Source organism: Polistes dominula, unplaced genomic scaffold (genome assembly GCF_049000335.1).
Source record: "Polistes dominula isolate Pdom_NZ unplaced genomic scaffold, Pdom_raw_medaka contig_79, whole genome shotgun sequence".
Taxonomy (NCBI): Eukaryota; Metazoa; Arthropoda; class Insecta; order Hymenoptera; family Vespidae; genus Polistes; species Polistes dominula.
In genome coordinates, this window is record NW_028300916.1 from 5007173 (window position 1) to 5293082 (window position 285910).

The 285910-nt window shown below is 30.5% G+C and overlaps 31 protein-coding genes, 1 long non-coding RNA gene and 1 pseudogene across 61 annotated transcripts in view; 20 read left to right on the forward strand and 13 right to left on the reverse strand.

The window, feature by feature from the left end:
- Positions 1-1277, forward strand: part of Nfs1 (Nfs1 cysteine desulfurase) — a 19972-nt gene extending 18695 nt beyond the window's left edge. For 2 of the 3 annotated variants that reach the window (XM_015322322.2, XM_015322321.2), the window contains exons 8-10: positions 1-48; positions 121-210; positions 452-879. The exon at positions 1-48 is cut by the window's left edge and continues 224 nt beyond it. In XM_015322322.2, the coding sequence (XP_015177808.1) occupies positions 1-48; positions 121-210; positions 452-515 (202 nt within the window). In that variant the 3' untranslated portion in view covers positions 516-879. Of the gene's footprint in view, positions 49-120; positions 211-451; positions 880-1100 lie in introns of those variants that run through there. The other variant, XR_016176072.1, reaches the window with a different exon arrangement.
- On the reverse strand, positions 846-2017 carry RabX6 (RAS oncogene family member RabX6). The gene is made up of 3 exons (XM_015322323.2): positions 1838-2017; positions 1143-1387; positions 846-1074 (listed from the first exon to the last, which is right to left on the reverse strand). Exons 1-3 carry the CDS (start codon positions 2015-2017, stop codon positions 876-878), a joined length of 624 nt encoding a protein of 207 aa, XP_015177809.1. The 3' UTR covers positions 846-875.
- Positions 1983-6898, forward strand: CSN8 (COP9 signalosome subunit 8). Of its 2 annotated transcripts, none has more exons than XM_089170869.1 (4): positions 1983-2098; positions 3518-3588; positions 4856-5034; positions 6175-6898. In XM_089170869.1, the coding sequence occupies exons 2-4, from the start codon at positions 3566-3568 to the stop codon at positions 6429-6431; spliced, it is 459 nt and encodes a 152-aa protein (XP_089026995.1). In that variant the 5' UTR covers positions 1983-2098; positions 3518-3565; the 3' UTR covers positions 6432-6898. The 2 variants fall into 2 exon arrangements, with proteins under 2 accessions (XP_089026995.1, XP_015177810.1); XM_015322324.2 differs by lacking the exon at positions 1983-2098 and adding an exon at positions 2912-3126.
- A 14006-nt stretch (positions 6899-20904) lies between these two features.
- On the reverse strand, positions 20905-30849 carry LOC149033112 (uncharacterized). Its single transcript, XR_016176071.1, has 2 exons — positions 29072-30849; positions 20905-26728 (listed from the first exon to the last, which is right to left on the reverse strand). It is a non-coding gene; the product is annotated as an uncharacterized LOC149033112 (long non-coding RNA).
- A 6414-nt stretch (positions 30850-37263) lies between these two features.
- Hr38 (Hormone receptor-like in 38) lies at positions 37264-91072 on the forward strand. Of its 2 annotated transcripts, none has more exons than XM_015322390.2 (8): positions 37264-38027; positions 78668-78906; positions 80438-80661; positions 81255-81818; positions 81937-82312; positions 82406-82714; positions 82993-83227; positions 83496-91072. In XM_015322390.2, exons 1-8 carry the CDS (start codon positions 37925-37927, stop codon positions 83747-83749), a joined length of 2304 nt encoding a protein of 767 aa, XP_015177876.2. In that variant the 5' UTR covers positions 37264-37924; the 3' UTR covers positions 83750-91072. The 2 variants fall into 2 exon arrangements, with proteins under 2 accessions (XP_015177876.2, XP_089026974.1); XM_089170848.1 differs by lacking the exon at positions 37264-38027 and adding an exon at positions 38710-39469.
- Positions 91073-92205: 1133 nt separating this feature from the next.
- On the forward strand, positions 92206-110821 carry Fs(2)Ket (Importin subunit beta Fs(2)Ket). 3 transcript variants are annotated; one of them, XM_015322315.2, is made up of 7 exons: positions 92206-92768; positions 93543-93601; positions 93676-93858; positions 93980-94333; positions 94458-94607; positions 94680-96544; positions 110681-110821. In XM_015322315.2, coding segments are annotated over exons 1-7 (2673 nt in total). In that variant the 5' UTR covers positions 92206-92707; the 3' UTR covers positions 110682-110821. The 3 variants fall into 3 exon arrangements, with proteins under 3 accessions (XP_015177801.1, XP_015177799.1, XP_015177800.1); XM_015322314.2 differs by lacking the exon at positions 110681-110821 and adding an exon at positions 97093-107785 and having other exon boundaries at positions 92207-92768; XM_015322313.2 differs by lacking the exon at positions 110681-110821 and having other exon boundaries at positions 94680-96548.
- CarT (Carcinine transporter) lies at positions 110818-115470 on the forward strand. Its single transcript, XM_015322316.2, has 11 exons — positions 110818-110952; positions 111486-111707; positions 112295-112453; positions 112540-112643; positions 112851-113005; positions 113082-113250; positions 113425-113673; positions 114029-114243; positions 114348-114529; positions 114663-114841; positions 114920-115470. The coding sequence occupies exons 1-11, from the start codon at positions 110866-110868 to the stop codon at positions 115158-115160; spliced, it is 1962 nt and encodes a 653-aa protein (XP_015177802.1). The 5' UTR covers positions 110818-110865; the 3' UTR covers positions 115161-115470.
- Positions 115471-115472: 2 nt separating this feature from the next.
- Positions 115473-124345, reverse strand: LOC107067107 (uncharacterized). Its single transcript, XM_015322317.2, has 9 exons — positions 123482-124345; positions 122576-122683; positions 121717-121926; positions 121278-121406; positions 118548-119039; positions 117685-117754; positions 117408-117570; positions 115801-116025; positions 115473-115674 (listed from the first exon to the last, which is right to left on the reverse strand). The coding sequence occupies exons 1-9, from the start codon at positions 123506-123508 to the stop codon at positions 115647-115649; spliced, it is 1452 nt and encodes a 483-aa protein (XP_015177803.2). The 5' UTR covers positions 123509-124345; the 3' UTR covers positions 115473-115646.
- A 1468-nt stretch (positions 124346-125813) lies between these two features.
- LOC107067155 (putative 4-coumarate--CoA ligase 1) lies at positions 125814-131498 on the forward strand. Its single transcript, XM_015322401.2, is given in 11 exon segments — positions 125814-126037; positions 127458-127737; positions 127858-128065; positions 128798-128964; positions 129207-129405; positions 129537-129691; positions 129794-129977; positions 130138-130466; positions 130819-131014; positions 131108-131134; positions 131137-131498. Coding segments are annotated over 10 exon segments (1773 nt in total). The 5' UTR covers positions 125814-126037; positions 127458-127494; the 3' UTR covers positions 131202-131498.
- Positions 131499-132131: 633 nt separating this feature from the next.
- On the reverse strand, positions 132132-137853 carry mtRNApol (mitochondrial RNA polymerase). Its single transcript, XM_015322387.2, is given in 21 exon segments — positions 132132-132341; positions 132418-132506; positions 132575-132746; positions 132839-133085; positions 133202-133361; positions 133442-133687; positions 133799-134074; positions 134169-134369; positions 134439-134567; positions 134666-134836; positions 134926-135273; positions 135349-135560; positions 135563-135617; positions 135767-135871; positions 135873-136120; positions 136187-136614; positions 136738-136955; positions 137043-137242; positions 137339-137374; positions 137377-137451; positions 137624-137853. Coding segments are annotated over 21 exon segments (3873 nt in total). The 5' UTR covers positions 137754-137853; the 3' UTR covers positions 132132-132214.
- Positions 137854-138383: 530 nt separating this feature from the next.
- Positions 138384-145046, forward strand: LOC107067125 (Dihydrouridine synthase 1). The gene is made up of 9 exons (XM_089170845.1): positions 138384-140930; positions 142691-142942; positions 143064-143223; positions 143394-143589; positions 143666-143914; positions 144066-144211; positions 144455-144552; positions 144654-144782; positions 144896-145046. Exons 1-9 carry the CDS (start codon positions 138957-138959, stop codon positions 145025-145027), a joined length of 3336 nt encoding a protein of 1111 aa, XP_089026971.1. The 5' UTR covers positions 138384-138956; the 3' UTR covers positions 145028-145046.
- A 281-nt stretch (positions 145047-145327) lies between these two features.
- LOC107067126 (actin nucleation-promoting factor WAS) lies at positions 145328-148199 on the forward strand. Of its 2 annotated transcripts, XM_015322350.2 has the most exons (6): positions 145329-145848; positions 146300-146580; positions 146690-146983; positions 147111-147396; positions 147470-147832; positions 147946-148199. In XM_015322350.2, exons 1-6 carry the CDS (start codon positions 145753-145755, stop codon positions 148192-148194), a joined length of 1569 nt encoding a protein of 522 aa, XP_015177836.1. In that variant the 5' UTR covers positions 145329-145752; the 3' UTR covers positions 148195-148199. The 2 variants fall into 2 exon arrangements, with proteins under 2 accessions (XP_015177837.1, XP_015177836.1); XM_015322351.2 differs by lacking the exon at positions 146690-146983 and having other exon boundaries at positions 145328-145848.
- A 654-nt stretch (positions 148200-148853) lies between these two features.
- Positions 148854-153836, reverse strand: LOC107067140 (ninjurin-A). 2 transcript variants are annotated; one of them, XM_015322376.2, is made up of 3 exons: positions 153488-153836; positions 152490-152839; positions 148854-152334 (listed from the first exon to the last, which is right to left on the reverse strand). In XM_015322376.2, the coding sequence occupies exons 2-3, from the start codon at positions 152811-152813 to the stop codon at positions 152143-152145; spliced, it is 516 nt and encodes a 171-aa protein (XP_015177862.1). In that variant the 5' UTR covers positions 152814-152839; positions 153488-153836; the 3' UTR covers positions 148854-152142. The 2 variants fall into 2 exon arrangements, with proteins under 2 accessions (XP_015177862.1, XP_015177861.1); XM_015322375.2 differs by having other exon boundaries at positions 152490-153836.
- Positions 153837-154178: 342 nt separating this feature from the next.
- Argl (Argininosuccinate lyase) lies at positions 154179-156993 on the forward strand. Its single transcript, XM_015322377.2, has 11 exons — positions 154179-154304; positions 154450-154560; positions 154762-154848; positions 154931-155017; positions 155109-155240; positions 155494-155594; positions 155688-155881; positions 155953-156152; positions 156270-156494; positions 156575-156681; positions 156783-156993. The coding sequence occupies exons 1-11, from the start codon at positions 154293-154295 to the stop codon at positions 156955-156957; spliced, it is 1431 nt and encodes a 476-aa protein (XP_015177863.2). The 5' UTR covers positions 154179-154292; the 3' UTR covers positions 156958-156993.
- Positions 156994-157137: 144 nt separating this feature from the next.
- On the forward strand, positions 157138-158585 carry LOC107067144 (very-long-chain 3-oxoacyl-CoA reductase pseudogene; annotated as a pseudogene).
- LOC107067142 (lanC-like protein 2) lies at positions 158391-161006 on the forward strand. Its single transcript, XM_015322378.2, has 10 exons — positions 158391-158588; positions 158684-158841; positions 158947-159126; positions 159225-159376; positions 159453-159600; positions 159695-159835; positions 159932-160114; positions 160192-160338; positions 160646-160748; positions 160830-161006. Exons 2-10 carry the CDS (start codon positions 158755-158757, stop codon positions 160904-160906), a joined length of 1218 nt encoding a protein of 405 aa, XP_015177864.1. The 5' UTR covers positions 158391-158588; positions 158684-158754; the 3' UTR covers positions 160907-161006.
- On the forward strand, positions 160916-163324 carry LOC107067145 (uncharacterized). Its single transcript, XM_015322379.2, has 3 exons — positions 160916-161056; positions 162011-162282; positions 162802-163324. The coding sequence occupies exon 3, from the start codon at positions 162802-162804 to the stop codon at positions 163093-163095; it is 294 nt and encodes a 97-aa protein (XP_015177865.1). The 5' UTR covers positions 160916-161056; positions 162011-162282; the 3' UTR covers positions 163096-163324.
- A 1110-nt stretch (positions 163325-164434) lies between these two features.
- On the reverse strand, positions 164435-173546 carry dre4 (SPT16 homolog, facilitates chromatin remodeling subunit dre4). 5 transcript variants are annotated; one of them, XM_015322365.2, is made up of 21 exons: positions 173355-173546; positions 173148-173249; positions 172952-173056; positions 172549-172713; positions 172309-172461; positions 172071-172217; positions 171715-171981; positions 171305-171640; positions 170856-171225; positions 168508-168706; positions 167993-168374; positions 167736-167918; positions 167527-167658; positions 167281-167450; positions 167012-167195; positions 166807-166885; positions 166550-166721; positions 166341-166427; positions 165327-165392; positions 165102-165158; positions 164435-164800 (listed from the first exon to the last, which is right to left on the reverse strand). In XM_015322365.2, the coding sequence occupies exons 2-21, from the start codon at positions 173214-173216 to the stop codon at positions 164794-164796; spliced, it is 3330 nt and encodes a 1109-aa protein (XP_015177851.1). In that variant the 5' UTR covers positions 173217-173249; positions 173355-173546; the 3' UTR covers positions 164435-164793. The 5 variants fall into 5 exon arrangements, with proteins under 5 accessions (XP_015177851.1, XP_015177850.1, XP_015177849.1 ...); XM_015322364.2 differs by having other exon boundaries at positions 165102-165188; XM_015322363.2 differs by having other exon boundaries at positions 165102-165251.
- A 514-nt stretch (positions 173547-174060) lies between these two features.
- Ptpmeg (protein tyrosine phosphatase Meg) lies at positions 174061-180670 on the forward strand. Of its 5 annotated transcripts, none has more exons than XM_089170757.1 (18): positions 174061-174327; positions 174470-174697; positions 175148-175359; positions 175441-175611; positions 175689-175737; positions 175919-176086; positions 176193-176313; positions 176404-176491; positions 176592-176774; positions 176857-177089; positions 177167-177337; positions 177409-177586; positions 177671-177838; positions 177918-178093; positions 178283-178482; positions 178625-178965; positions 179045-179329; positions 179499-180670. In XM_089170757.1, exons 3-18 carry the CDS (start codon positions 175210-175212, stop codon positions 179580-179582), a joined length of 2766 nt encoding a protein of 921 aa, XP_089026883.1. In that variant the 5' UTR covers positions 174061-174327; positions 174470-174697; positions 175148-175209; the 3' UTR covers positions 179583-180670. The 5 variants fall into 5 exon arrangements, with proteins under 5 accessions (XP_089026883.1, XP_089026882.1, XP_089026884.1 ...); XM_089170756.1 differs by having other exon boundaries at positions 174061-174281; XM_089170758.1 differs by having other exon boundaries at positions 174063-174281; positions 175689-175731.
- On the reverse strand, positions 180660-186520 carry LOC107067074 (calpain-7). Its single transcript, XM_015322249.2, is given in 14 exon segments — positions 180660-181995; positions 182132-182361; positions 182468-182676; positions 182798-183006; positions 183095-183339; positions 183465-183692; positions 183832-184022; positions 184108-184240; positions 184346-184578; positions 184581-184679; positions 184756-184978; positions 185066-185226; positions 185326-185768; positions 186380-186520. Coding segments are annotated over 13 exon segments (2499 nt in total). The 5' UTR covers positions 185519-185768; positions 186380-186520; the 3' UTR covers positions 180660-181850.
- On the forward strand, positions 186394-189153 carry Pdp (pyruvate dehydrogenase [acetyl-transferring]-phosphatase 1-like protein, mitochondrial). The gene is given in 6 exon segments (XM_015322254.2): positions 186394-186534; positions 186628-187104; positions 187169-187310; positions 187583-188059; positions 188344-188828; positions 188830-189153. Coding segments are annotated over 5 exon segments (1434 nt in total). The 5' UTR covers positions 186394-186534; positions 186628-186972; the 3' UTR covers positions 189028-189153.
- A 754-nt stretch (positions 189154-189907) lies between these two features.
- On the reverse strand, positions 189908-192494 carry Vps4 (vacuolar protein sorting 4). Of its 7 annotated transcripts, none has more exons than XM_015322261.2 (7): positions 192376-192494; positions 191745-192206; positions 191572-191683; positions 191111-191487; positions 190747-191014; positions 190224-190666; positions 189908-190139 (listed from the first exon to the last, which is right to left on the reverse strand). In XM_015322261.2, exons 2-7 carry the CDS (start codon positions 191766-191768, stop codon positions 190038-190040), a joined length of 1326 nt encoding a protein of 441 aa, XP_015177747.1. In that variant the 5' UTR covers positions 191769-192206; positions 192376-192494; the 3' UTR covers positions 189908-190037. The 7 variants fall into 7 exon arrangements, with proteins under 7 accessions (XP_015177747.1, XP_015177748.1, XP_015177751.1 ...); XM_015322262.2 differs by having other exon boundaries at positions 192357-192470; XM_015322265.2 differs by having other exon boundaries at positions 191745-191806; positions 192376-192466.
- Positions 192495-192606: 112 nt separating this feature from the next.
- LOC107067044 (uncharacterized) lies at positions 192607-194389 on the reverse strand. The gene is made up of 6 exons (XM_089170764.1): positions 194103-194389; positions 193682-193853; positions 193419-193592; positions 193210-193344; positions 192969-193103; positions 192607-192885 (listed from the first exon to the last, which is right to left on the reverse strand). The coding sequence occupies exons 1-6, from the start codon at positions 194387-194389 to the stop codon at positions 192802-192804; spliced, it is 987 nt and encodes a 328-aa protein (XP_089026890.1). The 3' UTR covers positions 192607-192801.
- A 260-nt stretch (positions 194390-194649) lies between these two features.
- On the forward strand, positions 194650-203406 carry LOC107067079 (sperm-associated antigen 6). 3 transcript variants are annotated; one of them, XM_015322272.2, is made up of 10 exons: positions 194650-194790; positions 194896-195158; positions 195352-195562; positions 195628-195806; positions 195871-196044; positions 196122-196274; positions 196361-196510; positions 196608-196766; positions 201471-201616; positions 203126-203406. In XM_015322272.2, exons 1-10 carry the CDS (start codon positions 194766-194768, stop codon positions 203262-203264), a joined length of 1599 nt encoding a protein of 532 aa, XP_015177758.2. In that variant the 5' UTR covers positions 194650-194765; the 3' UTR covers positions 203265-203406. The 3 variants fall into 3 exon arrangements, with proteins under 3 accessions (XP_015177758.2, XP_089026889.1, XP_089026888.1); XM_089170763.1 differs by lacking the exon at positions 194896-195158 and having other exon boundaries at positions 194654-194790; XM_089170762.1 differs by lacking the exon at positions 194650-194790 and having other exon boundaries at positions 195037-195175.
- Positions 196900-202692, reverse strand: LOC107067078 (uncharacterized). 6 transcript variants are annotated; one of them, XR_016176045.1, is made up of 6 exons: positions 202468-202692; positions 199921-200673; positions 199389-199640; positions 198608-198693; positions 198277-198348; positions 196900-197737 (listed from the first exon to the last, which is right to left on the reverse strand). XR_016176045.1 is itself a non-coding variant. In XM_089170765.1 (5 exons), coding segments are annotated over exons 3-5 (270 nt in total). In that variant the 5' UTR covers positions 199572-199640; positions 199921-200673; positions 202468-202692; the 3' UTR covers positions 196900-198347. The 6 variants fall into 6 exon arrangements, 4 of the variants coding, with proteins under 4 accessions (XP_089026891.1, XP_089026892.1, XP_089026893.1 ...); XM_089170765.1 differs by having other exon boundaries at positions 196900-198348; XM_089170766.1 differs by lacking the exon at positions 198277-198348 and having other exon boundaries at positions 202468-202691.
- Positions 203407-203578: 172 nt separating the features above from the next.
- wcd (U3 small nucleolar RNA-associated protein 18 homolog wicked) lies at positions 203579-206330 on the forward strand. Its single transcript, XM_015322267.2, has 8 exons — positions 203579-203796; positions 203922-204087; positions 204295-204537; positions 204630-204801; positions 204888-205073; positions 205144-205335; positions 205449-205614; positions 205692-206330. Exons 2-8 carry the CDS (start codon positions 204035-204037, stop codon positions 206153-206155), a joined length of 1476 nt encoding a protein of 491 aa, XP_015177753.2. The 5' UTR covers positions 203579-203796; positions 203922-204034; the 3' UTR covers positions 206156-206330.
- Positions 206159-210423, reverse strand: Deaf1 (deformed epidermal autoregulatory factor 1). Its single transcript, XM_015322273.2, has 4 exons — positions 210123-210423; positions 209352-209843; positions 208809-209270; positions 206159-208699 (listed from the first exon to the last, which is right to left on the reverse strand). Exons 1-4 carry the CDS (start codon positions 210387-210389, stop codon positions 208499-208501), a joined length of 1422 nt encoding a protein of 473 aa, XP_015177759.2. The 5' UTR covers positions 210390-210423; the 3' UTR covers positions 206159-208498.
- Positions 210424-210450: 27 nt separating this feature from the next.
- Positions 210451-212728, forward strand: LOC107067081 (uncharacterized). The gene is made up of 7 exons (XM_089170768.1): positions 210451-210710; positions 210920-211061; positions 211128-211601; positions 211720-211877; positions 211960-212203; positions 212321-212453; positions 212623-212728. The coding sequence occupies exons 2-7, from the start codon at positions 211034-211036 to the stop codon at positions 212726-212728; spliced, it is 1143 nt and encodes a 380-aa protein (XP_089026894.1). The 5' UTR covers positions 210451-210710; positions 210920-211033.
- Positions 212729-213164: 436 nt separating this feature from the next.
- On the forward strand, positions 213165-221560 carry hob (bridge-like lipid transfer protein family member hobbit). The gene is given in 15 exon segments (XM_015322352.2): positions 213165-213698; positions 213806-213932; positions 214022-214213; positions 214316-214567; positions 214653-214814; positions 214910-215122; positions 215241-215508; positions 215589-215811; positions 215891-216761; positions 216882-218973; positions 219055-219299; positions 219375-220431; positions 220494-220711; positions 220838-221090; positions 221093-221560. Coding segments are annotated over 15 exon segments (6261 nt in total). The 5' UTR covers positions 213165-213639; the 3' UTR covers positions 221122-221560.
- A 276-nt stretch (positions 221561-221836) lies between these two features.
- On the reverse strand, positions 221837-223021 carry LOC107067128 (sesquipedalian-1). Its single transcript, XM_015322353.2, has 2 exons — positions 222383-223021; positions 221837-222281 (listed from the first exon to the last, which is right to left on the reverse strand). Exons 1-2 carry the CDS (start codon positions 222674-222676, stop codon positions 221925-221927), a joined length of 651 nt encoding a protein of 216 aa, XP_015177839.1. The 5' UTR covers positions 222677-223021; the 3' UTR covers positions 221837-221924.
- A 210-nt stretch (positions 223022-223231) lies between these two features.
- LOC107067050 (corepressor of RBPJ and splicing regulator) lies at positions 223232-227160 on the forward strand. The gene is made up of 6 exons (XM_015322211.2): positions 223232-223445; positions 223540-223634; positions 223782-224032; positions 224119-224245; positions 224328-224459; positions 224634-227160. Exons 1-6 carry the CDS (start codon positions 223374-223376, stop codon positions 225175-225177), a joined length of 1221 nt encoding a protein of 406 aa, XP_015177697.2. The 5' UTR covers positions 223232-223373; the 3' UTR covers positions 225178-227160.
- On the reverse strand, positions 225637-230540 carry LOC107067146 (ribosomal protein S6 kinase beta-1). Its single transcript, XM_089170719.1, is given in 14 exon segments — positions 225637-226942; positions 227307-227485; positions 227576-227683; positions 227777-227908; positions 227998-228075; positions 228077-228115; positions 228231-228321; positions 228397-228525; positions 228628-228690; positions 228797-228930; positions 228998-229081; positions 229244-229418; positions 229615-229655; positions 229763-230540. Coding segments are annotated over 14 exon segments (1416 nt in total). The 5' UTR covers positions 229850-230540; the 3' UTR covers positions 225637-226866.
- A 932-nt stretch (positions 230541-231472) lies between these two features.
- Positions 231473-235272, forward strand: LOC107067147 (ribokinase). The gene is given in 9 exon segments (XM_015322384.2): positions 231473-231749; positions 232033-232092; positions 232389-232521; positions 232826-232837; positions 232839-232953; positions 233473-233634; positions 233744-233835; positions 234016-234204; positions 235001-235272. Coding segments are annotated over 8 exon segments (930 nt in total). The 5' UTR covers positions 231473-231749; positions 232033-232042; the 3' UTR covers positions 235178-235272.
- Positions 235273-285910: the final 50638 nt, after the last annotated feature.

A 285910-nucleotide genomic window follows, 5' to 3' on the forward strand; every position in this document is an offset into this window, starting at 1 on the left:
ATTAAGAGCAATTGGAGCATCAGAAGATCTGGCACATTCCAGCATTAGGCAAGTATATGTTATGTTTTACATAATATACGAACATATTATTATTTACTTTTTATATTTAAATTTGTACAGATTTGGTATTGGGCGGTTTACTACGCTTGAGGAAATCGAATATACTGCGGAACATACGATTAAAGAAGTTAAAAAACTTCGCGATATGAGGTACAACTTTGTTGATTATAGTATAAATCTTTATTTATAATTGTAAAAGCATGATTATATTATTAATTTACATCATCTTTTATAAGCAAATCATTCGCAATGATAATACATGAGTATAAATAATATCATTATTTAGCTGGATGAAGTAGATTCATTGTTGGACGTATTTTTAACAATAGAATTATGTTGAATCCAAGTCAAAAATTGAGATTACTTCAAGTGTAAAATTTGTTCTTTACAGTCCCCTGTGGGAGATGGTTGAAGATGGAATCGATTTAAATACTATCAAATGGACTCAGCATTAGATGTTTTGTCAATGTGTGAGTTAGATGGCTCGTATATCGATAAGCAACATAAAATGTACAAAAATGCACAGTTAGTAAGTTGTAAAGTTTAAAGCTTGGTTATTTAAAATTGTCCTCGCCGTATAATAAAATTTAAATGTAAAAATTGTTACTATCAAGGACCTTAAATTTATTTCTAATTTTTACGTATATAAAATTTCTACTTTAATGTTTCTAAATACCTGTTCTGCCCTATTCGTTTCTTGTCATATAAACCCGATGTTAAAATGTAATTCAATTCCTTCGTTTTTAAAAACAAAAAAACTTTAAAAGTTCGTTCGTTGTCATTCATTCTTTTTTTTTTTTTTTTTTTTTTTTTTTTTAACATAAACATGATGGATCAGCAGTTTCATCGATATAAGAAATTTTGAAACGATCCTTATCCATTTCATGAAGTTCCATTCGAGATCGATTAGCTTCAACTAAATGTTGAGCTATGTCTTCAAACATTTCATTTATTCCTTCTCCAGTTTTACAAGATGTTTTATAAGTCCCAGAGATTAAGTTATGACATTGTTCACTAAAGCAATCATTTATGTGTTACAGATATTATAGAAATGAAGAAAAATATATGTTTATCAAACATACCAAAATTGTTCCATTTCTGCATCGGTAACTTGTGGAGTAACTCCTTCTAAGTCACTTTTGTTACCGCATAAAAAGATCTTAGCATTTTCTGCATACGTAACTATATCTAATAAATGTTGAGATAAAAGATGAAAGGATGTTGAGTTATCTAGAGCAAATACCAGAATAGCTGCTTCTGCAAATTTGTAGTAACTCGATGTTACAGATGCTACTCTTTCCATACCTCCAGTATCCCATAATTGTAACTGTGAAAGCCAAAAAATGAATAAACTTAGCATAGATTGTAATTTGTTTTTAGATAGTTTTATATACAAAGAAGCTTAAAAAAGTGAACTTATTTGGAAAATGTATGATCTATATTTAAGAAAGTGCAAACTATAACAGTATAAAAAATGTAATGGAAACATTCAAACAATTAATCTCCACCTACAAGCTACCTACACATCAGGTGCTTGAATATGCAAACTCAATCATCTATTCCATTAGATTAAAGACTGAGGATGGTGAAATATACATTGAGCTTTAATACGATGATAATGTCATTTTAAAATTGAAGTACTTGAATAACCTTGTTGAATTATACATTACAAATTCGATTGGAAAATATTCAAATATTGTGTCAGAATTGTCATATTAATTAATTAATGTATTACAGTAATGTCATACAAAAGTGACCATTTGGATTATGTACTTACACATATTCGTCTATCTTCAACTATATATTCTTTGTCGATATTATCGAGACCAAGTGTCGATTTTCGATCATTACTTGTTACAAAAGTATTGTTCGCGAATCGCCTGAATATAGACGTTTTACCGACACCATATTCACCGCAAAGAATAACTTTTTGTTCCGTTACTTTGACAGTAGCCATGTCCCATGTAAATCGCCTTAACAGTCACCGTAAACATCAGCAACAAGGAATCATATTATACGCAAAAATAAACTGATTCAGGTAACGATGTTATGTGCAACTTCTATATTATTTAAAAACGTATTTTTCACAATACGCGATTAGAATTTAGCTCAACAACTGGCATCGATAGTGTGACAGTAAAAATAGTTAGATGAGGGATGAACCATGAACTATCGCTAACGGAGATAAACTATTCAAACGTGATTTTAATTATTTACAATGAAATTGACATTTTTATAATTTATGGAAATCATATTCAATTATAATTGATCATACATAATCCTTATATAAGTAGATAAATATTATCAATGCAATGTTTTTCTTTTTGAAAATGGTAGATCGTTGTTGAAATTAATTAATTTGAATTTTTAGCGGCAGCTCAACAGCAATTATTGTAAAATTATATTGTACATCGTTGAGTAGATTTCAATCATTTATTTATTTCAAATAAATAATATTACATCATACTTTTGTTAAAAATAATAATTTAAAAAGTGCTTATATATATCGTATATATGTATGCACATAGATTATTTTAGACAGTAGCATGATTTATTGTAAAATCTTAAAATAGAAAACAACGTAGTTATTTAGCAAATCAAATATAACCTGTTTTAAATGATTTTTACTGATTTCAGTATGATACAATCTTTCATAAAATAAATTTAAATTATTTTACAGAATTCGTATTTTGATTGTATAAATATGTAATCAATTGTAATCGCGTCATATATATTTACATATTATAAAACGATAATTCGATTTTTATGCTGGATATTAGCTATCGATAAGATTCGATAAGTCAGATCGAATTCGTGAATTGAAATATTGGAAGGTGTCGCCCTCTACAACGGTTATGTATTCTTAGTGAGTGTGTCAATTTCGTCGACAGTTCAGCTGTTATAAAGATTTTTCTTTGACTTTAGTATTTGATTTCGATGTTTATTCGATCACTTTATATTTTATTCGATGAATCGTTTTTTTCATTGAGAAAATAACGAAGTTTCATCATGGTGCTTAACGAAGTTGGCAAATTCCTTCTTGAATTGGAGAAAGCCGAATTAGAGGTTAGAATTATTCTTTGTTTCTAATTTTATTTTTAGATACATATATCGTTTTTAATTAATTAAAAGCTAGTTATTTGTTGTTATTGTCTACGTAAAAAAGTTATAATTAATAATATATTTAAATGTGAAATGTTCTATATACGAATATTAATAATCCACTTTCACTGTGAGTATATTTTGTGCCTATAGACACAGTTAATACCAGACATTTTTAGGTTAATAAAAATATCACTTGACAATTACATTCAATGAAGAAAAATGACTTCAAACTAAAACCAAATAATACAATTCTTTCATGCTGCTTATATTTTTCTTATCGTTAATTCTAATCTAATATTTAACAAACTATTCGTTTAATTCAAATGTTTTAATCATACTATTTTGTTTTCAGGCACCTGCTGGAGTTGCTACGGCTCAAACTTATGCTCAACTATTGGCTATGTATCTTTATCAAAATGATTTGTAAGTAAATTTACATTTTATTTCTTATCAAACTTTACACATGCTAATAAAATATGAACCATTCACAGACCAAAATGATTCCACTTTTAGAATTAAACAAAATACATTATTATTATTATTATTATTGAAATATTTGATTAATAATTAAATGTTTATATTTAAAGCAAATTTACTTGATAATAAAGCTTAAAATCATTGAATAATCAAATTTTGTATGGTTGTAGAACAATGTATATTATTTTAATTACTTTTCTTTATTTTTCATTCTATGAAATGAATCAATTTGATAAATGAATGGTTCACGTAAAGAATAAATGATTCACATGATTTATATTTATTATTTTATTTAAACTTGGTTATATTTCAAACTTTCTTAAACAATTATACGACATAAAAAATGTAATTACATTTTTGTTTCATCATGGAATAACGTCATAGTATTCTTTTTATTATTGCACATCTGTCGATGATTGTACATATTTTGTAAATATTATTATTTATTAGTTGAGATAATGTCAAGATAACAAAATACCAACGTGGAATGTTAAGATATTAATCTAAGAACTTGACCAATTAAACTTTGTTTCTTTATAATAGTATCGTGATTTAGAATACGATTCCGGATTAATTTAGTATTTATAAAGATATATACTTGAATAAAATATATATATATATATATATATATATATATATATATATATATATATATATGAAAAATGTATAAAACGCCTTTGATCGGCATATGTTTAACTAAGAGAGAACGGTATTCTCTCTCTCTCTCTCTCTCTCTCTCTCTCTTATTTTCACTTTAATTGCGTTCTCCGTGCTTATATCGGCAATTATCGCATTCACGTAGTCGCTCTCGGTAGCTGGAGAATGCTATTAGCCGTGGCTAATTTGATCGGACGATTTAATAGTCAAAGCAGTGTTCTCCCCGATTCTATGATTTTATCTAACATTAACTTTCAATTCAATTTGGCATGATCGTTAAGAAAACCGGAGCACATTCTAGTTCTCTTAACGTAATAAGATAAATGCATGTGCCTATCGTGATTTGTTTAGTGCTATCGATACCATTTATGTATTGCACGTTGAAAACATTAGTAAATCGATATTGTTTGCAAGTTTTTAACAAATATATCATTATGTAAGGATAATAATAATAATAATAATAATAATATAATTCATGTGTTCTAAGCATTAGAAAATTATGTAAAAAATTAATTGGAGATTATAAAGCAAAACAAAACAAATTGACTCATCATAGATGCAACGCTAAGTGTTTGTGGAAACGAATACCGTTTAATCTGAAGGAAGCTAATTCAGAATTGGGCCGAATATGGGCGGTAGGGAAACACATGTGGCAACGGGACTGGCCCGCGGTGCACGTTGCTCTCAACGCGGATTGGAGCGAGGACGTTTCCGGGATCATGACTGTTCTGAAAGGTATCGTTAACTATCGTTAGCTATCGGAGCTATCGACGCGCACCTACCTTCTACGATCTCGATAACTTTCATTATTGTCTTGGAAACCTTTTAGCGAGAATCGCGCTCGTTACGAAAGCAAATATTCACACAACGAGTATTGTAACTGTAGCTATAGAATATATATATATATATATATATATATATATATATATATATATATATATATATAATATATCTACATAGTACATATATATATATCTATTACATCTAAATTATTTTATTTCAATTTGAGAACAAAACGTATAAAGAATGAGTCCAAAATTCGTCCGTTTGACTATCCTCGTCATCAATTGGATCAAATTGTTATTTAAATATTAATTTATGATAATATAATTATGTGGATTAAATTTCAAATTTAGTATTGGAATAGTTTTGGAAATATTCAAAATCAAAATGGTTAAAATCAGCGAGCGAATTTCACGATACATGATGATGGATAGAAAGACACATAAATTCTAAACTCATTAACCCTGAACTCAATAACATTTAACATTAAACTTCAAGCTATATAAAACGTTGATAGATGGTTATATGTGTGGAAAAAGGATTAGATTTGATTGTATTACCGTTAATGCATTGTTATACCGCAATGTTATTTTTAATCGTTTGTCAATAAGTTTCTTTTGTATTTACAAAACTTTGTATCCGTTACATATCGTAAAATTTGTAATTATTTTTTTATTATCAGGTTTACCAGAAAGTTCTGTCCATTCTGACAAACACCGGTTTAATTTTTTGTCTCTGGGGATAAAATATTTTGTAAAAATGCAATATATAAGTTGTCATCACACTATTATAAGAAATTATAAATAATGATAATTGATGAATATTAGTCAATTAAAGAAATATGAAAATTTAATACTTTTGTTTTATTCTAAAAAAAAAAAATGGACATAACTTTTCGGTAGTCCTCTAATATTATCTAGATTATAATACTTTTATGAGTTATATACTAAATTCTATCTGTGCGAATATGACCAAACGGACGAAAAAAACCGCGAATTTTATTGCGTCAATTTTTGATCGATTAATTTGTTTCGATGATAAAGAAAAAGATTTGAATGACATCGTAGGACTTATGTTGAACAATCATTTCAGATAGCGTTCGCGAGCAAGCGATGACGCTGATTTCCAAGGCATACTCGTCGTTAGGTTTAACGGTGCTAGCATCGATGACGGGTCTTGCATTGGAAGATGCCCAAAAGGCAGCTATAGAAAGGGGTTGGAGCATAGATGGAACGATGGTGCAGCCGGTTAAAGTCGACAAGGATCAAAGCATCTTCAACAACGAGACCTGCTTAACTGAGGATCAATTGAAAAAGCTCACGCAATTTGTCTCCTTCTTGGAAAATTAACCAAGTGCTGCTGAACTTAATGTGGAATAAAAGGGATCGATACTTTCGGTACTCTAAGCGCCTTTAGCTTTTGCAGCGTAATCGTATTACATAAATGAGGAAGTGCGCGTCAAAGGAGAACACCACACAACGCGTCTGAATATCTCCGTACTACATCCTTTAGAAATATTATGTCACCATCGTATCTACCCACGTTGTCGATGTTCGTTCGATCGGAAAGATGTGCCCCATGGTTGTGGTGGTGTGATGTCGGACGTGCAAGAAAGCTATTTGAGTTTGATCTTATTCGATCGATCATCGTTCACGATAAAGTGTGACACTTATTTCATATACAAAAATTGACTCTCGAGTGGTACTTTTGTTTTTTTTTTCTTTAGTTAATACGCATCTTATTCGTTGAAAAAAAAAAAAAAAAATACACACACACAAAAAAAAGAAAGAAAGAAAAATATAATAAAAAAAACTAATATTCGTGCTAAGCGTAAATAATAATTCCCGACTACTTCTGTTTTTTTCTGTTTTTTTTTCTTTTCTTGTTTTTTATAGTTTAATCAAACGTAAAGTAGACCTTTTACATTTTGAAAGAGAAACCATTGTGCAAGAAAACGTTTCCAAATTTCTCGCTTCCTAGATCCGACACGGGTTAACTTGCGTAACGAATATATCTACCGAGTTCCAAAGTAATGGGTGGTGAGCGCAGCTGAGATAGGCGATTTCTTCGATCTCGCACGTGAAAGCAACGATCGAGAGTGATCGCGGGTGCAGCAAATTTCGCACTTATAAGAGATTCAGTTGGAAGGAATTACGTCACTTTAAATCGAATCTTCGATTGGTTTGTAAAAATTGTGGACGGTCAGGTATGTTATCTTTCTCTCTTTCAGTTAGTATAACCACCGACGCCAAGTAATTCTCTATGAAATCAATTTTGGACCGCTCTATATATTGTAATCGACGATGGATTGAGTATTGTGGTGTGCGCCTCAAGCCGAGATTTATCTATCGTTGCACGGTAGACTTTTCTCAGACGAATCTCTCCTTTTACCAATAACCCTAGGTAGTAGATATAGATATAGTTATACAGAACATTCATCATAATACACCAATACCAAAAATTAACATAAAAAAGATTAACTTATTGAAATATTTTGATTTAACGTCGTTATTGAAAGATAATAAGATCGTAGGAAGATAATTATTTATTTTGTTCTTTTGTGATCTATAAAATGTGTCCATCCACTATCGTCCATGGTCCACGATACGTGGGAATAGAACGAAGAAAAGCTTTGAGCAGTATCTGTAAGGCGTTCCCACGCGCCCGCTCCGTAGGACGTGTTCTATAGAGGAAAGAGAACCTATCCTAGTTGCCCCCTTGTATATTGCGAGAATATCGAGAACGTGCGATCGTAAGCAATAATTGGTATCGAAAAAGACGTTAGATCACAACGGGGGGTTGCAAAGTGTATTGCTAGAGTAGAGAAACGATGACGTACGAAAAGACGCGAAGTTTCCTTAACGTTTATTTCTTTGTATTGGCGGCCCTATACCTAACTCTATATATATATACATATATATGTACATATATATGTAGTGGTATCTATCATACCACGTGCCGTTCTTTGAATAATGCAGATTCATCGTCGTTTCAACGAGCGAGATGATTGCATCGAGATATCGCGCAGCTGTTTCTTTCTTTTTCTATTTCTTTTTTCTTATCTTTTCTTTTCTTTTCTTTTCTTTTTTTTCGAGGAGTTATCGCGCCTCGGCAGGCAGACGGTGCGATCAAGACCCGTGGAGAGGGTTAACAACGCGCTACATGAGAGAGAGAGAGAGAGAAAGAAAAAAATAGGAATCACGAATCGTTCAGGATGTTGCGAATGGTCGAGTCGATTGTTACCTCTATTTTATTTTATCCAAGTACTTAGATCGTTGCACCGTGGTGGTGGTGGTGGTGGTGGTGGTGGTGGTGGTGATGGTGGTGGATGTACAGGTGTAATCTGATCTTCTCTTTTCGAGAATCTCGTCTCTGATACTCGGATGATCTAAACTCAAGGAGTCGTTGGGATTATTTCCACATTTATCACTAACTTAGAAAAAAAAAAAAAGAAAAAAAATTCTAAAAAGTCAGAGATTAACTCGTTGAAGTCACGAGAATATTATACGAAGGAACGGGTTAAATTCTTCGTTATTATTAAGGAAAAACCGGTTTCTTCCTTGAGTGAAGTGAAGTGAAAGCGATGAAGAGAGTGTCATTTTCCTCTTTGCTTTTCGCACGCTTAGCCATCATCATCATCATCATCATCATCTTCCTCTTTGCGTAGGTAAACGTTCGAAGAGAGAGAGATTTTTTTTTTTTAAATTTGTTTAAAAATTACCAATCATTTTTTAAAATCTCTAAAGATAGAACGAGAGGTTTAGTTTTATAGAAGTTTTGACACACCAAGATAATAGTTAAGAATGTAATAATAAACTCTAGTTACGAGAAGAAGATACACCAAAGATATTAGCGAAATAGTGAAATAGAGAAAGATTAATCGAAGCGTAAAGAGGGGTACAACAAGAAGAAGGAGGAGGAGGAGGAGGAGGAGGTGGTGCATATCTCGGAGAACGGGGCTCGGCGGTCGTTGCCGGTTACCTCTCGGTTGACCTCCCCCTATAGTTGAGGAGCGTGCACGAGCGTGCGCGAATACACGTCCTATCTTAGGCTTCTTTCTCGTATAGAGTAAGTTCTCTCTTCTTTTCCCGACTTTTAGCAGAGAGAACGAACGAACGAATGAACTAACGTATATACATAAGAAGTACTTACTTTACTCGCGCATCTTTCTCTTTCTCTCTCTTTTCTCAACGGTGTACATGTGACGCGCGGCCCGTTCCTTGTATGACCTTTGCACGCTGCCGCGGAAAACGCCGCCGATGCTCCGAGCAAGCGAACGGCACGAATCGAACGAACGAACGAACGAACGAGTGAGAGACCGCTTGATTTCGAAAGTCCACCTTCTTCGCGAGCTGCGGAAGACCTGGGACGTTAGACCAAGAGAGAGAGAGAGAAAAGAATAAGAAGAAGAGGAGGAGAAGGAGGATGATGATAATGACGACGAGGACGACGGCTCGGGGTGAATGCGTTTTTCTCCCATAAATGGTACCGCCATTGCTAGATCGGTAGTACCAACACCGATACTACCACTTCTTCTTCTTCTTCTTCTTCTTTTTCTTCTTCTTTTTCTTTTTCTGTTCTTTTTTTTTTTCATCTGCTTCTTCTTCATCTATATAATCGTCAGCTAATGAGCTCTAAACAGCTCACATATACGAAGTCAATATTTTTTCTTTCTTTCTTTCGTTTGCTCGTCGTCATCGTCGTAGTTGCGGTCGAACGACTTGCGAAAGATCTCATAGTCTCTCTCAAACTATCCGTACGATGTTAAAGGATATTTTCTGCAGCGTCAACTTATTTCGTCGATGACTATGATAATTCGTTCTCTACATTGGTTTATGCATGGTGTAATAATGAAATCAGAATCTTTCCTAGGGTACCACTCCCCTTTTATTATTACATTTCATTGTAAAGCAAGGTGGAACGGTACTTGCGGTATGACAACAATGTCTCCTCCTCTACCGATATTCAATTACTCCACGCTTGCGTAATCCCGGCCGATTCACCTCTCTTTTGAGAGAGCAAGAGAGAGTTCGAAGGATGATCCGGGTGATTGTCCTTTCTCGTCCGAATCCTTTTCCTTTTCGACGAAGTCACGTTGTAATCTTTCTCTTTTTTTTTCTTTTTCTTTTTCTTTTTTTCTTCCAATTGCTTGACCTTGAAACACGAATTGTCGATCTCACTCCCTCGTTGTTTTTTTTTCTTTTTCTTCTTTTTTTAAAGCTAGAATATATATTTGATTCAATTCCGCAAGGGTTATATATATATATATATGTATATAATACCGTTAAGCGTCTTATCCGACGAGACGCAACTTCGAAGCACCGAACGCGAGAGAAAAGAACGAATTAAAATGGATAGGAGGGGGGAGGATAGAGATGAATAAAGAGTTGAAAAGAGAAAGAGGAGGAAAAAAGAGAAAAAAAAAATGATAATAGGAAAGAGAAGGAGGAGGAGAGAAGACACAATTGAATGTTGGCGGTCTCGTGGGCGGGACCGAGTTCGATTGTTTCTTTATCGCGATCACGCTCGTTCCTTCTTCTGCGAGCGCAATGGCAATCTCACCACCAGGGCGACTATGCTTCTTCGTCTCTATAGATATCTATATCTATATATCTATATATATATTAACGTTTATTCCTTCTAGTTCGTATGGAGATTTCTTTCTTTCTTTTCTTTCTTTTCTTTCTTTTCTTTCTTTCTTTCTTTCTTTCTTTCTCTTTCTCGTAGACTCACTCTCAGTTTAAAGGCGGTGGGTGCGCTTAGAATGCACCTTCTCTCCTTAACATTCCACACGGAAAGAAAACTAATCGTTACCTTTTAACACAATTGGAGTTCGCGGCGTTAATGGAACGTATCCGCGATCGGATCATCGATCCGGTGGTTGGTGGTGATGGTGGTGGTGTCGTCTCACCCTCGACTTTTCCAACTTTCTTCAGATTTAAAATGAGAGGATTACGCGTAGATTGTCTTGAAAGTTTGTCAGTTAGGTTTTTTTTCCAATTGGAAAGGTTGATAGGTAAAATTAGAGGGATAGATATTAATAAGGAAAATGGATCATTGAAACGGAATCGATGTGGCCGTCTTTGTGTGTAAGTTTGGATTTAGAATAAGGCGTTGTCACGGACTTTCCTTGGGTGGCACGGCTTTCCTGAGAACGGCACGAAGAAGGATTCTCAAACGGAGTCGTAGGTATCTATCTTTCCCGCTCTCTCCTCATTCGTCGTCGGTCGGCAAGCAGCCAGGTAAGCAGGTAAGCAGGCAGGCAAGCAGCCAGGTAAGCAGGCAGTAGGCGGATAAGCTTTTCCGAGGGCCAGGTGATCGGTGGCCCCGATACGACGGGGCCCTCTCGACGGAGCCACTCGACTCGGAGGCACTTTGAGTTCTCGCCGGCCGCAGAACTTGTGGGATTTCGCAACACCGAACGTTTGCTTCTCGGCACAAGCGGTACTACTACTACTACTACTACTACTACTACTACTATTACTAGGAGAGTAGCTAAGATAAAGAAGAGAAAAGAAATAGCTGAGAAGAGGTGCAGGTGAAGCGAATGCGAGAGGCTTCGACCTGACACGCGAGAAGAGAGTCGCTGAGAGAAGCGAATAGTGCACCAGAGGGGCTGGGAGGGAGGCAGGGAGGCAGGCAAGAGGATGGAATAGAACGTTCTACGGGAGAACGGAATATGGGATCACCTAAGGTTAGGGTTCGCGATGCTGCGCCCACGTACCTATTGTCTCTTTACTTTCGTGCGCTTTGCAGGGAAAAAGAACGCGAGTTTGCCTTCAGTGCGGCGCACCGCGCGCGTGCACACGCTCGACCTCGTCTCTTTCTCTCTCTCTCTCTCTCTCTCTCTCTCTCTTTCTCTTTTTCTTTCCGTATGTTTCGCTCCACGGGATGCTCCGATACTCTATTTCCTTGAGCGAGAGAGAAAGGTGTGCGTTCCTAGCTTAGTTAGAGTGTCGGCGTTACGTTGCGTCTATCTTTAGAGAGAAAGAGAGAGAGAGAGAGAGAGAGAGAAGTACCTGGCGAATAATCCTTGGTTCTTCGTTCGTTATACGGTGCGAAGAAGAAACGCGGCAGAATTGCGCGGGGTCCCGATGCCGCTTTTAAATGCCACAGCTTGCAGGCATTTTTCGCGACACGCCGGGATAAATAATGGTGTCTTGCGCCAAACGATCGAGAAATTACGCGAACGACGTAATTTTAACGTTGTGTAAGATGTCCGATGAACAACAACATGCTCACGCCATCATCTTGTCAAGTTCTCTTTTACTAGTTTTTATTTTTTTTATTTTTTTTTAATTTTATTTTATTCGTATTTTTTTTAAATATACAACGATAAAGATAGATGCAACTTTATTATCATATATGCCGAAATGTTAATTATAATTACTTAGGATCTTGTATAAAAAGAAATTGAGATTGGTCACTGTTATCATTGGCCACACGTCATTTGTTATCGCGTAACCACGCGTATATTGAATTAAAACATTTTTTTTTGTTACGTACGAAAATCTTGAAAGCGTCATCGATAGGGGGACTTTTATTCGATCCTACGCCACCAGCCGACGCTATCGGACGAGTTCTAATCTGGTTACCTTGAATGACGTCACCCGACCAATACCCTCTCTCGTTCGTTCATTCTCTCTTTCTTTCTTGTTCACAACGTATTTCCAATTTACGGGTAGCGCAGATGTTCGCAGAAGCGGTTCGATAAAGCTTCGTGTCTGTCACATAGGTATAAGAGGAAAGGAGATAAAAACAAAGAGACAGAGAGAGAGAGAGAAAGAGAGGGAGTGAGAAAACACACGTTCTCTTTTATTCAAAGCCATGTTACCACTTCTTTATTTATTTCTCTTTCCGTTTGTTTCACGCGTGTATATTACATATTGAAAGTTAATTGCCACTGTAATGTTTTAAAACACGATAAAATTAGCACGAATGTCACATTGTGTAATAGTTTTCAAATGGTTATTTGAAAATAACTTAAAAATTGCTCGTAAATCCATCCATTCATTCATCCGGTGTGTCTGTTCGTTGAAACGACAAGTAGTATAAGTCAATCATATACTCCTAATGTGTTGACTTATGGTTTTGCTTATAAATGCGCTTGCGTTACATGCAAACAAATCTTTGTGTTACAACACAACATTGTTATAGATAAATTAGGAATCTTGATTGATAACACTTTAATGATAGCTAACCTATAAATAGGCTTTTTGTCACAGACACTTACAGACCGCTAGCCTATTAATAGGCTTCTTTTATTACCGATGCGTACTTAACAAAAATGTATTAATCAGTTTTTTGTTGTCTATCAAAAATTTAATAATTGGTTAACATTGCACAATCATTAGATGAAGAGTAATTTGTTATTAGAATCTTATTGAAATTTGTTATTAAAATATGTTAGTAAAATCTCTGCGGTTGTACCGTCGGTCAGATGTTCCATATGCTGTTAGAACCTTAGCGATCGGTAAAGTGTTAAGATAAAAATTAATTTGAATTATCTAATGTGTATTTTTAGATGATTAGAAAGGAGTTTGAATTTTTGTTTAAAGAAGAAGAAGAAGAAGAAGAAGAAGTCGCGAAATCTCGATAATACGTTGGCAGAGGAGTAAAACCGAATGATCGATTTTACCATTGATCGTCAAACAAGTTCGATCATTTATCTCGACTAAAACGAATCCTAGCTAGCAAGGAAATATTCCAACTGTCTCTGTGCACAGTCCTTTATTCCGGGTGGCGGCCACCAACGTCGTGCACGAAGCATGCTCCTCCAATGCTTCCCACCTGGGGGATTCCAAACGTATCACTGTTCTTTAACAATCCCACCGAACTGCTTGCTGCCGTTCTTGTAATTAGGCACGATGTTCGTGTCAAAGCGAAAACGGTTTGGCTAAGGCTTCTTCTTCGTTCTTCGTTCTTCGTTCTTCGTTCTTCGTTATTCGAAAGGCGATCGTGTTTCTAACGCTATTTTCTACCCTATTCGCGTAATCAACAGTTTAAAAATTAAATCTATTTCGTAAGTACTTCTCTTAGGCTACGTAATAAACGAGATAATTTGCATCGATTTAAGTACACACGATAGACAGATAGATAGATAGATAGATAGATTCTTTAGAAAAGTACGGAAGTCGAGATCTCGATCGAAATAATATTTTCAATTTATTTGTTTTCTTTTTGTTTTTTTTACAGGTACAAGAAAAAACATAATCGATGATTATAAATGGTACGATTTAACCCTTTCAGTGGTGAATACCATTTGTTATATCATTATTCTCTTTACATATTTCTTTTGTTTTATATGAAATTAAGGTTAGAATTCGTTAGAAATTATTGTTAGAACAAATAGAAAAAAAAGGTAGTATACCTAACGTGTTGTCCAATCGATATAGATAATCAATGAGAACAGTATTAGATGTTTTCAACGAGTACGTTAGTATAAAGCCTAGTCAAATAATAATAATAATAATAATAATGATAATAATAAAAGAAGGATCAGGTAAACGAAATACAGTGTGTTACTTGCGATCGAACCTCTCGTCAATAGATAGGTTCAAAGGTAAGTCATGAAAGCAGAAACTGTAGAAACGAATCGGAGCTTTTGCCTGTTCAGACAGGAATCGTTTAATCATTCAAGACACTCGATTGGTCGTTGGGATTCATTGAAAGACGCTTGCTGACAGAGAGAGAGAGAGAGAGAAGAAACAAAAAACTACCCTTATTGGTAGATTGATTTCACATTAAGATCTCAATTATGTACAATTGATTTTAAATAATCGATTTTCTTCACAAATACACATGTTCGACAAAATTCGTCCTATTCTTTTTATATTGGTGTTGTGTGCGAAAAGATTCGTGACAATTTTCGGGATAGGTGAGACATAAAGTTTCATCATTTGCTACAAAAAAAAAAAAAAAAGACAAGAAAAACCTGAGAAGTTCTGCAAGGAGAAAAATTGTAGAAATTATTCTTAAAAAAAACAACAAAAAAATGCTCTCTAATACTTTTATTTATTACTCTAATATAAAATAATATAAATTGAAAGATGATAATCCTACTTGTCATTAATTACTTAGATACAATTAACCTTCTGTCGATCTTGCTTCTATCTACCCTCGTCCTCACGCGGCAACGGACAGTTGCAAACGATATATTACCAATCACAAAGTAGCAATAGTATCTATCTAATATCGCGCGATGTCGAACGCCTCTGTCGAGTAGTGCTAAGATCTAAACGCAAACGAAGAAGAAGGAGAGTAAGAAAGAACAAAAATTGAGAGAAAGAAAGAAAGAAAGACAGAGAGAGAGAGAGAGAGAGAGATAGGAATAGATAGGAGAGAAAGGGAGAAGACGGCGGCGAATCTAACCGGTGAGAGTGCACGGCCGGTAACGTACGGTACGGTACGGTACGGTACGTTACGGTCGTGCCGGCATGCCCGTAGGTCGACCCGTAACGCGACGTGTAATTATCATCTCCCAAGGGCCTATCCCACGCTATCCGAGTTAAGTGGGACACCACCGGATTGCTGCGTGAACGATCAGAGAGATGAAGGGAAAAGGGGTGCTCTGCCGATCGGGGTGATATCTTCAAGAAAAAGAAAAAGAAACAAAAAAATAAAATCAAAGAAATAGAAAACAGAAATAAGAAGTACGGAGGATAATGTTGAGCTTTTACATTTTTCAATAAATTTCTATAACAATTGTTTCTATAAAATACAAGGAAGATTAAGACAATGCTAAAAAAAATAAAAATAAAAATAAGTAAAAGGGCTAATTAATCAATTAGATTTATTAAATATTAAAAATTACATTAAATTTTCAATTGAAATAAATTGTATATATAAAAGGTTACATACACAACCCTCTATTGGGTTGTTCGGAATGTTCGTGCTGATTTTGACGGAAGATTGAAATGCTATCGCATTTAAGTGTTTTTGTTTTTTTTTTGGTATATATTTATTTATTTGATATTATTTATTTAATTAAATATTTATTAATTTGGTATATATTTATTTGGTACCTAATAGTAATAATCTACTATTAATTAGGTTATATTCCGAAACCTTTTTCCATCTTAAAAATTAATATTTTTTTTTCACACTCTAGCTCTATTACTACTATAACGTAATTTTATTGATATAAAATATATAATTGCACTATTTGAAACAATATAATAATAATAGCATGAAATTTTCATTCAATTTAATGTAATAATAATATATATATATATATCATTTATACTTTCATTTTTTTGTTTATAGAAATTCAATTTTAACACGTTGCCGTAAATGACGTCTATAGCCGTCCGATCTTAGTGTTTTCTGAACACGATCGTCAAATTAAAAGTATGCTGCAACATGTTCAAATGTATTATAGAAATGTTGTTTGACATATATATTAACCCACCATATCATAATTACCAATACAAATTAAGCTTCACATTGATGATACTAATAGAATTTCTCGAAACAATAGTTGATTCAAATTCAAGTAACTAAAAAATCTTTAACACGACATTTGAAAAAAAAAAAACCATAAATAAATAAATCTAAAAAAAAAAAAGAAATAAAAATTCGCAAAATTTGTTTAGAAATTGTTCTTTTTTTTTTTTTTTTCGTATGTATCACCTTTTTTGTTTTTTTTTTTTTTTTTTGTGGGTTTTGGTTAAAAGATCGGTTCGAGGACGAAGACGACGACGAAGACGACGACGACGACGACGAATCGCTTATAATATGATAATAACGCGAGAGGCACTCCCCACGGCTAGAGTGCCGTCGTCTATGCGCGTTCGCCTTCGTCTTCTTTCTTTCTTTTTCTCTCTCTTTCTCTTTCTCTCTTTCTCTTTCTCTCTCTCTTAAAGTGAAAGGCGGGCGAGTCTTGGTTGGCTTTGCTCGCAGCACGCTAGTTTATGCCGGCGGTCCTCGCGCGAGCTGTGTCGGCACGGCACGGTTGCCGCGAGGTCAGAGGTCGGCTCACCCACTCCCTCCTGGCCCTTCACCTCCTATCCTCGAAACTCTCGCGAGTTGTATCTTGCTAGAGAGAAAGATAGAGAAAGATAGAAAAAGTGAGAGAGAGACAGAGAGAGAGAGAAAAGGACTCTCTTTCTATCCGTTCTTCGTTCGCTTGATCGCTTCTCCTCTTATTCTCTTTCTCTTTTTCTTTCTCTTTTTCTCTTTCTCTTTTTCTCTTTCTCTGTCGCCATTCTCTCTTTCTCGTTTAACTGGGAGACAGACCGAGAAGCTGCTGCTTAGGCTTATATTATAAAGACGAGCAAACAGGATCTAAAAGTTTCGACGCACAGTAACAAAAATCATAACCTTTTTTTCTTTCTCTTTTTCTTTGCAAAATATTTCTTCACTTTCTAAATATATATATATATTTATTTATTTATTTATTCATATTATATTATATATAATATTAATATAATTTATAATCTATTAAATTAGTATATTAGTAAATTATATAATAATATATAATATTATTATTAATAAATTATTTATTTTTATATTTTATATATAATTTATTTATATTTATTTATTATTTGTGGTATATATATATATATATATATATATATATATATATATATTATATTATATTATTATTAATAAATTATATATTATATTATATTATATTTTATATTATATTTATCATCTTATTATTTATATATTAACCTTTTTTTTCATAAAATTAAAATACAAATTTGTTTATTTGCATTCTCTTTTATATTTCCATCATTATCAACCTTACATACATACATACATACATACATATACATATATATATATTGACATTGAATTTATTCGACCATCTTTGACATACGTTGACAACTTTTTGAAAAATATTAGGGGGAGAATAGAAGAGGAGCCTCGATATTAATCTTAATACATTTTAGTGAACCCGAAACAAAATTATGTTACACACGCGAGTGTGTATTAGAAACGAAACGAAACGAAACGAAACAAAACGAAAAAAAAAAAAAAAAGATAAAGAAAATAAAAAAGTAGGAGAAGTACGAAGAATAACCCCCATAGTGGTGGAATATAAGAAGCGCGTGAAACGCAACGGAGAAGATGGATGGTGTCGGATGGAGTAAAAGCGCGTTATAACGACGGGGAATAAATATTGGAGTAGGTACACGAACGATATTACCATACAATACGCATACCGCGTAGATTCAAGCCACGCGAGGGGTGCGACGACGACTCTCCCGGAGAAGGTTCCTTTCTTTTGTACTTATGCTCAGGCTCGTGCCGCCTTGTGTTCTCTTTTTCTATCTCTCTCTCTCTCTCTCTCTCATTCTTTCTTTCTCTTTTCTTTTCTCTTTCTCTTTCTTTTTCTCTTACTTATTCTTTCTTCTTCTAAGCGCCATTAATCAGCCCCGCGATCTTCCACCCAGGTCCCACGCAAGCCAAGTTGCGTACACGCTACCTCGAAATACCGTAGGTATAAGCCTTGTGTTCTTGTATTATCGAATAACTGTAAATCGTCCTTTTGTATGAGAAAGTAAGTGAATGATATAGGGAAGAGAGAGAGAGAGAAAAAAGGGAAAGTTACGCAGGATTATACACGCAAACTTCCTAAATGACGATGATAATGACGATAATATGATGATAATGTTTTTAATCAATTTTATGTTAATTTGCATTCTTCTTGTGTATGTTTATTTTTTTCATCGCCACCGTGATTATTTCCTCGTAAGAATGAAAATCTTATCTTAATTTAATTATTGTTAATAATCATTTGGCGTTAGAAATGCTGATGACGATGATATCATCAACTTTGTGATATCGATGAATTTGTTTAGTTGAATACTTGCATTATTTATTTATCTTTTCATCGGCATCGAATTTATTTTCTTTGAAAAGTAACAAATCATTTTTCTTAATTGAATCATTTAACGAAATGATGACGACAACGATGATGATGATGATGATGATGATGATGATGATGATGATGATGATGATGATGATGATGATGATTTTAATCAATTTGTTCATTTGAATTATTGTATTTTTATCTTTTCATCGGCATCGATGAATAAACCACTTTCATAATTATGAGCACATACATGTATCGATCAAATTTGGTACCATTACCATGATACACATGCAAATTTTGATAATCAGAAGAAGGAGAAGGATGAAAAAGGGATTCGATCACTACTACATCAAAACACGTTCATAACCAAGAACGATTCCGGTTGCATGTTTGTGTTGAAGAAGAGGTGTCCGTCGTAGGCTCGTCGTCCTTTCCTTTTTCTTCGCCTGGAGCAATTTCTTCCTCTCTCTTTCATTTCTGCTGCGCTTGTTGTTGGGTGACAGGTGAAACGACCTATACGCGATGCTCATCGAGTAACGCGAGGTCGGCAAATGTACACACATACACACACACACACATACACATACATACACATTCATACTCGCAGAACAGAATAGATGATACTTAATTCCGGATAAAAGTTAAAAGACATCGATATATGTTTGGATACATTTTTTATTTTTAATAACTTCAACTTCAGAATGAAAATGTATTCGTTATTAAATTCATGAAATTGTATCTGTCGTGTTTCATGAAAATATTAATAATTTTCTATTTTTTTTATTTTCAATCAATGGGGTATAAAATAATTTTGTATATTTTAATATTACAAAAAGAAACAATTGTTGCAAAATTAGTTTTCCATTTGGTTAGTATGAATTATTATATTAGTATTATTATTTATATAGTTTTATATTATGTTATTTTATATTATATTAATATATATAATTTATTATTATATATACTAAGAAAATATCATGTAATTTTCACTTTTGTTGCATTTTCGTATTGTGGCAGTTAATAGGTAAAGATAATCGCCGTATATAAGAATCTTTATTTAAATTTAATCGTAATGTTAGTTAGAAAACAGAAAGAGAAAAGATCGAGTATCACGAAAGATTCTCGAAAACTAGTTAGCACTGTTGTTGTTGTTGTTGTTGTTATTGTTATTGTTGTTGCTGTTGTAGCTCCGATAGAGAAAATGAAATTACTGTGTATGTATGTATGTATTCAATGCATTCAACTTGTACGATTGTGAATGGTAACATTAATTAGAGTATTTTTGTAAGTTTCTAACGGAATAGAAACGGGTGAATAACAACGTTAACGATCGATGAGAATCGAACGTCTATGAATTTCCTGTTTGTCCTGTTAAATTCAAATCTAACGACCGAAGATTATCCTTCGTCGTAATTAGAGAGGCGAAAGTAGTAGATAGGTAGGTACACATATATATATACATATATATATATGTATATATTTATATATATACCTCGTGCGTCCTCGTAAAACGCGTAATTACCGCTTGTCTCCGCGGCGGCACGATCAGAAGTCGGAACGTAAGAATCCTTTACGATTACTTCATGTAAGGTAATGGGGATGAACGCTAAGTAATATTACTTAATGTACCTAACTATTTATACATGTATATACAACAACATACATATGTAAAACATGAACTACTTAAGAGAAGAAGAAACATTTGAAACTTCGTTAAACGCGCCTCTGACAAACTTGGTCTTTAAGATTGTGATGGAACGTAAGAATCCTTTACGATTACTTCATGTAACGTAATGGAGATGAACACTAAGTAATATTACTTAATGTACTTAACTGTTTATACATGGTACTATGTACTTGTGCCCTACCACTCGTTACTGTAGCTAATGTGAGCTAAAATATGACGTTTTCGTAGATAGATAAAGGTTAGGTTATGTTTAAATGTTTCGTGCATTCACCAAAATCTATGGCCAACAGATGGCGCTGGACTTACATGTATCTTTCTCTCTTTTTAATTAATTAATTATTTTATAATTAAATTAATGTAATACAAATCTAGCTGTATGCGAATGCAACGTTGTGTTAAAATTTCAAGACAATTGGTGAAGTACTTTTGAAGATTGGCAGTTAGACACAAACGAAATCCACATTTTTATATATTGGGTTGACAAGAAAGTAATTATCGGCTTGCACCAATAGATCATAACGTTATGTTTGTTTCGTTATTTTATTGTTAATGTGTGTTAGTATTTTTTCATTATTTAATTTAAAGTTCATTTTTTTTTTGTATAGAAACAATAGAGTTTTATTTCACACTAGAAAACCAAAATTACTTTCTTGTTAATCCAATATATAGATATTACAGCATACTTATGTAAAACATGAACTATTTAAAAGAAGAAATATGTATTTGAAACTTCGTTAAATTCGTGTCTGAGACAAATTTAGTTTTTAGGATTGCAATATAAATATATATATTTTTTTTTACTCAAAAATCGATTAAAAGTAAAATTTTTAAATATCAATGCATAATATTGCAATAACGTTACGAAATTCATTCGAGTATATTCGTTTTGGGGGAGGAAGGGAGGTGGTGAGGTGGAGGGGAGATTATACTCATCAATACACGTGATTCGATGACAAAACTCACCAACCAACAATGTCATTCGTGGCAATGGTAGACAAAGTCGATTGTGAAAAAAACGTGTTTACCACCACAACCATCAGCATCATCATTAGCATCATTATCAGCATGACCAATCCCATGATAAACGAAACTTCTTTGATGCGTGATGATTTATCGAGAATTAACTAAGACAAAAAATAACAAGAACTACTTTATTCCACACTCTTTCTCTTGAACTAATTTATTTGTCCTTTCGTACATTTGTATTAAAAAATAAAATGTAAAAAAAAAAAAAAAAAAAAAAAAATACGTAAAAGTACACAAGTTTCACAAGTAGGAAAGTAAGAGTAATTATGTAAATGAACACGAAGTACGTGTGTTCGACTAGTTTTCACAAGTTGACATTGAAATGTTATTTGTATGCGAGCGAGAAAAGATAACGAGACGAATTTATAATAAACGTTTTGCCTTGAAATCTCTGTTACTTCCGGTCATCGTCGTCGTAGTCGTCGTCATAGTATTCGTCGTAGTTATCATAGTTGTTCTCTTCACGAGGAACTAGTCATGAAAAATACCTTAACCAAAGATAAATTTATAATCATGGAGAATCATCTATTTGAGAAAGTTATGCAGAAACGGAAAGCGAAATGAGAGAAAGAGAGAGAGAGGAGTATGGTACAGGTAGATAGGTAAGGTAGATAGATAGATAGATAAATAGATAGATAGATAGATAGATAGATAGATAGTTAGTTAAGTATATACACGTGGATGAGGAAATTCAAAGAGACAAACGTATATACATAGAAAAGAAGAGAGACGTGTACAGATCGGTAAGGCAAATCGATGCGAGTAGTCAGTCGTTTACATCGATCACGAATCTCGTTGAGTTGAATTTCACGATCCGTTAATAGGAAAATCTAGCGATGAACGCGAGAAAGAGAAAGAACAATTTCACCATTTTCGATCTATCGATCTATCCTATTCGAAATGAAAGAAAACGACATCTAAAAGAGAGTACATTGAACGAAAGTAAATAGGATTAATGTTAAACGCGTTTAGGATTAGAGACACAAAGTCCAACAGGTAGTCAATGAAATGTTCCATACATCAAGCGTGTGTGATGCTGCTAGCTAGCTAGGTGAGCATACTACTAAGAAAGAAAAAGAGAGAAAGAGAGAGAGAGAGAGAGAGAGAGAGAGAGAGAGAGATAGATAAATAGATAGGGGGATCTAGAAAAGTTTTCAACCCGTTAACCATTCCCGTGACCAAGGCCAAGCACGGGTTGTTAACTACCTTCGCTGATGTGAGTCTTTCTTTCTACCTGACTGAGTTAGGTTTACTTACTCTGCTGTCGTCGATGATCGTCGTCCCCGTTACTCTATGTTGCTGCCACCGTGCAACAACATTCAGCATTAGTCATCCGTCAAATAGACGATGAAATTCACCGGTATTTATTTGCCTTTTTCTCACGGACATCTTTCGCGATCTTACCACGTTGATTTTTCTTCATCATTTTTTTGTTCTTTACTATTTTTCTTCTCCCCCTTCCCCACCTCCCAACCCCTATTTCTTTCTATCTCTTTATAGTTGACAAACACAGTAGGACAAAGTTAGCAAAACTATTTCTATCTCTCTTTTATTGTGCACTCATCTTCGTGTTTTTTTGTTTGTTTGTTCCTTTTCTTTTCTTTTCTTTTCTTTTCTTTTTTCTATTGGTAATGGCCGCGTCTACTACGAATCCTTTTGTTCCATGGACGGATGATAGAATGCACGAGAGGATAGTCGGTAATTTCAAAGGAACGATAAATCAACAAAAGTACACACAATGGCGTAACGCGGTTTCGAGATGAGAAGATGAGAGAGAGAGAGAGAGAGAGACAGGACGTTGTTCTTCCAAAATAACCTATAGCTTTTTGCGATGCACCTTGTGCAATATAAAAATGCGCAACGTGTATCGTAGTTTTATTCTGTGCGTTTGTTGCTCCTGTATATAGGGTGTTTCATAAATAAATGCGATCACAATATTTGTCACATGAAGATCTATGTCTAATTTGTATGTTTATTTTCAAATGTTGTAAATGTTTGTATTTTATTCTAAACATTTCGTATATGTGTGAATGAAAATATTTGATGATTTTGAACGTCGACGTTTTGTGAAAGAATTTGTTTTTTATGATAATATAATCAACGTGATTATACAATTGATCTTATTTTAAAACAATAAAGATTATCGTTAATATTATTTACAAAAAAAAAAAAATAATACATTGATAGGACAACATTTGATGTACACTTTCGGGTATTCTTCCATTTATTGAACATTTAATTTCATTAAAAAACATTGAACAAAATCTTCACAATTCTAAAACCAATACAATGATCCAGTGGACATTTATTTTTCATTTTATCTTATATATTTTAAGTAAATTGTGTAAATAAATTCCCCTAAAAAGAATCGTTGACATGTATTTATGTAACATCCCGTATACGTTCATCCTCCACTCGATTTGCCAACTTCTGCGATGGTAGATAAGAAGGTAGCCGATACCTATTATACATATAGGAAGGATCAAAAGAGAGAAAATCGAATGGACATTTAGCAGTTAGGGTACATCTCGACGATCCGAAAATACGTAAGATTCAAAGAAGATCCTTGCTAACCGATAAACATCGTTGACTACTACTAGGTAGTGAGGATCCTTATGCAAAGACGCGCGAGAACGGAAAAGCAAACCGCACCGAAAAACTACGAGAGAGAAAGTTCCGAGTGTGTATTCTTGTTGGACGAGTCAAAGTAGAGAAAAGAGATTCTCCACTTCTTCTTCTTCTTCTTATTCTTATTCTTATTCTTCTTCCTTCTTGGAATACCTATCCTTTCGTAGTTGTCTACTTGCCGGCTTTATAACCGCGCTGGTTATCTTTATCTAGGTAACATACACACATACATACATACATACATACATACATATACATATATGTATACCTGTGCTAAAGATAACGAGTCGTCTCGTTAACGACTTTGTGTAGATCGAAAGGACTATGTTGGCCCATTGCAACTCGTATATCGACTCTCTCGTCAGAGTGGGAGGTTACTCCCACCTCCTCAAGAGAAATAAGAGTTGATTCGAATGGGGAAGAACCTAATACTACAGAGAGGGGAGGTTCAACCGAGATAGAACGACCCCGCGTGTGACCCCACGACTCGAACGTCGATTCTCTCCTACTCTTCTCTGTGTTCACCATCGCGGAATAATCGTGACCATGTTGTTGTCGGCTAAAAACTTCAAATGTACTTTTCGCGGACAGACAATCTTTCCTGAATCTTATGGTGTGTTTTTTTTTTTTTCCTTTACTTTTTTGAATGGCAGACGACAGATTAGAAAATTCTACGACACGTGAAATTTTATATAAACGATTATATTCGATTTATCATATATAGGTTGTTCTCCTATAACACGGTTTCGCTATGATTTGGTATAAGCACGGTTTCCTTTCCAAAAACCTTTATACAACAATGTACTTTTACAGTCGCGGCGAGGTTTGCTGTTTTAAAGATACAGTGTATTTTCTAGGAACATATCTACCGTGTTATAGGAGGGTTACATGTACATTTTACTTTTTTGTCAAAGGGTTAAAGTTCAAAAGAAAATCTGTTAAAGATTTTTTATTGAAAATATTATATATATATATAATTGTAATTAATAATGTATAATATAATAAGTGGCACTTAAAATCTAGCGACTATCGATTGACCTAATCTTAAAAATAATATTTATGAGATTTATTCATAAGAACATGAATGAAATCTGTGATTTACAGTGATGAAGTTAATATTTAAACTAAAATGCTATTATAGAAGTGACATTATTTTGGAAACCACTTATCATTGTAAAAACATCATAACTATTGTATATAACAATGAAGGTTTGAATATTTATTGAAAGGATAAAAGGAATAGGAAATAGATTTGAACATCGTAGTGTAGAGTGGTGGTTACCAAACTTTTGTGTCCTATGGTCCTCTTTCCAAAAATTATTTAATTAAAAAATATTACTTGTAGCCTCCTTGAAAATTAATTTTTTATTTGATTTTTAGTAACTGAGAAAGACTATTTATTTTGCCATTCCTCCACCCCCGAAGTTCACCTGTGGCCGTCATCGTCCCCCTGGACCGCTTCATCGCCAACTTTGGGAACCACTGGTGTAAATGGTAAAAAGTATCTTTTTTTTTTTTATTTTATTCTACATATTCGTGTACAGAATAGTTGACATATCGACACTAGTACGTATCGAACTTAGTTATTTCGTTTTTTTGGGTTTTTTTTTTGTATTGAATATTTATTTCAACCTTTGATAATATTTTTGTTGAAAAGGGAGAGAAAGGTACAGGGACTGATGTCGCTGCCATAGACAGACACTTTAATACTAAAACAATTTTCATTGTAGAAACAACATGTGTTTCCTCGATATTTCACCATATAGAAAGAAGGGTCGTTATTTCTAGGGATAATTGGCGTATAACTAGAAATCACTAATCATACGTCTTGCCTATCTTAAACATTTTAAACTAATAATTTCTATTTAAAAAAAAAAACTTAGTATCGTGGCTATTTAGTCTTTGCGCTTCATCGCCACGCTACATTTTTTCTGTCTCATACTTTCGCAGACTCAATCCTATATGTTTGTCTCTTTTTCTATTCTTACTTAGTATTAAGACTGTTTAGTCGTCGCATTTTATCGCCACGCTACATTTTGTCGCAAACTCAATCCTATATGTTTGTCTCTTTTTCTATTCTTACTTAGTATTAAGACTGTTTAGTCGTCGCGTTTCATCGCCACGCTACATTTTTTTCTGTCTCATTTTTTTGCAAACTCAATCCTATATGTTTGTCTCTTTTTCTATTCTTACTTAGTATCGTGGACGTTTCATTGTCGCGTTATGCCACCGCGTTATGCTGCGCCGTGTTTCATTTTTTCAAATCACCCCCATTCTAAAAAAGTTTTCACTTAAAAAAGAATAAAAAAAAAAAAATATAGAAACGAAAGATGGTCCAAGGATAAACAGAACAAATCTTTTAAACCTATTCACGACGGACGCTCTCTCATTAGCATAGCAACGCGGAAACACACGGTATGATGTGCATGTACGCGCGAAACTCTTTTGCTATTTCATCCTTGCGCGATTTGTCTTGACTGTTTCTAGAAAAGAAAGAGAAAGAGATAGAATAAGAAAAAGACAAAGAGAAAGAGAAAGAAATATGTTAGCTTTGTACTCTGTACGAGATAGTGTGTGTGTGTGTATGTGTCTCTTTCTTCGTTCGTCGTTCTTATAAATAAACGCAATCATGCGTCTACGTTTTTCTAAAACAAAATTTTCTCTCGTCTAACTAATAATCCCGATCTATGTTTGATTATATCCGAGGTAAGAAAAAAAAAAATAAAAAATATTTTACACGATCTTGTAATCTAACTCTCGTGTGTATTTCTCTTAATTAAAACAATCTTGTATCTCTTGTAAGATTTCGATCAACGTTGATTACGAGATTAGTATTTTTTTTTCTTTTAAGGAAACACACATTAGTAGGATCGATCGATATATCGTATTATTCAAATTCACCTAACCTATAAAACTTTTTGGGGGATACACGATGGGAGATACTATTTTTAGTCCCACCTCGTCGAAATATTGGCAATAACTTTTTAAGCGCATGCTCGTATAAGTTTAGATTATTTCATTTTATTTTCGTAAACAAAAAATAAACAACAACAATATTTTTTTATTTGACAATTAAAAAGAATACGACAACAAATTATGACGTTGTCGTATAGATTAAAGGTTAAGTTATGTTCAAATGATATTTATTTGTAATATTATCAATAACAAAATTGATTAACAAATTGAATTAAAAATTATTACTCGTATTTTTTTTTGTTCTTTTTTTTTATTGTTTTATTGTTTTTACATTACACAATATCTCTATTAAATAAACAAAAAATATACCTACCTACCTACCTACTATATTTTGTTTGATAAATTTGAAAAAGCAATGAAATTTCTATGCAACAAAAGGGCCTGATGCTAACTAAGGTCATTTTAATTTATCTGGAAATTCATTTGTGTGCTGCAATAAGCTTTAAATTAAAAATAAATAAATAAATAAATAAATAAAACGCGTCAAAATAAATGGAAGATACAAAAGATAGAAAAAAAAGAAAAAACAAAAATACAAAAGGAAGGAAGAGTGAAGATATCGTAAAGTAAAAAGTAAAAAATAAAAAGAAAAGGAAGAAGAGGATGGTAGATTGGATGGTGGAGGAAGAGAAGGAGATTGAGGAGGATGAGGATGAGGATGAGGATGAAGAGGAGGAGGAGGAGGAATAGGAGTTACGTGTACGAAGGAGAGAGTCGTTTCGAGCGCCGGGGTCGATCATCCTCCTCCTCCTCCTCCTCCTCGTCCTTCTCCTCATCCTCCTCCTCCTTCGTAAAGCCGACCGCTCGCTTTCCCTTTCACACGCGGCGCTAATCGCCTATCGTTCTCCGATCTACGTTTGTAAGAGAAGGACGAAGATATATAGCATAAATGGGAGAAGATGCGAGTCGACTATGAACCCTCCCCCCCCCCCTATCCAACCCCCCAACCTTACTTCACCCCCTCCACCAAAGCCCACCTTCTATCCGTGCAACTCCGGATGCTGTTTGTGCTTGGACCAGAGACCATCATCCACGAGGACGCGACGAAAGAATCGAATCATTTTGACAAAAAAATATTACTAAACTCGATATGTGGTGGTGGTGGTAATGGTGGTGGTGGTGGTGGTGTTGTTGAACATATGTTTTTTTTTTTTTTTTTAATTCATCTTTTTTTTTCCTTTTTTTCTTTCTTTTTGATTTGTCGCCACGCCTATTGTGTTCAACGATGCTTCTTTATGTTTATTATAATATATATTTTTTTTATTTTAATATATGTATATATAATTTGTTGTTTATTTTAATATATGTATATATTATTTGTTTTTTTATTTTAATATATAATATTATTAATATTATTGTATATATATATATATATTATTTAATTTTTTAAAATAATTTAATTAATTTTATTATTATTTAATATATATTATTAATTATTAATAGTATTCTATTATAATAATATTATTATAATTATTATTTATAAATTATTAATTTATGTAATCAAACTTACAATTTATTATATTATAATAATATTATTAATATATATATATTGTTAGTAGGTATACAATAATTTCTGTGTTGTCGATGTTGTTAGATCTTTTTTCGTGATATTCCAAATTATCAAGGTAGATAGATATATTCCATAGAATATTTTTAAAGGAACCGTTTGAAGAAAACGAACTGACAAACTAATGCAACGAACTAATGCAATGAACGAACTAACAAAGTAACGAACTGAGCTAAAGAAGAAGATGATCATCATCATCTTTCCGTAATAACGGCAAGGAAGTTTCCCACAGAACGAAACTAATCTTTGGAATCGAAACCTCACGAAGTCGGCAGTTACTTACCTGGTTTCCATTTCGCGAAATTCTACTCTCCGTTAGCCAGCTAGTCTCAGTCGTTTACATTTCCTTCAATGCAACCAACTCCCGCGCATGCACTGTATAAACTCATGCGTGTCTGCATACGTCTCTCTATCTCTCTCTCTCTCTCTCTCTCTCTTTTTAACATGTATTCGTTATACAGACACCTCCCACGCATTGACGCGTTTTAATCGATATCACCGCGCTATTACGAATTCTCCACTATTTATCTTTCTCTCTCTCTCTCTCTCTCTCTTTCTCTCTTATAGTTACTATTTATTTCCCCTATAATATTTTGTCTTTTTTTTTATTTTTTTTATTTAAACCATTAAAAAGAAAAGAGATATAGAAAATTACTTAACCACTTGAACTTCTTATATCGTTGAAAATTACTCGTATGTAAAAAAAAAAAAAAAAAATAGCTAAATGGAATAAATGATTTTTCTCTCGTTGTCACGCGACTTGTATATTTTTTGTGTTTTTTTTTTTTTTCAATTTAAGAACGTACGAACAGAAATTATGGTTTAGTAACCATTCGATAATCTCGAATACGAGAGTCCGATCGTACTAGTACCAACCGATCGTACTAGTACCAACCGATCGTAGTACCGCTTGCTATAACTTTTCTCATTTTTATCTTTGCATTGGAAACACTCGTGCACTGTTTTATCTGTCAGTAAACCGTTATTCGTTTCTCTCTCTCTCTCTCTCTCTCTCTCTCTCTCCTCTCGCTTTTTATTTCAACTTTTCTTACAAATAGTTGTACATACACGCAGGAGTCATTACTTGTGTAACTACGATTTACATCGTATAAGCATGTAATAATACATCCTTATCTTCTCTTTCGAATTGTTTTTTTTTTTTTTTTTTTAATTCACATCGATAAATTAATTAACCTACCAACCTACCAACCTACCAACCCCTTGTTTCATGTTTTCCGTGAAAAAAGAAAAAAAAAAAACTATTTCCTAGGTTGAATGTTTACGCGTTGTTCAAACACAGAATTATTTGAAACATTTCAAAGATTTTTTTATAGTAGATTTGGATAGTAGTTTGACTCGATATTTTATAACACGAAAGGTGGTACCACATGCAAGATGGTAACAATTTCAATTACATATGTTAACTATTCGTTTCTTATAAATTCATATATTATCTACCCTCCTCTTATACAAAAAACACAGCGCAATTGAAAAGAACGTATTATAAATTGACCGAAATACTATTGGACATTTTACAGAATAACTGGACAATCTGTTAAATCTATGCTCATCTTCTAGATCTAAACATCTTCTCAAATATATATGTATATATATATATTTATTATTTATTATATAATATAAAAATATATAAACAAAAATATATAATATTTATTATATTATGAATATAATAATAAATAAATTAATAAAATAAATTATATACTTGTTATAATATAACATATATATATATATATATATACAACATATCCCACTTACCCCATCACAGTTGTGTTGTTTTATTCTATTAAAAATCTCGTCGTCGAACTTGTAAACACATTGACCTTGGTATACATCGGTGTTTCTTATAGAATTTAGAATTTAGTATTTAGAATTTAGTATTTAGTCTTATTCGAACAACGAAGGATGTAAGAACAATATTAGATAAGTTGAAATGTATTTTTCTTATATACAATATACATGTACGTTTTTTTGTGTTGTTCTTGTTCTTGTTTTAGATTAATGGGGATAAATGCAGATATACGCTTGAGTGTATGTGTACTCTTAGTGAATATATATATATATATATATATATATATATATATATATATATATATATATGTGTGTGTGTGTGTGTGTGTGTTCATATGTGTATGTTAAATTGTATATATTGAGTTAAATCATAGATAGGACACAGTGAGAACTAAGACGCGTGTTACACACCGAGAAAGACAAGTCGCCTTTCGTCTTATAACTCAACGTACTTGCGCTGTGCATGATTGCGTAATAACAGCTGCGCAGCCTCTCACCCTAACCGATTCTTCCTGGCTATGATAGAACTTATGCCAATAACCGGTTCCTCCTCCTCCTCCTCCTCTATCTCCACCTCCATCACCACCTCCTCCTTTTTCTTCCATTTAGACGCTTTCCTTTCGTACTTCTTTTTATTCTTCCACGTTTATTCGCATCTTCATTTTGTTTGTTTGTTTGTTTGTTTGTTTGTTTGTTTTTTTTTATAATGATTAAATATTCCAAATGGGGTGTATCTGTTGGTATAAATGGATGGATGTAAATTTTTCCCTGTTATATTATTTTTTTTAATTTATGTATTTTTGTCATTAACAATAAGTTGGATATTTTTTTTTGTTAGATTATTAAGATTATTTTATTATGTTAGGAATATGTACTAATGTAAAATTGTTAAATATTGTTAAATGATGATATCATAGTGATAAAATTTAATTATTTTAATGCACTTCCTTTGGAGGGAGATAGTTGCGTCATACTTCGAGTAATTCAAAGAGGTGCTACGTACACGTTTATGATATTTAATCGAAATCGATGATGAACCCCATCCGTGATTGAAATTGCAATGATCTTTAAAACCATTTTATTTACTAAGATACGTATATATATATATATATATATATTACACAGATATATAATTTATTTATATATAATATTTATATTATAATTAATTTTAATATATTTATTAAATTATAATAATTAAAATTATAATTTTAATAATATTTTATAATTAATTATATATATATATATAATAAAATAATAAAATATATTTTTAATATATAATATATAATATTATTTATTTTATATATATATTATAAATATATTATTTATTATATATTACATTTTATTTATAATATAATATATAATAAATAATAATAAAATAATATATAATAAAAATAAAAAAATATATATATATATATAATTTTCTGTACGAATTTTCACACAACACGTATAATATATATATACGTACATATATTAGGTTGCCCAAAAGTTTCTTTTTATTTTTAGTAATTCTACGGACACAATATTTTATGTTGAATAATTGAAAGTAATAGAAAAAGGTAAAATAGAGTAGAATCAAGATTATTATTATTTATTAAAATAAGGAAAAATACAAATATATTACGCATACAAATATTGTTCAACTTGTCATAAAAAAAAAAAAAAAAAGGAAGAAAAATGTCGGGACTCTCTAATATATATATATATATATATATTTATATACGTATTTAGTATCCCATTTCTTATCGGTGATAATATCTTAGCGTCGTGGTTCGATATCTCGATATTACACACGCGTTACGAATAGCTTGAATTTCATTTACATTAGTATATCACGCTACCTTGCGGAAACCGTGTTACACGTCACTATTTGATATACATTATATCACGGAAATAAATTCTATTTGGTACATCAGCATCTGGCAAATATAAGTTACATCGATTTCTAATCTCTCTGTGATTTTTTTCATAGTTTCACACACACACACTTAGGTACTAAGTTATCATCGTGTAATATAGTACCAAAGCGATATTGATATATTATTTAACATTTGCATATACAACGGGGAGGAAGGGTAGTAGGGTAGTACCAATTTTATATACCTTACTATAATATTCGTAATATTATTTGAAATTATTTACTTTTGAAATTTATTATAGTACATTTTATAATAATAATATTTTATTTTTTATATAATTAATAATAATAATAATAATAATATACAATATAATAATAATTTATTTTATTATTATATATAATTTATAATATAATTTATAATAATAATAATAATAATAATAATATTTTCAATCTAGTATAGTACATTTTATTGTACTATTCCTTTAATATTTTTCATTGATATTTTTCCTTTATTCTGGATTTTTATTTCGCGTTGTATTTTTCTTTTTTCGCGATATCATTATCTCATTCTCGAAGATATTATTATTATTATTATTATTATTATTTTTTTTTTTACAAAGAAAGATATTGGCTGGAGTTTGGGTGGCGAGGAGAGTAGAAGTGTGACGAGAGATTGAAATTTATGATCACAGGCGCGTGTGTTCACCTTCCAAAAAAAAAAAAAAAAAACTCGTCGCGAGATAATCGTCAAAGGCGTCCTCCAACCAATCGATTGGGGTGAGGTGTGGAGGTAGTATCTTCTTAAAACGAACAAACAACAAAAATCTGTTTGGATTCATCAATATTGGTTTCCTTTTTCTCTTGCTAAGCCCCTACCCCTGCCGCCGCCTACTCCACTCCCATCCTCAAAACCATCACTCGTTTCGATGAATTTTTTCGATGTTTTCTAAAAAAAAGAATAAACTACTTTCGAATCGCGGTCTATAAATGACCTTGAAATCTCGATCGATTGCATTAAATCTATTAGGCTGTATAACCTCTCATCTGTTGACCATGAGAAGTAACGGTGAATTAACCTGTCGTTTAAGTTGTTGCCACGTGCCACTTACAACTTCCAGAGCAATATTTTTGTTATCAAAACAATTAACCATTATACATATATATATATATATATTAATAATATTAAATAAATTAATAAAAATTAATAATATTATATTATTTATATAATAATATTATAATATAATAATATTATATAATATATATAATTATAATATTATATATTATAGATATAAAATTATATATATAATAATATATATTATATATATAATATTATAATATAATATATTATAATAATAATTTTATATATTATATAATTATATATTATATATATATATATAGATATACAACATACGTAAGTAAAACATAAACTATTTAAGAGAAGAAATATTTGAAACTTTGTTTAACAAGCAACTGAAAAATTGGATCTTTAGGATTACGATCTCAAACGAAATCTACATTATATATATATATATATATATATATATATATATATATATATATATTAAGAATAAATATTGAAATAGTATTGGAATATGCATATCTCTTTAAAAAATCGTTCATATAGTTTTACGTCGTGTACAATTCGATCATGCTCCCATGATTTCATGGCCGGCGTATCAACGAAAGGCCAATGATTGATCATTCCAGATTTACGGTAGTTAACTACGCTCATCTTTAAAAGATACACATTTTTCCTTCTATCGATTACTTAATTCACCGTGATGGTATTTAACCCGACAGTAATAAGTATGTTCACGTCCTTTCGTCGTTATAAGTTCATCCTATCACTATATTCATAACGGTATCACCTATCGATTAGCAAGCGTATTATAAAACTCATCTTGTATGTATATAGTCAAGTTTTCCCGTTGACCCTTGAGAATTATTTTCTACATCTAATCGTGATTGAACGTGAATGAGAATAATGAGCGTCAAATGGAAATGAAAATCTAAAGGAAAAAAAAATACAAAAGAAAAAGAAAATTAATTTATTTCATATAATAATATAACAAAAATATATATTTATAACATATATATATATATATATATATTTAATTAAATAATGCATATCTTAGTAATACATAGAAGAATCGTAACATTGATGATCGAGTTGTTGAAAAAGTCCTAATAAAAAGAACGAAACGTTTAACAGGATCAAAACAATATATTCTGATTTTTCTTCTACCTGTTCAACTTCCCTGTCATACAAACTTTTGTTACATATTTTATTTATTATGAAAATAATTATAGTATTTTAACCCGACATATATATTTGAAGTATATTTTTGTCTTCTAACGCACGACCTTGTGTCTTTCATAAAACACGAATTCTCTTTTTATAGGTTAGGGTATCTCATCGGTTCTTTAGTTTGGTTTCCCCTACTCTTTCTCGTTTTCACTACTGTGTCAGTGGAACGACCCGAGGCAAACCACTTTTTAAATCGGCTCGAACTCTTCTGCCTCGGCAACCGGATCGCATTTGCACAACGTCTGGCTGTGCGGACCTGTTCGAGGTAATAGTAGTAGTAGTAATAGTAGTAGTAGTAGTAGTAGTAGTAGGGGAAACAACCCAATGGCTAACTCCGACCTCCCGTTCTTTCTCTTATTACGATCTTCGTCGATTTTATACCGGAAGAATGGAAATCATGGGAGAGAAAGAAAGATCGAGAGAGAAAAAAGAAAAATAAAAAAGATTTATTTTGACCTTCTATCTCTGTCACTCTAACACGCAGTCTCAAAATCTGCAGATTTCTAATCGTCTGTTGTGTGTGTGTGTGTGTGTTTTTTTAATTGTCTTTTATTATTCCATGTGTTATTATATTATTTATTATATTATCTATTACATTATGATCATTTTAATTTTTTATTTTATTTTATTATAATTATATTTTATTTATTATATTATTACAATTTTAATTTTACTTGTATTATATTATATTATTTATTACATTATTATATTATATTTATATACCTTCATTATTATATTATTAATTTTAATTAGATATATTTACATAGGTAGAGAGAATGTTATCAAGTAACGTTGTAGACATAATAAAATTTCTCTTTTTCTCTTTCTCTCTCTCTCTCTCTCTCTCTCTCTCTCTCTGCATCTTCCTGAAGATCTGAAAACTAGGGCAACGTGTCGAGCGAGCGGTCGTATACGCCCCCGTACTTTGGTACGCATAGATCGTGTTTACGAAGAGAAGGGTAGTGGGGGTGGCCCGCGGCATTGCCTTTAACTCGGCCGATGCATGAATGAAGAAGGTTTTGCACCGGTGGTAATGGTGGTGGTTGTGGTGGTGGTGGTGGTAAGAAACACAACACCCCCGCAATTTTGCTCAGAAGAGTCCTTTTTTTTTTTATTTTGTTCTCTTTGTTTCCATCCCTTTCTTCGTGTATTTTTCTCCTTGGATTTTATCAGAATGTTACTCTATACTGGTTACTTCCCACGTACAAACGACAGTTTCCGGTTTTTCGAACGCCATCGTTGTTAGCGTAGACGATTATGCGGCTTTTGCATAAATCCACTAGAAACTCGCAAACAGGGAAGAAGGAAGATCGATCGATCGACGCAATGTTACACGTTGGACTCGAGGAAACGTTATAGTAAACTCTCGTAATTGCTTCAAATAAATTCTCTTTGATAAAAAGGAGTGGAAGTTTATTTAAAAAAAAAAAAAAGAACATTTATTTTTCCGAATTATTGTTTTCTTTTTATTTCCTCCTTTTTTCTCTTTTTTTTTTTTTATTTTTATTTTCATTCATTTATAAATAAACACCTTTTTTGTTTCATTTATTTCACGTATGAAGAAATGATCATATATAATAAAATTTGGATATTTCTAAACGATAGAACGAGAGAGAGAGAGAGAGAGAGAGGGGAAGAAAAGGTTTACGCAGTTATTATGAATCGTCGTTAAGGGTCGATAGTCGTGTGGGTATCACGTGCGAGAGTAAGTTGGACGACAAAAAAAAAACAAAATGAAAAAAATGACAAGAGGAAACGCGCGCGGTTTTCGATAGTCGTCGTCGTCGTCGTCTCTCTTTATAATCGCTTCATCGATAATTCAAAAGCCGTGGTCGGTAAGAAAATGCCCGCGCCAGTGGACGTCGAAGAGGACCAGAATATTCTCAAAGCGAGCGGAGGAGTAGGAGAGAGAGTGAGAGAGAGAGAGAGAGTGAGTGAGTGAGTGAGTGAGAGGAAGAAGGAATCGTCTTTCTCTCTCTCTCTCTCTCTCTCTCTTTGTGTGACTCGGTCGGTCGGTCGGTCGGTGGGCCGCGTGCCGGTACTAGGTCGCAAACTAGGGGCGAGAAGGGGTTGGTGGCGGGCGGTGGGTGGCGTGCTGACGTCACCGTAACGGCATCATCGTTCGCGTGGGCCAATGAGGAATCTTGGCTTTGCCAGGCCAGGCCAGGTCCATCGATCCGTTGGCGGCCGCGTGTGCCCCGGGTTATGACGTCCGCGATAGAATAATGACGTCACCGTTAGCGCCGTTCTCCAAGAAACCCCACCACCTCCACCCTCGTCGTGTAGTTGCGTTCTTGTCTCTACCACCACCACCACCACCACCATCACCACCACCGTCAGCATCATAGCAATAACGGTAGAAGTGCATACCACGCTAGAAGTAGCAGCACCAGCACCACCACCACCCAACCAACCAACCAACCACCACCACCACCACCACCACCACCACCACCACCACCACCACCTTCGCTACCGTCACCGCCATCGTTCTACACGCGGCTACGCTTTTAATATAGCGGCGGAACGCGCGCGATCCGGACTCAGTTACGCGCCTGCCGGCCAGCCGTGCGAGTGTACTTTTAATACTACAACACAACTACTTTACTCATTTACTTTCTTCTTTCTTATTCGAAAAAAAAACGCGCACCGGTGTCAAGCATTTATTGCCGTGTTTTACTACCTTTCTTTTCAATACGACATAACGATACACATATTCGCTCGCGTTATCTACATTTCTTTTAACTTTTTTCAAATAAGTATAATCATCAATTAGAAATAATAATAATAATTAACGTGAGAGCTTTCGTCGATTTAAAATAACACTTATTTTTGTCGAGAATAGAGAACACCACCGTGATTTTATTTTACTTCTTCCTATGGTGATATCGATCGTGTATCTCGAGATCGCGGGAAACGTTAACTCTTGTTCTCGTCAAGGCAATTGATAGAGACAACAAAAATACAGAAGAAGAAAAAGAAGAAGATAGAAAATAGACAAAATTAAAGAGACAAAGAAGAGGAAGTAGGAAAAAAAGAAGGAATCTTATCCAATAATAATAATAATAATAATAAGGATATAAAGAATAGTATATTAAACGAGCGTGACAATGTCGTCAATTGTGAGAGAGGAACGATAAAACGGAGACGACAATTTGAAGGGTGGCTGCATGCGAGTGCCCAGGTCCGAGATCTTCGGGTTCCTCGGTGGAACGCTGACCTCCAACGACATCGTCTGGAAAGATTCATCTTGCGCTACGACGACGCACGCAGGTCGGTGATAGTTAACAGAACAAAGTATCATCATCATCATCATCATCATCATCATCATCATCATCATACTCTTACCCCTGCCCCCATTGACACACCCCTTGGTTCCAAAAGAAAAATCTCTAAATGAAACAAACAGACAGGATTTGATCATTTTGTTGTGTTTTTATGTTAGAAACGTTTGAATGGCTTTATCGTGTGCGTGCGTGCGTGCGTGCGTGCGCGTTGTCGTCCGTGTGTTTCCACCTTCCGCCACCCTCTCTGTCGAGTGTTACCTTTGGCACGCGTCGTTTTCATCGTACGATGTTTAAACTATCTCTAAAATCAAAATAAGAGAGAGAGAGAAAGAGAGAGAGAGAGAGAGAGATAGAGTGGAAGACAAATCGTTAGTTAAAATAGATTTGTCTACGCGTATATACGACGACACTTTTTAACTGTTCACATCATCCATTTACGACTACGCGCGATTTTGATAACGAGGGATAAAAAGAAGAAGTTAATATAGCGCACCGTGCGTACCCTAAACAACATTAGACACTTTCGTTTTACATATGTATATATATATATATATATATATATATATATATATATATATATATATACATATTTTTTTTTTTTTCCAATTAACTTTCTCGCGTTTAGTCGAGTTTTTTTTTTAAGAAAGGGGAGAGGACGGGAAGAAGTATAAGTACGTGAAAACTTTCTCCTCCTTCAGCTAACAAGTACATTTTCTCGTTCGTTGTGTTCCTTCTCGGTCAGATTCGTTCGTTCGTTCGTTCGTTCGTGCGTTCGTGCGTGCGTCGGGTGTGTTTCGTAATAATTTTGAACAGGATTTATTCCTCGTGGTAGCACGTGTTTCCTACTCGGCACGCGCGCATCTAAACTATACGCGCGTGTGTGTGTGTTAGAGCACGTGCTCGAGTTTGATGAGATGAGACTCGTGTCTGTTGTTACTGCTGTCATAGTAAACTGTCATAAGATATCGATGTATCGTCAGCCGGTTTGTGAAACCGGTGAATTCGATCGGTGAATGAAAGATCGTGAAAATATCGTAGTACGGGGGGCGATGCGTACCGTAACTGAGGATACAACAGGGACCGAAGGAACGGCACCAGGTGGTGGTGGTGGGGGATCGGCAGCTACGATTCATCAACGTCTCGTCGTTCCACCTATTATTGGCCGGCAACACCACGTCGTCGTCGTCGATCACGATCACGATCACGATCACATTGATAACGAACAACGTGAAAGATCAACGACGACGACGACGACGACGACGACGGCCATCATCACTGCTACCACGACGACGACTACTACGACGACGATCCATTTGCCTACGAGCGTACCTTACCATCAACAGGTCACCATCGTTGCGGACACCAACAACAATCACGACCATCATCGCAACCTCGAGCAACATCATCGTCATGATCATTGGAACAAGTGTAAGTTCTTCAGCAACCCAGCGCATATATAAACAAAAAATGTGTGAGACCAAACCATTTTGCTGGCCGAGCTTCTCGATTAAAACCAAAAAATATACAAAATCAAAATAGAAAAATATCTATTTTGTATTATGGTCGCTGATGGTGGTTGGGTCCCAGGTGATGATTACGCTTATGGTGATGGTGATGGCTGGTGATGGTGATGGTAATCGCTATTTTAACTCTTGTCGATCGTCCTCCAACGAAGAAACACGAAGGATCGGACGATCGAATTCAACGAACCAAAAAGAAATAATTTTGACGAAATCTTTGATCTCTTTTTCAGCTTTCCTTGTATTTTTGTATTCCTTTTTTTTTTTTTTTTTATTTACGACACCTTTTTTTCTCTCATACTTTTTCTAGTTATTACCAAAACGTACCTTCCTTTAGAAAGGATAACGCGACCACGAGCGTGTCCTTGTCGTACGATTAAGTTTGTGGTTTCAAAAAAAAAAAAAAAGAACACCGTTACAAAATTTGGATAACTTTTTTTTTCTTTTACTAAAAAGTATGAAAGTAATTTAAGTACGATAATAATTTAATCGATTATTACAAAATAATACTATCTTTTGATAAACAGTTAAAGTTTCGTGAAACTTTAGATACATATAGCTATGTTTTCCCGTGTAATTCATTGAAAAATTTACAACCATGACATATTCGATAGTTTCGATTTATCGTAAGAGTACATTACATATATATATATATTATAGCTCAATAACGTTCGTTTATTATATTCTCAAACGATAATAAACTCGATTTATACAGTTGGTCGCGTGCCGTGTTAAATCAACGGAATCTCGTTTACGTATCATCCATCCAATCGTATAAAGAAAACGAGATCTGATTTATAGGTTAGGAACAAATTGTATTGAATTGTTCGGATAGTTCGTACCGATTTTCGATAGGTAGCATAAAGTTCTTTGGTTTAAAAAAATCTGAGAAGTTTTGGAAGAACGAAATTTTGAAGTTACCCTTAAAGATGATAAAAGGTTGTAAAACGGAATGGCACTTATATATAATTTAATAAATGTACCTGTTCACCCAAAAAAAAAAACTGAAATGCGTTGCATTTCAATCTTCTGTCAAAATCGGCACGAACTTTCCGGACAACCCAACATAGAAAAAATCGATCGATCTCTTAGAGTATCATTATCCGTGTTTCGTGAATAATAATTTGAATCTTTTCAAGATGATTATTATTCTTTTGTATCATTTATCTATCATTTCAAATGAAAGACAACGACGATCGAAAGTGTTAAGTCTTTACAGGTGTAAACCGGCACGTTAAGGTAAATATAGTCTGGCAGTGGGCCGAGCTTGCGGACGTTTCTTTTCCGCGTACATACTTGGCCTGCACGAGACCCGTGTAGAGAGAAAGAGAAAGAGAGAAAGAAAGAGAAAGAGAGAGAAAGAAAGAAGAGAATACAAACTACAAATATAAAACTAATTTAAAACGAGTGCAGGTGCGGTCACCGGTTCTGCCGCATTATTGTCGCACAAAGTTGTATCAACCACCGATTAAGAACCCGATTAAGAATCAAGAACTAAACGGATTATCCTTTTACTTGACAAGAGATAAAGAGAGAGAGAGAGAGAGAGAGAGAGTAACGACCATGACAATGGTAAATCAACGGTTATTACTTCCGTGGATTATTAAATGCAGTCGTGCATTTACAGTAATACCGTTAAGTAGGCGCTGCCATAACATATCGATACTCGATACTACCTAACCTAAGTTTCTTTTTCTTTTCTCTTCTCATTTCTCATTTTGTCTTTCAATCGCGTGGGTTGGACGGATTGTTCAGATATTACGATATATCTTGATCTAAGACAGAAAGAAAGAAAGAAAGAAAGAAAGAGAGAAAGAGAGAGAGAAAGGCTTACTTACGGTGATCATTTTGACCTCGTATACGTGCGGATTAATTACTTCAACATGCTTTCAAAAAGAGAGAGAGAGAGATCATTGTTTCTACCATTGTCCATGTCTAATGTAAAAAATCATGGTTCATGTTTTATTCGTCGAATAAATACAAATCTCGCATATCGATTAATTTATAAATATACTTACATACATTTAGTATGACAATGAGGGGAGGGGGGTAGGTAAAACGAATCGTTGAATAAAGTAGTTCAACTCGATCAGATCTCAGACCTCGGACATTGAGAATTAAGAGAGAGAGAGAGAGAGAAAAAAAGTAAGATTCATCTTGCGTCTGATTTTATATTGCACTCGACTACTTTTCTTAGATTATTCGTAATTTGAAACTTTCGATTTAAATATTATGTTGTTTTATTTTTTTTTGGTTTTATTTATTATTGTTTTAAAAAAAGATCATTGAGATTAGATTTTTCGACAATGGTATTTATATCCATTTGTCATATCGAAGGTTAACAACAAGAACAACAACAATAATAAGAACCGTAAAGATTTACCGTACGTAAATGTTCTTGATCAGAAGAGAACATTCTGCATCCGGGAGTGAGTAGTGTGAGTCGGTATCTAAACGATGCAGTTACTCGACGAATCCTTCGTCCCTTGACTTGTCAAGGCTAACTCCATAAGCGTACACGGTGTGTATGTTCATAAATTAAATATCTTTATTAGATGTCTATACTTGTGTGTGTATGCCACAAGGAAGAGAGTGTTACTAATACAATGACAACAACAACTGGTGGCTGCTGTATCTTGTCTCTCCTTTCTCTTAGATGCCAATGAACAGATCGTTAAATAATTATATATCTCATCTATTTCTCAATCTGTCAATTCTAATTATTATTGCTAAGAAATATATATATATATATATATATATATATATATATATATATATATATATATATACAGCTTGCAAGCTTTTTTTTTTCTTAATAAATAATAATTCTTACAAAAAATAATTATATATATATATAATTATATTATAATATATATAATATTGTATATAATTTATATATTTATATAATAAATTAAATATATAATATGTATATAAAATAATATATATATAAATTTATATTATATATATATATATATATATATATTATATAATTTTGTAATTTATTTTATTATTTTTTTATTTAACATTTTTGTTATTTAAAATTTAAAATTTTTGAAAATAACTTATTGATCAATTTTATTTAATTTATTAAATAAATATATATAAAAAATATATATATAATATAATATATTAAATTTCGTTATATAATTTGTAATTTATTTTATAAAAATTTCTTATTTAAAATTTAATATTATAAAAATAATTTATTTTTAATATATGTAATTAATTAATTTATAATATAATATATATATATATATATATATGTATACATATTTTTTTTTTATATTATATACCTATATATCTATCTTTCAAATTGATCTTCAAATTCTTCTATTACCAATTTATGACTACCCTTACAAACTTGCATTAAGACAATTCCTAAACGCGTATCCTTTCTTGAATCTAATAAAATTCAATCTGTTCACATTTGTGTGAACAGATTAGAAAACCTAATTGTGTCGTGTGTACGTACGATCGTGATACTTTCTATGAAAAGGGTGAAGAGGAGAGAAGCTAGAAACTTAATATATTGATTGGTGGTGTGTGTGTGTGTATAATAATGATCATATATATATATAGTGATACACGTTAAACGTGGCACCGAAAAGAGTAACAGAAAAAACGAACGAATCCACTGCTTGCTTCCTACTAGAGGCCAATTGCATTGTTTTGCTGGGCAAACTAAATATACGTGCGAGGCAGGCGATCCGTGGCTGCTTGGCTAGGTCACAAAAGAGAATAGGAGAAAGTTTTTCGTGCTAGGAAGAAGAAGAAGAAGAAGAAGAAGAAGAAGAAGAACTGAGAGATCGATCAAGATGAAAGCAAGAGAGAAAGAAAGAGAAACTGATAGAAAAAGAGAGAGAAAGAGAAGAGAGAGAGAGAGAGAGAGATCGCGTGCACTCACTTCTTACACTTTTCATGTATTCTTCCTTTTATTTTTTTTTTTTTTTTTTTTTTTTTTTTTTGTTATAATATCTGAGGTAAGAGTACAGGCCTTTCTATATGCTGTAGAGAATACTGCATGTGAAACTTGTTCAAATTTAACATCGATGAAACACCACATATCATGGTGTCCGTTTGTTCGTAGAGATTCATGTGCTATTTCGAACGGGATTCAAAAAAGAAAAAAAAAAAAATTAAACAGAACATATCGGTCAAAAACGTCAGAATGTCAATCGGAAGCATGAATCATCATCCTTTTCGATACTTTCGACGTACCTCGATTACGACGTCCGATAAGCTATTTCGTCATTCCGATAATAGCTACCCGGGTTATCCGTTTCTATATTGATTTTATCACGAAAGAGATCGTCTTCTCATATACATATATACATATACATATATATATATTATATATATTAAATTTATTTTTTTTATATATATTTTATTTTTATATATTATAATGTGATATATATTATTATTATTATATTAATAATATTATATTTAATATTTATTAAATTGATATATCAAAATTATTGTACATAAAAAATATTTTATATATTTAATAGTATTTTATATAATTTATATATAAAATATAAAATATCATATTATAATATTAAATTATACAAAATACTAAAATATTATTATAAAAATTATAATATAAAATATAAAATATTATATTATATTATTAAATTATACAAAATACTAAAATATTATATTATAATATTAAATTATAAAAAATACTAAAATATCATATTATAATATTAAATTATAATAAACTAAAATAATATTATAAAAATTATAATATAAAAAATATATATATATATATAATATAATTAGTTTCATTTCAATTAAATATATAATATATATAATTATAATATAAAAATATAAATAAATAAAAGAAAAAACTATTTCAATATTATTAATTATTAATATTATAAATAATATTATATTACAATTACAAATTAAATTAATATTATAAGTATAAAATTGATAAAGAGAGTTAATTCAGCAAAGTTTATTAGTTGTTTCATCGTACGAATTAATCGATAAAATTGATCGACAAAACAAAGAAAAAAAAAACAAAAAATCTCGTAAATCGTTCCGAAAAGAAAAGACCATGTCCCATCCATGTCAGGTGAGGAAAGAACCCTCCTCTACTCCTACGTTTCATATTTTATGAACGATTCCTTTCGATGAAATGTTATTAGAATGTAATATCAGTTCCTTTTTCGTTTTCCTCATTCTCTCTCTTTTCATTTTTTTGTTTTTTCACTTAAGGTTACATCACTTTAACTCCCCCCTCTCCACCTTCCCTCCCCTCTCCCCCTCGTATGTATTTCGTTCAATGTTTTCTCTCATTTATCAAACGTAAGGATCGCGTGTTAATCCAAAAAGAGGGATTCCGGTATTTGTAACCGCAAAAACCACAAGTTCATCGAGAAGTCGTCTGTGCTATCGGCGCATTTCATGAACAAACCACCAACAGACTTTTGCGGTTGGAAGAATTTCATTGATGGTAACGAATGAATGATGATGATGATGTTTGTCTCGTCGTCTTACCAACAATATTTCCGTTTTATGCTAGCGATTATATTATTGCAGAAGTCATAATAATATTGTATTATATCTTAGCAGAAATTGATCGTACAAAAAAACAATAATAAAAAAATAAGTAGACATATTAAATATAAATAAATATATATAAGCATAAGTTTGCATGGCTCAGTGAGGCAAATCACCATCCAGTAGTAATGTTCAACCAGTAATCGTATGTTCCCGAGTTCAAATCCCAGGGGGGAAAAAAAAATTATACGTCATATACTTATAAGAAATTCGGCAGCAACTAGACATATATGTATGACAATCGTTGCTTTTGGGGTAAACACCCTAAAAGGGTATACCTGAAATAAACTTCTTATCTATATAAATATATCAAATAAATATATGGGTAAATATATATATATGTAATAATATATATTAATATATATATTAATATTATAATAATTATATTATTTTATATAATAATTATATTATATTATATATTATAATAATATATATTATATTATTTATTATAATATAATTAATATTATTATAATATATAATATAATATAATTAATATTATTATAATATTATAATAATAATATATTAATTATTATATATATATATTATTATTATATATTATTAATTATAATATATAATATAATAATATAATTAATATTATAATAATATAATTATTATATAAAATAATATAATACTTTATAATATTTTATATTAAAACAAAAACAAAACAAAAAATATAAAATTTATATAAATTCGTATAAAATAAAAATTTTTTTAATATGAACATAAAAATAATATTTAATAAATAAATAAATAAATAAATAAACGACTTTAGTAGCATTCCGCGCAAGATGTGTTTAAACTAGCAAATAATCATCGGTACTTTTTACGCATGACGAGTATATTCGTAAAACTCAATTAACTGTTTAAAAATTGATAGATAAATCGGAAAGAATATCGATGATAAAAATCCAAAATGATGTCTTTTTTTTTTTTTACAAAAATGAAAAAATAGTGACACGTGCCGTTAATATGATAATTACTTAATTAAAAAGGTCACACCTTCTTGTACTGCTTAAAAATGATAAATTTATAATATACGTGTGTACCGGTATTCATCAGCTGCGCAACACACATGTTACGCGCGTGTTATTGAAGTGAAAGGGTCGGTAGACGAACGAGAAGGTGTCACGAGCACAATGCCATTAGAAAAAAAGAAGAAAAAAAGAAAAAAAAAGAAAAAAGCTCTTGTTTCCATCATCGTTTTGTTACGCTTAACCCTCGCATTCATTATTCCCTCAGATGCGATCAATAGCCAACGTCCGATTATTATTTTTAACCTTCGCATATTAAACTCGCGATTTCAAACAAATATCATACATGATTTTATCGGTCGGTCATTTTAATGTAAAAAAGGGAGAACAATGTTAAAGAGAAAGAGAGAGAGAGAGAGAGAGATTTAAGGGTAGATTTCAATGACATAACACTACTTGTTTTTCTTCTTTTCTTTTTTTTTTTTCAGTAACACACGAAGGTTAACGAACGATACAACTAACACCCTTACTTTCCGTAAGAAAGAAAGAAAGAAATAAAAAAAAATAAAAATAAAAAACAATGTTTGTATAGTAGAAAAATACAAACGCAAGTAACGTAACGAGAGACTGCTAGGTACTACGTTTTCCCACTAAACTTACGGATTTATTCGTTCGAAGTAGATAAAAATGTGTAACGCGAGAGAGTCGCGAATGACGCACGGCCTTGTTTTACCTGAAATAGATTTCACCGGCTAAAACGTATATATTCCACTGAGAGATAGAGAAGAGAGAGAGAGAGAGAGAGAGAGAGAGTAAGAGAGTTTTGACGAAAATGTCGATTCCAAGAGGACGTAAGTTAATTTCGTTACATTACTTCTCCGTTATCTATATACTAAATTCATCTCATCAACGAGATGCGAATTTGATCATTGAAAAATTAGGTATATTTATTAAATTGCAAAAAAAAAAATAAACGGTGTATGAGGAGGATATTGTAGAAAATATTAACATGGAATTAGTAGAAGTTATATTATTATTTTATATATTATATAAATGTATTATTATATTTTATTATTTTATTATATATTATTTTTTAAATTCCAATATATATATATATATTATATATTTTTATATTTCTATATTATTATATATTTATATATTTTTAATTTATTAATTTTAATTAATATTATTTTTTTAATTCCAAAAGTTATCATCGTACATTCTGTTAGTCCCTAATTCAACAAAAACGAAATGTTCTTCATTAAGGAACATAAAAAAGAACAAACAAACAAAAAATAAGAAAAAACAAATATAATGGCGTCAATAGAAGTAAAATATAAAAAAAGGGATAGTATCATCGGGAGTTTCGTTCCGTTGTTTCATTCAAAGTCAAAGTTTAGAAGAAGAAGAGAGAAAGAGAAAGAGAGAGAGATAACGTTGGATCGAGCGCAAGCTCGTGAGAAAACAGAGCGCAAACTCGGTTTACTTGGTGGTGGAAGAAGTGGCGTCGGTACGCCGCTACACAACCACCACCACCACCATCATCATCGACGCCACACTTCTTCTTCCACCACCGAGGAAAGTATTAACGTTGACGTCACTATTCCGCCCCCGTCCGTCATCGACCGACCGACGGCATTACGACGTCACAAGTGCCGCCAAGGACGACGCTATTTTCGGCGTCATGCACTGTCGTCGTCGTCGTCGTCGTCGGAGTCGTCGTTGTTGTAGTTGTAGTTGTAGTCGTCGTCGGGGTGGTGATGGCGTTCGCGTTTCCCGATTCTCTTCTCCTTTCTCACTCTCTCTCTCTCTCTCTCTCTCTTTCTCTTTCTCTCTCACTTTGTTTTAACGTAAGATACTATGCTATAGTCACGCGTAATATTTCCTTCTCTCTATCCTAGTTTTAATTCCACGCAATTTTCTCACCTGACGTGGATTTTTTTTTCTTTCTTTCTTCTTTTTTCTTTTTTTTTTCTTTGCTTTTTATCGACATAACAGAATTCATAGATCATTCATAGATCACTTATATTTTTTTTTTATCACAACGAATAATCTTTCAATAATAAAATAGATTTTTTTTCTTATCTTTTCTAAAAATCATCTTACAAACTGACAAATGCCATTATTTCAATGAAATATTTTGTGTTTTTTTTTAACACTAGATATACCACCATTTTCAGTATATACCTATTTCTACCACACTAGTCAAAATGATTACTGGTGTATACAAAAAAATACTTTTTCAGGCTTCCACTCTTTATTTACTCTTACAAAATAAAACCAAAAATGTTTAATAATAATAATTTTAATAGATAAATGATATTAGATTTATAAATATTTTTAAATAACAAAATGCTTAATTATTTACAGAAATTAAAAAGTTACATGAAGTACAATAAAAATTTTGAATATTAAAATGGCCGGACACCAGTCAAAATGACTAGTGTTAATGAACAAATTGTATACTCTTTTTTTTATGACGGAATTACACTTGTAAGTAAAAATAAAATATGTATATTACTTTCTGTTTTTATTTTGACACAAAGTTGATAAAAAATTCTCGCAAGTTTATTTTTTTCTCGACGAGCACCTAAAAGTACTCACACTCTAAGAGAAAGAAAGAAAGAAAGAAAGAATGTTAAAACGTTTTCACCGTTTCGCAGCTTCCGCGAATGTGGTAATGCAACTTGCGAAACCTTTTTGTTTTTTTTTTCCTCTTATATGTCTACAATGTTTATTCGTGAGATTCTTTCTCTCTCTCTTGTCTGTTGCTGCTACCGGGGGTCTACCGTTCGGATGTTTAAAAAGTCGAGGACAACAAAAATTTCATGCCTTTCAACATTTTCATATATATATTGGTTGTTCGGAAAGTAATATCGTATTTTTCTGACACAATAATGGCATTAGTTAATGCAAATTGGCAAATAACAACACGTGAGATTGGTCAGAGGTTAAATTGATCAAATTCAATTGTTCATTTCCACTTGAAAGTCTTAGGTTTTAGGTTAGGTAGTGAAAATGTCTTCATTTTCACAAAAGAAAAAATGAAACTACTATTCGAACAACCCGAATAGTATAATATTGGGTTGGTAATTAAATCATTGCTGATTTTATTGGATTGTTCAGAAAGTTCGGAAGATTGAAACGCAACGCATTTCAATTTTTTAATATTAATTATAACAAGTGTCATTTTGTTCTATATCCTTTCTCCATTTTTATGAGTAACTTCAAAATTTCGTCCTTTCAGAACTCTTCTCAGGATTTTTGGAAAAACAACTTTATACCATTTACCGAAAATCGGCACAAACTTTTCGAACAACCCAATAAAAAGCCACCTATCGATAAAATCCGCAATCATTTACTAGCAAACCCAATAATATATAGGTAATGTACTTGTAATTGGGCTGACAAGAAAAGTTCATTGCAGTTTTCTAGTGTGCAAAAAGAAAAAACCTCAAAAATTTACACGAAATTTGTTTCTGTAGCAATTTACAAGTGTCAAACTACCAAACCTGAAAAGAAAAACCCCAAAATTCGAACACATTAACAAAAGAATAACGAACGAAACAAACATAACTTTATTTATTGGTGCAAGCCGATAATTACTATCTTGCCAATCCAATAATTTTATAGAACAAATGTGTAAAGAGATAAATGAATGTTAACATTCGTTTAAAAGGAATTTTCTAGTGTCCGACCTTGAACGAAACTATCCGGCGCTTGCAATTTCAGTTTCGACATTGCCATTCCTCCTCCTCCTTCTCCTCCTCGTTCACATTTTCGTTTCGACTCTATTTTGCGGAAGTTGCCCGTGTTACGTCTTTGACTTTCGTAAGTCGAGAATAGGAACGAGCCATAAAACGGAAGAGAGAAAGAGAGAGAGAGAGAGAGAGAAGACGATAAAGTTACGTTGCTGCTTTTGCTAACACAACTCTCGCGCTCGCGTAATAGTCGGCGTGGCAGTGTGGGCTAAATTTAACGGGCACGTCAGGAAGACTGTTGTAAAAAGCAAATAGACAGACAGACAGATAGACAGACAGAGAGACAGAGAGACAGATAAAGAAAAGAAAGAGAACAGAAAACAAAAAAAAAAAAAAAGAAAAAGACAAATTTTCGTAACTCGTGCCAAAGTAAAAAAGCTATGACGATGCATCATCATCATGATTGTTCGTGTAGTTGTTCTTTCCTTTACACAAACATAAATACTCAACTAATTTGCATCGTGGTATTATTTGGTGAATGACCCCTCCCTCGTCCAACTATGACATTATTGTTTTTTTGTTCTTCTTAATCCCTTGAGTTACTGAATTTCTTTGAAGATTTTTATACATATATTTATTGTATGCATAAAATATTGTATAATGCATGTATAGATATATAAAACGACGAGTCAGACTCGTTCACCGTAATTTCGCTCAAATAAACAGATATAGCGTTTCACTCGTCAAATGTGTATCGAGAAAAGGGGTTAAGATTTTACGATTAACACAATTTTTGCAAGATTTAGTAATATTTTTCTACTCGTGATGAATTACATCACGAGTTCTCTTCTTATATTGAATTAATTTATCCATTTATACATTAAATTTGATCTCTTCATTTATTTCTTCATTAAATGTAGCAATCGTTAATTAACATCTTTGTTTAGAAATCACAAATTATACATAAGTTAGTTCGAGCGATATCATTGGTACATAAACGTAATCGACTGACGATGAGCTAAAAGTGATGAGAAAGAAAGAGAAAAATAGATAGAGAGACAGACAGACAGACAGACAGACAGAGAGAGAGAGAGAGAGAGAGATTCGCGTGGCTCGCAGGATGCATTGTGCGCGTGCCTTGTGTTCCCTCAAGTTTTTTGCACCGACTCGTAACACAAAGTGACGAAACAGAAGCAACAAAACGTTATTGGTGAATGACCGGCACGGAAATGATCGTTATGCAACACGAGCTATAGAATGACGAAAGAAGCAACAAAATGAAGAAGAACGTTTGCTTCAGGCAAAAGAGAGAGAGAGAGAGAGAGAGGGAGAGAAAATGATTTAAAAATCCTTTTGGCTAAGGTCTAAACGGAAATTAATTTTATACCGGCATTGACGAGAAAGGGTGGGTTTTATTGTAGTAACTATACGTACTTACGTAGTATTGATTCAACACGGTAATTCTGCTCGACTTAAACTAACTCGTAAAAAAAAACAAGGGTTGAGCATATCAAAAAATTTCGAACGAAATTAGTGTAATTATTGGATCGTCTGTGTGTGTGTGTGTGTGTTATTTATTGGCAATTTTTGTAATCCTTTGGATACATTTGACGAGTGAGACTCGTCATCTGTTTTACTTGGGTGAAGTTACGGTGGACGAGTCTGACTCGTCATCTGAATTTCAGAAGCTTATATAAATATATTAAATATATAAATATAATATAATCGTATAAATAATATCGTAAATATATCGTCGTGTCGTGGCTCTTTGGGCTCACGGGCGTCAGAAATGGGATGCCATTGGGACCACCGCCCAACATTCGATGTTGATGAGCTTTGGGGGGACCCCGGACTGTGCTGCACTTCGCACGGAGGACGTGGCTGCCCACGGGACCAACCACAATGATAGGTGCTCCCCGCAAGGGGCCCCGGGCACAATGGTTCAAGGACTGAGCACCCGGGATAAACTAACTAACAAACCACACGAAAAAAAAATACATTATATTTATTCCAAATAAAATGTATTACTTTTACATATTAATCCGTTATATTATATGCATGAAAATGTTCAAATAATTCAACACTCAGTAGGGTTTTAATCTCGTCGTGTCGTACAAACACACAACAAATTCTTCTTCATACAAGAGATTATTACAGAAAAAAGATTCTGTTTTTACAAATTAGGATAAATTATCGAACGATTTTCTCTCTCTCTCTCTCTGTTGTAATTCCATCTTTATCAAAGTTTCAACACCTAATCCGTAAGAACTTATCTCCATTTCTAAAATGGAAAGTATCTATCTAGTTAATGTGCCATGTGAGTCCCGTATATTGCATATTACGTAAATAGTTGGTGTGGGAAGGGGTGGGGGGTGATGGGGTAGTAGGGAAAAACTATAAGTGAATTTTAGTCTGACGCAATTCTCTGTAAATTGTAGAATATTATTAACTCGCTCGATCGGGTAGAGTAACATCTCCTTTATTAGTACGTGTTAAATTAAGCTTTTGTAAAGATTTAAAAAAGTATCGAAAAAAAAAAAACGATAATGACGTCTCTAATTTTCATTAACATCGCACGTTTTAACTCGCTTGAACGAACAAAATTGTCAAGCGAGTAAAATGTCCGGCACGTTGTTGTGTCGACGCAATGACACGACATGTAACAAAACGACACGACACAACACGACACGATACGATACGATACGAGACGATACGATGCAACCAAGCAACGTTTGCTTGATAGTCGCACGCTCGAAGGATTAAAGAACGTATAGAGGAAGAGCGTTCTTCTTTCGTTCGTTCTTTCCTAGTCCCACGCATAATAAACCAAAGGCATCATCATCGCTTTAAAACGATTCTTCCGCTTGGTATGCGACCCTTGCTAGATGATACGTAGGCGTCTTCTCTTTCTATCTTACCGCACGTTTCATTGAAAAAACTCTCAGAGAGTAGGGGTAAACAGGAGAGGGGAGGGAGGGAGGGGGGGAGAGACATTAAAGAAAAAAGCTAAAAAAAAAAAAACAACAACAACGTTCACAAATGCGCGCGTGGGCAGCAGGTGTGTTGTGTTTTATGCACGTGCGGATAGGATGAAATTGAAGCGTGCAAAAAGATCGACAAGAAGAAGAAGAAGAGGGTGCCCATTTAGTATCCGGCCCTGAAGTTTCCGAACGCGAGGGTGAGGATGGCAGGGAGAGAGGGAGAGGATGAGCGCGCGTGATCGATGAACGGAACTGCGGCACAACGGTGACGTCATCTACGACGTCGCAGTATGACGTCATTGTTGGGAAGCCAGCGGTAAGGGGAAAGGAAGGGATGAATCTACGCGCGCGTAGGCACCCAGGTAGATATCGGTGGTTTGGGGAGAGTGGGTGTGGGGGCGAAGGGGGTGAACTCGACCGACTGGAGGATGTATGTTGACGACCGAGAGTAGCGCGCGGTAAAGGGAGGGGAAGGGTGTTCACAAAGCGTCGAGAGTAGTTGTTGGTGTGGGATCGACGTGTGTGCGTGACGACGGGGGCGGACAAGGCCGCCGTTTAAAGGGGATAACTCCTACGGATATCGAACGTTCCTTTTAACAGGTGGAATCTGAAACCACCGACTATCTACTACCAACCAACCACCACACGTCTTTTCTTATACTTATACGTTATTAACTTTTGCAAGCTATTCAAGAAGCTTTTTTTATTTTTGTCTATCTTTACCTATATATATATATTACTATACTATATTATATATATTTAATATAGGTATAGTAATATAGTAATATAGGTATATATCTAGTTATTCGTCTAGTTATTATTACGTTTCATGAATTTTGTTCTTGATATTTTCGTCTCGACGTGTTTAAATACAATTCCTAAACAAATTTCACAACAGTCGAGTAGTCCTTGAATGGTTTTTTATTTTATTTTATTTTCTTCGTGTGTGTGTGTGTGTGTGTGTATTCATTGGATCATAGCAAATACGTCGAGAAAGAGAAAGATAGAATAGAAATGTTGGAATGCTTTTGATATTTCGTAGGATGATAGGAGAATACGATCGATCGAAGCCCGTTTCTCGAAGGCCGAAGCCCGTTGGACCTTCGAAGAAGACACGAAATTGAAGTCTCAAATAATCCGTAAAAAACACGAATCCTTACGCGATAAGAATGAATGAACGTGATTTTGAACACTACCAGTAACATGGTATGATTCTTTTTTTTTAAGAAAGAAAAAAATGGCTATCGAGATTTATCATCTTGGTCGAGTGAGTTGTGTGGCCACACACAGACGACGACGACGACGACGACGACGACGACGACGACTTTAAAACAACGATTAGCCCCGAACCCTATATCGGGTTAATTACTTTCGCACGATTCTCTCGGCAACTTAACAACACACTTTATCAGATTTTCTGTCATCTCGTTTGTTCGTTCGTTCGTTCGTTCTTTTCCCTTTTTTTCTGTATTTTTTTTTTCCTTTTCGTTTTCATTTCTCGCACACACCCACGCGATTTTATGTCTACTCGTTATAATGCTTGATTATGTTAGTCGTTGTTGTTGTTGTTGTTGTTGCTACTAGTCGACTACTTATCGGCCTAACGCTTACGATCAGATAACTTTCGTAGAATCGTATAAAATACTTTTGGTTTTTATACACGAACAACACCGGATTTATCTAACACACGCACGCGTGTGATTTTTCTATTCATATCTATCTCTTTTGAATAATTAATTTTTTACTATTTACAAATTAAATTTTAATTATAATTTTAATTTATTTTCAATTAAATAAAATTCAATGTTAATATTTTCATACGATATTATGAAAAATGAATCGTTAAATAATGTTTATTATTTTAATATCATATATATATATATATATATAGAAATCATTTAACGTTCAAATGTAATCCTTTAAATATCTCGAAACAAAAAGATATAGATATGACTTAGATCACTTTCATAATTATAGGGACTTATATCTTATTCGATATAATAGCCGAAAACGAGGACATATATATATATTTTTTTGTATATTTTTCTTTTCTTCTTGAAACGCTTTGCGGTGTGCCACTTGAATAAAAAAAAAAAATAAAAAAAAAACAGAAATTACCGTGAAAGTTTCCGTTGCGGTATATCAATTAAAACTTAAAGGATTTTCTTCTATAGCATTCATTTTATACCTTTGATCTTTGCCATCTTTCTGTAAAAAAAAAAAAAAAAAAAAAAAAAAAAAAACAAGAAAAAAGAAAAAAGGGGAAAATCATCGACGAATAACATAACGTTTACGTCTAATACGTTAATATTATACGTTACACATGTTGTTAAGGTAAAAGTTTAGAGGAAGTAAAGTTAAGGATAGAAAGATCTCGGTTTAGTATCTGATCGAGAGGTAAACACACGAAGAAGATCCAAAGAATTCGGCGCGTCTAATCGTCTCCTGGATTCTAGCCAGGATTCAAACTCTCCTACTTATTTAGCTATTCCACAAACCCGATTTCTAGTAATATATACTAAAACATTATTTCTTCGAACTAAATAGAATTAGTACAGTAATGTTTTATTATTAAAGGGAGGACACGATCATCATCACCACTATCACCATCACACCATCATCGTTTCTTATCCGAATGTTTCATCTTACTATCTATGAAAATAAGACGTCAATATATCTAAAGATGTTTTGTTAACGTTCTTAAATTTACGCGTAGTTAAACTCAAGTTAAATCAGCAGCGTGTTAGTAGAATCATGTAGACGTCTCATCGATCATTCATTCACGAGTAATGAATTTTTAGCGTGACACTTGGGCATAGCCACTATGTAACATCTTGGCGTAATTGCAATGGTACTGAGGACACACATAGACATACACACACACACACACACAGAGATACAGTTTCTTTCTCTTTCATTCTGTCTTTGTAGATTCTCTGCAAAATAAAGAAGGCTTGTTTGGTTGGTCAAGCACGAGGGAGAGGCACGAATTGGCTTTACGAGCCCGACGGCCTTGAGGCCCAACGGTGTCTCGATCCACTCGTAGTCGGTCACACAGTTGTTTGGTATGCGGAGCTCGATCTATGCGACTAAATCAGCAGCCGGTTGTTCTTTCGTTCGTTCGTTCGTTGCACGTTACGTTCTGCGTGTACGAACGAGTCCTCTCTCTCTCTCTCTCTTTCTCTTTCTTTCTAATAACACATACAACACATATTATTCTTCTGAATAAGATGCACATCGTGAAATTCTCCCTTTTTTTTTCTTCTTAACACTTGGCACGCGGTTATACTTCGCCAGCGTATATACGCGTGCAGCGGGAGTTTATTTCGTGAATCGCGCGGTAGTTTGATTGAAACATTTTTTATCTTATTTTTTTAGATCTTTGTCGAATTATATAATACATATGCATTGAAAAATGTACAATTCATCATATACATAGCCTAAGTACTTTGTCTACTTCACTGTATTATAATTATACGTTATCAGCCACATCCATATCACAAATATACTAAATACGTATTTTTACGTAATCCGCGCTCCAGTGACAGACTGCAATAAACGTAAAAATACGTTTCCCGCATTCAAGTTTCTACAATCGATAAGCAAAGATTTGTTAAAGAATATTAACATTTTGAATGCCATGCCAATTTTACAGGGATTGTCCGTGGCGCCGGTCACCGATGGCACCCATGGCGTTACTGCTAAGTTGAGTGCCGGTCACCGGCGACTCCTGTCTCATTTAACGTATTAAAAAACGATATATGAAATTTTTTCGAATGATTATATACTTCGCGAAATTCCAGTAGCAATTGAGGAATATCATAAACACACACACACACACACACACACACACACATAACTTCCATCAAACACGTATTACTCGGCTACCGTGTTTTAATACGTACCATTTGCATTCGGTAATGTCGGAAATATAATTTTATGTTTTTATTTTTCTTCACTCTCTCTCTCTCTCTCTCTCTTTCTCTTTCTCTCTCTCTCTTTTTATCTTCCCGTTGCACGGGAACTTGCAAAGGAAAAACTACTTGGCGGGCGGGCGGGCGGGCGCGCGCGAGCGTTCCACCGTGTTAATAGACACGACGAGAAAGTTAGTCTAATCTAACGTTACTTCAACTCGATATTAACATTGAAAACCTGTCTACTCGAAGAATATTTTTATTTTTTTGTCTTCCCTTCGGTACCCTACTATACCTAACGGGCTGTACATAAGTCACGCATCGACGAGTTTAAAGCCAATGTGTTTGTTCTACTAGCCGATACAAACCCCACATGCTAAAAATATTTGTCAAATTTCATTTGTTCCTTTTTTTTCTGGGGGTGGTTGTAATCGTGTTGTTGTCTTTTTTTTATTTTATTCCTGGATGTATTTCAAATGTCTCTTCTCTTTTTTGTAATTTTTTTTTTTTTTGCTTTATTTTTACTATTAATTAACAAAAAAAAAAAAAATAAAAGAAGAAAAATAAGACGGTGAGCTCGTTTGCGAGATAAAAAGTCATTCGAAGAAGATAATGTTTAAAGGTGTATTGCGAAATATATCGAAGATACTCACTGAAACTCTCGACACCCACTTTCGTTAACGTGTACACACTTTCGATCATAAACTTTATGTCTTTCTATATATAAAGTATAGATCGAAGTAAGTGATAAAACGAAAATGTACGAAGGAACGAGCATAAAATGACATGCCTACCTCCTAACCACTGTAAAGTAAGATTATGCGAATGAAAACGTTACGCGTCTGTTAAAGTGCACTTGCTTTTTTTCTTTTTTTTTTCTTTTCTTTTTTTTTTCTTTTTTATTCTTTTTATTTTCTTTTTATTTTTTTTATTATATTACTTTTGGTCTGATAGGCAGTTAGGAGGTAGTCACACGACACACGCGGTAGTATATACCCATAACATCGTTGGAAGATTGTCAAAATGAGTAACGAATGATGGCGTTTAACGAGCCTTTCGAACCACCACTGTGTTTTCGATCTCGAGATCAAACGATAAGAATGGTAGAAGTATATGGGACCAGTTAACAAACGGAAAAGATAAGCTGTAGATAGTACCCAGCATTCGTCGCTTCCGAACGTGAGATTCGAGATATTGTCCATGTTACCGGCAAAGTTTCAAACAAATCCGTTATTCTATAGAATGCCTGAAAGAAACTAACAGGCAATGTATGAAATGCACTCATATTTCGCACATTTTCTAGGATTGATAAATCGGTAAAAATATGAAATACATTTTCGATTCATTTTGAATATCCTCCATTATTTTTTGTCAGGATAATAATATTTGCAATTTTTATTTTTTATATATTATTTATATATTTATATTATATTAATATTTATTCGTGTGTGTTTTGAATAACATTTGTATATTTAATGAATGCACGTCATTTATGTAATAGTTTTACCTTTGCTCAAATAGTACCTTTATTATTCCATAAAATATCTAGGGAAAATATATAAAAACTTTTATATTTCATACATTGTCTAAAAAAAAAAAACACCAGACGACATTCTATAGAATGCCACGTAACATCGAGACGATACTATTCGTCGTACCACCTTTTCTTTTTGAAATGAACAAAAGAATGACTATAATATCCATAGAGATTTAGTTGCAACTCTTAAAGAGAGCTTTTCCTCATGGCATATCTCAAGAACGTATTCATCATGGTTGTTTCGGGGTCACGGAACCTGCAGATCGTTTGCTCGCGCGGTATGGGTGTCGCGTATCGGTTGCTCTGGCGCATACCAACCAGAGAGATCCTATCTGTTGTGTCGCGTTGAAACACGCTCACGCACCAACTCTGTGCACAACTATACCCCGAACATATTCTCCTCTCTTTTTTTTTCATTCTTTTTTATTCTCTTCTTTTCTCTTGCGTCGTTCTAAGAAGGCAAACGCAGCAGTAGCAACAACACAACAACAGCACGCTCGTAGAGAAATTTCAAGGAGAAATCGAAATCGATATGAGATCGTTCCCGAAAGCGGTTCTCCGACTTTCCTTTAACCGTCCTGCCACACACACACACACACATACAGGTTATCGTGTTAAAACGTTTTCGATAACGGCACATCTCTAACAACACAGCTAAATATCTACACCAACGTCTAGGTATTGTACGTTACCAACTACTACTACCTGTGGCCTTCCTGATCAGAAAAGTCGATTAATGGAAGATACAAAGTTTGTCCTCTTTCTTGGACACGCACGTCCTCGTGTTCGAGGACAATAAGAAACTTTCGAAGGTCTCGTGTAACTTGTTTACTCGAACGAGTTATTAACAAGATCATCGAACTTGTATAGTAATACTTTGTATGTGTGATGATCAATGTTACGAATTATCGATATATACAAAAATTGTTGCAAATTTTGTTCAATACCTGTAACGATATATCTCGTTGTCTTCCTTTTTTTTCACGAGAGAAACTCGCATATCGATTTTTCCTTGACAACGATGACAACGACGACGTTCAAGGACGATCCGCGTAGCCGATTACCAAACATTTGTATCACTCCCTAGCACCTTCGCCCTTCACCTTCACCCGCTTTACCATCCTCTTCTCTCTCTCTCTCTCTCTTTCTCGTTGCTCGACATAGTACGGCCTACTAACTTCTCAACATTGATTTTCGTAGCGTAGCGAGAGTTTCACGCGCACAACCTCGTTCAAGGACGAGACCAGGAGCTACGATCCTGTAACCTCTCGCGCACGAGAGCTATGAGCTTCGAGAGACATGATCATTTGTGCTCCGATTACGATCAGATTCAACATCCTCCAGCGTAAAAACTTGGACGATGATTAACGAGCCTATCGATCCGTGCTTCGTTACTAAGTCGTTGGTTAAATCAATCTTAAATTTATCACGGGTATAATAGAGTAGTACGTGTGGTTAACCCGTAATACAAACCGTACGGGGTCACGCAGGGTTTCCACTTTCAAAAGAGGTCATTTGACTTTGTATGCAGGTACTTAAACAGCCTCCTCCTATCCTTCCGAAAAAGATAGATATCTATATTTGCACAGATCGCAGATAGAATTTATTTTAAGCGCGGCTAATGGAACTTAGACAAATTGGTTAAAAGTGGAAAGAAGGTAACGTTCTCGTTATAAATTTTACAACAGTTTCAACACAGATCGAACTTTGTAAAAGGCTAAAACGTTACGTACGTCATTTGTCCTAAGGAATAAAAAAAGACTTATTCCTGATTATTTCTGTAATTCGATTCGATTATCGGCTAATACAACGGATTGCTAGTTGTACTTACCATAGATGAAAATCGTTTACATAGTTCCTCGTTTCCGTACCCTCACCCAACCCATTCTTTCATTTTTATTCGTTTTTTTTCCGTTCAACAACCCAATATGAATAACTACCTAACCTATTACTATGATGTATTTACGAACCATCACCTTTGGCACTTGTCTGTTACGTCGTCGTTGTCTGGCAAGGGTTTGCGCAGGAACACGCGCAGGATCGCGATCAGGCTGTGTTGCGGTGCTCTTTTTAAAAGTAGCCAGCCGCCAACCAGCGAGGCCTATCGGACTTGAACGAACGAAACGAAACGAAACGAAACGAACGAAACGAAACGAACGACGACGGTTTCTGCCTCTCGTACTTGTGCTTCGGTTTTTCTCGCCTCGTCTAAATTTACACGCGAGCAATTATGTGGATCGTAACCGGTTTCGACTTACCTACCGCGCTCCATTGACTTCTCTCGTTGCGACTTTTGCGACACGGTCGACGTTCGATTAGAGGATTTTACCGAACGCGTTTTCAATTCCATGACCGAGGAGGAGGACGAGGACTCTTCCTTACTTATTTTCAAGACAGTTTTGTTTAAAAAAAGGATTCTCAATGTTATGTTCAATAATGTTTATCTTCCGTATCATCGTACTCGGTTAAATTATAAAATAAATCGTTGTCCTTGTAATGTAATTTATATATTCGCATAACACATCAACTTATTCAACAATATTCGTTTTAACGCATCAAGATGTTTATTCTAATAGATTTGAGATGTTGATTATAATAAATGTGTGTGTGTGTGTGTAATAAAATATTTTTATCTATCAAAGGGTATCGCACAAGAGTGAGAGTCAATCGTGATAAGGAAAAGACAATCAACAAAGTCTTAAAAGTTCACGTCACGGTTCGTTCTTGTACAAGACTCGATACTACTACTGTTAGGTAGAGTACACGTGCGTCGCTCGTCTCTTTGCGTAATAATTACAGTCGTTGGTTGGTTGCTATTTGCGCGCCAACGCGAGATATTTTATCTCGGTACACTTATTAGACTTGGTTATAGAATAGTGCAAAGAAATTCTTCGACCGATTGTCTCGGTTAGAGACTTATGCTAATTATTATTACCATAGGAGTCACATATATACATATATCGTTGCTTTATATCAACTATGTTTCATTGTATTAAACATAAGAAAAAAGTCATGAAAGATCCATACGATGATGAACATTGTTGTCGAAAAATCTTGTCTCTATCTTTAATATATGACAGCCTTCGTCGTTTTCTCAAGTACGTTCGAACCTTCGGGCTTTGTTGCTCGCCTCGAACACACAAGGAAGAAAGTATTTTAGCATGCATTCGATATGTCTCTGTGTGTGTTTGTACATATGTATTTACAAACTCGCACAAACAACCTACGAATACGCCATTTACCTCGTGCATGCTATCGGCGCCCTCTGTAATTACTCCCTCGTGGCGATTTAACGTATCATTAATACGAGTTACGTGAGCAAACACGTTCGAGAGGTTGCAGAAACGTTTAATATCTCGTTACCTTGTTTTCGCTCTCGTTTTTGCTCTCTCTCTCTTTCTCTCTTTCTCTTAAATACAGAGAAGAAGGTTCTCCTCCCGTTTCGTTAAATGATTTTTGATGTTATATTTCTTTTGACAGGTTAAGGAAAATATGATTAGAGTGAATTTTGTACGATGCGCGCGCACAGCGACACAAAATAACATTTTAACAGGATGAAGTTAGCTGATATATTCGATATATTCGATATATCTCCTTGTATTTCGTTTCACCTCTTGCATTATACTTCCTTTCTTTTTAATTTTCTTTTTTTTTCTTGTATTCACTTTCGAGATGAAATTCGTGGAAGAGTCACTTACACTCGCATATTTTTGCAATCAACTAAAACGCCTCAAGAGTAGTCTTTAGGAGTTAGAAAGTTGTTTAAACGGCGAAAGTGTAGGTTTGGTAGGATTTAGGAGCCTCGACAAAACATCGATCCTTCAGTTAACAAAAAATAATATTTTTCGGTTAGTATTGACAAACCTATTATAAAGATTTGTTTATCAAGCCATCTATTGATCTACACCATATCGAAAGAGGGCAGGAGGAAAGATTAGAAAGATTTCGTGATTTAATATTCCGAGATCGTTTAATACGTTATCTTAGCTTAGATCTATTGAAAAGTATATATCGATGCGAGGAGAAAGATCGATGATGATTATTCCATGCCGAATCATCATCATCGTCACGGATTATATGAAAGAAAGTGCGCGCCGGATGATACTACTCTCCTGGAGTACGGGGTAGGAGGGGATAGTGGGGTATCAGGAGGACATCAGCTTCGGAGGAGTGCAACACAACACAACACAACACAACACAACACAACACAAGACAGGAAAAAGGAGACAGCATGCGTGTACGCGTGTGTGTAAAAGGAGGCTAAGAGAGAAAGAGAAAGGTGAAAAGAGAAAGAGTCTCAGAAGGGGAGGGCTGGCGGGGGGGGGGGTCCATGCCGGGGAAGGAATGACAAAGTGAACGCGATGAAGATAAATCGGGATTGGGAGTGGGATTCGGATTCTTGGTGGGGGTTGTGGTAGTGAGGTGAAGAGGAAGGGGATAAACCATGGGAAATGTTCGGCCCTTCGCTTAACGCGTCTTTTGGTTAGCTGCGCGCGTTCACGGCGATTCGCTCGCCATACGGCAGGCGAAGTTTGTATGCGAGTTAAACTCGCCGCAGGCGGTATAGTAGAAAGCTAGATGGGATTAAGGTACCTATTACGATATTCCTACGATTACATCCTCCTCCTCCTCCTCCTCCTCCCGCCTACTCAAAGATTTCCATTGCGAACGAAGATCGTAGCACACACGACCGGAATCTCCCAAGCATTTCTACGAATATTCTTATTGAACTTTTTCCTTTTGTCCCTCCCCCAATCTAAATTTGAGATGAAACCTTGTAATTAGTAGATCATAGAAATAATAATAATGATAATGATAGATAACACAAATTGTGTGTGAAATATATGCGTAGGTTTATATATTATATGTTAAAGTAACATTAGTATTAACTAACGAGAAGATTACCTATCTAAAAGATACCTTCATTGGTATCTTGTTAAGAATACAAAACATGTTTTAAAGTCGTTTTTAACGAATCATCCTTAGATGCAATCAAGACTATTAGACTCTAGTTTTCATTCCACGCAGAATATATATATATACAAAGTGTGTTTTTTCTAGGATACATCAACCGATATATGGCATGGTGTCGATAGGGGTTTTTATAATGAAATTACAAGGGAATAAATCTTTAGACAGGTCGTTTAATCAACAACGATAGTAAAGGTTTTACTGAAAGTAATAGGCCAAAGTCGGAATCTAACTCGATAAAAAAAAAAAAAAAAAAAAAAGAATCAAATAAAAAAGCGAAACGTTTAATCAAACGGTGATCGCTTAATCGAGCGTGATCAACTTAGGTTAGACGAGTCTGCTACTCGTCTTACGAAATATTTTCAAAGAAAGATTACACGTAAACATAATAATAATAATAATATCTTCCACGTAGTAGTAGTAGTAGTAGTAGTAGAATAAGAGAGTATTATAACACGATGTATTTTCGATGCGTTTCGGTTGCATCTGTGAAAGTTGTGCATCGGATACAAACGATAATTCCACCTCCGCGTCAACTTATTTCTTCTTTGGATGATCATACTTCAACGTATATGTGTATGTATGTGTGTGTTATCGCTTACGACCTTATTTGACGAAGATCCTCGTCCACTTGCGGTTTCGTGAAAGTCTATTTCCCCTCCTTGTCTTTCCTCCCCCTTGGTGTTGGCGTTCAGTGTCAGGATTAGTTTCGCAATGCGCTCACTACTAGCGATTTCCAGAAACATTTTGAATCCTCTAATCCTTCGACGATACTTGCTATTTCGAGATTTGATTGATCGATATGTTCCTTTCACCGAAAGATTAGATTTGTTGCTGCTTTTTTTTTTTTTGTGTGTGTCTTTTTGTCACTTTTCTTTTTTATATAAAAATCTTTTAAAGAGGAGTCAATGATAACGGAGTTAACCTTAATGAATATTTCATTAATGAAATCTCGACAGGTGACAATGTTTCTTATCGTTTTCTTACAGTCATCTTTTTAAACACGATTATATCACATTTTTCTTATTTCTAATCATATCTTAGTTGTATAATACATTTAAATAGACATAAATACAAATTAAATGAAAGATATGTCAGATAATTCGATACACTAATATTATCGTGAAATTTTGAATGACGATGAAAACGTCAATCCTGGGTACAACGGAGGGGGGGAGGGTTTAACAAGTAAATTGTTAAAATAGATGGTGCATGAGATGATGCAAGATTGATGAAACGAGAGTGCTTTTCAAGTCAAAATTTAACTTGCAACTTGAAATTAATACGAATCTATTTTAACGGACATCGTGTTAAAACACATACACATACGTACACAGTTTCTTCGTATTTCTGATCTTATTATTTTTATTTCTCAAATATAATTAGCTTAATTTTTGTCTTTTTTCTTTCTTCGAGAGAAAAAAAAATCATAACCTAAAATAAAATTTGATATTTTCAGAAAGACCATTATTTAAAGTATCATTATGATTGCTACTTTATGAAATGTATTTTTACGATTTTTCGAAAACCGTCACAAACTATTATTACACAACGAACTGAAGATTAATCTACAAGCCATTTATTTGATGACACAAACTTTACCATTCGTATTATGCTAAATTAACATTTATTCTTTATTTATTAACCTCGTTTCTTCATCATTGTGCACTATTATCAATAATATTAATAAATAATGTATTTAGCATTCAAAGGGTTTTTAAAAAAAAGGAAGAAGATACAGGTGTTAAGTCTAGTGCCATCTATTGGCCATAGATTTTGATGAGTGGGGAAACAAATTTAAACATAACCTAAACATTTATCTTTAAACATCATATTTTGTTTCACATGAGCCACAATAATGCGTGGAGGGGTACAACTAATATCTCACATAAAATTATCTTTACAGATACAAATTGCACAATTTACAGACAAATCAATTTCATTCGTATAATAATTTAATAAGATTTATCGATTAGTCTAGAAAAAATTATTTCTAGATTCTAATGGTAAGAAGGCAAGAAGAAAAAAACCGTCAGAAAAATGAGATTACTCGTAATACTAAGTTCTTTTCTAAAGAAAGTTCCTAATCGATTTGAGGATATCGATTTTAGTCTCAACCGACCTTATTAATCGATAATTATCTATTCGCACGGCCTCGCATAAGCGCGATAACCTCTGCAGATCCTTTCTCCTTAAACGTACACGTTGAAAAGTTAGCCAGTGCAACAGTTGCAGTTGCAAACTCCAATGAAGCAGCAGCAGCAGCAGCAGCAGCAGCAGCAGCAGCTGATTGCAAGGTGCTAAACACACACATACACACACACACGTGTAAGATTCGTCTTTCATTTTCTCATTCAACGGCAATTCATTTATGTTTTTCCTACCAATTACGAAAATAAAAAGAGATAATAATCGCATACAATTTTTATCGACGCAATCCGATTTGAACATACGGTGACGCACCGTTCACCGTTGATGTCAGATGTATCGTTGTGTACATAGTACAGGTAAAAAAAAAAAAAAAAAAAAGGAAAAGGTAGAAGTACAACTAGAGATATCAGATCGCATTTTCTTCTTCTTCTTCTTCTTGTTCTTCTTCAAAGAAAATGATTATCCCGTTAGTAGGATGACTGTACCTTTTGTCCTTAAGACCCAACGACCTTCTCGACTTGTTACCACTTAAGTTGAAAAGAACGAGAAAGGTATAGAGGATGATGATTCCTGCTGTCGTCAGCGTTCCATATCTTCGGTTTCGATCAAAGAGAAATCTTATAAACTCTTACAATTAGAAAGAAAAATCTTTCGCTATTGTGGCGCGTTAAGATCGTTGTTAAGAATTGTTCTTTTTTTTTTTTTTTTTTTTTTAATAGTTAACACGTTAAATATTTACCTTGAAACTATAATACGCGTTGTTACCTTCGAATAAATGTAGGATAAACCGTGGGATAACACATAAATTAATATATAATATATATATTATAATTATCTAAATTATTAATAAATATTCTATATAATATATTATTATATATTATTATATTAATATATTACAATATATTATATATATTATATTAATTATATTAATTATATATATATATATATATATATAATATCAATATAATTAATATAATAATATTTAAAAAAAATAATAATATTATTATATTATATATTATATTAAATTATAATAAAATTAAATTAATATATAATTATTATAATAATAATATATATATACGAAGTAAATTTGATAAAAGCTAAGCTGTTGGTTCTTCATAGAAAAATTGCACTTTCCTTTCTTATTTTTTTTTCTGTTTTTTTTTTTTTTTCATAAGATTTATTAATCTATTGAATAAAAAGATAAAAACATCAGGAGATTAACCATAAATCGAAGCAAATTTAAAAGACAATATGGGTAAAGATTACCATGGAATTCTCATCGATAAAATGACGCGTCCGTAGCATTGAGCCGAGATACGACACGGTACAGCACAACACATAAGATTGGCGGCATGCATGATCCTCGTCGTCGGGTCGGGTACGAGAACCTATTCAACGGCGTGTAATCGATGGTGTGCAATTTACGGTCCGGAACTTTCGCGGGAGAGGTACACGATCGACGTCGAGATAAACGCCTGCACGTGCCATGAGTAATTGCCGAGACATTCCAAAGCGTAGCCGGACATTGTTTATGCTCTTGTCTTAATATCGTGTTACCGTACAGGTAAAGTTCGGTTTAAACGTTAAAATCCAACTTTTGTGTATGTGTATGTATGTATGTGCGTGTATGTGTTTTTATGTATAGATATAATACGATTGCCATATCTAGGTATTATAATATCGTGACACACGATCTTCTAATTTCTTTACGTTTAACACCTGTCATCGTTTATTACTTTTTTGTTATATTATTTTTTATTTTTGCTAAGTTAATTTCAACTGGTCTTGCGAGAAAATAGAAAAGAATAATCCTTATGGTGGGGAATCATCATTCGTCATCATCATTCCTCTCTCCTTCGAATCATCTCCGATGCGGCGTCATCGCTCGATTAGAGATCCGCCATGGTTTTACGCATATGATTTCGATGAAAGTAGTCACCGATCATCGTCCTTTCTATCACACACTATACCTATTATATTATATTATACAATATAATATATTATATAATTACAGTTATTATTGTAGACTAGATGACGATATATATCTATATACAGTACCTAAACATGTTATATATCAATACAAATAAAAATTATTTTTATATATTTTGTTTCTACTTTTTTTCTTTTTTTTATCTACATAAAAGTAATAACCAAAAAATGTATTTTAGGAATTTAATTGAATATTTGTGAAAAAAAAAACAAAAAAACAAATTGTAAGAATATTATAAGAAATAATTTTAAAAATATTCACCTACAGCGATTGGTTAGTTTAAAATACTTGTCGTTTCTAGGCCCAAACCAACTAGTTTTCGTAGCTTAAGTTGTCTTGGTAGCTCGATTGCAATTAAGACCGGTCGAACCTGCCCATGTTGCGGACGAACCAAACGTGGTGGCCTCTTGCATAACTATCCAACGCGTTTTGCAGGATGCGTCGTCGTTTTTCGTTACTTATTATTTCTTATTATTCACTACTACCTATCTTCTTCTTTCCTACCTGTTTTCTTATATTTCTTACCTTTTCTCTCTCACATGGCAAAAGTTATCACGGATACGTTCTCTTTAGCAACTCTCCTCTCATCGTTCCTGCTTCCTTCTTCTTGCTCTTTTTGCTAGATTCAAGTACGAATAATTGCCGGGGGATCTTACGTGTTCATCTTGTAAAAGTTGACCGGCGATCTCTCAGATTTATGTGCGTGGACTTTCTACGCTCACCCATCGTACGAAAGAGCATTAGAGTATGTATGTGTGTGAGAGAGGGAGAGAGAGAAAGAGAGAGAGACTCGTAAAACACGAATTAAGGAGGAACGTTGAGTAAACGTGTAAATAAACGTTCTATAGGAGGACATAAACGACATGGGAATCGGGTTTTGCACCAAGCTTCTTCTTCGTCGTCGTCTTCTTCTTCTTCTTCTTCTTCTTCCTTCCTACGATCTAATCCTTTTTCGCTTTGAAACGAAAAAAAAATCTATTTAATTTCAATTATATAAACTTCATAAACTTGATGCTGTTAGAAATTAGAATAAAATGAAAAATACAAATGTAAAGATTAATTATGTAATATAGTTTCACAAATAATAACATTCAAATCTGTTCGACGTAATGAAGATAAAAGTATTAGTGGTTTTAAACTAAAATTATATTTCATTTAATCAATAATTATATTAACTGTAAGAAATAATGAAAATTTAATTAGAACAAGTGGAGCTTGAATAATATTAGCACAACTTTATATTTAAAGTATATTGACAATTGAAAATATATTAATCGATAAATATAAAAAAAATATATATTTATATATATATTATAATGTATATATTATTATATACATTATAATATATAATACATTAAAAAAAATTATATTATATAATTAATGTAATTATAATAATTAATTATATATAATATAATATATATTATATAATATATTAAAAAATTGAAAATATATTAATGATACTTTTAATCAAATTTAATGAAATATATAAATAACTCAATATACAATTTTATATACAAAAACAACTTAGAGATTTATCTAAACTTACATTTTTACACTTTATTCATGTAAAATCGATTTTATGCATACCTTGTTATTTTCAATTATAATTCAAATGCAAACCTTGAAATATCTGAAAATAAAAATAAATGAATTTACCCTACTTAATAAAACAAAAATAATAACTCACAATAATATATATATATATATATATATATATATAAATATAAATTGTATCCGTTATTTCAGTTACAAAAGTAGATCGAAATAAATAAAAAAAAAAAAAACAATCTTTCTAACGAGAGGTTGAAAGTTGCGAGAAGGAAGAAGGGCAAATTGATGTCGGAGAGTTCGACGCCCGAGGAAGCGGGAACCCCTTTCAATCTCATTTCTCTCCTTCCTTTCGGTCCTTCTCTCCCGACCTTCTTAAAAAAGGGAACCCGAGTGAGCAATCGATATACTCGTCTCTGTAAAACACGCATGCGAAGATCGGAGTGTGGGTGGAGCCCGACCTCGACACAGCCATCTTGCTTCTTCTCTCGTATCATTTCTTCAAACTTTATTATATTTTGTACAATTTCTAAAAATAATCGATAAATTAACATTTCTCTTCCCTTCTATATCTATATATATCTATATATATCTGTCTCTTTCTATCTGTCGCGTTTTATTATCTTATTTTTTTCTATTCCATTAACTTTCTTCTTCTTCTTCTTTTCTGACCAACTCGTCCTCTGATTCGCCTCTACTACTCAATGACGAAATTGCAAATTTCGCAAGACAATGTTACCAGGAATATAATTGCACTTGGGTAGTACCTTGTCTCTACGATGGGAGATTTCTATTTGCCTAGTCTTTCAACTTAGGAATTCAAACGTTCAAAACGTTTATGTGTTAGTAGTTGGTAGTAAGTAAAAGATGAAACACAAGTATCGTTCTTACGGAGAGAGACAGATAAAAAAAAAGAGATAGAAAGAGACAAGAACACACACACACACAAAATATGAATGAAAGAAAGAAAGAAAGAAAGAGAGACAATAAAGGATCTTCCATTACGTGTCTGTGTCTGTCTGTCTGTCTGTGTGTTTTTTTTTATTCTAACTTACGGAAACTTTTCATATGATTTATTACCGACATGTTCGGTCCTAACACGCTTATTTTCCTCTTTTATGGTTGATCGATAATTTATCGTCGTTCGAGAACGTCCAAATCTCTCGGTAACACAACACAACGATCGGTTGTGTGTTTCTTCGTTCATCTTCTTCTTCTTCTTCTTCTTCTTTTTCTTCTTCAAATAGTAAAAATCTCTCTCTTTCGAAGAAGAAGAAGAAGAAGAAGAAGAGTCGTCTCATCTACTCGAGTAGTATACTTGCCTAGTATACAGATACAACTCGTGAGCTAGAGAGGATTTCCTACGGAAGATTTACGGCTAGACTTTCGCCTTGATGCACGCCCCCTCCCCCTTCCCTCCCTCCCTCCCTCCCTCCCAATCTTCTTTTTCTTCTTCTTCTTCTTCATCTTCTTCTTACACGATGGTTATCATCGCCTTTTTTACGTCGTTTTCGATACCCCCGGACAAAAGTTTCTCTTCTTCTTTGACTTTTTGTTCTTCCTCTTTAATCTTGAAGATCATCAACCAAATGAATTAACCAATTAAACTACTGTGGCGCTTCATTTTGAAAGTGTGCACCGCTGTGTGTCGTTAAAATCGACGGACGATGAATTTTGTTGAGGTTAACATTGCCCATTTTTCGGTTAAAATGAAATTTAAAAATAAAAAAACAAAATAGTAGTTTACAAATGTTGAAATTATCTCGATTATGACTATATAGATATAGATATAGATATAAATATAGATATACCACACTTTCTCTTATTACAGGATCGGTAATCGGGATATCGGGAAGCCATTAGATCCATAAAAAATATACGCGTATACAACCACACACACACACACATAAATACGTACATATAATTCTCTTTTCTAACATCGCTAACTGTCGACGATTGTGTTGTATAATTGTAATTTAAATTTGTTTTTCAATTTGTTCTTTTCTTTTTATTCAAACGACTTATCGATTAACACGTATACAAAATTGTTCATGTCAAAAAAAAAAAAAAAAAAACATTATTCTTATTTCTAAGATAACTTAATTATAAATTTATAAACTTGTTTATTAAAAATAAACGTGTCCTAAAGGAACCTTTGAAAAGACGATAAGAAGAAAAATTAAATGAAAAAAAAAAAAAAAAGAAGCCAAGAATTATTTATTACTTGTGTCCATTAGTGTTAAATTAATCGTCTTGAAAAGTGAAGATAAGTTTAAAGGATACCTAAATAAAAAAAGAGAAAAGAGACAAAAAAAAAACGAAATGGAATTGGGATAGCTCGCTGCACCCATCTCGTGAGGAGATTTTCCGTTCTCTCGGCGGATCCCGTGTCACAAACCCTTTCCACTTGTTCATTCGCGAAGGTTGTGACGGAGAGTGCAAAGGAGAGTGCAAAGGAGAGTGCACCAAGCTATCGGAGCTAAGTCGGTCTCACGGTAGTTGTTTGGGGTCAGGGGGCGATATAGGAACGAATCTACCTACCTACCTATCTACCTACCTACCTACCCATCAGGTCTGCCTGTTTACCTGCGTGTCGCAAGCACCTCTTCGTATTCTCCTCCACCTCCACCTCCACCTCCTTCACTACCTTCCTTTTTTTCTTATTCTTATTTTTTATTATATTAATATATATATCTCTATATATATATATATATATATATAAATTAAAAATTATAATAATATATAATAATATATTATTATTAAAATATATAATAATATATATAACTGTAAAATAAAGACTTTAATTATTATTTCTTGTTTTTTGTTAAATAGATGAGTTAATCTTTTGTAATATCATTAATTATTTTAAATATTATAAATACGAAACTTGTTTTATTATAAAGAAACGTAGCTTTGTCTTTAATTCTAAAGCCAACATCATATCAAAGATCCAAAAACTAATTTTAAATACCCATTACATATATATATTATTTTGTTTATATGTATTTTATTATATATCTTATTCTTTCACCTTCTTCAAGGTGCAATATGCATCGCAGTTTCAATACGTCCCCTACCAATCTGGTTGGTTGCATTCACCCACAACGATTTGCCTCTTTTGCCTTCTCTAGCAAGCAGCTGGAAAGGCCTATATACACTTTTACATACATTGTGTAGATGTATAATGCGTATATACACACAGAGACACACACAAACACTGAGTTACACGTAAAAGCTTTGAAAACGTGCGCGAACATTATCGGGCGCCACGACTCGTGCTTCTCGTTTCTCTTTTTCTTTTTCTTTTACTTTATTTCTCTCTCTCTCTTTTTCTCTCTCTCTCTCTTTCTCTCACTTTCTATCTTTAAGTTCTCGTTCACTCTTGAAACAGTAATACCCCAGGATTGCTTTCTTAGATCGTCCTTTTTCCCCGTGGGAACAATCGTTTTAACGGAACTTTGTCCGTTCGCGCCTTCCTTAATTCTACTTTAGATACACACACGTGTATATATTGTTCTCACCGATATCTGTTTAAACGTACAAGAAAGGTAAAAGAGAAAAAGAGAAAGAGAGAGAGAGAGAGAGAGAGAAATCGACGATTATCGGGATTACTAACCGTCACGATTCATTTCCAACGCGTTATGCGATAAGCGCAAAACAACGTGTGCTAAGAAACTCATTTTCTATCTATTTTTATTTATCTATCATAATATATACAATGATAATAGGATTCGTGAAATATTTGCAAGAAAAAAAAAGACAAAAAAGTGATTTATCGATGAAGTTGTTATGGATAAAGTGAAAAAAAATTCAAAATATATAATATATATATATATATATTTTTTGTTTTTTATTTGTAAATTATATTTAAAAATTTTTTAATATTAATATTATATATATTAAATATAATAATATATATAAATATTATATATACTAAATATAATAAAATATATAAATATTTTATATAATAATAAATTATATTTAATATTATTTAATTTATTTAAATAATTTAAAGAATTTTATTATTATTTAATATATATTATTAATAGTATTATTATATTAACATAATATTATTTATAAATTTATTATTTATATAATAATAATATTAATATCATTAATATTATAATATATATATATATATTTTTGTAGGATGATGTTCATTTTAGGCGCCTTAGAAATTTCGCCTCGAGCATAATACATTTTATTCAAAGAAAGTATTTCGTATATGAGAGAAAGAGAGAGAGAGAGAGAGAGAAAGAGATGATGATGGATCGTCAATATTTAAAAACAGTTCTGAATATGTTTTGGAAGATTTTTTGTTTTCTCTTAACGAGAACAAATTTGATTTCTTTTTTTTTTTTTTTCGAAAGGTACCTCGACGCAATATGAGAATCTTACAACGAAAAAAAAAAAAAAAAAAAAAAAAGAAGAAAAGAAAAGAAAAGAAAAGCAACATGTCCACCGGGCATTGGACGTAAAACTACTCTACGATAACATTAATCTCCGACAAAATTTAATTAAAGTGAAAGCAGAGCCCGTTGCGTCGCGCACGCCACTCGTATATCAATACCAACCAACCTTTTTAAATATCCCATAGTATGGGACACGAAATCGGCGACTTTCAAAATAATATCCTTTTCATTGGGATAACGAACGACCAATATCGTATCTACTTACTCTTCTTCTTATTCTTCTTCTTTTTCTTCTTCTTCTACACCACCATCTTGTTTATTTGAGAGTATTTTTTAATCGAACCCTCACGACGCTATCTATTTCAGTTCGCTAATGTCTCGAAAGAAAGTTTACGAATGGCAGAGACAGAAGAGACTCTGAAAACAGGTACGATATACATGGACTGTATAAATAAGAACAAAAAAAAAACCCCCGTGAACTTATTATCACCGAAAGGTGTTACTCTTCGTATCAGGAGTACACGTAAGATAATTCACTTAAGAAAATAATTCAACGTCAATAGAAGGGATAATTGGAATGAAGAGAAATATGCCCAAGTGTTTTTTCTGTCTTTTTTTTTTTTTTTTTTTTTTTTTTCAAAGAGAGTGAGAACTCGTTAGCGTTTTACGTATTGAAATATAAAATAAAAGGATAGATAGTGAGAAGATTTCAGGAATATCTCTTACTTAGCAGTGAAAGGGTTAATTATGATCGTTCGTTCATTCGTTCGTTCACTTGCTTGGTTACTTGTTCGTTCATTTGGAGTCTCTCGAGCGTACGAAGCCCGTTCCGGAAACCGTTTCTTACGTGTGGGCGAGAAGCCGAGGCCGAGTTGAGACCACCAACTCCCCCAGACTCCCCAAGTACCCAGACCAAGTAACACTCACAGACATCATATCCTCGGATTGAGAGAGTTTCGATCGAAGACAACACACATCCTCGACAAACATCTTCTTAGTCGTTGTACTTGTATATTTACACGCGATTACGCGTCGTCGTCATCGTCGTCGTCGTCGTCGTCGTCTTGTGCAGGTACGACGCACTGAGAGATCAGGTCCCACTTTCTCCTCACGCAGATATAATATAATAACCCGTGTGCGCGCGCGCGCGCACGAGCCTCGTTTAGGTGTGCCAGGTATACAAGATGAACCATCACTGATCAAATTCGTTTAATCTTCTTTCAGCGTTTTGTTTTTTTGGTTTTTAAAGTTATACATTTCTTTTTGACACGTGTTAAAGAACACCAAATGACGAGTATGAATCTTTACGATGTGAGTGCGCATAATGCGACACAAATTTCTACATTCTGAAGTTAGTCGATGTTTACAAGTAGTAGTAGTAGTAATTACGTTGGTTAAATAAATATATATATATATATATACAATTAGATGCAATTTATTCTGCATACGAGGAATAAACCAATCGACATTGCATTTTATTTCTAAGAAAGCTCAAACATTTGTACCCATAATTATGAAAGTGATCATATGATCAAAGTCAAAATTTAAGAAATAAAAAATGAATTTATCAATTATTTCACCCTACATTATTTTAAATTGAATTAATGCAGTGTAATTGTCAAAAAAAAAAAAAATTGTATTTGTTATTTAAAATATTCTACAGAATTCACATTTAGTGTTCAAAAATATATGAGGGGTATACCGAAAAGTAATTCAAAAATTTTGTTTTCGCTGACGAAAAACATTGATTTATTAAAGAAATTTTAAAATGCTAATCAACAACAAATTTGCTTTTTGAAACAACAAGAGACCATAATTTATATTCGAAACATGAAACCATAATTATGAATACATTTGATAAAATATATTATCGTATTGGTTTGATGAAAAATGAAAAATTCTTTGAGAAAGAAATAATAAAGAAAGAGATAAAGAGAAAGAGAAAGAGAGAGAGAGAGAGAGAGTGAAACAAGTGAACTTACATTAGATATAACTCATTGGAATTTATCTTTCGCCTCTTCGATGTTTATATACCGCCTCCTGGGTAAGAAGAAAAGGAGTGTATCGGCCGGGGACCGAAGAATCGCTCGTTTAAAAGACATTTTACGTCCTACGCCACGAAATCAAAGGCCACACGTTCTATACCGATCTCTGTGTATCGTTAGACAGAGGAAAATATTTTTAGAATAAAACATATCTTCAACGTTTGCCAACGTTCAATTTTACGAGCTATATCAAACGAAATGTTACAGGCTATTATAGTAGGTTTAACTTTCGGTCGTTAGTTTCTCTTCATCGCTGGTGACAATGTGCAACACGATGTATTTTCCACACCGTATGTGTGGATATATATATATATATATACATAACAATAAGAAAGTACAGGTAACCTTCCTATAACACAGTGGATTTTTCTAGGTTCCTAGAAAATACCGTTTTGTATGATACCCAAAGTTCATTCATTATTTTTAAGATAACTTACAATTACTTTTTAAATATGTTTAGTTAGTTAATAATATTTAATATATTAGTTTTTAAATATATTGTGTTATCCAGTGCTGTACCAATATTTTTGCAAATTTTTCTATCGCGGTTAATTTAAACAGTATTATATAGGAGTTAGGTTATTAACCTGTTAACCGGGGAATTCCCTTTTTAATTATGCAGCTATTTTTTATTATTTAATTATTATTTTTTATATATTACTTTATATATTTATATATAAAGTACAAAAGTTGGTATCTTTAGCTTCAAAACAATACGTTTATACGTCCCTCTCGGTTAACAGTTTAATACCTGTATAATAATTTTACAAAGATACATTAGTAATTGACTTCGAACGTTGATAAACTTCAAATGTTTTGGGTCTAGAGGGAAGAAAGGGTCGAAGAGTGGGAGAAAAGTTGGGTGCACAAGTGGTGGAAGAGGACGGTGGCAATCGTGCCGAGTGGCACGTGGAGAGGCGTGGTTCGTGGGAGGGACGCGTGGACCGCAGTAATCCACTTGGCACACGCTGTTCGGCAAACCCTACTCTTTCTCTTGCCACTCGACACCCTACCCTGTCCTCTCCTCTACCTTTACCCTGCCTACGTCGGCCGAGAAAGACCCGAGCCGTCCCGAGCTGTACCGAACCACCGTGCTGCTGTCTCGGAGGATAGACACGTTCTTTCCTTTTACACGTGCAACCTGTTCAGGTGCACCCTATTATACTATTCGCGTTCTATTACGTAGGTGGGGACAACACATTTACTTATTATACGTTTTACTTATTTATGTATTACTTATTCTTTTATTACGTATCATTCTTTACCTTTCTTAACAACCCCCAACCATCATCACCACCCTTTTCAATTTATTTCAAATCTGCGAGAATCACAAAATTTTTATTATGGAATTGAAGGGGGGGGAATTGGTAGGGAATTTCTTTTTTCGATCAATTTGGAATTTGCAAAATTTGAGCAACTGTATTAATAACCTTCTATTAATATTTTTAGTTTCACCTCGCGAAATATTGCAATAACTGCATTTAACAAACGTATCAATCAATGTTTTAATTAAATGAAATATTTTTTTCCAAATGTTTTCCAAAATCTTTGACAATTTATAACAATTTGTTTTTCTTTTTATTTTTTTTTTTTTTTTTTTTAAATAGAAATTATCATAAAAATATGCGTTTAATCTATGGATATTCTTAACGAGACATAAAATAATGAAATCTTATGAGTTTAGGGGACAAGATAAATATGCTCGAGTCCCAACCTCCCTCATCAAAGTTCTTTTCATTTGCAATAACCGTGACACACTATTTGAGAATCCATTTTACTAACGGAAAAAGTCACGGTTTGTGAGTATCTAATCCTTATCGTTAATCTCGATAGACTCAACTGATTTAGGGAAGGGTAGATTTCGTCCGGCTGTCATCATATCCGATTACAGAGTTATATACTAATGCTTTATAGATATTATTGTTACATTAATATCATCATTTAACATATTTTTTTTTTCATATACATATACTATGTATGTGATTTAATAAAAACATATTATGAGAAAAATGAAAAGAGACAAAGAAAAGAAAAAAAAAAGGAAAAGGTAGAACCGTGACGACACCCATCCCTCGAGATAATATCGTGCAATAATAATAATAATCACGGTGGGGTATTAACAGGGTTGCACGTCTATAGAACGGGGTGGTAGTATTTTAAATGCCAACGATTTCATGTCTCCCTGGGGGTGCTGATACGACCCTATATAGGAAGAGGCATCAGCTTCGAAGGCTTCAGTCGACAAAGAGTAGAAGACTGTCCCTTCTGATATCAAACAAAACTGTGTCTTTTGGATAAACAACCGGACGATCATTTTCAAATTAATAATTTGACAAAATATTCGTAGAAATACGAGGAACCAGTGAACAATAAAAATTACTTGTCCAAATTCCGATTTAACGATTTTGAAACTGTGTAAACCAGAAGTGTCTGACCAAATCTGCAAATCTTGACTGATTAGAAGAGAATTCGTTCTTCTATTCGAAATATTTGTGATTTGTTTTCTTTTTCTTTTTGTTCCAATTCCATAAGCTGATCACCTGATCGTATTTTTTCTTATTTTTCTTATGCAAATGTTGAAACGTTTTTTCGACTCATTTTTGATTTCTCGTGTGATGCAGCAGAAATGATCGTCATGGATGATGACAATGGTCAGTCCCCGTATCAAAGATATTGTACGTACTATGAAAATATTGAATATAATTATTATTAGGTTGTTCTTCTGAACAGTTCGTGCTAATTTTGACAGAAGATTAAAATGCGTTAACCTTTCTACATATTTAAAGTATAAATAAAACTACTTTACGTCCCCAGCTACATTAAAAATCGGTATACCGAACTTTCCGAATAACCAAATTCAATTTTTCTAGGGATTTTTACAACATTGATACATACAACTATTTATTTTCAAGTAAAAAAACATATTTTTTTGTTATCTATCTAATCTTGAATATATATTTATTGTATTATATTTATATTTATTATAATATTATAATAATAATTATAAGGTATTATTTATACTATATATATATATATATATATATATATATATATATATATATTTTTATTATTATTTATATATATTTTATATTTTAATATTAATTATATATTATTAATAATATAAATTATTACTTTATTATTGAAAAATAATAATTTAATTATACACACACGCATAATAGATTTAATATATTTACTATAAATCTCCAAGGGGGAGTGGGTGGGTGGGTGTTTCTTAATGGATTCTTTTAAGTAATATTTTTCAAAATTAAATTTATAAAAAGATTAAATAAAATAATATTCTTTATATATTTATATTACAGGGCAGTTGCATTCGCCGAACGGCGATAGCGACAACAGTAACGGTAGTCAACGTGTGGTAGCCATTACCAGAAACGAGATAGATCAACAGCAACAGCAGCAGCCTCATCGGCAGCGACAACAGCAAAGACAGTCAACAGCTACCGTTCCGGTTCTCGGTTGTACAAATCATTCCTCGATTACTACTACAACCACGACGGCCTTTACAGTCGCCTCAAGTATGCTTCTACTACAGACACAAGTGAGTAGTAGTGGTACAAATTTTCAAAATGGAACTAATTGAAATTGTTAATTGGTTAACAACGATTACCTATATTTTTAAATGATATATAATGAACTTTGTGATATCATATATATATACATTGGTACATAACGGTTCAAGAACCGGGATCAGGATCATCCACCTCGTGTTTTCAACATCTCTCGATCCCCAACTGGTTAGCATCGCGTTCCGTCTGCATTCCAACCCACTATCGTAATCTGCATTCGAACTCACCTACGTTATCCTACTCGTTTACTTGTTTTTTTTTTTTTTCATTTTTTTTTTCTTTTCTTCTTATATATAATAGAAAGAAAAGAGAATTGCATTTAATTCGAGCAATTAATTCAATCAATCAAAATCAAGATTCCAAAATTAATACTCGTTTTTACACATCTAAGAGTTTTAGAGCCCTTTAAAAAGCTCTGACGCGAATAACGCAAATATTTGCGGTGCCATTCTCTCTGTCTCTCGAGGGAGCGATGAACAAAATGTCAACCATAAGCGGAACAACCGTTTACACCCTCCCCCCTTCTCTCTTCAAATTGAATATTCTCAATCTTTATATCTTACCACAATTTCTAATCTACGCCCCTAAACATTTCGTCTTTCTTTTCTTTTCTATTTGTGTGTGTGTGTGTGTGTTAACAAAATTTCTTCTTAAACCCTTAAGTACTAAATTATTTGAAAATTTTTAATGCATCTAATATAACGGATTTAATTTGTTGCTTATATGGATTAATATGTAAAAGTAATAGATTTTATTTGAAATAAATATTTTCTTCGAGATGATCATCTAATTCGAGTAAATCTCACAATTGTTTATAAAAGAAAAGATTTTCTTAATACGTGGATAATAATGATTAAACTCTTTTTGTTTTATTTACTTGACTACTACGATAGAATAAAAATGGTTGATCAAGAGAGAGAGAGAGAGAGAGAGAGAGAAAGAGAGAAAGAGAGAAAGAGATTCTATCGAACGCCAGATTGTAGGCAACACGCAATACTTTCCGGTCTTTCCGTGCATTCTAGTCGCGCACCTCGATCGCGTACATATCGGATGTCTCGACTAATAAGTGTAACAAAGTTTCACAAGAACAAAACGAAACTTGCACTTTACAATTAATAACTAGGATTTTGTTTGTAATCACTCTTAAACAATTCCTTTTAAATAATTACAATATATAATAATAATTACATTAATTATATTTGATTTGTAAATTAAATTATTTATATATATATATTATTATGTATAATAATTTGTTTATCAAATTATTAAATAAAATTTTATATATTATTTAATAATATATATTTATATCTTGTAATTATAATATTAAATTATATAATATATTTATAATTATAATTTGCAACAAAAAGATTAGCGAAACCCTATAGGATTCTATTTGGATTGATCTTAAAAAAAAAGTCTTTTGAATATAATTAAAAAAAATATATATATATATATATACAAATATGAACATATTATAGCACGTAAGATTTATTTCAATTTCAGAGTCCATTTGGATGCAGCAGTTTTACGGATTTGTTGAGCGTGCCCTACACGGATTCTGCAGATGCTGGAAGTTTGCCGGAAGAACTAGATCCATTTCCAGAATTGCAGCTGGGTAATCCGCAAGATGAACCTCCACAATCCCAACAAAGCGTTCATCATCAAACAGCCCAACCTCCTCCACCGCCACCACCCCTTCCCGAAGAAATTCAACCTGATTCGCTGAGGTATTTATTTTTCAATTTACAACTTATCTCTCTATTGTATATTTCATAAATATGTTTATATTTTTAATATAAATTATATTTCGAATTATCAAAGTGTTCATTTGTTGCTTCGACACAAACTACTGCACGATTTAAATAATAATCTAATTAAATTTGCAAATAATGTCAATCGATATGAAAATACGAAGAATTTTGTTTCAATTTTAAATAAAAAAAAAAATTGTTTTTTATATTTATATTTAAATTATCGATATGCATTTTACGTCATAAATTGGTAACGAAAATAAACTGAAAGTTCGTTCGATTATACCAAAAATAGTTTACAGAATGTAGAATTTTCAGATAGTCAAATATTTGCATTTGCTGTCGTAGGAAATGATCGGGGCAAGAGACGAACACTTCGAACATTTTCTTTAATCATGTATAACTTGAAAATTAAGATACATTTGATGTATGTTCAATTAGTGTGAATTGACTCAAAAGTATTGACATACATCTACGAATATACATCTATTTGAATATCGAATCTACTTGAAAACTCGAAAAACAATGCTCCAAACCATTCCCAAAGATAGAATGATATTCTATTATAGTCCTACACCATTGCCGAGCTTCCAAGAGACCTACACAGTGCCACGATATAGCAGACAAGAACTTCAGAGTCTCGGCATCAAGATGGATGACGATTGTTACGAAAATTCGGTATATTCCTGCGGTACTCCTCATTATGCCACCGAATTCACATCGGGTGTTTCCTATCACGAGCACCACAGCCAACAACAACCTCACCAGCCACAGCAACACCATCATCATCATCCCCAAGTTCATCAACAACAACAACAACAACAGCAGCAGCAACAACAACAACAGACTCAGGCACAAGCACATCATCATCACCATCATCAAGCTTATTTTCCAACGGAATCGGCACCAACGCCAACCGCGGCGCTACCGTCGCCGTCAAATCATCGGCAAGATTCACCTTACGGAGTAGCAGTGACTGTACCAATGGTATATGGTCAAGCACCAACCATCACGGGTGGTTCGACCGTACCAGTAGCACCAACGGATATTTGTCCGAACCTCGAGAACGTCGTCGTTGGTCCTCCTCGTTCACGAAGGGCATCCTTACCCACCCAAAGGTCGGAATCGGCAAGGTAATTATTTGCATGAACAAAGAAAAAAAACGATCCTTACGTCTCCTTGTTATATTCCGTATATCCTTTTAGTAAGAAGTAAGAAAGATTATCGAACCGTTTTGATTGACATCGACAGTAGTGGCAGCAACGAGTCCCCTAAGGCACGCGGAGGAGGTGGTAACGCTAACATCACGAGCATCACTGGCAACACAGCAAACACGGCGAGTTCCGCGAGTTCCGTCAGCCCTCCGTCGTCCGGAAGCGGCAGTACCAGTGAACGTGCACCACCAAGTCCGAGCCAATTGTGCGCCGTTTGCGGTGATACAGCCGCGTGTCAGCATTATGGCGTGCGTACGTGCGAGGGTTGCAAAGGTTTCTTCAAGAGGACGGTACAAAAGGGTTCCAAATACGTTTGCCTCGCTGAAAAAGCTTGCCCGGTCGACAAGCGTCGTCGAAATCGTTGCCAATTCTGTCGCTTCCAAAAGTGTCTCATGGTCGGCATGGTCAAAGAAGTAAGTTCTGATCTTTTCTATTTTTTCTATTGTCATTATAATTTAACCTTAAAGAAAAGATGATAGATATATGAAGGATTCGTTCGATAATAGGTCGTTAGAACAGACTCGTTGAAAGGTCGTCGCGGAAGGTTGCCTTCTAAACCAAAATCACCGCAAGAATCCCCGCCAAGTCCACCAGTATCCTTAATTACGGCTTTGGTTCGAGCTCATTTAGATACTACCCCGGATCGAATGAATCTCGACTACTCGCAGTACAGACTATCGAGACCAGGAGATTTGTCCGTAACTGAGGCAGAAAAAATTCAACAATTCTACAGTCTATTAACTACCTCGATCGATGTAATTAGAAATTTTGCCGACAAAATACCTGGCTTCACGGATCTGGCACGAGAGGATCAGGTGAGCGATCGCTTCTTCGACTATGTGCATTGTATATATATATATATATACTGAAAGACGACAAAGATCGATAGCTCGTACATTTTCTAAAAGGTCATTCTCGACAAGACGAGCTTTCGAAGCGTCTGCCTGTTCGACGATAAGTCGTCGTCGTCGTCGTCGTACGCTATGGGTGGTGGATAGGGAGTCTATGATTTTCCTATCACACGCATCCTACACAAAAGTCATAGTCATAATCCTTATAAAAACGTTTCCCGTTTTGGGTTTTTCTTTCTCAGGAATTGTTGTTCCAATCTGCCAGCCTGGAACTATTCGTCCTAAGGTTGGCTTACCGCACGAAACCGGAAGACACCAAGTTAACATTTTGCAATGGTATCGTTCTCGCATTGGAACAATGTCAACGTAGCTTCGGCGATTGGTTGCACAGCATTCTCGAATTTTGCAAATCACTTCATAGCTTGGACGTGGATATCAGCGCGTTCGCCTGTCTTTGCGCTCTTACCCTGATTACCGGTGAGTAGTCCGTTCAACTTGTACTCTATCATTGTTTATTCTCGATTGAAGCTAGTGTAGTAACCGCGATCAATTATTTATCGATTCGGTAGATCGGTTATCGTCTGACTTTGCGCTTTGCACGCGATGTGTCCGACATACGTAACACGTAACGACCCATACGTAAACCCGCTTGCACGAAATCACCACCATCCTAAAAGCTATATAATTCTTGAATCATATAACCAACGACGACATGCCCAACGATATGTCCAATTTTCATTTTCAGAGAGGTACGGTTTGAAGGAACCACATCGCATGGAACAACTGCAAATGAAAATAATCTCGTCGTTGCGCGATCACGTAACTTATGACGCCGAGGCCCAAAGGAAAACGCATTATTTGTCGCGTCTTCTCGGTAAGCTGCCGGAATTAAGGAGTCTTTCGGTTCAAGGTCTTCAAAGGATTTTTTACTTGAAACTCGAGGATCTCGTACCGGCGCCACCCCTAATTGAAACGATGTTTGGTAGTATACCCTTTTAATCGTTTCCTCCTTCGTTATACTATCACTGTACCACTACCACCACCACACTACCACTACTAACACAATCATCACTACCAACCAACGCCACAATCACACCCTAAACGAAGCCTAAGGCTACAACAATTTCTAATCTCGTAAGACGTACTTAAACGCGCGCGTCTTCGATGATTATTATCCTACGTATGGTTGACTCTTATCAAAATTCCACTTTTACTAAATACTTTCTTTTCAATTTATTATTATGCCTAGCCTGGCTTTCGTTATATCTTCATTATGCGTGTTGTTTACACAAGTGCGCGCGGCTGTTGTTTGTAAGTGTATTTTATTGTCCTTTCGAATGAGCTTATTGAGGAGCAGCTGAACAGATTATAATTGTCCTTTATTTTATCCTTATCTACAAATGTAAGTCCCCGAGAATGAATTTAATATATTATTATTATTATTATTATTATTATTATTATTATTATTATTATTATTATTATTATATATAGTAGAATGTAGGCACATATTTTTACGCGTACGCAATTGTACGTGTATATTATGTACAATCTTTGCGTTTGCGTAATTATGCGCAAAATTATTGAACGAATGAGAGAGTGGATGAAAGAAAGAAAACAAGAGAGAAAGAGAGAGAGAGAGAGAGAGAAAGAGAGACTGGAGAGAAAGAATAAGCGCGAATCTACGCGATCGGAGTTATCTTTTAAGGAAAAGTACCCCAATGTGCGTGCCTGAAGCTCCGTATGCGTTACTACTACTATTATTATTATTATTATTATTATTATTGCTAGTACTATTGCTATTACTATAATTATTATTATTGTTACTATAATTACCATTATTTACTATAATTATTAATATCATAACGTTACCTGCCCGTGCTGTCCGATTGGTAGGAAACGGAAAGGAAATGATCGAACTATCGAAGAATCGATGAACAATTCGAAAAGCTTCTTATGCGAGCGGACCACACGATATCGGCGAAATTTCTTTCGTATAACTTTTTGCTATCGTTCTTATCTTATTAGATTTTTAGATCGAGCTTTGAAGAAAAGAGAGAGAGAGAGAGAGAGAGAGAGAGAGAGAAAGAAAAGAAAGTTGAAAGTGCGTTCGTTTTTGCGTGTGAGAAGAGAAAAGGGGATGATGATGTATTTAGGGGGAAAAAAAAAAAAAAGAAAAAAAAACCAAAAAACATAACAAAAAAGAAATATGTACATGTATAGAATTTTTTATCACTTTTCTACCTACTTTATATACGAATTTACGTCGCCGATAGGTAAACACAAAACACACACACCGATTTTAATCGTTTAATAATCTTTCGTCAATTATTCGTCGATTCTTCGTCGCGATCTGTGTTGTGTGGGTGGTGTCTGATGTGGCGTTAGATGAAATTATATATAGAAAAAAAAAAAAAACATACACATACGCCAAAAGAAAAAAAAAAAAAAAAGAAGAGAAGAGAAGAGAAGAAACATTATTTTACATAATTTTTTTTGGCCAAAGCTCACACATAGCATATTATTGTTCATTGAATGGAAGAAGAAATTTTGGTATTGGCGTCTTTGCAACATATCAGAATATTGTTGACGAAGGAGCGAACAAAGTGAGCGAGTTAAATACAAATTTTAGAAAAAAAAAAATAATAATTAAAGATAACTAGAAAGAAGTACCTAAACATGTACCTAAAGAGACACGCACACAATGGCGGGTTCTCTCCTTCGTCCTTTAACGATAAGCGTTTAGAACGCGGCTCCTATGGCTGCTGCACACTCGCATGATGAAACAGCGATGCCTCGTTGCTAAACTTCATTTTTTTGATCTCGAAATATATATTTGTTTATTATTTTTCTTTTTTTCTCTTTTTCCTATACGAAAAAATGAAAGCACATATTATAAAACACCGTGGTATTTGTTCGAATGAATGAATCAAGTCGTTGTCACGTGCGTAAAATAAGCGTGCAAATTCTCAATGGGGGGAGGGTGGCAAAGTGGAGGAGGAGGAGAGGGAATCATCTCACCTTAAATGAAATTGTTTCATTTCTTTTTTGTTTTATTTTGTTTTAATTGATCGGGATTTACGTATATATTTTATCCTCGTACCACCTATTACGATTAGAAAAGAAAAAAGAAAAGGGGAAGAGAGAACGTAAGAAAAAATAAAATAAAATAAAATAAAGAGAGAGAGAGAGAGAGAGAAATAGACAAAGCAAGTTGGAAATATTCGATGTTGCACACAATACAAACATCGAATATTCGGCACAATAATTTAATCGAGCATCGTTAATTTGCATGCGAGTGCCAAAAAAAAAAAATGTGCGGTCAATTATCGTCGACCAAAACCACTACCACCACCACCACCACCACCTCCCATTCTTTACCATTACTCTTTGCGTTTATGTGATTTTAGAGAGTTAAGGCGAAACCGCGAATCCGTCTTCTTGGTAAACCGCGATGATAAATTAGAAAGAAGTATGAAACTTGAGAGAAATGCGGCTTACGAAGCGGATTCGGCATAAAGTTACCTATTACGTTATGACGTTTAATTTTAATCAAACTAACGTAAAAAGTCCTATTTACATATATATATATATACATATACTATATATATATATATATATATGTACGTATACCGCGCTACAGCTGCTGCTATTACTACTACTATTACTATTAGAATTTATTACTTACTATTACTACTACTACTACTATTATTACTACTGCTACTACTACTATTACTACTTACTACTTACTATGACTACTACTACTACTACTACCACCACCTGCACCACCATTACCACTACCCCTACCATCATCACCACAATTTACTACTAATTACTACTACTATTACTACTACTACTACCACCAGATCTATTACTATTATTACTACCCATTACTACTTATTACTAGTGCTACTAGTTTATGGCGTTATTATTACTACACCACCACCATTGTTACCATCGATAACTTTGTCGTGAATTTGTGTTATTGTTACCACTATTCCTTAAAACCGTTAGTTCATCGCTAGATATTACGCTCTTCGGATGGCTCTTCAATAATAATGACTACACGACACGACGATGACAACTAAAAACAACGATGAAGATGACAATGGCGCTAGCTAACTTTAGAAGAAATATTGTAGCCGCCTCTCACATGAAACGACAACAAATTCGTAAAGACGAGAGGGAGAATGAACAACAACAGCAGCAACAGCAACATCAACAGCAGAAGCAACAAAAGCAGCAGAAAGTTTTCATGGATACAAATATGGACAAGATTTTCCCATCCATTTTATTTAAGGATCTCTCTGTCTCATTTGTTTTCTTTGTTTGTTTGTTATCATCTATTTTCAAACACAAACCTTTAAAACGTCGTCGTATTTTCTTCTATCTTCAATGTTGTACATCACGAAGAAAACAAATTCCATATACATTCGTAAAACCATAATAAATAATAAAAGTGAAGGCACAAAATATGAAAGGAAAAAGGGTGAAGAAGAAAAAGAAGAAAAAGAAGAAAGAAGAAGAAGAAGAAAATGAAGAAGAGCCACCCCCACATCTGAGAGCGGAATAAACAAAACAAAACAAAAGAAGAAAAAAAAAATAAAGCGAACTTAATAAATACGTGTACTAATTGCACAATAGTAGATAATATTATACTACGTGTGTATACGTCGTTAACAAATTTCCGTGTGTACCAACCCGGTTAAATATTTGTAGCTTTTTTTTTTCTTTCTCTGTTCTAACGAACGTTCAAACCGAGAATTCGAAATCGAGGATTCGAAATCGAGGATTCGAAATGAACACAATATATCGTTTTCGTATCCTTGACGTATATCCTCGGACGAATATTTTTCCTTATTTTTTTTTTTCTTCCAAACTTTTTCTTCTATTTTTTTCCCCTTTTTTTTTGGAATCATCATCCACAACCTTTTTTCTCTCTCTGTCTATCTGTCTGTCTGTTTGTCTGTCTGTCTCTCTCTCTCTCTCTCTCTTTTTCTCTTCATTCCTTCTCCTTTCTTTCTATACGATCGTTCCTTGAAAACAAAGTATATACATATATACATATATATATATATATATATGTATATAAAATATATATATATATATATATCTTTTTTACGTTTCGTTTATAATTAGTAAATATCTTTGATCGATAAAATATATGAAGAAAGAATAATAATAATAATTAAAAAAAAAAAGAAAATAAGATTAATTAATAATTATTATTAAATAATATCGTCCGCGCAAAACTCTCAATGTGTAAAATACGACAGTCGTATGAAAGAATAATCGATTATACTATATCGATATTTGCAATATATAATAAATAAATAAAAATATATATATATATATATATATATATATATATATATATATATATATGCAATATACGCGAGCGGATATACGCGTGCGTGAGAGTTCTTGGAGAATGATTGCGATTAGTAAACAAAATGTTCGAAATATTATAATTAATAAAAATAAAAATAAAAGGCCCGGTAAGAATGCAAGGTAAAAGATAAAGAAGAAAAAATGAAAAAAAAAACAAAAACAAAAAAAAAAGCAGAAAAAATAAATATAAAGAGAAAATATAAAAATAAGAATTTAATGGAGGACATCGAGAATAATTATTATATTTCGACGAAATATTTTCTAATCATTGCGATCATTGATAAATAATTACTATCGATAAAAAAAAACAAATAGAATCTTTCGATCGAAACTATTTTTGATGAGGAAGAATCTTATTGTTCACATTCGTAAAAAGCCAAGTTCGAGTTCACAGAGTAATTTCCAAAAATGGAATTCAAATTGTTCCTTTATTTTATCTTCTAAAAAAGAGAACAAATATATATATATATATATTTGGTGTTTCCACTGAAATTAATAATATAGTGAACGTGTTAAATAATTATTTATATTAATACAAAATACAATTCTCTATGAGCTTAGACGTTCAAATGATCGCGTGATGTAAAATTATTTTTTACAAAGTGCCGTGGATATGTAATTCGGTCGTCGATGATGGATATTCGTGGATAATAGAATGAAAAATTCCTATCAAAGATTATGCGAATGTATCGCGTATATATATACATATATATATATATATATATATATATATGTATGTATGTATGTATGTATGTATGTATGTATGTATGGGGTGGAAAAAAGATAAAACGTGGTAGATAAGAAAAGGCAAAGTCGGATCGTTCGAATGTCGAAAATTATTTTCATTAATTAATAATAACGAGAGACAGGTCTTTTCTTCTTTTATTTTTAGAAAAACACAAAAAAATCATGGCTGTTAAACATACAATATTTACTATGCGTCGTTCTATTGGTGTATAAAATAATACAACGTAACACATAACGAAAGAAAAAAAAAAAAGAAAAAAAGAAAAAAATAACAAAACATAAAAAAAAAAAATGACAAAAAAAAAAAGAAGAAGAAAAATTTAACTTAAACGATCAGATCCGTTTTCGTGTACAATCCCTCCCCCCCCCCCTCCCCTTTCCCCCTGCCCCAGCCCCGTTTTATCAGTGTATAAAATAAATGTTCGATCAACAAAATAATTTTATTCCTCTACTATCTCTTTGAGGTTTATTTTTTCTTTTCTTCATTTGTTTCAATAAAATTATTATTTTCCTCGATCGACGATAACGCGATGACTGTCATTTGATTATTTTTGGTTTTTTTTTTTTTTCTTAGATACTTATCGGTTCTTCGTGCAATCTATTATTAAATTTCGAAAAATTCATCATCCATACGTCACACGCATCCATTCCTTTTCATAGAATGGAAATCCTGAAATAAAACAATTTCTCATTTTATCATCCGTATCCGTCCTTATATTTTATACTTCGAAGAAATCATTGAAAAATCTAATTAACATAAGTCCACGTTCGTTTTCGCGTCGATCGATCCACTCTGCCGTAAGAGCCGCCATCTTATCTCCTTTTCACGTGCAAAAAGAAAAGGCAACATACTTAAAAGAAAATAATAAAAAAAAAGTAAATAAATAAATAAATAAATAAAAAATAAAAAAAATACAGAAATAAGAAAAAATAATAACGCAACTATATATATAGTATAATTGCGTTAAATCGTGAATTTTTCCTAATTGCACAATAATAATAAAGCAAAGAGTGCACCACCTCCACCACCACAACTACCACCACCACCACCACCACCGCATCGCAATTTCTAGACGTTGTACCGAAAATATCAATTTATATATTGTAACACGCGCCCACGTAATCTTTTGGCAAAGCCATCGATCACGAGGATCTCACACGACTTTATAAACGTAAGTGATACGAGACGGGGGCGTTCGATGAAGCCGAGTTTGCGAGATCGAGCGATTCGTCTTTTGCCAACGAACGGACGAATTTAAGCCTGAACTAGTAATACTACTAGTGCAAATGAAATAAAGTCAAATACATAAAAAAAAAAAAAAAAAAAAAAAATACTACTACGGACAATCTTACGTAGGACGAAAAAATAAAAAGTGAGAATTGGCATTTGTTCGTCCTTTCGTTCGAAAACGAAAGTATTATAGTTTTTCGGCTTTATATACAAGAAAAAATAATATATAATAAATTAATAAAATAAAGAAAACAAAAACTATTATACTAAAACACATTGTTATAATATATATATATATATATATGTATGTATGTATATATATTATATGAAAGATTAATCACGCGTGTGCACATTTCACGAAGACGTTTCGCGGCCTGATTCGTTGTTAATTCAGTACCAAGCCACACGATGATACTTCTCGCTTAAGCGGTGCGTACGTGTGCATATATATTCACGATATATGCGTAGTATGTATATCATATATAAATACGTGTCCACGGATGCGTATTATATACGTATTATATACGTATAAGGAAATATATATGTATATACCTACATATGTATATAAATTATATATACATACGTGTACGCAAAGAAGAGATGCGTGCCACGTGCGCTCGAACGCATACGCCATCATCAACATATACGGACATAACAGAAAGAAAGAGACGTGTTGTAACAGTTAGGCGCGCGTGCACGCACGACACGCACGTTTAGAGATACATATATATGTATATATCTATATACGCTTTCGACATGACGGAAGAAACAGTTCAAAGGCACGACGTGAGAATAAAAAAAAAAAAATGATATAACGATTATATTTTATAAATAAAACAAAATAAAAAAATTGACATGTGATATAGATGGTAAGGCACGCGCAATGCACGCGCTGCGATGCATTATGAAAGCGAATGTATTCTGTATATCGTTTCATTAAATCTACTAAAATGAAAGATACACTTTTTCTTTATCTCCTTCGTAGTCCAGAAATTTCTGTTTTCTTTTTTTGTGTCGTCAAGGAATACCAAAGAGAAGTATTTTTTTTTTTCTTTTTTTTTGATACGTGTATGTGTATTTTTCTTCTGTTGCTTTTTCATCTCCCTAGAACGTAACTATTTGTAGAGGGTTCTTTTCTTGGAAGGGTCAATCTTTTATTCACTAAAAAAATCTTTTATTATATGTCGCTGTTGTTGTGTAGAAACTACGAACGACGCATCTGTCGTATTCGTTTCTCTCGAATTTTCATAAAAATCCGGTTTTCTTTTTTTTTTCTTTCTTTTCTTTTCTTTCGAAATTCAATCGTAATTTATTCCTATTAAATTTACATAACTCCGTTTGTATATAAGGGAAAAAAAAACATTCAAATTTATTGTTAGTTCGTTGATTGCATAAGAATATCGTTAAAATTTACCTCTCGTGGTTGGGATGTTCTTTCTTAATCGATCGGTGTGTGTCGTCTGTAGACTTCTGTAATACCGACCGAGAAATTCTTAGTGAATAGCACTGCCCTCTAGTCGAGTATTATCTAATACCTTCTCTGTCTCTTTCATTTTACGCTGTGCAATCGGTCGAATGCGCCCGTCCCTCTATATATTTTTATTATAGTTTGCACAAGAAACAGGATGTTCGTGGTTTAACAAAATAAAATTTGTATTTGTCGAAGATTATGTAATACTTCGTAAAAATTCTTGAAAATCTTTAAAAAAAAACCATCTTTTTTTCTCTATAAAATTAATAAAAGTCTTTTCACGTAAATATATATATATATATATATATATATATATATATATAAGTATACATATTTCATTCGAATTCTATTAACGTAGTCAAATTACTCAATAGCTGTCCTTTTCGTGTATCATTCCAAAAGCATCGATAGATGTTAGTAGTTTTTGAGGCCATATTGTTCTGATAACTGAAAAGCCAATGGCGTTTGTAGGAAAAACGGTTCAAAAATTCAAACGTAATTGAAAATCAGCCGGTGGAAGAAACGGTCATTCTTTCCTAGTGCAAGTGGTGGCGCTAAGATCGTATAGAGGGGGCGCTATTTCGTGCAACGCGCATGCGTTTTCGGTAGGGACGGGTCGAGACGCGTAGAAAATAGTCCTGATTCGGTTGACCAGTGGAAACCGACGATCACGAGAAGAACAAGGAAGAAGAGAAGGGCAAGAGGGAAGGATTAGCTTCGTCACGTTTTTTTACGTCCTTCGTGCCAAATAAATAATACGGTTTTTAACGTTAATCGAGCTCGGTGATTGATAAATAGCTAAACGTTTATTATTATCGTTTATTCTGAACTCCCGTCTATTTACGAGGAAGAATAAGAGCGATATCGAGGAGGCTTGTGGGATATCACTACGCCGCACGTTGAAGAGAAAAGCAAGAGCGTCCTAGAGAGTAAGAGAAAGATAAGGGGAAAGAGAAGAGGGGAGACCTTGTCGGGGTAGTTGATTCGGTAGTGACTACATGTGGGTATCCGCCGGTTACGATCAGAAAACGTCTCGCGTTAGGACGATATCGTAAAAAGTCTCGTGTCGCTATTGCATTTTATATCTTACAAGATTATCCTGTAGAAGTTACTAGAAATCATGCAGATGGATCCAACGACTGTTCAATTGATCCAGGTCCTCGAGAGGACGGTCTCCTCAGGTGAGTCGATTTTACCTAAAAGAGGTAAATTCATTTTTAATCGTCTAATTTGTTCATAATGCTATCCCAGATCCATTTAAATAGAAGATTTTTTTGTATCCATTTTTAATTCTGATCATTATTATTATCATCATCATCATCATCATCGTCGTCGTCGTCATTATCATCATCGTCATCATCCATCATTAATCATCATCGTAATCTTAACCTTTATGCCATTGACTTTTTTTTTTTTAAATTTAATATCTTTCAAAAGACTTTATTTTTCCTTCTTTAATCGTTACGATTTTATCGCAACATAGATCGGATGCGACCGCGTGCGCGTCCCTTCGTTCGAAACGTTCGGTGAATAAGCAACGGAACTCAACGTAACGCAACGCGTGATTCTAATCAATCGAATCTATGAATCATTTCAATATAAGATCCAATTTCATGTTCTAATCAACGATAATTTCCATTACGATTTTTCTTCCTATCCCTATTATATCGGCGCCGATTATGCTCGCCTTGGCTGTTGCTATGGGCTTTGTTCGACAACCGGAAAACTATTGTCTCGTCCGGCGGGTTCTCGTTACCTCGTAGTTCCTTCTTGTTGACCACGGCCCTACTTTAGTCATCTATTGCTTCTGCCGCGAGTATCGCCCTTAAACCCCTAATCTCTTTGGACTAACCTAAAATATTTCTTCAATATCCATGCATAGCTTTGACCTTGTCATGATAACGTCTTAAATATTTCATACTGATATTAACTGTTTGTTCAATATTTATTTTCAGACAAAAATGAATTGGAAGCAGCAGAAAGTTTTTTGGAACAAGCGGCGCAATCCAATTTCGTTAGTATTTTTTATAATTTTAATTATTTATAATATTATAGATTAGTTAATTAAATTATCTTCAAATTTTGTAGCATGAGTTTGTACAACGGCTCAGTGGTGTACTGGTTACTGGAACAGCCAGTCCGGTTGCTCGTATGGCAGCTGGTTTACAATTGAAAAATCAACTTACCTCTAAGGATCAAGCATTAAAGTATCAATATCAACAACGTTGGCTGGCTATCCCTGCAGAGACAAGAGAATATATAAAGAAAAATGTACGATAAGATATTCCTTTTCTGTTTTCTTTTTTTTATTTATTTTTATTATTACGTATTCTTGGCAGCACATTCGTTTAATATTAATGCAATTCATAGTAAAGACTTATTCTTGTTATAGATCTTGGGAGCATTAGGAACTGAAAATAATAGGCCCAGCTCTGCGGCTCAATGTGTAGCTTATGTCGCTGTTGCTGAATTACCAGTCAATCAATGGAGCAATCTAATTCCTTTATTAGTTAACAATGTTGTTAATCCAAATAGTACTGAAATGATGAGAGAAGCTACTTTAGAAACTATCGGTTATATTTGTCAAGAAATAGAAAGTGAAGTTTTAGTATCGCAATCTAATCAAATTCTCACTGCAATTATTCATGGCATGAAAGGTTCCAGTACATCCAATCATGTACGACTTGCAGCTACAAGTGCGCTCTATAATTCCTTAGAATTTACCAAAGGAAACTTTGAAATAGAGGTCTGTATTTATTTATTAATAATTCTAATTTTGAAATTTTTTCATTATTTATTTACATTTTGTAACTGTTATTTAATTTTATATATTATATATATGTATATTAATTCTACTGTTGTATTTACAGTCTGAGAGGAACTTTATTATGGAAGTAGTGTGCGAAGCAACACAATCTATGAATACACAAGTAAAAGTAGCAGCTTTACAATGTCTCGTCAAAATTATGTCATTGTATTATCAATATATGGAACTTTACATGGCACCAGCATTGTTTCCTGTAAGCAATGTTTTCATAATTTACATATGGCATTGATAACAATTAACTAAATTTTTCATAACTCGCATACAGATTACTCTGGAAGCTATGAAGTCAGATATAGACGAGGTTGCACTGCAGGGAATTGAATTTTGGTCCAATGTGTCGGACGAAGAAGTTGATTTAGCTTTGGAAGAAGGAGATGCTACTGAAGTTGGTCGACCACCATTAAAAGTTTCAAGGCACTACGCGAAAGGTGCTTTACAATTTTTAGTACCGGTACTCGTGAAAAAGTTAACGAAACAAGAAGAATTCGATGATGAGGATGATTGGAATCCTTCGAAAGCTGCCGGTGTTTGCTTAATGTTACTTTCCACTTGTTGCGAAGAAGCTATAGTTCCATTTGTTCTTCCCTTCGTCAAAGATAATATCAAGAATCCTGATTGGAGATATAGAGACGCAGCGGTAATGGCATTTGGTTCCATTCTTGGTGGAGTAGAGCCTGTTACTTTGAAACCATTAGTGGAACAAGCAATGCCTACACTAATCGAATTAATGTACGACAGTAGCGTCGTCGTAAGGGACACCACAGCGTGGACGTTCGGGCGTATTTGCGAAATCATTCCAGAAGCCGCTATTAACGAAACATATTTGAAACCTTTATTGGAATCTTTAGTAAACGGACTTAAGACAGAACCTCGTGTAGCTGCGAACGTATGTTGGGCTTTTACTGGTCTTGCACAAGCTAGTTATGAATCTGCCTGCGAGGATGATCATCAGCCAGAAACTTACTGTATGTCTCAATACTTTGATTTCATCATTCAAAGATTATTAGAAACTACAGATCGACCAGATGGAGCTCAAGCAAACTTGAGATCCGCAGCTTATGAGGCTCTGATGGAAATGGTTAAAAATTCTCCTAGGGATTGTTACGTTACTGTGCAAAAAACGACAATGGTAATTTTGGATAGGTTGCAACAAGTATTACAAATGGAAAATCATATACAAAGTCATACAGATCGAGCACAATACAACGATCTTCAATCATTACTCTGTGCTACTTTACAATCTGTATTACGTAAAGTAACTCCAGAGGATGCGCCACAAATATCTGATGTAATAATGACGGCTCTTTTATCGATGTTTAATTCTAATTCTTGCAAAGCTGGAGGCGTACAAGAGGATGCTCTTATGGCTGTTTCTACATTGGTTGAAGTATTGGGAGAACGCTTCTTAAAATACATGGATGTATTTAAACCATACCTATGTCTTGGCCTGAAAAATCATGCAGAGTATCAAGTTTGTTGCGTTGCCGTAGGCCTTACTGGAGATATTTGTCGTGCACTTAGGAGCAAAATAATTCCATATTGCGATGAGATAATGACCCTTCTATTGGAGAATCTAGGAAATAATACGGTTCATCGTTCTGTCAAGCCTCAAATATTTTCGGTCTTTGGTGACATTGCTCTTAGCATTGGTGCAGAATTCAAGAAGTATCTGGATGTTGTTTTGCAAACATTGGTACAGGCTTCCCAGGCGAACGTCGACAGATCCGATTACGACATGGTCGATTATCTTAATGAATTACGCGAAGGCGTATTGGAAGCATATACAGGAATAGTGCAAGGCTTCCGTGGAGATTATACAAATCCATGTCCTGAACCTGAAACTGCATTGGTCGAACCACATGTGCCGTACATCATTCAATTTATCACCTTGATAGCTCAAGATGGCGAGCATTCCGAAGGCAACATATCGGCTGCGCTTGGTCTTATCGGTGACCTAGTCTCCGTTTTTGGAGCAAAATTATTGCCGATGGTGGAAACCGAGCCTCTTACCGAGTTATTAACGAAGGGCAGAAAATCGCGTAACACCAAAACGAAGACATTGGCCAATTGGGCCCTTAAGGAGATTCGAAAGGCTAAGCATCTTGCTGCTAACAATACTACGTCCAGTTGGTGAGTATTCATTTATTATACCTATAAGCATGATAGCTTAACAAACGCAATGTCCTCTAGCTTGTTTGTCCTGCTGTTCGCGTGTATGTGAAGTGTGTGCGTTTGAATCGCCATTTGTTTCTTTTTGTTCTTTTTTTTTTTTTTTTTCTTAAAAAATTTTTTTTTTATTTTTTCTTTGCCCTTTTAGCAATGTTAAGACTGTGATAATAACTACTCCTCCTGCAACTGCTGCGAAAGTAGAAGAGAAAGCGTGAGAAAAGAGAAAATATGTTCAAGGCTGTGTGTGTGTGTGAAAGGGTTGATGGGTGGGTGGGAGTGGGGAAGATACAAAGGGTCATTCAATGCAAGATTAGAACATCCACGTATGTCCAACTTTTTTTTTATACTACTCGCACGATCGCGCCTAGGTACGTGCTCGCGTTAAATGAATAAATAAAATGACATAGCTATATATATATACATATATTCGATATATTAAATAAAAAAATGTAGGAATATTCTTTGCGGGCAACGGTCACTGATATTTGGCTCGCTTTTGTTGTTTACAGATCAGCCCACGGTTGTACTGTTGTGCAATTTGATTTGACTAGAAAGCTATCAAACAATACAAAGACAACAAGATTGGATGTTGCGGATGCGAGTTGATGGATGTGCGTGAGTTCCGAAGCGATGAGGATGGGGTGATGAGTCTGCACGTGTCCCTGTCTGGCAACGGTATGCAAGGGTACCGGCAAAAGGTACAGGGTGTCAAACGCAGCCCATGTATGCTCGACATAGACAAATACCTATCTGCCGGATGCCGACAATAGATGATTAAATAATACGAGTGCAAGTGGATGATGCCAAAATGAGTGAGCCAGGGCCGAGGCCTGCTGAGATGTTCCCGTGATGCAAGTATGCCTGAAAATCGTGTATGCGGCTTCTATCCGCGTGATTGAGAAAACTCCTCGTGAAGTTGAATCCGAGAGAAAGAAACAAAGGGCGACTTCGATGGACGTATTAGTGGGCATTGAAAGGAAGAGAGTGCGAGAGATGATGATGTATTTGAGAATATATGGAAACCACGAAAGAACTGAGAATGTACGCGAGAATGAACGAAAGGAAAAAGGATGACGTTTTCAATTTTGCGTATGAGAGTTATATGAGAGAGAAAGAAAAACAAAGAGAAACAGAGAGAGAGAGAGAGAAAATGAGTATATGTATGTATGGATGGATGGATGTATGAATGGATGTATGTATGTATGTGTGCAAAAGATAAAGAAAAAAAGCGAGTGAGAAAGAGAAAGAAAGAGATATGAAATGCCGTAAGCATGAGAGAGAGAGAGAGAGAGAGAGAGAGAGGCTGTGAGAATTTTAGTCGAATTATATGTACCCTTGTTTATGCACGTCGCACGACGTTATACACATTACTATATACTACTACTACTACTACTACTACTACTACAACTACTACTACTATACCCTTTTACTTATGTGGATTTCTGATTACAAGTCCCACGGTAAGAAAATCGTATCGTGACTCACGTGTAAGAAAGAGTTAATGCTCAGGATGTATGACATGTAATTGTGATTTTTGTATGACTGATAATTTTCCTTGAGATCATGTGATAATGAATATAGTATGAATTTAAATAAGTAAGTCTGAACGAATTTGTGAGAGTGTGAAGAAGAGAGAACGAGAGACTGAGTTCAAAACAAAGAAACAAATATACAAGAAGATTCGTCAAGAGATGGTCTGTGGGTAACCAACCCCTGATCCGATCGTTTTGCGCGCGAATCCAATGATCCGTTGTACGACGATGTGTATGTTCATTTCCCTTCCTCCCTCCCTCCCTCCCTCCCACCCTCTCGCCCTTGTCTCACCCACCCCCACCCTACCCTGTATACGAATGTCTGTTGCTATATTGATTCATTAAAATTAATATTTTACTGGCAACAAGTGATTTAGTTGTATCGAAAACCTCTTCGTCTAACTAAGCCTGAACCGAGAGAGAAAAACAAAAAAAAACAAAAAAAAAAAAGACGACGACTGCACTCCATCTTCGCTTCTGGCATAAACGTAGTAAATTAAAAAGGAAAAAGTAAAAAAAGAAAAAAAAAATAAATAAAAGACATTATTAGTGCTAAATTTTATGCGATCATAGTACCCCATCATTTCATCATTAATCATCATTCATTCGTTCATTGATTCATTCATTCATTGATTATCATTTTTACGTATTAAACATGTGAAACGATGATTGAAAAAAAAAAGAAAAACTAAAAAAAGAAAAAAAAACTATAGGGAGGGTATATTTTATTCCACTGCCATCGAATCTAATTCTATTTTAACTATTTTTACTATTAATCGTTATTTATATTCTTAAACGAGACTTTTTCGACTCTTCCTTTTGATCTCAAATGCGAGAGAGAGAGAGAGAGAGACATCATCTTTTTAACGTGTTTTCCTTTATCGTTTATGATGTAATATTTCGCGAAGAATAAGATGAAAAAAGAAAAGAAGAAAAATAACAACAACAATAATAATAATAATAAATAATATTGTCTTCCTGGATTCGTGGCTTGAAAAGAAAGTGGATATATATATATATATATATATATATATATATATATATATATATATATATATACATATACATAATAGTACTCTGTTCGATGTAGTATTATGATCGCGTAAAAATACGTAGAGGATTAATATTGACGATATTAGCCTCAAATATATTTTACCTCAAAACAAAAAAAAAAACAAAAAATGTAATATTAATAATAATAATAATAATAATTCTACCGAGATGAAATAAAATCGAGTCTATGTTGAAAATAATAATTCGATTATATGCATCGAAAATCACAATTGAACGATTTTTTCAACGAAATTGGAATTTTTCATTCTAGATGTGGTGGTGTGCCTTTATTATTAACATCTTTTTTTCCCTAATTACTGAGATATTTCAAAATAATCAATTGAGTTTTGCGAAATTGATTTGAACTCTCCCCCTAACCTATATATATATATATTAAATTATAATACTATATATTATTTTAATGTATTAAATATTATATAATGTTATAATATATATATAATATTATATATTATAATATTATAAATTATATTATTATAGTGTTATATAATATATATTATTATTATATATATATATATATAATTTAATATATATAATTTTCCTTTTATCTTTTTATTTTCTATTTGTTATATTTAAAAAAATAACCCTTATTTTTATTTCTTTATTTTTTTATTTTTATTTTTGTTATATAGAAAAACCTTACTTTTAAAATTTTTGTTTTCTTTCCTACTTTTGGCACACGTATTTTTCACGTGAATTGAAAGATTCGAGCGGAGGGGTAGGTCCGCTCAGAAGAAGAGGAGGAACAATGAATTCAATTTAAAAAACAAAACAAAAAAAGAAAACAATAATAATAATAATACTACAAGAAAAAAAAAAAGAGAAACAAAAGCGAAGGGCCAAATTTAAAACCGCGATAAAGTCTTAAAATTAAAAGTTTAATTAACACGGTTGTGGGTGGTGGTTAGTGCATTAGTAACTGCATTCCAAATAAATACTATTGCCAGTAAAAGAAAATCCTTTCCAATTTTTTTAATTTTATTTTTTTTTTCCTTTCTTTCGTATACATATTTCTAATAGTTTCAAATCCTGTGATGATTTTGTTCTTTTTTCTTTTTTTTTTTCCCCTTAAAAAAAAAAAACAGTTTCTGCTTCGTACGTCTACGTTAGTAAAAGAAGAAAAAGAAAAAAACGTTTAGAGACATATCACGCTTTAATATTTTTTTTTCTTTTTTTCTTTTTTTCTTTTTGTCAAGAAAAATAAAAATATAATTTAAAAAACAAAGAAAAATAAATAATAATAATAATAATAAAGAAAAGAACAAATATTCTTAGATTCTTCGGTGACGATCGGATAATCCAAAAAGAAATTAAAAAAAAGAAATAAAATTAAAAATCAAACCTATAATCTTTCGTCATCGTACGTAAGAGAACAATTTTTCTTATTAATTGGAATTCCCCCCTACTTCCTCCCCCCCCAAAAAAAACAAATTGCATTAAAAAAAATTTCTATATATATATACACGTCTCATTTTTTTTTTTTAATTGGAATTTTCACCCCCAAAAATAAAATTGCGTTAATAACAAAATGTCTTACAATTTTTTTTTCTTTTATTTTATATTTTCTAATCAAATCGATTTCTTCGAATATCGAACTCCTCGATCGTAACCGAAGTACCAATGAAGTGTATATTGTTTTTTCTTGAAACATTCCATCAAGCAAGTGAGAGAGCGAAAAAGAGAGAGAGAGAGAGAAAGAAAGTAAGAGTAGTATGTTGTCTATGGTGTCTATGGTGTCTATGAGAGAAAAAAAACTTGATGACAACGTGAGAAATTTGAATGGAAGAGAGAGACTTTGAAAGGAGGGTAAGAATAGTATGAAAGATAAAAGGGGGAGAGAGAGAGAGAGAGAGAAAGAAAGTAAGAAAGAAAGAAAGAAAGAAAGTTTTACGATGGTGGTGTGAACACACAGATAAAAATGTCGTGGGGATTTTTTCGCGTTTTTATTTTTTATTTTTTTTTTTTAAACAAAGAACTCGATCAATCGCTTGCCCGTTCGTCCGATTCGTAATGAAAATTTATCTTTTCGTATTAAATAAGATAAAAATAAGATGATGATGTGGATGATTTATTTGAATCATTTGAGTACCTCTCAAGGGTTTTTTTTTTTTTTGGTCAACACAAAAAAATATATCAAACAGTGAAAACAAATATCATTTTCTTACTGTATAACAAACAAACAAAAAAAAAAGAAAAATTATTATCAAAATTCAGTTCAGTTCTATCGACTGATAATAAAACCCTTATTTTTGGGTACCTTAATGAGGATTAACAATCAACACGCACGTTTCTTGTCGCATAAATTGTGTAAGATAATTTTTCAATTTTTTCAATTAAATCAATTGAAATTTGTGACCGTATACTACGACCACCTATGGGGATTTAAACAAAAATTCATTGGAAATTAATCCGATACTACAAAACGTATATTAACACTTTAATGGCCGCACTGCATTGTATTATGCAGTCAAACATCACCAGATGCCAGTATAATATTTGTGGAAAAATTAATTTAAGAAAAAAAAAACTCGAATTAAATTCACGAAAAAACAAAACCTAACGTAAAAATAAGAACAATTTAACAACAAATTTAATCCCTTAAACAAACAATTTTGGCTCAATGTAATACAACGCTGCTCGAGTTAACTCGAACGTGCAATTTAACGGCTTAATTTTAGATAATTTTAAATATATATATATAAAGTTATAAAAATAAATAAAGGGCCATTAAAGTGTTAAACAAAATAAAATAAAATAAATTAAATAGAAGTAAAAAATCGTCAGAGGATTTACAATTGAAACATGGATTTTTTGTTTCATTTTATATCTTACTCGTTATCAAATACAAACCGCACACCATAATAAGTGTACACTTACCTTAGTCGTTCCATTTATGACATTTATCACTGATTATCGTGTTAGTTTATGTATTGGTGATAGTTACGCGTTCTTTTCTTCAAATACATACATACACACACACAACACGCACGCACGCACGCACGCACGTACGCACGCACTCTTCGAAAATAGTTCTGCTAATCTCAAACCCGAAAGAAAGAAAGAAAGAAAGAATTCATATACACTATATTTTTTATATATCTAAAAGTTAAATATTTTTTTCATATATCATAGAAGATATAAAATAATAATAATAATATTAATAATAATAATAATAATAATATAATAATAATAATAAAAATAATAATAATAATAATATATTTTTTATAATTAGTAACATTTCCGTAATTAAAAGTACGCGTGTTATACCTTTCGATATTTGTTGCGATTGCAGATAATCTCAAATTTGGAAAAAACTAACGTTACATGCCCCCCTCCCCTCCCTATCCCTATCCCCTCTTCCCATCACCCCGAATAAATTTCCTATTGTTTAAAAAAAAGAAAAAAAGAAAAAGAAAAAAACCTATGCGAAACGTTGCATAGAAAAAGAAAGAAAGTAGAAGAATTTGATTACATAAAAACAACGGTGTGTTATTTGTCTGTGTGTGTGTGCGTTTGCAAAATTAAAGAAACGCGTCTACCACCAACCATTGGTTACACGATGGTATACAATCCAATGTAGTTATGTTGTTGTTGTTGTTGTTATTGTTTTTGTTGTTATTGTTATTTCTAAATCCTCGGGACGATTTTTTTGCTTCGTCGATAAAAAGCCAAGAAATAAAAATTTAAAATTAACAGAGAAAAAAATAACATGGGACAAAGCAAACCAAAAAAAAAAAAAAAAAGAAACAAATACAAAATTAATAATATCAAAAATTAACCCTTTCAGTGGTGAATTACTTTTTAACTAAAAAAAATGTTTTGGTAGAAATGGAATAATTTATTATTAATCAAATTTTAATATAATAAATTATATTTATTGTACAAAGTAAAAAACAAAAAAAAATTAATAATATCCAAAATTACTCCTTTGAGTGGTGAATTACTTTTTAATTAAAATGTTTTTTTATAGGAACGGAATAATTTATTATTAACTAAATTCTAATAATAAATTATTATGTAATCATTATAAAGTTTTTGTTTTCTGAATGTTATTTAATTTATTAATTAATATTAAACATTACATTATTTTTTTACAATAATATTAACAAACACGTGTATATGTATATATCGATAAAACACTCTGTTAATTTTTACCAAACGCATATACGCGTCCATTAGCATTCTAAAGGGTTAATATTATATAATCATACATATTTTTCATACATTTTTTATTTATCATCATCGTCGTCGTCGTCGTCGTCGTTGTAAACGGTCCAATGGCTGGAAAGAAGAACAATTGAAAATTGTTTAAATTTTTAGAATCACGTTGAAAAATCGGGGGGTTGGTCGGTCGGTTGTTGTAAGTCATAAGATGATCGAGTTGTAACAAAAAAATTAACCAAAAACTAATAATAATAATAATAAAAAAAAAGAGAGAGTCAGAAAGATATAGTAGGATGAAAATGGGGGAACGTAAAAGAAGAAAAGAAAAGATAGAAAAAAAAAAGAGTAAAAATTACAAATCTAAAAACCGCGACTGTGATTCTTTTCGGAGATTAAAACTCCTCCATTATTATGCGAGAGAGAGAGAGAGAAAAAGAGAAAGAGAGAGAGAGAGAGAGTTCGATATTTTAATTTTTGATGATAAAAAAAGAAAAATGATAAAAGAAATAAAAAAAAGGAGAGCACGGTTCCCTAAATGTGAGATTTTGTCAATGTTCTTCTCCATTTTTGTTATTTTGGCTCAACGAGATACAATGTCGCTCGAGTTAACTCGAACGTTTAACTTAAGGGCTTAATTATTTACCTTTTATTTATTTTTTTTTTTTTAACGAACGTTATTTTAATTATTGAAAGAAAACAAGAATTAATATTGTATTATTATTTTTTTGTTATCTTAATCCCTTTAAGAAACAATTTTGGCTCAACGAGATACAATGTCGCTCGAGTTAACTCGAACGTTTAACTTTAGGGCTTAATTATTTATCTTTTATTTATTTTTTTTTAACGAACGTTATTTTAATTATTGAAAGAAAACAAGAATTAATATTGTATTATTATTATTATTATTGATATTATTATTTTTTTGTTATTTTAATTCCCTTAAGAAACAATTTTGGCTCAACGAGATACAATGTCGCTCGAGTTAACTCGAACGTTTAACTTAAGGGCTTAATTATTTACCTTTTATTTATTTTTTTTTTTTTAACGAACGTTATTTTAATTATTGAAAGAAAACAATAATTAATATTGTATTATTATTATTATTATCGATATTATTATATAAATAAAAATACTCTTTTTACCTTTTCTGTAATAAATATAAAAAAAGAAAACTAAAAAGATGAAAAAAAGTTGATGATAAAGATGAAGATTAAAATGAAGATGAAAATGATGATTAGGAGGAGGAGGAAGAGGAGGAGGAGTTCAAAAAAAAAAAGAAAATGGAACTGTACTCTCTCTCTCTCTCTCTCTCTCTCTCTCTCTCTCTCTCTCTCGCGTTAAATTGTACGTTAAAAAGAAAAGAAGGAAAAAGAAAAAAAATGTCATGTCGACTAAATTAATGAATTAATTAATTAATTGTTAGCCTTTCATCGTCGAGACTCTTAGAGTGGGTGCGATGCTTTTCATAGGGGGTTTGTAAGTTGAGAGAGCATGTAAATAAAAAAAATTTAAAAAAAAAAAAACAAACAAACAAACAAAATTGTTGTGTGCATTACGCTGTATCAGTGATGATGTGCGCTAAATGAAGTAAACGATTGACGAAGAGGAGGGTGTGTTACACTGAGAGAAAGAGAGAGAGAGAGAGAGAGAGAGAGAGAACAAGATAGAAAGAAAGAATAATAGAATAAGCGTGTGAGAGAGAAAGAGAGTAAGAACGAGAGAGTAAGAACGAGAGAGAGAGAAAGTAAGTAAGTAAGTAAGTAAGTAAGTAAGTAAGTGAGTACACGTTTTATGTGTAGTATTGTGTTGTTGCGTATCGTAAAATATGATGAGAACGAGAAAGAGAAAACGAGTGAGAGGGGGAAACAATTATGAACAATAAAAAAAGAAATTAAAAAAAAAAATAATAATAAAAACAACAACAAAAATTAATAGGAGATAGTTGACTCGTGATTCGTCTTTTGTTTAAACCTACAGCAACGACGTGTCGTCTTTTTAGTAAAAAAAAGAACCGGCCAAAAAGAAACCATTTTTCTTTTCTCTTTTTTAATGTAAAAAAAACACAATTTAGAATATTGTCCTAACAAAAATAAAAAAGAATAGAGAATTAATCAAAATGTTTATAAAACAGTATAAAAATACAACGACGTTCGAGAGTTAATTTTGAGTGTGCTGCAAAATTTTGGCCATTTTTTACTCGAATTAATTCGTGTGTGCAATTAAAATGGGATTAAACGAGTATTATAAAAATAAAAATTTTTTTTTATCTAAACGCGAAACACGAGTCTCCAAATATATCCAGAAAAATAAACGAACAAATCAAATCAATAACCAAAAAAAAAAAAAACAACAACAAAAGTTGAAAAATATCCGACATCGTAAGAAAAATTATTCGTTCTGTTTATATTCCTTCATCGTTTGTTCCTTAAACGTGTTTTTAATTAACAACGATCGTTGGAAATTGTGAATTCGAAATAGATTCAAAAATATTAAAAAAAAAACAAAATTGAAACAAACAAAAAAAATAAGATACGGAACAGAAAAGATATTACGCATAAGAGTAGATTTGTTTTTTGCGAACTTATTGAGAATGGGGAGTGATGTTGTTGATGTTGATGATGATGATGATGATTATGATGCCGATCACAATGATCGGACTAAAATTATAATTGCGAATGTGAATAAATTCATGAACGGTGATGGTAAACATGGACTGAAGTATAAAATAAATGAAATCGATGATGAATGGGAAGTTCGTCTGGCCTGCCTGCCACCAGTTTTGCTCACCCTCTCCAAACATGTTTTTTTTTTATTTTTAATTAAATAATATAATTACTACCCTCGTTATCAACAACCTTTTTTTTCTTTTTTTTTTCATCTAGTATGCAAATTTGTAACCTTTGCTTATCACACTTGGTCCAAAGGACTCAGACCCTTTTTTTTTTTTTGTTTGCAACTTGAATCATTTTTCACAATTGTTCAATATTTGATAAATTTTGTAAATTAATTTAAATTTTAATTTAAACCTATAAAATCTATATAGTCTTTTTAAGTGAGTATTAAAGAAATTTTCAAAAAAATGTTCAAGTAATTCTATGCAATGGTTTTTTTTTTAATAACGATTTTTCTCGTCCGGGTCCAAAGGGCCCGGGTGTGGTAAGCGTGTTCCCCCCACTCCAGGAAGGGTGGTAAGCAAAGGTTAATATTGGACAGATAAAAATATGAAAAGGTTTTTGATTAAAATATAAACATTGATATACGTAGAAATGACATTACTTTCTGGTCCCCATAACATATATAGATGATTATTAAAAAATTGGCATTAATTAAAAAGTAATGTGACACAAAAGAATACACGATAATGGTGATGGTTTGTTTATGGCCTACTTTTCTATTTTTTATTTAATCCTATGTTGTCTAACAATCCTATTGGAGAGAGACAATTTGATTCTTTCAAAAATAAGGAGGAATAGATATTACTACAATTTTTTTTTTTTAGCTTGTGTAGGATCGATCAATTTTTATTTAAAACAAAAAACCAAAAAAAAGAAATGTGAAGATTATTTATAAAAAAAGAAAACCCCAATACGTGTGTTAAATTGTCGAATTTTCTTTCTTTCTTTTTTTTTATTATTTATATTTTATTATTAATTAAGATTAAAATATTGAAATGTGTACGTTTCAAAAGAAAAAAAGGAAGAAAAAAAAGGGGGATATAAAATGCGATTATTTAAGATAGAAAAACGTGTGTGTGTGTGTGTGTTCGTTCATGCGTTTACGTGAAACTACTTATGACAGAAATAAAAAAAAAAGAAAAAAAAAGAAAAAAAGAATTAATAATTTATTCTATTAATAAAATAAATATATTATTTATTAGGGGGTGGAGAGGGTGTGGCAATGTCCGTATGATGCGAGTTAGATTTGTATTTGATTTTATGAATTTGTTGTGACAGTCGTGTGATTCGTGAAGTCTGTGCTTGTGAAGAAGGGTTTACACTTGAAAATGATGATTATGCGACTTCGGCCACATAGCTTATGTGTGTGAGATCGATGATGATGATGCTAATGATGCTAATGATGCTAATGATGATGATGATGACTGTGAACAATTGTTGAAGAAAGTGTGCCTAACGTGTATAATCGGTCATATTAATGATACACCTATGTGCGTGTATATGTGTTTTGTTTTTTTGTGAAAAATAAAACAGAGAAAACGTTTTGGATGTTTTTAACATCGATTGGGAAAATAAAAAAGAAAAAAGAAAAGGGATTATTGGAAAATGATTTTGGTTTTCCTTAATAAAATGGAACAACGAAACAAATTGGGCATATCATTTGACAATGAATGTTAGAAAAATAAAGAAAATAAATCATCCGGATTTTAAAGTAATTTTCATTTAACAAAAAATAAAAAATTGATAAAAAAAAAAAAAAACATTAATGTGACTGATTATACCATCGAGTGTAAGAAGAACGGATTATACGAATCGCCAAGCGACAGTGCCATATATAATTCCAAATCATAACACACACACACAACAGAGCTAATTCACCACCACATCGATTTATTATCCTTACGACACTTACTACACACACGAACAGAACAGAACGAAGAATAAAGGAAAAAAGAAAAAAGAAGAAAAAAGAAAAATAAAAAAACAAAGAATGAAAAATAGAAAGCAAAAAAAATTAAAAAAAAAAAAAAAAAAAGTGTTTACGTAAATCTATTGTGTTACTCTTTAAATTGAAACAAGAAGAAAGAAAGAAAAAACCGAAGAGAAAGAGAAAGAGAGAGAGAGAGAGAGAGAGAGAGAGAGAGAGAGATTTCAAAATTAATTATTTTCAACAAATTTCCAATTTACAATGGAAAGCAAGTAAAATTGCTTCTTCTACCCCACTACCACCACCACCACCACCATCACGTCTTTGCATGGGATATTTATTTCCCTTCGACATACTTAAAGATACATTTGTTCGGAAATAAAATTTCATTCGAAATTATTTTCCTATATACGCGCGAGAACACACACAATCAATCAACAACGGTTGGTACTTCGTCTTCAGCCTCCCTGCCCACCCACCTCCCCCCATCATTTTTACCAAAATGATTCGTTCATTTTTTTGCTTGGCAGGGGGGTGTGTTTTTTCCTCCCTCATTGTAGTATTTATTTCTATGTTCAATTTATTAATTAACCCTTTGCACTCGAAGCTTTTTTCGCTTGCATTAACCAACAACTTGAGAAACGATTTCAATCAAATGAAGGGAAACACACTTTACACGTATTTTGAAAATTATTTATAAACAAACAGATCTGTAGATATATACATAATACAATTTCATCAATTTATTTATTTTTATTTTTAAAAACAACCAAATATTTGTATGATATTTCGTGAAACAATATCCCAAGATCAGGTTTATCATGACACGTATCACAATAATCTGTTACTTTTAGCCTAAATTCAGGTGTATTACGATCAGAACAAACCTTACAGTCCCTTTTCAACCCTTCAAGTATTATCTTTAAGTATATCTTTAAAAAAATCTCTTATCACAGATCGTAAATAAATAAATCGAGTAACAAAAGACTCTGAAATTAGCTGGGCGCCGTATCAGCGCCGCTCGAGTTGCCATTGAAATTTGCTCAGGTGCGTTTAACATTCAAAGTTAATTTTTCTCAAAAACAAAGCATCAAATGAACTATTTTTATTCTATATTTTCGATTTATTTGTTCATATAGAATCATCCCCCTTTTTCGCTTGTATCAACAATTTATCGATCACCCTGTATATTATTGTACAAATCTTTGACGGTGGTAAAGAAAGAGAAATTAGTTGCATCAAAATGGTCGAAAGGTGAATATAGGGGGGCTGTTATATAGCGTAATGTCAGCAGTGTTCTTAATCTCCTTTAAGTACCCTTAACCCAATTGAATTAGAAGGAGGGGTGGGGTGAGGGTGCAGGGGAGGGTGCAGGGGAGGGTGCATACTACTGACTTTTCTTCTCCACGTATCGTATAGTTTTCTATCGTTTCGTATATGCACTTGCTTGGTTTTATTTCTATCCTATCGTGCGTATGCGCTGTGCACACCAAAAAAGAACAAAAAAATAGAACGATATTTTTTCCTTTCACTCTTGTACTATAGTTCGATTAGTAGAACCCATTTAAGAAAGAAAGAAAGAAAGAAAGAAAGAAAGAATAAAAGTCAAACCCTGATTCATCAAAGTCCGATAATCGTTTTGTTTGTTTTTTTTTCTTTTGCCTAATATTTGTCATAGAAGTTGTGTGTGTAGGAAGCTTTTGAAAAAAAAAAAAAAAGAAAATAACAAAGTTGTCGTAACATTTTTTTTTTTTTATTTAAATTTCAAATCATTTTTATCGTACAAACATTTTTTTTTTTTTATCGATATATATATATATATATATTTATATTTGAGAATAAAAATCTAGTGGAATAATATATAATACTACGACGTGTTGTACACCATATTTAGGATTAACGATATCTTTTGGTAAGTCATTTTACTTTACAAGTCACTTAACAATTTTATCGAAATATTTCGAATATATCCAAGGATCGAAAAAAAAAATTTGAAAATATATAATAATATAAAATAATATATAAAATTAATTTTAATTTAATATTAGATATGAAATTTAATATTTCTATATTTAAATATAAAATATAAAATTATATTATTTTATTTTATTATTAATTTATCGAATAATATAAAATAATATAAAATTAATTTCTATATTTGTTTTTTATTTATATTATTAATAATATTATTATTTTAATTTAATATTTTTATATTAAAATATAAAAGATATATAAATGTAAATTGTAAAATTATATTATTTTATATTATTCTACAAATGGACAGAACTTCCTGTATATATACATATATATATATATACTTCTGATAATAATTTGGGCAAAATTAAAAAGAAAAAATATCAATCACCCCTTGCATTATTAGTAGTAAATTACCTATAAACCTTTATTCACCATTTTTGCACGATTAAAAACTGATTCATGAGAAAACGAAAAACAAACAAAGAAGAAAAAAAAAAAAAAAAAAAAGAATCGCAGAATAAAAGGGATTGAGAAAGAGTGTTGTGGGGCTTGTTTGTGTGAAAGAATCAAAAAAAAAAAAACAAAAAAATAAGAAGTAAGAAAGTGTGACATGATAAAATAGAAATAGAGAAGTAAGTATGTTAAATAGAGAGAAAGAGAGAAAGTAAGAAAGAAAGTAAAAAAGAAAAAGTAAAAAGGAAGGATAAAAATTGGTTGATTGATTGACGTTTTGGTTCCCATGTCCAAGCAGAAAACGGTGTAGACGAAGCCAAGTGCTGATGCTGCAAGGGTGGAAAGGAAAACGAGCAAGATGCAACAACACCTGTCATCTCATTTGAATCTTCCTCGGGATGGGGATAATGCATCACACCTGACTACGTTCTAATTTATCGTCGAGAGCTTTTGGTGGTAACAAGTACGAGTCCAAAGTTCCTCATGAAAATGCAGGAACAAACTGATGATTATCAACGACAGGATGATGCCAACAACGTCGATGAAAAAACTAAAAAAAGCAACGATGAAGTAAGTATAATAAATTATTCAAGGTTTGTTTGTTTTCTTTTTTGGGGAGCGGCGGTGGGGAGGGGAGGGGGATGAACCTGTATATTTATTTTCTCCTTTTTTTTTCGTATACTTTAATTATATATATATATATTATTCGAACAAGTTAGGAAAAATATCAACGTAGTATTTGATCAAATTGAAAGATGTTAGAAAAGACAGGATACAAATGGTGGACAAGGATCCACCTTGGATGGGATTAATTATCAGTAATTATACGTAATTACGTACGACCTATGTAAAAATGCTATTAAATTATTAATTATTATTATTAATCCTTAATAATAAGGATTATAATCCAATAAATTTGAAATGATTGAACATGTGAGTGTTCAAACATGATTTTCAAACTGAATAGGAGAGATTCGATAATTTACAGCGAATTAGTTTTATACTTTTATATATATCATGATGAGTATATACTCGTTGAACTCAGTTTCTATACTAAACGATTGAAAACAAAAAAAGTAGAGTGTCCATGTGTGGTGTCATAGGAAGGATTCGATCTTGACGATCTTTTGCCGATCGTTGGTGAATTTGGCCGTTATCAGAAACAACTGTTATGGCTCGTATGCCTACCGGCATGCTTGCCTTGTGGTTTTTGTGCTTTCAATCAGCTATTCATGGCGGATACACCAGCCCATTGGTGCAAAGTACCTGGACTGGAAAATATGGATATTTCTCGAAGAAGGAGACTCGCCATTCCTACCAGTCAGGTGCCTTATAGTTGTGAACAGATATTTTATTTATTTTTTTGTTTGTATTCACTTTAAATCAACTCTCGTCAGCTTGAAGAAAGTCTCCCAATGTAGGCTTAATTGTATATATATATATAGTAGGTTGATCCAATAATTGAAAATGAAATTTATTTCATAGCGCTTTATCCTAGCAAAATTATAATATTACATTGTTTGTCTAAAATTTGTATAAACAATTTATACATTAAATTTAACAACTAATTTAGGAAAGATATTAATATAATATTAATATTGTTATATATATTAATTATATATGATATATATATATATATATATATATATATAATAATATATATTATATAATATATTAATAATTACTATATATTTATTAAATTATATATTTTAATAATTATTATTATATATTATATATATTATATATTGTATATAATAATAATTAATAATATTATAATATAATGCAAAAGAATACAATTGATGGCAAAGATCGCACCTCGTAGAAAGCTCGTTCGTATGTGCCTGAACCATGAAAAACTACGTTAATACCCATTTAAGTTTGTAATAGTATTGAAAGGACATTTTTACGGCAGGATGACAACGAAACGTACAGTCAATGCACACGATATGACGTCGATTGGACGACAGAAAATGCATCCAATACGAGAACAAACTCTTCGTGGTCCATAGTACCCTGTGATCATGGTTGGGAATACGATACTTCTGACATCACGTCATCGATAGTTATTGACGTACGTAAAAACCTTTGGTTTTTTTTAGTATCGTTCAATTATCGACGTTCGGATTAAAAAAGGATTTTTTTTTAAATGCCTTACAGTTTGATCTCGTTTGTGAACGTGCTATTTATCCAACGATCGGTTTGGTTGCATTAAATACAGGTGGACCTATTGGAGTTTATCTTTTTGGTAGTTTAAACGACAGGTAATTATAATTTTATAAAATTAAAATAAAAAAAATAAACTAAAACTAAAAAATTAAACTAGTAAAAATTAATCAATTTCTTAACGAAGGATACATCTCGAATGTTTTAGCAATGTAATTTGTTCTCCTTGAAAAAATCAAACTTCTGATCGTTTTAAAGTACAACCTTAATTATTTTTATACTATAACGATATTATGTTTTTACAGAATCGGTCGTAGACTATCTTTCTTTACGTGTTTAGCAACATTGATTACCGGTGGTTTTCTCACGTCCATATCTAACAGTTTTTGGACATGGGCAGCTACCCGAATGGTAGTTGGTTTAACCATACCCGCTATTTATCAAATACCCTTCATCATATGTAAGTAATTTATTTTACTTTATGATTGTATGGTATCGTTAAATAAATATATGACGATTATTTATTTTTTTTTTAGCGTTAGAATTGGTTGGACCTAATTATCGATCATTCGTGACAGTAATGACGTGTAGCTTCTATACAATGGGTTTATGTATGCTAGCAGGTGTTACCTATTTAATAAGAGATTGGAGGATGCTAGCAATTACAACGAGTGCTCCTTTTCTATTATATTTCTTTTATTGGTGGTAGGTGTGCATTAAATACCTGCTATTATCAATAAACCAAATAAATAAACCAATTAAAAATCAATAATAAGAAACATCCGTAAACATCCGTAAATCAATCCGTAAATCTAGTGTTAAATATTCGAGCTAAAACACTATTATAAAAATATAAAAAAATTATGAACAAAATTATAGGTTCCTTCCTGAATCTCCACGATGGTTATTGGCTAAAGGTCGATTGGTAGAAGCGAACGATATTCTTGAAACTTTAGCACGCGTCAATGGCAAAGAACTTCCAGCATCGTTCACGCAAAAGCTTCGTCAACGAATGACAATGTCCAGAACGAAAAGCGAAGAAGAAAGGCTACGCAATGGACCTGGTGTCTTGTCTCTTTTTAAAACACCAAATATGCGTTTAAAGACCTGCCTTATTACATTAAATTGGTAAATCATAATTTATATCTTTTAAATCACAGTATTATTATATTTTGATAAATCAATATCTTAACATTTTCGCGATTGTCAACATAATGCCACGTTATTTTAACATTTTTAACTGATCAGAATTTTGAACAACAAATGATTAGAATAATTATGCAATGTCAAGTGATATTTTTTATATTTATACATATTTAAAAACAAAAAAAGACCTGTAGTACTCATTTGTCAATTATAGACTTGCAAAAAACGTATGCATTACTTGCTTAAGAATTTTGATTCACAATTAGAACCGTCGATCGCGAAATGGTTAATACTTTTTATTTATTTGTTCATTTAATTGTATTCAATTGATCGTCAGGTTTGCCAATAATATGGTATACGTTGGATTGTCTTATTATGGACCTGCACTTGGAAACGAAGAACATCTTAGTTTTCTTTTTTCATCGTTAGCCGAAATTCCCAGTTATATGGCTTGTTGGATAGTCATGGATAGGTGGGGTCGCAGATGGCCGTTGTGTCTTTGCATGGTTGTAGCCGGTGTCTCTTGTATAGCAACAGTTCTACTTTCTGCTGGTATAATTCTATTGATTGATGAATTTACAAATATATCATTGCTAAAAATAATTTGTATTCGTTACTCGAATTTAAATACAAATTGAATTATTTTGCTTTTATAGATGCTGTTGTAGCCACATTAGTATTGTTTCTTTTATCAAAGTCTGCAATATCAGCCTCGTTTTTGATCATATATCCGTTCGCTGGTGAACTGTATCCAACACAATTACGCGGTGTTGCAATTGGTTTCTCCGCTTATATCAGCGGACTTGGTCTTATCATCATTCCATTCGTTACATACTTGGTGAATATATTAATTGTATTGTTAATACAATCAAAGAAGATACAAAAATGGAGAAAAGAATAACAAGTCGAATGAGTGTTCTTTATTACAGAATATGATATTGTTTTTTTTGTTTTTTTTTTTTTATTTACAGGGTAAGGAAAATTTAGTTTTGCCTTTGGTAATTTTCGGCTGTGTCGCGGTGATCGGTGGTCTTTCGGGTTTACGATTACCAGAAACTTTACACCATCGACTTCCGCAAACAGTTGAGGAAGGTGAACTCTTTGGAAAGGATTGGACTTGTGCAGATTGTATTAGGTGCATACCGACTAAGTAAGTTTAAATTATATGTTCGTTTGAACATATAATTGTTCTTTGTGAGTTTAAATGAATTTTTTCTGTTTATTGTAGACCTTCATCTGTAGCGGCTTCCTATGAGGACCTGTCGGCAAGAGAAACTGTTGAAATGCACGAGGTACCTGAACTTCCAATGACTCAAACAACTACACCGACACAAGCGATATCTCAAAGAATTTTAGAGGAACAACAAAGACCGAGCAGTGCGAGCGTTCGCCGTCTTGTTCGACAATCTAGCGTGATGGAGACTCAACGAGACTCGGATGGTTCTATAAAGATGACATATTGGTTTTAGAACTCGAACAAATTCGAACAGAATCGTCTATTATTTATACGTTAGTCCTTTAGTTTTTACGTAATCCTATATTCATAATTTATAGAAAATTATCATTTTTCTAAAAGTATTACTATTTACCATCGTGCTTTGTCATTATCATTTTTCTTCCCCATTAACTTTATTTTTCTTTCTTTCGTTTCTTCTTTCTTTCTTTTTAACAAATAGAAGATATAGATTGTAAAATTAAACGAAAGCCCATTTTTTGTTTCTTAAAATTCTTTTTTCTTCTTATGGTCGCTTTTTTTTTTTTTTTATTTCTACGATAAAAGATTCCTGTCTTACGTTGCAATTTATTCGAATAGATTTGGTATACAAAACACGAAGACAAAGAGAAATAGAGAGAAAGATTAAGAGAGAGAGAGAGAAAGAGAAAAGAGTGCCTTCATTTGTAGTGCAGTCGTGTTCAAGATGGATACGAAACAATCGTCCTCTTTCGTTTCGGTCTCATAGTCTGGTAGTCCTGTTGTAGCAGCTACGAAAAATAAGTATTCGCTAGCATCTTATCAATTGATTTCATTATATGTAATCAAAGAGAGAACAATCTTACAGAAAAATGTCCTCCCCTTTCAAAAAAAAAAAAAAAAAAAAAAAAAAATACCTTTCCAAGAGACGACGTTTCAATTCTGGGGGATATGCGACGTATATGTAATGATCTGGCATTTCTTCGTTCGTAGATGTTAGATTATCGTCATCACCATCCATTTTTCTTCTATCTATCAATCTACCCTCGCCATGACCACTCTGATCGTGTAACGATGACGTACCCGTAAGACTTCCATCGTTGTAACTTCCCGAATTGTCGAGCCTCTCTTCGTCTCCGGTACTACAAAGGTATAATGAGAAAATAAACAATCTATTTGAAATAAGTTTATCTTGAATTACTAATTTAACATTGGGTAAGCTGGATAAAATTATTACAGTAAACTCCCGTATAACTTTTAGTTAATATTTAACACGTTCGTATGAAATTAATAAGTTATATGACAATTTTTATTAATCATCAATTTTTAATTTACAATTTTATTATTCGTAAGAATATATGTATTGGATATGTATGTATATATATATATATATATATATGTTGAGAAAAAAATGGTTTCTTTTTACCGCAAATTATTCTTAACGCATTTGCATCCAAGCGCGGAATAATCCGCGAGCTGCGATTGTCTGCTATCACCGAATACGAGATAATTCGCATAAGAAACATTTGTTTTTCTATCTGTGAGTACTTGTTGAACGGTGATACATGCTGGTTAGTCGTAAGTCTTATGTCTCTCGGATATTTCAACAAGAAAGACTAATTATAATAATGATGCAAATAGGTTAATAACACAATAATCAACAATTTAAAACAAATAGCAATTATAAATGAGAAATAATTTGTAACGTATATAAGATAACAATGTAATGCTCAATTAATCTTGTAATAGCATATAACAATTAGCAGATAAGAATTAATACGTTACGATACTTTAAATACAACGTAAGTAAATTTCAACTTAATATATTATTATTATTATTATTATTTGGTTTCTTTTTATTGGATAATATTATAGAGAGAGAGAAAGAAATCTCCCATTTGTTATTAATTAATCACATAAAACGTAAATTATTATTACATAAAACAATCACGCTCTTTTGGTCAATTAGTTTCACCCTTTAAAAGGTTCAATTTTTAAATAAAAAATGAATTTCCGAATTTAATATACGAAAAGTTCATAGGTCAAAACGTTTAATTACACTTAAAAAAAAAAAAAATGTTGAAAAATATTATCAAATTATTTGATAAGTATTATAAACCTCTCATATCTAAACATAATATCTTTAATAAATATAACAACAATCAATGATTTACAATTCGTATGATCATTCCATGATAAATGATACGATTATTTTCATATTTTTTTATTTTTTATTTTTTTTTATTTGTCTTCTATACTTTTTTGTTTAGTAAAATTCCTTAATTCGGCAAATATGGAGTGACTCATACATATCGCATGTTGTATGACGCGCGAATCGTTTTATATATATATATAAAAAAAAAACAATAAGTTTTTTGTTATACGGGTGTTTACTGTATTTATATCATCGACTTTAATATCATCGAGAAACTGAATTTTTTTGGGGGTTTTTTGTTTGTTTGTTTGTTTGTTTGTTTGTTTGTTTGTTTGTTACCCCCAGTTGCACGGTTAACGTATTACATACTTGAAGAGAACCCAGATGACGTAATAGCAGGCATAAATCGAAGTGCAGAAAAGAGCCATAAACGTAGCGAGCAGATACCAAGGTGTCTGACGTTGTTGTCGTTTAGTATCCTCCCAATATCTATCACAACTAAGGTACCAACAGATAGCCCGGTTAAGTTCACCTAATACAACAAAGAATTAATTTATAATACATTATGAAAACATTTGTTATTTTGATAAATAAATTAAGTTCCCAATTAAATGATTAAATAGATCGTTTATTTAATTTAACGTACCTTCGATTTCTTGAAAGTCTCGAACCGAAAGATTTGCGAGAAGTCCCGCGATACAATCGCGGACGAGTATCTGTCGACAAAAAGCTTGTAAATAATAGCATTTTCTTTTCCGATGTAAAAATGTTATATTATCTTGGATTATTTATCGAAAGTATTGTTGTACAGATTTGTACATAATTATGTATGTTGCGATATTTAATAAGAAGACATATATATGTATTATATTAATTAATGAATTTGTCATTTTTTCTGAACTACGTATACTACGTGCGTCAAGAAGTGATGTAATTTCATGAAAAAAGAAAAAAGTATTATTTGATAAAATAATAAAACTTCAAAAAAAGTCAAATAAATTCATGTCTTATCAAAAATATGACGTTGCAGTTCAATGTTCACTTGCAATTCCAAATAAAATGCGATGTGAATAAGATTTTAACATTAAACGATAACAAATTTCAAAAGTTTTTTTTTTTTATATGTAATGTTCCCTCTGTGGTCACTGTCATATTTGCAAATAACATTGGTAAAGGAGTAAACCTTGACACACAGTTGTTTTTTTTTTTTTTGAAAAAAACCGGCCACAAAAAATCAACTTTTTTTTTAATGTAAAAAAGAAACACTATTTATAGAAGTCATTGTCCTTTGTTATTGTCAATTTTCGATTATATTTGAGTGTGAAAAATGATACTAGCATAAAATACAACATCGCTCGAATAATCTCGAGTGTGCAAAATTTGGCCGGTTTGGCACGCTCGAATTAATTCAATCGTGCCAAATCGGCATTGATTTTAATGCGAGAGGTTTAAATATTCGATTAGAGGTAAAAAGAAAGAAAAAAATGAACGTAGAGAAAAAAAGCTAACTTCACATTGTAACTTGAGCTTCTGAAGTTCCTCGGGCTTGCAATTCGATTTGAGTTTCCTAAGATGTATCCCTCTGCGTCTTTGTTTTTTATCAACGGCAGGTAGGGCAGATTCTACCAGGTTTTCCTCGTCATCGTCTTCTTCATCATCGTCATCCTCGTTATTTTCGTCATCCCGTTCGTCATTGTCGTCGTCTTCATCGTCATCGTCTTCGTCGTCTTCATCGTCATTGTCACACGCGTCACTGTTATTTTCAGGACCAGCTATCTCGTTGCGACGATAAGAAGATGAGGAATCGGCTAGTCGATGATTTTTCAGGACGTCAGCGTCGGCACGTCGACAATACGAACGTTGCAGGTCGTTTTTCGTAGCTGCAAGTGCGCAGGATTTGTCCGTGGAAGATGAAGATGAAGGACGATAATTGCTCCTTCCTACATCTCGCGAACACGGAACTACCGAAGTACTACGTTGTTCCGTATTCTCCTTCCACACCTTTATATTCAAACACAAATCCTATTAATTATCTCATAATTTAATACTACAATTACAAACTCATTTGATTCATTCAAAATTTGATTATTATATACAGGGTGAGTTACTGTATTCAAAAAATGTTGCCTGCGTGGTTAAGGGGACCTTCTACTCTGCAATTAAAAAAAAATTTTTTTTTTTTTTTTTACATTTTTCGAATGTATATATATGTAGAAATATTGTGTTAAAATTTCAAAAAGATCCGATGTCTCTAACTACATTTTTGGTGCCTGAACGTAACTACCTCGGACCGCTTTCCTGAGCGTTCGGCGCGCACGGACGACTCTTATCTTGTTCAATCCCTTTCTCTTTCATTGTTTATTCAAGCAGTTTTTTTTATTGTAATCTGTATAATCCTTCGTATTGTCAGGTATATTTTTCGGGGGATCAGACATAGAGAAATATATAACTGTCTGAAGATGATGATATATAGATTATTAAATTATGATGATGTTAATGGGCTAATAATTTGAATAAAACGTGGCCCATTGCTGGGCCCATTAATCGGCCAATGATCAACTACCATTAATGGGCCGATAATAACTGCCGGTAATGGGCCGATAATAACTGCCGGTAATGGGCCGATAATAAATGCCGGTAATGGGCCGATAATAAATGCCGGTAATGGGCCGATAATAAATGCCGGTAATGGGCCGATAATAAATGCCGGTAATGGGCCGATAATAAATGCCGGTAATGGGCCAGTAATAAATGCCGGTAATGGGCCAGTAATAAATGCCGGTAATGGGCCAGTAATAAATGCCGGTAATGGGCCAGTAATAAATGCCGGTAATGGGCCAGTAATAAATGCCGGTAATGGGCCAGTAATAAATGCCGGTAATGGGCCAGTAATAAATGCCGGTAATGGGCCAGTAATAAATGCCGGTAATGGGCCAGTAATAAATGCCGGTAATGGGCCGATAATAAATGCCGGTAATGGGCCAGTAATAAATGCCGGTAATGGGCCAGTAATAAATGCCGGTAATGGGCCAGTAATAAATGCCGGTAATGGGCCAGTAATAAATGCCGGTAATGGGCCAGTAATAAATGCCGGTAATGGGCCAGTAATAAATGCCGGTAATGGGCCAGTAATAAATGCCGGTAATGGGCCAGTAATAAATGCCGGTAATGGGCCGATAATAAATGCCGGTAATGGGCCAGTAATAAATGCCGGTAATGGGCCGATAATAAATGCCGGTAATGGGCCAGTAATAAATGCCGGTAATGGGCCGATAATAAATGCCGGTAATGGGCCAGTAATAAATGCCGGTAATGGGCCGATAATAAATGCCGGTAATGGGCCAGTAATAAATGCCGGTAATGGGCCGATAATAAATGCCGGTAATGGGCCGATAATAAATGCCGGTAATGGGCCAGTAATAAATGCCGGTAATGGGCCAGTAATAAATGCCGGTAATGGGCCGATAATAAATGCCGGTAATGGGCCAGTAATAAATGCCGGTAATGGGCCGATAATAAATGCCGGTAATGGGCCAGTAATAAATGCCGGTAATGGGCCAGTAATAAATGCCGGTAATGGGCCAGTAATAAATGCCGGTAATGGGCCGATAATAAATGCCGGTAATGGGCCGATAATAAATGCCGGTAATGGGCCAGTAATAAATGCCGGTAATAAACCGATTCTTATAAAATTTAATCCACATATTCTACACATGAGCTGTAACAAAGTGACGGAGAGTTTTTTCTTATATTTTAATTTTTACTATTTATTTTTAGTCAAAAACAATAAAAAAAGGTCAAATTTACGTTTTTTTTTGTAATTTGTCCACCATTTTTTTATTTATTAATAAAATTTTTATATAAAACTGTCACTTTGTAGCTGAAGTCATACAGAATATAAAACCATTTTACTTTTATGTTTCAGGTAAGCCATTCTCAAGTTCTGATGGAGCTACCAAAGCACTAAAGTTTTAAGGTGTTTTTTTATACTACTGTTTTTGCAATAAAAAATTAATTAAAATGAAAAAATAAAAATTCATTTATATAGTTTAAGACTCAATTTAACAAACCCAACAACTTTTAGATCGATATCTTTTATAGTTTTCTTGGAAAAAATTCGCGAAAATAGCCTTTTTTTTAGGTGCTCAGAGTAGAAGGTCCCCTTAAACTAAATTAGAAAGCAAGTGTAATAGTAAATATAATCCAATCACATTTGAATATACTTTTTATTTAACGTACTTGTATATCGGTATTGAGATGACCCCCATCATCGTCCTCGTCGTCCATCGAACTTTCAAAATCACGATTTCCCAATACTTCGCATCTCATAATGTCGCAGTAGTCGGCAAGGCACACGGCGTCTTCCGCCTTTAGTTTTCAATTCAAAACAAGTTGAATATATTGATCTTTTTACACTATTTTTGTTTGTTCCTCTTTTAAACCGATTTTATCAGGTTTATTTATTCTACCAATATCGATTTTCTCATTAATTCAACCCTATTTTCGATACAAGTCTGACGTAAAATTGCGGTCATTGATGACGTTAGTATCTATTACCGTTAACTACTTTCTTTTACAATATTGATTTTCTATTTGATTAAAGTTAATAAACCGATAAAATAAATAAATAAATATTTGGAATAAATCATTGTGATAAATGACAGGTATTTAAACTTACCGTATTAACGTTACTTTTGTGTCTGTTATCGAAATGCGCGTCGAGATGTTTCTCCGCGTAAAAGGATTTGCCGCAGAGGCCGCAGGTCCATTGCGACGGTCTGTGCTGATGTTTTGCTCGTTGCTGAGGTCGAAATATATCTCGACTTTCGTGAAAGGGACATTCTAAGGGTAGCTCCACCTGATATTTTTTCAGGATAGGTATCCATCTCTGAAATCTCGACAAAGTTTAAAACTTTGCTTTGTCGTCTTAACAAAATGAAGAAGAACAAAGAAAAACCAACAAATCAACAATAACAAGTAGACTCCATTATAACGCGTGATTTTTATTCATTCAATTGCATTACAATTAATTTTTCTGATCACTTTTCGAAAAACAAATTCTCTGTTCTTTTTTTCTTCTAATAATTTATTATTATTATTGAGATAATAATGATAAATAATGTAACATTCAATTCATAATGCAACTTTCATTTTTAAAATATTAAGCATTGTATTAAATATCGGATTATGTAAACATATTAATCAATAATATGTTTGTTGTTGTTGTTGTTGATGATGATGCCCTTAGTAGCACAAAATATTGAAAAATATTGAATACATGTATATTTAATATTAATATTAATATAATAATTAAATATTCATTATATTTAATTACATATTATAATATATATATAATAATATAATATTATATATATATTAATAATAATACTAAAAAAACATTGAATCTCCTTTTAATATTAAATAAACATGTATTCAATATTTTTCAATATTTTGTGTTACTTAGGGGTGTTTGATAAATTCCAATTATAAAAACTGATGTTATACAAGAGTCTACTATATTAATTAAAGTATTTTACCTTGTGAACTATCCTCCTCACTACCGAAGCACGATCGCGGGGGCATGATATTTTAAAAACACTTGGACCTGGCCAGGGTATCACTGACAATAGCAAAACTGCCAAAACCTAAAATATTACGAGTGTACTCACTTTGATTTCTAATTTTTGGATAATTACACAATATATATTTCAAATATTCTCTCTCATCTATTTATCTCAACAAACGTTCTAACTTTATCTTTGATAAGTAATTAAATAGTCATCAAAGTTTTTACAAGAAACATAACTATAAACTTAAATGTGTGTATAGAAGTGGAAGAAGAATCAATGAAACACGTACTAAGTATATGTATACATATATATATATATATATGTATGTATATATTATATTTGATTATTCGTTCATGCAATCCGACACAATTTGGATGTTTTAACTTCTTGGGAAAATGAGAAAATCAATTGTTCGTAGCATTGATTTTTTTACACAACGATAAAAATATAATAATATTATATATTTATTATTTCACGTAATTGGTATTTCATAAAATGATAAAAAAAAAGACAAATAATTGACGATAATTTAGAGTAATTTTTTATTCTTATATATATTATTATATTATAATAACATAATAATATAATAATAAATAAAATTATAATAAAAATTAATAAATATATATATAATATAATATAATATAATAAAAATTAATTTAAAATAATTATAATAAATATAAATAATTATAATAATTTATAAATTATCAATGTTCTAATTGATCAAAAAAACATCAAATAAAAAAAAAAAGCAAAATAAAAGAAATAGAATCACAGGGGTGTATTAGGATCGATCGATTAGGTCAAGTTAAAGCGACTTATGTTAGTCGGATTATCGACAAGCACAATTTGAAGGAAAAACGAGACTTAATTTACCTCGAGATGAAAAGGTTGGGTCTTCATTCATAGCCCAATGCTTCGTGCAAGAGTAATTTCGCCAGTTATTTCGTTAATTTTATTCTCAAGATTATTCCTACGAGCTTTCCTTTTGTTTTTTTTTTTGTATGTGCACTAAAATCTTTCGATTATTATTACTCTCTTTTCCTATTTCACAACGTTCTTTTTTTGTTGTTGTCTTTCCCCAACTAAGATAACTTAGACTTTTAGACAAGAACTGTGTAACGAGAACGAACTAGAGGGTTGAACATCGACATGGCGTTCGTGCACGGCTGCCTCTGCCCCTTTTCTCACCTCAATTTCCCTCAGGGACGTCACTCTTCAACGATGGACCACGTGTTTTTCCTTCTTCTTCTTCTTTTTCTTCTTCTTCTTCTTCTATTACTACTACTAGTACCAAATACACTTGTATTTTCTTTCACGTTATTTTTCTTTTTTTTCTTTTTCTTTTCTTTCTTTCTATTCCCCACGTGAATCTTATCGTTGACCTCTTTTTATTATTATTCTTCAACTTTGTTTCTTCGATAATCAACGAAATTTCTCATTATGAAGAAATGTAAAGTTGAAAAATAATGTAATATAAATATATATGTATATATTTTTATTTTTGTTTTTTTGTTAATAATTAACAATAAAGATCATTGTTTTCATTAATCAAACATTTAATAATAATCATCGTTAAACGTCTTCTTCTTCTTCTTCTTCTTCTTCTGCGTCTCTTGGTATTTCTCAAACAAGATTAATTTATGTTTTCACAATGTAAAATAACATTTATAACACAAATAAATGACCTTATCTTGAACTTATAATATACTACGGTGATGCCAAGTTTCATAGAATTTTAATAACGATTGGAATTTTCATGTTTCCTCGAAAAACGAACGATACGGCTCTGATTAGGGCGTATTGCGTCGGCGTCAATAATTTTTAACATCAAACTTTGTCGACAATTTGCGTCGGCGCATAGTGAAAATTTTTCTTTTTCTTTTCCCTTTTTTTTTTTCTTTTTTTTTTTTAATCGACGCGGGAGTAGTATAATACGCAAACCATGTACATAATATAACATCGTTTAAATTACATATCAATAATTGAAGAATTTGTAATCTTTACGTTAATTATACTTAACGATTATGTAATGCAATGTGCAAGATGACGCACACATTCAATTTTTCCTTCGTACAAATTTTATGATACAATAAATGATACATACAAATGATTCAAAATCAATTTTATTATATATTGATGTCCGATTAAAGTTCGTGCTATATAATTTTGGAATAGTCTCAATTCATATATATATACTTAAACTGAATATAAAATAATTAAGTATGTTAAATATTCTTATCGTAAACAAATATGCGAATCATTCAAATAAATGTATTACATAAAGATTTTTATCCAATGTGCATTTTATTTATATAAGAAACTACGCTTAACATACATATTATGCATTATGCATTAACAAGAAATGTAAGAATTATATGCTATTAGAATAAATTGTTTAAGTCTTATATATTTAATTTATAATATTATTATATATATTATTATATAATAAATAATAATATATTATATTATATATATAAATAATAATACATATTTAATATTATATTATAATAATTATTATATATATATATATATATATATATATATATTAATATTATAATATTATTATATTATATAATATAATAATATATATAATATAATATAATATAATATAATATAATAGTTATATATTAGATAATATATTATAGTACATATTATAGTTATTAATTATTATTACATATTATATAATATATAATAATAAGTAGATATCATTTATTAATATATTATCGACTAATTATTATAAATAAAAATTAGTATTACTTTTTATTATGATTTATATTCGTAATGAGATTAAATATGAAAAATCGTTATTACAAATATGAACAATTATTAAATTTCATCAAAATTGTATAATACATTAAAATGAATGATACAGTATCGAATGAAATACCTTATCAAATGTAAACTCGTAAACAAATGATACCTGATTTCAGTCAAATATGTACCCTAGTATCAATTGAAATAAAAAAATAACCAATGAGAAAGAAAATAATGACTGACAACAACCAATAAATTACAAATTTACGCTTATCGATAAACCGAGTTCAAAGAATAATAAAATTGACGAGTCTGTGATCAGAAATAAAAATGTTCATAGTCATTCTTTATGATAACGTTGTCGACGACAACAGGTCGTTCTTCAGAAATTTAATGGTAGGGGTAAAACGACTATATGTAGTGGTACATATGCGTATCTATTCACATAACGTTGTAGTAGTGGTTTGCTATAAGTAATTATGTCTGACGGAGATTCTCAGTTTAACAGTAGAAAACGAGTACGTTTGTACGGTATTTAATTAGAAGATTAGGTGAAAAAAACACTGACTTTTTTCTCAGCAACCAAAATTCAAATCAAAAATTTCATATTTCTCCTTATAGAAAAAAAAAGAATAACAGAGTGTGAAAAGTTTTACAGTTGTCATCAAACGTAAGGTAAATAATTTCTATTGTTTCATATAGTCAATATTTATTAAGAATGACAGTCTTATTATATTGTAATTACTTTTTTGAAATATATTCATTGCAAACTAAAGGATAAGTAGAACAAGGAATATATATATATATAAATAATATAAATAAAATATATAATATAATATAAATAAAATAATATATATATATATATTTTAATATAATATAAATTATAATATAATATAAAATATAATATAATATAAAATATAATATATAGTATAATATAATATAATATAAAATATAATATATAGTATAATATAATATAATATATAATATAATTAATATATATATTATTATATAATAATTATATAATATATAAATAATTAATTATTAAATAATAATAATATATATACATATATATAAATATAATATAATATATAATATAATATATATGTAAAGTAAAAATTATTAAACATATAATATCACATAATCATCACATAATTCATCAAACGATTTATGAATGAAAATATCTTGCGTTTGGTCAGTTATTCTCACTTTTTATTATCTTCTTGACAAAAAAAAAAAAAAAAAAAGTAAAAATAAAACAAAAACACACACACAATTTTAACACATCCACGTTAAAATTACAAATTTATTTGACACATATTAATTTTTTATTATACATATGTAAATTGTTTCTGAGATAATTTTCAAAACATAGTAAATAATGATAACAATAAAAGGTGCTATATAACGAATATGAGATAAGAAAAGGCTTTTGCACTTTGCTCTTATTTACTTCAACACTTGTTACCACACACAGATACACAGACAGACAGACAGACAGACACAAACACATACACATACAGTTAAAAATTGTCTCTTTTTAGAAGACAGAGGATGAAAGTGACTTGTGTGTAGTCACATAATTACAAGATAGATGATATATTAGAAGATAATTTCAAGATAGATACATCTATTTTTTTTTTTGTCAATTTTGTGTGTTCTTTTCTCTCTCTCTCTGTTTTTTATATCTTATTATAGTATGCTTGATATTAAAGTTATCTTGTAAATTAGCTCAATTTATTATTTAAGATAGTTCTATAATTTTTATGATATGCCACTAACATTCATATCATTTTCTTTTATCTATCTATCTATCCATCTATCTATCTATCTATCTATCTATCTATATATATATATATATATATATATATAGATAAACTATGTTTTTATGTAAAAAAAAAAAAAAAACAAAATGATTTTCTTTGGCCGTTTTTTTTTTTTTTTTTGGTTTCAAAATCATTGCTACTTTAAGGGGTTGATTTTCTTGAAACAAGAGAAGAAAATGAACTTAAAACACTTTCCAAATATACGATTCAAATAATACATATATATTCTCACAATAATTCAATTAGTTATCGTTTATTTTCTTTTTAATTAGATAATATTTCTCAACGATCCAGAATTCTTATGAAAATATGAAATCGTTGAGGAATCTGTCACATTTTATCAAAAGACTCGAATCGACATTTAAGGATGACGTTAAAATACAATTTTATAATTGTAAGCGTGGTTACATGCAATCGAAAGAAAAAATTATTCGAGATAATAATGGTGAATTAATCATTCCATCACCCTACGGTGCTATTACTTATCCCAACATGTATATACCGGAATATGTTTGGCGTAACGTTAATACATTTCCAAAATTAACTGCATTGGTAAGTTTGTTTTGACTTATTCCTTTGAAATGTTGAATGAATTCGAATGATAAACAACAACAACAACAACAAAAAAGAGAAATAAATCAAGGATAGTTTTGATGGAATAATTATTTTCAGGAATGTGGTATTACTGGTAGGAAATATACGTACAGTCAAGCAAGGGATGCTACCAATTACATTGCAAGGAGTTTGAGAAACTTGAATTTTAAAGAAGGTGATGTTATTGCTTTGATTGCACCGAATTTGCCAGAATGGAGTTTAGCATTCCTTGGTATTTTGGAGGCAGGTCTCATCGTCACAACGATCAATCCACAATACACAATTGGTATATATTCATTAAATTATATTCAACACTAATTATACTGATAAATATTATATTAGTTGATTAAATTAAATGAACACATTGATAATCGTTGACTTGAATTCACGTCTTTTCAAGTTCTATTTCTAATTGCCGTTGACGTGATTCACAATGTCATTTGAAATTTTCAAAGTTTTCTAAAAATAAATTTTTATATACATATATATATATATATTTAATTTTTCATACATTTTAATATTAATTTAAATACATAAATATTAATTTTACCTATTAAATTTATATTTAATTATTTCAATATAATATTTAAATAATTCTATTTTATTATATTATTATTATATATTTTATCATTTAAATATATAATAAAAAAATTTAATAAATATAAATATAATAATTAAATAATTCATTATGTTTGCCGATACTCAGTATTAAAAAAGAGGAAAAAAAAGAAAATATGTCGGCCACGAATGTGTTAATTAACCTCTTCTTCCCGTGGCATTTAGCTCGATGAAAATCAACGTATGCTAAACAAACTAGAATAATGTTTGTTTATAAATTGTTTATTAATAATCACAATACGAATTAAAATGTAGATGTTGAGTTTGACTCGCGATATTCGTGTTTGAGCATGAAAAATCTTCATCGTCAGTTAGACTCGCTAAAGTACCGGAAGGGAGGGGTTAAACTAATATTGTTTTTATTATTATTAATGAAACTTTTAATAAATATTATCATTAGAGGAAATAAAAAGACAATTGGAGTCATCTAATGCGAAAGGTATCATCACGGTAAGAGAAATTTGTCCAATTGTACAAAAAGCGACAACAAAAATACAATTGGGATCATCCATCATCGTTATCGATGATCAAACTGGTCCCATGATGGAAGGAGTGATACCTTTTCAGGTATTAATTATTTCATGTTTACAATTAATATCATTCTTCTTAATTCTTTCGCTTCGACAATCCAATATGCCGCAGATGTCGGATATATCCGACGCCCAAAGCGAACGGGTTAAATTTGAACGCCTTTTGAAATACTTTGAAAAATCAAAACTTACTTCAATTCTAAAGAACAATAACGTTATGCAATTACTATAATGAAAAGTAACGAATTAATAATCAATGGATTTAAACATTTGTTGTAGGATTTGATTAATCGTGGTAAAAATTTGCCCCCATTGAAACCCCTTAGTCGTTCTATAAATGATCTCGCAGTTTTACCTTTTTCGAGTGGGACAACAGGATTACCAAAAGGTGTGATGTTAACTCATACTAATTTAATCGCAAATATGGAAATGGTGAATGCATCAGTTGATCCACAAATATGGGTTCAAACGTCGGATGGTAAAGCAACAAAATTTCACATGTGTTTTAATTGATATGCCTAAAAAAAAATTAATAGACTTCTGTAACTTCGTCAATTATTTATTCAAAAATGATAATTATAATAATTATTATTATTATTATTTTAACAGGTGTTAATCAAGAAGTTATACCAGCATTCTTACCATTCTTTCACATTTTTGGCATGAACGGTATTTTGTTACCTTGTCTGATGGCTGGAGTAAAACTCGTTACACTACCAAAATTCCAACCGCATACATTTATCGACGTTCTCGTCAAACACAAGGTACCAACATTTGAAATCAATAATAAATGAACGAAAAGAAAAGAAAAAAAAGACAGAGATATTTTAAAATGTTTTTACTCTTTATGGTTATAATCTTTTTAGCCAACAATTTTGATATGCGTACCACCAGTAATAATGTATCTATCACAATCACCACTTATCAAAAAAGAATATATTTCGAATGTACGAAGTGTTTTCAGCGGTGCAGCACCAATTACGAAAAGGGACGTTGATATGTTTTATGAAAAGTATCAATTGAATAACAGTAATTTCAAATTTGCTCAAGGTAAGTAAATTCTACGAATTTGTCATTAATTCATATTTTTTCTATTTTATATAATATTAGTCACGTCAAAATCTATATATATATATATTATATACCGTGATTTATACTTTGGAAACACTATATTAATCATCCTACATATTTAAAAGATTGATTTTTCTAGGCTATGGATTAACGGAATGTTCACCAGTGTCATTTATCGAAAAAACTGGTTTAAAGTATTCTAGTATTGGAAAGAACGTTTGTGGTTGCGATGCAAGATTAATTGATCCCATAACAAACGTAGATATATCTGAACCCGGTAAAAATGGGGAATTGTGGATTAGGGGTCCTCACGTTATGAAAGGTTACTATAATAATCCGGCAGCAACTAAGGATATATTAGTGGACAATGGTTGGATGAAAACCGGCGATATTGCATACTTCGACGAGGATTATGATTTTTTCATAACCGATAGATTGAAAGAGTTGATCAAAGTCAAAGGTTTTCAGGTAAGTCGAGACCCCAACAAGGCTACAAAAAAATAACAACAAATGTTTAACAATAATAATTTTAATATAGATCAATGATAGATTATTTATAGACATTTTTAAGTAACAAAATGCTTAATTTACTTTACAGAAATCAAATGTTTACATGTAGTAGAAATTTTCAATTCAAATGGCCGACCAGTCTAAATGACTGGTCTGGTATACCTATATCTAATGTTGATAAGATTTATTGTAAATTTTAAAGATAGAAATAATCAATCATCTATCAATATCATATAAATGATAATACGTTCCATGTCCATGATCCACTAGGAAAAAGGGTTAAAAAGCAACGTTTTGTTTTTCCTCTTAGGTTGCACCGGCAGAATTAGAAGCAATTTTAAGAACACATCCTGACATACAAGAAGCCGCAGTAATCGGTATTAGTGATGCTAGATGCGGAGAAGTACCAAGAGCTTTTGTTGTATTAAAAAATGGCAAAAAAGTTAGTGAAAAGGAAATCAAAAATTTCATTAAGGATAAAGTTTCCGAATACAAACAACTCAATGGTAAATTTTCTTTCATTTTTCTCCCTTTCTCTTTCTCTCTTTCTCTTTCTCTCTTTTTCACTTCTTTTCTTTATACGAATGGATACATTTTAGGTGGTGTTTCATTTATCCAAGAGATTCCAAAAATCCAACTGGCAAAATTCTACGAATGCAAATCAAGAAAGCATATCTTAATGGAGATCTATAGAATTCTTAGAATCAATGATATTTTAAATTACCTGACAATAATTACTTGACAATATCTAGGTGCCATTTGTTTTAAAATAAGTTTATACTTATAAGCATTCTATTGATTATATGCAAAACAAGAATGATTCCATAGTAAAATAATTTAACTTGAAATTATTTAATTTTTAGAAATATTATGGATTGTAATATTATTTTTTATACTAGTATTTAAAATTAATTAATACGAATTTGTAGATCATTGTGTGGAAAATATTTTTATAATAAAACATCAATATATTTTATACGTTAAAAATAATACCGATAGAAATTAAAATTTCTTATCTATTAACGTTACGTCATTTGGGTTTAATTAATTATTATTGTTTTTCTTAAATTTAAGTATTAAAAAATGCATTGAGATTACTGTGAGAAAAAATAAAACATGTGTGCATATCGCACAAGTTAGAAGTGAAACCATCAAATAAACAAGTTTCGAGGATATAATTTATTATATAATATTATTATCTGTACTTTTAATTTGTAATTATTTATTTAATTATAAAAATATGCGCGCCTGTATGAATGCAACCCTCCAGACACATTTTGAAAATGTTGCTTGCGAGCGCCATCTACTGGGACGGAATTTTTTTGCAGTCAAAACTGTTTATACACGTATGTATGACGGGTTGCCTATCCTTCGGGCAGAAAAAAAAATTCCGTCCCAACAGATGGCGCTTGCAAGCAACATTTTCAAAGTGTGTCTGGGGGGTTGCATTCATACAGGCGCGCATATTTTTATAATTAAATAAATAATTACTTTTAATAATTTTTATATCTTTACAAGAATTATATAGAACAATCAAAAATTGTTGAAATTTAATTTTCATTTTACTTTGTTTCAAGAATAAGATTACTTTCAATAATTATATGAATATTATACAAGTATAAATGTATTATAAATTATTTACATTTTGTATTTATACTTATAGCCATCAGTAATACATACATATATGCATCTGTTTATTTAAGAACTTAACTAAAAAAATATACAGATTTTAAGACATTTTTAAGATTGAATGAACCTTTCTCTGGTACAGAATTAAAAGTTTCAATTAAATGTCCCATCTCTTTCTTAGTAAACATTTCCAATAATACATCGCTAATAAATAATGAAATTATTAATTGATTGCTGAATGTATTCATAAAAGTAATATAACAGGAAAAATATTAATTACCTGTTTTGTAAATATCTTTCATGAAGATATTTTGAGAGATCGTCTAAAATCGGCTCTGAATGGAGAGCAACAAATTGTTCTCTACAAATCTATAAGAAACAAAATTTACGTTATAAAATGAATATTTTTTGTTTACATGTTTATTACAATTAATTACCTTATTCATTATATCTATAGTACAAGGATGCGTCCAAAAACAATCATGCACTGACATAAACGTTATGCCAGCTCTTTCACAAAACAAACTGGTAAGCATCATATGACTAGAATCCAAAGAGTGTATAAAATTTGGAGGAAATGAATTTTTTTGTTTGAGAGAATCTATTTTTCTATAAATAAAAGAAAATATATTAGAATACAAAGCTTTGAAAAATAATAATTTTGTAATCAAAATCACAATGCAATATTATGTACTACTAACTCTTCGACATTTCGCACTTGTGCAGTGGATTTGTTGAATTTAAAATATGGCTGCAGAACTTGAAATCCTAAAGGTGTTTTCCATTCAATGGGTTTACCAAATATTGTTGAAATAATATATGCACAATTTGTGAACCAATCTTGAATTGTTCTTGCACTTTCGAACATTGTTCGTAAACTATCAAATGTTTTGTATGTTAGATATGTACTTGCTTCCCAACAATGTTCCAATGGAAAATTCTCTAAGTCTTATAAAATATATATATGTATATATAGTAAGATAAGTATTTTAATTAAACTTTTTTTAAATATTATCACCAACACAAAAAGAGAAAATAATGTTAACATATAATATTATATTTACCTTTCATTTGTTTCATAATTTGTAATCTAGCACCATACTTAGTTACACCATAAACAGTAGTCATTACTGTTTGTTTAATAATTTTTCTAGTTAGATGTCCTTCTAACAATTGTGCAATTTTTACACCATTTTCTGCATCTTTCAATCGTAATTTCTCAACCTAAATCACATATGTAATATCAAAAATTTGTTTCTCCTTTACATTATGTTTTTATTTATTTTCATATGTATACTATTTACCATATTAACAACAACACTGTAAACATCTTGCGGTGTATCAGAAGGATGTAAATTTACACTTGCTGCTCCAATTTGATCTCGTCCGAGTGCAGCATAATGTTGTAGACCATTGCAACTTCCATCTTGATGTACTGGAAAACAACATATGTATTTTTCTGGATTTGGAGATTTTAAAGCTTTAACTATTTCCATACACGATGCCAAGGTTTGCCAAGGCTCATCTGATTCTGCCCACCACATATCACCCTGTTAAATAAATATTCATTTGTTTGATTAATAATTATAAATTTAGAAAGACAAAAGAAACAAAATAATATTCTAATATTATAATTGTTAAGAGTATAAAACCATATATACCGTCAAGGGATTTTCTGCACTATCAACAATTTTATCTATATTTTCATTTGCAAATTTAAGTCGTTCCTTAAGATTTTCACGTTTCTTTAAACCAGTTAAATTTATAGTATGAATTTTTAACCAATCTAAACCATGAGAACCTAAGGGTTTCCCTTGAGCAAATACAAGGATTGAACGTGCTAAATCTGATCCTAAATGAGTCAGATGTGGAGGTATAGGATATACTCTTCCTCTGAAATCCAGATTGTGTGGCAACCAAAATATATGATTTCGAAACTGTTAAAAGGAAACCATTTTTATATTTATATTTCAATGAAGATATTCTCCTTTTTTTTTTGTTTTGTTATAAAAATATATAGAAATGACTTACGTGATTTGCAAGAGATAATTTATAAAGGCAATCACACCACAACGAATACATTTCTTCTTTCTTCTTTTTTAGCTCCAACTTTGTTCTGGAAATACAGGAGTTGTCTTTTACATTTTCATTTCCCATCGAATCATCTGTAGATAATAAAATGGAAGGTGGTCGTGGTACATCCAATTTAACTGAACCTCCTTCTTGAAATACCTAATCAATTGCAATTTTATATAAGATGTATTGTTTCACATTAATTATATTTTCAATTCTATTATATACCTTTATTAAAATATCAAGCACCGGAGTATTAACTTTCCATGGTATAGAACCTAATTGATTCAGACTATCGAGTGCTGGATAAAGTTGATTTGCAGGTAAACTCTCGAAAAATTGAATTTGCCTAGCTTTCTAAATAAATGTTACATCAAATTTATTACATTCACATGTGTGCATTGTGTTATTTATATAAATATATTTATATTTATATTTTCCAATTGAATACATACCGCATAATATGGAGTTCTCACAAAATTTGTTTTTAATAATGCATATCCTCCAGAATTTATAGATATCCAAGGACGTGGTGGACATAAGGATGGTATTAATGTTGCTTCAAATGTTAATATATTTGACTGTGCATCTTTATACAGTTTACATATAATAGGATGAGGTTTAACCTTGAATAAATGTAATAATATTATTTAAGACCTTAATAAGAGTCAAATAATAATTAAATCTAAGATGTGTATTTATTTCTAAAACAAACCTGTTCTATCAAAAACTTTCCTTTATTTCTATATAATTTATAAAAAGCTGGTTTCTGACGTAATTCTGAATTTGTTGATTGATTATCTCCGTTAATTTTGATATCATTAATGATAATCTTATATAAAAATTTGCCTAAATTATAAAACACATGGTAGGGCCACTCTACACATTCTTTATCTAAAGAAGGACCATAGTACTGATTTTCACGTAGAAGTTTATTCCATACAATACGACCATTTACTGCTTTTTCAGTATCAGAAAAATCAGTTTGCGAATACCACTTCAAATACTTATTATAAATATCAATTGTCTTATCCAAAATACCATTTCTTTCTTTCATAAGTACCTGTAATTATTCAAAAATATATAAGAAATGTATTTATTTATGTTTATATAATACAAAAATAAAGCACACACATACCTCGTATTCCCTAAAAATTAAAAATCCTAATCTTATAGATAACAATGACATTGATAGCGAATAAGACTGTGAATTTTGTGCTAGATTTCTTATTTCTTGTAGAATAAGATTTATATAATTTTCTTTTGGAAGTATTTTTAAAAATGGATAAAGAGCTAGTTTTGGAGGTCTGACTTCTGATTCCTTTTGCTTTAAATAGTTGAGATTTTTTTAAAAGCTTTCGTAGCAATCTCTTTCCACGAAGATTCCAAATCAGTTAATTTCTTGTTCTAGTAAAATAATAAATAAGAAGTAAATTAATGTATAATACATTTAGCTATTACTGTATTAAATAACAAAATATATGTTATATAATTTATAACATTATAAATTTAACAATTTGATATCAATCAACTTATACATTTTTATAATTACTTACATACTGTAAAAATTTATCGTTATTTACTGAATGAAAGTTTTCAACACTTTTTATAGGTAAATTATATGTGTTTTCTTGCTCTAATTGCATCTTCAAACAATTTTTTTAATTGTTCAAGCGTTAAAACACCTTCTGCTGGATATTTACGTAAATTAATTTTATCAATATTCTTTAAAAGGTTACAGTCGTACGACATTTGAGGCTCAACATATTTTGGTTGATAATCTGGTTGAAATAATTGTATCGTTTTCATAATATTTTCCGATTGATTTAATTTAAATTTTGATTTATTAAAAATATCATCAAACGATATTCCATTATTAATCATATTAGATTGCATTTTTCGAAATAAATCTGAAAATATAGAAAGATGTAATTATCAACTGTTCTCTTATATTATGTACAAATTTCTATAATTACCTTCTTTATTGTTTTTATTTGGGATCTTTCCAATTAGTTCAAAAATAGCTGCATAAGTTTGTGGATCAGGAGTTATAGAATTATTCACCATAAGATTATAAACATTTAAAGTTTTCATTACGTTTCCGTCTAAAGAATAATAGTCAAGAAGAAGATTACAAGCATTTCTAATCGTTGCAGGTGGTACATTATTATCTTTTTTTATTAAATATTTTAATAATCTTGGAACTTTGTCCAACATTTTACAAGATAAATAAACATCTATTTGTGCTAATACTATTAGTGAATGCATATTCGTTGAATTATTTTTTGTCTGATCTTTTGAACATGACTTTTTAACGTTCTTTCGAATATTTTTAGATTTTTTATTTTTTATCAATTTTTTTATGTTGCATTTATCCTCCAACGATTGATCTTTAATTTTAGTTCTACATGACAAAAAAAGAATATTATTATTATTATTATTATTATTTATAAATATATTTATTGAAAATATTATTTACAATTATTTATTCCTAATGTTTTATTATTCATTTAATAAAACAACTTACTCTCGTATATTAAAGGCAGATTCATTATCATTGTCAAGTTTTTCTATAAATTCTTCGGTAATAAACGTGTTTGAAATATGTGAACTATTAATTAATGACTCATGATCATATATATCAGATTCTTTGAAATTTTCATGAATAGTACTACTCTTTTGACTTAAATTTTCATCCAAATTATAATACATATCAATATCACTAGCACAATTTACTTGATCTCCCTAAAATATTATTATTTCATAATTTACAAATAAATTAAATGACAAAATTATTTACAACTAATATGAAAAAAAAAACTTTACACTTACGATAATAGCTGTATCATTTTTTATATCTGAAGTACTAATCGTGTTTATATTTCTTTTACTATATTTCTCATGAGAATGATTGTTTTTTATTTTATGCAACTTATCTAATGTTACATCTGGTTGATTGACCAAAAAAGACAAATGACCAGCATTTAATTTTTTCACTGCAGCTTTCTTATTACTTGTAATTCGGTCCGTTACTAAAATCAATAATATATTAATAAAATAAAATAAAATAAAATAAAAAGTGCACATATAAAAAAGAAGAAGATTATTCATAATAAAAACAATGATACCCTCAAGCAATTCTGCATATTTTTTTCTTATTCTAGGCTTTTTTTAACATTAATACGTATTTCAGCATCATTTGTTGTTGTTCGAAAATAACATTTACTTATAAACCACATTGCTGAAATAATATAAAATATATGAATGAATAATTTGAATACTTTTATATTGATTAATAATTAATATAGAAAGAACAATGTGACATTAATATAATATATATATTTATATTTATATTTATATATAAAAATAAATGTGTTATATAGAATATCTTAATTTGTAGATATTATACAAACTTGAGGTTGGATTCCGATGTTGAACCTTGCAAAAAGAACATAATGGCAGTCGATTTACAGATGATTGTGTTGGTAAAAGATAAATATTTTGGTAGGATATACACTGAGTTGTTTTTAAAAATCTATACATATTAATATAACAATTAACACATTAGACTACTCAACCAAAAAGAATAGTTAAACGAATTCCACCAGCATGTTTTCGCGGGGTAACCATCTTGTCTGATTCAATGTTCGTTTACATTAACGAGTGTTCTAAAGAGACGTACGTACGTGATTGGTTGATTTCTGAAAGACAATTTTAAATGATTATTTGTAATAAAAATAAATTTTAATATATATTAGTTTTTCTATCATTTTTATAGAATATTATTAAAATTATAATTATCTATTATTAATTTAGCAGAATATTGAATATTTACAATCTACAAAAAAGATAACCTATCAAATTAAAGACCTATACTCATGAAAGTGTATAAGGATGTAACATTTACTAACAAAATTTTGATTGGTTTTGAAATGCATGTGAACCTCTCGGTGCCTAATTATAAAACGATATGTATCGACAGTCTGCTTTATATCTTTACGCGACAACGATAAATTTATGGGTGTATTGTAATAATTAACGTGCCGGAGAAGTTTAATAAATTCAAAAGAATTGTGAACAATCTTTCTTATACAAGAAGTAACATTAAATGTGTGAAAGGAAACACTGTCATTGGAAATAACGATCGAAGAAGAACATTGAGGTTAGTTCATAATATTCATAGATATGTTTCTTTTAATCGAAAATGGCATTCGTAATTTTAAGAAAGTACATTACCATGCTAGCAAAATTTTCATGAAAATATTTTCATAGGATTATTTCATAATATTGATTTTATTTTCAATTCTAACCATAAGTATGAAATTGTACAACCATATGGTTTTCATTGAAGGGAGTAAGGTTAAAGCTTTATTTTTGTTGAGCATTCAGTGATTGTTTTTTTGATTATGATATTTGTTAAAAAAAAAAATAGGAAATAAACGAGATAAAAGATAGATTATTTATTTCCACGGGTAGAAAATATAGAAATGTAATAACATAAATCTTTGAAAAGAAAGAAAATGAAAGAAAAGGGTTGGAAGGGGAAGGGAAAGAAAAGAAAGGTAGGAAAGAAACGTTTAGGGGCGTTTGGGAAAGATAGAGACGCATTTGGACGCAACCCAGACGCATTCGAAATGGCTGAAAGAGCGCTTGCGCCTTCGGAGATATTGGGGTGGCGTAGTTGACTACCTCGGGAGTTCTCGGTAGACGGTACGAGGATGGCTGTCGCCTTCGGCGACAAACGCGATGAGAAACTGGCCAAACACGGCGAGCGGTATAATATCGCGTTGGTGCTGGGTAGAGGAGATCCCCATAGCGCCAGAACGTCGAAGGTTTCGACGTATACACGGTCTCCAATTACCTTTGCACCCACAACAAGTAGCTGGGTGGGTGATATCACTGTTCATCGGTAGCGGCACCTTCGCTGTGTCAACGCCTTTGCTCGAACCATTCGGGCTGCGTTCTCTTCTTTCGATTTCCCTGGCCACCATCTTCCTCGTTCACTTGCTCTTCCATCTAGCCGTGCTTCTTCTTGATCCGGCTGATCCTAGAGTAAGAGCAAGACCGACGAATCTAGTAGTGCCTGAATTCGATCGTAAAAAACATCCTCACGTTATCGAGAACGGCCGGTGTCATCTTTGCAACATAACGACAAACGGTGACAGAACGAAACATTGTTCGATCTGCAACAAGTGCGTCGTACGATTTGATCATCACTGCAAGTGGTTGAACAATTGTATAGGGGCTAGAAACTATCCTTTATTTTTGGCTTGCCTGATATCGGCTATATTGGCTTCTCTCTCTGTAGTAGCCTTGTCCATCGCCGAGTTATTTCTCTTCAACGTCCATCGAGACGTTCGCCGCTCGAATGCGACGATGGAGAACGCTACTAATTTACCTTCGACCATTTTTCCGATACAACAACCACCCGGTACCGGCACGCTTCTCGTCATCCTGACGATAGGCATACTATCGGCAATAGCAGCCATTCTATTGATACATTTATGTTTCTTCCATGGTTACATAGCCTGCCTCGGCTTGACTACCTACGAGTACGTCAAAAATAAAAGGGAAAGAAAATTGGAGGCAGGTAAAACGAACTTAACAACGAACGTTACAACCTGTCCCTCTTTTTGCGCCAGAGTCAATGTACCCGCAAGATATCGTTTCTGTGATTCACGCGTAGACGCCTCGATGGAGGTTGTCTCACGCGAAAGAAATGGTACGAAGGAATACTCGGAATATGGTATCGATCGACCGGAAGACGTGCCTTCGGGCCGAGATCGAAAGAATAACTTTCGTCTCTGCTTCACTTACGAGACCAATTCTAATGGTGCTTCGATCGAACTATCCTCTCGATCGACTATTGACGAGAATAACGATGACAAGCATTGCAATAATTCTTCTTCTTGGACCGGGAATGTTGCAGTTGCCGTTGCTGAGTCACCAGATTTCAAATCGTCTACTCCTTCACCTGTCTCTTGCTGTTTCTCCATTGTAAATCCGATCTCTTCGGCGAGACTCGAACGTAATAAGCAGCCTCGATCAAGAAAATGTCGCAAGGATAGTACAGATAGTATTGCTGGTACTAGTGCCCCTAAAGAAAGGCGAACTTGTGGTACGATCGGAAGAATAAGAACCTTTCTTCGTACGCGTTTCAGAAAAAATGCTCGTCAACGATCCATTAATGCGGAAAGTGCGGATAGAACGAAAAGAAGAAACAGAGTAGCACCTTCTGTCGATCGAGAAGAAGGAAATGTGACTGAAACGAGCGTGTCAACTTTCGAAAATCAACTAGAAAATAGAAACGAGACGAGAGAGGAACCATCTTCAGTATCCTTATCACGTCCTTCTAATAAATTACCCCCTTTGGATTTAAGAACAGCCAGAATTTCGTCGATCGACGACATTGTTCCTGATGAAATCGGTCCAGATTTAATTCCTGTGCCTCCTCCTTCTACAGTAACGGCAATTGTGGCATCACCAACGGTAATACCACCCCCGATTAGAACTATTCCATCTCTCTCTAAAAGAAATAATCATCAATCTCATCTTCGAGCTCGAAGATCATCTCTTCGAAAAAGGCCGAGATTCAAGATGGGTCCTCGGCTTGCTCAATCTGCTCAATTATCGCCCATTCCGGAATCGGAATTCTCGAAACCAGCTTCTCCACGTTCTCCACCTCAACCAAACCATTTTGCCTTTCCACCGTTACAAAATTAATCGATGTATACACATGAATAGGAATAACAAGAAGAAATGGAAGAACATTTGTAGACATTTCAATTGAAATATCATCAAAGACAGAGTGTAATCTGATGATTCGTTTTCACGTTTGTTAGCAGAAAGAAATGTTGTTTGTTATTTCAGAAATTTGATAATGGATAATAGTATTGTACTCGATAAAAAAAAACACTCGATTTTCTTTCGACAATTTCTTTAGGGAAACTAATAGTACAGAGAAATAGAAATGGAGATAGAGAAAGAGAGAAATTTGTTCGTCCTCACAAATCGATCTGCGATATCACACGCTTACAATTAGAATTTTTCGATAATATGCGCTCACACATCGTGTCTAACATACAATTAAAATAATACCGAGCCTTTTGTAACACGGCGAACATTCGTTTTTCGCATAAAATCGAATAAAATCGCGTGATGTTTTTCTTTTTTTAAACTTTATTATTCAATTTGAAGAGTAAGATCACCGATCATTATTGATTGTTAGAAGGGTTGCTAGATATGACATTTTTTCTTATCGTAATCGTACGAATAAAAATTAGATTTTAGAAGACAAAAAAAAAAGGTATAAATTAGATATATTACAAATAATTAATACGAATATAATATACTAGATCACTTATATTACAATAAATACGTAGATATCGTATTTTCTTAGGGAAGATAAATTTGTCTTAATAAAATTAAGATAGAATAAAATAATGGAGAGTTTTTAGAATATACAATTTTAATATCTTTGCATTTAAATAAAAACTTAGAAAATGATTGAAGATTATGATACGACTGTGATCTTACTCAAATCAAAAGTTTCGAATATATATATAAATGTGGCTTTTTGTATTTCTATTTGCGTAATTATGATATACAACATAAATACATATATACATATACATATATATATATATTTTCCAATCGAATAAAATTTGATATAAAAATTATAAAAAAATATCGTAAAATTAACACGAGAATCTCGCTCGTAAGAATTATTAAGAAAGTTTTTCCGTCGTTAAAATCTTTCATCCAGGCTACTTCAATTTTATATTGCAATTTTTTACGAATTTCTAAAAAATAACGTTAAAATAATGATACTTTGCGTAAAATTCAAATATAGAACAACGCGCCTTTCATAATACATTTTCACCGCCGTAAAAGTTCAATATTTTTCGACACATTTTTTCGATCTCTAAGAGGAGAGATCAAGGATCAACATTTTGCAACGAACTCGCGACGATGATCGATCAATTGATTGATCAATTTATCGATCTAAAAGAATGTCCGACGTTTAGATAATAATATTTTGATACTAAAGATGACACAGGCTGGTACGTGTTAGCGAATAAAAAGAAAAAAAAAAGAGATAGATAAAGTAGGAAAGACATAAACTTGTCCGATTAAAATCAACGATTGTATTATATCTTGCTAAGGTTCTTTCCAAAGTATGTATAAAAATGAATAGTCAAGCGTTGTTTGACACGCGAACTTAGGACAGTGTTCCCGTTTATTGCCCTTCTTACCGAGGCTTTATGGAATAAGCAGCACGCATGATCTAGATTTCGGTAAGCTTTAAATATTTCAATGAAATCAACAAAGATAATGAAATACAATTAACAATTAATTTAAAATAAATAATGCAAATCTTTGTTTTATCTATTGAACTTCTTTTGATATATATATATATATATATATATAATTTTGTTTACTTTCATTTGATTTTTACTTATTTATTTTCATTTTTACAGATGAATATGAATGAGGAAAATGTAACAAAATCTGAGAAGACAAACGTTTGGAAGGATGTTCTTGGCTCTCCAAGATACGTCGTTGCACCGATGGTCGATGCCAGCGAGTTGGCATGGAGACTACTTTCTCGACGTCATGGGGCACAACTCTGTTACACACCTATGCTACATTCATCGGTTTTTTTAAGGGACTCAAAGTATAGGAAAGAAGCGCTTGTTAGCACGCCAGAGGATCGGCCCTTGATTGTACAAGTTAGCTAGACTTTAAGGGTTTTTTTTTTTTTTTATTGGCTAATCATTCAAGCGTTAATATGTCCCTCATCTTCTCCTCTCATCTTGTTTATATATATATCCTCTTTCTATTTCCCATCAGTTCTGTGGCAACGATCCAAACATTTTACTTGAAGCAGCGCTTTTGGCAGAACCCTACTGTGATGCCATAGACATTAATATTGGTTGTCCTCAAGCAATCGCAAAACGTGGACGCTACGGTGCTTTTTTACAAGACGATTGGGATCTTCTTCGAGCGATCGGTGTGTGTGTATATATGTATGTGCGAGTGTATATGTATTTATATGCATGTAAAATACATAATAGATGATAGTATGATATATCAATAGATGTATATTGTTTATATTCTACACGTTTCACTTTATAAAATCAAATGTGAATTGTGTGTTATAACATTATTAATAATTTACAGTTAGTACAGTTAGTACGGGACTTCGCATTCCTCTTACTTGCAAATTACGAGTATTTCCGGATATAGATAAGACGATTGAATATGCTCGCATGCTCGAAAATGCTGGTGCAAGTTTACTCACTATACACGGTCGTACAAGAGATCAGAAAGGTCCTTTAACAGGATTGGCATCTTGGAGTCATATTAAAGCTGTTAGGTATTAAGAGTATTTTATAATAAAGCTTATAAAACAAAAGAATCACACTTATAATACTTTCCTTTTATTTTCATAGGGAAGCTGTTAAAATCCCAGTATTGGCAAACGGCAATATACAGTGCTTGCAAGACATTGAGAGGTGTATTTCAGAGACCGGTGTTGAAGGAGTTATGACAGCGATAGGCAATCTTTATAATCCATGTATATTCGAGTCTTGTTATCCACCTTGTTGGGAACCGGCCTTGGAATATTTAAATCTTGTCAAAATCCATCCAGCACCTGCTTCTTACATACGAGGCCATTTATTCAAATTATTTCAACGCATGTACGTATTGGCTTTTCTATTCTTATCTTTATCTCATTTTTTTTATATTATATTTGATCATTTTTAACTTTGTCATACATAATGATACATGACATTAAAAAGAACATGAATTTACAAATGCACGTACAGCATGCACTTAACTAGAGAGTAGATTTTGTTTAGCAGAAAACAAAGAAGATAGAGATAACCTGGCTACGAATTCGACCATGGAATCGTTCAGACAAGTTGTTGAAAATGTGAGGGATCGGTATCAGCCGTATCATGAGGGCAAGCGGTTGTGGTACGAAGAAAAAAGCGGTAAATTTATTAGATCTTTTATAATCGTTTTAAACTTGCTCGCTAACCGCGCCGCAGAGAATAAATTCTGACCACAGACTAAAACTTATTTTTTAACGTTAATTACTGTAATTAAAAATGTGTGACACTCTCTGGGCTCTTAATGGGAATTGATGTATTGTAAATATATAAAATTGGTAATGAACGTATTAATCTATTAATAGTTTCAACATAATTTTCATTTTGTCCTGTCATTTGCTTTAGATTACAACTTAAATTTACCCCCGTGGTTATGCCAATCCTATATACGTGATTCACCACAGGAACATACAGATAAAGTACAGGCAAAGAGAATTGAAATGGTCAGTTTTGTGTCGTTCATTAAAATTTGTTTTATTGTTAGGTTTTGTATTTTTTTTTTTTTTAATGAAAATTAAATATTATTTGCATAAATACATTACAGACAAGTGAATCTGCAAAAAGAAGATATGAAGATGAGGAAGGAAACCAAATATCTCATAAACATTTCAAAAAATTACGACGAATAGGGCGTACGTATAGGCCTCTTTGTCAAGGTTGTCCAAATCCTGTGGTTAGTATATAGATCATGAAATATTCTCTTTTTTTTAATAATATTATCTATGTCATCATAATTATTCATATAAATTATTTGTATATTAATTATGATTATTTTTCTTTATCAAGGGTCTTAAATGTGATCACAAGTTATGTCGCCAATGTTGTAGGAAAAAGTGCATTACAGAAAAATTGATCTGTGTCGGACATAGAAATTTGTTAAAACAAACACAACGACAAAACGTTCAGAATATGAAATGACAGTGTATATAAAACAAAAAGATGTTAAATAAATAATGTAAATAAATTACAATAAACATTTTCAATTTTTCTTTCAATGTTATCTTCCTTTATTATAATTATATTGATTATAAATATTGTAATTTTTCGTAATATATTTTTGTATTATCTTGAATTCTACATTCGAGATAAAATAACGTAATATTTTATAATTCTTATTTACATTTAAATACTCTTTCGATACGATCTATTTCGTATATATGTTCCGTTGTATAAATGATGAACTTTTAATATTTATTACTAGATGGCGTTTGTTTGCTATGGATTCGGCTCGAACTCCTGTTTTCCCTTATTATATACAGAATAAAGAAACGCGGAACGTTGAACCGGATAAGTGAAAATGTCATCATCCAATATTTGAGTTTCCTGTGAGTTAAGAATATGAGAAAATGTCACAGATAAAGCTTTTTGTAGGTAATATTTCATCGTTTCTTTTAACGTTCTAAATAGTGGTTACGTTATCAATTCTGTGTCGTGAAAGATGAAATTCAAGAATATATATATTGATTGATCTATTGATGATTGTATAATTTCAACAACAAAATATATGGCATGTGAAAAATTATCGATATATATATATAAAAATATATAAAATTGTAATCTTAATTTTCCTTGCAACAAATTTGTTCATGTGAAATAAAAGTGTAAAAACATATTTTATTGTAATATACCTAACCTATTTAACAATGAAATCGGGTACGACGGTTAAGCATACGGGATCTATACTCTTGAAAACAGAAGAAAATGAGAATGTCTTTCAATTAATAGGAAATCGATGTCAGGTAAGCAAATTTCATTAATTATTCATTATTTTTACTATAATTTTCTCAAATATGTTTTTCTTTGGCCATATGATTTCATTATTGGTAAAGTCACGTCAACCAATATTTTATATTTTCGATTTGCTACTGTTTTGGCAAGTAATTGTATACTTATGATCAAATAATGTTAATATAAAATAAAATCTAGGATTGTTATTGCATATATTATGTGTTTTAATGTTATTAAATATGTCAACTTGTTTAATTACATTGAAAAAAGACACTTCATTCGCCCCTCCCTTATTATGTGTGTGTCTTTTAACTCATGTCAGTTAACAAATGAAAAAAGTACAAACAATCTATAAAGATTCATTTTCTTAAATATTTTATTATTTATTATTATACTTGTATCATTTTTTTATTTTATAAAAAGTTGTTAATATGTGAACACATATTACTTTTAATATTTTAGTGTTTAGCAGCAGGAGTTATACAGTTATACTTAACTGAGCCACCTTTTCATAAAGAATGGGTAAAAAAGAATACTGGAATAATAACTTTAATAAGAGATAATCCAAGGCGTAGTTTTTTCTTGCGATTATATTGTTTACAAAGAAGAGCCATGTTGTGGGAACACGAAGTTTATAATTCTATGGATTATAAAACCCCTTTAGTTTATTTTCATACATTTGAAGCTGAAGAATGCATGGCAGCATTCAATTTTGCAAATGAAGTTGAAGCTATCACGTTAAGGTAGATATATATATCTATATATATATATTAATATAATTTTATTTGACAATTATTGCAAAATTGTTAATTCATTTATCTAATGATAAAAAAACTATGGTATAATTTGAAGAGATATTCTTCTTGACAAATTGAATGCCAAACGACAAAGACGACAAGAAAAAAGAAACAAAATGGAAATGGAAGCACAACATGTGGTAACATTACCACGAAAAAGTAGAAGCAGCACATCATCATTTGCATTTACAACTGGTGCAACATCAAATACATTAAATGGACAGACTACAGTTGGTGTTAATAGAAGTGCTTCTAGTAGTTCTATGTATAAAAGTAAAAAGAAAAAAAGCGACAAAGATTTAAGAAGAAAATTGACTAAAGACGATATAGGCTTACCATCTAATTTTAGGTTGAATTTTGAATATATTGTTATTTATTTTATTGTTGATAATGCATCAAATATATACATTTAATTAGATACTTTATAGAAAAAGTTCTTGAGATTTAATCTATTATAATCAATATTTATTTTACAGGCACCTAGTGCATATGGGATGGAATGCTGAAAATAAAGGTCTAGAATTTGATACGGTTGACCCAGAGTTAAAAAAATTTTTTGATAAGGTAGGTATTTCAGAACACCACTTAAGAGATCAAGGAACGCGTGAGTTTATTTATGACTTCATTGAGTCACATGGTGGTATGAATGCTGTTAAAGAAGAAGTTATTTTACCATCAAATAAATCAAGAAATGCCAACCAACCACCTGTGTTACCACAACGTCAAGAATATCCACCACCGGTACCAGCTAGAACAATAACGGTTAGTAATAATTTAATAATTTTTGGCATACTTTCATTTTAATATATCTAATGTAAAAATTCGTATTTTTTAGCATCAGACAAGGAATGCTCCACCGTTACCTCCAACTCGACTCAATACCCCAACCGCATCACCAAATACATTATCTACTGTCCCACCAGTACATAGATCAGCACCGTCACGTCCACCACCACCCTCTGTAACTCCAGCACCCTCTCTACCACCACCACCGCCACCACCTCCTCCTTCATCCGCTCCAACACCTCCCTCAAGAAATATCTCCAGTGGTCCAGTTCCACCTCCTCCACCACTACCTAATAATTTTGATATGGATACTGCAAAAGTTAATACAAATGCAACAAATAACAATAACGAGGAAGTCACTGATCTTAGGCCAATGCTAATGGAATCTATCAGAAGTGGTGCTACATTGAGAGTAAATATATGTTTTTGAATTCATCAAATCAAGAACATTGAAAACTACAAAATTAATGATGTATTTTGTTTGATATGTTCTTAAGTAAAAACGAATTGATCTTTTTTTTGTAGAAAGTTAGTAAAACAGAAACAAAACCAGCTCCAGTTAGTGATTCTCGAAATAATTTATTAGAACAAATTCGTCAAGGAATAGAATTAAGGCCAGTTCCTAACGAAGTTAAGGCTACTCCACCACCAGTGTATCAAGATGGTTTGGCTAGTGCACTCTCTAGAGCTCTCGCTGAGCGATCTCGTGCAATCCATAGTGAAAGTGATGAGTCAACTAGCGATACGAGTGAGGAGGACGAATGGGATGATTAAGTCAAGTAAGTTATAGAATATAAAAAATCAAATATACTTGTTTATATAATGCAAATATTTTTAATTGTTATATATAATTTGATTATATATTTAATATGATCTTTTAATAAAGATACAATATATTTCAGACAAAAAATGTTTTACTGAGAAGATACAATAATATACTACTGTGATAAACATACTATGATTAACCTTTAGGAAATTAGGAATTATGTAAATGTGTATCATAAATGACTTTTACTTTGAACATCCAAAGAAGAAAAATCAGAGGTTTGAAAATGAAAACTTTTCAAATATATATATATATATACTAGAATATATAAAGGCACAATAAAATCTGATTTGCACAGATGGGGCAGGTAAGGGCAGGCTGTTTTATAAATGTTATCTTTAAAATAATCAGTTTATTCAGTTCTGAAAAAAAATAAAAATGAAATGCTATCAAAATAAAGAGATAGTGACCACATGTGATAAATATACACAGGAAATGATATTCTTTATAAGGATGCCATTATACTTATTTTGACATAGTGTTGTGGCTAAACAGATATTCTCTTGTTTATATCTCTTGTTGAAAGTTAGTACAATGTTTATATATGACTGCGTACACGTAGACTCTTTTTTTTTTTTTTTTGATGTTACCATGTATTCTTATATATTTCTTTTCTATCCTTTTTATACATATATCGCGTAGAAGTTTATATTCATTATTATTTATAAAATATTTCATATCTTCTGTAGCTTTACGAGAAATTAAATATTAAAGATAATCATTTTATTGCAACATTATTATTCAATTTAAGTAGAAACATTTTGTACGCTTATTTCTTTCTAATTTTTTTTTTCTATATTTAACATTTGTCTAAATTAATTGTGAAAAGCCTAAAAAAAAGCCTTAATTTGCCCTTTCTTATGGCATTAATTCCATGTCAATGGAATTTACATAGTTAACATTTTTTTTTATTTTTTTTTTTTATATATATATATATTTGTACATTAATAAAGAAATAAAATTACGAATATAATACATGCGTGCTATAACTATATGTAAAGATATTAAATATATTAAAAATTTGAAATTAACGCGGTATAAAAAAAGGCTTTATTGCTTCAGTATATGATTTTCATATAATTACAAAGATAATATCAAGCTTGTGAAAGAATCTTAGGATATATATATCTGCTTTTTTTTTTTAACGATACAATAATTCACAATATTTTGCATACATGACTTAATTTTAAAAACTATGAAAATATGGTTATTAATAGGATGATGATACGTAAGTAAAAGAATACGTTTTACCCGCTATGGAGAAATCCTAGTCAGAAATAAAAAAAAAATAAAATAAAATAAAAAAATACTTGTTACTAATTATTATTTAGTTTGTTTTACATTATGCTGCAATATGAGATATATATATATATATATATTGTATTGTATTTTATTTTTCTTCTTTTATTCACATTTTGTTTGTTTTTTTTCTCGCTATAATTCCAGAACTATTTAAAAATATTGTCATATGCATGAATAGATGATTATACTACTTGGTAGTACAACATATGTATATGTATTATAAAAATAATGTTTTAGTAAAAGTTTTTTTTTTTTTAAACAAATAAAATATATAAGAGGTAATCTGTGTTTCAGGACAGATTTCACTTGCGCACATAAAAGTCAAATATATAGATACCGATTATAATTAATACAAAGATGATGTAAATATGCTGTTTTTCTTATATCTATATATATATATATATAAAATTATTAATAATATTATTATTTTCTTTTAAATATCAAAGAAAGAAAAAAACAAGAAAATTCTTCGTCGAGTTAGTTAAAAAAAAAAACAAAAAAAAATTATCTAAAACGTCAAGTATAATAAAATCAAATTCTATTACAAATGTTTGTTAACACGATATTGTACAAATTAATATTATTGTAAATTCGTGTTAATTAGAAACTTTTTTTTGTTTTTTAATCATTTATTTTGTAATAACATTAGTGCTATAAATTAAGAGATACTTTATTAATACTAAGTACATAATTTTTATTTCTAATAATATTTATGACTTAACATATCAATGGTTAATATGCAATTAAACTGTTATTATTACATGCCTTAAATCAAAAACATTAAATCGAATATTATATTGTTATCACAAAGGTATGCAACACATAAATAAATCAGTGTAGCGATTATTACAAAGATCGTATCATTCTGAGAAAAATAAACAAAAAAAAAAATAAAAAAACTAAGGAGAATAAGACAGACAATGATATGATAAAAAAAAAAAATGATATATACAAAAAGATATAATATTAAATAATAACGTATAATGTATTTAAATAATTCCTTACTATGAATAAAATATTAGGCGGTACAAATAATTTAATGATATATCTTCTATACAAGATAAATTATAATTACTTCATACTTCATGTTTGCATTTTTTGTTTTCTTTTTTTTAAGTATTAAAAATAAAGTATATTTAATATTACTCAATATTATATATTAAAATGTATAGTTTAATCTATAAGTGCAGGGTGTAATATCAACGATAATTTAATGTTTGTACTCGACAAAGTTTTTAAAATACATTAATGAGTTTTTGTTGTTTTTTTTTAATTTTTCATTTAAACTAATTTTTTCATGGCTTATTTTTTTTTTTTTTGAGACGAAATACATTTTAACAAAAAGAACCTTCTCATTGAAAATTTATTACGATCATATAATATGAATATAAAATGATACTTATGAAGTATTCTTCAACGATAAAATATATATATATATATATATTTATTTTCAGTATTTCATATTTAAAGCTTAACACTTAGCTGACCGCACGTGCTACAGAGACCTGTACAATTTCCACCACGTTCGGGAAAGTCAAACTAAGCTGTCCACCGATCGATCGGTTAAATGTTCAAGAAAATAATTTGATGGCTGGCAGAGGGACCTTCGGAAATTCCTAACATAAAGAGCCGTAATAATGAGCAATAAAAAACTTCAAAAATTTGGGGCATTTTATTATATGTTGAACTGTATAGAGATAAGAAGGTCTATAGAGAAAGAAGCGTTCCTCAGATCAAAATGGTAGATCTACCCGATCGGTCGGCCACAGACTAGCTTGGAAATGGGCAGATTTACCCGATCGGTCGGCTAACTGTTAATATAACATAATAAACACATTAGACAAGTTTGTTGTTTCATGTTTATCAAAAAAAAAATTGTCTACTTTTTTTTATTTTTATAGTAGACATTACTTTAAACAATGATTCTTTTAACTTTCTGTTATTAATAGGATAATACGTGCGCCTAAAAGAAAATATATATATATATATATATATATTTAAACTACTTAAGCGATATTGTTATTTATCTGAGTAGTTAGTTTCAATGAAATTGTACGTGCGTTCAAATCGTCGTCGTCGTCGTCGTCGTCGTCGTACACAATGGAAATAAAACAAAACAAAAATAACAACATTAGAGTATGACATGTAAATGAAAATAAATTATTCGTTTTATTGTTATGTCTTCTTGAATGAATGAATAAATGTAATGTTAAATATTAATTAATGTATTTTACAATCGCTAATAATTTTTCTATACAATCCAATTATAATATAATTATTAATAATATAATTGAAACAAAATGTCGAAATATGCAAATTATTTGTTACATTAACAATTCGTAATTCGTAAAATAATTTCAAACATGATATATTAATTATTAATTCATTATAAATATATACGAGACTCATCAAAAATATTATATAAATACTATTTATAATTTAAATTTCATATATATATATATATATTACCTTTGAAAAGTATTGTATTACAAACAGGGTATTAATTATGAATTAATAATAAAATGATTACTAGGAAAATCTTGTTCCGTGTAATATTGAAAATAAACATGATATATTTTCTATGAATAATATCTCTACGTAGGCATAGATACAGGTCCTGTACCATTAGGTGTAGTTATACTAAACGAAGCAATAAAAACGTTAATAATAGTTATAAGAAAAACCCCAACGACAACATAATTATTTATTTTTCGTGCATTAATAGATTTTGATTGTCCTTTGATATCGAATCTGCCTTTAAATATTAAACTTACACCAACGGCGATCTAAGGAGAATAATGAGAGAAAAAAATAGAAACTTATTTAATCACTTTATTAAGATTGCATACGAACATTATTTCATAATAAAAGCACACCGCGTGCTTATATATTATATATAATATGAAAAAAAAAAATACACTGTAGATGAAAAAAAGAATACCTGTAACAAAAGACTGATGACAATGAGAATCAAAATGACGTAGAAAGTAGGACTGTTTCGTTGATATTCAATAAGGTACCTCAACTGATTAGCATTAGCAGTAATCAACGCAACATCCATCATTCCTTGGGCTACAGTTTTCTTCGCTGCAAAAGAATTGGCAGCTCGTGCGGAATAAGCTTGCGATTTTTTGTCCGTCGTATCAACCGAGACAACAATCTCCTTAACTCCATCAATTTTTTCAACGTCATTGGCTTTATCGAATATTTCTTTATTATCTAAAGATATCTCCACTTTTTCATTATCCAATCGAGCTTTCTCCATGTTTTGTACTTCGTATGATCGATCTCCTTTGACCAATTTGTTTAATTATCAAAAAAAGGAAAAACTTTTCTTCTTATTATTGTTAGAAAAGAATGCACGAACAAGTGTGACAGGTAAGAAAAGAAAACGTTCGCGAACGGATCGATCGAGATTACTACTGAGCTTTGTTGATCAGCATTTAGATAAGCGCACGAATATATAATAACGATCTATATTCGTTCCTTTATTAAAGTGCGTAATTTAATTAACCCTTTGACTGCTAAAGACGTATATTTATGTTCTCTTTTATTTATCAATATAATATTCATAATCAATATAATAATGTATCTAGTTAATTTTCATGAATTTTACATTGTATAAAATTTTCAGGACTCCTCCTTAAGACCTCAAATTATAAGAATATACACACATACAAAAAATCAATTTTTTGGATTAGGTGTCCTGTACATTGATGGATCCGAGTTTGAATGTGTTGCAGTCAAAGAATTAAACAATGTCCTTTCTCAATTTTCTGTCAAAAGTTTTAATGAATTGACCTGTTTTTGTTTTTGTTTTGTTTTTAAACATTACGTAAAGAATATCCGAAAAAGTCGTTTTATCAAGTAAATAAAAAGAAAAAAAAACTTGTAAAATACCCTGTATATATTCTATCGATAATAATGAAAGACTCATACTCTATCCGTATCGAAAGATCCCGTTTATCTTCCTTCTATAGACTATCTTATTATGAAAAAGTAATGTTTATAAAATAAACTTCCACTTATTATTTGCACTGAGAGAATAATAATGCACGCAACACGTTCGATGTTTAACTGTTAAGCTGTATAAATGAATCAGGTAGGGTGTAATAGGAAACAAATAGTCAGACGTTCTATCAGTTATGATATTATCATTTAAAACGGAAACATAAAGCTGTAAATACCTTATAACTAGTGTTAGAGAAAGGAAATATTATGTTATAAAGACACACTGATATACATATACATGAAAAAGTAATTCCTGTTAAAGTTCTGCTTCTACTTCCTTCAGAGATTATAAATATATATAATATTAATATATTAATTTATTATTATAATATATATAATATTAATATATTTATATATTATTAATAGTATTAATATTATAAGTAATAATATAACTATAACTAATAATTAACATTAATATAATATATGTATATTATATATAATATTATAATAATTAATATATTATTAAATATATTATTAATATTATAATTATAATTAATAATATACATTATAATATAGTAATATAAATTATAATTATATATTATATTATTTATATTTTTTGAATATTCACGCATAGAGTTCACTAGCATTAATTATTTATCTCTTTGTGATAATGTTATATTTTTATGAAATGTTCTGTGAAAATTGCGTAATAAATGATATTAACTGAGATTTGTGATAGAAAACATCGACCCATATCATATTTACGTATTCAGTTATAATTCATAATTTCACCATGTCGACACGGGTAAGAATTATTTAAGATTGTTTCAATTGAAATAGATTTGTTTTAAAGTTTTCTGGCAAGTAATAACTATTGACATAATCTGATTTTCTTGATGTTAATAATAATAATATATGTAATTTTTTTCATTTGTATACACTTGAAATAGAAATGCCAAAAATTATGGGGTGGTCGTTTTAAACAAAAAATCGATCCTGATTTTCATGACCTAAATGCATCCATTGAATTCGATAAACGTTTATATGCGGAAGATATTGAGGTAAGGAAAATGATAAGAAAATAAAAATTTGATTTCAAATGAATGATAATTTAAAAAATTAATTCACATAATGTGCTATGTTAATTTTTAAAATTTATCTTTATTATATTTAATTATCTTTATTTATTTATTATATAATTAATTTATATTATTAATATTTATATATATATATATTTAATATTATTTTAATTATATCTTTAGGGAAGTATCGCTTATGCAAATGTACTATGCAAATCTGGATTGTTAACAGAAGAAGAAGTACAACTTATCGAGAATGGTTTTGAAAAGGTCTAACAAATAACAAATATAAACGAACGTATTTTAAATTCATTTAAAAAAAAAGTTAAAAAACAAAACTCAATGTTAATAGATCTTGAACGAATGGAGGACCAATCAATTCGTTATCATTCACCAAGAAGACGAAGATATTCACAGTGCAAATGAACGCAGATTAACGGTAAACTTAGAACGAATAATTATAATAAAGTAATCATCAAAGAATCATTTTGAAAACAATCGATAAATTAATCAATATTTATCATGATTAGGAATTAATCGGTGACGTAGCCAAAAAATTGCACACTGGCAGAAGTCGAAATGATCAAGCAATAACAGATACTCGATTGTATCTTCGAAAATCGATAGATAAACTTTATTTAAGAATTATTAACTTTATTGAGGTATATACGCTTGTTTATATTATATTTTTGAAAATTAAACTTATTAATGATAATCATTAATACTGTGCATATTAGTTTTATAATATTATTATAATATGAATGGCGGGATTTGGTATTTGTGGCAATGAACTTTCAAGTTCCTCTAACGCCAATTAATAATAATAATAATATTATTATATATTTATAATATTATAATATACACACAGTATTAAATGAAATAATGTGATTTGTATTAAAAATCAATTATTTGTAGACAATGATTAATCGTGCTGAAAAAGATAACGATATAATTATGCCTGGTTATACACATATGCAACGTGCACAACCAATTAAATGGTCACACTGGCTTCTTAGGTTTGAATATTAAAATTACTTACTTACAATAAATAAAATAACTAAAAAAAATCATAATACAATGTATGATAATAATTTATTATGATAATCCAGTTACGCTTGGTACGCAAAAGCTGATCTAGAAAGATTACAAGAAATTCGTAAACGTGTAAATATATTACCGTTAGGAAGCGGAGCCATTGCTGGAAATCCATTTAAAATAGATCGACAATTATTAGCAACTAATCTTGGTTTTGATGACGTTACTTTTAATAGCATGTATGCAGTTTCCGATAGAGATTTCGTTGGTAAGATATTTTTATTTATCATCTATATATTATAATGATAATATTATTAAAAATAATTTATCGATATACAGCTGAATTTCTTTTCTGGTCATCTTTAACGATGATACATTTAAGTCGGTTAGCTGAAGATTTAATCATTTATAATACCAACGAATTTGGTTTTGTACAATTTTCCGACGAATTTTCAACTGGTAGTAGTTTAATGCCGCAAAAACGTAATCCTGATTTAATGGAACTAATACGTGGAAAAAGTGGCACTTTACTTGGAAAGGTTCTCTTACACATTTTCAATCTGTTAATTATTCATATATATATATATCTTACTAATTGAAAAGATTATATACACGATTAAAAAGAAAAAAGATAACTAATGATGTATGGTTTGCAGTGCACAGGTTTTATGACGACTCTCAAAGGTATTCCATCTACATATAACAAAGATCTTCAAGAAGACAAAGAGGCATTATTTTCTACGATCGATACGTTAAATAATATATTTCTTATCGTTGAAAAAGCATTAAGTTCTTTAACGATAAATAAAAAAAGGTGTAACGATGCTTTAACGACCGATATGTTGGCTACCGATTTGGCATATTATCTTGTGCGGAAAGGGGTAAGTATCATACATTTGAATATAAAAAAAAATGGAGAACAATAATCTATCGAATGATTTTGAAAATTCCAATATTTTAGTTACCATTCAGAGAAGCACATCATTTGGCTGGCAAAGTTGTAAATTTTGCTGAATCCGAAGGAATACCATTATGCGATGTGCCATTAGAAAAATTACAGAAAATAAGGTAATTCATTTGATGTATTTAACATCAAACAAAAAACTACAGTATTTTTATGTGTTTAACGTATTAACATTTTTTGTAAACATAATTTTCCAAATTTCTAGTCACATTTTTGAGAAAGACGTTCAATGTATATGGGATTTCAAAAGAAGCGTTGAACAATACGACGTTATTGGTGGTACAAGTTCATTAGCTTTACGTCAACAAATTGATTCTATTCGACTTTGGTTAAAAAAATCATTTGTACAGTCGGTTGAGTTACATGAAGATGTAGATTAATTGTTTTTTGAAACGAATTATATGATATTAACAATTCGTTTATTTTGTTTCATTTCATATAATAAAAAAATAACCAATAAGTGCGTTATACTATATAGACTTAATTTGCAAACTCGCAATTCTATGAAATGACTATCTCTTAAAATGATATAATTAATACGATAAAATTGCAACTTTATTGGACACGATTTCACATTTTATAAAACTTATTATTAAAAAAATCTATTTGAACATTTGTCATTTTCGATCAGTGACATGTTTGATGTAACCGAAATTAAAAATCATTGGAAAATGAATGAACAAATGCGTTTTTGTGCTCTATAATTAACAAACTCATACGCAATGGGTGTCATAGAAAAAATCGGTTATTTAACGATATTTTATTGGAGTTACAGAATTTATCACGGCATAATAAGTAAAATAATCAATAACTTTTCTAATGACAAGAAAATCGATTTATTATCGATGGGTAAATGGGGAATGGTAACTGGTTGTTCACATGGCATTGGAAAAGCGTATGCCGAAGCACTTGCAAAAGCAGGATTAAATGTTGTCTTAATAAGTCCCGATACTGAAAGTTTGAAAATATTTGCCAACGAAATAGAAACTCTGTGCAATGTTAGAACGAAAATAATAAGATTAGACTTCTCTGAAGGAATGGAAACTTATCGTACAATAGAAAAAGAGATATTAAATTTGGAAGTGGGCGTATTGGTGAATAATCTCGGTATTTCCTATCCCCATCCAGAGTATTTCCTGGATCTACCGCATAAAGATAAAATTTATATGAATATTATACATTGCAATATCGTTGTTGTGACGAACATGTGCCGAATAGTATTACCACAGATGGTTTTACGTGGTAAAGGTGTTGTAGTCAATGTCTCTTCTAGTGTGGCTCTGATGCCATGTCCATTGTTGACTGTTTTTGCAGCAACGAAAGCATACGTTTTAAAATTCAGCAGAGATTTACAAATTGAATATGGCAAACGTGGTATAATAATACAATGTCTTTTACCTGGAACCATTACCAATCACATGATGGATTCTCCAAAAGCTGGCTGGATGATACCAACTCCAGATGAATATGTTCAAAGTGCTATTAAAACGATCGGAAAGGAAATTGTTACAACAGGCTTCATTCCTCATTCTTTATTAATCGGCATGGTTAAACTGATTTATCAATTTTCTCCAAAGTTAATTCTTATATGGATGATAAGCGTTATGGAGAATAATCGTAACAATATGTTACAACGATATCTTGCTTAAATCTTCAAATCTAAATTTATTTCGCCGGGCTTTCGAATTTTGTATTTCGCGCGTATTTACAATTCAAACTCCATCGATAAATTAGTTGTTATTCATTACCGACCGAGTTTAGATATATTTTTCTTTAAACAATTATTTTTAGTAATAAATTTCTACATCGTATATTTGATCATGATTAAATATCTAATTAACAATACATATATAATAAGTTTGTTATATTACGATTTTCATTTTTATTGAATAAATTATGTATCGTAAGCTAAACTAACAAAATCTATGCGAATGCGTACCAAAGTATCGATTAATAAAAAAGCAAGAAGAAAATGTGATTGTGTGTAAACTATATATATATATATATAAATGTATGAAAATATTAATATAATTAATAAATAAATGTGTCATAGTTTATAATTTATTCTTATAAATAATAACAATTTATTAAATATAATATTTCCAGAGGTAGTAAAAATTCAACAAATAATAAGAAATTTGGTGTTTTATACCCAAGCTATAACCGGTAGATACATAATGGAGACCTCACGAAATTATAAAAATCCTTTTCTGGATTATACAAATTCATCTTCTACTACCGTATTGAATCTCGAAGAAAATACTGTAATAAACAAATTTTATAATTATATTTTATTATTGAATAACAATTATGATGATAAAAATATAATATATATATATATATATATTCATTGTGTTATTGTTTTACAGATAGCAGACAATTTTAAAGTTTTGTTGACAAAAAAAACGAAAAAATTGTTACAAAAATTAGAAGAAAATAAAAAAACTTGGACTTACAATGACGATCATTCTATTTATACAGGAATAGCTGGTATTGCAAATATGTTTAAAATCTATGCTGATACTTTCAACGAACCTTCATATTATTCTGTATGTTGTATACTTAATAATTATCCTAAAATTATACACTTATTCATTCGATGTGTTTCCATTTTAATAATAAAATAACGAATTTATTTATTTCTTAGAAAGCAATAGAATTGTTGCAAATCAGTATCGACAAATTCAAATGGGGAAAAGAAATGACTTTTTTAACTGGTTTATCTGGACCATTAGCACTTGGTGCAGTTCTATTTCATAAACATGGATGTAAGGATGATTATCAAAATGCTATATCCGAGTACGTATAATATTAAAAATCAGAAACGTATATACGAATACATGCTAATAAAATGATTTTCTTTTTTTTTGTATAGATTAATATCATTATCATCTCAAGTTGTAAAAGAACACGACAAAGTATATAATGAATTACTTTATGGAAGAGCAGGTTATCTTTACTCTCTACTTTATGTAAATTCAAATATATCCCCAGCTCCTATAGAAAGTAATATTATCAAACAGGTATTGTGTTTCATAGTAATAATCAATAGATTAATTATTTACATACAATGTTTCTATAAAAATGTACTTTAATATTATGAAATGTTTTTATTAGGTCATTTCTTGTATAATAAAATCTGGAAATATATATTCCAAATCAAGACGTTACAAGACTCCATTAATGTATTCGTGGCATAATTCTGAATATCTTGGTGGAGCTCATGGACTGGCTGGTATTCTCTACATGCTGTTACAAGTATATTACAATAATTAAAATATAATATTAATTATAATATTATATTTGATTTATAGTTTTGTTATATATTGTTGTATTTTATTTCTTTGTTGGCAGGCTCGAGATTATTTGACTGAAGAACAACTAAATAATGAAATATTACCAGCTTTATATTATCTTCAAGATTTACAGTATCCATCAGGAAATTTTCCTTCTTCGGTAGGAAGTGACACAGATAAATTAATACACTGGTGTCATGGAGCTCCAGGAATGACCATGTTATTTTGCCTTGCCTATGAGGTCATGTATCTCATTGTCAGATAATGTTAATAGATAAGAAATCATTTCTGAAATTTTAATTGTATTTCTAATTACAGATATATTCGGATGAGAAATTTTTACAAACTGCTTTACAATGTGGAGAAGTTATTTGGGCAAGGGGTTTGTTAAAAAAAGGATATGGAATATGTCATGGGGTTTCTGGAAATGCATATACCTTTCTACATCTATTTCAACAAACGAAGGTTTTTACATTAATTATTAATTTTTAGTTTCTTTCATGAACTCTTTTGCCAAATTGTTTAATTTCATAAAATTACATTGTCATAAGATTTATATTGTTCAATAGCTGTATAAAATTGTGTTCTTTAATGAAATTAATTTTAATGATTAAATTAATACGTAAAAGATTTTTAATATTAATATAAGATAGAGTTAATTTTTTTCTGTGAACAGTTTATATAAAGAATATCTAAAGTATCTTTATTATATTTTATGTTGATTATAATTATGTTTAATAACAAATAAAAACCTTCTGTTTTTTTTTTTCAGGATCTAAAACATCTGTATAGAGCTTGTAAATTTGCAGAATGGTGTTTTGATTACGGACATAATCAAAATCGAATTCCAGACAGACCATTTTCTTTGTTTGAAGGTATATGATAAATTTTTAATTGTTAAATAACTAATATATATATATATAAATTAACAGTCTTCTTTATATGTACTATTTCAGGTCTTGCTGGTGTTATTTATTTCCTTATAGATATGCAAAAACCAAATATGGCCAAATTTCCAGCATATACTTTATAAAATGAATATTTATGTATTATCATATTGAATACATCAAAATTCTTCTATAAGACTATTTCTTGAAAGAAAACATCCTAGAATAAATAATTTCTATTTAAAATTGAATGAGATCTTTTTCTAGAGAAAACGATACTGATATTTCTTCTTAAGGTATATTCTATTTGTGAATAATTAATCATTCATTAACATAAATGATCCATACATATATGTATACAAAAATACTTTAAACAGCTATTTGATATATAAATTTCTCTAAAAGATCTAATCAAACTATCGAAATTATTTATATTCATAAAATACACATATAATAAATATGTTGCAATGTGTATTCACTATTGAAATTATTTACATCTTATACTTGTTATATTATAAAACCGTTATGAGAGGGGGGGGGAATCTATAAAAGTATTAAAAAATTCAATGATCTATTATGAATATAAATGATCTCTCATTTATATAAAATAAATATTATGAAAATTATTTATGAATACAAATTAAACATATATATATTTAAATATATATATATATATATATATTTAAATCAAATAATTTTGATTTGAAAACGATATTACAACGATTTACAAACATCATAGGAAAAATTTCTTAAAATTCTTTTAATAAAAACTGTGTTACGATTCAAGAATGATCAAATGAAAGTCTAAAATGTGACTTGTCCCCGGATTCTTTCATTGCATCACTTTCTACTCGTCCAAATAATACACTCATCCGATGTATATGTCGAACGTAATACATGCAAACGTACACACATATACGTCAAAATACAGTAAATTTATCAAATAGCAATGCACAGACGAATTCTAACTGTTAATAGATTATTTAAAAGAAATTTAACACTTAAAATTATACATTTAATAACGAAATACATTCAATCATTTATTTAAAAAATAAATATATAAAAAAAAAAACCCCAAAATTTTGTTGCAATTTCATACACAAATTATAATTGTGTATAATTAATTAATTAAATAATTTGTTGTATCATATATGTTATTATCAAAACATTTATATAATATGTGTATGTTACATCACAATGGAAATGTAATTTTTTTTTTTAATATTTTTTTTTATTGTTAAACAATTAAGGAGATGAATATCGAGATTAGTACAAGTTTGTACAATTTTTACTATAAAAGCAATCTTATTGAGATTCAAATGAATTAGAAGTGATTGATCCGGTTTTAAATTAAAATTTAAAACGTTGATTTCTCATTAACCATTAATGGGAGTGGCGTTCACCTGCTTTACCTGAGGCTTCAAGTATATAAGGAACATTCTACCATCGCTCCGCTTAGTTCCTTTCTTCTGGAATCATTCTGTAAAACAGTACTTTGCTCTCTGCCGTGAAAATATCAACCGTGAGTGTGCATTATATGCTGTGATAAAAATATCATTTGTTTTATGTTTTTTTTTTCTTTTCTTTCTTTCTTTTTATAATATATTTCTAAATTTTATTTCAAACATAAAAATAAGATTTTGTTTGTATATAATATACGCTCTCATTTAAATACCAGACAATTTATTATTCTTATAAATTGATGTTTGGTGAAGAATTTTATTATAAATCAACAAATTTAATTTTCTTTTTAAATCGCATATTTAACTTTTAATAAATGTTCCATTAAAAAATGTGCGTTTATATTTTTTTAATTGATTCTAATATAGAGTATATATTTTTTTAAATATAGATAAATATATATATATCGAGTGTGATATAATTAAAAACAAAAACTTATGATTTATTTTCGAAAGAATGAAAAGTTATCAAAATGTAAAATTAAAATTAGTATTTATTTATTCTTACATTGAATATTATTATTAAACATGAATATTTTTAGAATATATATATATATTTATATTTTGTTGTTTATTCTCAGATGAAATTTCACACGATTGTCTCGATCGTTCTCGTCGTAATAACGATCGCATCGGCATACCCACAAAAGGATGGTCAAGTCTTCAGTAATGAAGCAATTAGACAAGCTCAAAATACCTATCTCATTCCTAAAGATGCGACGATACAAAAAGTTCAAGAAGGAATAGAATTAGCTGCATATGAATCAATTCCTGGAGATCAAAGGATAAATCTTTTTGAAATACTTGGAGAACACGTACCACCAGAAGTTGTTAACAATCTGCAAACTCAAATTGATCAAATAGGACGAAATTAGAATATTTATTGGTACAACATATTAAATGTGTTGTTGTGTCGATTTTTCCTTATCTGACTGTACAAAATTACTTCTAATAAGTATTTTAATATGTACTTATATAAAAGTATTTATAAATAAGCTGATAAATTACTCTCTCTCTCTCTCTCTCTCTCTCTTTCTCGTGAATTATAATATATAATATATTCAACTTTTACATTTTTATAAATAAACGCATTAAAATAATCAATGACTGATCTTTTTTTTCATTCATGTTTGTTTGTCTTTATAGATAATATATAATTATTTATATATATAATATATGCTTACTTTTGAAGAACTTTGGGTCATTGTAATTAATATAACCACCGTAGAAATGACTTCCCCGTGGTTTCTTCAGTTATGTATACGATGGTGAAATATCGCGCGGTGAAAGCAGCAATACCACTTGCCAGAGAGTACTTTCACTTATATCCTACATTTACCTTATTAATAGACGGATCTTCTTCAATGGATTTTTTTTTCGCCTGCCATATTTGGAACTCTTGAATGTTTTTTTGTTATGTAAAATATATCGACAATACACGCGCGCTCTTGTACATTTATACAAAACACGCGCATAAATATACTTCAAGTGTATATCAACATTATATCTAAAGTATAACTAAAGTATATTAACGATAAATATTTTAACAATTTATCGATGTAAAAAAATCATTTGTTGTTAGACATATGTATATATATATCGATATATATATATACATATATATCATAGATTTTAAATATTTTATGTTTGTATGGAACGTTTATCTTAAGAGTGACATTACTTTTATATTAATGATAAATATCTTATTATTTATTTCTATCGCAAAGGTACAAATTTCATAATTAAGCAAAGAAAACTTGAAACTTTCTTTTACTTATCTTGTATTTTTTTGTTTTTTTGTTTTTTGAATTATGTGGATGCTTGCATTCCTGCATATCATATAGATAGATAGTTCATTTTCTTGCATGAAAACACTTGTTGTATTCAACTATGTTAAATGTCACATATAATGAATATATAATCTTCCTTATAAAATATAGAACATTATATTTGTCTTACTATGTTAAAAAATATAAATAATATAATACTTGAGTGTTAGCGAAAGAAGGAAAAAAATATATAAAACATGATAAAGAAAATTTGAATGAACTGTAAAAATACTATTTACACAAAATAATCTCCAAATACTTTTACAGTATTACTGTACAGTGGTAACATTAAAAAGGAGATATAATTATAAATCAAGAATACAAAATAGTACCGTTATTATTATTATTTATAGGTTTGACAATGACAATACCAATATAGTTGAGGTACGATGTATAACATATCTGATTGTATATGTTTATTAGAGGTAAAAACTATACTTTTATATACATTTGTGACCAATAACAAAAAATTTGTTGCATACCAACTTTACATTAATTGCCTTTCTCATTACGGTGTTGTTCTGTTGTATTGTGTTGTTGTACATTTTGAATTCAATATATTCGGTACGTAAATACGTATTTTAACACCTTAAATAAGTATTTTCAATGCAAGAAAATGTACTATCCTTATAGGCATACTGTCTACTTTCCAAACCAGAGATGACAAAGCTTCAGTTAAAATCAGCACATATGTGAGTTCATATAAGTATCAAATTTTCAATCCACAATTTCCCCGTTGTACATTCACTTCCTATAATAAATTCATATAATTAGTATAATTGTACTTAATCGTTTGAAATATTATTTTTTCAATTATTAAAAGAGCAATTAATTAAGCCGCTCATATAGGCCAAAGCAAATAACTTCACTTTTAGAATTTGTTTAAATTTCAGTATCATAATATTTCATCAATATTTAATACTATTAAATAATATCAATTTTTGTCTCTATATATATTATTTTATAGAATTAATCAATTTGATAAATAAATGGCTTGCTTAAATGTTTCACACATATATGTATAAGAAGTTTTTATTTGTACAAATACTTACTTTGATTTTTTGGAGCTCCTACTTCTGTCCGTACTGTCTTCACGTGACCGCTTCTTACTGTTAGAAGAAGAGTGCGATGACTTGTGCCTATCATGTTTATCATGTCTATCATGTCTATCATGTCTATCATGTTTATCACTTTTTCTGGGACTATGCGAAAAAAATGAAAAAATAAAGCATTATTAGTATGATATTTATGAAATAGTTAATATTGGTGGTAATCACCTGTGTTTAGATGATTTGGAAGGAGACACTTTCTTGTGTGATCCCCCACTCCGCGATCGATCCGTTCTTTAATTATTGAATTATCAACTCAATACAATATCTACTGCTTTAAATATATATATATATATAAAGGGTGTCCTGGTGTTTATTGACCAAAAATATTTGCTTATTATTATTTCATTATTCAACAATTACTTCCAACAGATTACAAATATATAAATTCAATTTGTTAAGTTGGTATGTGTAAATGCAATTAGTATGAGTCAATTTTTTCTCATTAAAAATTTTATAGATTAACACAAAGCGACTTTTTTTTTTACAAAACAGAAAATATTTCATTCTAATAATAATCATAATATATGAGTTCCAATCACGTTCATATGATAAAGAAACTTTCAACATAAATTTCAGTGTAATATTTGGATGAGAAAGCCTAATAACCAATTCATCAGTCTGTTATATCTACTGTTACCTATTTTAATTTCATTTGTTCATTTCTAATTGGATTTCAAATAATATTTTGTTCTTATTTTTTTACTTATAGAATATACTCATGTAGTTTAGCCAGTAAACCCTAGGACACCCTATGTATATGTCAGTAGAAAATAATGTAGAACATATTTTCAATATTTATTTCTTATAATATAAAATGCTACTTTATATATATATATATTTTTTTTTATATGTATGTCGGCGTTAAATTGTATAATTCAGTAAAATCATGAAAATGAATGGAGGGATTGTGCTCAGGGACGAGAATACTGGCAAGATTTGGTATTTGCGGCAATGAACTTTCGAATTTCTTAATGCCAATTAATAATAATAATACTTGGAATCAAATTTCAATCTCATATACCTTAACTATACCCTTCTTGTAAATTTATATATTATTTACATGATATTATCTCAAAGTTTGGCTAGTCATTTCATGAATTAATGAATTTCACAAAGTAACGCTACATATATGATAAATATATATTAAATTATTAAGTGTATATGTGTGCATACACGTACCTGTGTTTATCTGATGATCTTCTATCTTTACTGCTAGATGAACTTTTACTTTTGGAATTACTGGAACTTTTGTGTTTCGAATTGTGCCTTAAAATAATAATAATAAATAATATATTTTATAATAATAATAATAATAATAATAATAATAATAATAATAATAATATGTTTTGTAACAATATATTTTGTAATAATTTTGTAATAATTCATACTTGTCTTTTACAGGTGAAGGTGATTGTCTACGACTCGATTTTTTCTTTTTATTAGAAGAATTGTAATCATCACGATAACGACCTTCTCCTCTTTCTTTATCTTCTTCAGCTGCTTCTCTTTCTAAATCTGACCAATCTTTACCAGATTCTTCTGAACTACCCAATTCTTCTTCTATAAATAAAATATAAATCTATTATTGAAATAATTGAAAATAAATTTGATTTTAAAAGAATATATATTTCATTTATCAAATTACCTTCACTATCGGAATGTTCAGATGCTTCTGAATATTCTGAATCATCGTCAGATTCTTCTTCGCTATCAAAATCAGATGGCTGTAATAAAATTTAAATATTACTATACTTTATCAAACAAAACAAAAAATAAATTAAATGTTTATTTATTTGTTTGTTAATTATTAATAAATAAATAAATAAATAAATAAATAGAATATATCAAACCTCATAGGCATCATCTTCTTCTTCTTCTTCATCTTCAACTTCTTCATTTTCAGCATCACTTTCTGGATCTAAAAATGTCCAACCACCACTATCGAAAAATCCCTCTGGATCATCCGTTATAGTTTTCATAATCTTCGTCCAATTCAAAGATTGAACTCCTTCTGTATATCTAATATCGCAAGAACTGAAAGAAGATGTAAGGCAATATTAACAACATATATATATATGCATATACATAAATACATATGAAATAAATAAATAAAACTAACTTTAACCATTCTTTAACATGATCTAGCATGTTCATTGGAATTGCATTAACCATAGCAACTTTTCTATGGTAGTCTTTAAAAACAAAAATCATATCAAAATTTTTTAAATGGAATTGTACTCTTTCAAAATGTACAAGTTCGACATCTTCCAATGTAATGACGAATGGAGGCTGCAATTCAAAATAAGTTTAAATTTCATGTGATATAAGATTATGTGATAAACGAAAATGAAATTTAAAAGCATACCCATTCTGTGAGATTTACTAAACATCCACTAGTAGGTTGTAAAAGTACAGTGCTTCGATATGGGGCACCAGGAAATCCTAATTCTCTGAATGGTGTATCAAATTCAATTTCTTGTTTGGTCATACCTTCAACCTATTAAAAATATAGATAAATGATAATTAATACACATATAATACAAAAATTGAATTAATTATTTTCTGAAATATTACCTTTTCACAAAAACTTTTAAATGCTGTTTTCAGTTTGTGCCTGAGCTCTCGTTCTGATTGTTCTGCAGCAAGATCATCACGATCATGCATATGTTGATGTTTTCCTAAATCTGTAGTGATTTCACCAACTTCTGTATAAAATTGTACGTCTACGTGTTTCTTTTTACCAAACATAATGGCATGCTAAAAATATAAAATATGTATTATAGAATAAGTATTTGCAATTAGAGTTATTAGCGCAATTAATTAGTGCTTACTTTCAAATGAAAATGAAGAAGAATTATCATCTCCCCATCGCACGGTTGAAAGAAGGCATTTTTAATATTATTGTACAAAATATCAACTTTATCGCCTCTAACAGAAGTATATCGAAAACCATTGGTATGAGCTTCTAAACCTCCTGTCATTCTTTTAGTAACAATATTTGGTCGGATGTATAAGTCTTTTAGTTTTGGATTACCCTTATTTTGTGAAAGTATTAATGTATCTTGTTTTACTAAATCTTCCTTTTCTCTTTCTTCTGCCTCTCTATTCTTGAATTTTTTTTGAACTTCTTTAATCAATCTAAATGCTGTATTTAAATTAGATGAGGGAGCAGAAATTTCACCAGGTTCTTTGGTATTTGTACTGCGATATGTTCTAAAAATATTCCAAAATAATTTATGATTAAATATAGTTATGATGATTTAACTTAAACTTTCTTATATATATATGTGATATTTTATGATATTTTATGATGATTATTAACAACATTAAAATATATAATACTAACACTTCCTTTACAAAAGTGGCGTCAGGTTGTGGATACGAGCCTCCTTCGTTACGACCCATTGTTGCACCAGGATGAAAGAAATTTATTCTAAGATACGTATAGTCACCCTCAACAGATTGAGAAATGTTCTTGATTGTTGATATATGGAATGGTACGGGAATTCCAAAAATTGGTAAAATTACTGTTTCGTACTTCTTATCTATAAAAAATAAAAAATAAAACAAATATTATTAACCCTTTATATATATGTAATATTATTTATAATATTGTTAACCCATTGGCTACGAGCCATCTGTTCGCCGTAACATTCCCATTATAAAAGGCACCATATGTCAAAAGTGTATACATTATATTGTAACTAAAAATGTTTTTTATTTTTTTTTTTATTAATTCCAATTTTACCTTACAATTTGTTAAATTGTTTTACATTTAGCAAATTATTATATAAATGAAAAAAAAATATATATATATATATACTGTTTCTGCAGTGAACTGTTTTTATTTATTTCGCTTAGATTTAATTTTTTACTGGGTCTCTTGGGTGGATTCTTTTGAGCCTTCTAGGGGATGTGTTGGTTGGATTGGTTATTTCTTCTTCTATCGTAGAAATATTTAAGTCTTTTCTTATTTTCTTATTGTTGAGCCTCGAGCTTGGTAATGTGACTTTTTGTTGTTATATCCCATAGTGGTATTCCATATATCAAGATTGGTTTTATTATTGTTTTGTAGATTGTTAGTTTGTTCTCTATACTAAGCTTAGATTTTTTGCTGGTTAGTCAGGTCATTTGTCTTCCTTTTAGACGAATTTGTTCAATTTTGGCAGTTTTATATTTTTTTGTGCTTATATATGAATGCTTTGATTTCTTGAATTCCATGTTGTAATCCGTTACTGTTCCAGATAGCTATTTTTAATTATATATCCATTATTTTTTTTCAAGTATCGTATTTGTTAGTAGTTGTAGGATTATGGTATTTTGTTGAGTTTGTTGTTTTACAAAAGAATTTTGTTCCATTATCATTTTATTCATGTTTTCAGTGTTTTTAATGGATTGTTTCAATAATTCTTTAATGTCTGATGTCTCTTCTGTATTTGAACCTTCTGAGTTTGTATGTGTTTGTTTAATCACTTCGGCACAGCTGCTTTCTGATGCAGTGTGTTCGATTTCGTGTGGTATTTTATCTTCGTTGGCATTTAAGTTTAGTTTGTCGCAAAAACTTTCCTCACTTGCATCGATAGGTTGCACCGTGGCTTTTTTCAGTACTTTTTTCGTTGAAAATAATTTTTGTTGTAATAATTTCCATGTACGACATCCTTTGTAATTTGCTGAGTGCTTACCGTTGCAATTCACGCACCTGACGTTTTCTATTTTGCCCAGTTGGGGACAGATTAATGTTATATGTTTTTTTGCACATTTGACACAGGCAGGATCTCGGTTGCAATAATATTGTGTGTGTCCATAGGCTTGGCATCGTTTGCACTGTGGTATTTCTCTTTTCTTTTTCGGTGGTTCGATTTTGATCTTAGTGTTCATCAGGGTGTTAATATCATATATGCTTTTGTTATTTTTCTGTGGAGCTAGTTCAATGAAAAATAATGGTAGCGGCTCTTTAGTTTTGTACTTTGTTATATTGTTTATGGATCTTACTTCATGACCAAGTTTCTTTAATTCGTTTATTATTTTGTCTTTGTTCGATTTTGGATGAAGTCCTCTAATAACAATTTTGTAACTCTTCTCGCTTTTCTGTTGATACGTATGGTATCTCACGAATTCGTATTTTAATGCATTTATTACCCAGCTGAATGCTTCTGGCATTCTAGTGGTAATTTGAACTTTAATTTGATTATCCTTGAGTTGTTTAATTATGTAGTTATCCTGTCCAGCAAATTTATCTAACAATTCGAGCAGAGGGTCGATGTTTTTCGCTTCTATGAATATAGGTGGTGGTTTTACTCCTTTTTCTTTTTCTATTTTGTCTGCAATGTTTTGTGGTTTAGGTGAATCGTCAAGTAAATTATAAGAGTTGCTAATAGGTGTGTTTTGTAACCATTTTGTTGGAGTTGGGACGGAAGGGTTGTTGTATTGTTTTGTGTGATTTATAATATAAAATATATAAATTATACAGATATATAAATAATATAAAATTGATTAACACAGAGATTAGTGATTTCATAACAAAGTCATTTTAAATTGAAATTTGAAAATTAAATATAAAACACCCGTAGTATATAAAAAGCATCGTATGGAAATAAACTATAGTCGCCCATTATAGTGAAAATGCTAATATTATACTATGTTACATTAAGTTTAATAGATTCCTATAAATATGAAACAATTAATAGATCTTACCAACATATAACTTTAGTTCTTTCACTTCTGGTTCACGTGGCATATGGTTTAAACTCTTATATGAGACAGTTGATTTACGTATTTTTTCTTGTTCTTTTCCTCCAGATTGTTGAGCCAATCGAGCTTTAGCAATTTCATTCAACTGTTGAGCTAACTCTTTTTGATGTTGTTTTCTCTTTTCCTCTGAACTATGTTCCGTTCTTAACTTGGATTCTATGACAGCTGTTCTTTTACCTCTACCCAATATCTCAGGTTTAGGCTCGTTCTCTTTGCCACTGCCTTCTTCCTCTTCTTCTTCATCGTCTTTAACATATATACCTACATTTTTGACTTTCTTCTTTGAAGGTGTTAAATTTGTAGCAGGTTGACCCTAAAATATCAAAACATCAAATAATTTATTAACATTTATCTCTTGTTGTCTCTTTACAATTTGAAACATTTAATATTACCTCATTGACCATAACAGTATCGCCAATAAAAAGAGCATATACTTTTCCTTCTTTCTCAGTAGCATCTGGATTTGAAAGATTGCTTAAACCTACGTTGATGTTAAACACCATACCCTTCTTTGCCAATGCATGTGTTTTTGGACCTATCAATAATGAACTTTCTCTGAATTCAATACCCATTGCAAATCCGAAGTTTTTAGTCAAGTGATCCAACATATCAGGTTTCTCATCTTTAACAAATTTTACACCTGTCTCATATACATCGCTTAACTTTATACCAGCAACGAGCTTTTTCAATATTTCTTCTTCTAATTGTAAAAGAAAATTGTAATTATCCTGAAATGATTTATATATCACATTTATGTTATACCTATATATATATAATCGCATTTTTAAATGTTAGCTCATACCTCTATTGTCTTTGTGGGGTTAACTAATAACGTCCTAACTATATTCGAACAATAAGATTTGTAACGTGCTCCTAAAGAACAAACGATCACACCAAAGTGTAGAATATTTTTATCACTAACTACACTAAACTTTAAGGAATAGTTTCCACCACTTTGTATAATAGCTGGATAACACATATCAACATGATTTATGTCAACTCCAGTAACATATTTTTTATTCGTTATAGCAGTATCCACACCTTCCGCTAGTTTTGAATGTTTGACTTTCTAAAAAACATTGAAATTTATTAATATTTACACATAGGACAAATATACTTTATAAAATATATAATAAATATATAATGTGTGTGACATACTTTATCGGAATCAATAATTTCCATAATTTGATCTTTAAGGTACTTAGTAAATACGTCAACAGACACTAAACAAGCTTTCTTTACGGTTAAAATTTCAATGTCTTCTTTTGGACACATTAAGTATGCTGCGGCAGCACTTACATCAACCTAATTTAATTAAAAATTACAGATTAAAATTACAGATCTGTTATCTATATATATATAACGCATTATAAAGAAATAAAATAATAAATTATACCGTTTCAAACGATTCAGATCTCAAAGATGCTCTCCATGCATCCATGAAGGCACCTGGGTAGTTTTCTTTTGAAAATACACCCAATGTTTTACCTTTCTTACTTTGTTTTATTACATCAATAAGTTTGGTAAAATTAGCTTTGTCTTCGTCACTCTGGAATATGTTCACAAATACATACATATTTCATTCAAATTTAATCTAGATAAGAGTAAAATTATAAGATATATAAAATTTGCATACCCTATCTCTAACAAGCAACATAACCGGAGGCACACCTGTGTCTTCTACTTTTTGATTCTCCACTTTCCGCAAAAATTCAATTTTGTTTTTGCTTGCTAAAAAGTAAATAAACTCATCGGCCAAAACCATTATTGTATCTGTAAGCTCGTAACTGAGTAACCATGTCTACAATCAAACAAACACAATGTAATAATTATGGTATAAAGATCTATGCATAAAAGATAAATGATATATAAATGATTATATAAATTTAATAGATATATGCATAAAAAATATTTAATATCTAGTATTTATGTATTGTTCAAATTATTAGCTTCTAAACGTACAACTTATAAAATAATTTCTCCTATTAGAATTGTGAATTCTATGATAATAAGAATGAATCATAAAATAATAAACTTACTTGCAATGCTGCAGATTTACTATAAACGATATTATCATCTTTACCTACAGCAGAAACTAGACAATCCATTTTACTGAAACTGTCATCAGTACCAGTTTCCCCATCCTAAGAAAAAAACAAATTTTGTTATTAAAACATTTTCATTGTTTGGAATTTGTTTTTACTACATAATAGATATAATAATTATCGGCCTTACTTTCCATGAAGTGTAAAGACGCTTCATGCGTCGAAAAAACGTTTCTTTGTCAAGTGATACGTTTGCCATATCTTGTTTTCAACTTGCTAAATGTTGCGCACGCTGTAACGAAATCAATTCGACATTAAATTACGATGAAAATTTGTTACGATAATAACGTACAACAAAATATTATTAATACACTATTAAGTATATAAATTCTATTACATTTTCTTTCTCATCTCTTGCGAACCCGAAATGCTATTAAATTTCGTCTTTCAACGAGGATATGGCGGGATTTATAACCAAACCGCAAAATTACAATCCACGAACTACAAGCCACGCGGCGGGAATAATTTTGTGCGTAGTGTCTGTTTTATGGTTTAGAAACGGTCAAGCAAGCCATCCCCCATTTTCATATCGTCAACGGTAAGAAACAACGAATAATACCGGTTATTGGTCAAACCTTATTGGTTAATTGAAAAAAGATCTATGACAAAGAACCAATCAGATTCAAACAAATATTGACAAAATATTCAAATGTTCATTTGAATTTTGTATATTATATTAACATTATTAAAAATATTTATATTTTAATTTTTGAATATTTAATAAAAATACATATAGAACAAATATCTAAATAAAAAGTCCTATGCATTTATATATCGTATTAAATAAATCAGCTGGATGAACGATATTGAAAATGATTGGAGAATTTTATCTTACTTCCGGTAAAATTAACCAATGAATGTAGAGTATCATAGGAATCAATCAAGTCAACTGTGCGTCTATTATTGGAAATAAGGAAAAAATTGACCCATATTACCTAGCTTTGGTAAAATGTTACAAGAATTGCTTAATTCTTGTTTGTATTCTTAATCTTTCTAAATGAATGACAGTCTATGGTTGATTGTCTGCCTAATATATATGTGTGTATATATATATGTTACAAATGACTTATAAACTTCTATCTCTTGATAGTTTTCTATCGAAGGTTGAAACGTCTCTTTTTACAAAAATAATGTTATAACCTGTTAAGTACAAAATTCTTGAAATAGGTTATTTTATGTAAACTGTTGTATGCCAATAATGCGTCCATTACTTTAACAATGGTGAAATTTATCAAACGTTCATGACAATAATAACTTAATAAATGTAATTATTTATTTTGATTGTACATTAATATTATACAAATGAAATAGTGAGTAAAGTGGTGAAACAAATATTATGTAGTCGTATTTGATTTTTAAATTATTTTCCCAGTGATCGAAATTCATCGTATCAAATATATACATTGTGGTATAATAATGTTCTTTTTGTTTTTGTTTTGCTTATTGTTATAGATGATAAGTGATTGACCATAAGAAAAAAAGTAGCCTTAAATGCAGAAATATAAGAAAAAATTTAAAAAAAAAAAAACTTTAGTAAAAACTTCAATGATTATTAAAAATAATATTTATACGGCACTGTGGTTCATTCTAGCCCTTTAAAATCTAAGACAGTTGTTTTATATTGTGTCAACTAATTATATCTGATAAACTCATTAGAGTGTACCACAGCGTATGATGAATGTAAGTATAAATTATTATTATTATTATTATTATTATAATAAATTATTAATAACAAAAATTATATGTTGATTGTGTTGTTTGTAATCATTGTACATTTAAATTTGTTTAACTTCAATTGAAATATTTCTATTTTTTCTTTTTCTTTTTGTTTGAACTAATTTATTAAATTTTTTTTATACAAATATTATATTTTTTGCTGTAAATCTATTTTCGTATTACTATATTCTACATTGTTCTGGCACATGGTTGGCATCAATTTGCTTATGTAATCTTGTTGAAATATAGACGTAAAATTTTTATAAATATTCCTCTTTTATTATGTTTAGTGAATGTAATGTATATATTCATATATTTGCATGTTATATCTATATATTACAAAAAAAATTAAATGTATAGATAATTCATAAAAATATTATTAAATGTTATTGACTAAAATACTTTGTAATATAGGTAGGTGGTATAGCACAAAAGTGGTGTCAAGAAGGTGGCTGACACGTATTCAAATTATTGAAATGATTGAAAGTGTATCTCGTAGAGCATTGAGTGGCTCCAGTGGGAGCTACCACGTTCGTGGTGCTGAATTAGCACGAAACCGTAGGTTAAAATCTTTATCTGCAACAGTTATTTTTCTTGATGATTCTCAACATACATTTCAACTGGATGTAAGTTCATTAGTTTTATTTGTTATTTTTCTCATCCAAAAATGTACAAAATATTATAATATTCAAATTAATGATTTACAGAAAAGAGCAAAAGGACAAACCTTATTAGATTTGGTGTTTCATCACTTAGAACTTGTGGAGAAAGATTATTTTGGCCTACAATATTCAGAAAATGGTACTACAGCAACAACCACAGCAACAACAACAACAACTACAACAACAACAACAGCTACAACTACACCAGATACGATGGTAAATCTTTTATTAACTTTGTTGACAAATATGCATCATAAATATTTTACTTCAGGTATCATTCTTTATCATTTTAGAGATGGTTAGACCCTACAAAACCAATGAAGAAGCAGATAAGAAGTAAGGGTAAAGATCATAATTCCATACTTAATATTTGATTATTGTAATATATCTTTCATTTGATAATAATTTACATCACACACATTAATAAAAATACTTACATAAAATAATGAATATTAATATATATTATATGTAAACTTAAAGATGTATAAATTATAGAGAAATTTATAATAATTATCTATTTCAGGTGGACAATTTTTTTTCAGAGTAAAATTTTATGTATCAGACCCTAGTAAGCTACAAGAAGAATATACCAGATATCAGTTTTATTTACAAATACGAAAGGATATTCTTCTAGGAAAACTACAAGTACCACCAAGTACTGCTTGTCTTATAGCAAGTTATACTGTTCAGTGTAAGTACATTTGGTTTTCTTTTTATATTAATTTACTTTAATTTACATTTAAATAAACAGGATAACAAAATCAACATTTAAATATTATTTTGAATGCAATTTGCAGCAGAATTAGGCGATTATCATCCAGATGAACATGGGCCAGGATATCTTTCACATTTACAATTAATACCAGGACAAACAGAAGAGATGGAGAAAAAAATCGCGGAGTTACATAAACTTCATAAGTATATAGATGATCAGTTATTTTGATTAATACATTTTTAAAATTATCTACACTGTTATTCTTGTTTTTTATATGTATATTTTATTTCTAGAGGGCAATTACCAGCTGATGCAGAATTTAATTTTTTGGATCATGCAAAACGGCTTGATATGTATGGAGTAGAATTACATAAAGCAAGGGTAAGTAACTCGGTATATTTTATATGCTATATCTAAATATTTTCTTAAGATTAATCTAATGATATCTAATGATAATAATATAATAATTATATTTTTTTAGGATTCAACAAATAAAGAAATACAATTAGGTGTTACGTCAATAGGTTTAGTAGTATTTCAAAATGGTATAAAAATTAATGTATTTTCATGGTCTAAAATTGTAAAAATTTCATTCAAACGTAAACAATTTTTTATACAACTTAGAAGAGAACAGGTATACCTAAGAAAATTCTATACGCGACTTGTATGTGTACAGCAGTAAAATGAAATACTATTATTACTACTTGACATTAAGTGTTTAATGAAATATATTATTTTATTTACAGTCAGAAAACTATGATACTTTATTAGGATTCAATATGCAAACTTATCGTAGTTCTAAAAATTTATGGAAAGCTTGTGTCGAACATCATACATTCTTTAGACTTCACAGTCCAAAATTACGACCAAGGCGATTTCCACTTACATTAAGTAGTAGATTTACTTATTCAGGGCGTACAGAATTTCAAACTGTTGAAGATGGAAAACACAGGGCACGAGTTGAAAGAACATTCATCAGGTAATGGCGAAACAATCACAAAATCATATGATAATTATCTTCAGTATTAAGAAATACTTCTTTTGATCATTCCACAGATCTCCAAGTAAACGTTTGGTACATGGTGTTGCAACTGCTCCTATTATCGAAGATAAAGGAAAAATTATAATTCCACCTGGTAGACCGCCTCGACCTTATGATAATAAGGTGCAATCTTTAGGTGCTCGTGAACCTCGACAAGCGTGGGGCGAAGGGAACCAAAGTGATGAGTTAGAAATGTTTCCATTTCTTTTTCTTTCTTTCCTTATTTTCTTGTATTACAATTTATTTGTATTTACAGCGAAGGTGGTTTTTTGTCTCTTAGAGAAGATTTAACAGGAACTCATACACAAAACAATGCATTTTCTCCAATGTTAGGGTCTCGAGTACTTAGTTATGCAGATGATGATACAATTATTGAAAAGAATATTTATGATCTTCCTGACTACAGTGAACCAACAAGTTCGCCACCTCCGCAGGTGTGTGAATTAATTAGATAAATAATTATATTAAATATATATTCAAATAAATGTAATGGTAAACAAAAAAATTAAACATTTTAGATATTGGAAGAAGGATTAGTTACAATAACATTGACACCTGACGAACAAGGCCGTTTTGGTTTTAATGTAAAGGGTGGATTAGATCTTGATATGCCTATTTTAGTATCTCGGGTTGCACCAAACACGCCTGCTGATCGTTATTATCCAAAATTGAATGAAGGAGATCAAGTTAAAATTTATAATATTATTTTTTTAATCAAATAATATTTTATTGATAAATAATTTATTTAATGTATGTTGTATTTAGGTTGTTTTTATTAATGGGATTGATGTAAATGGTTTACTGCACGAACATGTTGTGAATTTGATTCGCCAGTCACGTGATTCTGGTACAGGAGAACTTACATTAACAGTTAGACCTAACGCATTGTATAACGCATTAGCTGGAACTGATGAAACATCTGAAGAAGAACCTCCTTACAGGTATATGCAAGGGATTAATTAAAAAAAAAAATCAATATCCTATTTCTAATAATTTATAAGATTGATCACAGTTCATAATACACTTAATAATTAATTATCAAGTCTTGCATATATATAGCTTATACACTAATAAATTGAGATCTCTTTTGTAGTTAAGATTTATAGGTTTTTTTCATGATATGTTACAAGGTATGTACCTGATGCACCACATGCAGCCGTTGGTTCTGATGCATTAGCGCAATCAATGTTGCTTCTTGCCGATGGTCTTGCTAGTGGAGCCTTAATTGCACAATACGAACAATTATATAGAAAAAATCCTGAATTGACGTCTCTCGAATCTAAGAAACCAGAGAATCAGAACAAAAATCGTTATCGTGACATTTCACCATGTATGTATAATTGATGTCAGATATATTAATTAATATTCAAATATTTCTTTCTATTTATATATTACTTTATATAAAACATTATCATTATTATACCTAATAAGCTATGACAAATAATTAACATTCTGTTAATTATGTCATCTAGATGATGTTACGAGAGTTATTTTGAGATCCGGAAATGGTAATTACATCAACGCCAATTATGTAAATATGGAAATACCAGGATCAGGAATTATTAACAGATATATCGCTACACAAGGGCCTTTGTCAACCACCGTTGCAGATTTCTGGCAAATGGTTTTAGAAGCTGATAGTACTCTCGTTGTAATGTTAACAACTTTAGTTGAACGAGGTCGAGCAAAATGTCATCAATATTGGCCTGCTGTAAATGAAACTCTTAGTTTTAGAAATCTTACACTTAAATGTACGGTAGAAAATGTAGAAGATACGTTCATTTTTCGTGAGTTTATACTTAGGGACATTAATGTAAGTAGATTTTGTATTATTTATAATTCTCACAAGAAGAAGGAATTCCGTAATGATTATATTGTTGTGTCATTTATAGAATGGGGAAGAAAGGGATATAACACATATGCAATATTGCAGTTGGCCAGATCATGGTGTACCCAGTGATTGGAAACAATTTACTACGTTTACAGAAAAAGTTAGAGCAGCACGTACAGGCATGGTAGAGCCAGCTGTTGTTCATTGTTCTGCTGGAATAGGCAGAACAGGAGTTTTGGTATTAATGGAAACTGCATTATGCCTTATCGAAGCCAACCAACCAGTTTATCCATTGGATATCGTACGTTCTATGCGCGATCAAAGAGCAATGATGATCCAGAATGCTGTAAGTTATATATATATATATATATATATATATTTTTTTTTTAAATCTATCATTCAAACATATAATTAAAACTTTGTATTTGTTAGTATTATTGTAGGAATACGCTTATTATCATTTGTACCTATTGGGGTGCAATGATATTTCATAGTATTTCTATTATTCATTACAGAGTCAATATAGATTTGTATGTGAAGCGGTTCACAAAGCTTACAACGAGGGTATAGCTAAACCACTACCAGAATTCAGTAGATGAAGATAAATATAAAACACATTTTAATTGTTTACTCTTTAATATCTCTTAGTAAAGTTACAATTTCTAATCTTGATATAACATAAATTTGTTCTTTTTTTTTATAGAAAAATTAACTAATACAAAAATCATTAAGGTTTTTAAGTTTTCGGTGCATTATATATACATATATACGCAATCATGCGTAAATATATACATCACTATTGAAAATTTGAACAAATTCATAATATAAAAAGTGGTTTATATCAAATTTTATAATTGTTCGAGTGTTGTATTTAAATGGAAAAAATTATTATATAAGTATAGAAACAAATCTTTCGGAACTAATTACCATTCTATGCCTCATATATAAAACAAAACAAAAAAGGGATATTTAAAAGGTATTATTACAGTATAAAAAAGAGAAATGAAACATTAGAAAATTTATAACTGCTTTCTAACAAAAAAAAAAAGATACTCAAAAATATAATTTGTAGGTTGCATACATTGAGTATGCATATATTTTCTGCGATAATATTACAATTGTATAATGTAATCTCATTAATATACAGTGAAACAAACATATATTTTAGATAAATTAAGCCAAAATATTTTCAAAACATTACTATAAGCCATTCTAATCTTAATCTGAATATAAAATTTGTCATATTATTATACACAATAATAATTAAAGTATTATATAAGCGTAATAGAATATAAGAATTGAAAATTGTAGTAATTGTACATCAGAGTACTGAAGAGATTTTGAAAAACGTCCAAATGTTTAAAATTTCATTATTTTCATCTAACGTAATAATACAATATTTATAAAAATAATTCAAACATGTCCAAAAATTGTAGTTTATATATTTCAATAATACACTCTACGAAGTATTAGAAATTTTACAAAAAAAAAAAAAAAAAGCTAATGTATTATTACTTCATTATAATAGTTTTGAAAGTAAACTTATCATCACGTATATAATAACTATTTATCTTCAGTATATGAGAAACTTTTACATACAGCAAAACCGTAACTGAATCAAAAATTTAAAACATACTGCATATCATATTTACAACAGCAAAAGGAACAAAAAAAAAAACAAACAAAAGTCACACGAAATTAATAAGGTAACATCATTTTTTAATCCACACAATAGTGCCTTCTATGTATGCACTGAAAACTTATGAAAGAACAACATATATATATATATATATCCATCCAATTTAATATATAGTAAAATTTCCATTGATTATACCTTTTTTTTTTCTTTTTTTTAACAATCATAACATTTTGATTACTACAATCATGTTATAATCATTCAATGTATATTTTTGTATAATTATTTATATTCTTTTGTAACTTATCTTTCAATAATCATGTAAATGTACATATATATTGCATCTTACCATATTATTTAAATAGTAATGATATATCCAAACTATGTTATTAAAATAACAAAAACATTGCAATAAAATTATATAAGAATATTAACACACTGAGTTTTATAAACATGTGATATATAAAAATATACTTACAAATTAATTCAATAACACACAGTATCACATATAAAATACTTATTAATTTTACATATTAAACAAAATAAAAGCAATTTACCAAGCAAAAAAAAATTAAATAAATTTTACTGCGCATTAATATTGATACAGCTAAAATATACGAACTTATAATAAATTGTAGTATTTTATATTGTATTACAGAGTGATAGAGTTGATTTTACTACATTAATAAAATGTCTTACAATTTTTAACTCAAGTTTTCATTGAAGATTACCGTTGCTTAATATTACCTTTATGCACACATAATATAATTATAATTAATTAGAGTTAGGAGACTACAAAGCTTAGATATCATATTTTTCATGGTAATATGTAAGATATTTTAGTAAACATAAATATATTAAATAATTTCTTTTTTTATATATACACAATTCCAGTATATATATATCATGATTTTTAAATATCAAAATATAGATATTGATAATTTATTCTTGTTATTTTTATTTGTACTTTGAATTGTAAAACTAAGGTATTTTACTATACACTGTTCTTATACTATTTCTTTCTTATTTTATTTCTTTTTTTTTTTTATAACATTAGACATGCCATTAATTTAATGCAAGCAAATAAACTAAATAGAGTTGTGCAGTGAAATTATTGCTTATTTTTTAAGCATTAGTACGATTGTAACATCATTATCAGTATCTATCAATGAACAAGTTTAAATAAACAGAATAAGATCTATTTTTCAAAGAAGATATTTTCATCATGACATCACTGAATTCGTCGAAGAAGTAAATTACAAGATGATTTACATATCAAAAAGAATGGGCCTTCTTGTCCTGGCAAGTATGTCGATGGAATAATATGATACATTCCAGCTGGTACTTTTTCTAATTCTAGATAAGCAAATCCTGGCCTAAAATATTAGATATTTTAATACTTCTCGAAAATAAAATAAAAAAAGTAAAACTTAAGATTCTATATGTAGTATTGATTTTCTTTTCACGACGATCTTCATTAAATATAATTAATTATTTGTTAATTATACTAACCGAAATGAACCAGAATTTTTGGATTTAAACACCTCTGCATTTGAATTATTAACAGTAACTGTAACAATGTCAAAACCTATTTGATATTCCTTAGGTCCTTTTAAAATAATCAATACATAATTATTATCCTTAGAACTTTCTAGATCAAGTTGATAATGCGGATTATTGGGATAAGTTGCGTGATTGGAACATCCCCCTGCTGAAATCCCTTTCCATTGACCATCTGTAATCTGAAATATTTATTTTTTTTATGACATTACATATATATATATTATATACAAGTAAAATTATAATTGTTGTATGAAAATAATTCTAATAAAATAACTTATAATTTACCTCTTTTTCACATTTGTATAACTGAGGTATTTGCCATAATTTAAAAGGACATGTTGCATATGCACGTAAAGTGTAATATATCGTTTGCGTTTTTTCATATTGTGATATAACTAAAGTATAACGCGTATCACTGTCATTTTCTAATTTTATTTTACAAAGATAATGTGGACTATTTATCCTTATTCCTTGAATATATGGCGGAGGATCATCTAACAAAATTTATAATATGTTAATATATAATATATATATATATAGTATGTTATAATAGTTATATTTTTTATATCATAACATGTATATATTTTTTATATTTATTAATTATCTCTTATTTACCTGGATAATACACTCTTTTGCCATTATTCCGGTATACTAATACTGTGATGTATTCTTTATTTTCTCGAAAATCAGCTATATCAGTAATATGTCTTGTCAAGAGAATCCATACTGCTCCTGTAGTATTACTTTGTACTTCAAGTAAAAATTGTGGGTTATCGCCTATATTATATACGTCTTTTACTGGGCCTATTCCGGCATTCCACATCCTATAGAAAAAATAATTATTATAAACAGTGTTTTTTCTATAAAAAAAAAAAAAAAAAAAAGAAAGGTGCCGTTTAACGTTAAACTTACTGATGAATACAGTAAGTATAATTGAATAAACCAGGATTCCAATTAATAAGAAAGACAACAAAAAATTGACATATGCTGTCATAGTCAATCCAAAATACTCCGTTATCCAATTGTGATGCAGAATCTGGATCATAATTCAATAATTCTTTTAACTCACGAGTCCAATGATTTGTATCTAATTCAGAGTAATTTCCTTTCCATCTCAAATAAGACCATGGATTTTTCAATTGAAAAAGTCTAACTCCCTAAACAAGATGATTATTAATATAATAATGTGATACTCATTTTAAAATATAAAATATATCTTTATATATTTATCTAATAAGTTACATATTAATATCCATATAAATGATAATAAAGAAAGACTTACATTTATTTCTCTAACATCTAATACTGCATAAGCATGAGTAGGCACAAGACCTGCTCTCTCCGCTTCAACATCTGACAGTTGTCCAGTACCAACTGTGACAAGCATGTCACCCTTATGTAATCTCAATCTTAGAGTTTCAAAGAAACCATCTTTATTAAAATCTGGATCATCTGGTTTGATAGCATACCTTTCAGGTATCCAACCAGTCAAGGCATGCAAATCAATATTCTATAATATTATATTTTGTATATTTTATAAACGAATTTTATCTATGCATTTAATAGTATTTATCTTAAATTAATAAATATATTGTAATTATTAAAAAAAAAAATTCATTCGTTTTAAGTAAAAAGATAAAAACACTTACACTACCAGATCCAGGAAAATCATAACCACCCATTACTTTCATATATGCTTTCTCTAATAAAGAAACCCACAGTTCACCACGATTGTTAGAGTATGAGCAAAGTAATTGATTGTGTCGATTTACAGGTAACAAATCATCTATTATTACTTTACGAGGAATACCATTAATGTGTAATTTCACCATATACTTCCCTAATGTAAAATTAGAGAAAGATTTTTTTTCATTTCTTTTGATATCAAAATAACAAATGTATATACATTATTGTAAATATTTTACCAAATGGATTGTAAACTGGTTCGTTATTCCTATTTTTTGGATAAATAATAGATGTGATAAGTCTGCGACCAAATCTCTTTTCGTATTGAGCACTGACAGCAAGAGAAGCCACAAATGAACAATCAGATATGACCTAAAATATAATAAAATAAATAACATAATTATTATATTTTCATATAATACAAATTATAGTTGTGTGTGTAGAATTGTATTTATTAATATTATTAATATAACTGACAGTTTGTTGAATGCTGTAATAGCTAACATAACGTCCCATCAACATCTTAGGTTCAGAATATAATTCTTCTGGTCGACACCATCTTGCAAAAGATGCTTTTTGTTTAGGAGCTAATGCCAATAATCCATCTTTATCAGTAAATGGTATAGCATATTGAAATCTCTCTAATAAATCAACATCCATAAAAGGTACAAATTCTTTATCATTTATATGAGAACTATGAAGTAAAACTTTTTTTCCTCATCTGTATAAGTAGTACTACCACCTGCTATTTTAAGATGTGCACTATTACCACGGTGCAATGAGGGTCTTGTTTGATGTCCTAAAAATGTATCTTGTAAATAATGTATATTAAAATGTTCAATAGTTATGTTTTATATAAACAATATTATATATTATGATATAATTACTTGCATTTGTAGTAGAAGATTGTAACGATGGAAGTGTATCTGAAGGATCATCATTAGGAACAGGTTGTAAATTTTGAAGAGATTTAATGATATCATCTTGATCATCATCATCATCATCATTATTATCATTTTGTTGTTTAATACCTTTTAAAGATTCAGCTCTTTCAAGAGCAAGTCGGATTAAATTATTTAACTTTATTTTTATTTCCGAAGTAGTTACTTTCTATATATGAAACAGATATAAATATATTTTGGTATATTTATATTTTGTTAAAAAAAATGAAAAAAAACATAATTAATTTAAACGTACTATACTAAGACCTAATTCAGCAGCGTCCGTGTATAATTTCATAGCAACATCTTTGACACCTGCTTCATCAGCATCAAGTGCTTGACTCATCAAAAATTCACATCTATGAAGATCAGACTTTTGTTGACTAATAGTATCATGTGTTTCATCTTTCACATTAACTATAAGTTTTGCAGTTTAAAATTAACTATTACTTAATGTTTCTATTATTTAATAATTATAATATAAATTATTATCTTTATTTGTAAGAATATATTTACTTAATTGTTGAATTGCAGATATTCTTTCTCGATAATCTGCAATCTTCTGTTCATATGCAACATTTAATGATAATCCATCAAGAGATTTTACTGCTATATCATAATAATATAGAGCTTGTTTATATTGTCCATTTCTATCAAATTGTACAGCTCTTTGAGCAGCAACTAATGCACTTTCTGGTATGTTAGCCATTTTATTATTTATTATCGCAATATTGAATTTCACTAAAATTATTTCACATAACACCAACAAAGAAGAGAATGACAATTCTTCCCAGTCTCATTTAATGATTAAAATAATTAATGCTCTTTATAGGTTATGTATGTATATATATATATATATTTTGTTTTGATAGAATTTATAAACACAAACACTTTTACCTAATGATATCAAATACAATAGATAATTGGACCACCAAATACCATTATTATTGCTGTTTTATCTAAAACAAATATAAATATATATTTAATGATCATTAATGTTATTATATAAATAGTATTGTTGTCTCTGTCATATAGGTTATCTTTTCATATCCACTTCAAATTTTTAAAAATATTTTCATTTACATTGAATATAATAATAATTATATATATATATTTATTTATTTAGATAATTATTTAATAAAATATATTTATAAGAAACATATTATTAAAATAAATTCGATTTTATTTATTTTTTTTATATAATATATAAATAGATAAACAAAATAACATTTTTCTCTTATTTCGCTTTTAATGTTACTATTAACTATTTGGACTGTAAAAAGTAAAATGTATATATATATGTATATATATGTATATATATAGTATATATATTATTGTTATTATTTATATAAATTTATCATTATTGGAAAAAGATTTTCTTTTAAAATAATTGATCATTTCTAATTACTTAAATATCAAAATGAAAATCGAAACAATCTAATTTCCCACAAAAAATGTTTACGCAAACGCAACAACCACAACAAAATAAATTACGCCATCACTGCTCCGTACTTAACTACATGTTGGCTTGTGTTTACTACTTAATCGACGAAGATATAATATATATTACCACAAATATTTAAGAATGATTTGAATTCTTTTCAAACGTTTGGCACTCTGGTAGTTGTGCATGGCGTAACTTAAACTTAATCTGCTCGTAATAATCTCCTGACTGTTTTTAATTGTACGTGTAAACACATATTACTACATTTGGAATTTGAACATGTAACTGCTTGTTATAACTTATTATAAAAATAACAATATATTTTATCATTTTTCTCATCTATATAGTTTTTAACCTTTTTTTTTTTTTGACAGATACTATGCCACCAAATAGTTAGAAAATTCAAACGATATATTATAAATTTCGAATAAACATAAAATATATTATACTATTAAATGGTTATTCAGAAAAGATGAATGAAAATTTATTTTATTAATACTATCTTTCAAGGAAATATTTCTATTTTAGTTTAATCTGGTATAACAAATAATGTGTTTTGGATAATAATACGGATATTTTAATTCTTTTCATAATTTCAAATAACAAGTTTTAATAATATTCATAAAATTCAATAAAATTACAAAATGTTGTGGAAAAGTAGAGGTCAAACAGAAGCAACGGATTGAGATACAGTCGTTGTACCAATATTTGAAGATAGGATGGTTTTGCAGAAAGTTACTGGACGTTTTTTGAAAGGTTTCAGTAATGTGGCAGTTAGACAATGTAATTGTAATAACAACAAGATTCAAAATCGACTGTATGCTACAGTATCAAGACTTACACCTCAAGAGGTAATGAATGATTTGTTTTCATATTTCCTATATCAACAAAATATAAAAATATTTATTGTTATAGGTTACTACTATTTTACAAGCCAATGAATTTACCAAAGAATTTACTGGTTCATCTTCTGTGAAGTATTACGATTCTAATCAGTTGGCATCTAATAATCCTATAGAGGATACACGATCTGAAGCACAATGTTTATTGACTAAAGGTGACATAATTATAACAAATTTTTAAGTTGTAAAATTAAGTCATATTATAATCAAGTTTTCTTTTAACTATAAGTTACATTAGACTGCATGTAGAATATATTTATAACATACGTACTAAAATTATGTAGAAACAGAAAAAATATATATTTATTTTGGATATAATATTCTTATTTAGTTTCTTTTTTTATTCTTTACATTTATAACCTAACATTACAGTAAATGTATTAATAGGCATTAAAGTATTATTTTATATTCATTTATCTTTTCATAGGTTTATTATTGGGTGTATTCGATGGTCATGGTGGTGGTGCCTGTGCACAAGTAATATCAAAACGATTGTTCCATTATATATCTGCATGTTTACTTCCTCCTAAGCTATTGAGGCAATATTTGGATTCTATTAATTCCAATAAGGAATTAGAACTATTAAAAACTTTCAATGATAAAGTAGATTTAGTTTCTGAAATAAAAGATCTTTATCGAGATAGCTTTTTAACATTTTTAAAGGATCTAATTCAAACTGGATCTACAAAAGAGTTTCAAATGGAAGCAGCGCTGGAAAATGCATTTGTCAGACTAGATAATGATTTATCCAATGAAGCTTTATTAAATTTACATAATAAAGATTCAGTAAGAACACTCGCAGTTGCTATGTCAGGAGCTGTAGCAGCTGTAGCACATATAGATGGTCCACATTTGCACGTTGCTGGTGTTGGAGATTGTCAAGCAGTGCTTGGTGTACTCTCAGGTACGACATTTACTTTCTTGTTCTTTACTCTATTATTAAATGATAAAAGTAGTACAAATAAAAAATTAGATAATATTATATATTTATGTACAGTCTTTACATATATATTTGTATAAATGTTTTAATGAAAGTAATAATATAAAAATTAAATTCTATTAAAGATAATGTTTAAACCATCAGAGTACTTGTTCATCTTTATCTTTATACACGATAACTCATATTCAACTGTGACAAATTTAAATTATTACAAAGTGTTTATGAAACTTTCGTGATTATTTTTACAGAAAATGATGTGTGGTCAGCAAAAGTGTTGACTACAGAACATAATAGTGATAATCGAGCAGAAGTTGAAAGAATTTTGTCAGAGCATCCGTTGCAAGAGAAATCTACTGTGATAAAAATGGAACGACTACTTGGGCAATTAGCACCTCTTCGTTCTCTTGGAGATTTTCAATATAAGTGGAATAAAATGATCATGAAGCAAGTAGTAGTGCCAATGTTTGGTGAAAATGCAATACCACCAAATTATCATACACCACCGTACTTAACAGCAAAACCTGAAGTAAAGTATCATAGGTTGACACCTAGAGATAAGTTTCTTATAATAGCGAGCGATGGATTGTGGGATTTAATATCACCTTTACAAGCTGTACGATTGGTAGGAGAACATATTAGTGGGAAAGTTACATTAAATCCATTAAGATTACCTCGAAAAAACATGAAGTTATCTGATATTAATGAAATGTTACTTCAGCGTAAAGAAGGCTTAAAAAAAGAAACCTCTCGATAGTAATGCAGCAACACACTTATTGAGAAATGCTCTTGGTGGTACAGAATTTGGTATTGATCATGGAAAATTATCACAATTATTAACTTTACCAAGTAAAGTTGTACGAATATTTCGTGATGATATAACAGTAACTGTCGTTTATATGGACTCTGAATTTTTAAGGCACTGCCCACCATGACTCTACGTATCTTGTTATTTTTCTACAAGTTACAGAAAAAAATTTAATCCGTTGTAAATTCTCTCTTTATTACAATGTATAGATTGTTATTTATGCCAATAACAATAAACATGATTTACACGGGAATAGTGTTCTTATTTTATCAGTTGTTTATATTTTTATTTGTTTACATATGTATGCATTTGTGTTTTTTTTTTTTTAACTTGTGACATTTCTGTATTGAAATGCACATTGATTATATTTCAAATAATTAATAATTAAATCTATCTGCACGCATTATAATATATATTATTAAGTAAACATTGAATTTTAATGGATAGTTTTACAGAACAAAATTAATTAAAAAATAAGACAAGTACATTACAGATATTTTAAATTGTTCGTAGTTTACGTTGTTGCATTTACTGTAAAAATATATCCATCATTAAATGTTTATTCTTTATTAAAACATCAAAAAGAATAAACATTTAACCAACAAATAATTCATGATTTTGACTTATGTATCTATGATCATCTTTTTTTTTTCCTTTATGTAAGTATATAAACGAAATAAGAAAAATAAAATTAATTTAGTATTTTATACTTAATTTGTTAGATTTAATTATAACTTTTACAAGGAGTAAAACATTATACATTTCCATTATACTGAAAATTTACTTCTCTGCTTTGTATATTAGAATGAACAGTAATCTAAATCTCTTATAGATAAAATTTCATAAATGTTTATGTCAAAATATAATTCATTCTGCATTTTATGTACTAGTGCATAATAATAAAAAATTGTAGTAAATATTATAGATTAATAGCCTATGGTGAATTCATCATTTTTCTATAATGAAATAGAGAGAGAGAGAGAGACGTAAGATAAAGGAGTATGCACTTCTTTTTAGATATCTTTATACAAACACTGTTAAGTATAATTGTTTCTCAAAGATTAACAAGGCAAGCACGTATAACTGAAAATATGCTCTTATAAAGAATTAATTTACATCATAAAAAGTATCCAAGGATCAACCTTCTTGTCCAAAATCTTCTTTAAACTTTTCCAGTTTTGCCATATCATCTTCATTTACTGTTGGACGTGTCGTTGCTAAGGACTTTTGCATATCTCTCTGGAAATATCAAATAAGTAATATTAAGTAAATCACATAGATACTGTTTAAATAAATTTTGCACAAGAGCTATTATATACGTACCATGGTTACAGGAGGAATAAATAATTTATCGCCATCTACTTCCATCCAGCTCATTTCAATAGCATCCGGATCTCCAGGAGAACATGGTGTGAGTAAATCAGTTACAATGACAGATGGATCCTTTGGAGATGGCCCTCTTACTTTTTTAAAGTGAGTGGCTGTTTGAACTTGTCTAACAGGTTGCATGAGAGAATCCCTTACAATGATACTTATATCTGCTCCTGAATAACCCTCTGTGGCAGCTGCTAATTTTTTGAAATCATCATCTGATAAACAATGCGCTGTACTTCCTAGGTGAAGTTTAAACATAACAGCACGTGCTTGTTCTTCAGGTAGTGGAATGTATATTCTCTTTTCAAATCTCCTTCTAATAGCAGAATCTAATACCCAAGGTATATTAGTTGCACCCAGAACTAATATGCCATCATTATCTGAACCCACTCCTACAATGAATATATAAATTTACAAATGTAAATCAAATCTTAAAATTGTATTACATTATTCCAAAGAAATTCCTTTATACCTTGCATTTGAACTAAAAACTCAGTCTTAATTCTTCGTGCTGATTCAGATTCATTATCAGAGCGAGATGAACAAAGTGAATCTATTTCATCAATGAATATAATACTTGGCTTATGTTGACGTGCTAAATCAAACAAATTCTTCACAAGTTTTTCAGATTCACCTAACCACTTGCTTACCAAATCCGAAGATGAAACAGAGAAAAATGTAGAATTGTTAGCCTCTGTTGCCACTGCCTTTGCTAAGTATGATTTACCTGTACCTGGAGGCTGCATTAAATAATATATAATATTAACCTCTAATTATTTATAAATATATATTATAGACTTCGTGGTTTTAATTACGTATACGTTGAATAAACTTACCCCAAAAAGTAAAATACCTTTCCAAGGTATACGTTTTCCTGTAAACAAATGTGGAAATCGTATTGGCAAGATAACAGCTTCTTTCAAGGCTTCTTTTGCCCCATCAAGACCAGCAACATCGTTCCATTTGATATCTGGCTTTTCTATAATAATTGCTCCTTCTAATTTAGTTTGAAGTTTTTTCTTCTCGGGGTCACTATCAGTATCACTGTCCCCACTATCACTTTTTTTATCTTCTGTCTTTGCATTATCTTCGCCTGCTTTTACTGGTTTCTTCTTACTTTTTTTCAAATATGCCTTCAATGTTTCCGCTCTTTCAAGATACTGCAAGCATCTTGATCTTATACTTTCTTTAGCTCTATCACCTTGTGCTTCGTCTAATTTCAATAATTTTATTATTGTAATATTAATAGGTGAGTTATTTTAATAACAGAGAATATATTGTTAGAAAATAAACATACATTTGATAGAATGAAGAAAATACTCCACAGCATGTTCATATAATCTAAGTGCTTCTTCGTAATTTTTCTTGCGATCTTCCTCTGTAGCTTTTGTCACCAGCTCAATAGCTTTCTGCAAATATTACAATAATATTAATATTTCAGCATTGTTTAATTTAATATTATAACCTTACCGCCAATATAGTTCCTGCAGCCATAATGGTAAAGGATGAATTGATTTCTAACCTTTACTTAGCTGTATAGTAAAAGAAATATTAATCTTACTTCTTGATTACGAAATATTACTAATGTCGTTTCCAACCAAATAAAGAAAAGAATTAGAATATATAGACAAAATATATGATACACACTTTTCTACATGTGCACAATAATATCATTTACAAAATATTATAGATCGTTCTAAGATCCTATGTCAATTCTCAACCTTCAAAATTCAGTTGTCAACGTCATAATCGAATGTCATACTTCATGTATATACCAATGTATATACAGCCGTACAAATCTGAGATCTGAGATCGTGATTAATTATCAAGAAGTGTTACGATTTTAAAGTTTCCTTAAACTTCATATATTTCGACGTATTATCTCAACACCGATGCTCACACTAACAGAATAAACACAAATACAGCTCGAATCTGGAATAAGAATTGAGTTCATATATGTATATGTAAAAAAAAATGAATATACATACACATATCACTCAATTATAAATAAATATATATATATAGATAGACAGATAGATAAATAAATTGAACTGTTAATGGGGTGATAAAACAATAAATTACATAGAACAATAATAAGTACTTTTGGTAATTTCAAATATATCAACTTCTACAAATATGACAGTTAAATTTGCTCATCGATGAGAAAACGAGGATATTCTTAGACATCGCGATTAGTAACATTTTGGGGATATTTCTTTTGTAGTGGTACTGATTTTACCAGATTTTTGCAATATCAATAGAGCTTTGTTATATGGTAATATCATTATTATTACTAAAACTTATTACTATAATATATAACTAAAATATGATGTAAGAATTAAAATTTCCTTTTATTTTGTCTTCTAATTATAAAAACTATAAATTGTTTACAACATCAAAATATTTTACTGTATAAATAGTATTAAAAATATAAAATGAATGTTACAAGAGTTTTAAGTATTTTATACAAATCTTCAAAAAAGTATCACATATATAAATTGAATAATATCATTTTATATTTTACCATTTATAAATTATTTTGTTTCCATAATAGAAGTTTAGAAAAATCTTCTTCCAATAAATGCATATGCTCTACTGCTACTATAAATTCCTGTTAAAAATTAAAGAGTATAAAACAAATGATATATTATTTTTAACTATTATTTAGAACAATCTTAAATTATTACTACATACATTTTGTTTCTTCAAATTATCTATAAGTAATAATTGTTTTTTAAACGCTTGAAGTAATTCTAAACGTTGTTTTTCTAAATGTTTTATTCCTTGCCTTTTATCCTCTTGAATTTGTCTAATTTGATCTCGTAATTCCTGTATATACGTAAATAGAAAACATAAGAAAGTGACTTCATTTTATAATAAAAAAAGTATGAATTTACATGTTTAATATTTGTAACAAAAAAACATATATACATACTTTTTCTTCAAGATGAATAAATTTAATAGTATTTTTTAATTTTTCGTTTTCTTCTAAAGATCTATTTAATCGTAAGTCATAGTTATTTAATTGATGATTTAAAGTTTTCATTTCTTTTCTTAGTTCTTCTACATCCTTAAATATTATATTAAAATTAATATTTTACAAGATAATTGCACGCAGACAATTCAAGAAGTCATAATTTATACCTTTTTTAAATTTGAATTTTCATTATTCAAAGCTAAATTCTGATTATGTAAATTAGAATTGTTATTTTCAAGTTTTGTAATTGTTTCTTTCAATAATGTTATTTGTTTATTTAATTTTGACTTGTTACAATCAAGCTTTTTATTTTCATTTTCCAATTTTTCGCAATCATTTACCTGCAATATTTGAAAGAATGTAAATGTAATTATATTTACAAATAAAACAATACTTTTTCTATAAAATTATTTTTTATAATTAAAATTACCTTATTTTTATATTCAAGTTGAATCACTTTAAATTCATTATGTAACATATTTAGCTTTGTTTTAAGAAAATTAATAAGAGCTTTGTTCTCTGTACCATTTTCTTCATGCAAAACATTCTTCTCATTAACTTGATTGCCTTGATTTTGATTTTGAAGATTTGTAATAACGTTTCTAATTTTAAAATTAATATAAAATAAAAAAGCAAATTTTTAAAAATTGAATTTATCCTATTTACAAATAACAAAATAAAAGAAATAAACAATTTATTGTGATGCATTAAAATATTTGCAATTTTATTCACATAAACAAAATATTACAATAATTGATTAATATATTTTTGGATTAATTCATTAATATGATAAATTTATTTATATATTTACCTCTATGTGAATTGTCTTACAATATTTATTATATACTTACTGTTTTAATAAATTTGGCGTTTCTTCTGTTAAAGTATGTAATGAACTAGCATTTAGTTCACTTGTAATATTTGGAAGTAATTTGTTATTTATAATCATTGAATATTGTACATTTTTTATATCCATACCCTTAGTATTAGGTGTAACATCATTCTGTCTAGACGAGTTATTATGAATGTGTTGATCTGCAATAGATCTAATTTCTTCCAAAACATGACGCGTTTTTATTTCTAATTCTTTATTTAATCGATGCAATTCTTTTTCCTTATTTAATAGCTCATCAGACATTTGTATTGTTATAACAGACGCTACTTAATATTCTATTGATCAGAAATACTACACAATTATTATTATATCCATAGCTAATACTATACAATGTATATTGATACATATACTATACTCAAAACATTGTAATTTAAATGACAGGTGTGGACAAAATATGAACTATAAAGAAACATTGTTTTTATAGTGTTTAAAATTTAGTACTTTTTTAGTTTCAAAAGGTGTCTACCTTGCTTACATTTAATTTTATATTGAAGGCGGTAGTTTTTCGTTTTCAAACAATTGACAGTGTCAGTGAATCTATCTTGTATATCGTAACTAAGTAAAATAAAAAGAATTAAAAATATATCATCAAATCAATTATTTATTTGAAAATATTAATATGACAGCACGTATTATTTTTCAAGGTATATTCAATTGTATTTATCTGTATTTTGTATAAACACAAAATTATGTATATGTATTTATTGTATTGCATTGCATATTAAAATTAACAAATTTGTATTTTATAGTATTTGATCAATATCAAAAAGCACGATTACTTTTTGTACAATCCATTGCTGATCTTGCATCAAAGCCTAACAATATTGAATGTTTGAAAGCTGCGGGTGTTATAAATTTGCTTAAACCTTTGTTATCAGATGTAGTCCCTTCTATTCAGCATATGGCTGCAATTGCATTGGGTAAATTAGCAAATCATGATATTAACTTGGCACAGAATATTATTCAAGAAGATATTTTACCACGTTTGTTGCACAATATTGAAAAACAAAATGTACGAGCTTGGTGAATGTAAGCACTTAATACTTAGATAGTTTCACAAGTTAAATTATTAAAATTAATTATTAAAAATTATTGACATTTTTTCAAATAGTAATAAAATTATTTTCTGCAGTATAGTTATTATACATGCATTTTCATAATTATTATATCTTTTTATTAGATTTTTTTAAAATAAATTATTACAGAAATTTTATAAAAAGGCAGCATTATTTATATTACGTGCTATTGCAAAACATTCACCAGACACAGCATCAATTATAGTACAAATGAATGGACTAGATGCAATGATTATATGTTTAGAAGATTTTGATCCTGGTGTTAAAGAAGCAGCTGCTTGGGGATTTGGATATATAGCTAGACATAATAAAAATTTAGCACAAGCTACTGTAGATGCAGGTAAGTATAAAACATATTTAAAAAATTGTAATTTCTAATACTTGTTATTGCCATATATTGTTTAGGTGCAGTACCTCTCCTTGTTTTTTGTTTGCAAGAGCCAGAGTTATGTCTTAAACAAATTAGTATATCAGCTCTTTGTGATATAAGTAAACACAGCAAGGACTTAGCTCATACTATTGTGGATGCTGGTGCTATTCCGTATTTATCAAAAGCATTATCTAATCCTGATGTCAAACTGAAGGTTGATTAATATAATTTATTAGAAAATTTCTTAAGATTATGTTCATAAACAACTTTTTATCCAGCGACAAGTTCTATCAACATTAGGGAGCATAGCAAAACACAGTGCAAATTTAGCAGAAACTGTTGTAGAGGCAGAAGTATTTCCCAATGTTTTATTACACATGGGTCATCCTGATGAAAATGTAGCTAGAGTTGCAGCAATTCTTACCAAAGAAGTTTGCAAACATACTTCAGAAGTAATTCTTAAACTTCATTAAAGTTACTATTATAGTTAAAGATATTTAATTTTTCGTATTTGAATCTTATCCTTTAGCTGGCACAATTGGTTGTCAATGTTGGAGGTATAGGTGCCTTAAATGAATTAATAAATACATCAAAGTTAACAAATAAACTACCAGCAATAATGGCACTTGGTTATATTGCTGGACATTCTGATCAGTTCGCTACAGCTATTATTGGATCGATGGTATAAGAAACAATATAAATATAAAATATATATAGTCATTATATATAGTCATATGTGTAAATACATTATGTATGCGATTATTACAGAGTGTTATTCAATTGGCTACAATCTTAGAAAATGAAACTGATGATCATATACTTGCTGTGACTGCTTGGACATTAGGTCAAATAGGAAAACATACACCAGAACATGCAAAATCAGTAGCTGATGCAAATGTTCTTCCAAAATTATTAGAAGTATATAAATTATTTAAAAAATTATATTTATAATTAATCTAATACATCTATTCAATTTTTTCTCTTTTTTTTATTTTTTTTTTTATTTTATTAACAGTTTTATATCAATTCAAAGAGTTCAGATGATCTAAAAATGAAAAGTTATATGTCATTAAAGCAGATACTTCAAAAATGTTTGCATATTGAAGCATTAGAAACACTCCTCTATGATGCTCCTCCAAATGTCTTGAAATATATACTTGGACAATTTAGCAAGGTAATTTCTAAAAATGTTATATATATATTTTTTTCATATGTTGATTATGTTTATAAATTGATGTTTCATATTGGAATCGTATAATCAATTGATTTGAAGGTGTAGGTATCAAACCATATTACCGGTTATTAAATATAGTGTTAATGATTTATTATATATTCTATACATATCAGTGAAATGTGTACAAATGATGTGTTATACAAAGTGATGATATATTATTTTACAATTAACATATAGACATTAGAAAGGTGTTATTGCCTTTTTTGTCTATCTTTACATTGTGTGTTGACAATCAACATAAATGCTTTTATTTATTTGTATATAATGGCTTATGGTAAAATCTGTATAAGACGACTTGCTTTTATATACGTAAGGTAAAATATAATATAGAAGTGAATTGATAGATATTCATGAAACTATTCATATATAAATCTTTCGCCCTACGTAAAAATTGGTCAAGCAGCTGTATAAGTGTGCTTTTATTGTAAATATTTATGCAAAAAGATATTGTTTCTTTTTTCATTTATAACACAATCCTTTTCTTAATCGATAAATACAATTTAACTTCACGTTAGATGATGATAATAATAACTGAAAAATATTCGAAATTTGAGAAATTATATTTCATTTTTCATATTATTAATATTTCTTCTATATTTTTTTTGCTTTTAACTTTCATACATAACTTGGACTAATATGCTGACATTCAATTATCTTAATAGAGGATGTACTTTCAAGCTATTAATAATAATAATAATAATAATAATTAACAGGATTTACAGATATGCTATATAGTTTCTTTTTTGGTTTTTGTTTAATAATAATTTTATAATCAACAGCAAATAGAGAAATTTTTAATTACACAAACATATTTAGATTACTTTTCTCTAAAAATTTCCTCTAAGTTATAGTATGGCACATTTGAAGTTCCAAAAAGCACATTTCTCAGTCTTTCGACATTGAATGGTCATCTAAAATTCAAGGATAATTTGTTATTCATTTTCTTCTGCTTTTTTTTTTTTTATGTGTATAATATTATGTATATATTTTTAAGATTTGATGAAAAATGTATGGAATGTTTTTTCTTACTTTAACTATACCCTATTGCCTTTTACTACTTTAATTATTATATTTTCTAATGGCAGTATTTTTGTATAAAGAGAAATAGTATACAAAACGTACAAAAATGGAGAGACAAATATTAAATAAGCCTCAAAAGTTGTGTATATATTATTAATGAACTGTTAACAAAAAAGACTTTGATTTAATATTTGTATGAATTAGCTTCATTTTGCTATATTTAAAGTATTGGTGTTTCTTCATTATTTTCCATCATTTTGAAAATGTAAAAATCATTAATTGTAATAGAAATAGTACGGTATTAGAATTTTTTTTTTTAGTAGAGATTCACCATAATAATAGCACAACCCGCTGTATATAATTTTTTTCTCATAATATACATATATATATATCTATCACTGGCATAAATTTATTTAATCAGTAGTTTTACCTTGAAATTGATTAAGTCAAAGATTAGTCTGTTGCAGAATTAATTAGTTTTCCTTTTTTCAGATCAATAATTCTACAAAAATATTTTACTATTGAAATAAAACATTAAATTATCATTTTTAATGAATTATTAACATTTTATGAATTGATATTTAATTGAAATGTTTCATCAAAAAAAAAGAAAAAAATATATATATATATATATATAAAATATGTAATAATAAAACAAATCCTATAACACTCGATTAAATGAATATATCATAAAGCATAGATTATAAAATTTAAAAAGAAAAAATTGCATAATATATACATATATTTTACTGCCAATTTACCAATATTTATGTCTTGTAACATGTTCAAACCGTATGGCAAATAAACCAAATAATCGATTCAGAGCATGCAATCTGTCCGAGTATTTCTGAAAAAGGAAATTAACAATATTATTGTTTCATAAAAAAAAAACATCTTTTCCTTCTATAAAAGCTGCATTTAGTAATAGATAGGTGTTGCATTATATTATGCGACGATTTCATTGATTGTTAATTAAACATTTGAAAATTACGTCAATGTTTTTCATTTATATCATGCATTTCTGTTTTTTTTCTTTTTTTTTTTTCCAATTTATGTTACAATATGTAAAAATGCATGAAAACCTTTTTTTTTTTTTATCTTTTAATATGATATTTCTTTGGCAGTTACCTTCTTTGGTATATTTTTTATTCCATCGAAATTCGTAAATAAAAATGATAAATAAACAAACTTGAAATTATATAGAATATTTTCTCCGAATGTGTATATAGTATTATAATATAATTAATTACAAATAGTTATAATTTATATTTGGTTTGATAATGTAAATGCTATAAAGTGAATAGAATAGAAATGCATAACAATAATAATAATAATAATAATATTAATAATAATGTTTTAATGACAGTGAAAGATATGTGCAATAATAATGTTAATGAGATATTAAATAATAAAATTATTTTGCCAAATGACTAATAAAATGAAATAAACCATTCATTCATCTGCTTCATCGTTAGGTTTTATACTAGCATAACTATTCATGTTTCTATTCACTTTTAGCATCTTTAGAAAACTGCCTATTACCAATATAGTTTTTCTATGTCTTCTGAAGATTCCAGCATAAAGCTCTTCGCGTACATCCCTTCTATCACTAACATCAGAATCAATACTTGAAACTGAAACGACTGAAGGTTTTGCAGAGACAGGTTGATGATAATTATGTGTTTCACCCGTATTGAGAATAACACAATCTGGATTGTCTTTCATGTTGATTAACAATGATAGTACTGCTTACTAAGTTATACACTTTTATCACCTTCCTTGCTAAAGTATTCTCTAAAAAGAATCACTTTTAATAAACACTCATATCTCTTTGATTATTGATAAAAGCTATAGTATTTTTCCTATTTTCATAAGAAATAACTTTGACTATTTCAATTTACAATTACTTCTATTCATATAATGATTAAATTATAAATCTTTTTAAGAGTTAACTCTCTTATAGCTTTTTAACATTCAACAATAGATATAGATATAGATTTCATAAAGTTTAGTAATAAATTACTGATATATTTTAATATATTTCTACACTGTAATTAGCAATTAATTAACTTACAGATGTTTTTGTATAGGTACTTATATGTGCATATATATATATATACACACAAACCACACACACAAAACAAATATACACAATATGTATAAATATACACGCGTATATATGTATATATGAGTAGATTTGAATAATGTCACTGTATAACAGAGAGATGTATCTCTTTCCTCTGATCTAAGTGAACTGACTTTGCAAGATACGTTTACGTCCTCTTATATAGAAACTTCTGTTTAAATTTAAACGGTACGTGATTTGTTAGAAGATTTTAATATCTTTCGTAAATTTGAAAGAATGTTACGCGACTGTTGCAAATATAAGGCAGTTGTCTCGTTGTCGGTGCTCTGTGTACCAATGGATCTTGGTGTTTAGTAGAATATAATCTAATTTGGTTTCTTCAGGCGATTCAGTCACACTTAACTTTATTGATTTGACATACGATGTACATTTTATAACGATATCTAATTCTTCATTTGAATTTTTCTTCAATTATACGTATGACGCACTTGTCTTCATCAAAATTGTTATTCGTTGCTTTTTTTTCATAATGTTGACGACGATAGATTTATGATAAACGTTATAACTATCATATAGAATAATGTTTACATAACAGCTACGTTTTTATAAAGCTCTCTTATAACTTTGTATTGTTATCTTTTTACGGTTGTTCACAACCGTTTTCTTCATAAATATCCTCTCTTTCTCTCTAAAGTTGAAGCTGTAATATTTTTTTGGTTTTTTTGTTTTTCAAATTTTTCTCTGTAAAGTCAACAAACAAGATGCTATTAATGATGACGCAATTTAAATAATACAAAATATTACTGATTAAACGTAAATGTATGAAAAAAAAAAAAAAGGGAAAAATTTCTTTTTCAAATATAAATAATATTTATTCAGTAACGTAATACTATCTCAATACGTATACGTAATATTTATCACATATACATAACGCATAATAATCATATTTTGATTTTCTATTTATTTTCAATTTGATACTCTTCAATAAATTAGACAGAAGATTATGTTTTCTTCATAACATCATAACGTCATGAAAAACAAAATCTGTTTTTCTAGTTTTCATTTATCATTTACATAATAAAACATGCTAAATATGAATTTTATAATAAATATATCATTCTAACAATCGTTCAACTTTCTTTTTCAAAGAATTATTTCTCAGAATTTTCTTTTCTATTCTTTTCTTACATCAGCATCTCTATGATTTACAAAGCATAAGACTATTCGAATAAAATGATAAGATTTGTTTCGTAATCGTGCATGATATATGATTAAAGTTTGTTCAATTTTCTTCGTAAATCGAGAACTAAATGTATTTTTTTGTAATTTTTTTTATTTCGGTCAGAGATTCCAAGAATTTTATTTTTAGGTCTAACGTAATCGTGATCGCGATTTTTCACCCACGCCACCATATTTACATATATATATATAGATAATAATAATAATAATCAAAATAATAATAAATTATGTAGCAATCAAAACAGTTGTTTATTTCATATTACATTTATAATTCTTTGTTTATTTCTATTTATGTTTAGATATTGCCATATGACGCGAGAGCAAGACGATTATTTGCTACATCAGGAGCATTGAAAAAAGTGCAAGAAATACAAGCTGAACCAGGCACAACACTTATGGAATACATAATGCTTATCAATTGTTGCTTCCCTGAAGAAATTATAAGGTATTTTTTAACATATATTAATCTAACAAACTATTATTTTTATTGCTTTTTTGCAATCGAGCCAATCATAATATATTAAATTGATTAACTTTATAAAACAAAAAGTAGAGAAAATTTAGAAAATATTCAGATATATATATATATAACATTATTTTATCATTTATTGTTAGACGATCATAAAATTGTTCTTACTTAGTTAGTGGTAAAACCTAATTACTAAGTAAATTTATTTAAGGTATAAAAAGATAAATATCAACTAAGTGCTTGGATAATAAAATCTTAAGTAAATACTAAAAGTAGAATTAATCACTTTGTCTGTTAATGTGATTCAAGTGTTATAATAATTATGATTTCTTGTATACTAAAGATCTTTACATCGTAGATAAAGCCAGTAGATATTACTGACATAGTACTAAAGTACTTAATGCAAATTGGTTATTATTTTACGCTAATCTATCATTACAATATTCTTTGATTCCTACACTTCCTTTTTCTGTAGGTTCAGTAATAACTTTATATAAACAAATAAACAAACAAACAGAATAATTAAAGAAAAAAAACAACTCACTAAAATCTAAATAATATGAAAGTATCAATCGTAAGTTTATAAAATTCAAACTTATAATCAAATTAATCTACTTTAGCTTGATTTATATCCTTACATTTAATCATATTATATTCATTGAATTTTCATCAACTATAATTTATGTACTTTGAATGTTTATAATATTCAAACGTCATATATATTTTCAAACAAATTCAACACTCTTATACAGTGTGATGATAGTAAATTGTAACCAAAAACACTAGTTGCTTTTTTGACATAACCCTTCTAAAATCTATTTACTCACCGAATTATTTCAAGACTTTCTTCCTAATTAACGCTAAATTGGATCTCGTAAAGTTGTTTTCACTATCAGTTTGTGCAACAAGACCACCTGTTTTTTTTTAGTCTTGCATAGATCTTAGTTTAACATAAGTCAGTTTGTTAATGTACGAAGTATCCGCCATATTGGCGCACAGCTGATCTTATTGAAAAAGTACAACTGGTGAGACTGCAGTGGATCAATAACACAGGTTAACAGCCATTTTGCATTTGATATGTTATATATTAATTAATACGTAATTCTCTTTCTTTCTCTGTGCGTAAGATTTAAATCTGCCTTTTAAAATATGTTGTTAGGTCAGGTTTTTAAATAATTTAGATTTAAAAATTTTTTTTTTATTTTGCTTTCGTTATTCTCTATTTTTTGGTTTACGTGTTTATTTCTCTTTTCGTTCTTTTGTTTTCTACTCTTTGTAATATAAAGTATGTTGAAATGCACATTGATGCAATTCTTATCAATCCTTAGCTAAATATGTGTATTGTGAACTTTTTTTAATTCAGTTTGTCGTCGCTCTAGTTAACTCGAGTGTGCAAAATTTGGCTGGTTTAGCGCCAATTTAAGGGGTTAAGAATATTTAAGGATTGTACAAAATTATGACTTATTATTATTCTTTTTTTTATAGATATTTTTCGCCAGGATATCCAGAAACATTATTAGAAGCAGTAGAACAGTATCAACCGAAATGTCCTTCCTTATTATCATTGAATCAAAAAATGTCTGATGATTCTTCTACCTTTTTTATCTCAACGTACGGGGAATAAGGTTAACTGCAAGATAGTATTACCTATATGTGAAACATTCGTATTTAGAAAATATATTTTTATTACTCTTATTTAAAAATAAATCTAAATTGGAAATAACTTAATATAAAGATATAATAAATATCAATATTTATACAATTAATATGTATGCGTTTCAATTACTTCGCAATTAAATATGCATATTCAAACTAAAGCAGATACAGAAAACTGCACTTCTAATGCAGGCAATACAGTTATATCGGTCATACCATATGCTAGTCAACAGAAGACTTCCAGAGAGCAACGTTAGATGGCGCAACGATCAACTGCAGTTGATCACATGTTACTTCCGGCGCCATTCTTCCGAATTATGCTCTTATATATTATTTGACTCGATTATTCATTGAATAAAAAGTAAATATTATACCTTACAATTTTAGTATTAAAAGCACAAGAAATATTTGAGATTTTTGTAAATGCAGTGGTTGATGTTGACCGTATCCTTAATACGAAGAATTAAAAATCCTAACCTAAAATTTTAAAATAACAATAGGTAAGTGTTTTTCATATCAAAATTTGTTATATTTTATGATGAGACATTGGTAATTTATTACTTTTTTATTAGACAAAATACTATAGCAATAAATATATAATAATAGTAAAATGTTTTTATTTTAAGAAAGAAAATGTGCACATGTGTTAATTGAAAATTTATACCAAATATCTCCAATATAAACATCAACGCATCAAATCCTGAAAAAACTTCTATCAAATCTAATCAAAAATCAAATATGTTTCCAAGGAAAAGAAAACTAGGTTCATATGATCCTGAAGAAGAAGCTAGGTAATTTTAAATAAAAATTCGCTGCTACAATTATAAACAAAAAGCATGGAATAAATGAATAAATGTTAAAAAAAAAAAATAGTATCAGATTCATATATTCTTTCATTGCAAATATAGTTACATTTTTGTATTGAAATAATTTTTTCTATTAATTGATATACCATGTAATAGTTAATCGTATAATCTTATTATAATTATAAATTGTAGATTGGAACGGATTATTTTTGGAGATGTAAGTGGTGTCATAGATAAATTACCAGAAGATCATATTGAAGAAGCAAATAAAAGCACGACTGTATATTTGGATGAAGTGAATGATGAGGATAATGAAGGTGATGTAAAATTTCAAATAGATATAGTTTCTAAGAGTTCTGATGAAAATAGTGATGAGGATGAACAAACTGAGAAAAAGAAAAGAGTTTGGATAGATGAAGATGATGAAAAATATACGTAAGTATATGAAGTGTTTTTTAAAATGGATCGATTATCGCATTCTGTTATTTATATTCATTATAACTAAATTTATTCTATAATAATTAAAGTGTAGAAACTGCATTTGATATTCAAAATCGCAAGATTTCAAGCCAAAGACCTGAGAAATGTTATATGGATTACTTGGAGAAAAAGTACAAACATTTTGTAGGTAATCCGAAGTGGGCAGAAATTAATAGAGTACCAGATAATTCTGATGATATTGATAATGAAATCTTGAAGGTATTATTATGATTTTTTTATAGTAATATTAAAAGTAAAACTATTGAATATATTATATTTAAATAAATAAATATTCTCAATTTTAGCATAGCTCTCACTTAGAAACACCACAATTGAAAAACTTACCAAAAGGAAAGATCGATATTAAAGCCATGAAACCAATAAATCAAAAGACATTTAGTGAAGGTCCTAAAGTATCAAGTTTAGAATTTCATCCAACCTCTACATTAGCTCTTGTTGCTGGTTCATCTGGTATTTTATCTCTTTTTCAGGTTAGTAAAAATATTATTTTTCTTTGAAATAGAGTTAATATATAAAAAAAACATTTTTTAATATCTACAGATTGATGGTATAGAAAATAATAAATTGTACAGTACTCAATACAAACATTTTCCAATTAGTAAAGCAAAATTTCTTAAAGAAGGAACTGAAGTTATATTAGGATCTCAATTTTACTCATATTGCCATTCTTATGATTTAATTAGTGGAAAAACTCATAAAATACCATTACCAAGTCATATTACTAACATGAAGGTTTGGAAATTTATTTGTTGTATTATATTAATAATATCTCTCTCTCTCTCTCTCTCTCTCTCTCTCTTTGTGATATTTTTATTTCAATAAGTTTTTATTATAATGTTATTCAGAAATATGAAGTATCTCCTGATGGTCGATTGATAGCACTGTGTGGAAGATTAGGTGACATTTATTTGTTAACGAGTTCTACCAAAGAACTTATTGGCACCCTAAAGATGAATACAAAATGCAGAACAATTTCATTTATTGATAATAAAAAACTCGTAACACACGGAGGTAAGTAATAGAAACATTTTATTTATTTTCAAAGTAGAATTAAATAATTCAATATTCTTTCTATTGCGTGTTTGAAGATGGCCATGAAATGTATATTTGGGATATAAACAGTCGAACTTGTATACATCGTGCGGTAGATGATGGATGCTTGTCTTGTTCAGTTACTGCAATATCTCCTAACAGTCAATATTTAGCTACTGGAAGTAGGGAAGGAATTGTTAATTTATATGATTTAAACAAATTACTTCAAGCAAAATATCCAGTTCCTCTTAAAATAGTTAGCAATTTTGTTACTTCTATTTCTGCATTGAAATTCAATCCAACATCAGAAATATTAGCCATGGCTTCTGATAAAAAGGCAAATGCTTTTAGAATGTTACATTTGCCGTCATTTAATGTATTTTCTAATTTTCCAACATTTCAAACAACAATTTCAATGCCCTGTGATATTGATTTTTCTCCTAGTAGTGGTTACTTAGGTATATCAAATTTGTCATACAAAGCATTTTTATACAGATTGAAACATTATGGAAATTATTAAGTATTATTTTTTTTTTTTTTTTTTTTTTTTGTAAAAATTGTCTAAGTAATACAGTCGCGATATAAACTTATAATATATAAATCTTATAAAGATACTCAGTTTGATTTTTACAAACATTCAAATCTTATCCTTTATACTTTGTATTTCATGATAATATGTACATATTATAGTTGTATGTTTCTTTTTCTTTTTTTTTTTTACAACATCATTATGTACTAAATTGAAATTCTTTTATCATTATATATAAATACTGATTCGAAATTAGTTATTTTTTTGTTCTTTTTGTGAAATTATAAAATCTAAGATATAAACTTTTAATAAAATGTAAATATGTGTAAGTCACAGTAAATAACATCATAATTCTGCCAATTTTATTTTTAGTACATAAGAAAAATGTTTTCTGTACTCTGCTTATTCATGAATATTCATACCACAAAGAAATAAATTTTGAAAATACTAAATGCAATTTGAAGATACTGTTATAATTACTTACGATATATTATTTGTGAAAAATAGATGTGTACTCTTTAAAAGTACACATTTTATTTTTACAGGAAAACATAATGAAGTTTTAATTACAAATTAAATATCTAGAATACATATTAAGCTGCTTTATATACATGTTACTGATAATTAAAATAAAGAAAATGTGTTTATTGAAACTAAAAAAAATAGTTTAATTAATCATTATTGTCTTATTAAATCGTAATTATATTATACTGTAAATAAATGGTGCGTCCATTTAAATAATAGATAATGAAATGTAATATATTTAATATTTGTACTAAAATTCTATATGAAAATATTAATTTTATAAAAAAGTTTAGATATAAAGAAAAAAAAATTAATTTTCTTATTAAAATATTATGAACAAAAAATATTATGACGCCATATTTTGGGTTATTCAGAAAATTTGTAAGTGATTTTTAATAATGTTGTTTAGATTTTATTGTATTAATTCTTTTGTTCCGAAGAATGTATGCAAAGTGTTTCATAAATACATTTTAACACTAAACTTACCACACGTGGTTAAATGATCGCGTCCTGTAATTAGTAAAAATTGAAAAGGTAGACTGTGCCATTTTTAAGTACAGATGATTCATTTGGAAATCATAAAATCCTTATCTATAGAAACGAAAAAGATTTACGTCAATTATAAAAATAAAACCTTTCTAGAATATAGAATGTTTTCATTCATTTATAAGAACGATTGGGATAAGAGGTAGATACTTAAAACATTTTTTTAATATGCACAACTTAAAAACGAACGTATGTTCATAGAACATTTTATACTTATTTTAGCATGTAGATATATACCTACAGAAATATTAACATGCATTTATGAAACACAAATAATTGATATAAAATCAAATAATTGATGCTCCTGTAAGATTGTAAAATAATACAAGTTGGGTGTTTGATAACATTGTTTTCAATAATGTGTTTGAACTGTTTGTATCGATTTTTAAGCAACGCATTCCATTCACAAAGATCACATTTTATTACAAGCATACCATGGAGAAAAAGGTTAATATTATAGCAAAAATAAAAAATTATTATTAAATTTTTATTAGAAATCAATAAAAAATATCTGAATAACCCAATATCTAAATGATCTTATTGCTAGAAAAATTCTTAAAGATTACCTCTCCTTTGGTCATTTTTCATTTTAACATTCGATCCAAATATACACTTTTAAGAGCGTTTCAAGATTTTTATATCTAACAAGGAAAGATCACAGTTAACTCGTCACCAAATTTAATTTTTGTGGCAAAGCTTTTAATCCCATTGCCATTGTGTAAGGAATATTATTTATATTTGAAATTTAGAGAACGATTAAACATGTGTAATATATAGCAACTTTTAATCGTTAATATCTCACATGCTTAATTGTTTTAAATTTAAAATATGAATAACATTCCCTTACCAAGAATTTAATTGTATTTGGTGCAGGTTTACTATATACCCATGATATATGAAAATCCATGACCTGTCAATTATGGCCTCTCCTTGTAAGTAACATATATACAATGAGTGTTCTTTCTTTCGTAGTATATAATGTGTACTATAAAATTATTTATACAGATATTCATTATGTTTATGCATAAATGTGGTCTTCAACAACATAATATGCTTTTATACACATTCACTGGTAGTCTTTAAATAGTTAGACTATAACTTATGTAAAAAATAGCCACTATAATATATACAAAATTTTGTATACTTCCATTAACCAGAAATGTTCATATCTTAAGTCTTCATCTCTTTTTTTAATTGTGAAGTTTCTATAGTAGATTGTTCTCCTTCTACATTCCTTTGGTGAATGGGTGTAAGGAACACTAGCTATTGGTCCCCTGCAGTTGTAGCAAGAGCATTTGTTTCTGCACTACTGCTTTCTACTATAAGCATAACCGTTTCAGCTGCACCTCGCACACATTCTACTTGATGACCAGCCCAATCTTTACGTTGACAAAATGTAGAACAGTATGGTGTACGTCTGCATAGAGAACACTCAGCAAATGCCTCTCGATTACAATTAGCACACTAAAAACAAAGATTTCATTTAGAAGCATAAATAAATAACATTAACATATGTGCAAGAATAAAATATTTTATACACAATACACAAAAGCATGAGCACACTTAATCTTACTTTTTTATTATGAGTGTCAGGTGTAGGTTGTAAGCCAACAGGTTCAATAACATCTCCTCTAGCACTCAACTGTGCAACTAATGCTTGCTCTCTTCTTTGTTGCCTATTCAATTCTTTTGCTTCTTCTAATGTACGTTTAAATTCATAAGCTAATTTTAACATTTTTTGCGACATTTCATCTAATTTTTTAAAAAGATCTTCAGTCTGTGTATTTTCTGTTTGATGTACACTTTGTACTACAGAATCCTGATCTTGAGATTGTTGTACAACTAAACCTTCTGTTGATACAAAATGTGGCCAACCGTCTTTGTCAGGGACAACTATTTCATTGTCACTTTCGTCATTGTTACTACCATCCCTCGAATTTTCACTTTTATGTTTACGAATTGGAATTTCACTATCTGAGGTATCTCTGGCTCTTCTTCTACGTTTATACGGTGTAAATAGTCGTACAGGACCTGTCTTTAAATGCAAATGTTTAATATTAAACCTTTTAAATTAAATGATAATAAGTTAACCAAACAAAAAAAAAAGATTACTCACTGCATTGTCATCATCACAACAAGCAGCACAGGTGCATGATGTTGCATGTGGCTTTAAAATTTGTTCATCTATAAGTGTTTGCAAACTTCTACCACCAAATCGGATGCTTCGTTTCCAATCTTTACTTGATGCTCTACCACAAAGTGCTTCGAATTCGCTTGGAGTGTACCAGCTGTTTTCTAATTTGATGCATCGTCCTCTTCCTCCAGAACCAAATTTACTTTTATGTAATTCAGCATTTGTGTTTTTGCATCTTACGGGTAGAACTGCTAAATTGGCAGATTCTGACCAACTGCATATTGGTTGTGAGTTAGCAGCAGATACATGGATTTGGTCAGATTCTGTTTCATCAGTACTATTTTGAATAACTATATGAGTTGCCTTCAATTCTCCATTCCATCTCAAAGGATCTGTATCTTTATCATGACGTGATTCACAAATGAAGCCATTGTCAACACATAGCATCTGCTTGAATTGTCCAGACCCAGGCAGCTACGAAACAAAGAACTTTATTTGTATTGTATTATTCATAAAATAATATAAACAGATTAATTTAATGATGAAGTACAGTTTCGTTGACAAGCATACTTGAATTACTCATGTGTCATATATGAATTACAAAATTCAACGAGACAAAAATAATCGTACATAGGGAACATATGTATATATATATAACTCAATTACATTGTTAAAAATTATTCTTAATCTTTGATAAACAAATGATCTTAGAATTGAGTATGCGATATATTTATTTTTGTTTTTTTTTTATACTTGTAATTGCTCTGAGGTGATGACGTTGAAGGTCGTCCCATTGGTAGAGTTTGCCACACCGATGATAGAACCAACAGGCAAAGAAACCGGTACACCGACTCCAGGAACACCTGGAACACCCGGTACAGAAGTCACGCTGGCTGTAACAGCTACAGGATGCGCCTCGTGCTCGGTCGTTAGTGCGGACGCTTCCTCGGTTTCGCTCGTCAACGGTTCGGACATGTCCGGTAGCACGGCGACACTCTCCGATGTTTGGTTCTCCTCCATTTCGGCTGTTCTCGCCTCACGCACGAAATGGTACTAGTGCGCATGCTCCTAATAGCGCCACGCGAACTTTCATAATGCCCGAGCAAGCGCTTCTTTTTCCTTATTCATATGACATTATTATGAATCTACATTACTTTCTATATAGGATAGATTTTTTTCTCTATTTATACTCGAAAGAATGATTTTATTGAGATAAATAATCTCTTTTACTTTATTTTATTTTACAAGTTCTTATTTGAATCTTTCTAAAACATCTTAAAGGAAGGATCAATCGAGTATATTATTATTGGACAAGGACATCTTTATTCATCTCACAAGGCGGTAAAATTAAATTTGAAATTATTATTTAAGGTTATACCTAATAATAACACAAATATATAGAATTTTCTTGAAAAATAATATAAAGAAAAAATGATATTTGTCGAATAAATAAAATAATTATCATTATTTTTATTCAATATTATTTTATCTCATAATAAATTATACGATTGTATTATAAATCTTTTATATTTTTATTTACATAATTTCAGAATGCAAAAATTGTAGAGCATACATTTTGAAAGTGTTTTTATTTCGAAAGACTTTTACAATGAAAATACTTTTTCATTGGTTATTGTGAATAGAAAGAAGCATTAGAAAAAATCATGGAAAAGCAATCTGTTGAGGAAAAAAGTATTATTTATATTTATTATATTTTTAGTAATACATTTATAGAGTAAATTTAACAATTTTTCATAGCATCTGCAAATAATCTAACGAGTTCGAAATTATACGAAAATGAAAGATCGATCGAAATGTCAAATGATTCTCAACTTGTAGAGCAATCGTCGATAACGGCAATGCAAACATCATTAATTTTAATGAAATTAGAAATGATTAAGCCAAGTATGGAAAATGCGCCATCAACGAATTCGGAAAAAGCTTTTTCCTGTATCGAAGAAAATACGAGGATGGAATTGCCGTCAATGAAATTTACAATTAGTTGCGATACTATAACAACGCAAGCTGCAACCCCTTACTCTTCATCCATGTCAACAAGTACACTTGTACCATCAAGAGATATTTTACAAATATCTGCAGCTCCCTTATCCTCTATAGGATCTATTCCTAAAAGCGAAATTTTAACATTCACTACAGATTATAACAATCGTTCACCCGATGCTTGTAGTGTACTTGTAGATGTAGTTGACCAACACGATCCATCATCGACTTGTAAGTTTCTTTTTTTATGTTAATAAAATATCAAATTTAGCACAGATTATATGAAATTCATTGACTATAAAAATAAAGTACAAAATATTGATTATAAATATTATCTTTTTCATTTAAGTTAATCGAGATGTACAGCTATCGATCGAGGAGTCGTTTGATTTACCACAACGAAGTATATCATCTGTAAGAAATGATTTTGCAAATCGAACAAGACAATCTCGCCAAACGTGGAGATTTGGAAAATGTTTGTGTTGTACTGCACCGATAGACGATGAGGTTTCAATGTTTTATTTCTTTCAGGATTTAATCAATTGTATCATAGGTGCTTCTACATATTTTTAATCAATTCGCCTAACAGATTGATACGTTACCACATTCAAGAGATGCTCCACCTACATATTCATCGATATACGTTAGCCCTACAACGATATTACATCAAAGATCACCAGTTACGCGATCTAATTTGCGAAATAATGGAAGATTTATTATTTCAAATACTAATCAATCATCTTTCATAGCACCTATTCCTCCACCAAGTTATGCTCAAGCTCAGGGTATTCAACTTAACTCATATTCAACCGAACAAAATCTCTCGGTTTCATGTAAATATCTTATTAATTTGTTGAAATCTTATTCTTGTGTAATAAATAAGAATATTTTGTTTAAATCGTGCTCTATGATGTTTTTATAAATTCATTATTTTTTCATTTATTTTTTAGCAAATGTTAATTCTTGGTCAGCAAGACCTGTAGCTACTATTTGTACACGATGTTTAGCCCTTATCGTTACTACAACAGAAGTTCGTCGATCGACTATTACACATTTAAGTGCATTTCTTCTTTGCCTTTGTGGGTTAGTAAATAAATACGATAAGTGTCATATATATATTAATCCTTTAAAATATGTTCTTTATATATTCGGAATATGAAATATTTTAAAATATAATATTTATTAATTAATTTATTAAATAGCAGAACATTTTGCTAGATAATATTAGTTATTAATTATTTATTGAAAATAGATGCTGGCCTTGTTGTATGATCCCATATTGTTTAAATTCCTGTAAAAGTACCGATCATTATTGTCCCGTTTGTCACACATATCTCGGAACTTACACACCTTGGTAATTTAAATATATTTTTCACAAAATTTTCTATTGTAAATATTCTTTGTCTTTTTTAAAAATAATTATTAGATATAAAAATTAAATAATTATAAAAAATATATATTTAAAAATAAATTATATTCAATTATACTATGAAAAATAAAGTCAAATGTTTATCAAATTATTTAAAAATTTGTAAAGTACCGCGCAAATTAAGGAATGACATTGAGGCGCGAAATTCAAATATTATCCGTAAATTAAACGGAATTATAATTATATTTAAAAAAATATCAAAATTACTTTTAATTAGCTAATGAAATTATATTAAAATTTGTTTAATGAGTGCATATAAATGAATATAAATGATAAAATTAATAATAAAGATAAATATCTAATTGAAAATTTAAATCATATATTTATATATATAACTTTTTTATTTATAATTTCGTATAAAATGAAATCTGTTATCTATATCATTGATATTTTAAGAAACAAATAATCAGTATTTAAAGTTCAATTGTGGTATAATCCTGATTATGACATTTGTGTGCATCATTTTGAATGAATCTATAGTTGAATTTATGACATATATACGATAAAAATGACATATGGCGAAAGGCAATTTTTCATACGTCGTTTTTGAAACTTCTATTATTACGTATATTAAACTTTTCGATGACACATTGTATTGTAAGATCAATATTTCGATGTATCGTTTTCGTAAGAAATGAGAGAAAAGCCAAGAATAAAAGAAATAAACGTGAAAAAAAACTAATTACCTAGACATTTTCTATATACATATTTGTATTGGTATAATAAGTTAACCTGCAACAAGTGAACATGTTAACTATCTAAGAAAACTATTTTTTTAATAATATATGAAAAATTCATAATTTTGATAGTGACATTTCTTATAGTATTATGTAATTAAAAATGACTGGATTATTGGGTTTTTTTATAGGCTTTTTTATATTGTACTGTCATTTTACTTGGTAAGTATTTGACAATTTATATACAAAACCATATATATATATATGTATGCATATATTCTATTATGTTTTCTCATTCTAATAAATTTGTAATTATTGATTTATTACAGGGTAATCCCAAGGTTGTTATCATGGCTAGTAAAAAGAAAATATAAGATCCATTTAAGGGTTGGTCATATTTCATTACCGTATTTTATTCTCCGTGATGTCAATATATCTAAGAATGGCTTTACGTTGGTTAGTATCATTTTTAATATTGATAACATGTTTTCATGATTTAAATATTAATATATTATATTACACGTGTTTTGTTTTATTATTTCTAGCAAGTTGAAGAAATAAGTGTTCGCAGTAGTTTATTCAGCAGCGATGTAGCTAAATTATTAGCAGTAGTTATGCGTGATGTTAGAATTAATAAAGATGTTCCTATTGAATCTAACCATCATTCCAATAAAACAAGTAAATTATTAGATTTTAGGGATAAAAAAATTTCACCGATAATCATAACATTTGTACAGGTAATATATACATATATATTTTATGCATATATATATATATTATTGAATCTTTATTATTTCTTAGAAAACATATTATTAAATATATGCTATATAATTTGTTAGTTTATGGCAGTACATATTGAAAATTTGAGTCTTCTTGCACTTGGTAATGGTTGGTTAGCTAATGGCAGTGCAGAAAGTCTTAGTTTGGATGGCAGTGTTGTTCATGGAGCACGTACTCTACTAGCATCTGCTACAGTTTCTGGAGGAGCGATGAAACTATTAAGACATGCATCTGATGCTTGCTTGTCACAAATCACATTTGCTGGTACAGCAGAAGCAACTCTTAAAGCTCAAGGAGAAATTTCGGTCGAGGTATAGCGATTGATTTTAATTTTTTCCTATTATAAATTATTTTTAATAAAATCTTATTTATATATATATATATATATATTTATAGAAATTGTATGTTGGTGTGACACAAACGGAAGGCTCTGGAGGGCCAGGTCTTATGCAGTTTTTAAGAGATAGAAAATCATTAAGAACTGGTGCTTCATACTCTAATATAGATAACAATTCTACTGATAATTTACTGGCTAGATTAGCACCAATAATACCAAAGGTAAAATCTAATCTTTATATTTAGTTTTTAATAATTATCTATATAAATATGTGTATATATATATATATTAACTGTATTTATAATTGATATTTCAGGACTTTATGTTGAAAATAGGAAATTCCTCTGTAATCGCAGGACGAGAAGATGGTGGTATTGTTGGTTTAGAAGGCATATTAAAAGGATTACAAGCTATAGCTAAATTTCAACCACATAGTCCTCAATTAAATTTTACTGTTAATTTGGAAGGATTATCCATTCGTGGAAAATTTCCCGTTGTTACTTTGCAATCATTACTAATAGATGCAAAAGTAAGCTTATATGATATTAACATTTCTCAAATTTATTTTAAAATTTATTTAAAAATATATATTGCTTTATATATTATAAATTGCTTTTTATATATTTATAATCTTTACAAATATATAGATGGAGCAAGATATTTTACAAATATCAGTTCAATTGAGTAGTCTTTTAATCTTTTATGATTACAAAGATTGGGAATCAATATTGCAAAGTGCACAAAATGAAATATCTAAGCCTGTTGATCGCGTGTCCTTAACTAGAAAACTGCCATGGGTTGAAGTTAAGATAAATACTGAATTATATGACTCATCTTTGGTTGTAAAACTTCCTGATGCACCAGAGGCTTCTTGTGGAGTAGCACACGTGAAATTTTCTTTAAACACAGTTCTAGGTATAAATTGAATTCAATGAAAGGATTTTATTTATTGACATTTATCAGAACTTAAATAATGTAAGTTTTCTATGAAATAGGTGAAGTAGTAGATTGCAATACAGAATTGGTAATAGAATCTTTATTTTGTGCTTTAAATGGAGCTGTTACAAATAATCTTGAAACATCTCATTGTTGGGGTAGTCCTCTTTCAGTCGGTGTGCTATTAGCAACAACTCGTACAAATGCTATAGGAATTGCTGTAGATGCTCTTGTAACAGAATGGAGCTTGGATCTCGCCCGATTCCTTGAGCAAGCTTTTAAGTAATTATTTAAATGTATATATTTTTAATATGATTCTTATTATCAATTTTATGTTTATATAATAGGCATTTATTTTCAGATGTTGTAAAAAATACATAAAACCTACAAAAGAAAAAATGAAGAGATCAGAAAATACTACTCAATTAAATCTTAAAGTTACTAATTGTAATATATTTTTTATTGCTGAAAATGAGTTATGTATTATGATGCGCCTTGATACTGCAAGTATGGAGAATAATGTTAAACGACTAGTAGCGGTTGCTGAAGGAGTGAGCGCTATAACTCTCAATAAATATGAACCAGTTGTTTGTCAACATGCACAAGCTTTAACTCATCCATTTTTAGCTATACGAAAATGTAAATGTGCTATTACTTCAGATACTATAAATATAAGTCTTGATGGCACAAGCGTAGCATGGAGTCCTAACTTACATTTACGTCTTTTATTATTTTGGATGGAGTCTAAAGATTTTAGATCAATTATATCCAAAGAAACATTAACAAATGAAGATGTAGGTGCTCAAAGAAAAAAGCGCTTTATAGATTTACTTGCTACTGGAGGAATTACTCTTTCGATTGATATTTCGCCAAAGCATTTCTTAGAACTTTCTTCGGATCAGCTACGTTGGGTACAGGGTGAATGGAAGCTTAATTATATCCGTGCAACATTAGATATGGCTGACATAATTATGATTGAAGGATTTGAATTAGTCAGAGTGTCTAATAATGAAGAAGTACGTTTAGAGAGACAAAATAATGAAGGGTTTTTCTTAGAATGGAATGAAACCTGGGCTCTCAATATTGAATCGGTTAAAGCTTGTTTTCCTTATGAACATCAATTTACTGAAGCTATACAAAATGAACTATTTAGTATTAAGAGATGGTTAAAGGACATTCATTCAACAGGATCGGTTAAACAACAGCATTTGCCATGTGATCTAATTATAAAAGTAAATATGTATATACATATATTTATTATTTATGATAAGTGTACTACTACATCTTTTTTATTATAACTCTATAAACATTTCATTATATTTACATACTTTAAATAATACTATGTATTACAGATTAAAGAATGGATTTTTGAAGTGAGCGATGATCCATTTGAAGTTCGATTAAGGGATAATTATGAACTTTTAGAAGACGAATATAAAGAAAGTTTAAAACGTCAAGCAATGCTGGATGCTAAAGTAGAAGAACTTTGTCGCGCTCATTTACTTCTTCCACAAGGCAAAGTAGAAGAGTTATATGCTAGTCTGAATAAGAAAAATGCAGAAATATATGTACAGAGGTGGAAACAAATGCAACGCGCAGGACCAGCAAGAACAAGATTATTTGCTTGGTCTATGTTAGATTTAGAAATATTGGCCTTAGCTGATCCAACTATAAATGGCACGGAAAATGCAACTAAAGCTATAAGAGAAATGGATCCAGAAACTCCTTGGCCTGAAGATGGTTTAGAATTCAATACACTTTGGGTTAGAGGCGTCAGTTTAAAATGTGCAGAATGGAAATTACAATTGCGAGATTTTCCTCAACCACTGCTATTAGTCGAAAGTCTTAGTATTTGGGGTCGATTAGCTGGTGCGGAAGCTGTACCACCACCTAGAGCTAGACGTACAGTACGAATTGAAATTGGACCACCATGGGATGATATTGTAGTAGAAAGAGGAATGACGTCTCTAAAGTACTATCATGATCTTAATTGGGATATAGATAAATTTAGATATGCATTTGGTCCATGTTGGGAACCAGTAATAGCACAATGTAATCTTAGTTTTGAAAAGATAATTCATCCATCACGAGATCCCAGTCCTCCATTACCATTTTGGGATAAAATGAGATTAGCCCTTCATGGAAGAATAACTCTTTGTGTGAAACAATTAACTGTTTTATTACATGGCTCTTTAGATCCTTATAATACTACAGAAGAAATGGAATTAACATGGACAGGTTTAGAACTTGATTGGACACAAGGAAAAATTATAATAAAAGGAGATTTCGATGTATATGTTCGCACGGCCAGCAAATATGATGATTGTAGATTGTTACATTTACCTAATGTTAAATTAAGTATGAAATTAGCATGGGTTTGCTTAGGTGATCCAAGAGATCATCATGCTGCAATACCTTGTGCTCCAGACAGATTGCCAGAGTATTCTAGCAATCAAGAACACGATTCTTTCCGTGCATTTCGTTCACAAAATTTAAATGTTAGTTTATCTCTAGAAACCAAACCTACTGGATCTCCCACATTGACAAGTGCACCAACAGCTTTGCTTTACGGTAGTACTTTAAGATGGTTTGAGAATTTAAAATTTATATTATCAGGTGCAACAAGGCCTACAAGAAAAGGTCCATTATTTAAGAATATCAGACCAAGAAAAAAACAATTAAGCAGGCACTACAGAAAAGTTAGATTAACATTAGCATTTCACCGTTTTCATGTAAGTTACTGGATGTCTTTTGCTATGCAGAGAGGATTTGAAGTAACTGGTGGAAAGGTAGCATGTAGCTCTGAACATAATCTATCTCTTCATCCAATTGACGATGGCCTCATACACCGTCCAAGAGCAGAATGGTCTGTTATTTATATGAATTGTGAATTGAATGATGCAGAAATTTGGCTTAAAAGTGCATTAGAAGAAGAAGAAGAAAGTACTTCGTTACGACAACCAGTTGAAAAATGTTATTGCCTAAGTGTTGCTCGAGTTAGTTATGGAAGAGAAGCAATGGTCACAGGAGTAAGTGGCGATAATCCAACTCATCGTTTAGCTGTACATGATTTGAAAGGAGCTTGGACTAAAACAAATAGAGATGTTGCATTTGCTCTATTTGATTCATTTATTAAAACACAGCAACTTAAAAAGAATTTATCAACTGCGGCTCTAAAAGGTTTTCACAGAGAAAGTACTTCTACACCACATAAAAATAGAATTAGAACTGTTGAATCAAAAAATACACCTACGCAAACAACACCATCAACATCTTCTAAACTACAACAAGGAGAAGCTGCTGGAATGTTGCAAAGATTAATTGCTGAAGCTGCTAATAAACCAGTAGCATTCAGTGATGATTTATCAGTACAAACAAGAGGTCAACAATTGCGTGGACTTGCAGCGTGCCACCAGGATGACGTTTTACACAAAAATTGGCTTAGTAAGATATAATAAGAAATCAGATCTATATTTAAATTATTGTATAATTATCCTTATATTATAAATTAATTTCTGTTTATAGTTGCATTAGTGAATAGTCAAGTATTATTGAAAGGAATCGAAACACGCGGATATGTAATTTTATCAGCAGCAAAAGCAGAAATATTACAAAGGGTTCATCGACCAGTATGGAAAGAGAGAACACTTGTTTCAAAAACAACATGGGTTGGTTCTTTAGAATGTATGCAATATTATGCTACAGTTAGTGCAAATATTGATGATAATATTGATGACAATATTATGTGGTTAACATTGGATAATATACAGGTATATTTCTGCATAATTATCTATTACAAACGATTTCTATTAAAAATGAATATTACTCATAATAAACAATTTTAGGAAAAAGATTCTACTGTGATAGCGGGTTTACCAGATGTACCAGCACTTGTAGGATCAGGTCAAAGTGTAGGTGGTGTGGTTAGTCAGACTGTTGGTGGTGCTGGTGGACCACAACATCAATTGCAACGTATTGTATCAAGATGTAAATGCGAGTTTTTTTATGTTGGGTATGGTCAAGCTTTAGATGTTGGATCTGTAGATAATATTCTACCACCACCAAGAGAAGAAGTTAGCTTATGGGAAAGAAAGGAATTTTCAGCTGCAGATGCATTTACATTAATGCATCATGATTTAGATGTATGCACAAACTCCTTACAATATGCAATGATTTTGGATATTGTAAATAATCTGTTATTATATGTAGAGCCTCGCAGAAAAGAAGCTTCTGAACGATTACAAAGAATGAGGTTTCAATTACAATTACATTCTGTTGAAGATCAAAAACGACCTATACAACAATTGCAAAATACTGTACGTGGATTAGTTGCTAAATTAAGGAGATTAGAACGTGAAACATATCTAGTACAAAAAGCACTTGCCGAGGAATCAAGTTCTGATTTATTGGTTGAAATGGAGCGATTAGAAGCACGAGTTTTTGAATGTAAAGAACAACTTAGTGCAAAAGCTGAAGAACTTGATGTAATGTTAAGTTGTTATAAAGAAACTACTGCACCACCGAGTGCTTCAACAACATTAAAAGATAAACCAGCAGCAGTGGCAAGAGTTGCAGAAATTTGTTTTAAACATGCACAATGGAGACTTACTGACGCGGATGGTCAGTTAGGTATAGCAGACTTAATTCTGACTAATTTCTTATATACAAAAACAAGTAAAACAGATGATTCGGTGGAACATCTTTTGGAATTAGGATATGTTAGAATGACAAATTTATTACCCAATCAAATCTATACAGAAGTCTTGACTCCGACCGAATTACAAAGTAATATGCCTGTTGATAGGCAAAGAGCTCTGAGAGTGTTTTGTAGAGAAAAAGCACCTGTAGCTGGTATTTCAGTAAAGGAACATTTCGAAATTAATGTAGTTCCTTTAACAATTGGTAAGAAATGAACTCAATGAAAATAATATAACATTCGATAATTTTTGTTATTATATTTTTAGGATTAACAAAAAAATTCTTCAATACAATGCTGAAATTCTGCTTTCCGGAAAGAGATCCGGAAGGGATAGAGGAACCACCAGCACCGCAACGAGATTCATCATTTTATGTACCCATTGAAAGAAGAGATGATGTAGAAAAAATGAAGGAGAGAGCTGATAAAAATAAATTGTTTATATACATTAAAATACCAGAAGTACCTGTTCGTGTATCTTACAAGGTAACATTAATACTATTGTAATATGTGCCATCCACATGATGTCGATTTGGCATATGATGCCAAATGTTCAGATATCAATTTAAATCGATATTACAATATTCCAAAATATAATTTGGTCAATTATAGGGCAATAAAGAGAAAAATTTAGAAGACGTTCGAGATTTTGCATTAGTTATACCAACATTAGAATATCATAATGTTACTTGGACATGGCTTGATCTTTTATTAGCCATGAAAAGTGATTCTCGTCGTGTGATATTAAGTCAAGCCATTAAACAAAAATTACAAATCAAACCAAGGGGTCCACAAGAAGAATCAGCTCCTCAGGAGGAAGATAAGGCTCGTCTTCTTTTAGGTACTCGTCATCTTCCTGGTGATGCAAAAAAAGAAATGTTTTTAAATTTAAATAAGTATACTTTTCGAATTTTGTTCTAAAAATTATTTAATAGTATTTCAATGTATTATTTATTATTATAGAATATTTAAACGAATCTACAGAAACTATATTATGTAAATCAAACTATTTTGTGCGTTACAAAATAGTTGTATATGAACGTATGATAAATATTGTGCGTAGCCTTTTATATGTATATTCGTAGATATTGAATAACTTATTTTGAAGTAGATTTTTAATAAGTACTGAATAAATTATGCTATGCTTCATTTGAATATTTATTATTGTAATATATAATATTAGTCTTTCTATATATTGCTAATAAATACGTATTATATATTTTTTACTGTAAACAGTTAGGAAAAAGTTGAATACACATAATAATGTTTCATGTAATCATGTTTAGTACGTTTATGTAAACGCTTGTACAAAAGAAAAAAACTTATAAATAATAATTCTGCTATAATTATTTTGCAGTATTTGGCAATAAATATTCAATTAATATTTATTATTTGTTATAAATTGGTTGTGTGATATTCATACATGGTTATTGATTTATTCCATGTATTTGCACTATTAAATTATAATAAAATATATGTACATAAATTTTTATATTAATTGTATTGTGTATCACACGTCCTATACGTTAATACTTTATATTGAAATAATTTACAATTAGTATAAACGAAAATTAATTTAAATCCGTATGTAAATAAAAACAAAGAAAAGTGTTTTCGTATTAACATTAAACTTATTTAACACTTCTAATACATTAATACATTTTTTATATAAATATTTACAATTTATCAATGCCATTAATTAGAGAGTTATCAATGGTGCTTCTGCATTTTTTTTTTCATGTCTCCATGCATTTAGATCTGCCAAAATTCTTCTCCCATATGCCGTATGTAATTCTCTAAATGTAATTCTTGTACGAGGTACATTTTCTGTTCTACCAGGTGCAGATCTAACACTCTGAGAACGATGATGAGATTCTGGTTTGTTGAAGGGATTATGTCTTTGTCTTGGTGGTGCTTTAGGTGACTGAAGTGGTGGAGTTACTGTTTCAACTTCTTCTTCCGCAGCATCTAATTGCCGTTGTAATTCTGCTACCATCAACTTCATATAATCATAACTGGCACATGCCAAAGCTTTCATCCATTGTTCCATTGATTCCTAGAGGTAATGAAATTTTGATAGATACGATTATAATTATTTAAATAAGTACTAAAGAATATTTATATTATTTTATAATTTTTATATAACAGATAATTTACTTGTGACTCAGCTGCAAGTGCATAACTTCTATTATTTGGACCATGGAATACAATTTTGAATCCAAACTGTTCTTCGTCTTCTGTCAATTCGATAGTACACCCCTCAAGGACAATCATACCTACAGGTTCTTTGTCACCACGTCGATCAAAATAAAATAATATGTTTCCTTTAAGAACAAACCATCTTCGTTGATATCCTCGATTAACTTCACCGCGTTTATTTAAACAACCCTCTTTATCTATCGGTGTTGCGGATGTTGCAAATGCAACCATATTTTTTTCGTTGATTTTCATTTTTCTCTATGAATTATTACAGGTAAAATTACAACAATATTATATTAGGATATAATACGATAATTATTCAAAAATATAAGACGCGCGACTTAAGATTAAGAAAAGGTTTTAAAGTTGACCGAATAGATCGATCCATTTAAAATAATATTTTTAATAATGTTCGATAAAATCATTATTAAAAAATTATAATTCTATGTTTAACATATTCCATTTGATATACTTTATTTCATATGAAATAAAATAATTACAAATAATGCACTGATTACTTGTACGTCAAATGTAAGCTAACAACATTGACAAGGAGTATCGATGTATAGGTTAAGTTACGTCACATTTCCTTTTTCAGCTGACGCACGAGTCAAATGAAATATTAAAAAAAAAAAAAAAAGATGTTAACATTATTTTACTTTATCTTTAAGATAATAATAATTAAAAAAATTCTAAACTTAATTAAATAAGAGATTATGTTATTTAGTAAAAAAAAAGAGGAAAAAATTATAACATTATTTTTTCGTACATATGAAAATAATTTAGTTTAAAAATGACTAGGTAGTTTCTTAAAAATTTTATAATGGCTGCCGATATCAAATGCCATTCAGTGGTACATTATTAAAAAAAGTCTTGAAAAAGAGAATTTAGAAATAAAGAATTTTTTTCTTTTCATTCGAAATTAATTGTATAGTTAATTAGAGTAAACATGGGGAAAGGATTTAATAATTATATGTGTAAAAAATTTTTCCATCCAGCTTCGAGAGATAATTTAAAACGAGTGCGTACAATTTTGTTAACCTTTCTTTTTTTTTTAATAAGAAGAATCTTACTTGTTGTGTTTATGTTAGTATTAATGTCGATTAATCTTATAGGTATGGATGGCAGAACAGCAAGCTGAAGCTTATAAGAAAAAGCAAGAAGAATTACGTGTTCAATATGAGAAAGAACAAGATCTTCATAATAATAAGTAAGTTTTCTGATATTATAGATAAGGTATAATTATTAAAACAATACAAATTTAAGATTTAACTTTATTTCAATTGCATTTTTATTTTATTGCACTTTTCAATTAAATAAATAAATAAATATAATATAATATAATATTATTTTACAGAGCACTGTTAAGTAAAGAGAGTAAAGATAAATTAAGTGTTAATTTTATGTATGAGCCTCCTCCTGGAGCAAAGAAAGAAAGAGAAAAAGAAGATAACGAACCAGAGTATAAATTTGAATGGCAACGCAAGTATAATGCACCAAGAGAAAGTTATTGTAAAGGAGATAGTGAAATTCGTGACCAACCTTTCGGTATTCAAGTTCGAAATGTTAGATGTATTAAATGTCACAAGTGGGGCCACATAAATACAGGTTTGATAACCTATTTAAGTTTATCTTTTAAAGATATCTCATTAATTTATTAATTTATTTATTTAATTATTTTATATTATTTTTAGACAAAGAGTGTCCTTTATATAGTCAAGCAATGAGCGTAGTAATGGCAAATAATTCAAATGTACCACAGACACCTGATGCTTTGACTTTGGTGCAACAAATGCGAGAAGATGGATTAGCGCTTAAAAAGTACGAAAAATATGAACATTTGAAATTATTGATTAATTTCAAATGTATTATTTACTAATATTATATCTTTATTTATATATAGATCAGCATTGGAAGCACAACAACATTTACGGGTACCTGGCCATGAACATTTGATGATTTCTGACGATGAAGAAAATTCTGAGATTACATTCCTAAAAACTCTTTCAAAGGAAGAAAAAAAGAAATTATTAAGGTAAAATATAACTGTGTGTTTTTTTTTTTTTTATTAACACAATGCGTACGGTGGATGGAAGCACGTTGAGCAAGTAGAATAATGCTGTACTCAATGTGTTAATATAAACTATAAATATATAATTTAAGTAACATGGAATAATTTTGATGAAAACTTATACTTTTGTTTGTATAGAAAACTTCGAAAGCTTGAGAAGAAAAATATGAAAATAAAGCAAAAAAAATTGAAGAAGAGGAAAGTTCGAGATAGTAAAAAATGTCGCAGTAGTAGTAGTAGCAGTAACAGTGAAAGTTCAAGTGATAGCAATTGTAAAAATAGCAACAAAAATGTCAGTGCAAGTAGCAGCAGCAGCAGCAGTAGTAGTAGCAGCAGCAGTAGCAGCAGCAGCAGCAGCAGCAGCAGCAGTAGCAGTAGTAGTAGTAGCAATAGTAGTAGTGACGAATCCAGCACAGAAAGTAATAGAAAGAAATTAAAACGTAAAAGGAAATCACAAGGAAAAGTAGAGACAAATTCCCATGGAAGACATAATTCTAATCGACATAAGGATAAAGAACGAAAAACAAAGCATAAGTTGGATGATAAATATAAATCAAATAATAAAATGAAGGATGAAAAAAGGAACAAGGAAAAGATGACCATTGAACATGACAGTCGTAAAAGGAAAAATAATGAATCACACAGCGATAACAAACGTAAGAAACACGGCGAAAGAAAGTAAAAACCATTTTTATTTCGAAGAATTAAAAGAAACAAAACAAAACAAAAACAAAATAATAAAAATAGATAAGTATCATTAATATAGAAAACAATTATATGATTATTAAATTTGTATTTTTACATTAAACTATATATTTTATTGTATAAGAATAATAATTCATTTTGTTTTTTTCGTTGAGAAGTAGATGAATATTTACTTAAAAAGAAAAAGAAAAATAACACCTTTTATGCGATGTAAGTTATATTACTGTATAATTGATCATTGAAATATGTTAAATATATATTATTACAACTGTTATTTATTAAAATAGAAATATATATTTTCCTTGTCAACGAAATGGATGATAATCATCAACGTTATATAAATAAGTACTTATAAAAGATAAACATATGATATTATTATTATCGAAAATTTTTGGATTTCTATCTTTCTGTGAATGGATAAAATATACAAAGCACATTTATTATTTCACAGTAAAATACGTTTATTTACTACACTTTGTACCTTTCAAATATATTCCATCTTTTGACATAGAAGTGTGATAAGAATATTATTTAAATTGTATTTGCAAAGTAGTGTCATTTCATTCTTATTAATTTAATATCAAGAAAGTATGTTAATGATAACAATTTTTTTTTTTTTTACTTAGATTAAACTTTTTTTCTTTTTTTTTTTCATTTTCTTTCTGTCTTCTATTTTCCCCCTTTTTTTCTTACTTTTAAATAGAATAAAGTATAAATATCAAACTGTAACACTACCTGAGAACAACAACTATGAATATTGGGCAGTTAAAATTCTGTTTGAATATTAATTAATTTGTTCATAATTATTGTATCATTAACTAACGACATTATTATCTCATATTTCACAGAACTGTATCCAGTGAGCAGCTACATAAAACATACGATGCATAACTCCTGTTTTACAATATTTTATCAAATTATATTAAGCATAATTATTAGCGTTGATATTTTGTAGCATAAAGTTTATATTTTTATTATAACACGATGAAATATTGATTTGATGTATATATATATATTAAAACATGCTTTTTTACTCGTTAAACATTAGTTTCAAGGATTATTATTGATAATAATCTAACATCTAATTTTAGATATAAATTGTTATATAGAAGGAGAATTAATTTTTAATTTTGTTAATTTGTATTTATCTTAATTTGAATTTTTGTTCTTTATATTTACGTTAAATAGAATAGCTTTTATATATTAAAATTTTATCATATATTCAATTTCATATATATATATATATATAAACATATATTATTATTATTTCTAATTAAAATGAAGAATAATCGAAAAACCAACACATAGTGATATGTAAAATACATATTTCATTATTATGTATATACTTCAAATTTATATTTCATCATTTCAGTAATTATATGTTCTATAAAAGCAACATATAATTAACATTACTGCTTCTGTAGCAAAAAGTTAATATTTTATCATAAATTTCTGTCACATATATATATATATAGACATATATATATATGACAGAATGTATATATATATATATATTTATAGAAACTGAAAAATTAGCTAAATGTGCATGTTGGACCATTATAGCATTATTGCATAACCAATTTTTCATAGCAGAAATATTAATTCTGCAATATAATTTTGGAAGTTCAATAATGTCTTATAAGTTAGCATTATTAAACACTGGCCACTATAAATGATTTGGTAGTCGACCAACGTCCATCATTTCAGTATCTTCTATGTTATTGTGCCCTACTATATGATGCCTAAAAATCAGCATGTATCAATTGTTTGCCAATTATATTCATATTATATAAAAAAAATAATCAAATAAATATATTAGCAGAAACATTAATTTTCATTTTTAGGATTGGCACCCTTTTGAGTTATGTTCAAATTCTAATTATAATGAACATATTATTATTTCTATTTATTTATACAAAAATATATTTGTGGCTAGTAAAAATATTGAAAAAAAATAAAAGGAGAATAAATGTTAAGTAAATATTTTTTATATCGTATATATAGTGCCAGCCCTACATGTATGTTATTTTATCTATCAATAGATTTTATAATGCTCTACAATCCTGAGAAATAAATGTGTATTTTAATTATTTAGATATAATTTACCTAAGTTGATGAAATTGAGAAGGCGTATGATGGTGCGTTTCTGGAGTCCTTGGTGATAAACTGTGAAGACTTCCACTAAAACCAGTACTTAAAAGTTCTCTGCGAGGACTTCTGGCATTTATAACTCTTGGTTGTGCATAAATTTCTTCTAAAACACTTGGCGCCACATATGTAAAACCCTATATAAATAAGATGAACATTTGTATAATATTTTTTCTAATGAAAATCTTCGTAAACATTTTCATTGTATTTTGTATTAGTACACTTACTTGAAATATCATATTTGCGGATTCACTTAAAGTACTTTCAACAGGTGAATCTACCGGAATGGTTGCAGTGAATTGTTCATCAAATTGAGATGTATCATCTGCACTTTTCTACAAAATTATTATTACTGATACATTATCAAGAATTATGTTGCATAATACTATCTAAAATACAAATGAAATAAGTTTAAAAAGAATATTTACCAACGATGGCTTAAAAGGAGGCTCCAATTTACGTGAAATAACATCTTCCCAACTAATGTGTTTAAAAAAATTATGATTTATTATTTGCTCTGCATCATCAGGCCCAGATCCTAATCTTTGACCAACTTGTCTCTATAAATATTTCAAAATATATATTAAAGTAATTTATTATAAAACATATATATATATATATATTATTAATTATAATTATTGTTAAAAACCTTTAACAGTTTACGAATTAAATCTCTTGCATCGGGTGTAAGATACTGTGGAAGACATAATTTTCCTCTTAATATTTTTTTCAATTGTTTTTCTTCTATCATCACCGGTGAATGGAGGCTGTCCAAATAAATTTGATATCAATCATATATATATATATAGTTTTTATTATATTTCAAATATCATGTAGATAATATATATTAGGTAACCACAACTATTATCCATAATACTGTACCATCCCTGTGAGCATATCAAACATTAAAGCACCTAAACTCCACCAATCAACAGCTTTTCCATGGCCACTTCTTGTTAAAATCTCAGGAGCCCTAAATTTTATAATTAATATCAATAAAATAATTAAGAAGTTCTATTTATTGAAGAAATAAATGATCAATACTTGCATGTATTCTATTGTTCCACAGAATGTATGAGTTACTGTACCATCTTGTATATGTTCTTTACAAAGACCAAAATCTGTTAATTTTACATGACCTTCTCCATCTAATAAAATATTTTCTGGTTTTAAATCTCTGCAAGGACATCATTTTATATTGAAATATATTATATAAATGTACTAAATATTGTAAACAAAAAAAAAACAAAAAATTACTTATGTGAGATATTAAATATACCTATATATTATTCCTTGATTATGTAGATGTTGCAGGGCAAGTATGATCTCGGATAAATAAAAACTGTAAAAATGAAATATATAATACAATATATAGCGCATTAAAGTGAATCTGTATATAGATAAAGAAATGACTGTAATATTAATTGAAAAAACAATATAAAACATACCATGCTGTATCTTCTAAAAATATGCCTTCTCGATCTAAATATGTAAACAGTTCTCCACCGCATAAATATTCCAAAATCAAATATAATTTACCTCCAGTTTGAAAGGCATACATTAAATTAACAATGAATGGATGCTGTAAAAATATTTTATATATATATATATATGATTAAAATGGCAAAACATTTAATCAATCTATTTACCTTGACAGCTTCTAATATATTTCTCTCTGCTTTAGTATGAGCTGTATCTTTTTGATTTCTTATAATAGATGCCTTACGTAATACCTGACATAAAATATAAAAATTTTGTTATCGTTGCTTATTTATTCGCATTGTTTCAATACGGTCATGAATTTTAAGCGATCCTTTTTTGATTATTGATAGTATTATATTTATGATCCAAAGATAAAAACAACTATCTTACTAGTCATAATAACTTTTCCTTACTTTCATAGCAAAGATACTGCCTTTATCTTTGCCTGTAACTTTTCTAACTTGAAAAACTTTTCCATATCCTCCTTCGCCAAGAATTTTACATAATTCAAAATCCTGAGGGCCAGTTTTCTCTTGTCCAGGATTAACATTTTGTTCTGACAATTGTACTCTTTCCAAATTATCAGATCTAAACACATGTATTTAATTAAATAATAATTTGTATATTAAGATTGATATATTATTTATTAACAATATATATATATATATATATAACTTCAATTACTATTCAAACATTCTTATTTACATATGTGTATAATTATTTGAATCTAAGCTTAATAATAACATACCACATGATAATATGTTGACTTAATATGTATACTTACTCTAACATTGTGTCAACATTAGAAGCATGACTATATTCTACCTAAAAGAGAATAAAACACGTGTGTTTGAGAAAGCAAGATGAAATAATCAAATTGAGAGAAAATATTAGAATAAACGATTGTTATTTCGATTAAAAAGATAAATTACCTCTCTGGTTTCAATAACATCGTCATCAGATTCATCATGATTTACGTTATCGTCTTCGTGCAATTCAATATCGAATACTCCAGCCATTATTTTGTTTTTTTCTCTTACTGTGAAAATTTATAAATAGTACATAACGAGTAAAGATAAATAATATTTAACTTGGAGAATGACAAATAAGCTCGATTAGATTTTTTTTTCTTTCTTTTTTCGTTTTCTTGTGTAAGTGCGTATACGCGTTGTTTCGTTTCACTCTACTTTGTAACTAGGGTTAATATAATAACAAGTTAAATTTTACGTATGTATGGATTAACATGAACGTATTGTACGCGTAAAATGTAATAACACTATCGCGAAAGAAAATGTTTATTTCATTACTTCGATTCTTATGACGGCCTTTTATGACACTTTACTATTTGAAGGAAAAAAATCAGTGTATATATAAACACGTGAAGCTTCTTAAACTGACTGAAACTATACGACTATGTATATCGAACTGACTCGACAATATCCATATGCATACAACATATTATGGAATAACGTACAGAGATACTTTCTCAAAAACAGATTTTGTCAATATTCACGAAAATGTGTTCAAGTAATTAGTAATAATAATATTTTTATAAACGATTATATTAAATATCTATTAAAATTCAATTAATGTTACATACTAAATATTAGTGCAATTCAATCATCAATCTAATCTTCAATTATATAAGAAAATTGAACTTTTATTTTATTTGATTTTTTTTGATCGAAGTGTAGTATTTTATACACACATACGTATACATATATAATTTCGTGTAAAATATACGTCGTTAATACTTAATAAAATATTTTCTAAATTGTTGATATATATATATATATATATATATATATATATATATATATATATATATATATATATAGTTGATTATAATAATATGACTATAGTAATAAATCATTTACATTAATAAAATATTTCTATGTTATTTAATAAATATAATTCATTATTGCAATTAAATATTTTATAAATATTGTAATATGTATAATCAAGATGTTTTTTAACATTTTTATTTCTACTACCATAACTTGTTTATTCATTAAAACAAAATTTACGAGTCAAATTTATATTTATATATATATATATATAATACTACATAATTATACTACATAATTATACTAAAAAATTTACATTTTTATGAAACCTAATAGTTGTTTGTTAATTTAAAAAAATTAATTTTTAAATCTAAAGGCGAAGATTGATTCTTAATTTTAATTGGACAATCCATATTAGAACTGTCCAATCAGAATACTAGACAGTTTACATAGAAATTTATTGAAATTAAAAGATTAAATTATTTTACTGTAATTATATATAGTTACTAGTTACTTTTATGTTCATCTTATTCCTATGATGATTATTATCCTTACTAAATTCACATTAAACATAATTAATAATATTTTAATATAGTGTACAAAATGCTGCATCATAAATTATTAAACCAATGAAAACGTACCTTCTCAAATGATAACAAAAGTTGTTTATACAAACGGATGACAAATGAATATTAGTTTGTTTAATAATTTTTTAATTCATGATAAAAAAGAACAAGAGAAAGTGATGAAGTGTGTGAGAGAGAGAGAGAGTGAAAGAGAGAGAAAGAGAATAATGCTAATTATAATTGTAACGTTTTTCTGTAGATGGCAGTATCATGCAAAAATTTCATTTTCTATTGGGTGTACCATGTGTGTATTATCACGTTTCGCAGCACTTAAGATTTAAGAATATGATGAAGATGGCATGATTATTGCGATACTGACACAATAGATTTATATAAAATATCTATTTTAATCAGCTATTTTATGTATATATAAATCAAATTCATAATCATTTCTTTATGGAAAAAGGTTAAGTTTGGTAATGTCATAGAATATTTGTATTAATGTTTTGATTTTTCTAATAAATGTATAATACTTATTGATAGGCAAACAAAGATAATATACAAAGGTATGAAATATACGTTATGAGAGTTTAAAATATATATATAATAAAAAAAATGACCTATTTGAAACCCGTTAGGTTATGTACATATGTTTAACCATAGATTATCGTTACTCAGATACTGGTGTTTCGTAACAAAGATAACACAAATTATCTATTTATATGTAGGCTTTTTACTGTTGTTTTACAAACGTAAAGACATTTTATGTTTTAATCTTATTCAAGACGTTTGTAAAGTTTAGTTTCTTGAGGAACGGTAATATAATAAGTATATTATAATTATTAATAGTGTTGCCAAAATGCCTGGAAAAATTGTTGTCGTTGGTTCATGTATGATAGACTTTACTTGGTAAGTTTATAGATCATATATATATATATTTAAAATCATAAAATACATATATTTTTGTTGATTTAATATATCATCTATAGTTTAAAGAAATTCAACTGATTGTTGTTCATAAGTTTTTGCAGACAACGTATTTATAATTATATGATTATTTTCTTATGTTTAAATATATAATTTTATTTGCATTGTAATAGTTAACAAACAAAGAAGAAGATTTTAGTTATCGATGAAGAAAACTATACGATAACATAATTAGAAATTATTTTCCAAAATTCTAGATATTAATATTCATTTTCTAGCTATGCACCTCGCTTACCAAAGCCTGGAGAGACAATATGTGGTTACAAATCTAAAATAAAACTTGGTGGGAAGGGTGCTAATCAATGTGTGGCTGCTGCTAAACTTGGTTCAACTACAGCGCTTATTTCTGCAGTAATATTTCTTGTTTCTTTTTTTTTCTTTTTGTTGTAATTGTATAAGTTCTTTTTTTTTTTTTTATTTGTCTCAAGCGCATAGTTAAATGTAGATTTGTTAATCTTTTATTTGTCAATTTTGAGAGTTGAACTTGTTCATCTACATAACGTCTACATAATCTGATTTTTAGTTTAATTTTAACGATAACTCTTTAACAATATTTATTTCAAATGTACGGATAATAATTGATAATTATGCAAATTCTTTATTATTATTATTTTAATTGATTTATTGTTTTTTTTTTTATCTTTCAATACAATAGTTGGGCTGCGACTTTTTTTGCAAAAAATTATTTGGACGCATTGAGGGAATTACATGTAGATACTTCTTTTGTTAAAGTTCATGAGAATGCAGACAGTGGAAAAGCTCATATTACAGTTGCTAAAAATGGTATGTCATATTAAAGAAAAGAAAAATGATGATATATATCTTTGTGTTATCTTTATTATATAAGATGTTTAAGATAACATAATAATCATGATTGTGGAATGGTAAATTATCTTTATTTTTTCAAACGTCATACTTTACACAATGAAAATTCAATACATTATCACCGTTAAACAGTCAAAAAGATATGAGCGAATTTTATGATCTTATATAGGGTGGATCAAAAGTTTTTCAATAAATTCTAAATTTCTGGATAGATTTAAAAAATCAATTAATCGTTTCACGAGATGTCTTAAGCTAGTAATTTTACAATATGAAATTAAAGAAATATTTTTAAAAATGTTTCAAAAAAGAATAATTAATTTGTAAAATGATCTAAAAAGTTTTGATCAAAGTAGAGACTTTGGGTTAATCCTATGACCATAAAAATCGGTCGTAAAGAGAAAGAATGATGACGTTGAAATTGACGAACGCGTAAAAATGAAATAAATCATAATAATTTTCAAATGCATTCGTTTATAGGGGAAAATAGTATAGTAATCATACCAGGAGCTAATGATTTGATAAGTGTTGAACAAGTTAAAAAAGCTACCAATTTAATTGAAAATGCATCAGTGTTATTATGTCAATTCGAATCACCAATAGACGCTACTTTGCAAGCTTTACGAATTCATCAAGGACATGGTTCGTTTTTATATTTACACATTATTATTTCATAGGAATTTGATGAATTATTTCAATGAAGCGAAAAGAAAAAAACAAACAATTAATGAGACTTGTAACGATGCTATAGGATATTCTATTGTGAATGGTGCACCAGCTATTAAATCTGTCAATCCAGAGATTTTTTCATTATGCGACATATTTTGCGTTAACGAGACCGAGGTGGGTTTAAAAGAAATTTCTAAGAACAATGTGTGTGTGACGTGGGTTAAAGTTTGACGATAAATAACAAATAGAAAGAAAGAAAGCAAGAAAGAAAGAAAGAAAGAAAAAGAAAAAACGATTCGTGAATTGAATTTGATTTTTATTTTTATTAGAAAACAATAATTTGTATTTTTCCAGGCAGAAGTTTTAACAGGAATTTATCCTGTGAAGATATCGAATGCTGATTTGGCAGTCAATTCTTTACTTGGTCAGGGATGTAAATCGGTTATAATTACTCTTGGATCGTCAGGTGCAGTTTTTGGATCTAATGATACAGAAGAAATAATTCAAGTTAATACAGTGTCCGTTTGCCCGGTTGATACTACCGTACGTTAAATCAAAATTAATATATTTATTTTATTTCATTTAAATGAATAAATTAAGAATCACGTTTATATTGCTACATTTCATATTTCAAATATGAAATGAAAATGGCATTGATACGAAGGTAAAATTTCTTTTTGTTTTTGTTTCTTTACTGCTTAAATTTATACGTAAAAGAAAAGTAAAAGGAAAAATAAAAAGAAAAATAAAAATAAAAATAAAAATAAAAAGAAAAAGTAAGAAAAAGAAAAAGAATCGCATAGGACTCATTATAGTCAGTTTAAAATTCTCGCTCTATATCGTGGCGCTCGCATTAATTAATACGTAAATGACTAAAGCGTGCGAAGAAAACAAGAAATAAACATTTAATCCCTTCATTAAATTTTATTACGCAGCCAAGGGAGTAGTCCGTTTTAAAAGTATGAATGCGCTTGCGCGCCAAAGATTCGAAATTCACTCGAGCTTTTTTCACGTCGTCGTCGACGACGACGACGACGACGACGACGACGACGACGACGACGACGGCGGTGACGGTGACGGCGAAAGGAGAGCGTTTTATTTTATGTTATAATTTTACTTGGATAATTAAATGGATAAAACTTAAGTAAACGTAGTCATAAAAAGTACGAGAAAAATATCGTGGGCTTATAAAAAAAAAATTCAAATTAATTAACAATATTTTAAAAAAAATGTAACATTATCGGAAGAATGAACTTTTGCTTTAAGTTGATTTCATTTATAAGGATATAATAATTAGTTTATGAATTACTGAAGAATATCTTTTTATTGTTTCATATAGGGTGCAGGAGACGCATTTCTGGGTGCTTTAGCTTTCTTTCTAGCATATTGTCCACACTTTTCGATGAAAGAATGTATTGAGAGAGCTTGTAAGATTGCTACATTGAGCGTATTGAAAGAAGGTACGCACGACAGTTTTCCAAAAAGAGATGAACTTCCAAGCTCCATGTTTAAATAATATATGTATTTTTAATATATATATATATAGTATAAAAATGATGTATATTTAAATGCCATATTTGTGATAATAAAATAAGGAGTTGTATTTGTTTAGATTTATTTTTGATTGATAATAAAATGAAATTTTTTTTATGTCGAGAAGAAGAATATCCATAATATTATCTTGAGAAAACTCTCACAATCTTTTAAATTATCTTGTCTCGCGAGACAAAGTTAAAAAAACAAAAAAAAAAAAAACAAAAAAGAAGAAAATCATTTTAGTAAAACCACGGTGTTGTCTACCGGACACTTTTCTGGGAATTTATTTGTTAAAAGTAAAGTATAACCCCCTCTAAAATAATTATGACAATTTTACCATGAAAGATTCGTCAATGCGTAATTGTATTAATCGATTTTATGATTTATATCAATTTTATAGGATGATTAAAATGGAACATGTGAATCTCAAGAAGGGGAAATAGGTTTAGACTATTGGAAACTAACCCCCGAATTTTTCACGCGGAAAGAGAAATCGTTGGATCGATTGCGGATGCACCGCGTCGGTGGTCCCTTTTTTCCGAAACTCTTGTGGTTTAAGAGGGTTGGAGAAAGAGAAGGAGGATGAGAAGAAGAAGAAGAAGAAGAAAACGAAGAAGAAGGGGATGAGAGGGAGAAGGGATAAAGGGTTGCGTTAGGAAAACGTAGGCGTAGCTACTAGCTTGATAGGACATAATCGGCGGAAGGGGTTAGCGGACCTGGAGATTTTGTATTTATTGTACATATTCGAGCTCTGTGTCTGTATTTTTTCTCTCTTTCTCTTGAACAGAACCGAAGCAAGGTTCGACGAGCGCATCGACTCGTATAAGGGAGCTATTTTTTCTCTCTTTTTCTCTTTCGTTATCTCCCTCTTTCTGGACCTATTGGTGAGGGGTATCTCTACGTATTTCGAAGACTATCAATCATTGGTAACCTGTAAAGGATCTAATTATCCTGGAGCTGACTGGGCTCTCCGTTCGGTGCACCCGCCACCGCTCGTCTTGTCCACCCTTTCCAGCCCCTCTGGCCCTTCCTCGTGATGGTGCCGGCGTCAACCCACCCTCCTCCTCCTCCTCCTCTTCCTCTTCCTCTTTCTCCTCCTCCTCCACCACCTCCCGATCTCTTCCGCTACCAAAACCCTCTTTTTCGCTCTAACAGCCACCCTTTTCCGCGAGAGATGGGTGGAAGGAAAAAAGAGAGAAAGAGATAAAAAAAGAGAAAAAGGAGGGAAAAAGAGAGAAAAAGAGAGAGAAAGATAGTGCACGGTCGTTGAGAGGGACGAAGAGGAAGACTAGGACGAGAAAGAGGAGGAGGAATAGGAGGAGGAGGAGGAGATGGGGGTGGAGGTGGAGGAGATCGGTGTATAAAGCGGGTACAAGCTCATGTATATGTGTGTGTATGTGTGTGTTTGTGTGTGTGCGTAAGAGCTCAAAGAGTGCTCCCGCCTCGACAGAGGCTGCTGGTGTCGGTGAGCCGGTACTTTTTTTTCGTACGCGCCGTTGTACGTCCGTGTGGGCGCGCACGAGCCCAGGTGTATAATAGTGGAGAACGAGAGAGAGAAAGAGAGAGAGAGAGAGAGAGAGAGAGAGCAAAAGAGACAGACGTAGAGTAAGGGAGAAAAACGAGAGAGGAAAAAAGAAAGAGATAGGTTGGGTAGTTGGTTAGGTGGCCCGGTCGATATATCAGGGCTCCGCTGCTGCAGCTGTCTGTCAGGCTCGCGAACTCGGCGCTAGACGACGAGCTCGGGGTCTAGAGAAAAAAGCGCTTTGCTCTCTCTCTCTCTCTTTCTCGCTTTCTCCCTTCCATGCGCTCCTTCCTGCTTCTCTCTCTTTCTCTCTCTCTTTCTCCCTCCCTCCCACCATGCTTCCGTGGGGTAATTTTTCATCGTTGCAGCGGACGACAGAAGCGCCGCGACGGCGGAGTCGGCGTTCTCCCGCGTACATATATATATATACATACGCATATACATATATATATATATATATATATATATATATAATATATATATATGTTTTGTGTATGTGTAAGTATATACAAAGTTCTATATTTTTCTATATCTTTTTATCCTTTTCTCTAAATTTTGTTGTCTCTATCTCTCTCACTCTCTCTCTATCTCTTTCTATATATATATATATATATATATATATATATATATATATACGCGCGCGCGTGCACAATTGTACACGCAACGCGCAAATGGTTAATGTCCTTGCGCGTGCACCTTGTTGGATAAGCTCGCAAAAGGGGACATCCCTCTTTCTCACCCCGCGAAGAATTCACTTCGGACGAGGGAGGGGTGTGTCGACTAGAAAACTTGATTCAAAAATTTGAAAAAAGAAAACAAACTAACTTATTCGCTTAGAAAACTTGTGAAACTCGACAAAATTTTCTTTTACGAAACTTATTTATCAAATGTATTACTCTCATTTGACAATATGTAGATAATTTTTTTCTTTTTTTTTTTTTATGATCACACCGATACAATTTGTTTTTTTAAATGAACTCTTTTATGGTTTGTTAAATGCATATTTAATAGAGTAGAATTTCATTCAAATTTACGTTAGATAAAAGTTAGGAGGAAAATACGAAGTTCAATTGAATGCATTAAATAACATTTTGGACACCCTTATTTTAAAAAGAAAATTAAACTATTCACAAGTTCATTGGGGTGTATAAGGAAAACTAAGAAATTTTAAGCATCCTATTCAATGGTGCCTATTATTTTGACCCCTTCCCTCTCTCTTCTCATTTTCTTAACCTAATAAAATATATCAATTTACAGTATATATTATAATTATTCTATAAGAAACAATTTTCCAAAAGAGTTTCGGGTATTCATCTTGATACACACGGAATTAAAAGGATTTTTCGTAGGTCCTCGTCAATTTTTGGAGATCTACTTGCACAAGAGAGAAAGAAAAGGGGAGGGAGGGAGGGAGGGAGAGAGAGAGAGAGAGAGAGAGAGGGGGGGGGAAGACTATTGTGATTGTCAAATTATTTTTTTATTTGTAATTAATTTTCCATAAGAGTTTCAATTCTATATTTAATATTCAATTTAAATGCTGTCGATCTTAACAAAAATATGGGAGTAAATTAAAATTCATTTCTAAATTATCTTTAGGTGGTGATTTTTTTTTGGGGGGGGGGGAGAGGGTTGTTTAAATTTGTTAAGAAAAAGTTTATTTTCAATTGAGGAAAAAATTAAAATTAGTTAAATAATTAGTAGATGGTTAATTTTTTTAATAGATACGCGATTCTTTCATTCGATCAAATTTACATCGTTATATTTTAAAGTGCGGTCGAAATTTGAACGCATCGACGTTAAAAACCGGCGCTATTATGGTAACCGTGAATACGTTTTAAATAATTCCTAGTATTTTTTCGTAGCTCGTTCAACATTATGATAAAATTGCAATTTAGGATTTACGATGGGGGGATTACCTACGAGTACACGTTTTACGATTTTATCTCGATAAGTTTTGATCAAATTTTCGGGGAAATCCTATCTTTTTCATTTAAAAAACCATTTCGAATGATTTCCTAACCTATAAGTAAATATAAATAAAGGAGTCATTGAGAAATCGAGAAAACGTGTGTGTATTTACTTTGAAAAAAATCGTCTAGCAATATAACGACGATAGTAAAGTATATATATGTATATGTATGTATGTATGTATGCATATGCGTATATGTATATATGTATGGGGGTGTAGGAGGTGGGTTTTTATTAAGAATAAGCTGGCAGTACGTAATTACGAACTAGCGGAGAACGTCGTCAGCCTTTTCCTCTCTCTTATCGATCGGGCCACGAAAAACGTAGCGCCGGTTCGGAGAATCTCGTAAAAAAAAAAAAAAGAAAAAAAATAAAAAGAAAAAATTAAACGAAAAAATATATTTTTTTTTTTTTTTTTTTTTTTTATTGGCGATAGGCATACGACAATATATTATCTTTCCATCTTTTCCTTTTTTTTCTCTCTTTAGGAGATGGAATCGTTGAGAGATAAACCCCCCCCCCCCAAAAAAAAAACCAAAAACTTTGCGGCATAGTACAGGCACTTGGAAAAACAAAAACAGAAAAAAAAAAGAAAAGAGAAAATGAGAGAAGAGAGATACACCACTTGAGAAAAGTCGAGCAGAGTTGGTCGTCCGAACGGGGAATCCTTGTCTTTCTTCCCTCTTCCTTTCGATGATCTTAGAAAGGAAGGAAGGAAGGAAGGAAGAAAGGAAAAGAGTGCAAGAAGAAATGAAGAACTAACTTATACTTTACCATTTATCGTGTTGAAAGTAAATCGAACGAAGTCAAACTAAACGATCATATAGCATTTGATATTCGACCAATAGAAATCAAATTGGTACTTTCAAAACGAGTACGTACGTACGTGTACATACGTACTTTTGCTGAAACTTAGTAAAATAAAAATCATACGTAAGAATATATTGTAATACGTATTACGTTATTCGTCAAAATAATAAAAGAATAATATACAATCAACTCTCTACCCCCTTTATACACAACGACGACGATGCACACGCGCTCACGTGTGTGTGTGTACCGTTTTATATTTCTTTTCTTTTTATTTATCTATGCTTTGTGTATTTGAAGGTGTCTCAAAGAAAAACTTTTGAAAATGGAACGTTCTTGAAAGAGTCGTCGGGGTCAGGAACCTTCTCGAGATCTTCTCCTTTAAAGGACGAATGAGGGGAGTTTCAAGATTATCTTCTTTTTTTCTTGGACATTCTCTCTCTCTCTCTCTCTCTCTCTCTCTCTCCCTCTTTCTGTCTATCTATCTATCTATCTCTCTCTCTCTTTCTCTCGTTAGTTTGTTCCGTCGGTCCGATTAACGTGAAAGCGATGTCATCCTCTCAAGTTTTTGGGCGTTTACCGGCATCGACGTTGTGCAGCAGCGTTTTTCGTGCACACGGAGGAGGACGATGCCCGTAAGCACCGCGTGCGATATCTGCCCACGCAGACTTGCACACGTGCGCACAGCCGAAGGTACACCGAAAAAAACGCTGCTAGCAACGTGTGGTGGAAAAGAGTCAGAGAGAGAGAGAGAGAGAGAAAGAGAGAGAGAGAGAGAAAGAGAGAGAGAGAGGGGAAAAAGGGAGGGAGAAAATCATCCGTGTGCGCGCGAGCCTTTACACGGGAGCGCTTCGCACTAATATTCGCAAAAAAATTCGTTCGAGGACGCACACGAGTGCATCGTGAGGGGGGTGGCACACACACACACACACACACACATGCAGGCCACACAGATATTCGCGAAGATTCAGAGACGCGAATACACAGAGAAACGGGAGAGGGATAAAAAGAGAAAGAAAAAGAGAAAGAGAAAGAGGGAAAGAGCTAACCCTCTGCAAGCTCTCCTCCTCCTCCTCCTCCTACTCCACCTCCTCGTCGTCGTTCACCTCCTCGCGTTTCCGCCGCGCGGTTCAACCCCCTCCCTCTCCCGGCTACCTCATCCTCCTGTTCTCATGGTTGCGAACCTCTCTCTAGGGGAAAAAGTAGGAAAAGAGTGGGGAGGATCGATTTTTACTGGGGCAACCGCCCTCCTCCCATGCACCCTCCTGCATCAACTACCCCTCCTCTCACATCCTGTACTTTCCTGAGCTAGCCATGCCATGCCATGCCCTGTCCCGGTCGTAATGCACCGTCTCCGCCCCGGCTAACGCTCACCCCTACGTCACCCTATGCCACCCTACACTACCACCAACCCCCCTCCCCCCCTTTCCCACCCTACCCTTCTCCACTACCTAGCATCGCCTCCGTACGGACCTTACACTTTTTATTCTGCAAAAATATTCGGGAGACTTCCGAATGACGACGATGCTCTCTCTCTCTCTCTCTCTCTCTCTCTCTCTCTCTCTCTCTACCATCTTTTACCATAACCCTTTTTTTTCTTGACTACGACATAACCCTTTCCCCCTTCCCTCTTTTTTTTCTTTACGCCTATATCATTCATTTTGTTTTTTGTTTTTTTTTTCTTCTTATCATCGTAATTTGTCTTTTCTCGTTCAATCACCGCGATCTTCCTGATGATCCGATATCGTCATTCGAACTCGTTCAAACTTCTGACACTCTGGTGTCAGAAAAATTTCCTAAAGGAAGAATTACGAAAAGGTTCTTTCCTTTTCTACCTTGATTAATGCTCCCTATACGAGGACGAAAGGATAATTCGACGTATCATCGAACGTATCGTACGACGTTCGCAATTTTTCTCACGTTTTTTTATTAATTTTAATTTCTTGTTTTTTGTTTTTAACATTTTTTACATTCCCCGCGCGTTAATGATCGGTCACGCGATCATCTTATCTTATACTTTATCCGAGATAATTTTTTCATCAATTTCTGCAAAATTTCTTTCTTTACGGTGAGTTGCCGTGAAAGATATAACGAAACACAAAAGAAGAAAAAGAAGAAGAAGAAGAAGAAGAAGACAAAAAAAAATTACAAATTTGCTTCGGCGATTTTCCCGTAAGTTATTTCCTTACATTTTCCACATGCTGGGTTAGTTTAAGATTATATTATTTTTTTTTTCTCTGTTTCGTTAACAAAAAAGAAAAAACAAGGAATTCAAAACGATATTAATTATATGTTGATATTAATAAATTAACTTTTTCAATGATATTAAATGAACAATTATAAATTATATACGAAAAATAAAAAAGAACAATTTTCATTTGGAAATTGAATTATTATAAAAATTCCTTTTTCTTAATCAATTATCAGTAATGTAATAATTTTACATGACAGTTTCAAATGATTATGTATAATAACAATTATACAAATTCAAATGAAAAAACGAGTCCAAGGTATTACGTTGATGTATTAGGAAAAGAACCTTGAAGTTGAAAAAGAATTATGAAATGCAAAGAAGTTAGTAAAGTATGAAAAACTTTGTTGAAATTTAAATTATATTTTCATCTCATTTATAATTGTTTATTTAGATTTTATTAAATAATCATCACATCATTTTCATTGTTTCAATTATTTTTTTCTTTCTATATAATGAAACAGACACAATTGTCTGATGCATTGATAAAGAAGAATTTCAATATGTTTTTGATTGTGTTAATAATTGCTTGAAATTGCATTAACAATTTCATTGAAATATCTCGCTTATCAATCTTTAATTGGTAACATTGATTATTAAACTTTGTATTTATACATATGTCTCGGAAAATACATTTATTTCTTTAAAGATTTATATCAAAACAAATAAATTATATTCGTATGGATGTCGTATTTGCCATTTTCGAAAATTCCGCTTGAAAGATTATGCAGAAGAAGTGGTCGAAGGTCGATCATTAAGACCATAATTCCGAGTATCGAGATTCGAGTAATTGCAGTGCTGCGAGGAACCGATAAACGGCTTAGACTACTTACCGAGTACTATCGTTAAGGTCGTCGAATGATTCCCATGGAATGAGACAAAAAGAAATGATCAAGTTGTTTAGAACATTTTCCTTCTGTATATATATATATATATATAGTTTTCTCATTTATTTTCGTATTAAAAGAATAATAAAAGAAAATAAAATAAAAAGTGAAGAATAAAATGAAAGACGAATACGAAAAGAAATTTCTTTTCATGCATTTTATTTTGAATGACTATAAAAGTAAAATATATTATCTGAAAGAAGATAGAGAAAGAGAATTGCAATTTCTTCGATATTACCCAAGTTCAGCTATCATGTAGCGAAAAGTTTAGCAAGTATCCTAACCCGTAGAAAAAGTTAGGTGCGTGCGAACGGTTTAAACTAACTTTGTCGATAAATTATTTCTAAGATGGGATAAACAAAAGAGCGATTAAACGGTCAAATCATTAAGTTTAACCTTATAACGAAAAAATCGTATATAAGATCTTATTTCGTACGTGCACGTAAGTAAATCTTTCGTTAGTTCGTTTATACCTACTCGTAATAAAGATCATTATAATTGCTAATGAAGGGCTACCACTTACGAAGGCCATCATGCGTATCGGGAGGAAAGCCAAGTCTGGTTTATACTTGGGACTGCGCGTGGTGGCATATCGTTTTTGATAAAGAAATGCGTAAATACATTTACGTATCGTATATATGTTTTTCAAAGTAGATAAAATCGAGTAATAATTAACGAAAAACCGGCTTAAGAGTATACACACACACACATATATATATATAATCACCGTTCAAGGTAACTTATAGTCAATTTTTGTTTCAAGCGATAAGGTTAGTGTCGATGATTATTTTCATTTCGTTAGATTAATATAAAAAAGAACATGTTATTTATCAAAGAAAGGAGTTTCACTCTATCTCTGTTTAAGTTATGTATAATTCGTCTTGGTAAGATCGAAGGGCAAGAAAAGTAAAAGAGGAAAGTAGTCAAGGTAAAGTAAGGGGGAGTTTAGCAAAAGGCAGTCATCCCGATTGTTGAGGTTACGGATCGGTGTCAAGTAGTCACCCTATGCCATGTGCGGCGGCCCATTCAGCCGTTCGTTCATTCAGAAATATCCTGCCTCCTCTCTCTTCGCCATTCAACAAGTAGATCATCGAGCCTATACGGAGCACCCTCTACCGTCGGACCTACGCAACTTCCAAGGGTTACGAGTCGAGTTGAGTCGAGCTAGCTAGCTAGCTAGCAAAAGAGCGAGACAGCAAGCGAGCGAGGGGTTGTTATGTAATAAATCCGAGTTCCCTCAAGAGACTCCTTCGTGAATGAGGGGATTGCAACGACGGCCCTCCCACGGGAATCAAGTAGAGAGAGTTCCGGCGACCAAACGAACATTTCTTATATTCTTGGCTTCTTTTTCTTGGTTAAAGAAGTAAAAGGTGTGTGTCTATACCACCAATCAACCAACCAACCAACCCCTAGTTGGTTTATATAAGAATAAAACGTAAATACTTATCTCTACCTAAATATCATCGTCACAATATTCGGGATGAAAATGACAAGAAAGAGTGGGGTGGGCGTAAGGGAGTAGGAAGATATTAACACTCTCTCGTGTATTATTTACTTCGCTAGCTCGGTCCAATATTCATACACACATATATTCGCTAAACGAATTAGCTTTGCATCGCGCGGCTGCATGCATCGCCGCTGGCAAGTTAACCGACGTTTTTCCGTTGCACCTAGGAAGGGCACACCACGGTTATAGAGGGTATTTTTAGATTTCAAGCATTAATTAAGTAGCTTAGGGAAAAGAACGTAGCCAGTGAGCCGTGACTCGGCGAGCATCCGGCCGATCTACGAACAAACGGGCGATTTTGCGCTAATCACTAATCAGAGCAGCGCATCGAGAGAATAAGGGAAAGAGAGAGAGAGAGAGAGAGAGAGTTAGAGAGAGAGAGGGAGAGAGTGAAGAACGAGAGTTAATGCCATGCCCACACCCAACCCAAGCCTCCCCTCTCCTCCCCCTTTAAACGGCACCGATCTCAGCCATGGCCAACAACAGCCGACAACGCGGTCGGCATCATTATAATAAGTGATCGCTTGGATACTCGATGTGTGCCAAACTGGAAAGCTTTCTGCCAGGTGGAATAATGGGCTGCTGCTGCTGCACAGACGACCGACGTCATTGTCACTCATCACGGTCTGATCACTGTCACTGTCTACTCGACAAAGGCCCTTTTGTCCTAAGCTTGTGCGAACGCATTCTGAACCTCGATAAAATCCTATATTTCTCATAAATGCCGCTCCGGATGGCCGCTGTAGAATAAGCTAATGGATGCTCGTCCTTGCATCTCTCTTTCTCTTTCGGATTTTTTTTTTCAAACTGCCTTTAATTATCGGTTCTCGTTACCGTCTATAACGACAAAAAAAAAAAAATAAAAAATGAACACAAAAAAAAGGAAGGGACAAAAAAAAAAGAAGAAGAAGAAGAAGAAAAAAAAAGGCAAAGTACCCTTTTCGTTAACAGATCTCTCTTTGATTTTACGAATTCAACTGTATTATATCAATTTTGTGTTTGTGTTTTTACATGCACACTTTCAATCCTTGTAATCTCTTTTATATTCATATTTTATATTTATATGATATTTAAAAATGAATAACGAGTGTAGGTATGTCGTGTGTTGCTAACAAGGGTTATATAAATGTATATACATTGCGTATAATTTTGTAAGATTCATACATTATATATTATCGACACATATTTATGGTTAGGTTACTCGTAAATATATGTTACAACCGATCGTGCACGCTTGAGATTACACACCATTGGTTGGTTGGTCGTCGAGTTTAGGATATCAATATGGTTTGATGTTTGATTAGCCACTATGTTTACGATTAATCGATAAATTAAAAATGGTCTCGACAAAAAATGGCCGATGTTAATATTTTTATTAGTTTGTTGTTTATAAAAGAAGAAGAGAAAGTAGATTCTCTAAATGCAAAGTTATGTTGGTTATGTTTCTTGAATAGCTAAGAATCAACTTGTAAAGTGGAACAAATCAAAAACGAAAAAAAAAAATAAATAAGAAAAAGAAGAATAATGAAAAGTAAGAAAGGGAAAAGTGTTATGAAATTGTCATCCATGATAGTTCCTACCCCATTTTTATTTTCGACGAGAAGAATACGGAAGTTGCGATGCACGAAATCGGAAGTAAAGAATATCGTTGAACGATCGGCCCAGGGCGTTCCTAGTAGAAAGGAGGATGAGTAACGTTCCTAGTACTTTTTCAACATTGAACAAGTAGAAGAAGAAGAAGAAAAAGTATAGAAATAGTAGTTGTAGTAGCGTAGTAGCAGTAGTAATAAAAGTAAAAGAAGTAGTAGTAGTAAAAGAAGAAGAAGAAGAAGTATAAGAAGAAGTAAAAAAAGAAGTAAAAGAAGAATAAAAAGAAGAAGAAAAAAAGGGGAAAAAGAGAAAAGAAAAAGAAGTAAAAGAAGAAGTAGAAAAAGAAGAAGAAGAAGAAGAAGAAACTAGAGAGAGAAGCTGAGGAGGATATGGGGAAAAGAGGCGGATAGAGCAAAAATGGTAGCGAAGGGAGGAGAAAAAGAGAAAAAGGGGAAGAGGGAGGGTAAGGAGATGAAGAATAAGAAGAATAAGAAGAATAAGAATAAGAAGAAGAAGAAGAAGTCTAGGCCACTAGTGGCGAAAGCTCTTTCCTTCTCCATCCATTCCTTTGGTCTCCCTCCCTCGTTGATTCATTCAGCACAGTTGCCTCCTCTCTGTACGAGACTCCTTTGAGGAGGTGGAAGCAAAACAACTCGAGTGCCCCTGAACTCCATAATGGCAGCGGTCCATTTTTTTCTCTCCTATCGTACACTTTTCCGCGCATTGTTCGGTTGTAGACACGGTAGTAGAAGAAGCCGAGAGGGAGAGTGCCAGAAGAGGGAGTCCATCCCCCTCCAAACTGTTCTCCTTTTCTCCGTTCATCCTGCTGACCAACTTTGGTCGAGTTCATCTTCCCCCTCCCCTTCTTTGACCTCTTTCACTCTCTCCTTTTTCTCTCTCTCTCTTTTCTTTTTTTTTTTTTTACCAACTCTCTTAACCCTTTCTGCAACCCCTTCTGTATCTCCACTATAGAAGTCTTCTTGACGATTTTGTCCAAAGACATTATTCATCATTTTTTTTTTTTTACCATGTCAAAACGTATAAACGACATTTCTTTTCTTTCTATTACGAAGATCGAAATATCTATGCTTATTGACTACACTTTTTCAATTCATATCTTGCAAACTTTATACGACAGTAATGGTAGTCGAAATTTCATGAAAACTATTTAAAAGTTAAAGAATAAACGGGACTTGAGTTGTATACTTTATAGATGTACTAACCAAAAAGAGAAGAAACCTATTATAACTTTATGTGATCTAATTCATTTATTATTAACTTTCTTTCATTTTCATTTATTTCGATTTCAAAAATTGTACATTATACATATACATGTATAGGTATTCTTCGATTATCCAAATGAAATATTGGTTAAAATTAATTTGATCGAATATGATCGGTTGAAATTCGAATTCTCTCTTAGAGTTTCGTGGTGTCTCAACGTTTATAAATCCACACTAAGAGAGCGCATTTCACACTCCGTAGAGTGACATAATAAACGTTTCCATTCCTCTCTCTCTCTGTCTCTCTCTCTTTCTCTCTTGGTGGTGTATGTGTGTATAAAACGGACCGTTACCTACTCGAATGTCAATATCGAATTACAAGCTCGGTTATAAGTTCCGGCAAACCTGGGTTAATTGCGGTACGAACTAATAGGGGACGATCCTGTGTCGATATGCTCTCGATATCAGGTGCAAATGTTCTCGGTATGAACTAAAACCCCCTTTTTGTTGTTTCACTCTCTCCCTCTCTCTCTCTTTCTCTCTCTAACTCTCCTTGTTTCTCTCATATAAATATAATAGTATAAATACGATTATTCGCGCCCCTTTCGTGACAACGACTATGACGACTCGAACGAACGGCCGACATTTCCATAGTAAAGAGGGAGTTTTCAAGGAGCTGAAGGAAGAGGAAAAAAGGGAGAGGGGAAGGAAGGGAAAGAGGGAGGGGGTTAAACTTTGCACAGTTAGTCACCGTTTCGTGGCCGAGTCTTCGAGGTTGATGACATCTTTCCTCTCCCTTTTTGCCTCCTTCTACAACTTCTTTCTCTTTTTGTGTGTGTTCCCTCACGGATGAGTGAGGGAAAGGGAGGGACAGGGGAAGGGGTTGGAGAGAGAGAGAGAGAGAGAGAGAGAGGGAAACTTCGTACGTGCGTGGAACGAATCGGAGCTTTGCTTCGCGCCCTGGCCTCGCTTTAAATCCATTTTCAGCCTCGGCCATCTACTTACTCGCGACTTTGAAACGATTCATCGTTGAGAGAGTGAGAGAGAGAAAGAGAAAGACTATCATTCTTTTAAATTTATATATATATATATACTAGAATGCTCTGGCTACGCGTTGCTGTGAATTTTGTATAAAATGTTAATTTAATATAATTCTAAACTATTTAGTAAATTATAACAACATATAAAATAATTACAATGGAATACTCGAATACTATTATAATAATATAATATTAATAATAATTGAGAATACTAATAATAAATTGGATTGGAAAGAAAGTATCCGCGAAAATGTACTTTTATTTCAAATTGAAATTTACAAAGAATGAATAAACCGATTTAGGTCAAATATGCGTCGTTCTTTTCGATAACTTGGGGCCATTTTGAAGATAATTTCATTATGCCTCCTCTCATAGAAGCCCTCATCATCCCTATTGGCAAAAAAGTAAGACAAGCAATTTTCACAAGCCTCTTTTGAGCTATTAAAATATATATCGTAACTTACATTTAAATCATGAAATATTATTATTCGAATCGTGTTCATATCTTTATCATGTTTTAATAACAGATCAAGTGGCTGATCGCTCGAGGCTGTCCAAACGATGTCGAATTAATTATGAAATATATTTCATTAATATATAATATAAATTAATTTGCAAATTTATGCGTAAAACGATATTATGTATATTTCTAATTAATTTCGCGTTAATTCCTAAATGTTTTAAACATTTTCATAATTCACACGTTTAAAGAATAAAATGCAAATGAATCTAATTTATTAGGTCATTTAATTATTAGTATATAAACATACATACATTTCTCGTTATTAATAGTATATATCTACTACTATTTTTATTATTTATATATATATATATATATATATATATATATATATATATATATATGTTTTTTTCAATAATAAAAGGTACACACTATAAAATATACCAGGATGATTTTTCGTCGAATACATCTATCCGAAAAAAAAAGCCAAAAAAAAAAACATTGCCGACGATTCGTATTAAGGAAAGGAAATTTTGGTGTGAATGAAATTTACCACGCGTGCTAGGAATTCAATTGGACAAAAAAAAATTGCAATGGATTCATGAAGTATATATATATATATAAGCTTTCATTCTATTCTTTCTTTTATCAAATTACATAATTCATATTTATGACGAATATATTGACATGCCGAAGAAGTTTACGTAAAACAAAAACCATGTGCAAAATATTCACATGAACAAATATTTCCAAATACATATATATATATATAGATAACACATATACATATAGATGTATGCATATGTAAAAACTGACAAATAGGTACCATACGTAGATAATTTATAGCATGCAAACACAAACGTAAAATATATTTCTATCTGAATGCAATATTCGCAAACCGAAGAAGAGGTCTTGTTTATGATAAAATCGAAAAATCGTCTAGGTTACTGGCTAATATCGGTGATAACTGAATATTACATCGGTTTACATTGATTTATAGTTCAATGGCTATTAGTATTAGATCAATATTTATCGTTAGGTATAATCATTAACGAGGATATTTGATAATACCGCATATCAAAGCGTTTTGCTTTGGCAAAGTAAGATAAACATATAATACATACATACATACATACCTATACTTGAAATGAAAAGCTTTAGAATCATCGAATGATTTTCGATAGGATCTGTATTAAAAGAAGAAGAAGAAGAAGAAAAAAAAAGAAATGATTGACTTGAAATAAGAAAAAAGTTCATAAACGAAAGAGAGAGAAAGAGAGAGAGTGTAGTATCCTTTGAGGGTGGTTTTTCGTGTAAAATTTGTTTTTCTTGGGACAGAGAGATGAGAAACATCCCATATAAAAAAAAAAAAAAAAAAAAAAAAACCTTGACGACGGGAGAGAGTGGTAGAATGGTAAGAGTAAAAAAAGCAAAAAAAGCAAAAAAAAATAGAGAAAAAGAAAAAAGAAATGAGAGAAAAAGAGACGAAAGGAGAAAAAGGCGTGTCCAAAACCAATGTACTACATATATACACGATCGTCGTTCTCGTTGCACGCGCGTTGTACGTGAATTTCAGCAAAGACGTTTCTCGTGTTTCAAACGAGAGTGTATTCGTTCCTCTCACCATGTGCTTTCTCCCATGGCGTTTGGTCAATCGGCCCTGACATACGCGTACGTTTACTTGTGTTTGTATATGAGTGTGTGTGTGTGTCTATGTATTAGAGACGGAGAGAGAGAGAGAGAGAGAGGGACTGGATCCGCGAAAAGAGAACAGAAGAGCGGATGTTGATGAAAAAAGGAGTGAGAGGGAGGAGGAGGAGGAGGTAAAACGCCCTTCGAAGAATGTCTACTTTAGGTCTTTCGATCGAACGACAAAAAGAACTTTGTTAAAGGATTCTTCATTTTTGGGGTGTAATTATGCGATTAAACTTTTACCTCGTAAGATATTTCTATATGGGAGTTTTATTTTATTTATGGTATCGAACTCTGTCATTCGTTTGACAAATTGATTAATTTTAACTATATAAATATGTTTATTATAGTTAGTAACTATTATACTATTACAATATACGTTATTCAATGATATTAATTAATTTTTGTAATTTTAATTTATTGTGCTTTAGATATTAATAATTTAAGAACTCAAATACTACATTGAAAATATTTGATTAAACTTTAATAATATAAATATTTTACTTTGTTATAGTTTGTAACAATTAAAAGAAAGTAATATTAAGAAAGAGATAGAGATAGGATGTTGAAATGTTATTTTTAATTTATATTAGTATATCTTTTACAGTAACTCACAATATATATAGAATATATAGTAAGAGAAAAGTTTTATGGCGCGTTACTGTAAGGGTAGGCCAGCGTGTCTAACGTTGAAAAATAGAATAGATCGTTCTAGTGGATATAGAAGAAAACTCGGGTGATATCCCTCGCGACCTTTCAAAACTTTTCGATCGGCCCGTAGTTTGGGGCCCTTCTACGTTAACCCCCCTCTTCTCCGCTTTTTCTCAGTCCCCTTCGCTGAACTAACTTATCGGCTTTATTTCACAAGTTTTAAATAATTTCAAATCGAGTTCAACGAACCTTCTTTTTCTTTTTCTTCTATCCATTTCGATTTAATCGATTAATTAACGAAACAAATCTTGTTTTTTTTCTTTTTTTTTATACTTTTTCAAAATGTTTATATTTATGTAAATTTAATTGTAATGTAATATTTTGGATAGATCTAATTTATTTGAAGAACACAATATTTTAAAGAAAAATATTTATTATTACGATACAAAGATTTAGTCTTCGATTAGAACAAGATGTCCGTAGTAAGGATAGAACTTGTGAATTCGAGTAACAACGGGAGAAAAAAAAAGAGAAAGAGAAAGAACAGGGAATAGGGGTTGAAGAAAAATAGGGGCGAATTCATAGAAATCCTAAAAAAGTAAGGTAGCTCGGTTCGACGTGGACACAAAAATGGTGGAATAGTCGTCGTCTTTTTCCATCTCCGGTGCGAGCGACGATGTCCAGCTAGGAGTAGCCGACGACGACGACGATGACGACGACTACGACGATGGTGGTGGTGTTGGTGGTGGTGGTGGTGGTGATGGTATTGGTGGTGGTGGTGTTACTGGTACTGGTGCCTGGTGTTGCTGGTGCTGGTGCTGGTGCTGCTGCTGCTGCTGCTGCAGGAGCAGATACGCGCGCTCTCCTCCGAGGCCGAACGCTGTAAACAAAAACTGTACGGCGACGTTGTCGGATCTTCCCGCTCTCGAGGTTCAGGGCTTTCCTCCTATTGGCCACCGCCGGATTTTTGTCCCTCTCCCTTGGCTCCTCACCTCCTCTCGCCTTTTTTCTTTCTCTTTCTCTTTTTCTCTCTCTCTCTCTCTCTCTCTCCCTCATCCACCTGCTGCTACACTCTCGAAACGACTATTCCATGGATGCGAGAGGGAGACGCAGGAATTCCCTCTTTCCTCTTTTCCCTTTACCCCTCTCTCTGTCCACCTCCTCCTCCTCCTCCTCCTCCTCCCAGGCCATTCCCGGTTCTCCCCGCCAACCGTCGTCTACTCACCTCCCTTCCCCGACACTTTTCACCCGGGGTTTGTGGCGCATCGTCTACTACGTTCTACGGTGAACGTTCTCTCTTTCCCTCACTAATACACACATACATACACATTCGAGCACGCACACGCTTTTTCGCTCTCTCTTTTTCTTATCCCCTTCGCTCACTCACCGACACACGCGAGGGATTCTACGAGTATCAGTGCGAGAGAGAGAGAGAGAGAGAGAGAGACAGAGGGAGAGGGAAAGAAAAAGAGATTCACCACACCCCTCTCTTATTCTCCTCCTATACTGTTGCTCTCTCCCTCTTTCTTCCATTCTTTCTTTCTTTCGTTCTTTCTTTCTCTCTTGGTTATATCTTTTTCTCGTGCATGCATCAGTTGAAAAAGAAAGAGAGAAGATACGCAGAGAGGATGCATATATACATCGACGAAAGGGAGCACACACACACACACACATATATATATATATATATATATATACACACAGAGAGAAGGTAGTAGTCGTTTCATCGGTTTCCCTTCGGCGTCGGTTCCCTCTCTCCTCCTCCTCCTCCTCCTCCTCTCTCACTCATCCCATCCCGACCTTCGGTTTCATCCTCGTCCTTCCTCTTCGCCTTCCTCCCCCACTTAGTACCATCCCGTCCTCGCGAGTGGTCCACCCTCCTCCTCCTCCTCTTCTCGTGAGTGCGACAGCTCCATCCCACTCTCTCCCTCTCTTCTCTCCTCTTCTACTCTTCTCTTCTCTTCTACTCTTCTCTTCTACTCTTCTCTTCTACTCTTCTCATCTCTTCTCTTCTCTTCTACTCTTCTCTTCTCTTCTCTTCGTTTCTTCTTTTTCTCTCTCTTTCTTCTGTTCCCATCAGCCGTACACACTTTTGTACGTTTAAATTGGGTTGCGTTCTACACTCGCGCTCGGAGCGTTAACCGAATCCTTAATTACTATTCTGATTGCGTTTTACCGGCGCCCCGATATCTCTCGACCTCGCGGTATAATATCTCGGCCGACGAGGACCAGGACCAGGACCACAAACTCGGCAGGAGACAATTTTCCCTTTCGAGTTTCCTTTCCTTCTTCTTCTTCTTCTTCTTATTCTTTTCCTATAACATTTAAATTATATTTCTTTCACACTTTTATTTTTATAAATTTGAGATGATATAACAATACGTTTTCGATATTTATTTCAAATTTTCCTTTGTCTATGGGTCAAATTAGAAAGACAATTTGTTAATTAGACGAAATTTTTTGTAATTATTTTGAGAATCTCGAGACAAATGAGATTCATCGTCAACTTGATAAGAGACAATTTTCCCTTTCGAAGTTCTTCTCCTTCTCACACTTGTATTTTTATAAAAATTTCAAATTAAACGACAATACGTTATCGATATTTATTTGAAATTTTTCTTTGTCTACGGTCCAAGTCAGAACAACAACAATTTGTTAACAAGACGATATTTGTATCTTTTTTTGTTTGTTTTCTTTTATAATTTTGCGAATCTGAAAAAAAGATGAGATTCATCGTTAGCGTTACAGGTGGAATCATGGTTGGACGTTCCAACATGAATCGTTCTCGAATCAGATTTCTATGCGACGTTCAAGGTCGGACAGAGAGAAAGAGAGAAGCCTCGTCTTCTTCGTCTTCATCTTCGTCTTCATCGTCTTCATCGTCGTAGTCGTCGTCGTCGTCATCGTCTCGTTTTTCGAATGCACCGCGCATCGAGCTCTCTTTATCTCCACGATATAAATTAATATTCTTTCGAAAATATAATTCTATATAAAATAGAATAATATTAACAAAATTGATATTAATAAATCTCCTTCCAATGATACAAGTCAAATTTCTTTTCGGTAATACGATGTGACTGCTCGTGTTAAAATTAAAATCATTTCGAAAACGACACTTTTCACGCGAGGAGATATTTCAATTCTGATTATTAAATTCGATAATTAAATCGTTTACTTTTACTTTGGTTATTTTTTCTTTTCTTTTTTTTTGTCCTTCATTACACGAGTCATCAGGATAAAGAATAATTTGACATTATGCTATTCTTACTTCGATGCTTACGTAATTGGATCAGTGTGCGTTTATTGGTTAGAACATCTTTTTTTTTCTTTTTTTCTTTTTCCAATCGTTAGATTATATGGGGATTAAAAAAAAAAAAGTCCAAAGGTTAAGGGTTTGGTTTATTTAAAGTAAAGCTTAGGTTCATTTTAAAATTAACGTTAAACGACATAGAAAAAGAGATAAAGAGAGATAAAGAGAGAGAGAGAGAGAGGGAAAGAGAGAGAGTAGACAAAAAATGCATCTCAATTTGTACTATAATCGATTCGTTTCGAAGAAAAACATTATCGTTATCAAAAAGTAACCATCTGATAATTAACAATTGACTATAACTTTTGGATTATCCTTTTATTACATTTTCTTCTTCCTATCTTTCTTTTTCTTCTATATATATTATATTTTTTATATTTTTATTTATATATATTAATAATAATATAATAATATATATTATATTATATTATATTATTTTCTATATTTATTCTTTTTATTTTTATATTTACATTTATATTTATATGTTCTATTATTCTATATATTATATTTATTTATATTATTATTATTTGCGACAATAAATTTTCGAGTTCTTAATGCTAGTTAATAATAATAATAATAATAATAATAATAATAATAATTTTACATATTATATTTTCTATTATTCTATATATATATATATATATATATATATATATATATATATATATATATATATATATATATACTTATAATATATTTAAATTATATTTTAATAAATTATAATTTAAATTATAATTAAATAATAAATTAATTATATAAATATTAATCTAATAATATATGTATATATATATATGTATATATGTGAAGAAAAGGAGTATATCCTTTACCTATCTCAAGATATCCTTCAAAACATTTTCGTAGTAGAGTTTCGAATAGCAACGATATATATATATATAAATAAAAAAAAAAAAGATGAAGAAAAAAGGAACGTGTTCGGTCGCATTGTCTGCGAATGGTCGTAAAAAAGTCGCGCGTGACGTAGTACGCGCCTCGACGTCTCGAGGCCTTCATTCTTATTCCACGGTCATAGTCACGTCGTTTTCGTTGTCGTTGTCGTTGTCGTCGTTATCGTCGTCTTAGTCCTTCGTAGTCGTAGTCAATGCTTACGTTTACTTACTTCCGGATTGCAAAAGGAAGTACGATCAAATGATTTTTCTTAATGATTTAATTCTCATCTCGCTAAGAGATTCATTTAGCAAAATTTCATTTACATATGTTTCTTACTATTTCTTTCATTTTTTTTAAATAAATCTGTTCCATTTAACGTTTTTTTTATTATACTTAAAATTAATATATATATATATATAATACTATTTAACATTGAAAAATGTATTTTTAAACGATTAATACATACACCAATCGTTAATTTTTTTTGTTTTTATATGACGATCATTCGATTGAAGATGGTTGATAAACTTATGCCTTTCTAAATGACGAACGTTCGCGCCTCATAAAGGAATGATTACTCTGAACATTATTCGTCGTGGATCGTTGATCGTTTGTTCGATCGATGGATCGATATATATATATATATTATATAATATTAATATTATTATATTTATTAGTTATATTATATTAAAATAACTAATTATATTAGTTATATTATGTTAATATTATTATATTATAATTAATAGGGTATATTATATTAAAATAATAATATTAACACATAGTATAACTAATATAATTACTAATATTATATTAATAATAATAATAAAAAATTATAATTATTATATAATATACAATATTAAATATAATATATTGTAATTTTTATATTATTATTATTATTATTATATTATATTTAATATACAATATTATATTAAATATTTAATATTAAAAATAAAATAAAATAATAAAAAATCTGTAAACGACTATTACTATATTATACAAATTATATAGAAAAATTTATCTTATAACAATTTATTGTAATTTTTAAACAGCTAAACTATCGGTTAGGTAGAATCGTATAAAATAAATTGACATCTTTGACGTTGATTTTCTAGTTAGTTTATTTTTGTCTTTTTTTTGTTCTTTTTATTTTTTTTTGAAGAAGGATCAGTTTGAACATTTTTGTTTCTCTCTCTATTTATTTATTTATTTATTTATTTATTTTGTATATTTTTCCCTTTTTTTTTGTCTTTCTTTTTTTATTTATTCGATCGAAACTCAAACGTATCAACGACTTTTTGAAAATTTCATGCTGGTAGAGAAAATAACCAAAAAAAAAAAAAAAAAAAAATAACAACTAGAAAAGAGAAATCGCTAGGACGAGGACGAGGACTTGGACGAGTGTACTTTAGCGATCGTTTCGTGTCATTCGCATTTTGTATATTCGACGTATGTATGACGATTCTGTGATATATAACTATACTATTTTTCTACTACTCATTGTCAGCGAGAATTGTATATATATATATATATATATATTTTTTGTTGTTTCTACCCTATAGAGAAAACAGACGGGGTGAAACAGAGATGGATGGACCGACCGACCGACCGACCGACCGACCCTATAGCAGTGGGGGCCAAAACCGAAGAGATTATTTTTAGCATTTCTACAGAATGAGTCAACGATGTAGCAACGTGTAACACACGTTGATGCAAATTCCCATTCTCTTTCTCGTGGTTGAATATCTTGGATAAATAACAGCGACCTTGCACTTCGATTCTCCTTGTCTTCTTCATCGTCATCGTTGTCTTCGTCGTTGTCCTAGTACTAGTAGTAGTAGTAGTAGTAGTTATTATTGTTATTGTCATCATCAAACATATTTTTCATCATGTGTGTTTTCGTCTTTGCCATATTGTCAAAAGATAAAATGAATTTGACTTTTGTTTCTTTTTATTTCTCAACACGAACGTTTGAACTCAATCAAACTTTCTATAGAAAATGGACGAGTAGTCAATGGAAGATTTTTAACGATCATAAACTTGTAAATTATTTATTATAATAATGTTAAATTCTCATGATCAATCAATCAATCGAATCGTCGTGTAACCTCGAGAAATACACATACAAACACACACAAACACCAAAGTTACCTTGCCTAACTTGAACGCAAAACTTGCTTGCTTTTCACTTTCCTTTCCAGGTTTCACTATTACTATCTTTTCGAATTTTACGTAATTTTACAGTCACCGAAGGTGAGAGAGAGAGAGAGAGAGAGAGAGAGAGAGAGAGAGAGAGAGAGAGAGAGAGATGGCAATGCTGTTGAGAGACACCGGTTCAACGTACTTCAAAGGAAAGATTTCAATGTAGATGTTAATAGATGTAAATGTAGATTTATTTCATTTTCATATAGCTACCAAAATGTATGTTTAATGCAACTAAGAAGATACCAACAGGATAACCAAACGAATTCACATGTAAATTTATACCAAAAACCAAAAAAAAAAGAAATAGACAATATGAGTGTTAGATTTAAAAAAATATATTAATAATAATAATAATAATATACTAAATTAATAATTGTAAAATGATACTTGTTTTTTAATACTATTATTTATTTATTATTAATTAATAAATTATTCAATTTAATAATATTTTAATTATTAAACAAAATATAGTTTCTTTATTACAATCTTGTATACTTTCTCTCTCTCTCTTTCTTATATTTAAACACCAACTAAAAATAGAAAATAAAAGAGAAATAACTAACTAAAAAAAAAAAAAAAAAAAAAAAAAAAACAACCAAATTAAAAACTAATACAAAGTATTTCAAATGACGACTATTTAAAATCATTTAACAATTTATTTAATATTTATCGATTAGGAGGATTTATTTGAACTTTGAACGTTAACGACGACAATAGACAATTGGCTGTTTTAACTTGGTGACAACAATTCGCATGGATTTATACTACACTGAAAGAAAAGGAAAGGAAAGAGAGAGTGGTAAGTGTGTGAGTGAGTGAGAATAAAGATAGGGGAATGAGAAGGGGTTTGAGGTAGGGGTTGGGAGGGTGTTAGGAGGAGGAGGAAGACGAAGAAGAGGAGTTTCGTCGCTCGATTTAAATGCGTACACGAGTGAGAAACTTTGGTGGCGTTGCAACGCGTGCACTTGCGCGTCTGTTACTAGAATAGAAACGGTTAGATATTTTCAGGTGACACTAACAGGGGAGAATCGGGTGAGACTAGTGTCACTCATAGACACACGCGTTCGTCGCTCCTAGAAGTCGTTGGAAAAGCCAACCACGCTATTCGTGGCTTCTTCTCTTCGTCATTCCTTTCGAATATAACCAAGCATACTCGGACTTACTCACACACCACACATCACAGTTTAATAATAATTCATTTAGAATTAGAGATCTTTTTCTTCTTTTTCTTTTCTTTTCTTCTTTTTCTTTTTCTTTTTCTTTTTCTTTTTTTTTTTTTTACTTTTCTTGTCATATTTATGATTATTTGATCATTTAAATATATTTTCATTTTTTTGTTTTTTTCAGTTACAATTTATAATGTTTATTCAATTGATAATATTTATAAATGAAATTAACTTTTTTCAGATAAACGTATTTTTTTTTTTCAACAATTTATTACATTTATAAATATTCCGATTGATTTTTCTTTTTGTATCTTTATATAGGTAAATCTTAATATATATTTAACAATTACGTGTCACGTTGTTTGTCCACAATAGACTTTTAAACTATTGAACCGTTTTTAATCAAATTTTGTACACTGTGTGCAGTTTCATCCAACTTGAAAGATAAGATAGTTTATATCTCAATTTATAATCGCAATTGACTTAAAGACGTGTGTATCGGGCTGATTGTGAGCTACAGCAACGCGTGGCAGGGCACCCCTAGTAAAGATATAGATAACAATCAATCTGAATATTTATAAACATAATAATAATAATAATAATAATAATAAAAAATGATGATTAACATTACAGAATAGGAAAAACGTTTATTTAGAAAAGTAATCTCATTTAAATATATATACATACATATATACATATACCTATTATCTTTTAAATTGTGGTAAAAAGTTTCTTTTCTATACGATATTTTTAAGCTTCTTTTTATTTTTTTATTTTTAAAAATAGAATGTTAGATAGTATATAGTTTTCTCTTCTATTTCTATTCTAATGTAGGCAAGATACAAGACATCTTGCGATCGAAGATCGACGACAGTAACTTAAGAGAGATCACGTATGGTTTAGTTCCACACGAGAAGAATAAACGTTGGAATAGAGAAATACGAATGCACGCTTGATGCTGCTGCTGCTGCTGCTGCTAGCTGAAACATACAAGTATTGTTGGAACCTGTTGCGCATCATTCATTTTAGTACTGATTCAGCGAAAGTCCGTTTGTCTCTTTCTTTCTCACACATATACATACACATACACATACTCTCTCTCTCTCTTTCTCTCTCTTTCTGTCCCTTTCTCTCTTCATCTTTTTCACGAATCCCATCAGCTAGTATAACTCCCAGTATAAAGCCCAGCAAATAGTTGTTCGATGATAAACTACGACACATGTGTAGATGATTGGTCAAAAGATTTTTTGATTGATCATTCGAAACGTTTAAAAAAAAATACATTTTTGTAGATTGAAATTCGATTTGATTTAGGTATAGAGGGGACAAAAAATAAATACATTTATTTAAAATACTATAATAATAATAATAATAATAGTATTTGAAAAATATTGGTAAATAGAATAAAAGTATCGAAAATGAATGTTTGGAAATTTGTGTGTTAAATTAGTTGGTTTTTTTATCCGATGATGAGTCATCATTATCATCATCATCATCATCATCATGTGAGGATACGAGAAAAAGAGGAAGAGGGGACTCGAACGTTTTTTGAAGTATTTCCGAAGCGAATTTAACCTCCTGAACCGTATGCCGAGGGGAAAAGAAAGGTTGCGTTGGGTATTAAAAGGTTTGGCAGAGGCTCACGGTCAAGCGGATCGAAAAATAAAAAGAAAAAAAAAACGAGAAAGAAGAAGAAGAAGAAGAAGAAGCTGCAAGATAATAAAAAAAAAAAATAAAATAAAAAAATAAAATAAAATGTTCAACCTAGTGGCATATTGCCAGACTACTTTTACATCGTTCAAACTTGAACGTTAATTCGTAACCCTACGTGATTTGTCCTATGAATCATTATTGTTTCTAATAGTACAAGAAAAGCTTACTAAAAATATCTTCTCTGATCTTCTTATAATGTAATTATTATTATTATTATTTTAAATATATATTTTATAAATATATAAAAATTTGAAATATGATATAGATACATTATTATTTCAATCATTGAATTAAATGACATTATTTATATCTATCTCTACTGTATTATACAGTATTGTACACTAAGAATTGTTTTATCAAGAAAAGAAAAAAAGCATAATGGGTTTTAAAAAAATCAATATTAGTTTATTAATAAAATAACAATAAAATTGTATTTTTCATTTTCAAGATATGAATCTCCAATTACGGAGTTGTTGTTGTTTTTTTTTTAAATAAAAATATCGTAACCACGAAGTCAAACGATTCCTCAAACATCTGTCAAACAAAATTTATAATTTTGTATTACGTTAAAGTAAAATACGCTTTTTTTTGGTTGTATATAATCTCTACTCTCCTAAATTTTATATTATAATAATCTCTATACTGGTACATTTATTAATAATATAAATTTGATATTATTTTAACGATTACATATTATATTTGAATTAACAAAGAATTGTCAACCCCACAAATATATTTTAAACAAAATTTCTAATTTTCTATTACGTTAAAGTAAAAACACATTTTTTCATGGATTCAGAATGAACGTACATGGAAAATGAGTAGCATTTACTTTGGATAATATCAAATCCTATCCTCCTACTACAATACCACCACCACAACCATCACCACCAACCACCACACCACCACCCCAAACTTTCAACCCTCATTCCACGCTTCTACTCTTTCTCAACTTTTGTTTGTTTTTTCTTCTTCTTCTTCTTCTTCTTCTTGTTTCATTCGCTTTTGTCGTTGGCTCGCGTTTCGTTCAAAGCGCAATTATGCGGCATTAGGTTTCCGCGAGAGGCGAACCATGATTTGAGGCAACAGGTGTACACAATACGCATGCATAATGCACAGGCAATGCATGTAAACTGTCCTGCGCGCGAGGTGTACACCCACACACGCGCGAATTGCCGTTATTAAATTTACATATCCGAGTTAGCCGCGCGAATTAAGCGATCCCTCCTCTCCTCTCCACTCCTCTCCTCTCCTTTTCCCTCTTTTTCCTCACCCTCTCTCTCTCTCTCTCTCTCATATCTACGTTTATTTCTCTTCTATACATATATATATATATGTATATACTATTCCGACCTATCCTTGAACCTTACCTTCATATTCATGTATATATATATATATACATATAATACTCGAGACCATTTCTAATTGCAATCCTAATAATTTCGTTGTAACGCGCGTGTCAGTACCAATATTATAAAGTTAACCATAATGATTACGTTTCATAACATTTTCTGATTTAATCTGTAACATTTAATACAAATGTAATATGTAATCGTTAGCATATATAATTAAGTGATTAGAATAATAGAAAATTTAGGAATAGAGATTATATATGTATTATACTACTAAAAATATGTGTTGTTTTATTTTAATATAATGAAAAATGATATACATAAATTTTGTTTAGAAGATAATTGAGGAGTTAATAACTACTCTTAGTTGATTTAAATATAATATGATATCCTTAGAATAATTAAATTTATAAAAAAAGAAGTAAGAAAATAATTAATAAATTAATTTTACTTAAAAAAAAAAAGTAAATGTTATAAATATGAAATATGATAATATTAATAAATGTAAACAAATGTTAGATTGTGGCTAATTATAAATTTGTACGAGTTTAACAAACGTAGAATTGTGGTTTACAATTTATCTTATTTCTTTTTAATAATATAATATTATAAATAATAATAAGATAAATTTTATTTATATATATATATATATATATATATATATATATATATATATATATATTAAATCAAATTTATGCTATTATTATTTTCGATCGAATAGATGAAAAAATGTATTTCTTTTTTTTTTATAAATAAATATAATATTACGATAAATTTATTTACTTTAAAATTAAATCAATGTATCATAGTATTAATGATATTTCACGTGATACAATCGTTGTATTATCTTTCGTTTAATGGAAAAAAAAAGAAAAAACAAAAAAGAAAAAACAAAAAAAAAAGAACATGAAATTTTATACATTATACCTATAAGTGAGATTTAGCGTTTTCTATTTGAACGTATTTCTCTTTATCTATGCGAATAATTTAGCAAAAAGGTATTATTTAAGATTTGAAGATTTATCTGGTAATCGGCGTTTCGCGTGTTCAAATTTCTAAGACGAATAGGATAACTCCCATCGTGGATACAAGGATGGGCGTTTACTAGAACTTGACCGATCTCGCTTTAATTACAACAGCGCAAAGCTCTCGTTCGACTAATTGTAGCTTCAGGCGTACCAGGTGCTTACGATTATCGTACGAGAGAGAAAGACAGAGAGAGGGAGAGAGGAGAGAGAAAGAGAGAGAGAATTCATAACTAGCTCGCGTTAAGAAAATGAGAAAGCGATCGATAGATCGAGAGATCGGTTCGCCAGCTTCCCTCGAAATGCGTGATACCTGGACCACGCCTAACCGGATGTACTTCCGTTAACACTAGATCTACGTATTAAAACCCATCTAAACCCATTTCACATTTTTTTCCTACATACACATATACATAAAAATATATGTTGATATTTAACCCATAATCAAATGGTTCAGATATCTCGTAGTGTTTGTTTGCAAATTTGACTTGTTTCAAATTTGTTTGTTACAAACCGGGTTGATAACTAAGTTCATTGCTGATTTTAAAAAGGCCACCTATCGACAAAATCTGCTATCATTTATTTCTCAACTCAAAATATATATATGAAACTTAAATATATTACTTTTAAAAAAATATATGTTGATTTTGAACCTAAAATCAATGGGTTGAGATATCTCGTAGTGTTTGGTTGCAAATTTGACTCATTTCAAATATGATTGCTACAAACTGGGTTGATAACTAAGTTCATTGCTGATTTTGAAAAGACCACTTTTCGACAATATCTGCAATCATTTATTTCTCAACTCAAAATATGTATGTACAGAACCTCCACCATCTTTCACTGTGAGTCGCAAGTTTTCTGGTTTCAGACTCTACATTTTTTTTCCTCCATACATTGTTACAGTGTCCATCGTATCCAAAAACATAAAATTTACTGTTGTCTGTAAAAATAACTCGATTCTAGACTACTTCATTGATCTTTTAATATTATTATGTGCGAATTCCAATGTTTTCTTCTTATTCATTTTATTTATAACAATTGATCAGTGTAGAAATACTTTCTACACCCACTGTATCTCGCAAAAAGATATTCAACCAACTGCAACAGCAGCAGAAGTAGAAGTAGAAGCAGCAGCAGTAGCAGAAGTATGTAGACGTAAGGAAAATACGAAAGGTGTGTTGGTATTCGTTTATAAATGTGAATAACTCAAAAAAATTCTTAAACACGGTGGGGAGAAAAGAAATAACAAAAGATAGGAAAAGATAGGAAAAAAAGTATAGAGAAATATAGAAAAGATGCCAACAACAAAAATATGTATAAAAAGAGATAAAGAAAAATAGAAAAAGAGAGAAAGAGAGAGAAATAGAGAGAGAGAGAGAGAGAGGGATGAGATAGGAAATGTAAGAAAGAGGAAGAGAAAAAGAGGAAGGGCGTCGGCCGGCCTCGCGAAGCGCCACTCGGTCAAGCTCACTGCCATCATCTAGATCCTAGATAGTAGTCGCGAATACGTGCTATACACACACATATATATATATGTGTATACATAGTTGTTACAGGTACACCAATAAACAGACAGGTACCTGGGTAGGATCGTGCTGGTCAGCCTTGTCTTTCTTTGCTTCGTACAGGGAGAACGATCCTTTCTATCTATCTTTCTCTTTTTATTTTTTACTTTTTTCTTTTTTCTCTTTTCTTTTTATTTTTCTTTATCCATTTATCTTTCCTTCTCTCTCTTTCTCTTATACTTGATCTCCCTACAAGAATACGTACATACTCGTGTAGCCAACGATAGCACGGTATGCAGAAGCACAAGCGTGTTGCGAATGGAGCAAAACTCGGCTTCCAACGCTTTGGATATAGAACGAGAGGAGAGAGAGAAAGAGAAAGAGAGAGAGAGAGAGAGAGAGAGAAAGAGTAGGTATTATAAACGACGTTAGGGTCGTTGGCACCTCGGAGTCGTGAATTTAGTTACTTGGCACGCGTTAGAACGCAACAACACCGCCAATGTGTAGACTACGTAAAGACACTTCTCAAAAGATGTTTCATTAATTCAACAACTTTTATTGATAATTTTCTAATATATATATATATATATGATATTTCTCCGTTACAAGAATATCACCCTGTATATTATATTAAGTTGTCCCAAAAGTTTCTCTCTTTTTTAGTAATTTAACAGGTACAATATTTTGTCTATTGAATAATTTAAAATATATTAAAAGATAAGATAAAGTAGAATCGATATTTTTTTTTTTTAGTAAAATAACGTAAAATACAAATAAATCAAAAATATATTACGCGTATTGTTCAAGTTATTATCAAAAAAAAAAAAAGGTAGATATTTTTGGGGACAATCTAATATATTTAAATTAAGTTAATAAAGTACAATTTTTATAATATTTTATTTCAAATTGATCGGTGTACGAATACTTTCTACATTCACTGTATATAAAGAGAAAGAGAGAGAGAGAGAGATAGAGAGAGAGAGAGAGAGAGAGAGAAATGGTTTAGCTCGGCCAAAGTCAGGGACTAACGTATAAGCCCTTAGGCAATAAGATATAGTCACGAAGAACTAGGCGGAAGAAAGCATGTGCAGTTGATCTAACATAAGTTACAGAAGACTATCCTCTTCTAACTCTACTATTCGTCTATTCGTCCGTTTTGTTTTGAAACCGCTAGTCGTTGCCAATCGAAAACTAACGCCTTTCGCCACAAAAAGACGTACGTAAGGAAGGTTTCTTATTATTCATCTACTATAATTCAACTTTTAGTTCAACGTGTGTCTTGTAGTATCTATTGATGATGTATTATGTACATATGTGTGTATGTAGAAAAGGTAACATGCTATTACGACGACGTTTATCGTAACACGCAATAGGTGCAACATAGTATTTAAGAATAAGTTGAAAATCAAAAAAATATTTAACGTGTATTATGTATTTGTGTAAAATGTTGAATCATATGTGTTGGATAAATGAAATATTTGTTTTTTCCATTTTTTTTAGTTTATAGTATTCTAATCAAAATATTGGGTTGAGAAGAAAGTAATTTTGGTAGTAAGTAAATATATATATATATATATATATATAAAATAATAATAATAAAATATATAATAAATAAATAAACGACTTTTTAGTCGCCTCACGAGTAAGATGTGTTAATATTTCTTGTACAACTCATACACAATATTTGTTGTTCTTTTCTTTTCTTTTCTTTTTGTTTCGTTTATGCGTGAAATGAAAAATGAAACTTTTGTTTACAATTTTCAAATATTCTTAACTCCTTTTCTTTTTTTTTCTTTTTTTATAGATATATATATCTTTCTCCTGTTTACTGTATTCTACGATCTTGTTATTTTAATGAAAAGGAGAAGGGGTCCAGGACAACACATTAATCAATTATCACAGATGGTTCTTTCTCTATGTAAATCTGATTAAAATTTACTTCTAACACCTAACGAAACTTTTATTATTATTATTACTATTATTATTATTATTATTATTATTATTATTATTACGCGTTTTTATTTTAATCAATTTTAGGATATTATTAATATAGCAAGACACATGATAAAAGATCTTTGCAAAACGCAAACACAATAATGAAACATTTTGTAAATAAAATTTACAAAATAATCTACATTTTAATAAATAAAAAATCAACAAATTGATCAATCGCATATGTATTTTTTTATAAGATTTCTAAGTTTGTGGTTTTATTAATATAAAAATCAATGTGATTCTTTTTTCTATGACTTTTGTAAAGGGACTCTTTGGTATCCCATTATAAAAGAACAAGTATAAAAACTATTCGTTCACCATGGAAACTTTTTTCTCATCTAGTGTATATAATTATATATTTGTACAAGTATACATAATAATATATTTTTATTTTCAACGTGTTTTAAATACTACTTTGCACCTATTGCGTGTCATGATACACGTCATTATGACATGCTACCTAAACTATAATACATTCTCGTACAATTAATACAATAAGTTCAAAACTATATTAAAATACTTCGATTGAAACAAAGTAAAATCATAACTTTTACAAAATTTCAATAATTATTCTTCTACGATATTGTTAAGCAACTATTTTGATTTTGATATAATAAAAAAAAAAAAAAAAACAAATGCCCAAGCACAAGATGTGTTAAAATAAAAAAATTACTTGAGTTTGGAAATAGTTTTTAAAGGATAACCCTTAAGTATAACGTTATCCTTGAAATATAATCGATCGTAATTATCGAAGAAATTTTTTTTTAGAAAAATTAGAAGAGAAAACAAACAAACAAAAAAGAAAAAAGAAAAAAGAAGAAAATGAAGATGGGTAGGTAGATACAAAAAAAAGAAAAAAGAAAAAAGAAAAAAACAAGAGCTTGGTAAAATCGCGAATGGTCTTTGCGTTTGCTCGTAAATCATCGGTCCGGATAATGGTTAGCATCCTTGCAAGGACATCCCGCGGGCTCGGGTGTTCGGGCCGGCGGGCATGTAGAGCCAGTCAGCCGAGTTTTCTCGTTCGCTTGGTTCGTTCGTTCGTTCGTTCGTTCGTTCGTTCATTCGTTCATTCGTTGGTTCGTTCGCTTATTCGCTTGCTCGCCAATGGCCGAGCTTGAAATTACGCTGAGTTCATTAACCATCGTTCGCTGTTGAGGCATGCACGCGCGAGCACAAGATCGACGCGAGAACTCGCCAAGAAAACCGATCTGTCCTCTGTCATGAAAAAATCCTTACAGAGTGAGAGAACCAACAAGAAAAAGAACAAGAAAATAAGAACAAAAAACACGACACGACACTTGGAGGAAAAGAGAGAGAGAGAGGATAGACGAGTAGTTACTGGACCTAGCTAAAAAAGAAAAAAGATATACATATATATATATGTATAGAGAGAGAGAGAGAGAGTTTCCTCCACCTCCTCCTCCTCCTCCTCCTCATCTCCTTCCACTCTTCGGATTCCCCCCATGTAATCCAGCAAACGATTACTCGGTGTCGTGCGAGGCCATTCTCCTGACTGAATTTTTCCTGCTCCCTTTCCACGTAATCCTCGTATATGAACACGCATACACGTTTAACCACCACTCACGGAACACGACGCGAACATTCGTGTCCTATCTTTCTGTCTATGTGTCTCTCTTACTCTCTCTCTCTCTTATTCTCTCTCTCTCTCTCTCTCTCTCTTTAAAAAGGCGGTTTATACCAAGGGGGCAGCTCGTCGATCCTTTTTCCTTTACTAACTAGCGGTGTAACGGTTGTAATTAGTAGCTATCCCAGTTTAAACGTCCGGTAGCAGGGTGAACGTGTATCTCGCATTGCTCGTTGCTATTTTGCGCGGGAAAGGGACGAAACGCGAGAAGTTGGGATGGTATCGATGGAAAGTTAGTGTAGAGGGGAGAGGTTAGGAAAGGGGAGAAATTTCCAGGGGCAGGGGGAATTCTCTCACTCGCTCTTACCACCCATATACCTACCCTAACTACCTACACCCCTTGTTTCCTAGATTCAACCTGTTTCTATATGGGATTTTTGTTTCATTATTAATTTCAAAAAATACGAACAAAAATTGTTCCTTTTTTGTTTTTGGTTTTTTGGTTTCTATATTCTTCCATCGTCTTTTGTATAATATTATTATTATTTTTTTATTTTGTTTATATATTAATATGTATATTTGTTTTGAGTTATCATTACTTTTCTATTGTATTATTTATACTTATATATACATAATACATATCTCACAGTGTTACAATGGGTTCTTTTCAATAGAAATATGAATATATATGATTTTTCCTTTCTATTATTTTCTCTTTGTTTATTCTATAACGTTTGGTTTTCATACTTTTCATTCGTTATGATATGTGAGTATCATTTGGATAAACTTTTTGCCAATTAAGGTTGTTACGAGCCAATACGATTGAAATGTGTATACATGTATGTATATGTGACTTTAGTGACGAGTTAGGAAAAATAAATGAAGTAAAAACGCGTTTGGTCAGAACCCTGACCATTCTTTCGATTTATCGTAACGATGTGTGTATGATGGTAGAGTGTGTGTGTGTGTGTGTGTAAGTATGTATATTATTTATGTATGCCCCGTCACGCCGTCGGCTAGCGTGAATTGAAAATATGAGATGAGACCATCGGACAAAGTACGATTTTTCATTTTTTTAAGCCAACTTGTCGTCACCTGTTTCAATTGAAACTGACATTTAATCGTTTATTAATTATTCTTCTTCTTAAAAAATAAACTATGCTTTTAATAATCATCATTTTAACCAAGAAAAATAATATCTTCTTCAATATAATATTGAATAATCAATTTACTTGAATTTTATCGAAATAGCAGGTAATTAGAAAAAATTCCAGCAAAACTCGAACGATCGAATAAAATGAAACGAATATGTGAACTTCTTGGATATTGAAATGTATTAAAAATATAAAACACGTATAATGTATACAGAAATACAATAATAAATATCTCTTAATATAGGTATCGGTTCTCGCTAAATTCTTTATGGAAAATTTTATCGACTAACTATACAAAGTTAATTTATTTCATGTCGGTTGTGCGCACGCATCACAAAAAAATTCACTCTCGTCATTTGTTCTCTTTTCGCGGCAAAAAACAAAGTATATCCTCAAAAACGAATGAACATTATGACGAGGAATCTTATTTAAAACAAGAAAAAACATATATATATCTTCGATGAATAAATAAAAATCCATTATAATAATAATAATAATAATAATAATAATAATAATAATAATAATAATAATAAAAAAAGAAGGAGATTATTCATTAATGAAAAAAAAATTACGTATATAAATGAGACATGTCATAGATCGTATCGAAAGTGATCGAAGGAGATTTAACGTATGTTAAAACTGTCTCTGTAACGTAAGTTACAGACTTTTTTTTTCTCTTTCTCTTTCTCTTTCTGTTTCTCTCTCGTTTGAAGATCCTCTCTTTCCGGTTGTCAGCATAACGCTGTCTCAATTCGCAAAGTCGTCGATGCGTGTGTATATGGAGTGCCAGCAATTCTGTCATAAAAACGTTGGGATAATATCGTTTTCTCCCTTTTTCCTCTCTTTTTCTTTCATTAGATCTTCTTTAGTCCTTCTCCCTCTTTCTCCACTTACCCCTACCCCTACCCCTTCCTTCTTTCTTCATCGATCACGTAGGCACGCAAGGAGAGTTTACGCGACGGATGCGTCACGTGTACGCATCGAGATGAACGATCATCGGTTTCTCATCGGCGTTTCTTTACAGTGTGTGCTCGTTTAACCGGCTTGCTGCTATCCCGCTTGCTATATCCCGCTTGCTATATCCCGCTTGCTATACCGCTTGCTATACCAAGCACTGACACGCCCGTCTTTGCGGTTACCCTTCTCTTTCTCTCTCTCTCTTACTCTTTTACTCTTTTACTCTTTTACTCTTTTACTCTTGGTTATATAGATCTCGAAGAAGTTCATCTCTTCATCGAATACATATATACGTCGGGACTACTTCATTCGGCCTTCGTAGATCGAACACATGCCAATGTACTCCAAAGGGACACGGACGTTTTACGAGTTGCAAAAGATCCATTCGATCTTATCTCCTATATCTTCCTTTTTTCTTTTTCTTTTTTAGTATTTTCTTTTTACTTTTCATTTTATCTTTTGTAACCCATTCTTCATGAATTATTGGTCTATTATGAACTAGACCACAATGTAGTTATTCAACCATTCTGGTCTTCAACCTTCAGTCATATTTATTGGCTTGTTTGAAAAGTTATTTTGTTTTTATTTTGTTCAAATCAAGACAATTTTCACTTCGATGTTAAACGTAGGTCTTTTAATTGGGCATAAATAATTAAATTTGATAAATTTAAGCTGTCATCGATCTCACGTGTTGTTATTTGTCGGTTTGAATTAACTAATGTGTTTATTGTATTAGGAAAAAATGATGTTACTTTTTGAACAACCCAATAAAATAAGACAAATTGTTTCTAACTGTATATATATATATATATATATATATATATATATATACCATATATATTAATTCTAAAGATAGTTGTTGAGAAAACTTATGTTTCATGTTCGTAGTTGATGTATTGGAAATATTTATAATATTTTGTTAATTGTTAATATCTGCAGTTGTTCACTGTATTTGTAGTCTTAATTATCTAAGAAATGATTTAAAGAATAATTTAGATTAAAAAAGTTTACAGTTTCGTCCATTTTATTATGTGTTTTTCTTTTTTGAAAGGGGAACAAATTGTCAAAAATCATCTCTCGATAAAAATTTATTCAATGTTAACGATTTCGTGAAATAAAATGAAAAATTTATCGTTCAAATGTTTGCAATTACATTTTTTGCAAAACTATGCGTTCAATCTATAAAAAAAAACAAAACAAAATGAAAAAAGAATTAATTTTTGTTAAAAATTATGTTTAACATGACTTCTTTAAAAAGTTAACACAATTCGATGTTATATTATAATTAATATAACTCTAAATCGCGTATGAAATTCATAGTCAGCGGTTCACAAATTGGACACAACCCTAACCTAAAAAAAGATACAGTACTATGCTGTAAATACGCACGCTTCAATCTCACCCTCCTTCTCTGTTTCATCCTGTGTATACAGGAATATAGGATAAAGAGAGTATCTCATGAATTTTGCCAGGATAGTTCGTTTTACAGCTACTGTATATACTATTTGGACTAGTTCAAACTATTACTAACCTATCTACCTACCTCTGAACTTACTTATCTTTCCTATACTCGTAGAAGTTTAACGAGTGTCTGTTAAACGTTGTTTTCAACGTCCCTAAGTAATTTTCTCTAGCATTTCCTACTCGTGGGACTTTAATTTGCCAACACACAATTTCATATCTCTCTAATCTTTCTCTCTCTCTCTCTCTCTCTCTCTCTCTTTCACTCTCTCTTTCTTTCTGGTATATTCGAACCACTTGTTGGACCATAATATCCTTTCTTCGTTTCTATGATCAAAACTACGATGATATCTTTCTTTCAATTCGCATTTCGATGGTTTTTTTTTTGCTCCTTCTTCAGTAGAATAAGAAAAAATACAATAAAATAAAAGAAAAAAAAAAAAACTAAAAGAAAAGAAAAAGAAAAGAAAGAGAAAAAACAGAGAAAAAGAGAAAAATGTGTTCATGAATCTCATCGCCGGAAGCGTTGGAAATAGCGAGAGGAAAAATATTCGTCCTCTCTCTGTCTCTGTGCGTGTGTGCGTGTGTTTCTACTCTTTCTCTCTCTCTCTTTCTCTTTTGAGAACTCGGAGGAAAATTTTGTTGGCGAGACGCGTTCTAATGATTCGGTAGCAACTCGCCCGTCTGGATGTTTCCAACGACGACGATCTTCTTCGTCGTCTTCGTCGTCGTCTTCGTCGTCTTCGTCGTCGTCGTCGTTGTCGTTAGCTGTAGATCTCAACGATTACGAGCATTTTCCCGTTTCTCTTCAGTCCGTTCGAGAGAACCAAGTGGCCCTGGGCATCCTCCTATTCCTCATCCTCCTCCTCCTCCTCCTCCTCCTCCTCCTCCTCTTGCCTGTTCTTCGCAGAGAGATGACGGATGGGGACAGTTGTTGCATCGTAGTCGTTGCCAAGAATATCTTTTCTCTCGAACCTCTCTTTCTCTCTCTCTCTCTCTCTTTCATTTCTCTTTCCGCCCTCTTTCTACCCTCTTTCGGTCCTCTCTTCGGTCCTCTCTTCGGTCCTCTCTTCGGTCCTCCTTCAAACCATCTCTCTCTCTATCTCTCTCTCTCTCTCTGTCTCTGTCTCTGTCTCTTTCTTTTCTATCTTCGATGGAACAACTTTTCATTCTACGTGCATTCTACTTTAAGCTAACTTCGTTAATTTCACATCTTATACACGTACACGTACTAGATGTAAATTAGAAAATAATATTACTTTACTTTACTTTATATTTTCTTTTTTAAATATAATATTATATTTGTTTCAATCATACATTATAATTTGTTTAATTAATTATTATATGAATATGATTTTATTTGTTATTTGTAATATGTATGTAAATGTATATAGTTTATTTATATTCCTGTTTAGGATTTACAGAAGTAAGTTTTACAGTATCAATTTTTGTCATTCATATTATATTATTTATTAATTTATATATATGTATAACATTATCGATGAAATAAATCCTTCTTAATTTTATTAACACTAGATTGCCCAAGACTTTGTATATATACTTGTATTGTCCAAAAGCAGTCAAAATGACTGCTCTAATCTAATTTAATTTTTAATATTTTTGTTTTTTTTTTAATATTATTTACAGTTATAAAACTAGTTCATTTGAATTTAGTTGAAAATAATGTTAATGTGAAATAATTGATAAATTTATTTATTGTTTCTTTTTTTTTTTTAAATTTTCCCTTTCAAATCACGTATATAAAATTATATTAGCACACATGTATATAAATTAATTTTAATATTTATTTTATATACTAATATCAATTATACACCAATGTGTAAATAATAATTATTATATATTGTGTATTTCTTTTTTATTTGTGATATTATACACATATATATATATATAAAAGTGTTTTTTGTATATATATATATATATATATATGAAGTTATCGTAGTATCTTTTACACCTTCGTAAGATGAGTTTAGCGACGCATAAAAAATATGATCTTCGATCGTTGCTATTTGAATCGAGAGGGAAAAACGAAGAGAGGACACGCTAGTTTGCGATCGAAAGCCGATACGTACGGAATTCATGCGGAAAGAAGAAGCATTACCGATCGATGTTCGTTCGTTCGCAGATTCGAACCGATACACTTGTATTATTTTTCTTTTTTTTTTTTTTTCTATGCCGTTAAATATAGAAGGTGTGTCTACAGAGAGAAAGAGAGAGAGAGAGAGAGAGAGTCTCTGTACGTCCGGTTATGTTTCTGTAAGTAAAAATCGTTTTATCGACATTGTACCAATGTAAAAGCTTAATCGATCGAGAAACGTATCGATTAATATTTTTTTTTTTTTACAAAAATTTTACACTAACTGGTTATCAAGATATTTTTCTTCTTTTTTTTTTTTCTTCAGATCTTATCATTAGAAATTTTATTCGATTGATTTTTTGTATAATAATAATGTGTGTTGATAATTGTAGCAATGGATTAACTAATTGAAATATAATAATTAGAAATTTTTATTTCATTGATTTTTATAATAATATATTTATAATATTAGAATTTTAATATAATAATATTGATTTTTATAATATTTGTTTTTAGAAAATTTTTCTAATTTTATTGTATATAATTATATTGTATGTAATATGTGTTGGTAATTGTGGCAATGAGCTAACTAATTTAAGTATAATATATATAAATATATTTAATAATATAATATTAAAAAATATTATATATTAAATTAATATATATTATATATATATAAATATATTTAATAATATAATATTAAAAAATATTATATATTAAATTAATATATATTTAATATACATATTTTATAATAATAATAATAATAATAATAATAAAAATAAAAATAAAAAAGTAGATGGTAAAATAAATATGTAAATAAATAAATGAACGTAGTAGATCGTGTGTTAAGAAACTGGTAATATAGGATGTACTACTCTAGTTGGATATAATTCTAGCGATATCACTACTAATAATAAGAATTATCGTTGGAAGGTTCGAGTGAGCAGGATATCCATTCTGAAAACCAGAATATCGGTTCGACCGAGCATCGCCTTCTGTGCGAGCTTAACCACTCGTAACGGTATCTCTTAGACCGATGATCCGATTCTCTTACGATTAAAATGTCGTTCCTTCCTCGAGACAATATTAACTTGTCCTACATTCCTAAATTTTGGTCCATCCTTTTAATGTCTTTCTCTCTGTTTCTTAAAATCTTTTACGAACTTTTCTGATGATATTAATATCCCCTTCACGAATACAAATCAATTCGAAATTTACAAGATATACCGGGTAGATGATAAATATCATGTGATTTTAATAATGAATTATTTCATAAATTAAAATTCTTTTTCTTTTTTTTTTTTTTTTTACTTCAGATAATATTATACAAGATAAAAATAATAATCTATTAATATTTACATATGCATTTTGTAAATAGATTTATTTGTATAAATAGGAAAACATGTCAGTGTTACAATGTTTGTCCATTAATAATTTTGAAACTCATTCAACCGATCTTAATGAATGTCTTTTTTATTTTGTGTAATTTGTATTGTCAATATATATTATTTAGGATAGTTTTTATCGCGATTATTTTGTTTCTTTTTAATTGCTAATTTAAGAATTTATTATTTAGATGTTATCTTAGTTTCTATTTTCTGTAAGTTTTTAATAGTACAGTATTACAATTTAATTATTTCTATTTATTCACTTAACAGGTTTTATTTTCAGATTAATTTAACTGCATTAAATAGTTTAGAATTACAGTAAATCAACGTTTTATAATAAAACTACAGTAACACATGACTGTTGTAAAAATATCCTATACTGTTTAAAACGCGATTATTTGTTATTTTTATTACCAATTAAAGAATTTATTATTTAGAGGTTATCTAAGTTTTCAGATTCTGCAAGTTTTTAATAGTACAGTATTACAATGTAATTATTTCAATTTATTCACTTTACAGGTTTTATTTTCAGATTAATTTGACTGCATTAAATAGTTTAGAATTACAGTAAATAAATCAACGTTTTATAATAAAACTACAGTAACACGTGACTGTAGTAAAAATATCCTCTACAGTTTTAATCGCGATTATTTGGTATTTTTTTATCACCAATTAAAGAATTAATTAATTAAAGTTTATCTAAGTTTTTGGATTCTGTAAGTTTTCATAGATAGGCACTGTATTACAATTACAATTATTTCAATTGATTTCACGTCGCACGTGTTTTTGTTTTTTTTTCTTTTTCAAATTTACATATGACATAAGTAACTTTGATTTTTTACATTTTTCATCCTGTATATTATTATTTTTATATATTCCATGTTTAATTGCGATATATTATTTCATTATGTTGTTATAATTTATTACAAAAACTATCGTGCCCCTGGTCACGGTTGCAAATGGACATAGTTTAACCCTGAAATTTATTTATGATCATTGAACGAAACTATACTCTAATTTGGTATGTATATAATAAACGTAAAATTAACAATGTTAATTTATATCTAATTTCAATTATACGCGAAATTATTAGTGAACATTCATTTGAAGCATTGGGGGGATGGGGGTGGAGAATAGTTTAATATTATATTAAATCAGCATTTTATGAATCAAACCATAAACCAATGCGTGTTCAAAACACCCTAATATACATATACATATATAAATTAGTGATATAAAAAAAAAGATGTCACACAGAGAATGTATTTCTACAAAAGAAGAAGAAGAAGAAGAAGAAGAAGAAGAAGTAGAAGAAGAAAACAAAAAATAAGGCAAAGAAAGAAAGTAAGAAAAAAAAAATGAAAACTTTTCATCGGAGCGTGGCTTATAAGTAAATCTTGAGTGCAAACTCGTGGAAAAAAGAAAGGATTGGTTTTATCGAAGACCGATATATATTCGTAGGAGCACGAGGAGTACAAGCACGAGCTCGCGTGAGCGCGCGTGAGCGTGAGCGCGCGCGCGTGTCGATCGATCGAACGGCATTGAAGAAGTCCTTATCCGAGTACACCCTGTATAAAGGCCGTACTCTGAATCTATATCGAACGGGCGAGTCCCACCTTCCTCTCTCTTTCTCTCTCTTTCTCTCTCTCTCTCTTTCTCTTTTTCTCTCTTGGTTAGCATAGCTAGTCCGAGCTAACGGCTTCTCGATTTTTGTGGGATTTTATCAGAGAGCGGTCGGAACTATATACGCCCGTCGATGCGTATATACATATATATACATATATATATACCAACGTGTATCTTTGCATATACATATACATATACATATATATGCATGAACATTTTCTGTGTTTGTAGGAGCTTGCGAGCCGGAAAGAGAAGCAACGAGATAAAAAAAAAAAAAAGATGAAAAAAGAGTAGGAGGAGAGCAAAAGAAGCAAAGAAAGAGAGAGAGAGAGAGAGAGGGAGGGAGAGGAGGAAGGATGAAGAGAAGGTGAAAGAAGAAGAAGAACAAGAAGAAACGCGAAAACGAGAATCCGTGCGGCTATTGCGGCTTCCGTTACGCCTTTGAGAAAGAAAGAGAGAGAAAGAGAGAGAGAGAGAGAGAGAGAGAAAGGGAGCAGGATGGGTGGTTGTGTTGCAGTTGCTGATGCCATTGCCACTATTCTGTTGCTATTGCTGTTTGCTATTTTGCTATTTTGCTATTGCTGTTGTTATTGCTGTTGGTTTGTTATTGCAGTGTTGCTCTGTTCTCGGCGTTGCTGCAAAAAGTGCCTGCCTGCCCCCGTCGTCCCTCGTCCCTGTTTTCAAGTTCTCCTCCTTCGAACCGGTTTTCGAACGCTTGGCTAAAGTGACTGACAGGCGTTTTAATGAACCCGGGCTTTCCCGCCCTTTCCTCGATGAATTTGTATAAACGATTTATGCACACCACCCGTTAGATGAGATTTGCAAAGCGCAACAACAACAACCATCTAGGAAGGAGTTGTTGCGTCCTATATTCAATGCGAACAAACGAGAACTATTTTCTACAGTCCCATGTAATCCTATTTCTGTATTTCCTATTTTGTCTATTTATATCTATTTTTATATTCTTCTTCGATTGTTTTTCCTTTTTTCTTTTTTTTGTTGATTATTCCTCCTCCTTCTCTCTCTCTCTCTCTGTCTCTAATTTCTTCAACGATGAATCCCCGTTTGGTCGCATCAAATCGCAAAGACCATTTGTTTATGCTTTTCTTATTATTTATTTATTATTAATTGTAATAATTAATATTAATTAATATTTCTAATTATTCTTGATCGATTCAAATTTTGTTTTTTCGGGGTTTTTTTTGTGTGTCGTTTCTTAATTGATTTCTTTTTAAATACGATTTATTCTCAAAAAAAAAAGATGGAAGAAAAAATTCTTCACAATGATGATTCACACATCCTAGACGAGAACGCCGATAATAATGTCGAGTTAAAACGTCAATTAAGTTTCTTCCTTGAGATTGCTATAATAAGAAGCATGTTAAAAAAAGTTTATATTAATATTCATGCGCGTAAGGTAGTAGCGCTTGATTTCTTAGGCGACAACATCGTTTCCTAGAGTACAGTTCTTAAGTATGGAGGATTAAAAATGTGAAGATGACGAGATAAAGAGAAAAAAAAAAGAAAGAAAGAAAGAAAGAGAGAGAGAGAGAGAAGATATAAGATATATACTACAGTATTTGATAAAAATCTGATTTACGTTCGTACTCAGAAAAATTATACGCCCGTGACACACGTACCCGTAAATATTTTTATCGTTGAATCCTCTCCCATTCGAATATTCTATAGAATCGATTACATACGTGCATACAGATTACGTCTGATCTATAAAATATATATATATATATATATATATATATATATATATATATATATATATGTATGTATGTGTTGGAATCTGGCATTCTATAGAATGCCCAAAAACTAGTCGGCAATCTATGAAATGTATTTATATTTCACACATTTTCTAGAATGAGAAACCGGTAATGTATGAAATACTTAAACTCATTATTTTTTCGGAATAATATTTGTATATTTATTTATTATTATTATATAATATATAATATTATATATTTAATATTTATTTTTTCTTTTTGGAATAGCACTCGTATTTTTATTTTTTATTATTTATATATTTATATTTATTATTATTATTATATAAATTATATTACACATATTTAATATTTATTTATTCAGAATAACATTAGTATTATTTGTTAAATGCCTGTCATTTATATAATAACCCTATGTTTTACTGAAATATCACATTTGTCATTATTCCATATAATAGCTAGAAAAAGTATATAACAATTCTAATATTTCATAGATTCGCGATAATATCTGTAACAAGATTTTCAATCATAACGATATAAAATTAAACTCTTATAAAATGATCACCAAAACCATCCATCCTGTCGATATAATTGACTAGAATTCGAATGAATTAGAAAAATAAATCAAGTCCGATGATCTCAGTTACTGATCTAAATTACATCGGCAAAGTAAGAGGTAAGGGTGAAGAAGAAGGTGGTGGAAGAAAAGGTGGCTTCTGGATTGAGGAGAGGAAAAGGGAGGGGGTTCGGGTTGGGGTGAAGGAGGGCTGTCTTGCATCCTGTCTATGAGAAGGATCATAAAAAGCGACGATGCCGATGCCCGATGAGGCCAGTCCCTTCCTCTAATGCACCCCTTTCCTCCTCCTCCTCCTCCTCCTCTTCCTCCTCTTCTTCCTCATCCTCGTCTTTCTCATCCTTCTCTTGCTACTCTTTCTACTCCTCATCTTGCATGGGCAGCTATGTGTAAGAGAGAAAGAGAAAGATAGAAGTTTCCTGGTTCACGTAACTCATCGGTACCACCAACCATACCGATCTGGTGTAGCAGGTACCACACCGTTCGTTCATTCGTTCGTTCGTTCGTTCGTTCGTTCGATCAACTATAATCAACTCGAACGCAAACTCGGAACATCCGTTCGGCTAACGCATGCTATGATAAGCAATACTTTTTTTTCGTTACCCCCTTTTTTCTTTTTTACTTTTTGTGGTTGTTTTTTTTTTATATATATCTTGCTAAAGAACGATATATCGATTTTTAATCAACATTCTCTTCTCTTCCGTATATTTATCTCTCTCTCTCTCTCTCTTATTCTTTCTTTTCTTTTAGTCTTCTTCTTCTTCGTTGCACTGATCGGTGATAATGCAAAAAATGTACAAGATAGCAGTTGATAATATTTTCTGAGAGAGAGAGAGAGAGAGAGAGGGATAAGCTGATCAAAAAAATATACAAAACTCATCAGTGATCTTTAAAGTAAAAGGTTTATAACATAATTATATATATATATATGTATACGTTATATAAGTTAAATGGGAACGTATTGGTATTTATTTAGAAAAAAATTTTTTCGCAATCGAGTATCTCTTTCTATTTCTCTCTCTCTCTCTCTCTCTTTGTATATCCGCGTTTTATCCTCTTTCTATACACGGAATCACGAGTCACGAGTGACCACGACGACTACGACTACGACTACGACTACGACTATGACTATGACTATGACGACGAGTCATTACCGGACACACGACGTGCGTAGCTTTCTACGTAATTACTATTATTGATTTCGGTGTGTTAACGCGCCGAGAAAGGTTCTATATATCTACATATATATACTGGAATATATTATATACTTAAACTTTAGAATCTTCTAAACTCTCACTCTGCAAATATAGTCAAATCAAATTTGTAAATTCCTTGAGTTAACTTTGATTTTTTTGTATTATTCTTTTCACACTTCTTGCTTATCAACTGTAAGTCTGTACTTAGCAAATCCTGTAGTAGTTTTTTATTTACAAAACAAAATATATTTGAAAAATGATTAGTTTATATTTTGACGAAAGATGTTTTTGTGGTGCTTTACGTTATTTTAACTTGACGTATGATTTCTTCGTTGATATATAGAAAAATATTGTAGAAAAATGGTTGAATCATTCAAGATAGACTACATATATATATACTCATGGTTATATTTTTTTAGCAAGGCCCAATAATGCATGTACATTTTGTAGTTGGACTATATTTGTTTTTTCTTTTGTCTCTTTTTACTAAAAATCTATATTCACTTTTTATCTTGCATCTATGTTGCATCTTCTAAATCTACGTACGAAAAATATATATATATATATATATATATATATATATATTAAAAGTAACATGATCGATAAATGATTAATTTCTCTGTGGTATTTAGAACAAACACAAAATAAATAAAAATGAAAATGGTCTGCAGAGTCTGTGTTACTACTACTACTATAACAAGTTACATATTTGACTGCAAATAAATAAATAAATAAATAAATAAATAAAAAAAGAAAGAAAAAAATATGTTTTAGAGAAAAAGATGTATGATTCAAGGTGGAACTACATATTCACGATCATATTTTTGTGCAAGTGCAATAATGCATGTGCATGTACACGCTTGTGAAAAAAAAATATGATCTTGAATGCAGGTATATGCATTATTGCGTTCTCGACAAAAGAAAGAAAGAAAGAAAGAAAATAAAAAGATATTATTTTTTTTCTCCAACTATTTTTATTTTTCTAACTTTGGACTGAAAAAAAAAGAAAGACAATTTTTTATATAAACTTAATAATAATATTTGTTACAATAAATTGAAATAAAATTGAAAAAATTCAAGAAAAATATATATAAATGTATTATATAACTATAATTTTGTTAAATAATATTAATTGATTATGTTTCTCGTATAGTATTCCTATATGAATAAAGTATAAATATAATATTTATTATAATAAAATAAAAGAAAATAGTAAAAATTGAAGAAAATATAAATGCGTGACTATAATCATCTCATTAAATAATAATTTTAATGTAAATGTGTACCAAGTTCTACATACATACATGCATTGTATCATATACATATTGATTAATTATATTTCTCATATACATAGTATACCAAATTAATAAAGTATAAATATAATATTTATTATAATAAAATAAAAGAAAAAAATTGTAAAAATGCAAGAGAAACATATCTCGTTTGTATTTAACTTTACTTTTTCTTAATTTCACTTGAAATTAATAAATAATACATTTTTTTTTTAATTTTATTTTCAATGTATACCAATGTACATACGAAAATGTACCAATTCTACATACATGCATGCATTATATCATTATATACATATTGATTAATTATATTTTTCATATAGTATACTAAATTAATAAATAATATATATATATATGCGTTCGATCAATTCGAAGAAACGAAGTAATATAATATTTATGCAATATGTTATATCGAATTAGTTCTTTTTTTTATTCTCTGTTCTTTTTCTTTTTTTTTTTTTTTGTCCTGTCCACACGAACGATATTTTTCAAGAATTCAGACGTCCGTTCGCGTTTCTCATTTTATGGGTAGCCTTCGTAACCAGCCACTAACTAATGGACTTTTCCGATATTACACTGTCACGAGAAAAAAAAAAAAAAAAAAAAAAAAAGATAAAAAAAAAAGCACAGATCCGTAGATGAAGAAGAGAAGAGTGGGAGTGAGTGGGGGGAGGGGGAGGAGGGGAGGAGGCAGGCAGGGGATAAAACGCGGAAGAGAGAAGAGGAGTAAGAGATAACGAAAAAAAAAAAAAATAAAAAAATAAAAAACAAAAAAAAACCCACCCCCAAAAAAAAATAAAATAAAAAAAGAAAAAAACGATTGGTCAGGAGGTGGCTCTTCTCTCTTTCCTCATTCATTCGTATTGAGTATACAAATTAGGAAGGAGGAGAGTGATATATACGCCCGACTGATTGTGAATTTGATCGTGTCCTCACAGTGTACAGGGATTCTGGCTTATATTTTTTCCGATAACGATCGACTACGAGTTCGCTATCAATGCGATTAGTAACGAGATTATAATATATATGTATATAGAAAAGAAAGAGAGAGATAGATATAGATAAATCGAGATACGGCAACGAAGAAAATTTAGTGTCGAAAATTGAAAAAGAAAATTACCCTTTCCACCTAAGCAATCGCAATCACCGTCTACTATCAAGTACGAAAAAGTAAATGAATTGGAATTTTGTTCTTTTTCTTTTTTTTTCTTTTTTATTATATAATTAGAAGACCTCTTCCATACTTATGGAAAACATATATATATATATATATACGTTAACTATAATAATAGAATATTTTTTATTTATTATATTAATAAAAGTATGAATATACTATGAGTTAAACATGTAAGATATTTAACAACCCCCCCCCCAAAAAAAATGAAAAGAAACAAACAAACGAGTAAAAGAGTAATATGGAGGCTTCCAAAACGTCTCTCGGAGAGTACTATTCCGTTTTCTCCATTTTTTTTGTTGTATTTTTTGTTTTTAGTAGCTACTACGTCTCTCCGGCAGAGCAACGCGCGTACATGCTCTGCTCTAAATTCGGTCGAGGAGGAAAAAAAAGAAAAAGAAAAAGAAAAAGAAAGAAAGAAAAAGAAAGAAAGAGAAGTAGTATAGGAACCGCCGCAGAGGAACGACGCGACGGCAGGCAGGCAGGCAGGCAGGCAAAACAGTTCCCTGGAGGTTCGTCGAGTGAAAAAAACTCGCGAAAGAGGAGAGCTAAGCCGACCTCTACTACTCCTCTAACTCCCGAGACTTGCAAGAGGCAAGATACGAGCGACCAAACGGAACCCATCGTTGCTTGCTTTTGCCCTCTGCTTTTAAACTCCTACGAAATCTTCTCTAATACGTTCTTTCTTTTTCTATTATTCTACTTTCTTCCTTCTATTTTATTTTATTTTTTCTTCTTCAAATTCAAATCGAAACATTTACATCAAATGTTGACGAATTTTAGATAATCACCGACAATCAAATATACACATATATATTTTTTTTTCCCCCCTTTTTTTTTTATTAATAACATTTCTATCGAATATATATTATATATAATATTTTTATTATATATAATATTTAATAATATAAATAATTAATATATAATTTAATTTATTCATATAAAATATAAAATCTATATAAATCAAATATACTATTATTTTCTTTTTATTTATTATAATAACTATATTATAAATATAAAAAGATAAATAAATATATTATAGAAATATAAAAATTTATTTATTATAAATATTTTAAATATATATTATAATTTTTGTATTTTATTAATAACATTTCCATGGAATATAAAATATATATATATATATATATACATATATATTATATAAATAAGTTCCGATCATCAATAAATGGAAAGATACGTTCTTTTTCTATAATTCTACCTTCTTTCTTTCTTTTTTCTTTATTTTTTTTTTTTTTTTCAAATCAAAATTGAAATATTTCATCAAACGTTGAAAATAAATATGACGAATTTTTCATAAAACGAAAATCAAATATATATATAAGTTCCGATCGTCAATAAATGGAAAGATCAACTAAAATACTATTAGTTGTTTTTTTCTATTTATTTCTGTTCCTTCGAACGAATTGAATATGTACAATAATATTGAAGAATAACACAATTGTTATATATATATATTCTGATATTATTACATTGCTTTCTGATATTATGTTTATGACCGACAATAAACAAGTAACATACATGTAGAAAGACATGGGGCCGTGCATACATATGTAACGGTATTACGTTCTAATTAAAATAGTGATTCAACTCGTTCCTTTGCTTCGTACATCACCGTTCAAAGTTAATAACAACTAGGATGAGGTGAAGAAATAATATTCATTTACAAACCAACAACAACAAAATATATATATATATATCTAAAAGGATTTAATATCGATCAAAGTTTGTTGTTGTTCTTTTCGAAAGAATCTTCTTTTAAAATTCAACGATCTAACCATAAATCGAATCAAGGGGGATGAATTTCTTTTTAAAAAAACAAAAACATATATATATATATATAAATATAATTACCCCTCCCCGCCCCCCTTATACAGTATAATTGTATAAAAAAAGATTCTTTTACAATTCAATGATCTAACCATAAGATGAATCAAGGGGGATGAATTTGTTTAAAAAAAAAAGCAAAAAAACAAACATATTTATATATATATATAATTCTCACCCTATACCGCATTACTATGGTATATACCATAAGTAGCTAATTATATTTGCGTTAATATGGTTTTGCTATATGCGCAACACTGTTGCGTGCACCATCTCGAATGATTATTATGTTGGTATACTATGCTATATAACGTAGACTCTAATATTACGTAGGAAGGCGATTATAACGGCGACGATGGCGACCATGGCGACGACGGCCTTTCCGTTCTGAAGTGTGTTCTCTTTTTTTTTGGTTTTTATTTTTTTGGTTTATTTGTTTATTTCTTTTTTTATTTCTATTATTTTCTCTCGCATCATCCTTATTATCATCATCATTATTATTATTATTATTATTATTATTATTGTGATTTTTATCTATTGGAATAATTCGAATTATTATCTACAACAGTTAGTGTCTGAAATTTAATCAGAAGAGAAATAATTTGAAATGATACAAAATGGCTTCCTCCAATATTAATGTAAATTAATTTGTTAAATATTAAATATTATGTTAATGTAATTATATATTTATCATACATTATAATTATTTATATATATATATATATATTATTAATTTAGTATAAAATTATTATTTAATTATATATTAAAATTTATAAAATAAAATAAAGGGTTTATTTTGAATGATTGATAAGTAAATTGTTTTTTGAATATTATACAATTTTAATTGTAATATTATATAATTTTTCAATATAAAAAATTGTTTAAACAATTAATTATATAAATACAAATTAAATCGTATAATCTAATGCAAAATATAAAGAATAAATAAATTGTAAAGAAAGAGAAAGGGGTATATTTCGTGTAAAGTAACTCGCTTCACCGAGCTACGAGGTTCACCTTCGACCCTTCCGACGGCGCCACCCCTAACCAACTACCCCTTCTACCCCCAACGTTGTTACCACTACCACTACCACTACTACTACTACTACTACTACTACCATCACCAATAGAAGCAGCAATGGTTCGTTGTCGCCTACTCTCTACCCCACTTTCGTGCTACCACCAATGTATTCCTGGCGATTCGCACTGCAAGGTCAACAAACTTTTCTCCGATAAAAAATAAATGAGTAACGCGTAGGACTGTTTGAAATTGTAACAGTGGCAACCGTGAGGGGAAGATTACTTTCTCTCTCTCTCTCTCTCTCTCTCTCTCTCTCTCTCTCTCTCTCTTGTGTCTCTTGATACGATACGAGATACTTTAAAGAGAGGCACACTTTTTATTAATCTTTTCGAAAGAACTTTTCAAGATCACGAGTTTTCTTTTTATGAGAAATCAAACTAAACTTACCGTTGACTTTGTTTTGATTTATTTTCTTATTTTTTTCTTTTCTTTTCTTTCTTTCTTTCTTTCTTTCTTTCTTTCTTTCTTTCTTCACTTTTCGATAAAGATTAAAGTTAGATAGAAAGATCGAAATTTTATCGTATCTCAATTATTCCAACTTAACGTTCTGTTTGTAAATACGAAGTAATATTGAAATTGTACAATTATATATACAAGTCGGTAATTATTAAAAGTGAACTAATTGTAAAGTCATACTTTTGATTATTTTTTTTTTTTCAAAATTGATTTTTCGTAATGGAGAGTAATAGTAAAAGTACATATGCATATATTTATTTTTGAAGAAATAATTTTTATATATGATTTAAAAATATTGAAAATATATATTCTATTTTTAAACATTACATATACATTATA

What these genes read in the sequence shown, in the direction of transcription:
- RabX6 (XM_015322323.2), bottom strand. Translation starts at nt 2,017, where the DNA reads ATGGCTACTGTCAAAGTAACGGAACAAAAAGTTATTCTTTGCGGTGAA. An exon ending in TTGAAGATAGACGAATATGT is followed by an intron (nt 1,388 to 1,837) that starts GTAAGTACATAA and finishes TGGCTTTCACAG; the next exon opens with TTACAATTATGGGATACTGG. An exon ending in GCAGAAATGGAACAATTTTG is followed by an intron (nt 1,075 to 1,142) that starts GTATGTTTGATA and finishes TGATTGCTTTAG; the next exon opens with TGAACAATGTCATAACTTAA.
- CSN8 (XM_015322324.2), top strand. Translation starts at nt 3,070, where the DNA reads ATGGTGCTTAACGAAGTTGGCAAATTCCTTCTTGAATTGGAGAAAGCC. An exon ending in TGGAGAAAGCCGAATTAGAG is followed by an intron (nt 3,127 to 3,517) that starts GTTAGAATTATT and finishes TTTTGTTTTCAG; the next exon opens with GCACCTGCTGGAGTTGCTAC. An exon ending in TATCTTTATCAAAATGATTT is followed by an intron (nt 3,589 to 4,855) that starts GTAAGTAAATTT and finishes GACTCATCATAG; the next exon opens with ATGCAACGCTAAGTGTTTGT.
- Hr38 (XM_089170848.1), top strand. Translation starts at nt 39,055, where the DNA reads ATGAAAGATCGTGAAAATATCGTAGTACGGGGGGCGATGCGTACCGTA. An exon ending in TGCTTCTACTACAGACACAA is followed by an intron (nt 78,907 to 80,437) that starts GTGAGTAGTAGT and finishes TTTCAATTTCAG; the next exon opens with AGTCCATTTGGATGCAGCAG. An exon ending in TGGTCGGCATGGTCAAAGAA is followed by an intron (nt 82,313 to 82,405) that starts GTAAGTTCTGAT and finishes GTTCGATAATAG; the next exon opens with GTCGTTAGAACAGACTCGTT.
- CarT (XM_015322316.2), top strand. Translation starts at nt 110,866, where the DNA reads ATGAAAATGCAGGAACAAACTGATGATTATCAACGACAGGATGATGCC. An exon ending in TCGCCATTCCTACCAGTCAG is followed by an intron (nt 111,708 to 112,294) that starts GTGCCTTATAGT and finishes TTTTTACGGCAG; the next exon opens with GATGACAACGAAACGTACAG. An exon ending in AACAGTTCTACTTTCTGCTG is followed by an intron (nt 114,244 to 114,347) that starts GTATAATTCTAT and finishes TTGCTTTTATAG; the next exon opens with ATGCTGTTGTAGCCACATTA.
- LOC107067107 (XM_015322317.2), bottom strand. Translation starts at nt 123,508, where the DNA reads ATGAAGACCCAACCTTTTCATCTCGAG. An exon ending in CCCAACCTTTTCATCTCGAG is followed by an intron (nt 122,684 to 123,481) that starts GTAAATTAAGTC and finishes GTAATATTTTAG; the next exon opens with GTTTTGGCAGTTTTGCTATT. An exon ending in AGACTTTCAAGAAATCGAAG is followed by an intron (nt 117,571 to 117,684) that starts GTACGTTAAATT and finishes TTGTTGTATTAG; the next exon opens with GTGAACTTAACCGGGCTATC.
- LOC107067125 (XM_089170845.1), top strand. Translation starts at nt 138,957, where the DNA reads ATGAGAAACTGGCCAAACACGGCGAGCGGTATAATATCGCGTTGGTGC. An exon ending in CCTTTCCACCGTTACAAAAT is followed by an intron (nt 140,931 to 142,690) that starts TAATCGATGTAT and finishes TCATTTTTACAG; the next exon opens with ATGAATATGAATGAGGAAAA. An exon ending in ATCGGCCCTTGATTGTACAA is followed by an intron (nt 142,943 to 143,063) that starts GTTAGCTAGACT and finishes ATTTCCCATCAG; the next exon opens with TTCTGTGGCAACGATCCAAA.
- LOC107067126 (XM_015322350.2), top strand. Translation starts at nt 145,753, where the DNA reads ATGAAATCGGGTACGACGGTTAAGCATACGGGATCTATACTCTTGAAA. An exon ending in GTTGAAGCTATCACGTTAAG is followed by an intron (nt 146,581 to 146,689) that starts GTAGATATATAT and finishes TATAATTTGAAG; the next exon opens with AGATATTCTTCTTGACAAAT. An exon ending in TACCAGCTAGAACAATAACG is followed by an intron (nt 147,397 to 147,469) that starts GTTAGTAATAAT and finishes CGTATTTTTTAG; the next exon opens with CATCAGACAAGGAATGCTCC.
- LOC107067140 (XM_015322376.2), bottom strand. Translation starts at nt 152,813, where the DNA reads ATGGAGAAAGCTCGATTGGATAATGAAAAAGTGGAGATATCTTTAGAT. An exon ending in TCATCAGTCTTTTGTTACAG is followed by an intron (nt 152,335 to 152,489) that starts GTATTCTTTTTT and finishes TATTCTCCTTAG; the next exon opens with ATCGCCGTTGGTGTAAGTTT.
- Argl (XM_015322377.2), top strand. An exon ending in CAAATGAACGCAGATTAACG is followed by an intron (nt 155,018 to 155,108) that starts GTAAACTTAGAA and finishes TATCATGATTAG; the next exon opens with GAATTAATCGGTGACGTAGC. An exon ending in ATTATCTTGTGCGGAAAGGG is followed by an intron (nt 156,495 to 156,574) that starts GTAAGTATCATA and finishes CCAATATTTTAG; the next exon opens with TTACCATTCAGAGAAGCACA.
- LOC107067142 (XM_015322378.2), top strand. Translation starts at nt 158,755, where the DNA reads ATGGAGACCTCACGAAATTATAAAAATCCTTTTCTGGATTATACAAAT. An exon ending in TGAATCTCGAAGAAAATACT is followed by an intron (nt 158,842 to 158,946) that starts GTAATAAACAAA and finishes ATTGTTTTACAG; the next exon opens with ATAGCAGACAATTTTAAAGT. An exon ending in ACGAACCTTCATATTATTCT is followed by an intron (nt 159,127 to 159,224) that starts GTATGTTGTATA and finishes TTTATTTCTTAG; the next exon opens with AAAGCAATAGAATTGTTGCA.
- LOC107067145 (XM_015322379.2), top strand. Translation starts at nt 162,802, where the DNA reads ATGAAATTTCACACGATTGTCTCGATCGTTCTCGTCGTAATAACGATC.
- dre4 (XM_015322363.2), bottom strand. Translation starts at nt 173,216, where the DNA reads ATGGCAAACGTATCACTTGACAAAGAAACGTTTTTTCGACGCATGAAG. An exon ending in AAGAAGATGATGCCTATGAG is followed by an intron (nt 166,886 to 167,011) that starts GTTTGATATATT and finishes ATTTTATTACAG; the next exon opens with CCATCTGATTTTGATAGCGA. An exon ending in AGATCATCAGATAAACACAG is followed by an intron (nt 165,393 to 166,340) that starts GTACGTGTATGC and finishes CAATAATTAAAG; the next exon opens with AACGGATCGATCGCGGAGTG.
- Ptpmeg (XM_089170757.1), top strand. Translation starts at nt 175,210, where the DNA reads ATGATTGAAAGTGTATCTCGTAGAGCATTGAGTGGCTCCAGTGGGAGC. An exon ending in AGCAAGTTATACTGTTCAGT is followed by an intron (nt 176,087 to 176,192) that starts GTAAGTACATTT and finishes TGCAATTTGCAG; the next exon opens with CAGAATTAGGCGATTATCAT. An exon ending in TTATACTTAGGGACATTAAT is followed by an intron (nt 178,966 to 179,044) that starts GTAAGTAGATTT and finishes TGTCATTTATAG; the next exon opens with AATGGGGAAGAAAGGGATAT.
- Vps4 (XM_015322261.2), bottom strand. Translation starts at nt 191,768, where the DNA reads ATGGCTGCAGGAACTATATTGGCG. An exon ending in TTTTCTTCATTCTATCAAAT is followed by an intron (nt 191,488 to 191,571) that starts GTATGTTTATTT and finishes TATTGAAATTAG; the next exon opens with ACGAAGCACAAGGTGATAGA. An exon ending in TTATTCCTCCTGTAACCATG is followed by an intron (nt 190,140 to 190,223) that starts GTACGTATATAA and finishes TGATATTTCCAG; the next exon opens with AGAGATATGCAAAAGTCCTT.
- LOC107067044 (XM_089170764.1), bottom strand. Translation starts at nt 194,389, where the DNA reads ATGTCTGATGAGCTATTAAATAAGGAAAAAGAATTGCATCGATTAAAT. An exon ending in AAAATTCAAATTTAAAAAAG is followed by an intron (nt 193,345 to 193,418) that starts GTATAAATTATG and finishes ATAATATTTAAG; the next exon opens with GATGTAGAAGAACTAAGAAA. An exon ending in TTATTCATCTTGAAGAAAAA is followed by an intron (nt 193,104 to 193,209) that starts GTATGTATATAT and finishes ACGTATATACAG; the next exon opens with GAATTACGAGATCAAATTAG.
- LOC107067079 (XM_015322272.2), top strand. Translation starts at nt 194,766, where the DNA reads ATGACAGCACGTATTATTTTTCAAG. An exon ending in AGCACGTATTATTTTTCAAG is followed by an intron (nt 194,791 to 194,895) that starts GTATATTCAATT and finishes TGTATTTTATAG; the next exon opens with TATTTGATCAATATCAAAAA. An exon ending in TTTGCAAACATACTTCAGAA is followed by an intron (nt 196,045 to 196,121) that starts GTAATTCTTAAA and finishes CTTATCCTTTAG; the next exon opens with CTGGCACAATTGGTTGTCAA.
- LOC107067078 (XM_015322269.2), bottom strand. Translation starts at nt 199,571, where the DNA reads ATGAAAGACAATCCAGATTGTGTTATTCTCAATACGGGTGAAACACAT. An exon ending in GACATAGAAAAACTATATTG is followed by an intron (nt 198,694 to 199,388) that starts GTAATAGGCAGT and finishes TTCCTTTTTCAG; the next exon opens with AAATACTCGGACAGATTGCA.
- wcd (XM_015322267.2), top strand. Translation starts at nt 204,035, where the DNA reads ATGTTTCCAAGGAAAAGAAAACTAGGTTCATATGATCCTGAAGAAGAA. An exon ending in GAAGATGATGAAAAATATAC is followed by an intron (nt 204,538 to 204,629) that starts GTAAGTATATGA and finishes TAATAATTAAAG; the next exon opens with TGTAGAAACTGCATTTGATA. An exon ending in AAAACTCGTAACACACGGAG is followed by an intron (nt 205,615 to 205,691) that starts GTAAGTAATAGA and finishes GCGTGTTTGAAG; the next exon opens with ATGGCCATGAAATGTATATT.
- Deaf1 (XM_015322273.2), bottom strand. Translation starts at nt 210,389, where the DNA reads ATGGAGGAGAACCAAACATCGGAGAGTGTCGCCGTGCTACCGGACATG. An exon ending in TCACCTCAGAGCAATTACAA is followed by an intron (nt 209,844 to 210,122) that starts GTATAAAAAAAA and finishes TTTGTTTCGTAG; the next exon opens with CTGCCTGGGTCTGGACAATT. An exon ending in GTTGTGATGATGACAATGCA is followed by an intron (nt 209,271 to 209,351) that starts GTGAGTAATCTT and finishes TTGCATTTAAAG; the next exon opens with ACAGGTCCTGTACGACTATT.
- LOC107067081 (XM_089170768.1), top strand. Translation starts at nt 211,034, where the DNA reads ATGGAAAAGCAATCTGTTGAGGAAAAAA. An exon ending in GCAATCTGTTGAGGAAAAAA is followed by an intron (nt 211,062 to 211,127) that starts GTATTATTTATA and finishes AATTTTTCATAG; the next exon opens with CATCTGCAAATAATCTAACG. An exon ending in ACACGATCCATCATCGACTT is followed by an intron (nt 211,602 to 211,719) that starts GTAAGTTTCTTT and finishes TTTTCATTTAAG; the next exon opens with TTAATCGAGATGTACAGCTA.
- LOC107067128 (XM_015322353.2), bottom strand. Translation starts at nt 222,676, where the DNA reads ATGAAAATCAACGAAAAAAATATGGTTGCATTTGCAACATCCGCAACA. An exon ending in CACTTGCAGCTGAGTCACAA is followed by an intron (nt 222,282 to 222,382) that starts GTAAATTATCTG and finishes CATTACCTCTAG; the next exon opens with GAATCAATGGAACAATGGAT.
- LOC107067050 (XM_015322211.2), top strand. Translation starts at nt 223,374, where the DNA reads ATGGGGAAAGGATTTAATAATTATATGTGTAAAAAATTTTTCCATCCA. An exon ending in GTGGGGCCACATAAATACAG is followed by an intron (nt 224,033 to 224,118) that starts GTTTGATAACCT and finishes TATTATTTTTAG; the next exon opens with ACAAAGAGTGTCCTTTATAT. An exon ending in GATGGATTAGCGCTTAAAAA is followed by an intron (nt 224,246 to 224,327) that starts GTACGAAAAATA and finishes ATTTATATATAG; the next exon opens with ATCAGCATTGGAAGCACAAC.